At 46.1% G+C, this 270482-nt stretch overlaps 5 protein-coding genes and 2 pseudogenes across 5 annotated transcripts; 3 read left to right on the top strand and 4 right to left on the bottom strand.

Moving 5' to 3' along the window:
* Positions 1-34353: 34353 nt before the first annotated feature.
* Positions 34354-36359, top strand: LOC119437557 (myb/SANT-like DNA-binding domain-containing protein 3). The gene is made up of 4 exons (XM_037704567.1): positions 34354-34621; positions 35113-35331; positions 35721-35926; positions 36321-36359. The coding sequence occupies exons 1-4, from the start codon at positions 34354-34356 to the stop codon at positions 36357-36359; spliced, it is 732 nt and encodes a 243-aa protein (XP_037560495.1).
* A 655-nt stretch (positions 36360-37014) lies between these two features.
* On the bottom strand, positions 37015-37620 carry LOC119437551 (putative nuclease HARBI1). Its single transcript, XM_037704555.1, has one exon. The coding sequence runs from the start codon at positions 37618-37620 to the stop codon at positions 37015-37017; it is 606 nt and encodes a 201-aa protein (XP_037560483.1).
* Positions 37621-71621: 34001 nt separating this feature from the next.
* LOC125942178 (uncharacterized) lies at positions 71622-79041 on the bottom strand (annotated as a pseudogene).
* A 36073-nt stretch (positions 79042-115114) lies between these two features.
* On the top strand, positions 115115-116477 carry LOC125942091 (uncharacterized; annotated as a pseudogene).
* Positions 116478-119925: 3448 nt separating this feature from the next.
* LOC119437541 (probable ATP-dependent RNA helicase DDX43) lies at positions 119926-121060 on the bottom strand. Its single transcript, XM_037704543.2, has one exon. The coding sequence runs from the start codon at positions 120972-120974 to the stop codon at positions 119961-119963; it is 1014 nt and encodes a 337-aa protein (XP_037560471.1). The 5' UTR covers positions 120975-121060; the 3' UTR covers positions 119926-119960.
* A 5188-nt stretch (positions 121061-126248) lies between these two features.
* LOC119436875 (protein transport protein Sec31A-like) lies at positions 126249-260328 on the bottom strand. The gene is made up of 28 exons (XM_037703896.2): positions 260260-260328; positions 259697-259815; positions 259460-259549; positions 252688-252883; positions 250508-250603; positions 249482-249619; positions 247887-248029; positions 244498-244609; positions 233039-233344; positions 230435-230671; positions 227349-227423; positions 219636-219719; positions 217051-217101; positions 205741-205840; positions 201241-201422; positions 194615-194741; positions 189817-189962; positions 180274-180444; positions 174917-175213; positions 171787-171934; positions 166395-166575; positions 160997-161076; positions 154785-154930; positions 153693-153884; positions 143106-143147; positions 140723-140860; positions 133163-133234; positions 126249-127894 (listed from the first exon to the last, which is right to left on the bottom strand). The coding sequence occupies exons 2-28, from the start codon at positions 259807-259809 to the stop codon at positions 127706-127708; spliced, it is 3852 nt and encodes a 1283-aa protein (XP_037559824.1). The 5' UTR covers positions 259810-259815; positions 260260-260328; the 3' UTR covers positions 126249-127705.
* Positions 136638-138371, top strand: LOC125942090 (uncharacterized protein K02A2.6-like). Its single transcript, XM_049660058.1, has 2 exons — positions 136638-136917; positions 136966-138371. Exons 1-2 carry the CDS (start codon positions 136652-136654, stop codon positions 138188-138190), a joined length of 1491 nt encoding a protein of 496 aa, XP_049516015.1. The 5' UTR covers positions 136638-136651; the 3' UTR covers positions 138191-138371.
* Positions 260329-270482: the final 10154 nt, after the last annotated feature.

The following is a 270482-nucleotide window of genomic DNA, read 5'->3' as shown; positions in this document are numbered from 1 at the left end:
AAGTAGACGCTGACTGGGTGGTCGACACAAAGCTTTCGCCACAGCTTCAGAAGACATGTAAAAGCGCTTTCGAAGCTCATTAAGCTTTGTCCAAACTGCGGGAGCAGCGTATATGGTGCTTGTTCTAAAAACGAGGCTGAAAATGTGTTCCAAGTTATCGAAGCTTTCCGCTTAGGAATTGAATCAGGGTCAGTGTGCTTTGCTCTTCGTTCTTTATTTGGCAAGTAATTCGTCGATGCGGTGACTATCTGATTATTTTCTGCCTAATCGCTCGCGGGTGTGCTCAGTTGCAATAGATTTGTTCTTGCTTAGAACAAGGCTTGCAACGTAGCTGTTCTGTTCTTTGTAAGAGCTTGTAGCTTTGACCATTCGTGTACTGTCGGTGTAGTAAAAAGAATAATGGGGTTTTACGTGCCAAAACTACTATCTGATTATGAGGCACGCCGTAGTGGGGGACTCCGGATTGATTTGGACCACCTGGGGTTCTTTAACGTGCGCCTAAATCTAAGTACACGGCTGTTTTCGCATTTTGCCCCCATCGAAATGCGGCCGCCGTGGCCGGGATTCCATTCCGCGACCTCGTGGTTAGCAGCCCAACACCATAGCCACTAAGCAACCATAGCGGGTATGTCGGTGTAGTCGCTGTTACCCATACTTTGGCGCATTGATTCAAGTGTGCGCCCATTCACATATTCTTAATACATTGGCGATAGAGTGTGCGTAACTTTGCGTGCGAGTTGGGGTAGATGTGTGTAGATATCGTGCGCGAAACTTATACTATGCTAGGAAGCGGCGCTACTCCTTTTCTCATTGTTTAACGAGCAGTACTCGCTCTTGCCAACGTTCCCGGGTTGAAGTCTTTGGAGGTTAGCGATACACGCTGACATGAATTTTTGTGATTTTTTGTGAAAAGTGATTTTTTTTGTCCACAAGAAAGTCGTACATTGAGAAGGACCCGCAACAGAGGCCGTCAGTATGGAGCAACGGTCCGTGAATTTGGACACACATTATCATTCAAAACTATTGCAGACGTCTTCAGTCCACCGCTCCACATATTGCAGCATGAATGGAGCACAGTACGTGAGCGAACACTCACTTGCACTTCCGACAGCTGATCGCACGGAAACAGGGCAGAAGCGGTAATGGTTTCGCATTCGTGCCCTTTCGCTGAGGCAACGTATGCCGCGGCGCCGAAAGCGCCATCTCGTTTCTCGAGAGAGAGAGAGAGAGAGAGAGAGAGAGAGCACTTTATTTGCACCCGTCAGAGAGTATGGGTGATCGGGGTGAGACGCAGCTCACCCTTTCACCGTCTACCTCCCCCCTAGACGTCGGCCGGAATCAGTTGGCTTCCGGCGGCGGCCTGGGCTTGACAGATGGCTTGTTTTTGGGCTTGTTCTTCCTGGCTATGGAGGGAGGATTCCCATGACTCTTTGTCCCCATGTAGACCGTTTAGCACTGGGCAAGCCCAGAGCATGTGATTTAGGGTCGCTATGCCTTCACAGTTTTTGCATTTGGAAGAGTGCACCTCAGGATGCCATTTGTGTAGGATATACGGGTTTGGGAAGGTACCCGTCTGCAGTTTTCGCCAGATTACTAGAAACTGCTCCGCGAAAAGTGTCAATAGCCGTAGCTTCCACAGGTGCAAAAAATTGTGTGCACGGAGGGTTTTCGTGCAGTAATTACAGTTACCTTACATGTTGAAGGAGAAGCCGTGAAGAGTCTTCGCTTTGGTTTACGCTTTGTTACGGGCACACAGTCATCCAAGCTCTCGTAACTGTCCGTAGCGGAAATCACAGCGTCCACGCTGTCGGTGTCGCTCAAGTGCCCAAACTGCTTTCTCGAGGCGGCAGCAATTCATGTGGATGAACAGGCAGTGTTGCCAGGTTTGGCTATATATAGCCAAATTGGGCTACGGGAAAATTTTTTTGGCGTCGACTTGGACGAGTTGGCTATGTGGCTATATTTGGGCTACTGAAAATCTGCGACTTGGCTTTGTTTGGGCTATAGGTGGCGCCCTAATCGACGCTCCAGAGGTGGCTCTGATCGGGTAGAAGCAAATCTCGAAGGCTGTGTTTTAGCTGGCTGAGCCGGCCGCCTGGCTGTGCGTGTGTGCGTGCCCGAATGACCCCCCCCCCCCCCCCTCGCCTTTCCTTCCCTCTCTGCGCCGTTGTCTGAGCCGGTGGCTTGCATCTTTGATGCACTTAAACTTACACCCTGCTTGACCGTCAGGCACCCGATTCCCGGGCATCGGGATGAAGCTGGGAGTAGTGGGTTTTTCACAGTACACTGTACTAACATGGCTATACTCAGGAAGGGAGAGCAGTAACATAGGGTCGGGGCCGTCGGGCGATCGTGGCGCCGACATGAAAGAAGGGAAGCACGGGTGGATGACACGCTCCAGTGTGTTCATGGTCATGTCTTCCGCATGAAGTATCGCGCCAGGCACAGCTTTCGACCTACTCCACGTTTCTGGAGCGAAGCTTTACTGCCATTTTCTTTTTCCAGCTAGACGAATTTTTCTTCGTGCTTAGATTCGAGATTCATTGCGATAGGTTGGACGTAAGATCAGATCCTCCTCAGAGGCGAGAATCCAAACATGGGGAAGTGGGCCAAGTATGCGAGAACGTATAAGAAAGAATGGGAGCAAGTCCCCGAGCCAAAGGTGGGTTCTGGTGCTTTTACTTCTAGATGGTTTGCCCGTAACATCATGGATGCAGATACTCATTCTGCTAATATCGAAACATGTTTGCCACGATGACATCAGTGCACCACGTCACATGAACTTCACCCACCTTGTTAGCTTAACTTGTGAGGTGTCGTGCTGCTGGCTGGACGACGCGGGTTTGATTCCCGGCCACGGCGGCCGCATTTCAATCAAGGCGAAATGCAGGAACACCCGGCCGTGTACTTAGGTGTACGTGAAAGAACCTGAGGTGGCCAAAATTAATCCGGAGTCCCCCACTGCATCATGCCACCCAATAATATCGTGGTTTTGGCACGTAAAACCCCAGCAATTATTAGAGTTTAGAATAGGGGCCTCAAACGTATTGGGTCCCCAAAGAAATAGCGTCGAAGCCACTGTGCATGCGCAAGACGGCAACTGCGTTTGGGTTTTGCGTCGGGCACGCTATTTCATCGATTTAGCGGGAGCCCCAAAAGGTTTCGTCAACAAACATGGCGGCGCCAATCGAAGCGACGGCTCTAATTTAGCACAAAACTGGGCTCGATTCGTGGTAATGCGTGAAGTTCGTACGCTAGAAGAAGTGATTGCGGTTATCGCTTTCTCTCAACTAACATGTTTAATGAAGTTTGATTCATTATACACCACTGATTCCAAATTGAATTGTTGATTTCGTGGCTCGTCGGCCTATCACGAATTGACTTGGCTGGGTGAAGGTGCGTAAAGTTGGTTACTCAAAACTAAGCGCAAGAAGCTGCATGCTGCTAATAGAATAAGTTCTAAATTGTAATTAAAGGCGAAAACACGAAAGTCTCAATTACTTTTCTCATAATAAAATTGTATATTTTATTATAATATTTATAACAGCTTTTCTTTGACGCCGTAGTGACGCTGCAAACGCAACACGCTATCCGCAAACGCAAAACGCCTATTCCAAAACTCTTAATTCCTGCATGCCCCAACGTTAACACCTGCAAAGCTCTTTGGGGCCCTGATATAATCTCGACCGGGTGAGGTGGGTCGTCACCGCAGGAATCAGGAGACGACGATGAAGGCGGGCATCGTGATGATGAAAAATAGAAAAGATTGTATTCACTTCATTGGTACATGGTTTTGACTCTATCCGAGTCTCGAGCGGTTCTGATTAACACGGGGGCCAGGACGGCCTTAAATCCCCTCGTGGTGGCCGAGGTTTCCTTCGGGGAAGTCCTCTCTCCGGTGGTCAAGTTGACGACCTCCTCGCCCTCGGGTCCTCCTTCTTGGTAGCTCGCCGTTTTCGTCTGCTCCGTAGAGGTGAGACGCTTTATCGGGGATGAAGGGGATTATCTCGTCACGGGAAAAGCGCTGGGGCTTGCTTCCCACATTTGACAGGTGCAGTTCCAAGCCGATCATAACAGCCCCAAACCTTAGGGGCCCCTATTCTGAAACTTTATTAGCCATCAACATGGTTTGCTTTTTGACAGTAACCGGTTTTCACAGCATTACCGCTGTTATCAATTTGTTGTTTACCATTGCTCTTTGTGCGCCGTCGCGGCTTTTACCATTTCGAGCGAGTTAGTTCGGGACGTGCTTGTCGCCGAAAACGATTGTGCGCTTCTTACACTAGTGTGCCGGTTTGCGCAGTAATCTTTTAAAGCTTTGCTTACACCGATTCAGACAATTAGTGGCATCTGTTGCCTGTCCCTTTTCTTAACGCATGTTCTTGGCGTGCTAGAGACCTAAGATGGCGGCCAGGTTGATGTAAATTGACACTATATAGGTAGTGTGTGTCCCAGCTAATCCGTGCCAAGCTAATTGAAAAAAACAACAACAAGAAAATGAGAAAACAAGATAGGACGATGAGACAAATAACATGAGATATCATAGCACGAAAGACTTGTTTTAGATCATAAAAAAATACGCCGTGAGCACGTCGCCGTCGCAGATCGCTGGACAGCAAAACGTGAGAGATCGATGACGCTGAACATTATTTTGTGTTCACGACAGCTAAAAAGCAGAGTTCGAAGTTAATATCACTCTAAATAACAAAAAATAATAACTTAGTACTATCTGCCATAAAATAAGAGCACTGACTTCGCCCTCTGCAGCGATTCGCTGGAACTTAAGAGATTCCGGGGCCAACCAAAAAGTGTTCTGCGCAAGCATCATGTCGCTGTTGTTGATGTAAAGGGCCGACCATCACGGCGGCACGGACATTTTGTTACGACGGGTGTTGCAAAAAAGGATTGCTGTAGTGGAATGTGAAATTGTATACACAAATAAAATTGCAAATAAAAACGGCTATATTTGGCTACGAAATATTTTGCACTTTTTTTCTGTTTGGCTACATTTGGGCTACAACTTCTCTAGCTTCTGGCTACGCCACCTCGTCGGACCTGGCAACACTGTGAACAGGGCTGAGCGCCAGTTTGATCCACGTCCATCGTCGTGCTTATAGGAGCGGCGTCTCCCGCAAATACTGAAAGAGCTTTAGAATGACAGAGACGGAGAGCAGCGTTGTTATTGTTATGGCCTCAAATCATGGTTCATACCCACTAGGAGGATTGGCCACGCTGGAGCGAATGAACAGTACGCACAACAAAAAAAAAAAACAAAGCAATTTAGAAAACACCAGCGGTCAAAATAGGAACATTCTTACAGAAGAAGCACTTCGTCGTCTTCCAAACGATGAGGGAAAGCGTAAGAGGGAAAGGATGACTTCATGCGGCACGTGGTGACAGCTTCTTTACCATGGTCTCGCATGCCCCCCATTTGTCGTCATGTGCATGTTTCTTTGTAAATAAAGAAAGCACATTTGTTTTGAATACTGTTTCTGTATTATCTGCTAAATTCAACAGAAATGTCAGAAGTGCCATGCCTAATAAACAATTGCAGCCTAGGTAAATGGAACTCGAAAAATTGCCAATAGGTTGGTGCTGAGTGGTAAACATAAAATCTCATATTGGCTAAAAATATTTATTGCTCAATAAAAAAGAACGTTCTCAAAAAGCAATGTTTCAGTTTTGTTTTATAAGGCTAATTTCGAGTGTATCCAGTTCGCTAACACAGTTATTTCAAAGGGAAGTTCATACAGTGGTTCTGTACAGGTAATTCCATTAAATAAAGTTACATTCATTCATTCATTCATTCAATATCGCGAATCATTCACAGACAGTGCCAAGGCGTGCAGCAGACGGCGAGTGTATAATATGACGCAGAAGTGCAGCGGTGATAAGTGAGCCCTACGCCTCCTAAAAAACTATGCCTGGAACGTCGCTGATTTAACGCGGTAAAATTTATCACAGTAAAATCCGCTAGAGAAATGGTAAAGTACGGCTTAACCACAACCTACAGCCATGATGGCGTCGGATTGTAATTTGAATGTACGAGAAAACATAATTCTGTTAGGAGGAAACTCAAACACAAACCCCTTTTCCAGCATTTCTACCATACCAACAGCGGCGCGCTCAGGTAGGTTACTTGCGAAAATCCTATCCAGATGGCGCTCGCGTCCTCGGCAGGTTAGGGAGCCTACATGCAAGCGCTGTACAGCGTTTGCATGTAGTTCCCTACGGCAGGTCAAATTGGGACTAAGCCTGCCTAATGCGTTTTGGACACGCGCGCACGTCGAAATAGCAAACAATTCATGAAATAATAAAGAAGGTCCTACGGCCTTCACATTTTAATATAAGACGACTTATATTGGCACTGGAAAACTTCTTCCTAGCAATGCATTTCTGTTTAAAAGTGAAGCCGACTTTAAGGGGATCGGTGTAAACTTGGTCTTAGAAAGCTGGCTTTCCCACGTTCTATGTTGCAGTGAAGCCTCCTCATAAAGAAAAATGTCACAGTTTCACGCGAAAGGCGAAGCATCAATTGCGATAGCAAATTAGTAGAGAGCTATACGGAGTAAGGATAGTAGTTTTATCAGCTATATAAACTTGGACATGTGGCGGCACCACTAATGCGCAGAACTGTTGTCGACGCCGTCGGCATTTTGCCCGCGTTCGCACCGAACGCGCGCAGCGTTGGTGACTGTTGCCGGTGCCTCTGGCGGCGGCTCGGAGGTTTTCGACCAGATCAGAACGGGACATTCGTCGAGCAGCGTCGGAAGTCTTTACAACCTTCTCGCCTCGCAGCGTTTTTATATAAATGCGCATTTGGTGCCGCAGCTAAGCGTCGCCTCCCCTCCCTCCCTCCCTCCCGTCCCCCCACGGCCTTTCACGCGGCGGAAGAAGTCGTGTTTGCTCTCCGCCGTGCGTTAGCTCCCCGTGAAAGCGCGCGTCCCTCGCGCGCTTTCACTCGTACATACAGCATACGGCGCGCGGCGACAATTTCATCGCCGTTGGACTTTATACGGAACCTCACGGCGACGCCGACGGCAAAAATCTGCTTGGAGTGTCCATAATGTGATGCGAACGGGGGCCGATAACGCCATCGCGTTCCACTCTTAAAGGCGAAGCTTGAGCGTCCTCCAATGTTTTCCCATAGAGAGCTCCCTGGCGCGAGTTGTGACCAGGCGCCGTCCGAGAGCGCTCGCCTCCGTACCGCCGGGTCACGTGACACCATCGGCGTAGCCAATGGCGTAGCCGGGAGCAGCCGGCCTGCGCACAATCCGCCGGCGTAGGTTTCAGCGCCGCCGACGCCGCGCGGAAACCTACCTGCAGCTCTGCTGCAAATTTTTGCACGAAAACAAACTGACCAGCGACAAAAAGCCCCGTAAGGTGACTCGCATGATCTCACAACAGCGATTAAAAAACCACTTGAGTGTCGTCGTCTGCATACAGCAGCGGTGACAACGCGCGGTCGGCAAGGTGTCGTCTGCTCGCGACAAGCCAGCCGCTCAGCTCCCGGCGGCCGCGCGCCGGCACGTTTACAAGAAGCGACCACCAGAGGCGCTCGCCTCTGTACCGGAAGAAAATGTCCCTAACAACATGGCAGCAGGACCCGATGAAATCCCAATACAGCTAATCAAAAACCTCGGTCCAAAAAGCAAGGCACTGCTGACTAATGCCATAGAGCAAGTGATTAGAACAAAGAATATTCCCGATGGATGGCGTGAAAGCAAGATGAATCTCTTCTACAAAGGCAAAGGAGATAAGGATAACACGAGCTCGAACAGGCCAGTTACAGTAACGTCGGTGATATATAGAATGGCAATGCAAGCCATAAAATTAGAACTGTCGAAGTGGGTGGAGGAAAACGATGTATTGGGGGAACTACAGAATAGGTTCAGGCCAGGCAGACGCTTAGAAGACAATATGTTTGTACTAACTCAGTGCATGGAGATTTCAGTAGCTCAGAAAAGACCTTTATGGATAGCATTTCTAGATATTAAAGGAGCTTATGACAACGTAGACAGGGAATTGTTGTGGGATATTCTTGAATACGAAGGCATAGATGACGATTTCGTGGAGCTGCTAAAGGAGATATATCGAGACAACCAAGTACAAGTGGTATGGGAAGGCCGAAAAGGAAATGAAATGGTGGGAATTCACCAAGGATTGAAGCAAGGATACCCTCTGTCACCATTGTTGTTCACGCTTTACGTCAAGGGTATAGAAAGACGACTGGAAAACAGCGAATTAGGTTTTGATTTATTCTACATACGTAATGGACAAATGGTGCAACAGAAGGTCCCTGGACTGAGGTACGCAGACGACATTGTGCTACTAGCGGACAATAAAAAATATTTACAGATACTTGCGAATATCTGTGGGAACGCAGCGACAAATCTAGGCCTTAAGTTTAGCACAGAGAAATCAGGGATTATGATCTTTAATGAACACACGAGTAACTTCGTGGTGTCAATTCAACAGCAAGTAATACCCATAGTGAAGCAATATAAGTACCTCGGCGTACACATAAACGAAGGAAAGAATTACTCAAGCAACCACCAAGATAATCTGAAAATAAAGGGGAAGCGTAATGCAGCAATAATGAAACACACAGCACTATGGGGCCACAATAAGTATGAGGTGGTGCGTGGAATCTGGAAAGGAGTAATGGTGCCAGCGCTAACATTTGCAAATGCCATTATATGCTTAAAATCGGATATATTGGCGGGTTTGGAAGTTAACCAAAGATCAGTAGGCCGGTTGGCTTTGGGAGCACACGGTAATACGACAAATGAGGCAGTGCAGGGTGACATGGGTTGGGCCTCTTTTGAAGTCAGAGAAGCACAGAGCAAATTTAGTTTTGAAGAAAGGCTCAGGAACATGGATGAAAATAAATGGGCGGCTAAAGTGCACAAGTATCTCTACATGAAAAGCGTGGACACAGAATGGAGGAAGAGGTCAAGGAAGTTGCCAACCAAGTACAGGATAATCGAAACTGTAAATAGACAACCAGGGGTCATCAGAAAGAAAGTGAGAGAAATAGAGACCATGAATTGGATGCAAAGAATGGCAACAAAAAGGACAATGGAGATTTACAAGAATGAGAAGAAAGAAATAAGAAGGGAAAATCTGTACGATAACACAAAGGGCAGTGCCTTGCTATTTGAGGCTCGAGCCGGTTGCCTAAGGACGAAAACATATTGGAACAAATATTCGGAACTAGATGAGACATGTGTATGCTGCAGTAAAGATCCAGAGACCACTCAGCACATCCTAATGGAATGCGACGGGATCCACCCAGCGAGAACCGTAGGTAACGTGCAACTCCCAGAAGCGCTTGGGTTTAAAGTGGAAGGAAACATAAACAGATCAGCCGTAGAGATCAGCAAGAGACGATTAGAGTACTGGTGGAAAAAAAGCAGGGAAAAGATGGACACGACCTGATCTCTTAAAATCATAGGCAGCGGTACAAGGTAAATTTTTGAAAAATAAAAATAATGAGAGGTATACAAAAATGCTAGATAAAGAACATATATAATATACCTGAATAAATCAAGCAGGCTAGGTGACTATTTGTCGCCGCCCCGTTTCAAAGGGGATGCCAATAAATCATCATCATCATCATCATCATCATCATCATCATCATCATCATCATCATCATCATCATCATCATCGTCATAGACGAGGAAAGAAAAATCCGAGCAGCGAGTTCGCGGCTCACGTTCCAGGCATAGTTTTTTTAGGAGGCGTTCGTATACCGTTTACTATGTATCTCTCACCAGTCCCGCAATGCGCTGCAATACCACGCACGCCGCTAGAATGCGCGGATAGCACAGGAAGCAACGCGCTTCCGCATTGCCGCTAAGTGAGATGGAACGAAAATGGTAGGTCTAACGTTAAGAGACAGGAAGGGAGCGGTGTGTCAGAGAAGAAACGGGGATAGCCGACATTCTAGTTGACATTAAGCGGAAAAAGTGGAGCTTGGCAGGCCATACAATGCGTAGGATGGATAACCGGTGGACCATTAGAGTTACAGAACGGATACCAAGAGTAGGGAAGTGCAGTCGAGGACGGCAGAAAAGTAGGTGGAATGATGAAGTTAGAAAATTCGCAGGCGCAAGTTTGAATCGGCTAGCGCAAGACAGGGGTAACTCGAGATCGCCGGGAGAGGCCTTCGTCCTGCAGTGGACATAAATATATGCTGATGATGATGATGAAGCATAATAGGCATCTTCGATTTGGCTACACTTTCATCCTTGATTTAGTAGTGCAGCGTGCGCCACCTGAACCGCACTCTTCGATTTGGTTTCGTGCTAGAACCAGTTCAGCACGAGCTTAAGTTTAGTTCCCATGGAACTAATAAACATTATTTCTCTCTCTCTTCCCCCCCCTCTCTCTCTCTCTCCTGCGCTCGCTACTTTGTAAGTGCAGGCGTCATGCAAGCTTTTACGCGAAATAGCCACTTCCCGCCACTCTTGCTATATTTCACCGACGAAACGACAGGGAGCGCTGACCAGCGCTATCCCAGATATCCGCGCTACTGGAGTCAGCCTCGAGCCACTTGGGCGTTGAGACAGCCTAGGCCGCGTTGGGCGCCATTGCCTGCCAGAGTACCTCGGTACCTCTCGCAAGCAGACGCTCCTCCCGCACCAGTATGCCCGCTGGCTCCGATCACCAGGCGTCTGGTCGCCAGCGCCCGTCGACGCTTTGGGGAAGAGAGCGACTGAGAACTCGGGCACCGGGCCGCGACCAGCTGGCCGATGTGACCCCGAGGTGAGCCGAGGAACGAGCAGCGGACTGCGCGGACCCGCCACCCGTTGGAGCGACCACGTGGAGGTGGGGGCAACCGCGGCGCGGGTAGGAGCGACTCGACCGACGAACCAGGGCGCCAAGGCTCCAACTCGCCACCAGCGAGAAATGTGCGCTCGTTGCGCCACGTGGCCACGTTGGTTGCACACGTGGGGGATCAGCCTCCCCGCCTGTACGCTAGCGCAGCCCCATGGAGGACGCAACTGCGGGTGCAGCGCGCCCGCGGCCTGGACGTGGCCCTGCCATCGGAAGCCCCGGGCAGGTACTGCGAAATCTGCGGCGGCCTCGTGATCGACGCCGCGCGGCATGCAGCCTCGGAGCTGCATATCGCCAAGATGGAGGAGGCCGCGGCCAGGCCACTGCATATCCCCGAAATGGTGGAGTCCGCGGCCCAGGGAAGCTTGCCGTGACGCCAGCGAGCTGCCTGACGGGATGGCGCGCGATCCTGTCTTGGCGGCCCTTGTCCTGGGACCGGCTCCTCCTGCCCCGCCGCTGAAACCCTGGGATGTCGAGGTCCAAAAGAGGCAGACGCCTTCGATTTCGATTTATCAGGGGGCATTCGAAGCTTTTTAATAAATGTGTCGAAGGAACCTTTGTAGCATGTATCAACTTGAAACTAAGTGACCTTTGGTCTTACGAGAGTCGCGATACACGAGTGGAGACGACGCTTCTTACCTAATCTCCTGCGCGGGAAGCCAGGCGGATTCCCGCCGGCGGCGCCCCTCCTCCCCCCCCCCCCTTTTTTTTTTTTCTCCCTTCTTCGAAAGGGTCAGAAGCGGAGACCACCATGTAGTTGCGGAGCCCCGCACCTACTGAAACGAGTAATATAGTAAGTCAGTGGCGCTGGAGTCGGTGCTCCAGGCGAGCGCCGAAAATGAGAATGCTGCCAGCGACAACGAAGCAAGGACCTCCGGTAAACGTCTTGTTCTCCTGCTTTGTTGTTCCCTGCCCTTGTAGCACGACCCAGGCTAACGTCTCGGTCGCTACGAGCCTGCATCCATGCGAGACTTCTGACTTGCAATAAAAGTTATTTGTACAAGAGAGTTGTCTGCTTGCCCTTGCACTGCCGAAGACTAATCGTGCAAGATGAACGTCTGTGAGTTGGCCTTCAAGCCTTAGCCTTTACGTGAAAAGGCGACATTGGCGAAAACCCCATCCACAACTTCCCTTGGCGTCAACGCTGCCTTCGTCAGTGGATATCTGGGATATAGTACAATGATGATGATGATGATGATTAGGTTACACTCTTTGTAACGGACGGGCGCACTACTACGCCCTAACCACGTGGCTCTACCGGGAAATGCACAAAATAATGAAAAAGAGCATAAACGGCAAAGTACAAAATATGTAAGTGAAAATAAAAATTCCGACAGAACCCATCTCATGATGAATTGCCGAAGTTAATGCGATCAGCATTGAAGCACCGTACCGACACACCATATTGCCAAATTTTTCACGTCCGTGTAGCAGACTCCTTTCAGTTTTCTGTTCTATAGCTCAACGCTGCCAACTCGATGCACGCTCTCGTCCCATTGTTGTTTTCGTCATCGTTGTTGTGGTTGCCTATCTCGTATGTGGCTCCTACCCACTACAGGGGATTCGCCATTCTGCTCACCTCACTTTTTCTAGGGGTGTGCGAGTAGTGAAATTTTATCTCGGATCGAATTCGAATCGAATAGTGCCGAATAGTGGCCAAAAATATCGAATGTCGAGTCGAATACAAAAAATTTTATTGAAAATTTACAGAAAGAACAAACAAATGATGTCTGCTCATGTCCTCGAGCACACAAAGCGGTGAGTGACTATTACCGGAAGGCCACAAATAGACCTCTCCCTGTTTGCAAACATCGTGACGTCACTGCGGGGGCCCCTCCCCTCTGCCGTGCCTCCGAAGCGGGCGCTGGTTGGCAAAAAACGTTCATGCGACATGTTCTCTCTGCATATCAACTGCCACGATCGTAAATCCGACATATTGCTAATTTTTGAAGTGACAGCATTTACGAACTGTGCTCAGGAAGTATAATCGTATCCGTTTTAACGGTACAACAACGTAGCGTTGCTGTCGAGTGCATGGTTCCCAAGTCAGCGTGTGGTGATTTCGTAAAAGTGCGCCTCTTCCGTAGATCAAACATCCACAAAAATTTATTACTCCTCGAAAACGAACATTTTATCACAGATGATGCACATTTTCGCGGTGACAAAGTGATGCTTCGCTAGATGACTGGTCTTCGAACACAAATTTGTATTAAATTGCCGTGAATGCACTGATTTGCGCCCCATTTACACTGCAGCTTTAAACGATATACAAGATGAACTTCGTCTACAACTGCATGGCGGCTCAGTGGAGCCGTACGAAGTAGTGGCGCCTAAATTCAGATAAAGAAGAAATGCAGAAAAACTTATTACCCTGCTTTAGGAGCATAGTAAGATACCCTATAGGTGGACAGAATTAATCCGGAGCCTTTCGTTACACTGCCCCCTATAAGCCGCTGTGCAGCTTAGGGATGTTGAACACCATAATTAAATTTTAATTATTAGTCTTGGTCATGTGAATGTACAAAGCGAAATCTAACTTAAGTACATAATCCGTTGCGCGGTAACTTCGCTGTGTCTGCTGCCTCCTTTGGTGCTCTCAACTTTACAAGACCCAACTTTTGCATGTTTATGTGCATCGTGACGGCATAAAGTCTGTGCCATGAAGGTGAATACACCAATAACGAAAAAAAAAAATAAAGTTCAGTTTTACTTAAGATCCGTGACATCTGCGTTAAATCGTGAAAATTTCAGTGGTTTGCCTTTTGGGCATTCTCCGTTGTTACATGTATACACGCAGCTTCGGCCGTGGTCAAAACATCGCAGGCGCTCATTTGTAGTCATACCTCTCAGTCGATAAATTATGCTCAAATGAAGGGGGGGGGGGGGGGGGGGGGTTGTTCATTTTTTTTTGCACACAGCGCGGATTGCCCCGAAATACATGCGCTCACTAATCATCGTGTCTCATTCATTCTCACCTGTTCAATAATTACGGGTCCTGAAGTTCTATCGGCGCCTGATCACTGCGACTGGTCTTATTACACGCAACAGGCGTCCGCAGTCTCGTAAGCGAGGTATTGCTAATCGCGTAGTGCGCGCGCGTGTGTACACGCACGCACGCACGCACGCACACACGCACACACAGACACACACACACACACACACACACAATATCGTCGATCGTCGCTGTTCTCGCCGCACACTTTACCACAACAAACGTGGCACACTTCCATGGGAAAGCCGATATTCTTCATTGCACAATCCATCACAGACCACCACCACGTGGTTCACGTTTGCAAGTAAAAAAAGCCAGCGTAGCCACATTTTTATCACGCAGTTAATTTATCACATGCCGATGTTCTCCGACACACAATCTGGCGGGCAAAAGAATTGTGGAGGTTCACGTAAAAATTAAAAAAATAATAAATAAAAGAAATAAAAACACGCGTCCACGTGGCGCCCACCTACACCAACTACTGCGCGACTGCACCACGCAGAAAGCCGGCGGCGGCTGTTTTTTGCCAACCAGCGTCACTGCACGTGCGCCGGTGACGTCACGCTGTGACGTCGCCGGTGTGGTGTGACGTACCCCAGGAGAGGTATATTGTCATGCAGAAACACAAGCTGTTCCACATGACCTCGCTTCAGGCTCTCTCGCCGCGATGTTACGGTGTTTCCTGCAGTAGAAAACATGCGTTCACTGGGCACCTCTGTAGCAGGGATGGGAAGGTATCGCAAAGCAATTTTGGAGATTCCTGGGTACAGTGAAGTTCCATGCTCTTTCCAATATTTCAAAAGATCACCGTTTCTTGGGATCAACGGGTCATTGAAGTATTTTTCAACTTCTTGACTATAAGGTATGAGCTCATTGTGCTGGTTCTTTTTTGACGCCAGCAGTTCGACAGTCTCCCTGACCTGGCCTTCATTGCTTGCGGCATGACTTGTCCATGGCCTGACTGTCGATGACTTGTCGAACCAACAGGAAGCAAAAATAAAAAAATAAAAAGTGACGTCACAACCGGAAATGGCAGTGACGTCAAGATCTTATGTTGCTTGGCGCGAATGTTTGAATTTCTTCAGCGTCCGGCATTTCTACCGCTACACCAGCAGCTTCTTCTTCTTTTTTTTTCTTTTTTTTTTTAAGGCGAACTTGCGACTCGCCTCAGGTGAAGCACCAGAACGTCATTAAACTATAGGAGTGGCGTATGTCTTAATGTGATCATAATTAGGCTGTTATTGACGGCAATTGCTCCTCTAGGTTCCTGTATAGGAAGGTACGTGAGCGAATAGTATGGAAATAAATGACTCTGCTACAGAGGTTTCAAAAGCAACTTCACATTTATTCGTCTAGCCAAACAAAACTTGTTATTGTCTGACCAAACAAAACTTGTTTCAATGGATGACAAATACTCAGGCCATTACACAGTCGTAATGTATAGCAACATATGCGAAACATTTTCACAGAATCATTGTCAGACAACATTGCCACACATCGTCCCGTCGGACACTAAGAGCCTGTGTTACGGAGAGTGAACGAACATAGCGCGACGTTTCTTCGCGGAGCGTTCCGCATTTATCGTCACGACGAGACACAGTGCGTCGGATGCCGCAGCGTGAACTTGCACGATAACAAAAAACCTGCACTCACACCTTTCGCCAATGAATGCCGTGCGCTAGACCACGCAAAAATTGAAGTGAAGCGCACGCCACACAAACGAGCAAGGGAAGGAAAAAAAAAAAAAAAAAAAACTCGGATGAAGCCGCCGCGTTCAAGTGAGCAACGCCATTCCGCACGACATAATAGCTGGTTTGCACATGGTTTGCACTGTGTTGCCAAGTCTTGCGCCAGAATCTCTGGTTGGTAAGGGGTCACCAAGAACGAACTAATAAATTTTGAAACAGAAACAAATTAGCATTTGTTGTTTTAGTATAGGAAAATATTTGAAACGGAATATTTACTCGTATGAAAGTATTCTGATTCAAAATTTTCGAACATTTTTTTTTTTTCACATAAGTTTCCCAGTTGCACTATTTGCACGCCCTCACCTAGTCGCGCTTCGATCGTGCAGCACTTTGAATGCGCGCATAGCAATGCGGTGCGCTTTAAGCGTTCGCGTTCTAGCTCCGAGCAACTTCGTGTATAGCATAGGATTTCTATACGGAGATTTATATATTGACACATGTACTTGTTTATCTTTCACCGGTGACCGCTTTTCATCGGCTAACAAATGTTAAACGTTATCGCTATGTTATGTAAACGTTATGTATCGGAAGTTTCTCGAACGTTATCGATGCTTCTATCCGTTGTCTGTTGTCACCGACGTTTATGTAATCTGATTGTATGAGCGACGCGAACTGTCTAGTACTTCCTGGAATACACGCGGGCACCAGGGATTACTCTGGAACCTTCGATGACCCATGTAGAAAAGCCGACGCGTTTCGCCGCTAATCAGATTTCGACGATCTCGCTATCGCTACCAGCTCCCTTATTTAACTCTCCACCAAGCAACAAAAATTGCTTTGGGCCTCCCAATCAGTGCCAGCAACGACCGCCTAGCTCAGCTGGGCGTCCACAACACTACAGAATATTATTCTGATTCACCGTCGCAACCAGGAACTTCGCCTGAGCGCTACCACTTAGGGACGCCACATCCTGGCCTACGTCGGCGTCTCTGTCTCCACGTCCCCCTCCACCACCTCTACCGCACTTTCGTCATCCTGCGCAGCACTTCTACGAATCGCGCCATTACCTCGCAACATGAATCCCTGTGTATACGCAGACCGCCGCGCGGCTAGAATCCACTATTTTCAGCATTTCATCCACACTCATCCAAACCGTCATTTCGATTACACGGACGCTAGCGTTTCCTCACTCGGATCTGCCATAGTAGTTCTTTCGGGCAGCTATGCTATTCTCCATAGAGAAGTTCTCTCGGTTACAGATCCCACACTTGCTGAACTACATGCGATAGTAGCTGTGTGCCGCCATCTTCCCCCCCCCCCCCCCCCCCCCGTCACCCCGCACCTGCCTATCATTTTCACAGACTCCATGGCCGCCTGTCTCTTCTTATTACGCGGGAACTTCCTACCCCTCTGGCACACATTCTCCAAAGTGATCTTAGTACACCAGTTGAAATCGTGTGGGTACCTGGCCACGCGTGACTGTCGGGGAACGAACGGGCTAATCCGCTCGCCTGTGACACTCTTCGCAAGGCTCCCGACTTCCCCAGGCCAAACTCACATGGTTCCCGACCTCCTCCCATTTCTCTCCAGTCCTATCGACTTGCCCGCCGCGCGAATCCGCCTTTACAACTCCGTCTATCTCGCGCACACGGCGTCCTCATCCGACAAGTCCAGACAGGCTCTCTTCTTTCTCCCACACGTCTACATCTCCTTCGCGCATTCGCGGAAGAGCCACCTCCGCGATATCACAGGTGCGGCGGTCATCCCAATGACTCTCATATACTGTGGTCCTGCCCTCCTCCCCCCCCCCCTCAACATCCACCAACCTATCCCCTGCCCCTACGGCTGATTGGTTGACTCTCGCAGCATCATTGCTGGCTCAGCGGCACCTGGCAACCTTCATCGCTGAAGCGATGAAAGGCGTGCCCGGCGGGACCCTGGACTGAGGGACCCTCTCCAGAACTGCTACTCTTACTTTTTATTTAATAAAGTGTATCACCATCATCATCGACGATCACCGTCTGCGTTCGCCGCTATCGTTGTGCTTCGAGTGCAACTTGATTTTGTGGGCACAGGTTCGCCTAATAAAAAGTACGTTTCGTCATTCACAGTTTTGCGACTGTTCACCGTAACTACTACGTGACAATATATACAAATTCAGTGACGTCAGCTTCTTTTTCCTGTTTTGATAACTATTTTTATAAGTATCTAAACGAGCGCTAACGCCGTACCACTTGCCGCACTTGCCGCAAAACTTAGTTCAAGGCGTTCGCAAACCAAAACAACACCAAAGAGCGACGGCGCCAACATGTGCTCCTCGCCAGTCGGCAGACGCTTCTCGGGCGAAAATGGCGATGGAGCGCGATCGTAAACGCAGCCAGCCACCGGTGGCGCGACGGCCCACGTGATGCCATTAGGCCAATACCGAACGCGGCGTCGGCCTCGGACAGGGAGTGCGAGGAGGAGGCGGCATTCTTCAAAGCCTGTCGCTACTTTATGAAGTTTTGAGGGGTTTTAGCAACACTGATATCTCTGGCGATAGGTTTTGGCACGCTCGTCGGTCCAAGCTTCGCGACCTATTTAGATGGACCTTGGAAACGGCGCGCGCGGAGCGAGCGAACCCTCCTTTCCCTTCTCCGGAGGTAGAGATCGCTGAGAGTGGCGTGATCCGGCGCGCCACTTGCGGGAGCAGAGGGTTTCCGGCGCACCAGCTGTGGGTGAGGATTTCCGGCTGCCAGATGCGGGCGAGGAGGTTTCTCACGTACGACGACAGCCACACCGACGGCACGAGTCAGGCAATACAAGCTTCGCTTGAAAAAAAAAAAAAAAGAACGAAGAGCATGGAGAGACATTTCTTGGCCAATCCCCCATAGTAGGTAGGAGCCACATGATAGGAAGCAACAACAACAAAGCGAGAGAGACGAGTATGGTCAATCGTGCTCGTCTGGCTGTCTTCCCGTTGACCGGGAGGTCAACCTCGGACGTGGGCAGAGCCCTCAGTTCAGGATCCCATGAGCCCTAGCCGCCCGGCGCACTCTCTTGAACAGGTCAAACTGATTAGTTGAAAATGCTCTCTTTTCGAGTTAGCGTTGATGTGTCGTTAGTGGAGAGGCACCCTGAGCTGTCCGTTCTTTTTATGCAAGGCGATGAGTCCACTGACCCAGTTTGTCGGGGTTTGGCGCGTCGCAGAATCCCTGCCGTGCCAAGGTGGTCAAACTCCATGCACTCGTAATGGGTCTCTCAGTGCAAGGGAAACACGTCTCACTGGATGAACTACCAGTTGGGCTGTCTCATGTTATACCATCTTGTATAGATGTTTTACGCATCCAATACCACTGAAAACCTCAAGAAATTTTGCTAGAACTGCTTCTTTCAACGCTGGTTGTGTAGGAACGTGCGATACTCTGTTGATGATGCCGAGCTCTACACAAGGAAAAAAGGTCCAGTGTTGCAACTTTGTGTTTCCTGATGACGAAGAACTTGATTAATCAACTCTTAGCATTTGTTTCACACAGTGCGAACTATTACAGTGCCCAAGTGCTCAATGGCAGTACTACTGTATCTCCGCAGAACGGCGTGAGTCGAGCTGACAGTCACAGTATTTAGGTGTCGACATCCCAGTCAAAAAGTATTCCGCAAGGAATAAGCCCCGTGAATAAAACTAAAAATAAAGGTAGCGACATTCCTCCTCGCCCGGCCTCTCCTCGCGCTTTCTCTCGTCGCTCGGCCTCGCAGTTTGGCCTGCTTCGCCCATGCGCTTCATGGCTTCGCCCATAAAGTTACGCGAGGTGATCGAGAAATTAAAAATTGTTGTTTGGTGTTTGCGCATGGATTTTTACCGCATTTAAGGCTTGCTTGTGTACTATACCAAGAGCGATGATGAAACGCTATGAAACTGGCAAAATCAGATTATTCTTGTGCATTTTCGGCAGAGTAACTGCGCACTTGCATTTGCCGCTTCGGGTTGGCTGCCTGCTTCCAGTTAGAAGCCTTTTGAGGATAGTTTCGTGGATAAGTTCCTTTTAGTGTCGAGCTTTAGCACAAAAATCAGAGCTCTTTGTCTCGCCAATAATGTATACGTAATGTATACGATGTTCACGTATACCTGTCAGAGCTTTGAGTGCCATGTCGTCCACGACCAGTGTACCTGCAGGCAAAAACACAGTCGCGGCTTGCACAGATCAAGCCGACTCGCGAGTTATTTCTATTGCATTGATTAGATTCTTTATTTGGCTTTCTAAGGACACTTGTCCGGCGTGAAAGGGCTGCGATTTCTCGACTTCTTGGAACCTGCGAAAACAGAAATCGGGACACTATAAAAACACGAGCGCAGACTGTCAACACGCATTTAATTGAAAGACACTTGAATATACATATATAAACACAGGGTACGCGAACGCGATAGCTTGACTCCGCGTTGCAAACATAAACTGTTATACCGGTGTCGCACGCACACTTCTGATCGCGTTCAACGGTGGTCGCTGCTACACGGTCCTACGATCCGGATCGAATTATTATCGTCGGCTGATCGTCGGCAACTCCCAGAACTGCATAAAGCCTTGGCTACAATATTACATTTGCAAAATATGGTTAAATTTGAATATTTCAATTGTACAGCTTACTATTGATGATAAAAAGATTTTTAAACGTTGTTTATTGAGCTGCCTTACGGCTGCACTAGGCTGCACGAGCCCTACGGCTACACTAGAGGGTGCAGACTTTTTTGTTTTAGCGTTCTCAGAATACTGCACTAGAGGGTGCAGACTTGAGCCTGCGATCGCGATCAAGGAGCTTGATTGCGATCGCCCGGATCGGATCCCGCAAGATCGCGATCGCAAATGACCGCGTAGCTACACCCGATCCGGATCAAGCCCAATACGGATCGGCCCCGACCGCGATAACAAGTGTACGTGTGATATCGGTATTAGAAAAGCTGATACGCGCAGCACTCGTTCGAATGATGACTTTTTCATTCATCCGAACATCCGCAATGCAAAAGAGTCACGTCCTGAATCAGTTAAAACGTAAATGCAATCAGAGCATAATTAGCTCTGATTAGCCCAAGTAAAGCGGCATCACTGGAAGGCAACGTATAGCTGCTACATTTGCGAGGTAAGTGTCAAGAAAGTTTAGACTATCGCACCATGTTTTTCATTTAAATAAGAAAGTATTATCTGATCCTCGCTCACGTACCTACGTTCGCTCACGAACTAAGCACTGCACCGATGCTGTCTGAGTAGCCTATGGTTTGCGAGCGCGCGTCGCATAGGCTTTTGCCATTTTGATGGGCGCAGTCTATGCGAGTAGTACCCTTATTTTAAGGACTGACGAAGATGCTTCGCCGCGAAATAGTCTTACATTAGCTACAAATCGTCATGTAAACCACCTATTTCACTTTATCACGGGAAGCACACATCGTGTGTGTCTCTTGTCTCTTTTTGTTTTTCCCAGTTTTATTGCGATAGCAATTATATGGACACTTCTACCGGATTTCTGCCGTCGCCGTCGCCGTGAGGTTCCCTATAGATAAAATCCTCGCCGCGCGCCGTATGCCCGAGCGGAAGCGTGCGGGGACGCGCGCTATCACGGAGAGCGAACGCACTTAATCACCCACGCGCAAGCAAGGAAGCGGGAAGCCAGCGCCGGAGGGAGCGCGGAGGGGGGGGGGGGGCGCACTTCTACTCTGCCAACAACCGCGCTCGTCGCTCGTCCGCACCGTCTCTTATCTCCACACGGCTCTGACCTTTATGCGCCGTGCATTCGCCGCTCAGTTTCCGTTGAAGCGATAGACCGCACGTACCTTCGCCCGCTGCGGCGTATGGGCTCGCTGCCAGCGTTTTGACAGTCATTGTCTGCAGTCATTCAGTGTGGTCTATTCATGTTTGTTTGTGCGCGCTCACACCACGCTTGTTCATTCAGTTAGTAATAGTCGGGCCACATTTTCCAACGCACGCTACACATGCAATGCTGCCCGGATCGGCAGTGCAGCGCTACAGGTGTGTCCCTTCGCACGCGCTGCCCACGGGAAGCGCTTCTCATCAACACCACCGTTTCACACGCGCCTTCTCGTGGTCATCGAGTCTCTCTTCATGTCGGTCTACTTACGCCGCAGCACACCTGCTTACTTAATCAGCTCATGTTTACTACAATTCATATTGCTACCAAAGCCGCTCACCTTACTTCGTATGACATTGCTGTGTTGCTATCGCATTCATTGCTTCGCCCTTAGGGCGAAACATTGCTTCTTCTGCGGAGAGCGGCTGTTGTGTACGTGGCAATCGAAGCATTGTGGTTTTCTCTGATTTCTCAGCAGATATCTTGCGGATCTCAGGTTGTTACTTTATATAGCTGATTTTTTAGACGAATAGATTTGTAGCGTGGTGCTCGTAAGCCGATGGTCATTCGTGCTCATTCCCGATCGTAGTGGGTGCTGTGACGGTCTTTAAATGCCTGTGCATGGTATGCCCAGGTGTAGTAGAGTTAAGGGGCATCATGGGACCAAAATGTTTCGGCGCTTTCTGGCATGGTGTCTGTTGTAGCCTGCGCATTTCTTCGAAACGTGTGAAGCGAGGTAATAGAGCATTACTACTGCGAAAATTTATTTTTAAGCACTGTAATGGGTTCTCTGTATTTACAAGGCAACTTTTCATATCAATAATCACTTTTGTCGTTTTACTTGTACTTAGAAACACTTTGAAGAGGACCAGTACGAGGGAAATCGACAGGATGGGCGCCGTCTGTTAAAGTCAACAGCCTTACATCATCATGGACTGTATTTTCGAAGTGAAAAACATTGCTAATCTGTATTTGACTGTCTTAGTTTCATTTACGGTTTTGTACGCGATATGTATGCAGTGTTGTTTATTTTTTCAATGTAGTTATCAGTGTTCTAATGGTTATTTATAAAATGTTCTGTACTCGCCATCGATGTGTTTGGCTGATGCGACGTATTCGATGGTAGCTGATGTATTCTGGCTGGATATCTTGATTAATATTACCCGCGGTTGCGTTTTCTTGTTTGTATTCTTGTTTTCGATTTATATTGTGTGTAATAAGGTCGATGTACTCACTTGAAATCCCCCCCCCCCCATGTAATGAATAAACAAAAAAAAAACTCTCCCTATCCCGCATTGTGCGTGTCGAGCCTACCTTGCGATTTTTTTTTTTCTTTTAATCTCGTCTTTCAACACAACCTTCAGGCGCCACACAGTACATATGACTGGAGCGAAAAAGAAATCAATGCGGTCGCACGCGTCGCATTGCGATTTTTTGAGGACTCAATTCACATGATTACGATTTGAACAATGCGACTGATGCGACGCCCAGGGTTGCTTGCTGCCAGGTTTTGTCGCACACGCTGCATAATTATTTTAATGTAATGAAAAGGACGTGCGCGTTGTAAGATAATTGACCTCTCTTTACTAGGACCAAATAATACGTGTGTTGTGTAACTTAAAAACGTTTTGAAGTATAAATTTGTTTTGGAGTAGCGCAATAACGGCGGTTCCTATGCATGACGTACGTAAATAGCTGTTCGCAGCTGGTTGTTCATCGCTGTGTGGTGTTTCATGTGCCTTCTATGTGTCGCTCTGCCTGAATAGGATAAAAAGTCCGCAATATATTCAAGGTTTATTGGTTTCTGCGTAGGAAAAAAAATTCTCCATAAGAGAAGATAAAACTTTTAACGTGCATGGACTATTCGAAAACAAACATGACTCTGTTTATTCAAGTCACGGAGTTAAATACGCTGTCGTAGAAAATTCATTACGATAGCCTGCACGCTTGGCATGTAAAATTTAATAAGCAAGCGAGGCAAGATAACCTTTCAAGATGCATAGGGAAGTTTACGCGAGTGGAAAAGCGACAGGAAAAGAATGCATCTAAACGGTCGCGCGTTTAGCACAACGTTGAAACTTCGGGTACATTGCTGCCTTGTCATTTGCCCTTGCAGAGGTTGCAATTATTTAAACTGCTCCGTACACGCGTCTTTTGTATGCTACTCAACAAATTAAAATTGTGACGACCTCAAAAGGCCATGTCGTCTCGTGGGGATCGAACACCTCGTAGTATTGGGAACTCGCATAGGTGTGTCTACAGCATACGAAGCAAAGGTGAAAATACAATTCGTTTGCTACGTAGCGCGTCAACGACCACATAGAAATGGGAGAATGGATTCTGCGGCACAAGTTTTTTATTCTCCCTTCGCGTACGTACCGGATTCAGCAATCCACCTCCGCGCGCATCGCACTTGTTGAGCGAGACGCCATTTTCCAAAACAGACCGCGAAATAGCTCTCGGCGCAATTCCGACGGAAAATCGCAGCGATCGCTGCGACGTTGCGACCAACCGGCTGGTCGCAGCCGAAAATCGCAGAGTCGGCACTGCGACTGCGATTTTCGTCGCATGCGACGGAAATCGCACTTCCGGTGCGATGAAAATCGCATCATGTGAAACTTAAAATCCCCTGAAACTTCGTATGTTTGAGGGGCTTTAGGCTAAAGCTATGCACAGTGTACAGGCGGCGAGCGCAGACGCACCGGGATGACGTCACGGCGCATGCGCAGTAGCGCGCAGCTGGCGGGAGCTCGGCGGAGCCGTGTCTGTGTCGGGCGAAGCGAGCGCGCACCTGCGCCGGCGGTTACTAGGCAACGCGAGGAGACGTCATAGCTCGGCGGTTTTTCGCGCATGACTAACGGGTCACGGATAGCTTAAACAGCTTCACTGTGAAAAATAACCGGCAGTTAGGCCTCAATCCAGCAGCAATGTTATATGCAATACTTCTACTAAAAATAGAATATTGGTCATTGTTGGTACACTTCATAAACGCATTCCTTCCTCTAGGATAGAGAGCTTGAGTATGGATGGATGATGGGCAGTGGTGGTATGGTGTGCATCTGATTTCGGATGTAATCAACACATATCATTCCTGAAGAGAATTCCACCTCTTCAGCTTACCTAAAACAAACGAAATCAGCCGCCAGAGTAAAGGCAGCATACCGAGTGGCGTTAAAAAAATTATAAAGACTACACTCAGCGTACACAAGTAGCTAACAATAACGCAAATGTGGTGCTAGAAGAAGAATAAGGGGAGATCACATGATGAGAAGTTAAACCGCCTTTAAAGGAGCCCGTCAAACTTATGAGGCCGAATTCTGTATGATCTACTTCTGCTGCACTTGAAGCTGGATTACAATATGAAGTACTCATATCTGCAGTCATTTAACTGTGAACAGTGGAGCGTGTAGTTTTTGTTACCTACCAAAACGCAAATAGCGCAAAGCTGTATGACGAACTCAGATGTGTCACAAGCACCGCACACATCCTAGGCACGTGCCCAGTGTGCCCCCCCCCCCCCCCTCTCTGGTTATGCCACTGCTGAAGCCATAATTTGAGGATCATCTTGGCAAACATCATTCTCAGTAAAGATGAAAATGTGGTCCTCTAGTTCAATGGATATTACTGCGTGTGCTTATAAGAAGGGGTAGCAAGGCTTGTTATGGCAAGCTTACCCACATTTAAAGACTAACAAGAAACAGTTCACTGCGACCTGCATCTAAGCTTTGTAAAAGGCATGAACATATTTTCATTTATAAGGTATGCAGTGGATTTCATTTTGACAGACTCAACTCTAGCTGCAGTTTGAAACCTAGCATTTTACATTCTTGAAGGCATATGAAACGTTATTAGTTTATTAGACCAACTCTTAGTTTGTGTATGACAGACGACTGCTAACATGCAAGGTAACATTTTACTTTGATACTTTATTTCTCCACTAAAATATTAAGGCGGTACAATCAATCTGCCCAGCAATAGCAAAATGCACAACCTTCCTCGGGGAACCCCCAGAGGAAGGTTGATTTAGCTGTTCATACGACATAATTCTTAAGTGCCAACTCATACAATCAAATGCACAGGCATATTCAAAACAGTAAGCTTGGAGACCGCACCAATAGCAACAATGCAGAACGCCCCTGTCACTGTAATGCTAGAACAGCAGCGGTTATATTCGATTCCGGTGCATAACTTGCCGCTTGACCAGTCATTGAGCTCTTACACATAAGCGTCCGTTCACATTCGCACCGTGCTCGAAAACCGCAACACGAGACACAATATCAGACATAAATTCACACCATTTTAATACATGAGCATAAAGAGGACAGTCTTATTCAGTCCAAAACATTAATTCCCAATACGTTTTCAGGCAGTTCAAGATTACACGCCAAACTGACCTCACGCAGCGCACGTGCAGCTGTATGCCTGCGGCAACTTTCCAACTGCCACTATCGCTGCACGTAACTTCATTGGCCACAGATATTACCCATGGGCGAAACACACTGTCAAGCACGCGCCTTTATATAACGAAAGCATGCCGTCAGCAAGTTGACCTCTTTTAAAGCGAAGCTTTGTACCTCTACCAGCCAAGGGTTCTGTCGTGTCCGTCGTTGTAATCAAAAAACGATCCCGACGAACCGCTAACAATTGCAGGTATACCAGTATAGCTTACTTGAATTCAGGCATTCAGCGTACAACTAAGCACTCGTTTTCGCAAGAAAAACCACAAAAACAAGCTTCAAAGTGATGAGCCAACATGATGGATGATAAGGGCTGCGGGCAAACAACGGAAACAGGCTCGGCGCGGTCCGTAAGATTAGATTGCAGCTGTTGCAAAGCTTATGCAGCTGCTTGAAAGAGGGTTGACGTCATTCGAAACCCTTCCAGCCTAGTAACTGCTTCGGTTCATTTTCTAGACTACCCCACTATGGGGTAGTCTAGTAGTGTATATCACACCGATCATAAAGCAGTAGTGAACATTGTTGTGAAGTAAATAATAATAAAGGCCGTGGTTAAAGTTACGTTGTAGTGTGTGAAATATCAAGTGCGCCGCAGTCACCGTGAGGGTGGCGTAAAAAGCTTGGCTTTCCAACCACCTTCACAGGGTGGATTGGCGGGCAAATTTTTTTATGTAACTCCTTAGTTAAACGGCGCTTTGCACGCAGTAGGCTGCCAAACTGAATAAATTGAAACACAAAAAGCACGCTAAGCACGCTTCGCATAGGCGCTGAATCATGGGCTGGTAAACAAACCTTTTCATGCAACCCCGCGCCTGAAGTTCTTAATGAACACACCATGGTTCACTCAGCGTTCGCGATTTTCAAAGCTCTTGCGGATAGCGGCAATTTATAAAAGCACACGCAGTCATCGCGACGACTGGCTTTTTCGTATGACATCAAATGACGGAGCACCCACACCTATAGTCCGTTGTCAATCGAGGCGGCTAAACTTCGCGATGACTGCCTCGCGATAGCAATATCATATGCGCAGAATGTGCTACGTAAATTAGAAATCACTTACCGTGGAGGATTTGTTGTTAATCCAACGAACGATGCACGACTATCCTCTTTTTGCGGCGGCGAAAGATGGCTGACAAAATCTCTCTTGCATGGCCTCTCCTGCCGCATGCCCGCTGCACGGATCGTCTTTCTCCGGTGCTGTGCTGTTCCGCGATGTTGTGCGGGCGCGCGGTGGGGCAACTCCAAAACAAAAAGTAGTGCGCTGATCTCTGCACCAGTTTGTGCTCTGGATGCCCGTTCTCTTACAAGAAAAACGGCGTGCTCTTTGCTCTGCGTGCGTGAGCGATACATCGCCATGTTCCGCACCAGCCTCATGCAGTTTAAGCAGCAGTATATGCTATGTTTTGCTCGCTCTGTGGCCGCAAGACTGGAACAGGCATTCTACTCGCTCTCAGAGGGAAGAGTATAAATAATATTCACTCTCGCTGCGGATAGAGTGAACAATGCATTTCACTCCACCCGACATTTTGCCAGAGTAAAACAATGCCTTGAAGAGTATCTGCCCCTTCACTCCTGCGATGCTCTGCCTAGTTTTTAGAGTGCATCTTACGAATTTGTGTGCCATGCTATGCCTTGTTTGTGTTTTCACGTGCCGTTCGGATTAGTCAGGCGAGGGACACATGCCGTAGGTCTACGCTCAGCAATGCCAAGCATGACTTAAGTCGCAAAAATCCCGCGGAAATGTTCGTAGTATACTAGCGAATAGTCAACTTGACGCCGCAAGCGGCCGTGTACAAGATGCCACAATGATTTTAAGTGAGTGCAGCACTTGGTGTCGAGCACTTGGCAAACTCGCACTCTTATTTCACAATGGCCAAAAGGAGAGTTCGACACGGCTTCCAGGATGGAGGGTTTCTTGCCAAGAAAGGCGACGAAGACGAGGCATTATTAAAGCGTACTGTATTTATTCAGCATCAACAAAGCCAGTGGAAGCGCTGCGAGAGGAGAGTAGATTTCCACTCCTATACGTATTTGGCAACGGTGCTTAAATAGCCGGAGAAAGAATCCGTAAAGAGTTAAACAGAAGGAGCGTAAACTTTGCTCGTGACCTCGTAAACTTTGTTCAACGCATGTCCGTGGCTTGGAGGGAGGCTCGCCGTCGGCTCCCGCCTTGACGGCAACGTGGTCGCCCACTTGCAGGGCCTCTAGCCCTTTGCTACATTGTCCTTGGACAGGTAGACCCGCAACACTTGTGGCTTTAAGCGTTGCGATGAAACAGAAACACGGTAACACACAGACGCCCAGTCGCCCAATCATATATGTCGGGTTGCGTCATTCGTCAATGTCACAAAAGATCGCACAATCTAAGCGCGTTCCGTGTGTCACGCAAGCCAGCGAAAGAATCACGACGGTCCCGCGGCAGCTTCAACAGAGGGGGAAAGCGCATACACCACAGACAGCCGACGCGACCAACGGAGTCTAGAAGTATCCAGAGGGGGAGCGCGCATACAATACAGACAGCCGACGCGTACAACGGAGTCTAGAAGCATCGACAAGTTACGCGAAGGAGACGGTAACGAGAGAGAGCGCACGCGCGCGCCGATACCCCTCTCACCCGGCGAGTTGAGAGAAAGAGAAGCCCGAGCGTGCGCCAACGGATGAGTCACCATCCTCCTCGACCACGCTCCGACGGCCGCGGTCGAAGATGCGAGAATTGACTAGAAGAGTCCAAGGCTTTGTTCATGGTACATGATCGCAACTCCGACAGAAGGTTCCAGAACCCCCGGCGAAAGCTAAAAAAGCGCCGTGCGGGAATCGGAAGGGGGATCATGCAGACCGCGCCGGTGAAAATATGTGACGTGAAGACCGACCGTCTGCGGAAGCAGGGGATTCCCGGCAAGCTAACCGACGAGTTCATCGAGCGTCTGCATTTCCGGAAGAAGTTCCTTTTTCGAGATTTGCCCCGAGCTACGCCGAGATCGTCCAGCTCAAGACCAACACGGGTGAATACGATTGGATATTTTGTGTTCCTACTCGTCTGTACTTTACGTGTTCGACTCTTAGTTAGGGATGGACGAATATTTGATGTCGAATATTCGATCGAATAGTTCTCTATTCGTTATTCGCTTCGATTCGAATTAAGGTATTCGATATTTTCGAATTATTCGGCGGTCTGTAGATCTTCGGCAGTCTGTATATTCGTGAGCTGTAGATCTCGAAGGCTATACATTTTTGCATTAAAAAGCCAGAAATACGTCATCGCTGTATAGCTCACTACGAGGGCGACCCCGCATTGGTGTAGACATCAATTTTTTTTCTTGCTTTTTTTCGTGGAGGAAGAAAAATCTAGGGGGGAGCATACCGCAACGCGATTGTCGCTGATTGTGGTGGCCTAACACGTGATGAAAACGTCAGAACACGGAGGGCACGTCAGAGCGCGCGGTGGGTTTTAGTGTTCCCGGTTGATTTTTTTAATACTCATTCGAAGCCATTTGAAACTCTTGAAATAAACAAAAACAAGAAAAAAACAAAGCAAGGAAAAATCTTTTTCCTTCCTGCATGTCAGCAGCTGCCGGCCGAGCGCGCACCGAATAAAAACTACCGGTAACCAAACCGTCTCGGCAAATCTCGATTCTCCGCGATCTTGACGCAAGAGGTCACGTGTTGGGCCACCACTGCTGAATACACGAAGCTAGTACACTATAACAAAGCGTTCGCTGGCCAAGGCTGGCTGCGTGACGTAATGCTCCCTCCTATATTTTCCTTCCACCATGTTTTTTTTCTCCCCATGAAGCCTCGGCGTTGCCCTAACCTTCAGTCAGGCTATATTCTAGGCAAGGAGTTTTAAATAAAACTTGCTGGAGTGGATGGGACGCCCCTGAGCTGAAGCCGCGCGCCGCCATGTTGCCACAGGCCGAAAGCGCTCCTTCTGCCACGGCAGCCGCAGTGCGTAGTCAGTGTGGTGGCGTCCGGACGTTGTAATGGTATCGTGCGCTGCGTACGGCTGCACAAATCGAGCGAAAAAGGACTCTGGAATTACGTTTCACTTGTAAGTAGCACATTTTGTTCTTCATGAAAACTCTGCATTTCGCAACACATGCTGACAGCTCGCAATCTGTCGGCAATTTGACATCTGACGGTCATTGTTTTTATTGCGATAGCAATTATATGGGCACTCAAAGAGGATTTCTGCCGTCGGCGTCACTGTCGCCATGAGGTTCTGTATGACGTCAAACGGCGATGAAATAGTCGCCGCGCGCCGTATGCTGGGTTGTGCGAGTGAAAGCGCGCGAAGGACGCGCGCTTTTACGGGGAGCGAACGCACGGCGGAGAGCAAACGCGTGTTCTGCGCCGTGCTCCCTGAAGGGCTGCCGAATTAAGCGTCTCTTTCCTCCTTTACAATCACCATATATATATATATATATATATATATATATATAGAGAGAGAGAGAGAGAGAGAGAGAGCAAACGCGACTTCGTCCGTCGCGCGAAAGGCCGTGGGGGGACGGGAGGAAGGGAGGGGAGGCGACGTTTAGCTGCGGCACCAAATGCGTATTTATGTAAAAACGTTGCGAGGCGAGAAGGTGGTAAAGACTTCCGACGCTGCTCGACGAGTGTCCCGTTTTGATCTTGTCGAAAACCTCCGAGCCGCCCCCAAAGGCACCGGCAAGTCACCAACGCCGCGCGCGTTCGGAGCGAACGCGGACAAAACGCCGACGGTTGTGACGGGACAAAACGTCGACAACAGTTGTGCACGTTGCTGGTGCTGCTGCATGTCCAAGTTTATACAGCTGATAAAACTACTATCCTTACTCCGTATAGCTCTCTACTAATTTGCTATCGCAATTGATGCTTCGCCTTTCGGGTGAAACTGCGACATTTTTTTTTTCCAAATAGGTTTCCCAAGGACCCAAATGTGCGAAGCACGTGGGAAGAGCTGTTCGGAGGGAAGGCTGGAAGCAAAAAGACGGCGATCGCATATGTTCGAGCATAGCCTCCTTGAGTTTATCGAGGAGGCTATGGTTCGAGGCACTTAAAGCCTGGTTGTATCGACCGGACCGGGCAGACGATACGGCTGCGACCGGGAAGTTGTCCTACCGTGTTTGGCGCATTTCCAAAGCACCTGCAATTGCCGGTGAATACACATTCTTGTGCTAGTTGATTTCACCGGTGCGGATCGTGAATAGGAACAGAAAGCACCATTTGCTATTCGCTGAAATTAAGTAGATGACCCTCTAGATTTCGTAATCCGTTGCTGTGTTGTCTTTATAGGTTTGCTCGCAACTACGAGGTGTTAAGTAGCGTCGTTTGGGGCAATATACGAGCAGCTGTTTTGTTTTACATTTGTACCTTTTCTGTTCTTATATTTGGGGTTGCTTTACGCAATGCCACGAGTAAAGCCAGTAGTTTTAAACTGCGCAATTCTCGTTCCAACTGAAAAGAAAGCGACCACCACTGAGACCTCGGAGTACTCCAGCCGACAGAGGTGTTGAAGTTGACAAAGTTGTTGAAGATGTGGCAGTTGCATCACCTACAAAGCAGCATTACAAAGAATTGCTTCATGTTTCTCAAGAGGAGATAACACAACTCAAGAAGTTCAAAATTCTGCAGCAGAGGAAGCGGAGATTGAAAAAAAAAAATACGAGACTGCTCAAGAGATAATAAGGGATATCAAGGACCAAAAGCTCATATCTGAGGAGGGCATGGAGGTGTTCTCTGCAGCCTCTTCCCCTGATATACAGCAACTCCCCAACAGGGCAGGAAAAGACCAGAAAGGCACGTACCCATCTGAGCTGCGTGCATTTACGTTAACGCTGCACTTCTATTCTCCGTCAGCTTATGAGTATGCACGCTCAAAGTTTAATGGAGCACTGCCAGCAGAGCACACTATACGATAATGGTACAGTTCCATCAACGGGGATCCTGGCTTCACAGCTGAGTCACTGTCTTTCTTGAAAAACTTGTCCACTGCCGCACGGAGACTCTGTACTGTACTTTTATTGTCGATGACATGTCAATCAGGAAACATGTTGAGCTTGTGGGCGACAAAGTGGTTGGATATGTGGACTTTGGGCGTGGAATGCGTAATGACAGTGTCCCTGAAGCCAAGAATGCATCTGTGTACATGCTCCTTGGCTTGAACTTGCGAATTATAAGCTGCCACTTGGGTATTTTTTAATTGATTCATTGACAAGAGCAGAGAGAGCCGAGCTAAAGAAACAGTATATTCAAAAGCTAACGTCAAACATCACCACGGCGAAGTGGCCGAACTCTACATAAGCATCAGACTCCGTCACATGACGATAGAAAACACAGGGAAATGAGTGCCGGAAAAGTGAGGTCTGCTCTTACGAGGCTGATTATTTTTAAAGACCAGTGACGAAGACCCTTCCCCGGTGTTCATCCATTGCTTGCATGGAGAACTCCAAAAGAAACAAAATTAAGTAGATTACATTGTTATCTGCCATTTGACTTCTCATTATTGCCTACTTCCCCCTTAGTGCTCGCCATAACCGTTAAAAACCACGGTGGGGAGACGCAGTCAGCGCGGCGGGCGCGTGGCGGCTCCCGCTTCTTGCCTATGGCAAGATGGCCGCCGCGCGCACGGCGCGGCTTCACCGCCGCCCATTGGTAGATATAGGCGACCTCCACTCCAGCAGATTTATTTAAACCTCCTTGATTCTAGGGACCATAGTCAGGCCCCGCACACCGTACACTCTCGAGTTCACTAAATGGCCACACAGGGGGGAAAATCAACGCCGGCGCGTTCCAGCATGAAGCGCGCAAATGGTTAGCGCAGTTAAGAAAATATACCATGGAGCTACTGTAATTTGGTCGCATACTTTAATTCGTATTTTTTTTTCTTATAGGGGCGCTCAACGCGGCTCAATATTTGATCTCGTAATGTACATATAATAACCGACACACATAGTTACGGTGTCATTTTTTACAAAATAAGCAGTCTATTGTTTTTATTGGACTTCTGTTATTAAAGTCCGTCCTTTGTTACTTGAATAAAAGTCGAGGCCTCACTGACGTGTGATCAGCAGCAGCCCACTGTTATCGATTGCAGTCCGTGCCATTTATCGATTCAAATTGTACGGCGACCCGCCGCGGTTGCTCAGTGGCTATGGTGTTGGGCTGCTGAGCACGAGGTCGCGGGATCGAATCCCGGCCACGGCGGCCGCATTTCGATGGGGGCGAAATGCGAAAACACCCGTGTACTTAGATTTAGGTGCACGTTAAAGAACCCCAGGTGGTCCAAATTTCCGGAGTCCCCCACTACGGCGTGCCTCATAATCAGAACTGGTTTTGGCACGTTTTATTAAATTGTACGGCGGTAGTATTTGCGAACGGGGTGGTCGTTTCCTTTGAGCAGCATCATGCAGGTTCGTTTTAATTAGATATCAATATCTCAGCCAATTTATGCGTCCAACATTCGATAGCTGCCACCAAGCGAACGTGTTTAAAGACGGTGAACTTTATCAGCTGCGGCGTTTCACTGGCATAACGGCTGTTAACGCCGTTAGTGATCTGCCGCGTCTAGCCGCGTTATGACGTGTTGCTTAAAAAAACAAAAAGTGCTAGCCAGCGCGAAAATTCATCGCTGGAACCGAGTACAGTCTGCTTGAAGACTACCCACGAAAGCAGATTAACCTTGCAGCTCCTGGGCGTGTGCGCCAGTGAGTAAAAAAAAGCAGTGCTTCGCATTTTCAACTTTGAATTCCTTTGCGTGCGAGGCGGATAAAACAGATTCCTGTAGTCATTTCTTAAAAGTAGAAAATAGTATTAATTATAAAGTTTTGCCCTTCCAAAGAAATTCAAACGAGGCTCTTGCTATTTTGCCAAGTTGCTAAAATTGCTAACATGAGTACTCGTACAGCATAATGTTTTGGCTGTTCCTGCATAAATGATACACCGCGTTAAATTCACTGCACATTAGTGACAGATGTACTTCCGGTGATAGTTAGACTAATTGTATTTGAAATATATAAAACGAATCTGTTTATTACTAGTATCTGGCAAAAACAATTGTCATCTAATCGAAGCTTGACTAAGGCCCGTATTCACAAACGAAACTTAAGTGGAGGCACAGTAAGTGTGAGGAAAGTACAAGTATGAGGAAAGTTGCGGGAAAGTGATTCGTAAACGGCACTTAAGTATTACTTTCCGAAGTGACACTTTTCGGTACAAGTATGTCGCATGGTGTCGAGGCTACGCAAATAATTGGCGTGTACGATGTATTTCATTTGCAAAATAATAACTGTTGCACCAAAATAATGGGAAAGAAATGTTGTAGCGTTCGAATGAACACTGTGCTGGGTAAATGAAACCAATATTTACATTTTCAGTGCTTTGTTTGAACTCGTCTGGCCACAATGGCCTACAGTCACCCGGTCATACCCGGGCCTCCTGTCGCCTCTCTCGCCGTCCCAATAGTGATGTTGCGTTTGTTACGTGCGGTGTATTGCAGTGTTTCTGTGCCTCTGACGTTAAGCGCTTCATTACGGTGTGTGTGTGCAATCTGTTTGACGCGACCATGGAGAAAAAGAAAAACTTCTCTGAAGAAGAACGCGCCGTGTTACTGGAACTGCTCTCACGCCACCGCAGCGTCGTGGAAAACAAGAGGATTGACGCGGCGTCCGTGAGTCGGAAACGACAGGCCTGGGAAAAAATCGAGGACGAATTTAACTGCCGCCACAACGTGACGCCGCGCAAATGGATCCAACTGAAGAAATGCTGGGAGAACTTGAAAGACAAGTGGAGAAGAACAAACGCTGAAGACATGCGGGAGCGGTTTGCTACAGGTAAGCGCTGCTTTGGCTGAAATTGCGATATTACTGGCGACATATCCTGCATGTGTGCATTTTACAGAGCACAGACATTTAACTCGATAACCTGAACCACGGCCGGACTTGAGAGACGCGCTCGCATGCCTTCTCTTTAGCTAATAAGAAGGAACGCCAGCGCGTTAATAAGAAGGAACGCCAGCGCGTCTCTTTCCGGCCGTGCATGAAGTCGCCTTAAAGGGCAGCAGAGTTGGCGAGCCGTACTTTTGTCACAGCGTCTGCTATCGGGATTGCGTTTTTGTTACATTTGTGCTACGTGCAGTGAAGAGCCGAAATCGCGGCATTTATTCCGCGGAGCAGTAGACGCATCGCTGCGTTTACACATTTGTTTCGTGTGTTTTGTGCGTTCGTTCAATGGTCACTCTGTATGCTGGGCTTTAAAAAAAAAACGTTATGAGCCTCATTCTATATGTAATATGCACCCGCTTCTTTTCTTTTTGTAATGCCAGGTGGCGGAACACCACCACCAAGCCAGATGACCGACGAGCTGCAGCGCGTTGGAGACATCGCGTCACACATGGCTGTTCGGCTGCCCAATCCCTGTGACAGTGACCGCAGCCGGCATAATGCTGTGCCAGGGGGATCGCAGCCTTCCAAATCGCAGTGCACACCTGCTGTCGCTGCACTGCTGTCAGAGACTCAAGACAGGCCTCTGGAACAGTTCGCTGGTATGGCTTAATCATATTTTTTTCATTGCCCATGTTTTCGGTCTGTTACGTTCAATTTTTTGTAACAAAAACGCTCTTCATTTATTACGTTGGAGCTATCACGTATACATTTCAGTGTCCAGTATTTCAGTCATTTTCCCAATGGTGTGTTTGTCAGGCCTCGGTGCTTTCATACTGTACCAGCTGATGTCGGCAGGAACAAACGTTGAAAATATAACACAGGTTGCAGTGCGTTGCATTTATAAAAATAAAATTGTTACAAAGGGCACTTCAGGCACTACACAGCTGCAGAGTGCACATGTACAGCAAGATGTTCACAACAGGGCGACACTTTTGGTGTAGCTATGCAGAATCACCTAGTAGTGTGCTCATTTGAACTGTTTCTGCAGGTTGTCAAGACATGTACGACGAATCAACAGACCTCTGGTCATGGGACGACAACAGTAGCCCGATGGAAGATGCTTCAACAAATACTGCACGCCCCCATGGCCAAGTACAAGACACTTCAGACAGCCAACCACGCAATGGCGGTGGTGCAAAACCATCAGAGGCTGCAGCTGTACCATCTACAGCAAGTTCCAGTGCCGCTGCAGCGGCAAGTTCTAGCGCCGCTGTGCCAGCTGGCACGAAACGCGCTTCAACCTGCAGCAGCCAGAGGCAAACGGCGGTCTCAATTGAATTGGCTGCCCGCCTAGATGCCATCAAAGAGGACCGTGATCAAAAGAAAAAGGAGCATTTATTGAGGCTGAAATTCATGCGCATCGAACACAAGCAGAAGAAAGCACAGCACAGTGAAAAACTGGAGCTTTCTCGATTAAAAATAGCTAATCAGAAAGCAAAGGCAGAAATGGTTAAACTCCAACTCGACATAATGAAAAAACAGTACGAATAAAGTCATGTCTCTGTTATTTTGTGTCATTTCGTTTAAGCGAAATACTGTGTGACTATGCGCTCCCTCATTCTGAAACCGCTTGCTGTGTCTGGCACAGGTGGCATTGCTGGTGGTCTTGGTGGAGCAGGTGACGTAGGAGCCGGCGAACCGCTGTCATGATTTTCCTGGCTTTGTGGTGGAGGTGGGATTGGTTCTCTTAGGAGGTGGCCGAAGTTACGGAGTGCGGCACAAGCTGTGATGACGATGGGAACTGATGTTGTTTTTATCTGAAGCGTCATGTCGAGGCATGGGAACCTTCGCTTCCACACTCCAAACGTTCTCTCCACACTGCAGCGAGTCCGCGAGAGGGACTTGTTGTACCTAAAGAAAGCATTTTTGTTCAGTTTACGCATTTTTTGTATACCCAATAGCATTCCTCTAACTTGACTTCACCTGTGCTGAGGGCTGTCTTTCGTCCTTCTGTCCCTAAATGGGGTCATGAGGTAGGACCTGCAGGGATACCCCATGTCGCCTAGTAGGATGCCAGGCACAGTCCCTCTTTCATATTGTACTCTGGCCCAACTGTTGTCGAATATCCGGCTGTCGTGAGCCGAACCGGGCCAGCTGGCCACCAAATCAAAAAATTGAAGCTGAGGCCCTGTGATCGCCTGCAAAACAAGAATTTTTTTTTTCACTGTGGAGCAGCCCAGAATGCTCCTGAAGTAATACAACTTATGTTGTGCATACAGCGTCACACTGCTAGTTGTGGAAACATGATAATAAATCGGGTATTCGCATATTCGGTATTTATGTCAATGGCAGTGCAGTATACATACCTGGACATTGATTGAGAAGTAGCCCTTTCGATTCCGGAACACCTCCGCGTCTTCTCCGCCGGGATTTTTCATGCGCACATGAGTACAGTCTATACACCCGCTTACACCAGGGAAACGCGTCATGGCATAAAATTCCTCCATTATCACGGCCGCTTCAGTGGCGTTGGGCAATTTCACAAGCTGCGGGAACAATGTGTCAGCTATCATTCTTGATATGCGTGTGTTGATGCGTGACACGCTTGCTTGAGACACATTAACAAGGTCCCCGGTAACAACTTGAAAGGTTCCGGCGCCGTAGAATCGCAGCGCGATGAGGAGCTGGAGCAGTGGCGGAACAGGGTGACCGCGTTCGTGGTCCTTTGGGCGCAGCGGCAGCATTTCCAACAGCCGCACCACCGCTCGCTTGGAAAAGCGGTACCGGCACAGGAATTCCGCGTCGTTATAGGCCTCTATTGGATTCTGCCGATCCCTGAGAACGGGGCGTAACGGCGGCGCATAACGATATGCTTCATCCTGTGCAACTTCTTCTACACGGCCAGCAAAATCGGTGAACTCGGCGAGACTGCCATAGTAGTCGGCCATATTGTTTGACGAGAAAACAGCGAAAGTAGCCCTTAAGGTAGCCAGCAGCTGTACTTTACTTTCAGGTAGTTAAGTGCCGATTTAAGTATACCTTAAGTACAAGATTGCTCTCTGAAACGCGTTAAGGGCCGATCAAGTAAAGTATAAGTTTCGTTTGTGAATACGGGCCTAAGCACAGCCCACACAAGGACACCACTGAAAGAAATGCACACTCAAAACAGTGTGTGTGTGTGTGTGTGTGTGTGTGTGTGTGTGTGTGTGTGTGTGTGTGTGTGTGTGTGTGTGTGTGTGTGTGTGTGTGTGTGTGCGTGCGTGCGTGCGTGCGTGCGTGCGTGCGTGCGTGCGTGCGTGCGTGCGTGCGTGCGTGCGTGCGTGCGCTTTTCTGTCATGGAACGTTTTGTGCACTGTTCTTTGTCATACATGAATCACAAACTCACCCACACTTCCAGCATAGTAACTGAGGCGCTTAATTTTTCTTCGACTCCAGCCTCCAAGACGCTGCTCATATTTTGACTTATCCCTTTGGACACTATTGTCTCTGGACCACGGTGTAAGAACATTTAGGTGTTGACACTGCGCGCGCGTCCAGATTATGTTCGGCAGCGCGCGGGTAGGGTGGCTAGAATTGGGAGGTGTGAAAAGCGCGGCGCGTTTCCCTTGCCAGACACCAGACAGGGTCCCTCGGTGCGCCGCTACCGCTAGGGGCGCTGCTGCAGGGGGCGCGGTAAAACCCCTTGATCTTGAAAGTAGCGACACTCTCCTCCGCGCGCGCGCTTTCCTCCTCAATTCTCCTCGCCCGCCGGCTGCGCGCGCTGCGCACGGCACGCTATTGCGCCTGGGCTCCCGCGGACGGGCGCAGAATTCGATGGAGGCGCATTATTTTGGGCCAGTTGTGCGCCCCAGTGGCGTAGAATATTTTGAAAAATGGTGTTAACAGCATAGAGAATGCTGAAGGCAACGTTTATGATGAGGTTGGTTTCATCTTAAAGCCGTATGAATGACACACACTGATGTAAAAGGAGCTTTGAGGCGATTTCTATACTCCACTTATTTTTTCTGCCACATGGTACGCTGCTTTACTTTTTGCATCTGATCTAGTATTGCTCGTGGCAGATCGCTCTATGTTTGGCAGTTTTTTCTTGTATGTGCACGCATGTGCACCGCAGGTATTATATTCAGTGTGCCTTCTTATATTAGTTACTGGCGAGAGCATCGTCCGTCCATGCGTTTGTCTAAATGTCAAAGTAGCTTTTGCGCTGTGGTTTCTGCATTGAATAGGACAGTTGCACAATTTCAGTGCGATGAAGCGGTACCGGCAGCCACTCATCACCCACAATAACAGAAGCTGAGGAAAGGTATTTACAGATTATTCTTTAGGCGTCGGTGTCAATGAAGCTTAAAAAATACTCGGTATACGTATGGGAGAAGGCATTCTATATTTTAGGCAAAAGTTACGCCTCTGGAAAAGGTATTTTGATAGTTCACACCAACATACCGTTAAATTATGTAGTAGGATAGTTAAAATTGTGATTTTGATTAGACACCAGAAAAACATTTATCACACAAAAAACAAAAGGAATGGTCAGTAAGATGCTTTATTTTCGTTCATGCGCAAAAAACGTTATTTGACAAGATACAGATAACGTAGAAGAGTATCATATAATCAGAATGAGAAACAATGCTAGTGTAGAAATATGCCATGCAGTACGCATGGCAGCTGAGAAAAAGACATGCCCAAGAAAACAACAGTAGTAACATTAGGCCATGGCACAAACCTACACCGTTTAATGCATGATAAAGCAGTATCAGTGCGGCCGAAAGTTGACGGGCAATTCGTTCTTGCGCTAAGAGCTTGCCCTTTCCAAAAAGCGGCTCTGTTGCGATCAAAATGACACTCCAGGTGTCGTTCATGCACGTTAATCCTCCTTCATGCATGTTAATTGACGTTAATCCACCCTAATCCTCCTTATTATATCTTGATCCACCCTAAACCACCCTTATCCAGCTTAATCCTTCTTAATCGACCCTCGCCCTCCTTATTTAATCTTAATCCCCCTTAATCAACTTTAAACACCTTAATATAATCGTTAATCAGTCACGAATTTACTTTGTTAATCATTAATAATTTATTATACACGGCTGGGCATCATTTGACTCGCTTCTGGCCTTCATTAGGTCACGTTACTTTCTGTACCTCAAACGCTCACCTTGAAACATATCCAACTAAGGGTCTCGCCTTAAAATGTGGACTAGCTGGCGCTCATCACCTGCAATACCACGGGTATCATCATCATCATCACCATCAGCCTATATTTTATGTCCACTGCAGGACGAAGGCCTCTCCCTGCGATCTCCAATTACCCCTGTCTTGCGCTAGCGTATTCCAACTTGCGCCTGCAAATTTCCTAACTTCATCATCCCATCTGGTTTTCTGCCGACCTCGACTGCGCTTCCCTTCTCTTGGTATCCATTCTGTAACCCTAATGGTCCAGCGGTTATCCATCCTACGCATTAAATGGCCTGCCCAGCTCCATTTCTTCCGCTTAATGTCAACTAGAATATCGGCTATCCCCGTTTGTTCTCTGATCCACACCGCTCTCTTCCTGTCTCTTAATGTTAGTCCTAAGAGTTTTCGTTTCATTGCTCTTTGTGCGGTCCTTAACTTGTTCTCGAGCTGCTTTGTTAACCTCCAAGTTTCTGCCCCATACGTTAGCACCGGTAGAATGCAATGACTGTAAACTTTTCTTCTCAACGACAGTGGTAAGCTCCCAGTCAGGATTTGGTAATGCCTGCCGTATGCACTCCAACCCAATTTTATTCTTCTGTAAATTTCTTTCTCGTGATCAGGGTCCCCTGTGAGTAATTGACCTAGATAAACATACTCCTTTACAGACTATAGAGGCTGACCACGGTTATACTTGGGTATATGACTCCGACAATTAACCACGGGTAACTTGCCACTATTTTTTGGGGGCCCTGCATTCATTGTATTTGTGACTCACACACACATCGAAGTAAGCTGTAAATAGCTGCTCTACAAGCTGCTATTTCGATTTTCAGCAAAACAGGCAACGGATCCTAACAATCACGAAAAGTGCGATCGAGAGGCTGTATCTTCGGGTATATCTGTTCAGTGGAAAGCAGAATCTATAGTGCTGCATTTCCGATTGAATAAGAGTTGACGACGTGCGAGGTGATGGAGTCCCATCAGAATATTCAGCATGCTGAGGAGAACCCCATTTTTGTGCATCGTACAAATTGCCGCAGCAAAAACGCGAATGAGCAGGCCGGAAGAATTGAAAAAATGCAGCATTAGGGGATGCTTTGATACGAGCAATAAGAAAGGCGTCTTACCTCGCAAACAACACTGTTCCTTGTCGGGACAAAGTTCTTCCGGCCAATGTTGTGCAGCCACTGCTTCTTGCGCAAGCCATCACGCTTTTCTTGCGGTATCGTAAAAGCTGCATAGCCATCATCACGCTTCTTCCTGCAGTTATATGCGCACGGCATAGGGCCAGCAGACGGTGCTCGAAACAGCGTGAAATGTTAGCGCGCGACGTTCTCTATACGCCGAGCCAGCTGAGCTGAGGCGCAAAATGGCGCGAACGAAAAAGCAAAACTCAAGCAAAACGCAAGCTCCGCTCGTTTCCAAGCGCAACAGCAGGGAGACCAATCATCGTGCAGGAAAACGCGCCCAAGGCCGTCTGTCGCGGAGGGGACCCGCGAGGGGTGAGGAGGAGGCGAGGAGGTCGCGCGCCGGCGGCAAAGTACAAAGAGTGGCGGTACTTTCCTACATCAAGGGACTTTAGGGCGCGGGGGAGCCAATGGTTGTCAGAAGTAAACAAAAAGGATAGAAAAGCAGCGAAGAAATTTTGGAAACATCTCAACTCCTTGAGTAATAAGACTAGCCTAGAGCAGAGGTTTATAGTTACAGCTCAAGGTGTTCGACTAGAGGGAGATGAGGCAATGGAACATATAAGAACAATGATGACAGAAAAATTTAAAGAACGAAACATAGCATGTGCTCAATCAGGTGAGGATGGACTAGTCAGTGCAGTGGCTCCACTGGCACAAAGCGAGTGGGAAAGGGCAGAGAAGAGGGTTCCTAGTAGCACGTCGACAGGTCCTGATGGCATCCCAATTATGTTGATAAAGACATTGGGCCCAAAATCTAAGAAAGCATTAAGAGAGGCAGTGAGCAAAATGATAATGGACGGTAAAGCCCCTGACGGGTGGAGACTGAGCAGGATGAGCATGATATATAAGGGAAAGGGGGACAAAGCCGACATAAACAACTACCGTCCCATAACAGTGACGTCAGTGGTTTACAGGGTGGTGATGCAGATTATAAAGGACAGACTGCAGGCATGGGTGGAGAGCGAGGAGGTGCTGGGGGAACTACAAAATGGATTCCGCAAACAAAGAAGGTTAGAAGATAATCTGTTCTCATTGACACAGTGTATTGAAATCGCAGAAAAGGAACACAGGCCCCTATGGCTTGCCTTTCTGGATATCAAGGGAGCCTATGACAGTGTAATCCAAAAGGATTTGTGGGACATACTGGGCACTCTAGAGGTGGAAGATGGAGTAAGAAATCTTTTAAAAGATATCTATAAAAGTAACAGGGTGCTTATAAAATGGGAAAACAAGGTATCTGGGCCATTAGAGATACAGCAGGGGCTTAGGCAGGGGTGCCCTCTGTCACCTCTGTTGTTCATGCTGTATTTACAAGGATTAGAGAAAAAATTAGAGAGGAGCGGACTTGGCTTCAACCTTTCCTATTACAAGCAGGGAGAATGGATTAAACAGTCATTACCAAGACTGATGTATGCAGATGACATTGTACTTATGGCTGACAGCAAGGAAGACTTGCAGAGATTAATGGACATCTGTGGTAAAGAGGGAGATAGCTTAGGTTTGAAGTTTAGTAAAGAAAAATCGGCAGTCATGACTTTTAATGATAATCAGGGCAGCGAGCATAGGATACAGGAGGTTACGCTGGAGGTGGTGGATAAGTACAAATATCTTGGAGTGTGGATAAACAATGGGGCTGAGTACCTAACGGAACATGAAAAATATGTGACGGCTAAAGGTAGCAGAAATGCAGCTGTGGTGAAAAATAGGGCACTGTGGAATTACAATAGGTACGAAGTGGTGAGAGGGATTTGGAAAGGGGTGATGGTCCCTAGTTTGACTTTCGGCAATGCGGTCCTGTGCATGAGATCAGAGGTTCGAGCAAGGTTGGAAGTTAAGCAGCGAGGGGTAGGTAGACTGGCTCTGGGAGCACACGGAAATACACCAAATCAGGGGGTACAGGGTGACATGGAATGGACGTCATTTGAGGGCAGGGAAGCCAGCAGCAAGGTAGAATTTGAGGAGCGATTGAGAGAGATGGCAGAAAAGCGGTGGGCAAGGAGAGTTTTCAGTTATTTGTACATGAGGAATGTTGATACAAAATGGAGGAAGCTGACCAGAAAACTGTGAATCAAATATTTGGACTGCAGGAGGGGTGCAAACCAGGAAACAGCGGTTAAGAAAAAGGTTAAGGAAACAGAGAGGCGTCTGTGGAAAACAGGGATGCAGACGAAATCAGCACTGGGCACATACCGAACTTTCAAGCAAGAAATTGCCAAAGAAAATATCTACGATAATTCTAGGGGAAGCTCTTTGTTGTTTGAAGCCAGGACGGGAGTATTGCGGACTAAGATGTACCGAGTCAAGTACCAAGGTATAGACACGTTGTGCTGTGCGTGTGGAGAAGAAGAGGAAACGGCTGAACACCTCATACTTTTCTGTAAGGGGCTTAACCCTACAGTGCAAGGCAACGGGGCTGATTTTTTCAAAGCATTGGGGTTTAGGGACAGTGAAGGCAAAATAGACTTTAAGCAGGTAGAAATAACCAAACAGAGGTTATCTGATTGGTGGATAAAATTAAGGCAGGGGTGAAATTTCACCCACCACAAAGTACAAATTATGTTAATAGTCATGGCTAGGTGGCGTATGCCACCGCCCGATTTAAAGGGTTCAGCCTCATCCATCCATCCATCCATCCATCCGGGGCCGTGCCGCCACCGCGGCGGCATCACGGGGTTGCTGCTGCGTCGTTTTTATTGCGATAGCAATTATATGGACACTTCAACCGGATTTCTGCCGTCGTCATGAGGTTCCGTATAGATTCCAAGGGCGATAAAATCGTCGCCGCGCGCCGTATGCGCGAGCGAAAGCGCGCGGGGGACGCGCGCTATCACGGAGAGCGAACACTCGGCCATAGCCTCCTATATATTTAAAATATGGCTCGGCGGAAAGCAAATGCGACCGTCGCGTGGGGGTATGGGAGGGAGGGAGGCGGGGCGGCGCTGTGCTCCGGCACCAAAGGCGTATCTTGCCACTCAATCTCCCACGCGAAAGCAACAAAGCGGGAAGAGGGGGGCTCTGGTTTCCGTTGAAGCCATAGACCGCGCGAACCTGCGCTTGCTGCCAGCGTTTTGACAGTCGTTGGCTGCGGTCATTCAGTGTGATTTTTTCATGTTTGCTTGCGCGCGCTGACACCACGATTGTTCATTCAGTTAGTAAGCCAATGTGTCCAAGTTTATGCAGCCGATAAAACTGTCCCTACTCCGAATAGCTCTCTACTAATTTGCTATCGTAATCGATGCTTCGCCTTTCAGGCGAAACGGCGACATTTTTTTTATCGGTTACGTGATTTTGATTTTACGTGGGTAATGCATTTATGAGCTGTAGTAAAGATGCACTCCAAAACGAAGAAGAAAACTGAACGCTGGTGCTTCGTTCCTGACTGCAACTCTGGGTACCGGTCATCCGCCGAAAAAGTATCATTGTTCCCAGCACCGGCGTGCAAAGACGCTTTCCAAAAGTGGGCTGGCGCAATACCGAGATCTGACAGGCAACTCCAAGAGAATAAAGTAAACTTGTCTTGGAATCTTCTGCAAAGTTCAAATAAACTTGTTCCTGCATGCATGTGTGTTTCCCCCCAGTTGTGTCTTATCACAGGTGTCAATTACTCAACTATTATTGAGTAATAGATACAAGTAATACTTGTATTCCATTACTCCATTACATTACATCCATTACTCAAGTAATACTTGAGTAATGGATTACCAACTTGCCCTTAATGCTGCTCTCACAGGTGTCAAAACGGATGAGTAACATGACTGATAGGTCATGACATAAATAACATCACATGCTCGTCAGTTACGTCACGATTAACGATAATAAGATCACGTGTGGCGCATACCCGCATTGGATATGCGGGTATGAGCCAGGGACAATAAAGAAAGAAAGAGAGCACGAAAGAAAGAAGGGAGGTAAGAAAGAAATCACGTGTGGCTCATACCCACGTTGGATATGCGGGTATGAGCCAGGGACAATAAAGAAAGAAAGAGAGCACGAAAGAAAGAAGGAAGGTAAGAAAGCAATCACGTGTGGCTCATACCCGCGTTGGATATGTGGGCATGATCCAAGGAGGTTAAAAAACATTCGAAGCTTTTTTTTTCTTTTTTTTTTTTTTAACCTCCTTGGCATGAGCCGCCGAGAAGAGGAGCGGGAGAGATCTCGTCGGCGTCGCGCACGGACTCGACGCAGGAAACGCACTACTTGGCCATCGCGCCGGGCGAAAACAAGACACCGGTGTCCTTGCTCTTTGACGAACATGCCGAGTGAGTGAGTACGAACTTTATTGAGGTCCTGAGGAGAATGAATTAAAGCCAATCAATCCGGTGGCTCCACCCAGGTCGGGGCCGGTGGACATGAGTCCTTCGGCGACGGCCCGGGCCCTCTGGACAGCCTTGAGCTGAGCGATGAGCTCCGTGCTTCTGAGCGCCGAGTCCCAGGAGGACTGGACAGGAAAGTCCGTGCCCGCGTTGACAGGGCACAGCCAGAGCATGTGTTCGAAGTTGTTGTATTCGTGGCCGCAGTGTGGGCATTCAGTAGGAAGGTCAGGATTGATCCTGCTTAGTGTTGTTGGTGTGATGTATGTCCTAGTCTGCAACTGTCTGTAAGTGACGGCCTGTGCTTTTTTGAGGTTTTAGTGAGGAGGAGGAAAAACTTTTCGTGCTAACCTATGATTTGAAGTGATTTCGTGAGATGATACGAGCGGGTCTTTGTTGTCTAGACCCTCCAGGCTGGGTTGAAGCGACGGGGCGGACCGCAGACGCGGAATGCGAGTTCTCGCGCCAGTTGGTGTGCTCGCTCGTTCGGATTACAGTCAGGTCCGGAAATGTTGCCCATGTGGGCCGGGAACCATGTGATGTGTGGGGACGTGAGGTTGTCTCCTCCCGTTTTATGGAAGATTTTGTTGACAACCGTAGCTGCTTTCCTAGAGACGAGGGCCGCCGAGAAGGTTCTGATGGCGGTTCTTGAGTCCGAGTAAATGACGGAGGCTTCTTTGCAGCTTCGAAGGGCCACCGCGATGGCCATTTCTTCTGCTTCGTGAGTGAAGATGGTAACCACCGTGGCTGCGTTGACGAGTGAGCCATGGGCGTCCACCACAGAGAGCGCGTATGCGCCTCGATTCCAATATCTGCTCGCGTCAACGAAGAGGACTTGTGTTTCGTTACGTTACGAACATGCCGAAGACGCTCAATATTGTGACTGGCTGATGAAGAAGACGTGTACGATTACTCCAAAGAGGACGATGCTCTTAATTTCGCGAGCTAGGCGACACCAACAGCTACCATCTTGTCAGCCGCTACAGTTATTGTAAATATCCTGTAGATATATTCCTTACGTCTTTTTCCCCGTAACAATATAATCAATAATGATAATATATAAATTCACTATAGCAATATTCACTACAGCAGACCCACCATAGTCATAGCTTCGCTTGCGTTGTAGTGCACGTTAAAGAAGCCCAGGTGGTCAAAATTAATCCGGAGCCCTCCACTACGGCGTGCCTCATAATCAGAACTGGTTTTGGCACGTAAAACCCCAGAAAGAAGACGATCTTCACAATAGTGGAAGGGCTCTGGATTTCTTTTAATTCAATTTTCCTTTGTGCAGAGAAAATGTACGCACAAGTTTGATACCAGTGGTATATGTAACGGGTCTAAATACATGTTTCTGCAAAGGAGCAGGCATGCAAGCTTTTAACAATGGAAATAAGCATTAAAAACGTGGTTTGAATTAGTTGCAGCGATTCATAATTGTAATGGGAAAGACGGCATGACACTAAAGTACATTGGAATTAAAATTAATGGTAAGTTGCTATCCGGAAAAGTTCTGAATAGAGGGTCTGCAATGAAGCTTTTTCCCGTGGTAAACGTTTGGTTAATTTCTCTATAGCTGTAACTATAATGCATAAGTTAATATACCTTTCATTCGCACATTTGCACTACTTTTTTTTTTCACCGGAACATGTTTCCGCAAAGAAAAAGAAAAGGTGGTGCATTCGACCCTTGGCTAAATGTTTACATTGCGGAATGTAAAGAAAGATCCGTGTCCTGACATTTCTGCACCTGAAACGAGGAGCCTAACACGATCTGAATGAATGTGTAGCTCTCTGATACACTTTCGCTTCTAAATCAGGTGCTCTTGTGCCGTGTCAAACCGCGTCATCAAATCCAGTTTCTCGTTGGTGCTCGCCACGTCTCACTCCGTCCCCTCGCGACGCGCATGCTTTCACGGGCATCCGAGAAGAAGAACAAGCTGCACGATTAGAGTGTGCCATATGTTAGTGCAGAAGCTTAGAAAAAAAGAAACACCTGTAATGAAGCAGACCTGTGTATGTGCCGACTGAAGAGGAAGACGAAGTATCGTGCCGTGATCGCGAGTGAGCCCCGTGCTACGAAAAGTGCAGCAGTGCTAGGGCGTGCCACGCTCGGGTTCTGTGTTCCACGCGGGTGATCGTTCCAGTTCGAAGGACGCTGCCTTGGTGTGCCCTGATCCGGTCCTCATCCGGGTTTGCTGACAAGTAGCCGGCGGTTACTTTTCTTACCTTTATTGTTTTGTTCTTATCCCTTTGAGAGACAGTGGTGGTTATTGATAAGGTGATGTCTGTCTCATCTCCAGGCCAGAGGGCTACCCTCTGGTCTGCTTCTATTCCCCCTCAGGATCTACCGGTGGAATGGTTTCTTCGCAGTGGAGCCAGTAGCGTTCCTGTGGCTTTGGTACCTAACAATGGAGGAATTATCCGTATGAAGAACCCCAAGGCTATTCAATCAGAACTTCGAGCTATCTCACCTCACTTTCAGCAAATCACCGAGGTCAGACAGTTTGGACGTGGGGGAATCCTTTGCTGTTCACCAGACCGGACCTGTGTACAGGATCTACTCAAATGCACTAACTTTGCCACGCAGCCGGTGAGATCTTTCATCCCTCCTCATCTAGCTTGCTGCAAAGGCCTAGTCCGCGGTGTGGACATAAGCTTAACTCCACCAGAAATCCTAGAGATATTTTCTGCAGCAGGTGTAGTTTCCGTGTACCGCTGTACCAGACTTGTAGACAATAAGAGGGTCCCTACAGAAACAACCGTAGCGACATTCGCAGGGACGGCTCGCCCATCAGAGATAAAGGCATGGCCATTAATCTACAGGGTTGAACCCTTAGCTCCACGACCACTACAATGTCTCAAGTGCTGGCGGTACGGACACAGCGCTAATGCCTGTCGTTCAAGTGCTCGATGCCGATTATGCGGAGAAGAACATGATGCCAACGATTGCACGTCTCAGGAGCAGTCATGCTGTTTATGCAATGCGAATCACGCTGCAGACTACTCCAACTGCCCTGCCAGATCCAAAGAAATCCAGGTGATTGAACTAATTGAGAGGCGACGGTGCTCTCGTCCAGAAGCTCTTGAAGAAATTCAGAGCAGGGGTGCTATGCAGGATGCGCCGAGTTTCTCGTTCGCACGAGTTTCACCCGAGTTTGCTCGATGGCAGTCAGTGAACGGAGATAGCAAGTAACGTGCAAGAACAGCAGGCAAAAAGAAATGTCGAGATAAAGCCGCGTATGACAACATGAGCGCACCCTGCGCGGCACAGTGATTCCGTGCTTCAAGCACAGAAGACTGCGCAGCAAAACGCGCCAGCGCCGCGTATTGTTATCAACGTATTATCACCATTTAGCAATACCGTGACGGTACCGCTGTCTATCTGCACACTTGCCGTGAGCCACTTGCCACGCCTTTCTAGGGCGCGTAAAGGGCGTGCCTCCTCTTTCGAGCATTATCTTTCTATCCTCCGTCGAATGCGAACAGGGCACATGCGGTGCACTGTTGCGCCTACACGTTACCTCAATCGATTACGTTAAAATACAACAAATAAAATAAGAAACACTTTATTTCTTGAAGTACTTGTTTTTCGTTTGGAATGCTATAAATGTTTGATGACAAACAGAGATCGAGCGAATTATAAAATTTTGCACTTTTTTGCCGCGAGTGGCGACAGTGAGGCGAAAGCTTACAAGCGGATACATTGTAGAGGGTCGCACGCACGAGGGAGTTCATACGGTGAGCAGTCGCCATGGGCGCTGCAGTGCTATCCTTGATAGGGTGCCTTGATGCCCGCGCGCATCGAGGCACTCTAATCCTTGATAAAGTCAGTCATGACAATGATCTTTCCATTCCCTGACTATTAGAGGAATGGCAACGCAGCGCTACGGCATGGTTGTTCACCGCAGGTGCTTCACTGAGGCGCTTTACCTTCACTGAGGCGCTTTAGATATAGCTTTACCAACTGAAACGACGGGAGCAACGGTTGTCACTGCAAAATGGCTGTGCCGTATTCTAGGGTCCGTAGTGACGCAGCACAGTGAAAATGCGCCCGTTTATCTGCGTGCGGGAAGCCTCCGCGATGCATTGCAAAGAAGAGAGCGCTGCCCAGTGACACAATTCATCGCTTGTCATCGCTTGCCCAGTGAAGGTGCCTCCATTCGCATGTATACGCAGAGTTTGAGTGTGTTGTTCTCTCCAATGTGCTTGCCGATTGCCTCTGCTGCTGAGCTAACAGCGATCGCAAATAGATATAGTAACGACAGCGCAGCAATCGCATTTTGGCGGGTGATGGCTCCTGTGTGCAGTTAGGAAATTAAACTTCGAACGCAGGAAGGGGTTGCTATTTAGTGTGCCGTGCTTGTGATGAAGAAATGCCATCGCACTGGGTTTAAAAAAGCGAGCGTTTCTCGGCGCTGACCGTGTTTGCGACACTGCGGATCCGATACATCACCGATGACAGAGCAGCCATCTCAAACAACAGCTGCGATATCTTGACGTTGGAAAACACTACGCACTGCTCAGCATCGTCATCCACCACGGCTCATCGACGCCTTGCAAGCAGCTACAGTGTCGTTCCGATAATTATTTGCTGTGCGCTACGTCGCTACAATGCAGACAATGAACCATGTTGTGGGGCCATCACAGCCTAAGAAGATAGATGCATAAGCAAGCGAAAGTCGCCGCTTTGTTTTTGATAGTGGTTCTCAGTACATCACCGATGACAGTGTGCTGTCCGTATTTTCTGTCGGCGGTCAAGATTGTTGATGCCTCTCAGTTCCGCACCACGTCGCTGTTGCCGGAAAATAAGTTGGGCGTGGCCCAACCGTGGCGGGCGCGCGCACAAAAGTTACATGCCCCGCGCGGGGCGTGACGTATGGTTTTGATTGACACGCGAACTCGGGCCAAACTCGTACATCGCGAAACCCCCCTCGAGTTGAACTCGGGAACATGGTGGCGGCAGCAGCAGCCTGTGTAACCGCATCCAGCGGCAGCAAGCGTCAATTTGACCGTCTGGACCCGTTCACCTACATGTCCGACGTAGAGTTTCAGCGTCATTTTTGCCTTTCCAAAACGTGAGTGCGCCGGCTGTGTGACGAGTTAGGCGAAGGCCGTCGTCTGCGGAGATAGGGTGGCGGGCAAATGATGCTTTCCCAGCGCAGACTGGTGTGACTAGGCTGCGGAGGAATAGTTCGTGCGATCGCTTCGGCTCTCTCCTGTTTCAAGCAAGCTCGTCCACCGCGCCCCAGCCCCAGGCCAGGTCCGGCGTCGTCATCGGAGTATTGGAGCACCTGCGAGCACCTGGGATTCAACCAGGAGCAACCAATCCGGTGCAACAGGTGCCGAAATCAGTTTTCGCAGGTACACGGTACCACTGCACTGCACGGGCAGAGAGGTGAAGGAAGTTACTGCGCCAACACGGACCGCCTCGGCCGTCCGAACGACCACCTCTCCAGGCGGCAAATGATTTGGCTCACGTAATGCGTGAGCAAAAGCGTAGACATATGGATGATGAAGGAGACCGTAGACTTGTTTCCTCTATCGGAGCACGCCATCGCCGACTGGAGGAGCTACCCCCGTAAGGTCGCGAGGGACGAGCTGCTGGCGCGAGCTCCACTCGGTGGCCCCGGGCAGACAGCGCAAATTGACGAGTGCCTTCTTCGCGGCGAGCAAAAGTGCAATCGAGGCCGCCTAATGACGGGTGACAACGTTCCGCCGAGCCGCCAAAATTACGGTGGTGTTAAGATGGTGGCCCATGGGTCTTCGGCATGGTCTGCGCGACCTGAGGGGTGCTGCTACTTTTCAAGGTCGACCGACGAAAGGCGGCGACGCTAGGCGTCATTATTGCAGCCAATGTTCAACCGGGGACCATTATTCATAGTGACGAATTGGCCGCATACAACTGTATCCCAAATTTAGTTAATGCTAACGGGGCTATGCCTCTATCTGCATCGGGAGACAGTTAACCACAGCGTGCACTTTGTCGAAACCAACACGGGCGTTCACACGCAAAAAATAGAAAGTTATTAGAGAGTTTTAGAATAGGGGCCCCAAAAGTTTGGGGCCCCAAAGAGCTTTGCGGGTGTTAGCGTTGGGGCATGCAAGAGCGATGAGTTTTAGAATAGGGCTTTGCGTTTGCGAATACCGTCTTGCGCTGGCAGCGCCACTACGGTGTCAAAGAAAAGCTATTATAAATATTAAAATAAACTATACCATTTTATGATAGGAAGAGTAATTTTGACTTTCGTGGTTTTGCGTTTAATTGCAATTAAGGTGTTATTCTATTAGCAGCAAGCGATTTATTGCGCCTAATTTTGAGTAACCAACTTGACGTGCCTTCACCAGCCAAGCTAATCCACGTTAGGCCTACGAGCCATGAAATCGACAATCGAATTCAGAATCAGCGGCGTCTAATGAATCAATCTTCATTACACACGTTAGTTGAGAGAAAGCGATAACCGCAGTCACTTCTCCTAGCTTACTAACTTCACGCGTTACCACGAATCAAGCCGAGTTTGGTACTCGGAGAGCCGCCGCTTCGATGGGTGCCGCCATGTTTGTTGACGCAAAACTTTTGGGGCTGCTTTTGGGGCTCCCGCTAAATCGGCGAAATAGCGTGCCCAACGCAAAACCCAAACGCAGTTAGCGTCTCGCGCATGCGCAGTGGTGTCGACGCTATTTCTTTGGGGCCCCAAAACGTTTGGGGCCCCTATTCTAAAACTCGCTATTGTCAAAAAGTGAAGCGCCACCTCGTCAGCAGTGGGTACAGAGTAACTGCACTGATGCTGGAGTCCCACCTGGGATGAATGTGGTGGCACTCAACGGCCACGTGTGCTGCAGAGACCCTTTCTCGCGTTTGTTAGAAGCCACGGATCGCTCGGGCTACCCAGTATAGAGATTCTTTCCTGCGGTTGTTAGAAGCCATCGCTCGGCGCTAGCCAGTATGAAGGTGCGTCACAATGTAAAAGAAAATAAAGCGTAGTTTTTTATCCTTGCATGAGTGTTTTCCGACATTCCTGAGTGCTTACACGGTAAGCGCGCGGCAAACCACTTCGGCGCTAGCCGACGCTCCCCTCGTCTCGCAGCCTTACTTTAGCGCGAGCAACGAGCGATCTGTTGAAAGCCCGGTGTAAAAATCAGGCGCACACCAATCTGTGCTCGGAAATGGGAGCGCAAGCACGTAGCGAGCTGCACCAATTCAATCCAGAGGAAAGAGAAAGATCAACGAGCGATCTGTTCAAAGCCCAGTGCGAAAACCAATCGCACACCAATCTGTGCTCGGAAATGCTAGCGCGAGCACGTAGCGAGCCGCGCCAATCCAATCCAGAGGAAGAAAGAGGAGGGCGAGCGTGCCCTAGTGATATAACGCGAAACGATTAAACTACAAATTAGTCTAATACACATTCAGTGTACAACTTGTAAACTTTAAAACACCTATACCCTACGGTAATGTGACTAATATCATTGTACTAAATGCATTTATTTGATAACTTGCTTGTGCCTCTAATGCACTCGGTGGAACGACAAACAAGTGAAAGAATGCACGACCATGCACCGACCGTATGATGACGAGAGCCCCAGTTTGTCGACCGCCCATATGGCAACGCCCAAGGGATGATGGCCACCCAGAGTGAATCTAGATAAACCAATGAAACTGGAGGTGTGCCGACGGACAAACTTTGTCTTGTTACCATTAGTTATTTCATCTTGGGGCGTCGCCAGAGCTCGTGAAGATCCCGAGTTTCGCCAAACTCGGGGCATCCTGCATAGCACCCCAGGACCCAGGGTTATGCCGGTGTAACAGCCCGTCAGTCATTCGGCATGGATCAGTCACTGCCCCAGGCAATTACAGCAACAATAGAAAAAGCGATGGAGAAGGCATTAGAAAAAATTCTACTAAATCTCTCTGAATCTTTGGCTACAGTATTATCAACGCAATTGGCTGGTATATCTCAGACACTAACAAACAGTGCACAAAGTACGGCCGCCTTACTTGCAACATCACCTAAATATCAGACACCTCTTCCTTCTAACAGTGTGGATTCAGTACGTCCTTCGACTTCCGCTCAGGCTGATCATGAATGCCATTCCGATTCAGACTCTAGGCAATCGAGATGTAGATATGGACACTCGAGTTCTTAAACGCACAAGATCGCCTAACAACAAAATGCCTCGTTCTCCTAACTCCAAAACAAAAAAGTGTGTGAAAGAATCACTTACGAGGACTGACTTTCTAAAAGACAGTGTCCTGGACCAAGCAGTTGCGGCTGCTTGTCTACCGTCAACATAGGGTGCCTAAGGATACTGCAGTGGAACTGCCGATCTATACTTTCTGAAACTACAGATTTATTATATTTAATCTCCCAACAATCACCAGACGTTATACTATTACAAGAAACTTGTTTGTCCGCTGACCAAGACTTTCATTTAAACAATTACAAGTGTTTTCGATTGGATAGGCCTTCCCGAGGTGGCGGATTAGCTTTTTTCATTTCGTCTAAATTCTGTCATAAAGCAAAAATTTCGCATATACTGATATAATCTCGACCGGGTGAGGTGGGTCGTCACCGCAGGAATCAGGAGACGACGATGAAGGCGGGCATCGTGATGATGAAAAATAGAAAAGATTGTATTCACTTCATTGGTACATGGTTTTGACTCTATCCGAGTCTCGAGCGGTTCTGATTAACACGGGGGCCAGGACGGCCTTAAATCCCCTCGTGGTGGCCGGCGTTTCCTTCGGGGAAGTCCTCTCTCCGGTGGTCAAGTTGACGACCTCCTCGCCCTCGGGTCCTCCTTCTTGGTAGCTCGCCGTTTTCGTCTGCTCCGTAGAGGTGAGAGCTCTCTCGGGGCTGAAGGGGATTATCTCGTCACGGGAAAAGCGCTGGGGCTTGCTTCCCACATTGGAGAGATACAGATTCCAGGCATAACCTGCCGATGACTCCTTCGGGGAACTTGTGGAAGTGTCAGACCTCTGTCGGGCGGTCAAGTTGGCAACCTCCTCTCCCTCGGGTCTTCTTTCTTGGTAGCTCGCTGTTTTCGTCTTCTCCGTAGAGGTCAGACGCTTCTCGGGGATGAAAGAGGATTATCTCGTCACGGGAAAGGCGCTCGAGCTTGATTCCCACATTTCACAGGTGCAGTTCCAAGCCGATCATAACAGCCCGTCCACCGCCACAGGAGGTCTCGAAGGGGTTGCAGCATTCAAGCACCTCGAAGAGACCGTAGACCCCGTGCCTCTGCTTTGTTTCGCCGTTCGTTCCAAGGCAGGCCAGGTGACACCCTCTGGAAATAGACCACGCCAAGCCCAAGGCACAACAAACAGAGAGCACCCAACTAACCATGAGAACTGCCAGGTTCACACATTCTTCACGCAAAACCTTATCAGAATTAAACCTGCAGCCCTCGTGCGAGCTTCCCGAAAATTAACAAAAGGAAAAAACCAGACTTAAGTGCATATCTCAATTAACCTAATACCTAACGTTTTTGTTTCTCATGCCCGGGAAAGCCACATTTATTGAGAGACTGAGAGTGCATTGAAAATGATCAGACGGATAAATGCTGCGCAGTGAGTTAGTTACTCGTTGGGTCAATAGTATCTGCCAGTACCAGCGCTTCTAAGGCAAAATGTACTGCGCTCTGATGACCGCTTGAACTCCTAATTAAGCTGATTCATAAAGTGGCATTTAAAGCCAGAAAACCAAAAGCCATACTCTATCTGCAATGGTAGCCGATAAACGCACCTACCCTGTAAGCATTGAATTACCCAAAATGGTTTGTTTCTACAAACCTCCAATGTCAATGCCTATCTACAAAAACAGCGCGTTCACGAGCCACCACCGTCGCAAAACCTGCTTCGCAGTTTTATTCGCGTAACTGGCGCGCCTAACAATCATCACAACGAATCACCGAGATTAACGCGGAACCTGTGAAATTAAAAGAAATAAGGTCTTAATAACTAACAAATGAAAAAAAATGCAACGTGCTCTATTTACAAATTAACAAACGGGAACCTTATGGAGGCGCCCAATTCGACAATTACTACCTCCTAATGCGCACTCGACTAGGTCGCAATCTCAAAGTCATTGGGCCTCGCCATGGGCAATAAAGGGTGCCAGAGATACACTGCCCCCTCCCGTCACCTGTCAATTCGTGTGGCCGCAGCTTTCTTTTGCGTTTCAGAGAGGGAGGCCGTAAACGCGAGGAGAATCGCCATTCTTCCTTTGCTCTCCCTCTCGCGGCGCATTCCCCTTCATTGACTGTTTGACTGGCCCTGTGCTTGCGCGCATACCTCATCCAGGTTGCCCCTTTCAGCCGCATTCCTACTCGCGGAGACGCGCCCTGTTCTGTTGTCAGCCGATTTTGGCGACGTCTCCGTTTTCTCAACCACCATAACGAGCCCTCTGAAGTTCTGCATGGTGGCCTGTTCCCTTCGCTTACGGGCTGCGGTGTGTCTGTCTCGAATTTGCGCTGTGCTAAATACTTCGCTCGTTTGCGCTGTCTGACAAATTTTTGCCTCGCCAGGCGGTCACCGAATGTGCCTGTGCAATCCTCGATCGTCCGGGTCCTGCCCTGTTTGGCCGCCATATCAGTCTCCTCTCCCTTGGACGATTCCGGAACCCCGCTCAAATGCGGAGGTACAAGGGAGTTTTTCAGCGCCTCCTTGACCTTTTTAGGGCTGCTAAAACAAGCCTTGTCTCCGCAAGGAACGTGCTCCGGAATAGCCACTGCTTCTACCTTCGCGACGTAATTGCTCTCTTCGGCCGCGATTCCTTCTTTAACAACCTTCAAATGGTCTAAATAGCCCTCCGAATGTGACAGCTCCAAATTATTTTCTAATTCCTCTACCAGCCTCTGCTGCGGTATGCCCACTGAGCCGAATGCCTCCTCGCTAGCACCTTTTCCCCCGCTTTCATTAGCTATGTGCTGCTGTTCCTGAGTGCCTATGTCATGAGGCCTTTTTCTTTCTTCATTGCCTTGCCTTATCTCCGCCGCGATCTCATGAGCCTGGGGACGCGGGAGAGCTTGGGCCGTATGGTCGCCAAAACTCAGACCCTTCTTCTTTAACAGCATCTCCGAGCGATTTGAAAATAAGTATGGGTATTGCTTGGACAGATTTTGTGATACTGCGGCTTCAGTCAGCAATATTCCGAATGGCCCCTCGATCTTTACGCTAGCTATGGGCAAACAAACACTATTCTCCTCAACTACCTGCCGGATCCACGCATGTTCCCCGGTGAAATCCTCAGGTTGCACATACGCAGGGTGGACGATGTCCATTGTCGCAGCCGAGTCCCTAAGTACCCTACATGGCGTTCCGTTCACTCTGAGGTCGCGAAGGTAGGGTTCTAGGAGCGCTAAGTTGTCGTCATTCACGAAAGAAAAAACAATCCCAGGCTTCCGACAGCCGATCGCAAGGTGTCCAGGCTCCTGGCAACGGAAACAGACGACCGGTTTTCTAGCCTCGAATGCCTTTTCTGCTTTTCTTTCGTCTTTCGCTGCGCTGTTATTCTGGCCTAAATTATCGGTCGGCACGTCTTTGGTCTCACTTCCAGCGTTCTCTTTGTGAAAGGGGCGCCTGTTTTCCTCTTTGCCGAATTTAGTGAACGGCCTGACGCGCGTTTTCTCGGATTCGCGACGTGCGGCGAATTCATCTGCTAGTACTGCAGCACTTTCTAAGTCTTTTTCACCCGACCTATCTTGAATCCACAGGCGCATCTCTTCGCTTAAGGACCCATAGAACTGCTCCATGCAGATTAGCTCCACAACCTTGTCGTGACAGCCGAACGCGTCTTCCCCTTTTAGCCACTCAATTAAATTAACTTTCAATTTATACGTGAAATCTTGATAAGACTCGCCCGGTGTCCTAGCTGCCTGCCGAAAACGGCGGCGGAAAGCCTCCGCTGAGAGCCGATATTTTCTTAGCAGCGCAGCTTTTACTTTCTGATAGTCCTCTGACTCGTCCTTCGTTAGCCTCGCAATTATTTCGGTTGCTTCGCCAGGAAGAACGGTCAGAATCTGTTGTGGCCAACTCTCTAGTGCCAACCCGTTTCTCTCGCAGGTTCGTTCAAAAGTAACGAGAAACAAACCCATGTCATCGTTCACCTTGTACGATGGTATGAGATCCCTTATCTTCACTCCTACTTCACCTGAACGTCTTTCATCTATTGAGAGGTTATTTGCTGATTGCCTGGCCAGATCTCGCTGCACGTCCAGTTCTTTTAGCTTTAGTTCGTGAGCTCTCTGTTCGTCTCGTTCCTTTCTCTTTGCAGCTCTCTGTTCCTCGCGTTCCTTTCTTTCTGCAGCTTCCTTTTGATCAGCTCTCTGCCTTTCCCTCTCCTCTGCAGCGTTTTGTTCAGCTTTCTCAGCTCTTTGCCTTTCCCTCTCCTCTGCAGCGTTTTGTTCAGCTTTCTCAGCTCTTTCCTTCTCTTCTGCAGCGTTTTGTTCAGCTTTCTCAGCTCGTTTCTCTATCTCTTCCCATGCTTCTGAAATTTCGTCCTCAAGAGCCCCGCACTTCTCAATCGCCTCAATAAGCTGTGGCTTTCTCTGACTTTTCCCGACCTCGATTCCCAGCTCTTCACAAAGTAATAACAACTCTGGCTTTTTCCGTTTGCCCAAATCCATGGTCAATCCCGAACGAGGACTTTCTTACTCTGCTGTGACGTGAGGAAGCTTTCAACAGGAGTCTGCACGTACAGAAACTAATTCGCCGTTTTAGAAAACACACAAGCTAAAACCTGGCAAATTCTCAAAGAAAGTCAAGCGCTCACCATTCTGCTGAAGCCAGGACAAAGGGTGGAGTATCCCATTGCTGCCAACCAGCTGATATAATCTCGACCGGGTGAGGTGGGTCGTCACCGCAGGAATCAGGAGACGACGATGAAGGCGGGCATCGTGATGATGAAAAATAGAAAAGATTGTATTCACTTCATTGGTACATGGTTTTGACTCTATCCGAGTCTCGAGCGGTTCTGATTAACACGGGGGCCAGGACGGCCTTAAATCCCCTCGTGGTGGCCGGCGTTTCCTTCGGGGAAGTCCTACTACTAAGTGGTTCGTTGGGAAAGGGAAAGGTTGGCGCTATCTTCTGCAGCCCTTGAGGGAGCACGGCTCAGCGCCAAGGGAAGTCCTCTCTCCGGTGGTCAAGTTGACGACCTCCTCGCCCTCGGGTCCTCCTTCTTGGTAGCTCGCCGTTTTCGTCTGCTCCGTAGAGGTGAGAGCTCTCTCGGGGCTGAAGGGGATTATCTCGTCACGGGAAAAGCGCTGGGGCTTGCTTCCCACATTGGAGAGATACAGATTCCAGGCATAACCTGCCGATGACTCCTTCGGGGAACTTGTGGAAGTGTCAGACCTCTGTCGGGCGGTCAAGTTGGCGACCTCCTCTCCCTCGGGTCTTCTTTCTTGGTAGCTCGCTGTTTTCGTCTTCTCCGTAGAGGTCAGACGCTTCTCGGGGATGAAAGAGGATTATCTCGTCACGGGAAAGGCGCTCGAGCTTGATTCCCACATTTCACAGGTGCAGTTCCAAGCCGATCATAACAATACCCTATCATCTGAATGTGAAATCTTAATATTAGAAATAACTATTCCGGGTTGCGCCCCGCTCTCTATAATTAACTCCTACTTTCCCGCTGGAGTGCAAAACGTACGCCCACTTGATGTCGCAGTAACATACTGCAAAAAGAACATATTGCTGGCGGGTGACTTCAACTCACATCATGTGTCATGGGGCTTCCGCACAGACTCATCTGGAAAACGTTTATGGGATTGGGCTAATGTTAAAAATTGTACATGTTTAAATGCTAAAGTTGCCACTTTCGTGCGTTCGCAGTCACGATCTGTCCTAGATTTGACATTTGCTAGCTCAGGCATTTCCATTTCTTCTTGGACTGTGGTTGATGCCGCTACTAGTAGTGACCACCGCCCGATTGTCATTGAAATTAACAACCCCCTCATTTCTTTAAATAAACACGCATACATTCGCGGACTATTCAAAATTTTAAAACAATTTACAGTCAACTTTGCCTTCTAGGACAGATATGGAAACAGATATTAAATCGATGAGCCTTTGTGCAATTTTGAAGGGTACTATTAAAAAATCAGAATTTGTAGTATCATCAACAAAAGAGCGCATTGATTGTCCATGGTGGAATAGTGATTGCGCACGAGATTATCGACGCCGAAAAGCTGCATGGAAGAAACTTATTTCCAATCAGTGCCCTACTAATTGGAGTAATTATAAATATGTTGCTGCTACGTTTAAAAGAACAGTTTCCTTAGCGAAGGATAATTATGATGAAAAACGGTACAATTGTTTATCGAAAAGTGATAATAAAAAAGCATTATTTAGGTTTCTTCGCTCTCGTAAGGCCTTTCCAGTGCCCATAAATATCGATTCAGTGGTTCTGTCACCAAAAGAATTATTAGAATCATTAAATAAGATTGCAAAAGCCTTAGAAGAGCGTTTTACAACTCAGCTGCGTGTAAACTTCGTAGGGGTTCTATCAGGGGATGACTTTATAGAGGTATCAATGGAAGAACTTCAGCGCGTTATTCGGCTGCTCCCTAGCACAGCTCCAGGTCCAGATCGCATTGCCAAAATTTGTAGCTAACAATGTTTTATATTGTTACGGCCTCGGGAGAGGGTTAAGGGAGTGTTTACTGATTGAGACACAAAGATGTAGCACCTTGGGCTATGCTGGCCGTAGGAGCAATCGTAGGAGCAACGTCGTCTTCTTCTTTCTTCTTCCCTCGCTTCCCTCACTTTGCACTGGCAGTGACCACGGCGTAACAATATCAAAAAGCACGACTGCCTACACTTCCCTGCAGATTCCGCATTCTAACGGTAAAAACATATTTAAACATTTATGCATCTTCTTTGAGAAGAACACAATTTGTATTTATTAGGGAAATGAGGGCATTTTTCGATTAGCATTGGTCCCGCCTACTTCGACCTCAAGTTTTGTTTGTACAAGCTGAGCTCGATCCATTAAATGTTAATATACGCGAGATCGCTTGCTCAGACAAACCCTTACCTAATATAATGATTGAATTTGACGATATATTTCCATCGAATGCCAAACTCCTGCCCACTACATACTTAAACGGCATGTTACAAGATCATTTAACGCAACTAGGAATAGATCACGTGATCGCGACTGACGCGTCAATGAATGAAGAGAAAGCGGGTGTGGGTATTTTCTCCGAATCACTGTCCTGGTCTTATGCAGTACGCCTTCCGGATTTCACACCCATATTTTTGGCTGAACTAGCAGCAATTATCTTAGCTCTGCGGAAACTTCCTTCAAATTACTCAACAGTGGTTATAGTGACTGATTCACTGTCAGTATGTACATCGCTCACTTCATCTGCAGACACTACTGTAACCAATACATTTAAATTGTTAACCCCTCCTAACTTAAGTCTGGTACGATTGGTATGGGTTCCAGGCCATCGTGGTATATTCTTAAATGAAATGGCTGACACACTTGCGCGGATATCTCTCGATGGACCACTTATGTCTGTCATGCCTAGTTCGGCTTATGTCACTGCGGCTAGGTTTAGAAAATTTTCCCTATTACAGGATTCTACAAAACTGAAAATGCAAATGTCGGAATTTAATCATTTGTCCTTTTCGTGGGACAATAAATGGTGCCCTACACGTAAATTAGAGATCTCCATAACAAAATTACGCTGCCGAATCCCACCATTAAATTTTTACTTACACAGGTCCGGTCTGGCACCGTCCCCTCTGTGTCCTACCTGCCAGGAACCCGAAAACATTGACCACTTTCTATTATTGGGTCGTCGCTTTAGGAATCAGAGGAAGAAATTCGAATTTTCATTCCGTAAATTGGGTATTTCTCTAACTACTCAAAATATCCTCTCCTTCGGGGCTTCTTCAATGGGCTTTAGCCACAGGAACATCTGCGTGGCCCTCTGTGACTAGATCTGTGACACAAAAAGACTACCCAGTTAATTCTCGAAATAAATAATTGGATAACTCATTAAATCGCTAATTGTTGTTTCGAAATTATTCTAATACCACCAAAATTTCTGTGCTGCTTTTATACAATTACAATGATTTTAATTCTGTCTCCAGCCCTGTAAATCTCTTTCCAAATTATCATAAACACTATACTTCACCCTGATTTACTTTTTCGTCTAGTTTTTTTTAAACTTTATTTTATTTTATTTTTTCCATCTCCCCCTTCCGTTTAACCTTTAACCGCCGGCTTCTTGGCCAATCCCCCATAGTGGGTAAGCGCCACGGATGAGGATCAAGCAAGCAAGCAAGCAAGCAAGCTACGAAAAGCCCTTGCAGTGCCTACCTTTACGTTGCGTTCTTGCAACGTTATCGACGACAATAAACCTCGTCGCATTTGGTGGAGGTTGCTGAGATCCTTCGCCTCGTCCTGGAGCTCCGCACTCGAACCCTACCAACACCAACACTGTCGCCCGGCACTATGCCTGATCCAGCCACTTCGTTGCCTGCACCACCGGCTGCCACTGTCGTCTGCGCCGGCGTCCCTCTTCATCGCGACCCACCCATTTTCAGTGGAACCGCCGAACACGACGTGGAAGACTGGCTCTCATCGTACGAACGTGTAAGTGCCCATAACAAATGGGACGACCAGTCTAAGCTCTCCTACGTGTCTTTCTACCTCGCCGACGTAGTCAAACTGTGGTTCTTCAACCACGAATCAGACTTTTCAAGCTGGTCAGCATTTAAGACACTTTTTGCCGAAGTCTTTGATCGCCCCGCTGTGCGTAAGCTACACGCTGAACAGCGTCTGCACCAGCGCGCACAGCAGCCTGGAGAGACTATCACCAGCTACATCGAGGATGTTCTCGATTTGTGCAAGCGGGTAAATCCCACCATGTCAGAGGATGACAAGATCAAGCATATCCTCAAGGGCATAGAGGACGGCGCATTCCAGATGCTGCTGGCAAAAAGCCCAACGAGCGTATCCGTCCTTACTAACCTATGTCAGAGCTTTGAAGAGCTGCGCCGCCAACGTTCCATCGCCAGCCAGAACATTCAGCATGCCGATTCCGTCTCGAGCATTGCGATTTCTGCGGAACTTCTGCCCAACTCGACCCTATCGCAACATATAAAAGCTTTTATTCGTGAAGAGGTGGCCAGGCAGCTATCGCTGCTGCTTCATAGCGACGCACCTTCGGCAGCTTTGAGTCCAACGCTACAGCAAGCAATCCGGAATCAGATATCGGAAGCGCTTCCTGCAGCTCCTACAACCTCCCCACCCAATTCTATGAGTGTGCCGCTGCCCTATACCGACTTTCCCAATCACCCTACGTCGCTACCGCTCAGTTACGCAGCCGTGGTTGCACGGCCTCCTCCGCCGCCAGCTTCCTTTTCATCGCCCATGCATCCGGCTTCATTTCCTGTTGCCCGACAGTCACCGCAGTTTTTTCGTCCAACCGCGACGTGGCGCACTCAAGACAACCGGCCTAAAGCCTATCTGCTTCGCCTGTGGCATTGCTGGCCATGTGGCGCGCTTCTGTCGCCGCCGCGCCCCAACAACGCCTACCACCTTTGAAACGCCCACCTACGCACCACAATACGCCGCCGCGTCTCCGTTTTCACTGAGACGTCTTGAAACCGATCGCCGATCAGAAACTCGTCGTTCCCCTTCCCCTCGTCGGCGTTCGATTTCACCCTTGCGTCGTCGAGCTCCCACTGAAGCGGGAAACTGACTGGTGCAATTCCTGAGGCAAGAACTGCAATTACATCGACGTTCTCAAGACCTCCATATTCGCCGAAAAATGTTATTACCGTTTTTGTAGAGGGAGTACCCGCAGTTGCGCTAGTCGATACCGGAGCCGCCGTTTCCGTCATTCACGAGAACCTTCGTCGCAAACTCCGAAAAGTGACTACAGCTCCCTCTGGCCTGGTGCTCGCCACTGCCAGCGCGCAGGGAATTCACCCTTCAGCTGTGTGCACGGCCCGTGTCGTCATCAACGAAGTTCTCTACATAATGGAGTGTTTCGTGCTACCATCGTGCTCTCACGACCTCATCCTAGGTTGGGATTTTCTGTCACGTCATCATGCTGTCATTGACTGTTCGCGTGCCGAAGTATCGCTTTCACCACTATGTGAATCACTGCTGACCGGCTCTCCTCACGTTGCCGATAAACTCATTGTTCATGCCGACACAACCATACCCCCTGAGTCGTCGATGGCTGTTGTCCTGTCGTCTGCTGCCGACTCTGACGCCACTGTATACGTTCACGCCGTCCGATGTGTTTGCTCAGCTCAAGGGCATAGTTCTTCCGTTTGCCGTGCTCACTATAACATCTGGGTTAACTGTTATGCTGGACACCAACTACTACCAGTACCCGATCAACCTACTGCGTGGAGAGACCCTAGGATATTTGCAGGCGGTCGACTACGTTGACGATATCGATGTTACTACCGACTCCCACCATTGTTACGTTGACGCCATCGCTTCTGTCTCAGCTAGACTCATCGTCTTCAGTGTGTTTTGACAACGCCACCGACCCTGCTCTTTCCCCATCTCATCGCCGCCAACTTCTCGCTCTCCTTCACAAGTTTCTGTCTTCTTTCGACAGCCATGAGACGTCATTGGGCCGTGCCACCGGTGTTTCTCACACCATCGACACCGGTTCCCACTCCCCCTTACGACAGCGCCCGTATCGTGTATCGGCCAAAGAGCGACGAGTCATCACGGAGAAAGTGGACGACATGCCCAAACGTGAAGTCATCCGTCCTTCTCAAAGTCCTTGGTCTTCACCTGTCGTATTGGTAAGGAAAAAAGATGGCTCCATTCGTTTTTGTGTCGACTACAGACGCCTAAACAAGATAACAAGAAAAGACGTTTATCCACTGCCTCGAATCGATGACGCTCTCGACTGCTTGCAAGGCGCAGAATATTTCACTTCCCTGGATCTGCGCTCCGGGTACTGGCAAGTTCCAATGGCCGAACCTGACCGTCCGAAAACCGCATTCGTTACACCCGATGGCCTCTACGAGTTTAACATCATGCCCTTCGGGCTGTGCAAAGCGCCTGCTACTTTTGAGCGTATGATCGATACCATCCTTCGCGGCCACAAGTGGAAGACATGTATATGTTACCTCGACGACATCGTCGTCTTCTCAACCGATTTCCCGACACACCTCGCTCGCCCGCATGACATTCTGACCTGTCTCGCCTCTGCCGGCCTACAGCTCAACCTCAAAAAGTGCCGTTTTGCTGCAAGCACGTTAACCATCTTGGGTCACGTAGTCTCCAAGGACGGCGTTCTCCCGGACCCAGACAAGCTCCGCGCCGTTGCAGACTTCCCGACGCCCACGTCTATCAAAACCCTCAGAATTTTTATTGGTTTATGTTCCTATTTTCGTCGCTTCGTACGCAACTTCGCATCCATCATGGCGCCCTTGACAAGTTTACTTTCCGCCAGTAACGGCATAGCAGCGTGGTCACCTGACTGTGATGCGGCATTTCAGCAGATGCGCTACTTGTTGACCTCACCACCGATTTTTCGCCGCTACGACCCTGCTGCTCCTACGGAAGTTCACACTGACGCCAGCGGAGTTGGCCTTGGTGCGGTCTTAGCGCAAAGGAAAGCTGGCTATAATGAATACGTCGTCGCTTATGCGAGCCCTACTCTAAAGAAAGCAGAATTAAATTTACTCAGTGACAGAGGAGTGCCTAGCGATCATCTGGGCACTAAGCAAGTTTCGCCCAAACCTTTACGGCCGTTCTTTCGCCGCAGTTACTGACCACCATGCCCTTTGTTGGCTTTCTTTCTTGAAAGACCCGTCGGGACGCTTAGGACGTTGGGCGCTTCGCTTGCGAGAGTACGACATCCGCGCAATGTACCGCTCCGGTCGCAAGCACTCCGACGCTGATGCGCTCTCCCGCTCCCCACTGACGCCTGACTTGGCGTCTTTGTCAGACTCCACGTCCGCCCTGTCACCGTTGACCATCACCGACATGCTCACAGAGCAGCGCAAGGACCCAACACTTGCAATGTTACTGGACTACCTTGCCGCTAGGTCTGATGTCCCTTCGACACGAGCACTGCGTCGCCAAGCAACCCACTTTTCCGTGCGAGACAACATTCTATATCGCCGCAACTATATGCCCGACGGTCGGAAATGGCTCCTTGCTATACCTCGTCATATGCGCTCTGACATCTGCGCGTCTTTTCACGCGGATCCTCTAAGCGCTCATGCCGGCGTCCTCAAAACTTACACAAGGTTGTGTCAGCGCTATTATTGGCGGGGCATGTACAACTTTGTGCAAAAGTACATTCAGGCTTGTACTACTTGCCAACAGGGCAAGACACCTACACACCGTTTCACAGGACCGTTGCAGCCGCTACCATGCCCGGCTCGTCCGTTCGACCGCGTCGGCATCGACCTCTACGGCCCGCTTCCATGCAGCGGGAGTGGAAATCGGTGGATTATTGCCGGCATGATCATCTTACTCGCTACGCTGAGACTGCAGCTCTGCCGGCAGTGACCGCCCGTGAAGTTGGGTTTTTCATCCTTCGCAATTTTGTTCTTCGCCACGGTGCTCCCCGAGAACTACTGGGTGATAGGGGCCGTGTCTTGTCGGAGGGTGTCGAAGCCCTCCTCGCTGAGTGCAGGATCATCCACCGAAAATCGACTGCATACCATCCCCAAACCAACGGCCTGACCGAGCGGTTCAATCGCACACTTGGCGACATGTTGCGGATGTATATTTCATCCGACCACTCCAACTGGGACGCCGTACTCCCCTTTGTCACGTTCGCATACAACACCGCGACGCAAGCGACTACCGGCTTTCCCCCCTTTTTCCTTGTGTATGGCCGTGAGCCTTCATGCCCTTTGGACACCATACTGCCGTACCAACCTGACGCCGCAGAGTACACTCCGCTTTCCGAAGTCGCCAAGTATGCTGAAGATTGCCGTCAGCTGGCACGTTCCCTCATTAGCGAGACTCAAGAACGTCAAAAGACACCACCCAGCTTTGCTCCCGGTTCGCTTGTTTGGCTTTGGATACCAGCCCACGTTCCTGGCCTCTCTTCCAAACTCCTGGCGCGTTATCACGGTCCGTACCGTATCATCGATGCCACTTCACCGGTCAACTACATCGTTGAGCCGCTCAGTGTCACCAGACCTGCGTCGTCGTGGGCGAGAGACAGTACATGTCAACCGCCTGAAACCGTATTACGACCCACTCATCTTTGCGCCCCGAGTCGCCAGGATGGCTATGCTTCGCTCCAGTGGCGCACCGACGGGGGGGGATTCGGGGGTTGTAACCCCCCCCCCCCTGAGGCCGACTTAACTCCCCCTTTTGTTTAACCCCTTTTCTTTCCTTACGCATTTGAGTACTGCAACTAAGATGTAAGACGCGCAATCGTCTGCACACTCGCAAAAAGCGCATTTTTTCGACAATTTCCCGTGAAGAAATCGAAATTAGTGCTGTTTAGATGGTATTGGCAAACTGTCAACCCCCCCCTGGCAGAGATCCTGGGTGCGCTACTGCTTCGCTCCCGGGGCATTGTAATGAAGCAGAGGCCGCCCCTGTGTATGTGCCGACTGAAGAGGAAGACGAAGTATCGTTCCGTGATCGCGAGTGAGCCCCGTGCTACGAAAAGCCCTTGCAGTGCCTACCTTTACGTAGCGTTCTTGCAACGTTATCGACGACAATAAACCTCGTCGCACACCTAATACTCAGAACTGGTGCGCGCAAAGTAGCACGAGCGAGATTCCTCGGGCGCGAGCAGCGCTACGCAGTACGCCGTCTACTCCACTCTATTACGGCGCCGGGCGCCCCCGCGTACAGTGCCCCTTGCGGCACCGGCGCGCTTTGGGGACCGGTTTCCGCGGCCGCTTTTCACACCACCCTAGCGCGGGCGCACCGAGTAGCTCTGCTGCGAGCCGACAGATAGCGCTGCGGTCAGCGGTCCCAGCTTAGCGGCGCCGGTGGCTTGACATTGCTCTGCGTCCCCTAAATTTTCCTTCATAGTGGAGTGAGTAAAACTCAAAGCGCGAAGGAAATTCGTTATTTCAGATTAAAGGATAAGTATACCAGGCTGCTTCGCTAACATGAAGGTCCGTATGCAGGGCGTGAATGACGCGAACACGGATCGATCGGGCAGCACTCAAAGCTCACTCAAGTTACGCTCGCGCGCACATTTTGTTTCGTCCGGTCTAGCCGTTCATCCAGGCATGAAAAAAATAAAAGCGTTAGCCCACGTGCTACCCCTCGATCAGAAGAAAATAGTGACTGCACCGAAAAATGTTGTATTTCATGCTTATCGCTGCTTCCATTCACACTGATAAAACATTTCATAAACGTTGCGCAAATTCAGTGTAGCCGCGATCTAAATTAAGAAATGAAACGGCGCAAGCTTGCGATATGCAATGCACTTGAGAAAGTGGGTGTTCATGGCTAGAACTTAAGATGAGAATGCACATCAGCTATGTAAAAACTCTTTAAAATGGGAATTTATTAGGCAGGACGAAGGCAGGCGTCTATCTTGGATTAGAGCATCACTAATACAGTTTACTGATGAAAACCTGAGCAAATGCCTTTTTTTATTCCAATTCCACTCAACATAGACCGTGTATATTATTCATTTGGCTTTCGTCCATTGAGGACTGAGCGACTCCTGCAAGATCTAAAAAAAAAAAGAGGTCACTTTCTTTTTTCTTAAATTGCATATGAGAATGTGCCAATGTAAGCGTGTTTGACAATGCATGCTACAGCATGTCCACAAATACACTTACACCCACCACACAATAATCCCATAGACTTTTTTGCAAAGACACAATACAAAAAAAATCGCAGCATATCCACGAGGTGAATGATGACGATGGGGCGAAGCTCCGGAGGGATCATCGGTAAACCGTGAATACTCCGAGTAATTCGCCCAGTATATGATCAAGTAAACACGTGAGAAACAGTGTGTGTATACATACAATACGTTTTATTTTAGACGCTTCTTCTTAGATGCTTTGTTTGCGGAGTCCCTTCATTACCACGGCTTTGTGGTCCGTGAAATGAAGGGATAACGGTTGGATAACGCCGCTGCTTCGCGTTCGCGAACGCCTGAGTCTTCGCGCCGCAGCCGTGCAGCTTCTGCCTCTCGTTCTCGCACTACGGGGTCTTCGCGCCGCCGCCGCGCTGCCTGTGAGCGCGCGCCGCCGCCGCCTTCCGTGCTCTCCGCTCCGCAGCCTTGTCTTCCATCCGGCAACTCCGAGCGAAAGAGAAAGCGCGCCAAGAGCGAGCACCTTTTATTATAAGACCCCCTAGCGGTAACCCGTCGCACTGCATTGCAGCGAGCCAGCCGCCGCCTTCGGCGGCGCTCTCCGCTCCGCAGCCTTGTCTTCCATCCGGCGACTCCGAGCGAGAAAGCGCGCCAAGAGCGAGCACCTTTTATTATAACACCCCTAGCGGTAACCCGTCGCACTACATTGTAGCTTTCCTCATCAACTATACGAAAAACTAGCGCCATCTAGTGACATTATATACCTTATATATAGAAAGATCGACATTTACGCCATCTAGTGAACACTTCACAAAACTACAGGTGGCTACATACTACATCGGAGGAAGGACAGACCCACGCCCTAAGGAGCTTCGCCCCTAAAAAAATTGTGGATGAAGCAGCTCGATTATATTAATAGGGGATAACCATCCTAGAAGCTTACGCTCTCATACACTCCCACAATGGAAAAACGTTGCATAAAAACATGAAAGCGTGTAACATACACCGCACGCGCATTGTATAAAAAAAAATCAGTAGCCAGGATGGAACAAATGTGAAAATCAGGCACACACCTGCACAGAAAACGGCAGTATTATACGGGGTGCACGAAGACTTAAAAATATGCATATGTCACGTAGCTGGACAGAGCCATAGTAATATTGTTGCCATCCCTTGGAGATACTCTATTTTTTATTCTGCCTAATTACATAATTAGTCTTATTTATTGATCAACTTCTCAAATATTATAATTAAATTAAAAGTGTCAATGAGAAAATTGTAGAGCAACATGAAAGACTCCCGATACAGCTTTCTATTGCTCAATACGCGCTACGTAGAACTGCTTTTCCGAGCATGAAAGAAGCCCACGAATACACGCTTTGGACACTACTACATCACGCTGTTTGATACAGAAGACAAACACCTACGAGTCGTGCCAAAGCTGACGCGAGCCCATGTTGCACCTGACAACCTTCAGAAGATGAGTGTCAGGCTTGCCACCCAGGTATTTTGCCTACTATAGCCTATCCGTGTTACTCGTTGCATGCTGTTTGTGTTCATTAATCTCAACGCAAATGCACTTTCTTAACAGCTGTTCAGCCGCAGCACAGCAGTTGGCATCAAGCTGTATAGAGAAGCCAAAGTGCCAGGCATGGAAAACTCTGAAGGCACCGAAACATTCACCAGGATGGTCAATGACCTTTTTGATGCTTTGAACATCAAGCTACCATCGAGAGGAGCGAGGCGCCACTCGAAAGAAACACAGGTGATTACTGGACCCCTATTCACCTGATTGGGCCTTGCATGTTCTTGAGCGCTCACTTTGTTCAGCATGTCAACATCGCGAAACTCATATTCAGCTCCTAAAAGCCATCTTGAAGATGCTCAACACGACAGAGCGAAATTCAGTCGAAAAGAACCTGAAGCTTTTTGCATCACAACAAACAACAGTCTTTACGAGTCACTTTGCTGTCTACCATAGACATCATCGAATACTTGCAGACTCAAGGTGCCCACTATGTCCTTACGGCAAAGTTAAATCGGGACCCCTTGGAGGTAAGCGTGCCGTTGTTGTTTTTACTTGGTGCGTTTTGTTAGTACATGTCAGTGCAACTCCAAAGGCATATATATCTGTTTCAGCGACACTTCGGGCCGGCACGCTCATTTGGAGGTGACGAATCTCACCCGACTGTTGTCAACCTCAGTCAAATATTCTGCCTCCTCAGCCTCTACGCACCAATAAAGCCAGCTCTGCGTGGTAGTGTGCAAGGCACACCATGTTCTGCGCTCATCAGTGTTACTAACACACTCAAGAGAACAAAGGATGCCCACCAAGAAGAGTCTGCCTGCACGACATAGTGGAAGCCAAAATAATGGAAATCACCACGGCTTCTGCTGATGAATCTGAGCAAGGGCCAAGCGACCACGCATATTACAGGGATGAGGTGGAGGACACTGTTGTGTACTACCTGTGTGGCCATGTCATACACTAATTCACCAAGCATGCAACATGCCATCTCTGCATAGAGGACATCAGCTCCGCCACGCCAGTGCTTGCTTCTGACAACTATTTAACTAACCACAGGAGCTTCAAGCAAGGCAGCTTAAAGCATCCAACACAGAAGATGCTGACATTCATGAAAACAGCAAACAAGATAATTTCAGCTTGTCTGGACAAGGAGGGTCTCTGTGGGGACATATTTTGGAAAGTGTTGGAAGAGTTGGAGGAGCACCACCTTTCTCGACTTGACTGTGACCAGCACAATGCTGCATTCACGTGCCAAGTGTTGAACTTTTTCATCATCACCCGCATGCGTTTCTACTCGCGGGATGTGAACCACCGTCTGGGTAGCAGCGAAAAAGTGGCAGTAGCGAACAAAAAGGCGCCCCTACTGTGATAAATCACGCAGCAGCCAGATGAGATTCTTTGTGCTCTTTGAATGTGTGAAGTCCTCATGCTTGCGCATGAAATAAATGTTTGTCAGGCTGTACATACTTTTTTTTGCTGCAGCCACTGCAAAGCTAGGTGCTAGGCTGCAGTAAAAGGGAAGAGGCAAGTTTTTCCCAGCTTTGTGCGAAGTGTCGAGCGATTGTGGGTCGCTACAAGAGAAGCGCGCATGCACATGCACGGCTTACGGACATTCAAAAGGACATGCACATGGTCTAGCATGAAGTGATTCAAGACGTCCTCACGCGCTGGAACAGCGAGTACGCCATGGAGACTCGTCACACTCCGTGCACCCTATTTCAGTTGAACTTTGCGAATGTGATGTGGACAACTTCAACGCTAGTTGACCCTAGCTACAAAGACATTTACTACACTGAAGAGAGTAAAAAAAAAGTGGGCAAAAGCCACTTTCAACTGCAGCAAATGAGCTCATGTCAGCCCAAAACGATTGTACCCGGACATCCATTTGCCCAGACATGGAGAAGCTTCCAGCTAACACTCTGGAGTGTTTTTTCTCCATTAAGCTCCAACATAGTGCAAAAGAATGCACATAAAGTGTTCCTTGCCGAGTGACAGACTACTTGGCTACTCCTGTGCTTCCAAGGTCAGAAAACCCTTTGGAGTGGTGGAAGAGCCACGGCAGCCAGCTGTACCCAGCGCAGGCCAAAGTTGCACAAAAGTAGCTTTCAATTCCTGCCACACAGGCAAGGAGTGAGAGGCTGTTTTCAACAGCAGGAAATGTTAGCAGCCGGCGGGAACTGCTGCTCCCAGACCACGTGGAGCAGCTGGTATTTTTGCATGAAAACTCGTGAATGCAGTAAAGAAAAGCAGTATGTGATTTCTGAATAAAATTTGCAACTGTTAATAGTTGTCAATTTCACAAAATTCTATGCCTACACATGTTCGAATTCTTTAAAAGTTGTGTAAATTAGTCGGGTCATGATAAAAATGCTCATTTTTTAAAATACAGTGGAATCTCGATGATACGATCACGGCTAATACGAATTTCCGGATGATACGAATTTTTCTGTGGTCCCGGCCGAGCCCCATTACTTTGCAACGTGCTAGAGAACGGTTGTTACGAATAAACGCCGCCCCACCGACGGCCGCGAAAGAGAACAGCGCGCAGTCACGTGCTTTCTCCCTTTCTCTTTTGGTGCGGAGGCGCGGACGCGGCGCCGGACAGCACGGAGGCCGCGACTGGGCGCGAAGAGTTTGAAGCGGTGGCGCTTTTGTTGCTTTTCCTCCTTTTCCGCGTGCCATTGTTCGTTGTGTTTGCGCTATTTTGCCTAGTCGCAGCGAGCTATGTCTACCGAGATACGATCCCTGCTGATTCGCGCGGCCATACGCCGAGGAGCGGGAGCCTCCGTTGGCGCGTCTTCCGTCGACTGCGTTATCGGTGCCGATGGCACAGGGCGATTGTCTGTTTTGCTGCTGGAGTCCCATGGTGCAAGATAGGGCGGCACGTAATCCACGGTGCAAGGTAGCGCGGCACGTTCAGTCGTGTGCTCCTCTGCTTCTCTCACTAATCGCCGTATTTTTCTTGCCGTAGAAGGCTTGCACTTCCGTATTCCGAAGGTGTGCTTTGTCCAAAATTTCTTCTCCAACGAGCGCCGATCCATCATTAACCTGGGAGCTCTCAGTAATCTGAATTCTGCGTGTCAAGTGAAGACGCCGGCGACAAAGCAGACAACTGCGGTTGCCATCTTGCCCCTGTTACAGCAGCAACCAATAGAGAGACGCCTTTCAGCACGGCAGCCAATCGGAGGGCCCGTGTGACTACCTATTGCAGACCAGTGCTTCTTTTGTGTTTGTGCGTTTGTTACAAGATGGCGACTATGGACGAACTGAGAAGTGGAACGGCGAAACTTTGAGCTTTCGAACGATACCAAGATTGCGGTGCTCAATGGCGGGAAATACGAGATATGTCTCCGTGAACTGCGGTGATTTTGCGCGATTTAAAGCTGTTTTCTCACCCTGTGCACTGACGAATTAATCTTTTTCGGGCACTTTTAGTGCGTTTTCAGCCAAACCATTTTGATACAGCGTAGATTAGGCATTGCAGATACCGAAACACGTGGTTTTCAAAAATCAATTTTTCTCGCGATTTTCGCGATCTGATCCCCGCTTCCCCCCTTAATTTGGCTAGTTTTAATTGCGTTTTGATGATACGAATTTCGGCTAATACGAACCGTGACCCCGTGAGATTCGCATCATCGAGATTCCACTGTATGTGATATATACTATTCGATTAGAAATTATTCGACCAAATCACTATTCGCTTCGAGCCTCAGATTCACTATTCGCCTATCCCTACTCTTAGTGCTTGTTATTTTCCAGTATTTTGCTAATACCCATCTGAATTGTACTGTGATGTGTCTAGCCGAAGTGTGCACGTGTGTATGTAACTGCCTTGTTTGAAGAATATATTTTAATGTGTTGTGATAATACTGGGCTCAGACTGTCTGGACCACAACCGGCGTTCACGGGGTGTGTGACAGTCCAACTGCACGATATTCACCACGTGCGTCCGTGGCTCGGAGGACGGCTTGCAGTCAGCTCCCACATTGCGAATGGGTGACGGCCACGAAGCCTCCAGAGCCTAGACTCAGATTTTGTTGGCAGAGTTGTGGCACCGTTTGCAGCGACACTCCTTGCTGGTTGCGCAGCAGTTGGTGCCGGCTGCACAGCAGGAGCACCGCTGTCCGGGGCATGCCAGCGCACAAGGGTTGATGCTCGCCAAGCCAAGCCAAACCACACCGACAAGGCTTGTGTGTCGCAGACGTCAACGGCCGCTGGTAATGCAGCAGTGGTTGGCGCCGGGGCTGCCGCCGCCGAAGGGTTGCCGATATCCAACGACGACATCTTATCCGAAAAGGACCGCCTGATCACCAGCACTGCGAAAGAGGGCGCGTGGGATGGCGTTAATGGACTCCAAAGACAAACTTACAAGTCAGAGAGCACCCTTCAAGGACGCCTCCGACGGTACAATCATTTCACTCGAGGTTCGAACCGCGAACCTTTGTCATCCACTGGTCATGATGGGCGGATCAAAGCGGTAAATAGCCTAGGGTACCCCATAGTATGCCGTTTCAGGTGGTGACACGTTCATTGTTGTGGCACAACCGCCGTATACAGCCCAGCCAAGCCGCCGGAATTAGCTCTACTTTGGCACTGCAAGAACGCAGCTCCAGCTGGAACCCGCTGTCACAGCAACTACTCTTGCTCTGAATATAAATTCTCGGATAAATGATTTCCTCTGATAGATTAGTAACATCCTTATTTCCATACTATCCTCATTTCCCATACTACATCCCAAAACAAGTGACAAAAAGAGAAACGTCGAGCACTATCTTGGTCGCCATTGGGATAAAAAGCGGCCCAGGGCTGCTCAAAGGGTGTCACCATACTCAACAGCGTCCCTGCTTTTGAGGCACCCTAGTTATAAATAACACAAGCGATACAGTATAGGCGGAGCACCGCTCTTCCGACTACGGATAAAGCACAAAAGCAAAAATAATTGTACAGAAAGAACTATTACATCATCCCAGCCATACAGTTTTCGACAAGAATTTTAATAGTAAACTATATAATCCCTTCAAAATATAATAATAATATGCTACGACTCCTGCAGTTTCTGCAGTTCATGCCTACAGCGTTACCCGCCTGGGGGTTATCGGTTTTCCCACAACCACACGTATGCATGGCACAAAGAAGTTTCTCATTTACTTCCTAATTAAACATCGCAGTTATGATTTAAAACAGCATGCAGAACATAGAAACAACATTTCAAGGCAGGTATGTTTACAAAATGGGTATGGTAGCAGAAGCGATGCCCCTCGACTTAATAATTCCTGCATTAGAATGCAAATTAACAAGCACCAGGGTAGCTTTGTTATTTCATCTGTGGCTGGTGCAATTGATCCGTTAACCTGTCCAGATAACCGATTAACGCTTTATGCTAGAATACCTATTTTCAGTTAATTATTAATTGGTTGTCATAAGAGCAGAAACATGCAAGCGTCGGCACTGACATTCCGTCTTTGCTTGCTGAACCCTTTCGCCCATGTGACCTCGCTCAAGGGGCGAGCAGTGTATCCTTAGAAACAAAAACACGTTAATATCTTTCACATCGACTAATCTACAATGTTGGCGGCAACTTAATATGCTAATTATTTTATTCAATTGTTCCGATTATTCTGGTAATTTTTTTACTAGAGGACCAGCCCTAATTTTAGCATTGACCAATATTGCAGGCATCGTGGCAATAGCTGCTCGGCCCTTGTTGCAACAACGCATGCAAAATATCAACACAGCCCGTCTGTGAAAATGTCAGCAGTGAGTAGCAAAAATGGTTATGACATGACGGGAGCAATGGAACACAAGCACGCCAGAGGTCTAGACCAACCACAAGCAATTGCTTGAAATTTCGCGCGTTATTCGTAGAGCACAGCCCTACGCGCAGGCATTGCGAATCTGATTGCCGCATCATGAGAGCAATTTACTAAACCTCTTTTGAAACATGTGTACAGCTTGTACTACTTTATGATCCGTGCGACACAGTGTTTCATGCACACAAACACTACGCAAATCTACACCAAGGCGTGGACACAATAAATGATCAATGCACAACAGACAACAGCAACGCCAACTATTATACGGCGCTAAAATTGTATCGGTCATGACAACTGACAGAGTGACGAACGCCAATTCGTGTCGAGGGAACGAATGCCAGCAATCGTTTATTGCATTGTATATAGGCACCGGGCGCGGGATGAATTTGGACCGGTGGCGCCTTCAATGCGGCGGCACCGCGAATGTAATGGCATGTGGCGGCCGGGTCGCGCGCAGCAGGCACTGCCGTGAAACCTAGTCTGATCAAACATGTGTTTTTGGGTGCACCAACAGTTACTGATACATGACTGAAGCTCGTTAGGCCATTCAATTCAATCGTTCATCGCGGCATCGCGTTTTTCAGGCGGAAAGCCTGTATATATGCGGTCTGTAGGCAACAGCACGTACAGTGCTACTCGAATCGCATGGTCGCCAGTGCTTTTTGCACTGACTGTAAGCGCTGGGGACACCAAACTGATGCATTGTGGTGTAGAGTGAAAGCGAGAACCTTCGTAACGCATTATGACTGCATTTGGTCCCACGGCGTTCACTTGCGAGGCGAAAAGAAAAAAAAAAAAAACCAGCGGCAGCCGCGGGCTGCCAGCGCTTCAATCGCTGGGCACTGTACATTTCCGACGCTGATTTGCTATAGTCTAGTTGTTCTAACGTTAATAAAATAGTCGTTCATACGCAAGAGCTTCGTGTCCCACTTGCCTGTCTTCGCCTCCGCAGTGTAACGGCTCCGTTTTTTTGCCGAAAATCCAAGGTCGAATGCAGCTACATTTATTGCATTTTCTGGTATGCTTACATCTATCTTCATCAACTTGGCGATTGTGTCAGCAGCATCGAGAACTTCCCGTTTTACAATTCTCGACAGCAGTGAACGCAGAATGCTCTCTAGTGCTGCTGATAGGAATGGAACCATTGGTTTATCCGTCTGAAATTCACGCAGAAAGGGTTCCAATTCCTCAGCAATAGAAAGAGCAAAGGCTAGCTTTGCTGACAAGACCTGGTCAGACACAGCCTCTTCGACCACTTTGTAGCTTGAGCACGTTGGCCTCTTGTGCGCTTTTTCTTTACACTGCAGCACAAATACAATGAGGTGTCGCAGAATCTCCAGTGCCCTACAGATTACAGTACTATTTTCCAGCCACCTCACTGCACAGAACTTCAGGGGAAATTTCGAGCACCCCGTGAGGCTGACGAAGTCAGCGCGACGTGCAGGAACACATTTGAACAGGTTGTAGGCGCTTCGAAGAAATGATATTAAATCCCAGCCAGATGCAACGTGGCCAGCTTTATAAGCACCATTGATTACATGGAGGCCACAGCTTCCTATGTCGAGGATATGGCTCCCATCTGACTCGCAAAGCTCTTCCTTCAAAAGCTCTTCCTTCAAAGACCTCAAAAACTTAAAATTGACATTTGGCCCATCCATGGACACTTGCAGGATTTTCGATCCTTTGATTTCCTGCACCGCTTTTCGAAAAGCTGACGCAAAGCCTTCAGCGCACGTGTGACCCAAGAAACGAGACGTCAGGCAGCGAGTCTTCACGCTGTCGTCAGCAGCGTCCCAGTACCTAATGAGAACATCCATTTGCTGTTCCTGGGTGATCTTGTTCAGCACCTTGTAAGGGACTACCAGGTAAGGGACATTGACGAGGCTCAACAGCAACATATTGCGAAAGTACGGCGCAATGCCATGGCAAATGGTGTAGCCTACCTTGTCTTTACCCAGCTGAACTTTTGCAGCCACCTCAGTGAGAAAAGTGCCGCAGAATGAAAGGATCCATGTGTCATTATGGTATTGAGACACCAAATTATTTCTGCTTTAGTCACGTTTTTAAACAAAAAAACCACCCACTGACACTTGCACAGGAGCTGTAATCACTGCAACCTTCGGTAGCAGCAGGCGCAGATCCAGCGCTACTGCTAGGCGAGGCGTCCATTGGGCTCTTACTGCAGGTCCGATGGATTTCTTCTCTCCGGAATATGATGTCACAGAAATGTACAGATATGTTCACCTCAAATCACAGAAGCACCTAGTCGCCGACATGGTCGCACACCACAGTTCGCACTACGCAGGAACTCCGGGAAAACGTCGGCGACAATGTAAAGCTCACAATTCACACAGTCTCAGTCGTATAGAGCCTAGTCGCACTGTACAACAAAGGCACGTCGCCATGTTGGATTTATTGCGTGCGGCTTGTCGTGGCTCGGTTCGATATGCTACGTTACTCTGCCTCTGCAGCCAGAACGTGCTAACAAATTTTATTACAGGTCAGTTTGTGCAAACGATGGCGCAAAAATAGGCGACGCCGAAAACATGCCGTGTTCCACTTCGATTATGTAATTCTGGCTCCTGAAGTCGTAAGGAAGCATTGCCTTCAATATTCGCTACCAAAAGGCATCGCGTTCAAGATTTGCTACCAAAATACATCACCTTCAAGATTCGCTACATAAAAAAAAAAAAAAGCAGACTGAGCGTGGAATTTGGACACCTCCTATCGTCCTTCTATGGTAATTTCATTGCTCTTACGTTAGCATTTCATCCAAAGCGATTGGCTGTGCGAGTCATTAGTAGTGTGGGCAGGCCCCAAGACGGTTTTCCCTGACTTGTCTCGCTTGACTGACGAATTCCCTGACAATTTCCCCGACTTTTCCTGGTGGCATAAAATTCCCGACTTTTCCCGGTCGCTAGACACCCTGCAAACATAGCGGTTTCGCAAGCTAATGCATAACCAAAACAGTGTAGATATGATGAGAAACAACAACAAAAAAAAAAGGCAAGCTGTACCAATTTACAAGCTCGGCAGGCTCTTTGAGTCATCTCGCACGTCATCGTTCTTCGCCGGGCTCCCTTAGGTGTTGCAGAATCAAGCGTCATTTCCTTCTTTTGATCACTCTCTTCGTCGGCTACACTTTCAACACAGCATGCGATCAGAATACATGCAACAGCGGCTCACAAGCGGCAACAGCTGACCTTCGTTGTTTGCTTCCTGGGCGCTCGTAGTCTCGTGTTCACGTAATTCGTTTGCATTATCGATGGAAAAGCTGAAAAACTCTGGCTCTCCCTGGGAGTTCATTAGGCCCACTCTGCTACTCGGTTTCTTCAAATTCATCCAAGCAGCTCAAACAACGGCCGTGGAACGGCTCATCATTGGCTGTGAGTAGACATGCGATTTTGAGAGAGGGAAATGGTAATCGCTGCTGATCACTACTTTCCCTTTCGCATCGTAACCATGGCAACACACCTTCTCCCAGATTTTTCATCTCTCTTCGTCTACTCTTTGATAAGGAAAGTCAAAAGCGATGCAAACTAAACCGTGCTCCTCGCGTTGGTTTGTCATACCGTTTTTTCAGAGCTGAGTGGGCCGAGTTCCTGATGCATGTTGGTAACAGCTCTTTCGATGAATGCTGCTGATCAGACATTGTAAAAAAAAGTGCTTTTGTCATGTTGCATCCGTGTGCAATATTAAGGAATATCAGTAGGCTTCATTTTCACCAGAAGCGTGCTCCTAGCGTTTTTTTTTATTATTTGCATATATATATATATATATATATATATATATATATATATATATATATATATTTCAATTGGCGTTGATACTTTTGAAAGCGGTAATGGAACAGAAATGTGGGCAAGTTGGTACACATTTCGAAACAAGTAAATACTCACAAGTAAATTTGCAACTACAAGGACGTGCATATATTCAAGCGAAGCTTGTATTGCCTCACAAGTGTCGGTGCCATCAGCCGTTGCCCGTAAGCCGCCAGCCGTGAGGCGTGCGCCCGAAACACGTGACGGGAGCACCCAATCAGGAGTGGGTGCGCACCGGGGGAAGGGCAAGGAAAGGAAAGAGCCTCGAGCACGTTGTGTCGGGTCTCCTTTGCAGTGCACGCTCGGCAAACGGTTGGGGAGTCTTCGTGCTATTCGGTCGGCGTCTGAACAGGCCGCTTTCGACGAGAAAAGCCGTCAATGTTCAGCATGAGCTGAACCAAGCATGAGCTTTTGCTTTTTACAGTCAACACAGGCACCTTGCTCATTGCAAGTACATCTAATTTCACTAAGAAAATCTGCAATCTTATTGTACCACTCTTTTTTTTTTTTTGTCATGTGGATATATCTGTTGAGAGGCCAGACAAAAAGTAGTCACTTGTCACAAAACTAATCAGCTGTTTTTCAAAACATATTTCAAACTTTTCAATGACACTTCCTCCTATGTGTATGTCTCCAGAGACCATACTTAATCTTGACTTGCCCATCAGAGACGTTACAAAAATTACTTAGTCAAGATGACTGCCAAGAGCATGTCAGTATTTTCATGTTAGTGTGACATACTGCGTTTTGAAAGTTTTGGTGCCATTTAGTTACATGGTAAACCCAGTATACACGGCACTGCCTTTGGGCAAGGCTTTTGTGTCGGCGTAGTGGCTGAGGTAGTCCGTAGTTACGATGATTCATTTATTCGCAGGACGTCGATGGGAAAAGCCCCAGTAAGTCCATGCCGATTTGCTAAAACGGTCAGCGAGGTGGTTCGATCGGCTGTAGAAGTCCGGCTGGCCTTGTCGGCCGTGTTTTGCATCGCTGACAGTCTCAGCATGTCTTTACGTAATGGGCGACATCGGCAGTGAGGCGAGGCCAGTAGTATTTTTCTTGTATCCTCGCAAGCGTGTGGAAAATACCGAGGTGTCCAGCTGTTGGGTCATTATGGAGAGCTCTGGACGCAATGCTGAGGGTACCACAAGGAGGTAATTAGCTCGGAGTGGCGAGAAATTCTTTAGGAGAATGTCGTTTTACAAGAAAAACGACATCAATCCTCGCCTGAACAGCTTCGGCACAACGAGGGTCTTGCCTTTCAGATAGTCTACAAGGCTCCTTAGTTACGGGTCGGCTCGTTGTTGTTCGGCGAATTCGTCGGCACTGATGGACCCCAGGAAACTGTCATCCTGGTCGTCCTGAGGTGGCGGTTCGACGGGGGCACGAGACAAGCAGTCGGCGTCGGAGTGCTTTCGCCCGGACTTGTAAACAACGGTGATGTCGAATGCCTGAAGTCTCAGACTCCATTGTGCGAGGCGACCTGAAGGATCCTTCAAGTTAGCTAGCCAACACAAGGCGTGGTGGTCGCTCACAACTTTGAAGGGCCTGTCATAGAGGTAGGGGCGAAACTTTGATGCAGCCCAGATGATGGCGAGGCACTCCTTTTCTGTTGTGGAATAATTTGCTTCCGCGTTTGACAGCGACCGGCTAGCGTAACCTTACAACACTTTCTAGTCCGTCAGTCCTCTGCACAAGCACGGCGACTTATGCACGAGTCAAACGCGTCGGCTTTTATACACGAGTCGAAGGTTCCAGAGTAATCCCTGATGCCCGCGTGTCTTCCAGAAAGTACTAGACAATTCGCAACGCTCATACAATCAGACGACATTAGCGTCGGTGTCTGTTAACAGACAACGGATAGAAGCATCGATAACGTTCGAGAAACTTCCAATACATGCATCCTGCGCCGAGCGATAACGTTTAACATTGGTTAGCCGGTGAAAGATAAACAAGTACATGTGTCTATATATATATATATATATATATATATATATATATAAAAATTCAGTGACGGCGGCTTCCTTTTCCTATTTTCATAATTATTTTTGTAAGTAATAATCTAAATGAGCGCTAACGCCGTACCATGACGACTCCGAATGTATCGCGTGCACTACATTTGTCCAGCGCCTGTCGCAAGATCTTGTTGCGAATGGTTGTAAATAACACGTTTACGATCGAATCTCAACATCCTGGCCTCCAGCAAACCCTCAGTAACCTAAACTATCTGCGCCATCCTTGCCACTTGAATTCGCGGTGTGTATAAGCTACGACGCTCAAAGGCTGGCAGATGTGCACGGACACATCAGCCTTAGTGCTGTACGGCAAGTGCGTCTCAGAGACATAATGGCCGTACCAACGAACAAGCAAGCGAATGACTAAACGAACGACGACTAAAGGCCTGTACATGCTCGAGCCGCCCATCGCCGCAAACCGCACGCGGGTGGTCGGAGCAACAGGGCACAAAATTCGATGCACGCTGGAATCGCGCGGTGCAGTTAGCATGCACCCTCTGGCTGGCCAAACAGGAAACCAGCGACTAGCAACATACAGCAGCGCGTTCGCAGCGTCTGTGTGCTGACGACCAGCAAAATTTTCGGACCGAGCCAGTATTTCGTTTTCTTTCCTTATTAGTATTTTTTTTATTGGCTGGGTCTAGCGGTTCGCATGCACTGGAATGTCTGCTGAGAGCTGGCGATCATTCGCCAGAGCAAAGATGTTCGAAGTAGGCAACTATCGCCAACAGCAGACGACACTGAGATACTTTTGTCGATGCGGCTTCAAGCTTCCGCGTCATGGCGAAAACGCGACTCTTGGGCCGGTATTTTGTTGCGATGCGTAATTCTATGCTCGTCTTATCATCCACCACCCACAGCCGGCTGATCCCGTTGATAACGTGAGCTGACCGTCGCTCTGACCACTGACCAAGCGCGAAAAGGCATTAGCATCGGAAAGGCATTGCTACAAAATGCCGGCCTTGCACTGTCACATTCTGTTCTGAGATTGCATGTGTGGCGTTGGCCCGGTGACCCACCTTTGGAACACTGTGCAATCATCTTACCTGCGGCCATTTTTTTTTGCTACCACATAATGGTGCAACATACGTCGCGATGTACTCTGTTGTGTCCGGCACGACGGTGCACGTTTAGCAGGTGTGCTAGCGAAAGCTTGAAAGAATGCGCGTGCACACGAACACACGTTTTTAAGCCAATGAACACTGGATCTGTCGCAGCAACAGCGTAGCATGTTGAAGCTCCACAGCATTATTTATTAACGTACTCCTATACAGATGGCTCAATTATCGCGGAATAAAGACAAGTCATTTCTCTTTACCACGAAGTGCGCATGTGAATCTTCAACTACGGCTTGTTAATCTACTTGCACTTTGCTGCTAACATTTTTTTTTATTAGCTGTCAAGCCTACAAGCCTACAATTGATTACGTGATGCAAGATGATAGCGCACTTCGAAACGACGCAACACAGAATGAACAAACACAAGCACTGTGTTTGTGTCACACAGCACTCATGTTTGTTCATTCTGCGTTACGTCCTTGGTTCGAAGTGCGCTAGCATGACTGACCATCTAGCCCACCAGTGCGTCTTAAGAAATTGAGTATGACAAACATAAAATGATACGTATGTATGATAGTTACCTTATGCAGAGATGCTTATATCAGATATGTTTTCAAGAGCGGAATGCTTGCATAATAACAAATTCATATTGCTGATAAGACACCTATAGTTACCTTATGCAGAGATGCTTATATCAGATATGTTTTCAAGAGCGGAATGCTTGCATAATAACAAATTCATATTGCTGATAAGACACCTCATTAAGAGTGAAAACACATAATGTGCACATTTCTCGTTGGTGCTAAAGAATGTCCCCGAAAATAGAAGTATTCAATTCATGCCTTAAGAAATGACAGGTTTGTAAGGCAGCAATGCCCATGCAAAATAACCTGGGTGTACAATGTGCTGCCCCTTCACTACTTAGTCATACCTCATTCAGCGTTTAAACAATGTAAAGCCTGTGGTCAAAGTGCATACAGGCATGTTTGCTCCCCCTCAGCAGTGGTGGCAATCAAGGATGATCATCCATGCACATGTTATCTTTTCATTCTTTTCCCTAGACAAAAAAAGAATCTTGCATAGGATGCATGAAGTCAGTGGGCTATAGCAAACTACTCTAGTTATTTGAGCTGGGCATGGGCTAAATGTCATTCATGTAGTGACAATCTATCTAGTTAATGCAGAGCCACATAACAAAAAAAAAAATACAAAAAAACAAGTGCTTAGGCTAACATAAACAGGTGCCCAGTAACTTTATCTCAAAGAAATAATTCCACAAGGGAAATGCAGCGAGAGTCTGCTCATGCTAAATGTATACAATTCCCCCCGTTCACGTACGCACTGTTTTCACCGCCTACTAACAGAATTTAGTAGTTTTGGACGGGTTTGTGTGGTATGCGGCGACTTCAGTTACGTTAAATCACAGGCTAAAGGGACCCGCTTGTGGAAGATCTGTCACATGAGATACACACTACTCACCGACCCAGAGCACCCCACTTGCATAGGCTACAGTGTATCTCGTGACACCTGGCCTGACCTTACCTTCGTGCGCAATACTGGCCCAGTCATAGCGCACGGGCCTTTAGAGGAGCACCTTGGTAGTGACCATTGTGGTGACCACCATGCCATAATGGGGTGCGCGCAGGCCCGAGCTAAATGTGCGCATTACGGATTGGCCAAAATTCAGGGAACGCCGCCAGGACCAACCTGAGGGCCAGGGGTACAAACAATGGCTGGACTCTCTCACACACATTATCTAGAGGTCACCATGCGCACATTGAGTACCACAACTGAGACACCAGACATAGACCCCCATTTACTTTATCTTTGGAACGCCCGAAGAGGGTTGACACGGGGATGGAAACGACAATGCCTCAACCGCAAACTTAGGAAATGTATAGACCAAATTACACGGAAATCCCCAAGAGTATGCAGAGACCCTCACGAGTAATAACTGGCGAAGATATTGCGACCGCCTCTCGGGCACATTGAGCACCGCAAAAACGTGGTCGATTCTTCGCTCACTCACAGACCCCACTACAACAACGAGAAAAACATTTTAACAACTACACATCCTAATGCACGAGTACAGGGACGATGCCTCAACACTCCTCAGGGAGCTAGAGAAGCATTTCATACCCACAGGCCCGCCGATGCAGTACCCCGACTATCCTTATGTAGGCGAGGCTAACGATTTGCTGGATTCAGACATCAGCTGATGGGGTGAAGGTGGTCTTGCAAGATCTACGCCGCAACACGGCACCGGGAGCCGGCCACATCTGATTTGCCACTCTTCGTAACCTCAGCGACGCCGATATTAATCGTCTCACCCATATCTTTAATGAATGCAGGCGCAAGGCCGACATTACACTGATCCCCAAACCAGGCAAACCGGTAAAGGTTGAAAACTTACGGCCCATCTCCCTAACATCCTGCATTGGCAAGCTCATAGAGCATGGACTCCTGCGGCGTCTGCAGCTCTACCTGGAAGAAAAATCATTCTTTTCTTCCTCTGAATTCGGATATCGAGCTCATCTGTCTGCCAAAGGTGTGCTTTTGCAATTACGGGATGAAGTCATAGGACCTCCGTCGCGCGCCCCAACGAGAGCACTTATCGCCTTAGACCTGAAAGGGGCATTCGATAATGTTGAACACGACCTCATCCTTCGCAATGTTGCACAGTCGCACTGTGGAAGTCGTTTGTACAACTACATCCGCGCAATCCTTCAAGATCGCACAGCCACCATAGGAATGGGACCGCATCGATCCGGTACGATCCACCTTGTAGGACGTGGGACACCCTAGGGCTCAGTTCTTTCCCCTACTCTATTCAATATCGCACTTGCAGGGCTCCCCCTGCTACTCGACCAGATCCCCGATGTCGCTCATGCTATTTATGCGGTCGACACGGGGTTCCGATGGAGCCATCCAGGACCGACTACAGCAAGCAGTCAACAGTCAACGAGTACGCGAGAAACGGCAGCTTAAGATGTGCTCCAGCAAAAGTCCGAGCTCATAATCATTCGCCCCCGTAGCCGTTCCTCTACTCCCCCTATCACTGTGCACGTGGATGGCGTACCCATACCAAAGGTTAATCGTGCTCGCATCTTCTGCCTACACGTCCAAGTGGATGGCAGGTCTAACTTATACTGTTGCCCTTCTATCCCGACAGACTGAGCAAATTCTGGCCATGATCTGGCAGGTCTCCAACAGGACGCTCGGGCCTTCGAGAAGAGGACCTGCAGCGCTTGGTGGAGACATGCATAAGCAATTGGCTTACATACCATCTCCCCTTATCCGTCTCCCCGTCATTATCCACACACATTCATCGCACCCACAGCGCACCACCACCGTCCTTCTCGCGAGAGGAAGCAGTGGCATTACTCCAGTTGCAAACCACAACTTTTCCAAATCTTGTCTCTGAATAAACTTTACCTAGACTGTTATGCGGACCGTTGCCCTGGCTGTGGCAGCTCGGCCACAATCTTCCACGTCACGATTGAGTGCACTGCAAACCTCTCTCCTCCCTTGCCAACTCTCCTTTACCCTCTACGCAACAAAGAGCTGTGGGACAATGCCCTCCACGACGGACCTCCCGAGGTCCTCCGAGCCATGATACAACGGGCTCGAAACATCGCCAGCAGCATCTTTGGGACCCCGGACTGAGGGTTCCTCTCACGCTCCTCTCTCCGTTCAAATATTATTAATAAAGATGTTTTACTCTCTCTCTCAAAGCAAACTAAGATTACCAAACGACTAAGCTTTGCAATGAGTGCAGTGGTTTCGCATGCGAAATGGTTGATGTAGTAAGTGGTTTTATATTAGCCTTTCTTAATCGGTGACTGCTTAAACAGGTACATGACAATGAAATGAAATCCTGCCTCATATGGTGCACAAGACAAGTAGGACAGAACATTTGTCATGACTGCTGTCACACCAATTCCATCATACACTAGCTTGTAGGCAATGAATGCATGTTTATTGTGTTGGTGCAACTTGCACCAACCTCTAATGAAAGAACAGAATGTGTGCATTATAGTCATTAGTTCATCAGCACCATGTGCAGGACAGCACAAGAAAATAAGGGAATGTTTGTTGCAATTTTTTATTTTCATAACCAACAGATAGTTACTTGGGTGGAGCTTTGTGACGAATGCACAATATGTCGTGTAAATCTACAATGTATAGGTGTTCTATTATCCATTCAGTCAATCCATAAGAGGTCAAACCAATGTGGAAACGATACACAGTAATTTGCAGTTAAGAAGCCACAGCGACTCAGCCTCTGTGCTGAGTGAAGGGCCCCATCCATCAAATAAACACAATTTGTGGGAGTGCCCAGCAAATGCCATCTTCAAAAAGACTCAGGGGTGGGACTTCCCAAACTAATTTCGAAGCAATTTTTGGAGCAAGTAAAATTGTGTTTTGGAGCAGTTTGGAGCAGAGAAAATTGCATTTTGGAGCAACTTGGAGCAGAGTAAATTTCACTTTGGAGCAGGCTAATCTGAATTTGGGTGGAATGATGGAATATGGCAGCACACTTCGAAACCACGATGAAACAGAAAAAAAAACCAACACAAAGCACGTAGTAGAAGCATGCTTTCTTTTCCTGTAAAGCCGAAAACATCGGTGGAACTACAATCGAACTACATATTCCCGCGCCGACGCTCATGATGATAGCGGAAATTGTTCTCAAATTATGCGGTCCAATCGACGAGCTAACATAATTTCTGGGTTACCATATGTTACTGCGGACCCAGAGAGCGGCAATCAACCATAGACCGGTATAACGTAAAACTATTCCAATCTGTCTTTATTGCGATAGCAATTATATGGACACTCCAGGTGCATTTCTGCAGTCGTCGCCGTGATCTTCCATATAAAGTCCAGGGGCGATAACATCGTCACCGCAAGCCTTATGTGCGAGTGAAAGCGTGCAAGGGTGAGCCGACGATGGTGGCTCAGTCTCGTGCGCGCAAGACACCGTGGGGGGAGGGAAGGGAGAGGGGTGTTCTCCAACGGCTGCTCGGTATGGCGCAGCAGCGCGGGCCCTACTTGGAAGCGATCTGCGATGGGGACAGAGTGCGAGTGCTCATAGCTTCGTGCGCGCTATGTTTTTCCCGCTTAGTTCGCATTGAAGCAAGGTATAGCGCGAAGGTCAATTCGCTCGCTGCTGCTGCTGTCGCGCTTCCTCACTCCAGCATTTAAACAGCCAACTTCAGCGGTCAACGAGTGTGACGTGTTCATGTTTACCTGTGCGCGCGTGACACCACGCATGCTTGTTAATTTAGTTAGTAAGCGAATGTTTACAAGTTTATACGGCCGATAAAACTACTATCCTTACTTCGTATGGCTGTCTACTAATTTTCTATCGCAATTGATGCTTCGCCTTTCAGGCCGAAAATGCAACTTTTTATTCCAAATCCGCTTTTAGCCCTTCACAATAAGTAAAATGGCTCAGGCCTAGCCCATGTGGGCATAAATACAGATTGGAATATTTTTTACGGTATACCTGCCCTGGGGACAGATACACCCGCCCGCTGAACCCGCTGCAGCGTGCACCTCCCTAATATCTAGTTCGCTCGTAGTGCCCCGAGCCCGCTTTTCAATATTTTGAGCCTCAATTAGAGAGCGCCGCTCGGTCCACTCAACCGTATTCTAGAATACTCTAAATACCCTGGCTGTTCCGACAGCAGTGACAACAGCCGAGAGTGGCCGCGCGCGTGCCAGCCACTTGCCGGAAGCGCCGAAAAGTTCAGCATTATAAGCGCGAAAATCACGAGAAACTGCGGGAGGTGCCGTCACACGGTCTGCGGAATGTGAACAACCGCACTCTTTTTCGGAGACCGAATCCACTCGCTGTTCGCGGCCACTGCCGGAGCACACGTACATGCCGAAGCCGTTCTGGCGTAGCGTGGCGCAATTTCGGTCAATTTTCTCTGTTTGGTGCAGTTATCTGCGTTTGTATCAAAATGGCACAATTGGCACAGGAGTCTCACCCCTGATTTATGTGTATGAAGCATTCTCTTTAACATATATTTCAACACTCCATAACCTCATGGAAGTCATATATTTCTTCTTAAATATGTTTAAACCGTGCCTAGAAGGTATCTTTTGTGATAACGGCACACATATCATTCCTTTGTAGATTTTACAGTTGCACAGCACTCACAAATGGTGTAATTAAAGACTATTCTAGGGCTATGCTGCCCAGAAAACAAACTAAAACCACAAGAATGCTTTAGCACAAGATTATCAGCTAAACTGCCACACAGGAGTCACAGATCGGCTGAACAAGGTCCTACAGTATTACAAGTTTCCCGAGTTACATAGAGATTGAGTACACAAATTGCTCAATGAAGGCAGCTTACAGGTGCTATGGAGTATTTCAGCATCCTGGACTGGCACTGCACCATGAAGACCAGGTCGCCATCTTCCTCGAACACATCAGGCTGTTGGACGAGTCGTCACATAGCAAGAGCTCCTCGCAACCGATGCTCTCCAGCATCTCCAGTTTCCTGCAATAAGCAAATGTGCACAGCACAGTGAAGTGTACTGCACAGGCATGAGGTGTCTTCATATTGTGCATTAAAATATTGGGTGCACTATATCCTCCAGAGACCCCTTGCACGTTACATTGCACAATGCCTTCAACCCTTCTCAATATAAATACGGAAGTGATTGTGTAACATATTCGCCTCCCATGTGATGTCAGATGTACACATAACTGTGTGGAAACGGTTTAGTCATATTTCTCCTGCCAGCTTTCAAGAAAATCTACACTAATTTGATCTATATTGTGTCATCACAGACGATGGAAAGCACCCGTGAAGCGTGCTTTTCATACCTGCCAACCTGTGAAACAATAAGATGGTACAGCGGCAGAATATTGGAATCTCCACCAGTGTGAAATGCAACAACAGAGCGAAAACAGCAAATGGAGGACTGATGGCATTGACTATATCCGTGGCTATGGCCGCTCGATTCAACTCCATTATGATAAGGATGATAGCATGCTTTGGGTTTTTGGTTTCAGTTTTACTAGTGAGGCACCTCTTACGCTTCTTTGACACAGGATGGTGCAAAGGTCTGCTCTCAGTGCAAATGATGCAACTGTTCCACTACTGTTACTTTGCCTACGCGCATAGAAGTGCTGCTTCCGCCATCTAATAGTGGTACTTAAACCCTTAAGCACTTCATTATTCTGACCAAAAGTGACTTTATTTTGCCTCTTTTTGTTAGGGTATATGTATTTCCAAACTGCCCTTTTTGCTCAGCGCCTCTAAAGCATTGTCAATCAATTTACTTCAGCTTCATATTTCACATTTGAAAACCTAATTGAATTCTTCATTAAGCAATATATATATATCTATATATATATGTATACATACATACATACATACATACATACATACATACATACATACCTACATACATACCTACATACATACATACAGTGGAACCTAGTTGCTATGATTCTGAGTAATACGTTTTTCGGGATTATACATTTTTTTTTTATTTTGCCCTATAATAAATTGGATGATACAATTTATTTTCCAGTTCCCGTGATGATCGTATCAACGAGGTTCCACTGTTTGTATGTGTGTGTGTATGTATATATATATATATATATATATATCATTGCTACTAGTAGCGATATGGCTGTAAACGAGCGAGAAAAATGCTGTATTTTACGGTGCTTCAAAATCAACTATTCTGTGAAGCGAAGTTTGACACCAAAAAGCTTTCCACCCATTGTTCCACTGCTAAGTCCAATCAAGAAGTGTGAAAAATTTCGTGAACCATGGAACGGTGCACAGAACTTTGGCACAGGGCTTAGCACCGAGTCCTAGTTTCCTTCCAAAACGTCCTGCTAAAAGTCGGCCAAAGAGTGCAATTTCATAAACGTGATCTTTGAGCACTGACAAAGTGCTGCCATCTATATGTAGCCGACAAAAAACTTAAGCGGATGCGCACTGTTCGCCCAGATTGCTTTGAAAACGGAAATACTTTTGTGGACAAGCTGAGCTTGCCCTAAAGCAAGGTTTTCCAGTATTGCATCGACCGCCCAAAGATCTTAAGAAGTCAAAGAAAAATATTTTTTTCATGTTCATAACGTATCAGTTAGTACTGAATTGAAAGGCAGTTATGTCCCCGAGGTGTCCCCAGGTTGGAGGATGTGGGTCAAGCCCTGCCTGTAATATTTTGCTGCCATTAGCGGAGAGAAGTTGGAGTGGCGCCCTCTACGAGTGACGTGACGGCCAGGATGGCGCTTGTTCCCTTTGTGCATGCTTGGGGTATTGGTGGCTGGAGCCGTACTTATTGAAGGATATGTCCGCTTTTTTTTACTGTAATGCCTGAACGGCAGTTTCTTCTTTGAAACGGCAAGTTGTGAAAGTTTGCGGCGTGGATATCGCAAGCTATGTAGCATTGAAGGGGTCTACTTGTTTTGCAATGCGTATATGCGCAGTGTCTGTCCATAAACTTTGCGTAAAAATAATGTCTGCAATTTCAACGCACGAAGTTGTGTATGATGCTCCGCAAAACACTTAACATTCCCTTAGTGTTTAGCTATAAGAAACATTGCCTTTTACAGGGAAGAAATATCTTGGTATTGGTATTTGATGTCAATACTATAAATGCGTGTTAGAAGGAAACTGCTCAGCGAATCTTTTATGATGATTCTTATTACTATGGTGAGTTGTTCTAGTCATATATGGCTACTTTATCAGTGCGTATAAGGAAGAGTTAAGAGCGCATTGTGCATGAAAACGTTTTCTAATACTTTCACCGTTCTCTGAAACAGGCACCCAGAAAACGCATTGCTCATGGCGGTTAACATGACGGTGCGTCACGTACAGTATGTATATACTTCACGAATACCATAACAGCAATCACCTGAAAGAGTTTCGTGGTTAATATCGAGAGCTTATCAATTGCAAGGGAGAAAATCTTTCAAAATGTTTCAGTTGCCTTTATCGACATCATGGCACAAACCTTACGCAACTAAATCTACCGACTCTCGTTATGGCGAGGCACTCATTAGACAGTTTTAGTTTAGTGTTTTTACGCTCCTCTTAGCTGCTGAGCGGAGCGGTAGCACGAATGCGCATGCGCTCTTCGCTTAGCCGCAAGCGGGCTAGCGGAGCGGGAATCACGGTCCGCTTACAAGCTGCCTAAGCGGAGCGGGGAGCGTTGCTGCCGTCTTTCTCTAGCGAGGACGGGCGATGCACGCACCCTCTCTCGCGCGTGCATCGAAGCACCTTGCATCGAGGCACCAGTCGTGCGACTGCGAATAACTTGTGTAATACACCTCCAACTTGTTCTTTAAGGAAATAAAGTGAACCGCACAGCTAACAAAAACGTCGCCTGCGCATTGGCGTCACAAAGGATTGGGTTGGATTCGAAATGCAACCTTGCTGGCTACCACGTGGCGTTCACCAAGTCGAAGCTTCATTTTCCACTCGATAAAATGGACCGGTAACGCATTACAAGCACCCGTCTAGATACTTCATGAACAAATAAGTTATATATATTCGCTGTACTTTGTAAAAGTGACAAAACGGTATTTTTTATTTTGTTTCACTACGCTGAATTTGGCCAGAGGGCGCTGCAACTACAAAAGGTCTGCTCCGCTACGCTACACGCATAACTAAAACGAGAAAACCGCCTGCCGCTCTGCTGTGGCTTAGCGGGGCAACTCTGAGCGGAGCGGGCCGTAAAGACGCTCAACTAAAACACTCTATTATTCGTGAACCCCCCCCCCTTCTGTTTACTACAACTTCGAATTGAAACCATGAAGCAGTTCTTTAAGCGCCAATTGCAACGCCTAAGATATACTCGAGGCTATACAGCGCAGCTTGGGCTGCGCTGAAGAGGAAAATTCAAACGCCTTCTGCCTCACCATGTCTCGATTCTGCGTTGTTTAACTACGCCCAACTGATAACTATTCGCTTCGTGAGTACATAAAAGAGAACCTCACATACCCGCCTCATACAGAAGACACCACAAGCCTCAAATGAATTCACTTCATTTGTGACCTCCACAGAGGAATAATGATATTGTAACGAGCATACAAGAAGCAGTTGGAAAGAAGAGGAGGACGAAGTGCTTCTAGGCCTGATTGCACGGTCACCATCATCCATCTCCTGTAAATAAAGTCATTTCTGCACAATTCTCCGTAACAGTTGTGGTGGAAGGTGCTGGGTAATCGACACCCGAAGACGGAGGTTATACCGCAAGTTCTTCGTCGAAGTCGCCGCCTTGCTGGACTTCCACCGAACCCAGCGGAGTTGGAGATGTCCCGCGACGCAGAAGAGCAACGGCCTGTCCCAGCCTCTGCCGGTTCTGTCCAGCAACTATGAGATGCACGTCCCTTCGCCTGAAAACCGGGCGAAGACGTCGATGAATGGCTCATCCATTACAAACGAGTGAGCGCCTACAACAAGTGGAATAGCACTTCTCAACTTTCCAACGCTGTGTTCTTTCTTACAGATACCGCGTTGGTGTGGTTTGATAACAACGAGGAGACATTCACAACATGGGAAAGATTTGTTTCGCAAATCAAAGAGCGCTTCGGTGACTCCGTGACGAAAAAGAAAAGGGCAGAGCAGACGCTTTCACAACGCGCGCAAGTGCCGGGCGAAACATGCATGACCTACATTGAGGAAGTGCTAAAACTCTGCAGGATGGTGGACTCTGGCATGTCCGAGGAAGACAAAGTCGGGCACATCCTAAAAGGAATCGCCAAGGGTGTTTATAGCTTTCTGATCGCTAAAGACAACCTGGCCTCCGTCGCCGACGTCATACGGCACTGCCGCACGTTCGAGCAGCTTAAGACGAGGCGCGTTACGCCGAAGTTTGGCAGATTAGCCAACGTTACGACCGTTGCAAGCATAGATAACGACCAGTCGCTCGATTTTGCTTCAACGATCCGTCAAATAGTTCGAGAAGAGCTCAGCCTGCACTCACAAGTGACTCACCACGATACTTATCACCCATGCTCGTCCCCAGGTGTTGAAACAACCGTTTCATCCTTCTCTGAGTATCCAGCGGATTATAGACTCCAGCCTCGACAGCCACCACTTGTCTACGAAAGCGGCGCTTCCTCTAACGCTCGATCACGATGGACAGAGCCACGGTATTATCGCCAAGGCCCCGTGACTTATGATGCCGGGACGCGACCAGAGGAACGTCGACCATACTACCAGGACCCCAATTACGACCAATACAACTGATCCCAGCGAACACCGGAGGAGAGTTACCCAAAAGAGAACGAACTCGCTTACCGCCCACAGAGAGCAAGCATTGGTTTTGAAGAGTATACAGTGAACCGTGACGCTCCCGTGTGCTACAGCTGCGGTTCCACAGGACACATAGCTCATTACTGTCGCCAACGCCGTCAGTCACGAAGGACACCGCCGATGTTTTTGTCACCTGAAACCCGTACATCGCATGACCCAAGGACCAGTTCACTTCCCACGGACCGTTTCTCGCACGAGATCAGACGCAGCGATTCGCCAGCATCTGACTGCAGCCTGATACCACCAACTAACCGTCCTCGTCGTTCTCCGTCCCCGCCGGGAAACTAGCATCCGCGGCCGATGGAGGTGAGGTTGCCAGACGGTCTTTGGATGAAAAACCTCTGCCTGCTGTGATGATCAAAAAGAAAGTGAATGTGCTAGTTAACGGATAGCCGACCATTGCTTTAGTTGATACTGGTGCGAATGTGTCTGTCATGAGCCTCGCTTTCAAGAACCGCCTAGGCCACAAAGTTAGGTTTTCATGGGACGATGCCGTTACCTTTCGTGGAGTGGGCGGCGAGTAGCTCCACCCCCTCGGTGTTTGCGATGAAAGTGTTACGTTGGCTGGGAAAGTGTTTGTGTCGGAGTTTTTAGTCCTTGCCCACTGTTCGCACGATGTAATTCTCGGCATAGATTTTTTCAACCCTGCGGCGCTTCTGTGGACTGTGGAAATGGTAAAATCCATGTGAACGAGGTGCTTTTACCCGCGCTTTCTGAACAAAGCTCGTGTGATGAAGAAGGGGATACACTCAGTGTGCTTGATGAAGTGCTTGCCCCCTCATGGTGCCTAACGCCGGTTAGTGTTTGTGCAACTACTGTTGACGCTCCTTGCATTGACCTCGTGATTAGGCCCATCAGCATTAACTGTGCTAAAAAATGTATACTCGTACCTTGCTCTGTCGTGTGCATGACGAGAGGCGTCGCAACATTGTGGGCGCTGAATTGTTCCGCCACGCCAGTAGTTCTGCCTCGAGGCATGAAAATTGCCCTTTTCGATGAAGCTTCATGCAGCTCAATAGCAGTACTCACAGCAGAGCCCGCTCCTGCTTACTCTCCATGCGATTATCGCCCTTCTGAAGAGCTGATTCTCGGTATGATCAGCAAGGCTCTCTGCCTCGAGGCATGAAAATTGCCCTTTTCGATGAAGCTTCATGCAGCTCAATAGCAGTACTCACAGCAGAGCCCGCTCCTGCTTACTCTCCATGCGATTATCCCCCTTCTGAAGAGCTGATTCTCGGTATGATCAGCAAGGCTCTCTGCACATCTGAGCGTCAAGCACTGGTACAAGTCCTGTCCCGACATGTTGCTGCATTTGATTTTACTCACGGAGATGCGCCACTTGATTTACCATCATCACGAGCTCGCCACAGAATAGATACCGGCTCAGCACACCCCATTCGCCAGAAGCCCTACTGCATGTCATCCTCCGAGTGCAAGGTTATCGCAGAACAAGTTAAGGAAATGATGAAAAAAGGTGTTGTTCAAGAGTCGTCCAGCCCATGGGCAGCTCCAGTAATCCTCGTCCGGAAGAAAGATGGCTCCTGGAGATTCTGCATAGATTACAGACGCCTAAACGCTGTGACGAAGGATGTCTACCCACTACCGCAAATCGACGTCATCGATTGCTTACACGCTGCTTCTTATTTTTCGACGCTTGATCTACGATTGGGGTATTGGCAAATACCTATGGAACCTAAAGACAAGGAAAAGACCGCATTTGTGACCCCAGATGGCTTATTCGAATTTAATGTTATGCCTTTTGGCCTCTGTAATGCTCCTGCCACCTTTGAAAGATTCATGGATACAATATTACGTGGCCTAAAGTGGGAGATATGCATGTGTTACTTGGATGATGTTGTAATCTTCGGCCGCACGTTGGAAGAACGCCCGCCTGAGTCTTGTTCTGAGTTGCATCGAGAAAGCTGGACTAGTTTTAAACTCAAAAAAGTGTCGGTTTGGCGAGCGTCAAACATTGGTTCTGGGACATCTAGTCGAAAAGGATGGCGTCAGACCCAATCCCCGTAAGATTGAAGCAGTCAGCTCCTCCAAACCACCACAGACAGCACGAGAACTTCGCTCCTTCATTGGTCTATGTTCCTATTTTCGTCGTTTTGTACCCCGATTTGCCGATATTGTTCACCCGTTGACATCTATTCTGCGACAGGATGTAGCCTTCACATGGACACCGAAGTGTGATGCATCATTCTCGCAACTGAAGTTTATACTAACGTCAGCACCCCTCTTGCGTCACTTCGACCCATCTTGCCCGACTGAAGTGCACACCGATGCTAGCGGAATCGGAATGGGAGCGGTACTTGTACAACGTCACAACAACGCCGAAAATGTCGTCGCATGTGCCAGCCATTGTCTGAGCAAGTCGGAGCGCAATTATACGGTTACGGAGCAGGATTGACTGGCAGCTGTTTTCACCGTGCAGAAACTTCGATGTTATCTTTACGGAAGGCCACTTAAGATAGTCACCGATCATCACTCTTTATGCTGGCTGGTTGGCTTGCGTGATCCCTCAGGTCGACTCGCGCGCTGGGCGCTGCGCCTTCAGGAATATGACTTCGTGGTGTCATACAAGAGCGGACGTCGTCATGCCAACGCAGACTGCCTTTCTCGCATTCCTCTTGCAACTTCCGACTGCGAAGCTGAGAATTTTGATGACTACCTCGCTGCCATTACTCGTACGTTCCTCGACGCGGCAGACTTTCACAGAGAGCAACGCAATGATCTCAACCTCAATCCGCTGTTTGACGCCGCTCGTACTTCTCAAGGCAGCGGTCGCTTCACCATTCGTGATGAATTGCTCTATAACAACAATTACTCCGCGAATGGAGCACGTTTTCTTCTAGTTGTTCCCGAGAGTCTCCACTCCGACGTCTTGCGCGCCATGCATGACGATGCGACATCTGGTCATTTCGGTTTCGTGCGAACGCTACACCGCACGCAAGAGCGATTTTACTGGCCCAACATGTACCAGACAACCAAACACTATGTTGCTAGTTGTGAAACGTGTCAACGTCACAAGCGACCAACCACCGCTCTACCAGGTCCCCTGCAGCCATTGACACCGCCCAGTACACCTTTCGAGCAAGTAGGCATTGACTTTATGGGTCCATTCCCGTTATCTAACAATAAGAACCGTTGGATAATCGTTTGCGTGGACCATCTCACACAGTACACGGAAACTGCAGCCATACCCTCTTCCACCGCTGCATGTGTGGCACTCTTCCTGCTGCGTTCCGTAGTCCTTCGTCATGGCCCGCCGCGTGTTATCATCAGTGACCATGGTCGCCAGTTCACTGCGGACGCCGTTGAGGAGCTACTTCGTCTGTGCACTTCTGAGTTCCGTCACTCCACACTGTATCATCCACAGACCAATGGCCTCGTTGAAAGGACGAACCGAACACTGACCAACATGCTTGCCATGTATGTTTCCTCCAACCATAAGAACTGGGACGACGTGCTGCCCCACATAACCTACGCATACAACACGGCGAAACATGAAACCACGAACTACAGCCCATTTTATCTATTCTATGCAAGGCTACCGCGCAGCCCTCTCGATACTTTCTTAAACTTTATTCTGCACGACGACGATTCTGTGTCAAAGACTGTGTGCCTTGCTGAAGAAGCCCGCCGAATAGCCCGTCTTCGTACTTTGGCCTCACAACACGTTCAAAGGACCGTTACGACGAGCGTCACGGGCCTGTTTCGTTCGCCAAAGGCGACTTGGTGCTTCTTTGGACACCGCAACGCAAGCGGGCCTTGTGTCAAAAGTTTCTGTCCCACTATTCCGGCCCATACGTTGTCCTGGAGCGTTTGAGTGAACTTTGTTATGTAATAGCTCGCCTCCTGGGCAATGGCCGGCGATCAAGTAGAACGCAAGTGACTCATGTTACTCGCCTGAAACGTTTTTACCCTACTGATGCCTCCTAACTCGCCCTACGGGCTTCGTCTGCTTGTGGGGGAATGTAACGAGCATACAAGAAGCAGTTGGAAAGAAGAGGAGGACGAAGTGCTTCTAGACCTGATTGCGCGGTCACCATCATCCATCTCCTGTAAATAAAGTCATTTCTGCACAACTCTCCGTAACAATATCTTCAATAAGCCCCACACTGCTAATGAATGAGGCTTCGGCTTATTTCTAGCTGCAGCCATACGGTCCAAAAGGCATATTTCGATAAAAAATTTGGGCCGAGCAGCCTGTGTCAGTTCGCCAAAGAGATTCGTGATGTCTCTTCCTCAAGAAACAAGCAGCAGTAAATTGCACAAGTGAGTTCAACGTGTACCACAGAACAGTGAATAAATATTAGTACATTCCTTTGCGTATTCTGCAAATAGCAGAAAGCCTCAATTAGCCTTACTTCAAATTATTGCCAGTTGAAATTAAGCGGTGAAGAATGGCCTAATTTTGAGAAGCAGTTTAAGGAACAAGTGGGTGCTGGTTGAATCTAAACTGCAGTGTCAGGTCCTCGTGTTACTGCCGAGCGTTTCTGTGAAGAAATAAAAAATTTGAGATTATGCGATGAGCTACTCGCAATGGTGGTCCAGCCAGTTTAGGATTTGGAGCAACTTTTGGAGCAGGAAAAATCTCGTTCTGGAGCACTTTAGGAGCAGCCACACCAGCATTTTGGAGCAGAAACATTAGTCTTTTTGGAACACTTGGAGTAGTACAGAAGTAATCTGTAGCCGTTTGGCGAAGCTTGTTAATACCAGAGTCCTCCCATCTTTTTCTGGTCACGAAACTCCGCCGTCACGCTATGGGAGAGGTTCATACTCTGCCCAAAGCTGCCGCGATGCGGCGCCATTGTGCCACAGAGGGCATCATTCGCGTACCGAAACGCTTGCACGGTGTGAAGCGAGCTGTGTGATCGGGTGCGTTCTGTGCATGTGTTGCGCTATTGTTCGATTGCTGGACTGTTTAGTTGAAGTGGCTGGGTGGGACAACGATGCCGAACAAGTGTTGCGTGCCGGGGTGCCGTTCCGGATACAAGCGCCTCTTTGTGCCGTCTGTATTTTGCTTATTTTACATGATAAATGATCGTGCTTGTATGTTGTTTTTACACCAACACGTTTTATTTCTTTTCTTAATCGAATTATAAAGCTGTTTTTTTTTTCGACCATGATAAGAATATCAGGACTGGTGATTCCAATATTTTAACATCTTGTAAATAGTTGCGCATTAAGAACCAAAATACCTAGTCTCGTCGTTTCTGCGTCGAAACCACGAGCAGCGTGAATAAGTGCTGGGCTTCCTGACGCTTCTATAAACGACTGCTTACTAAGGCAGTTGCCTCATTGAAATACAGTTTCAACTGTGCAGGACTTAACACTTCACGTTCGCCTTAATCCGTTGCGAAAAGGCGCACCGAAGACATTTAGTAGTGAAGTTTGTCCTGCATTTATCCTACCTAAATCTCATTGAGAAATGGCATCGCTGTGCAGAGAAATCGCAAGCGCACGGAGCAGCTCAATTTCCTTTTCTTTGTCATTAAGTATTCTACGGAAGCAGCCCGTTGCGATAACAATTTCATTCTTTTGATCTCCTGATAAGATACTGCCCACAGTTTAACAGAAAGTGAACAGCTGTGCTCGGCTAACTGTCTGGCGCTATGCGCAACCAAGAGTAGGCGCTTACTTGCAGCGGTGCAACAGCCCATATGTTTGCATCTCGTGATAAGTGGGACCACAGGCGCTTTCTTGTGAATGCGTGGTGTTTAATTTCAGGCAAATATTAAAAAGCGGAGCCTACCGAAGTGTTGAGGCAAACGGCGATGAAGAAATCTGGACCGAGACCGCTCGGCAGTGCACAGCGGGTGCATTTCGACAGGGGCGAAATGCAAAACACTCGTTTATTTAAATTTAGGTGCATTTTTGAGGATCCCAGGTGGTCAAAATTAATCCTGAGTCCCCCACTACGGCGTGCCTCATAATCGTATCGCGGTTCTGGCTTTTCAAATCCCAGATTTTTTAAATTTTGTTTTTTGGACCGAGACCGCCGCAAAGTCCACGTTATGAGCGTTTTTTTTTTTTTTTTTCGTCCCGGGCGCTCATTTCATGGCATAAGACGCACTTAGGCAGTTATTTAAGCATGTGAAATGCTAAAAATTGTTACAAGAAAGTAAAGTGACGGTTGCGGAAGTTGAGAAAGCTAGAATACCGAGGCTGCCCCCACACACAACCACAGCGGTAGCGGTGTTCGCATGCCCTCACATGCACGGTTGCGCCTCTAGCAGCAGGCGCTGGCTCTATATGAAACTGAGGCGGCAGTTTCGTGACCAGAAAAAAACATGGAACGACTCTGTTAATACTGTGCAATAAGTAAGTGCTGCTCAACAGCAAAGCATGACAAAGCCAACAGCGAACAATTAAGCTTGCCTTCCCACGGATGGTATACCATGCACAGTATGTTGCAAACATTTTTATTTTGGTAGGCAATGAACTTAATTTTATAAACAAATAAAATTTTGTACGCTCACAAGAACAAAGATATGCGCCTGGACACAAGACAGACAAAATTACAAATGTGCTAGAACAATCTGTGCCGTCAGGCACAAGACAAAGTGATGGCAAATGTCTTATCTGCACTCCAAATGACATGTGCTTTGATAAGCTTTACCGCAACAGACAAAATGTGTGTTACGCCCAATGACAATGCTACAAGCCCAACAAGACACTATGCATCTATGAGCGGCGCCAAGATGAGATGCCTCTGTACGGGGTGTCACAAAGATGGTGATGGCGGTTGTTGTGCCGTGTACGTGCCCATCCAGCATCGAGGCGACAGGAGCTCCCATACTACAACCCTATCATCGAAGCGACAGGAACTCCCATTTATCTGTGACGAATCAATTCAACACGAGTCATCATCGCCACGAGTCATCATCACTACGAGTCAAGAATACGACGCGGGTGACGTCAGCACCCGCCCCGTCTGAGTCCTGTCAACGAGGAGTCGCCGCCTAGGGGATTTAAGGAAGAACCGGCCCATTGTGAGGACAGAGAGCTGCCACCGGCTGCCCCGTCGGTCTGGTGCACTCTTACTTATATCACCAGCTATTACCTGCTATTACTGCTATATCTGTACATATTTCGTCTCCCCTTCGTCTGCTGAAAGAGTCCGTCCCTCGTCCTCAACACCGAGTCGCAATACTGTGGAGAACAACGTTCATTAATATGAACGTACACTTACTTTCTTTTTGAGGCGGGTTGTCGGCTTCTCGTATGTTATGTGGCCTCTGTGAATAGATACGAATCGATTCAGCATAAAGCCGCAACTTTTGATGCCGACACCAGACCTACCTTTCGAAGCACTACCGATCAGGTCTAACGGCCGGCCAAGCAGTTTGCCATGGCGAGAAGTGGCTGTTGGCCGATGGGACCGGCAAGCTTACACATGCCGTTGCTGAAAGCTTGTCGTTAATATGTTCGTACGAGTGGCTAACCGATGATCGGCTCTGAAATCATGCGTACCGTGTTTTTGACAACCGTCAAAGCCAGCAACTACGGCATCGCGCATGGAAGTTCACAGATTGTAAGTTCCGAACTGCATGTGCAAATGCATGAATTTGCGTGCATCACACGCGTATGCGATAAGATCTGCGAGCCTTCCTGTGCCTAATCGGTCCTTTATCTTCGCACATAGGTGCTGTTTTCATCACCGTTCCCTTAGTCAGCATTGAGTATAGGAATGTTTCGATTGGAGTTGATGACCCGGACGACCCTTGCACCAAGACAGGCGTGCTTCATAATCAGATTGTGGTTTCGCCACGTAATAACTCCAGAATTAAATTTTCTTTTGTTCTGAAACCAAATGAGCGCCCTGGTAAGGCTGCATGCAATGCATCGACCTCAGCCAAGTAATTCACCAAATATGCGAAAAATACAGTAGTAGATTATTGAACACAGTCAACGTGTCCGATTTTTCGGACTCCCTAGGGACCGCGAAAATGTCCAAAAAATCCGGCAGCCCGAAAAAACAAATGCATCCCTTTCACTGCCCCCAAGGGCTCAAATCGCCACAGGCACGTCCGAAATAGCTCTGAAGGCCTGCCAGTACACTTATTAGGCATATCGGTGCTTGTATTGTGACAGGAGACGGCGAGTGCACGCGTGTATAATTAAGGAATGCATACTCTGTCCCGTGACAATTGCCCTCCCCACTCTTCGTATGCTTCACTGCGTAACAGTGCTGTATTGAGGCGTAGCTGACTTTCGGGAACCAATATTATGCAACGCGCTGTGCTTTCCGAGCTTCGAAGCCATTGGCGAGAATTACAAAGACGGAGTCGACGCCATTGCTAACAGCGGCGAATTGTTTTAATGAAAAACACTGCACCGAACAACAAGCTTGGTAACGAACGTTGAAGTAGCTAGGCCTAGCGTTGCCACGGTGGTGGCTACGGCCAGTGCCGGAGGCGCTGCTACGGCTGCCAGCGGATCTGCGTGCAAGAGCGCCGGTTCGAGGCGGCGAGATAAAATGGCGGCGGTGGTGGCTTTGATCAATGCCGTTTCAGACCTGAGGTCATGGCAAAAGTCCGGAAAATCAGATGGCGAAGGGTTTTTTGTGTCCGAAATTTCAGGCGTCCTTATACATTGACTCATATGGTACGGTGGCAGTGCTGCGAAGGTGTCCGAATTATCCGACATGTCCGAAATATTGGGCGTCCAGAAAATCAGTCGTTCACAAATCCTACTTAAAACATCGCATTGCCATGAAAACGCGAAGATACCGAACTTTTGCGCAACTGGTGCAAATGGCACTTGAGTGGGCGCAGCCAAGTCGAATTGTAGCAAAATGGCGCAGTTGGACCACCACTGTACTCGTCATAAGGAAACGTTTTAATGGGTTAAAATCAAGGTAAATGTGGCAGTCATATGTAGCATATAGTGACATGCTCGTTTCACCACTGCAGGTATGGTAGCCTAACTGCATTCTTATGTGCTGTGTTTTTGCGTTTATGCTTTTATTAGTCACGTGCTATTTATGCTTTTTTATTAGTCCCTCAATCTGCAAAGTCTAGATCCGCGCATGAAAAACAAGCAATGGGCTGGTCTGAGCTCCTTCGGCTGGCACTGCAGGGTTGCCCTTGAGAAATAAACTGTCGTCTAGGAAATAAGCTCTTTGAATAGGTTTGTGCGAATGAAGACGGAAAATGTATCTGAGATGACCGTCATAATTATACAAGCGCAGGAAACAACAGCGAACAAACGGGAACACTGCAGAAGACGCTCGTACAGCGCCCGAACGGTAGCAGACGACAGGCGCGAGTCCGTGCCCTGACGTCACGCGAGTGGCGCTCGCAGCGCCCCTTGTAGGTCATTCTCAGGGCTAATATCTGCGTGGGAGACCACACTAGTCCAGTAGTACTGGACAGCTATGGCAAAGTGCAATGTATGTAGTCTGCAGTCTTTTTCCAAGTAGCAGTAAGAACATTAATTTAAAAGCGTACAGCAGTCAAGGGGTACGAGTGAAGTCACTTTCCAGCAAATGATCTTAGCCAGGTCAAGTATGCATGCAGAGGTGGCCCTGCGACCTCCCTTCGTCCCAGACCCCTTCCCGTGCAATGAGGTGTTTAAGCTCCTTAATACACTGCAACATGGAGTACTCCTACACAAAGCAGAGCGAAATGGAGATTCTGTCTCCAGCTGCAAGTAAGCATGCCACTATTTACAACGATTCTGTGTTCAAGTGAATAGCAGCCCCTAATTATTATGGACCCATCGAAAGGTTTTACAACCAGCTGCCCTGACTGATGCTAACCATCCTCATTACAGACTTGAGACTGGCCAGAATGCGAAGCTGATTAGCCTACACACATGGGGGAACACAAATAAGCGGGTGGCTGACATGGCCAAGTGCAAAGACCTAACTGAAGGTATCAGCCTCAACAATAGATGGTGTATAAGGTAAAAGTATATAGCAGCCTGCTCTTCAAAATTTAATCAAAGTGAACTGCGTACAAGGAATTTTAAATATCTCATGCAGTGGTCAGTTGAAGGGGTCAAGCACATAAAACGATTTCAGGAAATATAAGTGATATTAAATTTTGAAATCAAGTTCTGTAAATTTGACTAAGTACTGCGTGGGCTTGCCTTTTTACAAGCAACAACACTGAAACCGTTAAAAGCCAAGCACTAGACATTAGTGGCGACATGCAGTTATCACTGATCAGGTCCCTTCAAATAACCAGCCATGAAACAAAGCTCAGTGCTTGACACCATTTTCTGACAGAAATGCACGTCCGTGGAAAATTTCCCCACGGTGATGAACTACAGATACCATGCAATAATTTCAGCTTTCCACAAGTAAAAACGTCTGAGCTAGCTATCTGATGGTTCAAAACAGTAGCCTGAGAAAGCAGGTGATGGATCGCATACTATTTTATGCACAGCAAGCAACGCCACAAAACACACAGCTTCCGCAACACTTCACACAGTATATGAAACATAGTTACTGCAGGGAACAGACAGTGCAGAGAGCAGCAAAAGGATGAAAGGAGAAAACAAGTTGATCTGCAGAGTTTCTCTGCAATTCACGTGAAAAATGGTAGATACAAGTAAGCAATTGTGGTGTCTGCTGCTTTCATCGGCGCATTTTCTACACTGGTGAGTCACAATAGAGGGTTAATATATGTAATAGGAAGGGGAGAGATGTGAATATTCAATGCTCCAGATAAGAATTGAATACCTCTATTGCAAAGCAAAGTATTCAATTTAAGAATTGCATATTCTATTATGACCAAGTATACAGGGTTACAACTATTCTTGCAGTGCGCCCGATATAAACATTCATGCATCTGGTCCATCAGACACTTCAAATGCCCACTACAAGCCAATTGGGTACTCTCAGACCTTTTTCATTTTTGCTCATTACAAACTTGACAACCGAACAGACTTCCAAGCAGCACTGCATGTAATCAAGGAGAAAAACAAAAGAAAAAAAAATTGGTCAACTTCACCTTTTATGTTTCTTTGCAGTCTCTAGATGCAAAAAAATCATTTGGTATACAACTCTATATTTAAAGTGTGTGCTTTTAAAATATTGATATATGGCAAGAATGTTGCATTTAACATACTTTCCCCAAAAATGATAGATGAATCTTACCTTATCAATGTCTTACACATTCATCTTAGCACGAAGAACTATAAAGGTATTTGAGATGTAATTTTTTCTTGGTAAAATATGCAGTTGAACTGAAAAAGAACATACTGTAAAAGAAAAATTCTTACTTTAAAATTTTCTGCGTCTCTTCCAAAGGTGGAACAATCTTGCCACCAGCAGTGGCAAGATTGACTCATTGCCATTCGCCTCAATCGCTTTCGCGGACTGCATCTTGATGTTGTGCTGCCTTGGGATCTGCGAGAGAGACCAGTTGAGGAGTTTAGCATGACCAGGGGTGGGACTGCCCAAAGTCATTTTGGAGCAAGTAAAACTGCGATTTGGAGCAGTTTAGAGCAGACAAAATTGCATTTTGGAGCAGTGTGGAGCAGACTAAATTCATTTTGGAGTAATTAGGAGCAAATAAAATTTTATTTTGAAGCAGTTTGGAAAGCAACCGAATCTGAATTTTGATGGAATAATGCAATATGCCAGCACACTTGGAAACTACGACGAAACACAGAATAAACAAACACGAAGAGCATAGTACGCATAGAATCGCGCTTTGTAGTTATCGCGTACAAGAATCTGGAAGAGTGGGTCGAGCACGGCGCATGCTTTTCTGTAAAGCCGAAAACATCGGTGGTACTATGATCTCACTATATAATCCCGCGCCGACGCTCATGGTGATAGCAGAAAATGTTCTCAAATTATGCAGTCCAATCGAAGCGGTAAAATAATTTCTGGGTCACCATATGTCACCGCAGACCCAGATAGCCGCAGTAAGCTTTGGGCTGGTATAATGTAAAACTATTCCAAACTGTTTTTATTGCGACAGCAATTATATGGACATTCCAGTGCATTTTATTGCAATAGCAATTATATGGACACTCCAGGCACATTTTTGCCGTCGCTGTGATGTTCCGTATAAGGTCCACGGGCGATAACACTGTAGCCGGGCACAGTATGTGCGAGTGAAAGCATGCGAGGGGAGCCGACGATCGCGGATCAATCTGGTGCGCGCGAGCAAGGAAAGGGGAGAGCAAACGCACCGTCTCTGTCGTGCAAAAGGCCGTGGGAGATGGGTGGGGGGGGGGGGAGGAAGGGGGCGTTGTGCTCCGGCAGCAACTGTGTATTTCGCGACCAGGCGCAAGGGGAACTGACGATCGCGGATCATCGTGCACGTGAAAGGGAGGAAAGCGGGGAGGCAGCACGGGAGGGACGGGGGGCGGCTTCTACTCCGCCAATAACTGCATACTTTGCGCGGCCGCTGGTGCTGTAACTTGAAAGCGATCTGCAGACGGCTCATATGCCTTTGTGCGTGCTGTGTTCTTGCCGCTCAGTTGGCGTTGAACGGATAGACAGCACGAAGGTCACTTCGCTCGCTGCTGCTGTCGCGCATGCTCACGCCAGCAGCAGCGAGCGTCTGCGGACACAAGGTGTGATGTGTTCATGTTTGCTTGTACGCGCTGACACCATGCTTGCTACACAAATTCGGTTAGTAAGTTTATAGGGCCGATAAAACTACTATACTTCGTATAGCTGTCTACTAATTTCCTAACGCAATCGATGCTTTGCCTTTGGGAGAAAAACTGGGACTTTTTATTTTAAGTCCGGCATTCGTTTCATCGCAAATGCAACACTTCTTCAAATTGAACATGATCAAACATGTAACATCAGCTCCATACAACCCGGCCACAAATGGACAAGCGGAGCGCGTGGTTGCAGAAACGAAGATGGCGCTCAAGAAACTGACGGATGGAAGCCTCTCCTGCCGACTGTCACGCTTTTTATTTAAGCAGCATACGACACCGCATACCACAACGCAAAAGACGCCTGCAGAATTAATGTTTGGCAGGCAGCTTCCGTCTCATCTGGATGCGCTACACCCCCGGAAACACACTGAAAGGGGAAGGGTGGACGATATGAGAAAAGGTTACGTGAAAGGTGACAAGGTGTGGATAAAGAATTTTCTGAACAATAACCCCGCCTGGCTACCCACAGTAGTAGTGGCAGAATGCGGCAAGAGGTCCTTTGCAACCATGACTCAGGATGGCAGGCGGTACAGGCGTCACGTAGATCATATGAAAAGAAGATATGCGTTGATTGAAAACGCAGTTCAAGAATCACCCTATCATTCTTGTCCAGGAAATGACTCACCCGAAGACAATCGTTTCACTACAAGACCATTCCTCAGTTCAGGGCCGAGCGTCTCACAGAAGATGCACCCACGGCTTCTGACTCGTCTCCTAATGCGTACCCGGATTTGCCCACTGAAGCAGAGACGCCCGAAAGAACGCAGCGATCCGAACAGTCGCAAGCCGTTCCCGATTGTATACCACGCAGTCGCTATGGTCGTGTTCTGAAGGCGCCAGTGCGACTAGGCATTTTAACATGTCAACATAAAATTGACTAAGATATGTTGGGGTTCACTAAAGGGGGGAAGTGTTGTATATCAGCGTTTGGACGAGCGAGCGAAGACGAGGAGAGCGAAGTGGCACACCCAAGGACTCTTAGCTCGTGACCACGCAGCCGCCTTGAAACGCTCTAAGATGCAATAAAAGGCACTTTACAATAATTTTATATGAATAAATTCCTTTCCATTCCATATGAATACATTCCATTCAAAATTTTTCAAAAGTGATCCTTATTAGACTCCGATAATTGTTTGCCTTGAATTACCCGATTCTTGGCCAATCCCCCATAGTGGGCACGAGCCACTCTCGAAGGCAAGCAAGCAAGCAAGCAAAAACTACAAAGAACCAAGTGGTGGCAAAGGCCAGCTGGGCCCAAATGCGGTTCAGCGCAACTGCAGCAAAGCCACGGGCAGGGGGGCAAAACACTCATTTAACGAAATATAAAACTACAAATTAGAATACTATGCATAAACAGAAAAGCAATAATTATTTTAGAATTTTGTTTTATGAGAAGGTAAATAATTTTATCAAAACAGTCTGCCAAATTAATTTTTTCAATACTCTTGTTGCGCCTCCTGTTTATGAGTATGTGGTGCATTGGCAGCGCGACCTTGCTGGCGTTGTTTCGGTTTACGGCCACAGTGGCAAGAGCTTACGAAGCAATTTCTTATCGCCAGCCGTTGGCTACGGCGCGCCTGGGGAACATGTACAAATAGAGCTCGCCGGTCTCAAAATGCCCCTTTTGCGAAGTTTTTGTCATCTTTGCTCGTCGCTTCTCTGTAACCATTTGGTAAGATTTGCACACTGCTGCAGCAGATTTCTTGCTCCTGTCATTTCCTTCGGCGTGCGGCCGGTGCAAAGTCTTTTTTCATTGTTGTATCACGCTTCACGCTGTTCGTTTGAAGCGCTTAGCGCTTCATTTCAAGATGAGCTTGCAGCATGTGAAGAAACCATTGAAGAAACGATGCTCAGTGGCACATTGCAACAGCGTGGACTGTACCGTCGGTGTCCCACTGCACCGATTCCTCCTGGACTTTCACAGGTGAGCTCTTGTCAGTGACGTCTGCTCGGCAAAGTTCTGTCTTCTCTAGGTCACGACCTCCTCTATATAGAGGAGGTCGTGCTCTAGGCCCCGAGAACAAACAAAAGCGGTGCTGCGAGCGCCGCTCGCATGACGTCATAGCAAGGATTGGCGCTTGTCGTCTGCTACAGTTCGGGCTGCGTCCAGGCGCCTTCTGCAACGTTTCCGTTTGTTCGCTCTCGTTCCCTATGCTGCTGCACTTATGACCGTCCTCTCAAATATATTTTGGCGATGTCTTGGTTAAAATTTATTGAAAGAGCTTATTTTATAGACAACAATATATTTCTCAAAGGCAACGTTACAGTGCCGGCCAACGGAGGTCAGTCCGGAGCGGTGCGAGTTTTTCATGCGCAGTTCTACACTCTGCAGCGGTAGCCGACGTGGATAATAAAAGCATTACCGCGGAAACATAGGATAGAACAATCTAATTAAGCGACCATACTTGCCATGGTGCAACAATCATGTAAGAAACTGGTGGCTATATAGGACTTCTACAACATTTATCTTGACCCACTAAATCTTTTTTGCTCACGACGAGCTGTTCATTGGCAAAATATTGAATTTTCGCATTTATTCACAGAAACGTTCAGCAGTAGCACAAGGACTAAACAACACATCAGTATAGATTCTACCAGCAACGTCTGCTTTTTGAACTGCTTCTCAAAATTATGCCGTTCTTAACCTATTAATTTTAAGCAGCGTTAATTTTAAGTAAAGCTATTTGAGGCTTTAAGCTGTTTGCCACTCACAAAAAGGCACGGACCAATATTTATTCTCTTTTCAGTGCTACACGCTTTAGTCAGTTCAACAACTTAGCGCCGCTTGTTGCTTGGGGAACCGTTCTGACCGATCTACTTGGCGAAACAGACACAGCTGCTCAGCGCAACTTTTTGGGCAAAGTATGTCTTTTAGACCATATGGCTGCAGCCAGCAAGAAGCCGAAGCTTCATTTTTAGTGGTATGGGATACATAGAAAATATCGGCATTCACAGAAGGAGGTCAAAAATCAAGTGAATTCATATGAAGCTCGCATATAAGTATAGTGTTTTGTTTATGAGGCTGGTATATGAGGGGGTCTTTTATGGACTGACGCAGCGAATAGTTCTCAGTTAGTATTAATAGACACCACTGTGATTCGAGACATCGTCATGCAGACGGTAGTTGCGCGACAATGTTGCATGACGAAGCTGCCTGGAAGAGGCAGCTGAAGCTGCACTCTAGTGCCTTGAGTATGTTATAACCATTCCAACGTTATAGTGAACGGAAGGTTTTCACAAACAATGCGCGCCTCGTCATAACTTCATAATGATTGTCGGTTGCTTCCGTTGCGGGAGGTGTCTACCATATCGTCCATATAGACCACTTCAGGCCACTATGAAACATTGCTTGGCTCTTGATCTTAACCACGAACCTTTTCTTTCAGGTGATTGCTATACATACATGAAGCGCGCACTCGTGTTAACAGCCATGTAGATTGCTTTTTCTGGGTGGCTGTTTCGGAGAAAGTTGAAGTAGCAGCAAACTTTTTTCGTGAAACATGCGTGCCTAACTCTTGTTTTTATGTATTACTGCAGCACCCACTTTGAGTAGAAAAACTTTACAAAGTAATAAGAAGCTTGACGAAAGCTTTGCAGACAGTATCCTATTCTAAAATACTGATTTATAGATAATGTTGGCGCCAAATACCAATATGTATTGATGTTCCGTGTAAAACGAAATGTGTGCCATAACTAAGTACTAAAGGAATGTTAAGTTGTTAACGCAATATTTATAAACAAACACGGCGCACCTCTGCATTGCAAAAGCCGTAACCCCTGCAACTCTATACAGCTTCGATATCTAACCAGCAAATTTGCACGATTCACACAGTTGCGAAAAAGAGGCTGCACTTTAGGCGTGATAGCAGAAAGCAGCCAAAACATGATTCGGGAAGTACGGCTGGTACGGCCCATACACCAAGCATGCACAAAATAAACGAGCGCGCGCGGCAGGCTAGTGAGCCGGAACGAGCGGCATCCTGGCCGTGACGTCACTCGGGTAGAGGGCGCCACTCCAACTTCTCGTCGCTAATAGCCTCCGATACAGAGGCGTACCAACTATTTCTCGAGAAGGGGGCAAACCGCAGACGATGTGACTCTCTCACTATATATATATATATAATTTCTAATTACTATTACAATAGGTGAAAAAGCCTGGAAATGCATCTGTCAGGTATTTTTATCTGTAACAGACATATAGACCTATTTTTCAATCACACATGGTGAACCATCGAGGCCCAAACAATTATTTGAATTTACATTTATTTCTTGACGCTATAAAATCTATATGTGATGCAGGGACAAATGGAATTGAGTGCCCAGAGGTCCTGATCTAACCCAGTAGCAGAAGTGCAACGCACAAAGAAAAGAAATGCACATTTGTTGCAGACAATTTTACTATTTAAAGAATTTTACTTGGTGTTTAAGTCTACAGCATAAATGTATCGCTAGTTAAGGTAACAGTACTGTCGAGGTTATACAGAACGAAGTACAATAAACAAATTACTCTCAATACTCAAAGGAAAGAAAGACAGCAGAGGTGTGCGAACTTGGTGAATTACAACCCGATTTCGAGTGAAGCTGTTTTTCTTTTTCAAATAGTCGCACTAAATGTTTGTTTCCTGTAATTACATCGCATACTTTGAAAAGTTACCAGTATATTAGTGTTCCGTTTGAAACCTGGTCCCCGTGTAACGCTTTGAAGCCCTTTTTGCTGGGAAAAAAACAGTAATTCATCAATACACATCTTACGTCGCCAGAAAATTTCATGATGTCCTCCCTCCCTCTCCCCCACCCAATTATCGCTACATTTGATATCGGTTGAGTTCACAGTTCTCCCAGGCCAGCCGGATAAATTCTGCTTTGTTCATAAAACACATTCGTAAAGCTCTGGACTGTTTGCGTGCATTATTTACTGCACTATGATAATTAGTCTTTTGTCATAGAAGTTTACTTACATTGTACCCATACCGCGCCCATTATTTTCGCCAAATATAAACAGTGTTTTGTCTAATTCACCAAGGACATCGCTAAAACGAACTAAGAATGCCTTATGATGCATGAAAGTATGGAGAGAAAACGACGGCTCAGCAATTATTTGCAATGCTTATGAGTCCACTACTAAGTGGTTCGTTTGAAAAAGGAAAGGTTAACGCTATCTTCTGCAGCCCTTGAGGGAGCACGGCTCAGCACCAATTCCACCAGGAACGTAAAAATTTTGTCGCAGATCACATTTACGATGACACCTCTCCCCTTTCCATGGAATATAAATTTGTTGTAACCAACAGCTACGTTGGAACAATGGGAAGCATAGCTGAAAGTGGCCACATCACACGCTATAAGAATTTTTTTTACAAGGACCGAATTTGATCCAACCGCTTGAACTTCACACAGAGAGTTTTCATAGCGTACCACCAATTTTTGCAAAATTTGGTCTTGGTAGTGTTTATAGTTCTGTCAGGAGAGTGGCCTCAATTCTACCCCACTCTTTAGACAGGTTGCATACGTAATTCATTGCAAAAGCCCCAATTACCATCTATTTTGAACTTTACCTACACATCCTTAGAATCGCAAAACGTGAAGCTGATTCCTTTAGTTCAGTTGAGAACACCAGGCGAACCCAGTATATTCGGCATGAAAAAGTAAAAAGAAAAAAATGACGGTTCAATAATTATTTGTAACGCTTCTACATAAACGAAAACCTTAAAACTTTGCGACACATTGTACTTAAAATGCAGCCTATTCTGTCAAATTATAAAATCTCTTAAGCACACAGTTATCTTGAAACATTGGGAAACCCAGCTAACAGTGTGATACTTTCGAATACTTGCTTACAGTTTTTTTAAAGCTGCATTTGATCAACACGCATTTACCATCACGCATAAACTTGGCATATTGTTCCCCATATGTTCGCAAAATTTGACCTCAGTTGTATTTGTAACTATCACAGCGCAGACGTCTATTCTATTGGAAATGGCGACCTTAACTCACTTACTTGGGACATTGCCTACCATGCCCATACCATGCAATACTGCCCATACTTTGTCTTACCCATACTTATTACCCATACTTTTGTATTTTTGGTATTTTTTTGTATTGGATGGTATTTTTGCAGGAGGAAGCTGCGGCGCGCCGCTGTACGAGTGGTAGAAATGCTGGAAAATGGGCTTGTGTTCGAGTTCGCGCGTAATAGAATTATGTTTTCTTGTATATTCAAACTACAATCCGACGCTATCACGTCTGTAGGTTTGGTTAGGTCGTACTTTACGATTTTTCTGGCGCATCCCAGACAACACACATACATCCTAAGGATGTTTGATGGACGTCCTTGTAAGGTCGTTGAGGAGATCCTAGGGATGTTCTTAAAATGTCCTAAGCTAATCCAGAAAGCCTCCCATGTGAAACACCAAAACATGTCCCACGGAGGTCTCGGCCAGGCCTTTTTCGGATGTTATATGGATGCAGGATGGAGGTTATATCACTGGCTCGGGACGTAAAATGGATTAGGGAAACCTGGCGCCATCTGCCGTAGCGACGCGACAGTTTTGGGGAGGTGGCTCCGCAGCTCGGCCGGCTCGATGCGTATTCTTTCCCGCACGCTACACGGTTGAAGCCGTTTTGCTTTGTTCACCAGCCTCCCTTATTTTGTTGGATACGTCTTGCGACGGTGCAATGGCATGCGCTTCATCGGCCAGCATCGACATTAACGGAGGTTAAAAAAAAGGCAAGTGAAACTGGCGATACTGCTGCGTAAAGGACTGTCACAACCATGAAGGCCAGCCCGGTATAAAGTTGTACAGGTTTCCTGGCAAGTCTTATGAAATCGAACGGCGAAAGAAATGGATCGCAGCTGTGAGGAGAGTAAATTCAGATTCTTTTATATTTGTGAGAAGGGTTTGTTTTGTAATTCGTGCTACACATGCGTGTTTCGCAGCTCGTTGTGCAACGCCAGCGGCCATGGCCAGCTGCTGAATATTTAAAAGAAATTTGTCACGACTGTGCTGATTTGTCGACTGCTTGACCTCACCATAACATTCGGTGTGATCAGCATTGCATTGGCATGTGCGATGAGCAATATTTTATCCAAAGGAAGCCTATTTTGTGCTGGCGAGCGCTAATTCATAGACAGTCCTTGTTTCGGCCGCTGGCGTTTGAGAGGCGCGGTTTCACATGGTGCGATTTTTCTTCTGATTTACATTTGCAATATAGCATTGCAAAAGCAAAGCACATATGTAAGCAAAGGAATTCGCAAGCGAAATCGTATCTTGCGAAAGGGGCCTAATGAGCCTCGATCATTGCACATGACGAAAAACGAACATTCGCGTCATGTAAATTAACATCACCTAATTAATAAATCTCGTTTTGCAGCGCAGCAGATGGCACGCAGTCAATGTCAATCAAGATCGCGCCTAACCCGGATCACATTTCTCAATTTGGATCAAGCATAGTCACTGCCACACGGTTTAACAATCCCAATCGAGTTAGTTTAGCTCACTCGACAATACCCTGCTGACGGCCGCCTACGAGTGAGCGTGTAGCTGCATGTGGTCCAGATCGAGCTGTATGACAATCTAAAGTAACAGTGTGACATCAAATGATAGGCCGCGGTGTACAACGCGCCGGAGCGAAAAGAGGCATGCATTGCCAACAGTGAGGCGTCGATTAAAAATCGGTCAACCACAACGTTTTCAGGGTGCCAGTTTAGTGACTTCAATTTTAGTGTAACAATAGGTTTTACTTACGTGAAGAATGATTTCGTATAGTTGCTTTCCCTGCTGCGAACGGCACTTCGCGTGAGCGTCCACTTCTTCCACAGAGCTAACATGCGAAGCAGCGCAGAGCTTGTCTCTGCTGGTTAACGCTGCTGCACCATGAAAGTACTCGTCTATTCCTTTAACACGCCTGAACCCCGCAAAAACTATTTGGGACATCACAGGGGCCAGACTTGCAATTTCACGTACACACACACACAAAAAAAAAAGATGGTGGATCCCGGATACACGTGCGGCTTTCGGATACGTGTACACGTAGTTTCGAAATCTCGCGGTCTTCCCACCTTCCCAGTTTCCCGCCGCCCGCCACATGCGGCGCTGAGCATTGCGGCACCTGCAATAAGACTAGCCTAGAGCAGAGGTTTATAGTTACAGCTCAAGGTGTTCGGCTAGAAGGAGATGAGGCAATGGAACATATAAGAAAAATGATGACAGAAAAATTTAAAGAAAGGAACGTAGCATGTGCTCAATCAGGTGAGGATAGACTGGTTAGTGCAGTAGCTCCACTTGAACAAAGCGAGTGGGAAAGGGCAGAGGAGAGGGTTCCTAGTAGCACGTCGACAGGTCCTGATGGCATCCCAATTATGTTAATAAAGACATTGGGCCTGAAATCTAAGAAAGCATTAAGAGAGGCAGTGAGCAAAACGATAATGGAAGGTAAAGCCCCCGACGGGTGGAGACTGAGCAGGATGAGCATGATATACAAGGGAAAGGGAGACAAAGCCGACATAAACAACTACCGTCCCGTAACAGTGATGTCAGTGGTTTAAAGGGTGGTGATGCAGATTATAAAAGACAGACTGCAGGCATGGGTGGAGATCGAGGAGGTGCTGGGGGAACTACAAAATGGGTTCTGGAAACAAAGAAGGTTAGAAGATAATCTATTCTCATTGATGCAGTATATTGAAATAGCAGAAAAGGAACACAGGCCCCTATGGCTCACATTTCTGGATATCAAGGGAGCCTATGACAGTGTAGAACTTGTGGGACATACTGGGCACTCTAGATGTGGAAGATGGAGTAAGTAATCTTTTAAAAGATATCTATAAAAGTAACAAGGTGCTTATAAAATGGGAAAACAAGGTATCTGGGCCTATAGAGATACAGCAGGGGCTTAGGCAGTGGTGCCCTCTGGCACCTCTGTTGTTCATGCTGTATTTACAAGGATTAGAGAAAAAATTAGAGAGGATCGCACTTGGCTTCAACCTTTCCTTTTTCAAGCAAGGAGAATGAATTAAACAGTCATTACCAGGACTTATGTACGCGGATGACATTGTACTTATGGCTGACAGCAAGGAAGACTTGCAGAGATTAATGGACATCTGTGGTAAAGAGGGAGATAGCTTAGGTTTGAAGTTTAGTAAAGAAAAATCGGAAGTCATGATTTTTAATGATAATCAGGGCAGCCAGCATAGGATACAAGAGGTTACGCTGGAGGTGGTGGATAAGTACAAATATCTTGGAGTGTGGATAAACAATGGGGCTGAGTACCTAACGGAACATGAAAAATATGTAACGACTAAAGGTAGCAGGAATGCAGCTGTGATGAAAAATAGGGCACTGTGGAATTACAATAGGTACGAAGTGGTGAGAGGGATTTGGAAAGGTGTGATGGTCCCTAGTTTGACTTTTGGTAATGCGGTCCCGTGCATGAGATCAGAGGTTCGAGGAAGGTTGGAAGTCAAGCAGCGAGGGGCAGGTAGGCTTGCTTTGGGAACACATGGAAATACACCAAATCAGGGAGTACAGGGTGACATAGGATGGTCGTCATTTGAGGGCAGGGAAGCTAGCAGCAAGATAGAAATTGAGGAGCAATTGAGAGAAATGGCAGAAAAGCGGTGGGCAAGGAGAGTTTTCAGTTATTTGTACATGAGGAATGTTGACACAAAATGGAGGAAGCGGACCAGAAAATTGTCAATCAAATATTTGGACTGCAGGAGGGGTGCAAACCAGGAAACAGTGGTTAAGAAAAAGGTTAAAGAAACAGAGAGGGGTCTATGGAAAACAGGGATGCAGACGAAATCGGCACTGAGAACATACAGAACTTTCAAGCACGAAATTGCCAAAGAAAATATCTAGGATAATTCTAGGGGAAGCTCTTTGTTGTTTGAAGCCAGGTCTGGAGTATTGCGGACTAGGATGCACCGAGTCAAGTACCAAGGTATAGACACGTTGTGCGGTGCATGTGGAGAGGAAGAGGAAACGGCTGAACACCTCATACTTTTCTGTAAAGGGCTTAACCCTACAGTGCAAAGCAAAGGGGCTGATTTTTTCAAAGCATTGGGGTTTAGGGACAGTGAAGGCAAAATAGACTTTAAGCAGGTAGAAATAACCAAACAGAGGTTATCTGATTGGTGGATAAAATCAAGGCAGGGGTGAAATTTCACCCACCACAAAGTACAAAATATGTTAATAGTCACGGCTCGGTGGCGTATGCCACCGCCCGATTTAAAAGGTTCAGCCTCATCCATGATGATGATTTATTGGCATCCCCTTTGAAATGGGGCGGCGACAAATAGTCACCTGGCCTGCTTGATTTAATTGGGTATACTATACCTGTTCTTTATCTAGCATTTTTGTATACCTCTCATTATTTTTATTTTTTTTTTAATTTACCTTGTACCGCTGCCTATGATTTTAAGAGATCAGGTTGTATCCATCTTTTCCTTGCTTTTTTTTCCACCAGTACTCTAATCATCTCTACCTGATCTCTACGGCTGATCTGTTTATGTTTCCTTCCACTTTAAAGCCAAGCGCTTCTGGGAGTTGCACGTTACCTACGGTTCTCGCAGGGTGGGTCCCGTCGCATTCCATCAGGATGTGCTGAGTGGTTTCTGGATCTTTACTGCAGCATACACATGTCTCATCTAGTTCCGAATATTTGTTTCAATATGTTTTCCTCATTAGGCAACCGGCTCGAGCCTCAAATAGCAAGGCACTGCCCTTTGTGTTATCGTACAGATTTTCCCTTCTAATTTCTTTCTTCTCACTCTTGTAGATCTCCATGGTCCTTTTTGTTTCCATTCTTTGCATCCAATTCACTGTGTCTATTTCTCTCCCTTTCTTTCTGATGACTCCCTGGTTGTCTATTTACAGTTTCAATTAACCTGTACTTGGTTGCCAACTTCCTTGACCTCTTCTTCCATTCTGTGTCCACGTTTTTTTTTTATGCTACAGATACTTGTCCACTTTAGCCGCCCATTTATTTTCATCCATGTTCCTGAGCCTTTCTTCAGAACTAATTTTGCTCTGTGCTTCTCTGACTTCAAAAGATGCCCAACCCATGTCACCCTGCACTGCCTCATTTATGGTATTACCGTGGGCTCGCAAAGCCAACCGGCCTACTGATCTTTGGTTCACTTCCAAACCCGCCAATATATCCGATTTCCAATATGCCGCCGCCAAGGATGGTTCATCATCGCCACTAAAGGCGGACAAGTCTGGTGCATCTGCTAAAGCTTCTAAAGGTTCGCCACCGGACGAAAATATGTGACTCAAGTCGGTCACTATCTTATTACGGTAGACGCGCCGATAAACTAGCCCGTATACTAACCAGCATTTCAACAAATAAACGCAGTGACCAATACGTTTTAAGCGTACAAAACAATTACAGCAAAACAAAGCAAAAAATAGGTGAACGTCAAGAATAAAACACGGCCAATGAAACAGAGTGCAGACAATCATTTAGTGTTGTTATTTTCAGACGACATTGCTTCTCGCTTTTCGTAGTCACCGTCGCTCGATGTCTACATCGGCTTCGTACTAAGAAAGTATACAGAGCCAAACTAAAGAAGCAGAATAGCTAACGCGAGCACATTGACTCATGAGAAACTATACATGCGTGCAAAAAATAAAAGAAAATGGCTGCAAAAGTATAGAAGTAACGTTTGTATTCACCTTTGCAACCGAACGTTTGCCTTCGATCCTGACCGCTTTTTGCGACCAAAAACCGCGCAATATGTTGCTCAGCCTGGCTCGGCTTGGGTTGGCTTCGACGGCAAAATGATGACGAAGATATCGTATTTATCAAAAACTAGATGTAAAAATACAAGCATTTCTGTTAGTGGGAAACTTTGGAACTAGATTTTATTACAAATGCTTTTGTTAATGATGGTGTTACACCTTACGGCGAGCGACTGCTGCTTTCTCGAAGGCTATGCTACGTAGCTATGCTTCTGTTCCTTCCGTCATTCTCCTCATGGCAGGCTTTAGAAGATATGTCCAGAAGCACGGTGGTAGCCAAAAGCCACTACAGGAGCTGAAATGACGTCATAACGTCATAATAGCTATATTTTATGCATCAAATGTGTATGCACCACTCCGCGACGGCTTCCTATAACAACTAGCACAAATCTCAAAGGCCATACTTTTTCTAGTTAAATGGGCCAAAAGCGATAGCGGAAGCCCGGAACATGTCATGTACGGCGAAATTTGCGGCTTACATTACTGACAGCGAGAATATTTATAACTTCCAAACACAACAACTGAGCCCTGAAATTTGCCCTTTTCGTCGATGCAAATATTTATAATTTGTCCTCAAGGTGTACAGAAACTCGATCCATATGTCAGCGTTTTTGGTTTAGCCGCGAAAATAAAAACAACGAAATGCACAGCGCCGTCTTCTGCGCGTTTCAAACGTGCTGCCGGCCAACTCTGCCAACATATTAAATCATATCAAATCAATCTTTATTTTCCAGTAAAAGAATCAGAACTGGATGGTCATTGTGGGCTAAAAGCTTGACGGGGCGCAAAAGACCTTACATGGCAACATCAACTTGGCACATGATCAAACACTGTAGATGATATATACATATATGTGAGCCAAAAACATAATAGTCATGACTGCATTATAAATAACTATGTCATAGTGCATCGTAGTAATATAGTGTACTAGTACTATATTAGTAATATAGTAATTAATATAGTGTAATATATATTCTAGTACACTGTAGTAGTAATGACAGCAAATGCATGGATGCAGAAGAAAAAAAAAACATGCGTTTCTGTTCCACGCTTGATATAACATCAGCAATTGTTCATTCTTGGGACTTCGCTCGTAGACTTCGCTGAATCCTACGTCCTATGGATGCTCGTGGAACGTATTTCATAGGACGTGGGATGTCAGGGCCGCGATTTTGTAGCGATCGATGCATTCTATAGTCTTATCACCCACCGCTCACGGCCGGCTGATCCCTTTGATAACGCGAGCGGACAGCCGCTCTGACCACAAACAAAACGCGATAAGCGCGAAAAGGCATTACCGGAAAGGCTTCGCTACAAAATACCGGCCCTGGATATTTTTCGGACGTCCGCGGGATGTTGTGTGCTCTCTGGGATTTTACTTTCGAGAAATTCGAGTACGTACGGAAGGCCTGCATGGTCGGGGTGGTTCGGAATGATTTTCTCAGCCGCGGACGCCGCGCGCCGACACGGCCCGAGCACAGTCGACGCATTTGCAGGCGTTCGATTCTCTTCATGACTCAGTCGCACCGAACAAAGGCTGCTAATTTGGCGAGCTCAAAAGCATAACAAAGCTGTGCATCATTTAAACGAGAGAATCGGTGGCATACGCACGGCGCAGCGATCATCATGCGACAGCTAGGTCTCGTTCAGATAGCAGAACCACTATCGCGTACTATACTGGATACGGACAATACCCCCGAGCCCACGTCGCGCGGCCAGGGGCCCAGCGTGGTCGCGTGTGGCCAAGGGTGTTTCCAATCGCTGGCCCAAAAATTACTAGAAACGACATGTTGTAGACCAAGGGTAGCTCGTGACAGGCGCAGCCAGGCAATACCACCTATACAACTGTTGTTGGGCCAGGTATCAACAACAACAACAACAAAAATTTATTAGCACTGGCAAACTTGCATATAGCTAGCCCCCACTAGCCCAACAGTTTGACCGCTTAATTTCTTCTCAGCGGTGCTGGCGGTCAGCATGCTGACGCCTAGAATAACGACTGTCGTACCTCGCAGCCATTTTGCAGAGTGCGGCCGGCACCACCTGCTTCGCTTCTTGGAGAATGCGGACCAGCTCGGGAGCATGCATCCAGTCATTGCGAGTAAACAAAGTTACCGCTTCTCCAAACCATCCTGCTCGTCCGGTCCTTCCCACGCGGTGGACATACTCATCAATGTTGCCAAAATCAAAATTGAAGATGTGAGTTACGTCCTTGATGTCTAGTCCTCGGGCTGCCACGTCGGTAGAGATCAGAATTCGGATCTTCCCGCTCTGCAGGTCTTCGATTGCCCGTTCACGGTCACTTTGCTCACGGTCGCCGTGAATAGAGTCGCAGTCGGTCCCAGACAAGACAAGTTCGCCCGTCAGCCGGTCCACCATTGCATTAGTGCCCACAAAGACGATCACCTTGTGTTCAGGCTGAATACAGCCAAGGAAAGTGAGAAGGTGGTGTCTTTTTTCACTCTCGTCGCAAAGAATGATATTTTGCGACACACTCTGAACTGCCGGTGGGAAATTGGCCCAGCCCGTTCTCTTTTCCTCATCACTCCTGGCAAGCAGCTCGTCCCAGTTAAGCAGAGGTAGTTCTTTTTCCTTCATGTCGGGGTCTTTTTTCTTGAAGCACGTTTCAAGTGGCGGTCGCTGTGTCAGTTTTTCGATGCTGTCTCGTGCTTTCCGGCGTGCTTCTTCTCTTCCCGCAATCTCCAGGGTGGTTTCAAAAGAACCAACGAATTCTTTTATGACCGTAATGCAAGTACGCGTGTCTTGCTCGATCTTCCGGACGTTGTTGCCACTTCTTCCAATGATTTTTCCTACGCACCGACTTGGTACGACGATTTCTTCTATATATTCACTAGGATAATTGTGTCTGCGTCGTCTGATGAAGCGGTAGATTGGGACGGTAGGAGGATCGTCGGGACAAGCATCCTCTTCCCAGATGTAACCAAGGTCTTCGGTACTGCCGGACGCCATGGATATGTTCGACGGGTGCACTCACGACACGAAATCGCGACTGCACCGCGCTTGTCAGACAGGCTTCTGGCTGACCAGTGCCTGGCAGCCACATTCGATGGCAGCACGTGCTAGCTCGCGCTGCAGGCGGAGAGAAAAAAGATGTTTCAGCTTTCATGACACAGCACATGAATTTATCGATTCGCTTTAGTATGATGACTGTTCTACTGTGAACACAGATCAGAATACATCTTCCCCGATTATTTTTTTAAAGCGAAGCTTTATATGGCGAGGCGAAACGAAAAAGCACCTGTTGGCTCGAGCGTCGTCGTCTTCTTCGCAGCTGGTTTGTTGGCGCCCCTCGGGTTGCGCTCGTGCTCGGCACGCGCTCGTGCCACTGCTCCCGCGTTCGTCGTCGTCTTCCACAGCTGGCTGCGTTGGCACTCATCCTTACAGCGTAGAATATTTCACTTCTCTTCTGTCGTCGTAATGGGGAGGCCGCGTGTGCGGGGGTATGAGCCATTGCTTAAGGGAGTATGAGCCATTCATTGGCTTACGTAACCGACAGATTAAATTTTGCAGCAATTAAATTTCAAAGAATCGCAAGCGGCCAGTGGCGCACCGACGGGGGGGGGGGGGGGGGGGGGGGGGGGTTTCGGCGTTTGTAACCCCCCCCCCCCCCCCACTGAGGCCGACTTAACCCCCCCCCTCCCCTCCCTTTTTGTTTAACCCATTTTCTTTCCTTGCGCATTTGAGTACTGCAACTAAGATGTAAGACGCGCAATCGTCTGCACACTCGCAAAAAGAGCATTTTTTGACAATTTCCCGTGAAGAAATTGAAATTATAATGCTGTGTAGATGGTATTTGCAAACTGTGAACCCCCCCCCCCCCCCCCCCCCCGGCAGAGATCCTGGGTGCGCTACTCTATTTCTCAGAGTTAACGTTACCGTGTTAGCGTGGTGTACGTAGTGTACGTAAAACATGGCGGCGGTCCCGGTCGCCCGCTTCGAACTGAATTTGGCGTTGTTTTTGTAGAATTCACTTCGTTCGTAGCAAATGACTGCGTAAACGGCTTTTGCTTAGTCTCATGCCGCTTCGCCGAGAGAGTGTTATGGCTAATCTTGAGTAATTTTCGAGATCGCTTCTCGTTTCGAACGCGCCTAAGCCTAACGAGAGAAATATTTTTTGAGATGCGAGCGCTATCTGTCGCTAAAGTCGGGAGATAGGCGCGACGACGGCATATGGCCTCTGAGATGGGAGAAATTCGGAGGCTATGGTAGACAGCTTGCACTGCTTGTCTGTTTCGTTGCAGATCGACGGATATGTGAAGTAAAAATACAACGCGCTCCTGGCTTCCATTGCGCTGCCTATCGCACTTTCCGGACGCACACACACACAGAATTAGGTGCCCTGTGTATGCGAAATTCAAAGCGAATGCTGCTAACCACGCCATCAAGCAACCTCGAGACATCGAACGCAAGCGACAGCGGCGGACTGCGGGCATACCGTCACTGACGTACTCGTTCTCTCCGTCGCAGCCGAACGTGTGCGTTATCTCATTCAGAAACACAAAGACGGAACCAATAATTGAGAAATACTTTAATGAACCGTCGGGATTAACCCAGTGATAAACACCGGGGCCGCCCGTTCCAGCTTCACTGGTTAACCATCTGTACGGATTTCTAAACCTTTCTACTTCATTTTCTCCAAACCGATCAATACTTGGCCGATCCCCCGCGATGGGTATGTGAAATTTGTACAGAGGATCATCATCATATCACGCAGCATGTAAATGTCCTGAGAGCACTACGGGGTGATCCTTTTTAAGTCCTATGATTTAAAAAAAAAATTGCCTGTTGCAAATGACAATTATATACTCCATCTCACAAGCTGATTGTAGCACTGCCGAATGTACGAGGCGTGTACACAGGCTGTTCCTTGCGCAGTGGTATATAGTTCCCGGAGTAACTGACTGATTGGCCACATTACTGACTGACTGAATAAACTTTATGAAAACCAGCAAGAGGTGATGGCTGGGCCTAGGCCTCCCACGTGGGGACGTCGAGGTGTTGCCTCTTCGCCGCCTCGCAGGCTTGCTGGGTCGCCCAGAGTTGGTCGTCGAGGCTGGAGCTCCGCAGGGCAGCGTGCCATCTCGACGAGAGGGTCGTTGGGTTAATTTATACCCCTGTCAAGCGGGCAAGTTAAGTGCACTTACGGGGAGTGCACTGCGGGACCTTGAATGACACTTTAGGCTACTCGGTTCTAAACGGGAAAATAAAAACAGAGCGCACTCACAGTAAAAAAAAAAAAAAAAAAAAAAAAAAAAAAAAAAAGACAAGGGCGACAGATTACGAGTGTTCTGTGATGACGTAGATTAAAAAGAAAAGTACTAAAAAGTGATTGTTTTACGTTGTATTATTCATAAAAACAAACTTAATCTATGTTTTTTCAACAAAAAACTAAAAGATTTTTTATTATAAGAGTGTGGCAAGTCAATGCCGGCCAAGAAAAATGCCTGGCCAATACAGAACGACATAGCACCCTAGCGGCGTGCGACGAGGTGGCATTTGATCCTGCTAGACCAGAATATGAGCGCGTTTTAGGCTATTATTTGTGCGCAAGAGCTGTTCAACCACTAAAATGAACTTCTGTGTCCTTTTTTTATGCATTACATTTTGTACCATTGAAACCCCTTCTGACGAAAACGCAAAATTTTGCAAAACTTCCGTTTGCCGGCACAAATTTCAAAACACGTGACCTCTGGACAGCCAATGAGACAGCCAAGATGGCGGATAATGGCGGCCGTGCAGCCGCCATGCGTGTCCAGAATAGAGCCCTAGAGCCCCAGAATAGAGCCCCTTGGTACGATGGCTAGAAGGGGGAGGTGAGAGCAACGGCGGCCGCGGAGTGTTGCAAGCCATAGAGTTTCTCACTACAACACAATGAGAAACTCTATGTTGCAAGCACGGTGTAGTTGCAAGCAATCATGACAGCAGCGGCGGCGCTGCAGTCGACAGCAAGATCGCTCTCCGGGCGCGGAGGCACGGCAGTTGGTGCCGCGGGTTTCGAAACGGGCGTTTCTGTTCGCATTTAGCGCTCGCATATTTGACATAACTAGCATTAAGTTAATGCATACCGTACCTTGTTAATAGAGGAGACAATAAATGACCAGCAGATATCCTCTGATGGACTCGCCGTGGTTGCTTTGTGGCTATCGTGTTGGACTCCTAAGCACGGGGACGTGGGATCGAATCCCGGCCACGGCGGCCGCATTTTGATGGGGGCGAAATGCGAAAACACCCGTGTACTTAGATTTAGGCGCAGGTTAAAGAACTCCAGCTGGTCCAAATTTTCCGGAGTCCCCCACTACGGCGTGCCTCATAATCAGATCGTGGATTTGGCACGTAAAACCCCATAATTTTTATCCTCTGGTGAGTGGTCCAGTGTTAAAGGTGCATTCGCTTCAGGCACGTCACAGCCGGCACAAAATTTTTTGTTGGTCTCGTCGCACGCGTTCGACGTGCTTTCCCGAATCGTTGGGAGCGAACAAAAATTATTTCAGCTAATGCGAAGAATATTATGCTAGTGGTGTGGGTAAAGAAAGCTGCACCGATTTCGAGGCTCGCAGTGAAGAGCTCCTTAGGTCATATTACTGCGACGCACTGCATCCTCCTGCTCGTCAAATTGGTTAATACCAATATATGATGCTTTAGAAATCATTCCATATAGGAGTTAAGTAAAAAAAAAAAACCTAATTTAGTCGCCAATGCGATGAACTAGAATGGTGGTGACCATGAAGAATACTCAAAAGAACGACAGACAGCGCTTGATTAAAGGATTCAATATACGGGGTGTCCCAACTAACATGCTACAAGATTTAAATATACGCAAATGCCCCGTAGCTGGACAGAACCAAGGCAGTGTTGTTTGCCGTCGCTTGTAGATACTCAGATTATTTTTGCATTCCGCCTACTTACATAATTAGTCCTAAGTAATTATTCAACTTCTTAAATATTATAATTAGATAAAAAGTATCAACGAGAAAATTGTAGTGGAACTTGAAAAACTACCGATACAGCTTTCTGTTGCTCAATACGTGCTGCACAAAAGTGTTTTTCCGAGGGTGAAAGAATTAAGCCAGTGAATACACGCAAAGTGCCTCGAGCGGCCAGTCGCGCGCCAATTTTGCGCGTATTCGCGGGCTTCGTTCACGCTGGGAAAAACACTTTTATGTAACACATATTGAGCAACAGAAAGCTGTATCGGGAGTTTTTCATATTGCTCTACAATTTTCTCTTTGACACTTTTCATCTAATTATAATATTTGAATAATTCGGCAGATTCAAAAAATAATCTGAGTATCTAGAAACTACGTTGACGTTGACATCGCCGTTGACGTCATACGGAACCTAGTGCCCATATAATTGCCATCGCAATAAAACGGGGAAAAAAGCCTTCAGAGCTATTTCGGACGTGCCTGTGGTGATTTGAGCCCTTGGGGGCAGTAAAAGGCACGCATTCATTTTTTCGGACTGCCCAATTTTTCGGACGTTTTTGGGGCCACTAAGGAGTCCGAGAAATCGGATGTTGACTGCATCGTGCGAAGATGTTGGAAATATTGACCCATTTTAAAAATCCTGACTGGCAAGCCTCATGTATTCTATGTGCACATGACGGTGTCCAAGAGGGCCTGCATTTATTGCCATTGCAAATCATGCCAACTTAGCTACTCCACTCAACTTAATTCTTGAACACAGCAACTGTGCTACTTGATCCATGCAAGTTTCCCCTTGTTGCAAATTGGAGAAAAAGGGGAAATTCTAATGACTGTTAGCAAAAGAAACTAATGGGACATTCTGCATTGGATTTGTATAGAGGTTCTCCATTTTCAATGCTGCTAAGGTGTACTCCAGGGTCTACAATGAATGGAAACAGCACTGGCATACTGCAAACTGTGACTGGTACTGAAGATCTGCCTCGGCATGCCTTGACCCATAATGTTTATAAATAGCCAAACTGAGAAACATAAGATTTTTAATACAAACTTTACATTGTTTTCATGGAAAAGTAACTTCCACAAATTTCCAGAAGTTATACCTGGAAATTATAATATTACATGGTGCAGTTTAATTGCACCCCAACCAGTAGCAATACCTGCCCAGTGCATAACACTGTCATTAAACTAGACAGCACAAAGTTCACCAGCACCCCACAATCAGCACAGTAAAAACATGTGGCATCAGACCTTTTGCACACAATGTCTAGAACATGTGTCAACAAAACAAAAGAAACCATACAATTCTCTTCGTTCCTTTTATTCTTCACATTGCAACCTTGAAAACAGTGCGCTTCAGGACAACACATAAAGGGTGAAAATGGTTTGTTGCAAAAAATTTAGGACCAGTCTGCTAGAATGCATAGTTACTGTGATATGAGAAAAAAAGCTTCAACGTGGACTAATTATTTCAAGTATAACTAGCCAGTAACACTGCCTGATGCACTATCATGCAAATGAAAAGTGTTGAGCACTCAAGTCCATTCCTATACAAATGCATGTCCAGCTCAAAGTGCGACAGGGCTTTCACGAAGAAGGATCTAGAGGTCCGTAATGTTAAAAAAAAAAGCTAACAACTTGTCTGGTTGCACCTCTAGATATATATTGTCTCTTTTTATATTGATAAGACAGTGTGCGCCCCAACCATGAAATAGTTACCAACTAAACTATTCAAAGCAGACTACTGCTTTTCAGGATCACCTTTCTTCATCAGTACGAAATTTTGTGCCAGTGTGGCACCATAATTACAATTTCTGAAAATCTCTTCTCCAAAGCCTGAATAAGATGACAAAGAATTCACATAAGAGTGAAAAAGAGTGATCACTTGCCTATTTTTCATCTTGCTTAACACTGCAACCTAAGAATATCTAAACTCACCTATAAGTGTACACCTGAGAGCTTTTTCCATAACAAGTGCTTCTTTATTATGAGAAAAAAAAATGAGAAAAACTTCCAACATAACACTCATTTCTGTAGAACCAATAAAGCTGACACAACCAGGCATGTGTCAGTCAGTATGGCTCACAAACTGTCCTGAATTAAGTGAGCAAGCCTCAGCAAGTAAATAAGTTTTGTTTCAGTTTGGGCTTACCACAAGAATTCAACAGTTGCTTCACATACCACTAGATATGTTAGCTAGGACCCATCCAATAGTGTTCGTGTGTCACACTTTGTGCAAAATATACTCTACACTGCACCTCAAGAGGTCGGCAAAATGCAGTCACCAAAGGAGAGAACATGTCACACTTGTGACTACCCCAGGCATAGCCACACACTCTTGTTATCGATTCATTCCCACAAGCAGACCAAAAAGTAGGTCATAAACAACTCTCACCATTCACAAGCCAGATGCTTGGTAAAAACAGCTCCATAAAGGTAACTACAAAAATAAAAGCAGCATATATATATATATATATATTAAAGAAAAAGGAAGATACAGAAAAATTATTGTAAAAACACACAGACATGATTGTTGTTTTGCAGAATACACTTTCCAGTTCAAGGGCTCACAGAAGAAGTCGTAGTACTGAAATTTCCTCCAACCCAACATTCTTTAATAAAAGTGTGAGAAGGCGCTGTTTTGGTTTCTCTTAAAAAGGGAGAAGCAAATGGGAAAACAACAAAGGTGTGTGTGGCGGGGAGGGGGGACAAGGCATCGGAGGCGCAGAAGACCCAAGCAGGAACAACAGTGTGGGGCTATTGTACGTACACCCCCAGCTGCTGGGCGACTTGGAGCAGTGCCTTGAGCCCCGGTAAAAAGCTGCTGGTCTCGGAGAAGTTGGATGAGGACACCAAGTAGCTGTGAATGCTCAGGGCAGTTGCGTAGTCATTCTGCTGGATGGCCTGCACAATCTGGTGGAGGCCGTGCGTTGTCGCCGGTGCAATCTGCGCGTATAAGAAAAGGGAATCATCACCAGAGCTGCCCTGTACCAGTGGCCCACCATATGAAAGCACCCCCACGATTGCTAAACACTGGGGTTTTATTGCGATAGCAATTATAGTTAAACCTGCTTATAACGAACCTCCATATAACGAATTCCTGGATATAACGAAGTTTTTCTATTCCCCGCCGTTACTCCATAGAAGCACATGTATTTGAGACCTCTACGTAACGAAGTGGCAACGGGAGACCCCCTCTATATAACGAATTTCCCCCTCTGATAACCTAGAGATTTCGCCCCAAATTTTGTAATTTTTGCGCGAGCACAACCGGAAGCACCTTCTCTGCCGCGACGGAATGCGAAGCGAGCACACGTGTGCGTGCGTGTGCGAGGCGGGCCTGCATGCCTCGACCCGGCGATCTTGCCGCCTCGGGCGTGACCTTTCCCCCTCCCTTCATTCAAACCTGATCCTGCCGCTTGCTGCAGCTGGCCTAGCCCGCCAAGCCGGGAGCTCTCTTGTTTTCCAGTTGATGTTGCCGACGCGTTGGTACACGCTGTGACACATCACACTCGATGAGCGCGGGCACGAGCTGTCAAACGCTGGTGGCGTGTGGAAGCGCCTCTGGAGAAGCGAGCGAAGTGACCTTTGTGCTGTTGTCTATCGCTTCAATGCAAACTGAGCGCCGAGAACACACAGCACGCACAAAGCTACGAGCCGCCGACGCACCTACACTGCTAGACCCCAACGCAGATCGCTTTCAAGATATGGCCCGCGCCACCGCGCACCGCCGCGCAGTACGCAGTTGATGCCAGAGTACAGTACAACGCCGCCCCGCTATCCCTCCCCCCTCGCGCCGGTGCCACGAGCGCAACGAAAGAAGGCGCGCTTCCTCCTTGCTTTTCTTGCGCGCGCGAGATTTAGCGAGATTTAGACGCGGTCGTCGGCTCCCCTCGCACGTTTTCACTCGCACATACAGCATACGGTGCGCGGCGACTGCGTTATCGCCCTTGGACTTTATACGGAATATTATTGCGATAGCAATTATATGGACACTTCAACCGTCGGCGTCGCCATGAGGTTCCGTATAGATTCCAAGGGCGATAAAATCGTCGCTGCGCGCCGCATGCGCGAGCGAAAGCGCGCGGGGGACGCACGCCGTGCTCTATCATGGAGAGCGAACGCACGGTGGAAAGCAAACGCGACTGTCGCGCGAAAAGCCGAGGGGGTATGGCAGGGAGGGAGGCGGGGCGGCGCTGTGCTCTGGCACCAAAGGCGTATCTTGCCACTCAATCTCCCACGCGAAAGCAATAAACGGGAAGAGGAGGGGGGGGGGGGGGGCAGCTTCTCCTCTGCCAACAACTTCTCTGCCCTTTGCCCGGCGGTGCCGGTCGCCCGCACTGTCTCTTATCTCCACACGGCTCTGACCTTTGTATGCGCTGTGCATTCGCCGCTCAGTTTCCGCTGAAGCGATAGACCGCGCGAACCTGCGCTTGCTGCCAGCGTTTTGACAGTCGTTGGCTGCGGTAATTCAGTGTGATCTATTCATGTTTGCTTGTGTGCGCTGACACCACGATTGTTATTTCAGTTAGTAAGCCAATGTGTCAAGTTTATGCAGCCGATAAAACTACTATCCCTACTCCAAATACCTCTCTACTAATTTGCTATTGCAATCGATGCTTCGCCTTTCGGGCAAAACTGCGACATTTTTTATGAGCCAAAACCAATTTTAGGGCCACAACGCGTCATAGACACCATCTTTATATAGCAAATACGGATCTCAAGAGCCATACTTTTGCACGCGGAAACCGAAAATACGTCATAGTTGTCGCCCCCGGCACTTTGGGCGGCCAATGCCACCGTCAAGCCACCAAGCCAAGCGACATGAAAAGTCAAAATGGCCGCTCGGGCCGGTGCGGGGTGGCAGTTTGCAACGTATGATGCGGGAACGGTCCCACAGTTGCGAAGCAACAGCGGGGTTAGCAATGCATTGGGTTCTATGGGAGCTGTGCCGGGACCGGCCGAAAACGACGTAACAGCCGGGAAAACGCAGCCCCCGGGAACGTAACAGTGGGGTTCTACTGTAACACTATACGACGCCATCGTGACGCTCGCTCTTCATTTCCGATGCCTCGCGCTTGTGCGAAACGACACGCGTCCACGCATCCGGTACCTGGTGTGACATTCCAAGGATGAGCGCTTCGACGAAAACGGAAAACGGATGCGCGTTACAATTGAGGGCGCGTTAGAATCGAGTAAATACGGTAAGCGTTTCTTTTTCGAATTTTCGTGTCGAAGCTGCATATAACGAAATCCTCTTTATAACAAAGTTTTTCGGGAATTTGTCAATTTCATTATATCCAGGTTTAACTGTATATGGACGCTTGAGGTGCCAACGCCACCATTGTCATGCATTCCCGCTCGATGGCGCATGCGCAGCCCAACTGCGTGGAGGGTTAGAGTGAGGGTCTCTATGGAGACTGGGAGAGCGTTTGGCTGCAAAGATAATGAATTGAAGTGGACGCAGCGTCAAAGGCTACGCTCAACTGCGTCGGCGGTAGAGCCAGGGCAGTGTTCTGCCTTCTGCTGCTGGCATGAGCACTGTGCGCAAGCACACTATAAGCACACTAGCATTCCAGCTGAGCTGCTGCATCATTAGTCTGAGCGCACTGCGGCTCACTGAGGACAATCGTGTCTGGCACATTTGGCGCATCGTAGGCACCAAAATCGGAAATAGTGGTGTCTACATGAACATCCAAAATCAAATTCGAACTGCGCGCCACGGTGGCATTCCGTAGACAGAGCGTTGTGGGCACGCCCAGCTCTGCCATGGCCTTCGCAGTGCGAATCATTCAAGAAGGAGCGGAAGCATGCTGTGTTTGATTGCCAATAACACTGCTTTTGCTGAACGCATGCATTGAAGAAATTTTTGCGGCAAAGTATTTCTGGAATAGCCTAATTTAACTTTAAATGCATTTCTCGACTTCGATAAAAAGCGGTTCAGGGCCCCCTTAAAATAATGTTGCCGGGCCGACCAAAGTGCAAATTTTGTGTCTCTTTATTGAAGAAGTGCTAGGTGCACTGGAGGCTAGTTTTGACAATACCCCCAGTCAAAGTTTTATTTTTCCAGACTCCCCAACTTGCCAAATATTGTCAAATCTGAAGAATAGTTAAAGTTCAGTCGTCATTCCTGGTGGTGCACGATCTTGCTAGTACAAGAATTTCGATGGAAATGTTTAACAATGCATAGAAAAACTATCAAATTGATCGATTTCTATAGATGCGGTAACAAAAGAGGTAAACTGTGGTGCAACCATGTTTAAAAAATTTTTTTGTTTCTCTGAATATCAACATCTGATGGAGGCAAAAGGCGTAGCACATCAGAAAAAGGACACAAGAGGAAGAACACAGACAACACACGTTTGTGCGTGTTCTGTGTTCTTCCTCTTGTGTCCTGTTTCTGATGCGCTACGCCTTTTGCCTCCAGCATGTGATACCAACAAGCCCAACGTGCAACCCCCCGTTAATCAACATCTGTTCTTTTCTTCAGCCAAATTTTAAGAATCAAGTTGCACAGGCTGCAATTTTGAAGTAGAGCACAGTCAGCACAATGACAAAATAGGTCCTGGAACAAATACAGTGCAAAGAATAGGCTCCTTGCACAATCTGGAATGCTCTCTCAAATATGATCGGCTGGTCACAGGTATGATGAGCACAGGTACAACTATTTCTTGCATAGAAAATAACCTAAACTTGGAATGTACCTAAACGTGGAATATAACTTACGATAATTGAAGGTACCATAGTGTGGGGATTGAGGGAGGCGCCGGCACCATTGCACGGGCTTCACCTGTTCTGCCGTCCCTCGCCAACTCCGCCCGTTGCCAACCGGTTCCAGCGGTGGCGCTCCACACGCTGGTGGTTTGCGGTGAGGGCGGGGCGCTGACTTCACTACGCGGCCGCGTCGGCTGCTAGTTGCTGAGCGTGGCTCTTATCTCCGGGACCGGCGCAAGGTACGTACATGCTTTCCTCACGTCCGCCGACACCTTTGTGACTAGGACTTGAGCTCGCGCATTGTGCCTTTGCCTGTGCGGAGAGCGTGTACTTTGTGCTGATCTTTTCCCGACGCTAAGTCGACGAGCGGTGCCTAGTGCTCGCGCGAGGTCATACCACGCCGAGCCGCACTTGCCGAAAGCCCAAGCCTAAGGAGCTTGCCCAAGCTCTCGCGAGTTGACACATTGGTTATCGCCAGAGCAAGTAGCATAGCCGCCGGGACTTTCCCTAGCGGCGTGTCCCAGCTTGAGCCTGTGCTCTCGCAGCAACGTGCTATAGCGCCCGTTTCTGTATTTTCGCCCTTGGTGCTCCCTTTGGCTCCCTGCCGCGCGGGCGTTTGTGCAGCGCCGGTTCCAACGGATTCAATAAACGGTTTCCGTTATCTCAGGGCATTACTGTGTTTTTGCGTGCGCTGCTCGGTAGCCCCTTGCGGCCTGAGCTCACGCGCAGCAGTGCTGGAGGCGACGACTGACGCGGCCCTGTGGCTCGCTAAGCTCAAACCCGCGGTGGTTGGTCTCCTGTGAGACACCAAGAACCCACAATAGACAGAAGTGAAACAATGCATTAACACTTAAGACGTTTTCAACAAAAGCTCCCCAGGTGTCACCATAATGCCCTCTGAACTGCCGTAAGCTTACATGAGCACCTTTTCAGAACCACTAAAGATAGCAGCAGCAGCATGTGTACTTTGCACATTAACACAACAGTCCAGCAAGGATATGTTCTCTCACTTTCACACACACAAGCATGCATGTATCACAAGCACACACACATAAACATTTATGTGAACAGCACAGCCACACCCTGCCACCCCTACTGCCAGAATAAGAAAAGAAGGCAACTTTTATACGAATATAAGTCATTAAATATAAAAATCTTGAAAAAAAAAGAAAGAAAGAGGAAGCTAGAAAGGTGTGCTAACTTTTCAGGAAATAAAAAGCAAGAGACCTTCGCCCTCCAGTGGACATAAATATAGGTTGATGATGATGATACTAAAGACCCTGTTTTCTTGCCTCACTTCCAAAAATGTTTACAACCATCCCAAAATGATGCTGCAAACATTTTTTATCCCACCACAAAATCTCATCCATTTTCTATATTGAAGTACAGCGAGGAAAAAAAGGGGAAAAAATAAAGAAGTTACAAGTCAGCAGTGAACTGACTCTGAGCATAGGCAAACACAGAACAGGTCTGCAGGCACTGCAGTGGTGTCCAACTTACAGTGTCTTCTCGTAACCTGTCATACATGTTTTCAAGCTTCCGTGCAACGTCATCCAGCTTCCGCTTGATTTGCTGACAGAAAGAAAAGAGAGAAACACATTCAGTGTCTCTATGCTGCTGCGTCGCTTTATTAAATTTCTTTTTGCAAAGTCCCGTAGTACAGGGTGTTTTTTTTTTTTTTATAAACTATAAAGAATGTTTAAAAATTGCCCGTGGCAGATATTGTAAATATAGTCCTTGAGTTGGATTACCTGAAGCAGTGAACATTACTTGCATGAGAAATCGAAGTGCATAATCGACTAATTAACCAAACTTAACTCTTTAACTTGTGAATTATTTACTTTACGGCACATATTGGAACTTACGAATTGTAGCCAATGAGTTTGGAAGAGATATCCACTTGGAACGACTTGTAAGGATCGCATGTGTTTAGAGATATGCACCGTGAAACTTCGTGTAAAAGTTCACTACTGTTCCGCTTACTTTTCTAACAGCCATTTTATGCATTGAAGCACTAAAGTAACTGGAACGCCCGTGTATTTCGTCCCGCATTTTAGGAATGAATATCTTGAAGATAGTGTCAACCTGAAAATTTGCTCCAAATGTATTCACCTTGCGAACTCACCGGCTATAATTCGTAAATTGCAGTGATGTAATAAATGTGGAAGTTAATTAGTGAAATTCTAAATTAGTTGTGTACCGATTCTGGATGCTGAGTTCCGCGGATGACGGATTTTCGTCAATCAGCCCTGGTGTTGAAGAGCGCCCTCTTCCGGCCCCAAGAGCATACAATATATGCCAGTTGTAATCAAGATCCCCTGTTCTGTGTTGTTTCGTGACGGCAATAAAGAGCTATTGCCAATACCGCCTTGTAGCGATGGTGCCTCGCGATAGGACTCGCGCAGCAACACTGGCGACGAGGATGGGATCCGAATGAGACCACCGCAACGGGAAGCTAGCTCCGCCCAGTACGTACTCGTTCACAATGACGGCCGCCGCAACGGAGGGGCTCGAGCCTTTCGACATCGCTCACCCTGAAGAGTGGGAGGACTATGCAGAACGTTTCCAGTTCTTCCTCGAGGCGCAAGGCGTTACGGACGCCAGCAAGAAGAGATCGACATTCCTCAGCCGCTGCGGTCCCACCACTTTTCAATTAGCCAGGGCGCTCGTGGCACCGGCCCAGCTGAAGGATACACCGTTCGAAACAATCCTCGCCATTCTGCACGACCACCTAGCACCGAAACCACCGGAGCTTGCCAGACAATATGAATTCCATCGCCGCGACCAGGCACCAAGTGAGTCTGCCGCCGCCTACCTTGCTGCTCTTCGAACGACGACACAGCACTGCAACTTCAACGACCTCGACACCATGCTACCGGACCGATTCGTGTTCGGACTGCAGAACGACACTGTGAAGCGGTGACTACTGGCGAAAAAAGAGTGTCTTTCACCAGTGCTGTCGAGGAAGCAGTAGCCGCTGAGGCCATTGCCCGGGAAGCCAGCCTACCCTCGTTTCAAACCACGAACACGTCGCGTTTTGAGCCCGTGTACCAAGGGACGACGACTGGCGATGATGGCGAGCAAGACACCGCCGAAAATGTTCTTCGGTTATGTGCGAGCCCCACTCAGCGACAGGACACCGAGAGATTGGTGGGTGGCCCCTGCGCCAGCTGTGGAGGCCCGCACGAACGCCGCCTGTGTCGGTTCCGGGGTGCCCAGTGCAGGGAATGTGGAAAAACCGGGCACATTGCAAGGTCTGCCGGTCCCGGAGACAGCTTAGCCCACGTCGAAATGCCAGAGACCAAGCCCAGACGCAACAATTCAAGACTACTCCTCGCACAAACATTTCATACTGCGACGACTTAGCAGTTACTGCTATCAACGAAGTGTCTAAACCCGCCAAGAGGAAGATACATGTGAGTGTAAAAATCGAAGGCACACAATGTCAGATGGAGGCGGATTCGGGATCAACCTATTTCATTATCTCCGACGCCACAGCCAGACTCATTTTTCCAAAGGGACGTGTCCAAAACCTACAGCCTCTTGAAGTTATTATGAGGGACTATCAAGCCAACCGTACCGCTGTACGTGGAGTTGGTACCGTCCGAGTGCAGTTCAAAGATTTTGACGGCCTATTGCGCCTGGTCATTGTCAAGGGCGAGCGCCCAAGTCTTCTCGGGCTGGATTGGTTTCCGGCACTCGGTATAAATATCACGGGAGTGCAACGCATCGATCAGCAACCATCCTCACTTGATAACATATTCCGGGACTTTGCCTCTGTGTTCGACGGGACACTGGGCTGCTGCAAGGGACCGCCCGTGCAGTTTGCACTTAACCCTGAGGTTATGCCTATCCGCCTGAAAGCAAGAAGGGTTCCTTTCGCACTGCGACCAAAAATCGACGCCGAACTGGACAAACTGATACATAAAGGAATCCTAGAGCCGGTTGACCATGCTCGTTGGGAAACCCCTATTGTTACGCATCTGTGACGTCCGCATCTGTGCAGACTACAAGTGCACCATCAACAAAGCCTTGCAGCAGCACTCGTATCCGGTACCAGCTGTCAACTACCTGCTGGCATCCCTCTCTGGTGGAACTGTCTTTGCAAAGCTAGACTTAGCACAGGCCTACCAACAGCTCCCAGTGACTGATGAATCTGCAGAGGCGCAGACCATTGTGACGCATCAGGGTGCTTTTCGCGTTCGACGATTACAATTCGGTGTCAGCGTCGCACCTGGCAGCTTCCAGAGTTTAATGGAGAACCTACTGCACGGACTACCAGGCGTCATTCCATATTTTGATGATGTCCTCATTTCAGGTGCATCATACCAGGAATTGCTTAGTCGCCTTCGAGAGGTCCTTCAGCGGTTCCAAGATGCAGGGCTTAAGGTCAAGGAGGAGAAATGCCAGCTAGGAGTGACTCAAGTGGAATTTTTGGGTTTCCGAGTCGATGCTGAGGGAATCCACCCCACACTGGCCAAGACGCAAGCCATCCTTAATGCACCGCGGCCGTTAAACAGAGCCGAGCTACAGGCCTTCCTGGGTCTTCTCAATTTCTATCATGCATTCCTTCCACACAAGGCCACTGTCGCTGAACCCCTGCACCGTTTGTTGGACAAGGTCCCCTGGCTGTGGGGAAACCTACAACAAACTGTGTTCGACAATATGAAGAAGCTACTGGCATCCAACCAGGTGCTAACACACTTCGACGAGAAGAAGCCGGTAATTCTTGCCTGCGATGCGTCCGTGTACGGAATAGGAGTGGTGTTGAGTCACAGAATGCCGGATGACACGGAAGCACCAATCGCTTTTTATTCAAGAACCTTGTCCCCTACGGAGCGGAATTACGCTCAGATTGATAAGGAGGCACTCGCTGTGGTTGCCAGAGTAAAGAAGTTCCATGACAACGTATTTGGTCGCCCATTTCAGATCTATACAGACCACAAGCCTCTCCTGGGGCTCTTCACATCAGACCGGCAAACGCCACAGATGCTTTCACCGCGAATGTTTCGGTGGTCCATTTTTCTGAATGGATACCAGCATACTCTCCACCACCGACCAGGAAAACAGTTAGGCCATGTAGATGGTCCCAGCAGACTGCCCCAAGCGGACCAGTGTCAGGATGACCCTTCGCCAGCAGAGGTCGTCATGCTTCTGGACGTACTTCCAGAATCTCCAGTCCATGCAGACGATGTGGCGAAGCACTCCGCCAAGGACGCTATCCTCTCCCGCGTCCTCAACTGGGTGTGGAAGGGGTGGCCAAGGTGCGCTCTGAGTTCCGAATTCACACCATTTGTGTCCAGGCAACATGAGCTGTCCGCCCACAAGGAATGCTTACTTTGGGGTGACCATGTGGTGATTCCACAGAAGCTTCGTTTCCGGGTCCTCAAAGCTCTGCATGTCGGACACCCCGGCATCGTCAGAATGAAAGCACTTGCCCGCAGTTATGTATGGTGGCCCGGCATGGATGCGGCCATTGAGGAATGGGTCCGGCGATGCCTTCCTTGCCAGGAAACACGGCCCGAGATGCCTCGGGCACCTGTGCACCCATGGGAGACGACCCGGACTCCATGGTCATGCCTGCACATTGATTTCGCTGGTCCATTCCAAGGACAGACCTTCTTGATTGTGGTGGATTCTTATTCCAAATGGCTGGAGGTCATACCAATGTCGTCAATGACATTGAGTGCTGTAATCACTACCTTACGAAGATTGTTCGCAACTCATGGCCTGCCAGATACCCTCGTCACAGACAATGGCCCGCAGTTCACATCCACAGAATTTCGAGGGTTCCTGTATGCAAACCTCATCCACCAAGCGACATCTGCACCGTTCTATCCATCCACGAACGGGCAGGCTGAAAGGATGGTACGGACCACCAAAGAGGCATTATCTCGGATAATCCGAGGAAGCTGGGCACAGCACCTGGCAGACTTCACTCTCCAGCAGCATGTAACTCCGCACACAGTCACGGGTCGCTCCCCGTGCGAGTTACTGATGGGCCGCCAACTGTCTACCATGCTGGCCCGGCTGCACACAGACCGGGCCCCTCACAAGTCCTCCCGATTGGCAGAAGCTCTGCCTACACCACGCACATTCCAGCCCGATGACCCTGTATTTGTACGCAACTACAGCCAAGGCCCACCATGGGTACCTGCTGTGATTTCCAGAGCAACTGGCCCGATCTCTTATGAGGTGGTTTTTCCGGACAGCCGTATGTGTCGCCGGGACGTGGACCAGCTTCGTCGTCGGGGCAGCAGTCCCATGAGGTTAGCCGAAACCGTACCTGAAGGAGGACAGCCTGAGGTCCGGCCTGCGTCAAGCCCTTCACCTGTTGGAGTGAGCTGCAGCAAGACACCAGATCCCAGTGAAACCGAGGAGCAACTAAGAGTCATGCTACCATCTGAGGAGCAACCAAGAGTCATGCTACCTTCAGACGACACAGCAGCACCTCAGCCAGCAACAACAGAGCAAAGTGTAGAATTGCCGGGGCCACGCCGTTCGCAGCGTTCCCGTAAGACACCTTAACATTTTCAGGACTTTGTGCTGGCATTGGCTGACTGTTGAGTCCGAACTAAGGGGGAAGGAGTGTTGTGTACCGATTCTGGACGCTGAGTTCCGTGAATGACGGATTTTCGTCAATCAGCCCTGGTGTTGAAGAGCGCCCTCTTCCAGCCCGAAGAGTATATATATATGCCAGTTGTAATCAAGATCCCCTGTTCTGTGTTGTTTCGTGACGGCAATAAAGAGCTATTGCCGATACCACCTTGTAGCGATGGTGCCTTGCGATAGGACTCACGCAGCAACATAACAAGTTGGATATGCGTTTTGATTTCTCGTGCAATAACGTCTGGCTCTTTGAATAATTCAGCTCAAGGACTAGAATTATGTTATCTGCCACAGATGATTTTTTAAAATTTTGTATAATTTAAAAATCACCTGGTATAGGATAAGCATGTTGGACAATTATGGCCTCAATCAGCAGTAAGGCTAACAACTGACAGCATACAGATGGAGACCCGTCAACCTTTGAGCTTGAATACTACAGTTGTAGCAAAAAAGAAAGGTGAAAATATACTAACAATTGTTTTACTACTGAACATGGTGATGCTGTCAACAGCCATTCTGCTGTATATATCAGTAGCTAGCATAATCTATGCTCCAGATGTTTAAGAAGTGTGTTCATGAAATATTAACATAAAGGTGTCTGTATGTATTAACATACATTGGTTCTACAGCGTGGTGTAGCTTCTGCGCAGTCCATATACATACCTGCCAACCTCAAAACATGAAAATTTGGGAGACCGCCGTGCGCGAGGGGGGGGGGGGATTCAAAAAAGTTTTCACCCCCCCCCAAAAAAAAATTGTCGCTGTGCAAAACGGTGCACGTGGTACAGAATTCATAGTTGTCACGACTCCACGAAGTGACAAAGCACAGAAACTCCGTCGTGTATGATCTCAGAAATACTTGCAAGTACCGCATTTTCCGGTGTTAAGACGCGGTGTTTTTATGAACTGAAAATTTCGTCGATGCATCTTACAGAACGGTGCGACATATGTACGTTTTCTTTTTTTTTTTCAGGAAAACTGCTGTCAAAATCGGATTCGATGTTATGGCCACGCGAAGCGCATTGGTTGACTTAACTGCTCCGGCTTCTGCGGGCAATATCGAGGTGCCGGGTTCTTCTGCCGAGTTCCCGAGCACCGTGCGAGAAGGACGGAACAGCAACGCAAGCAGCGGCAGGACGAGCGCGAGTCGACTGACCCCGAAGTCGTCGCATCTGCAGATCGCTATCAAGATACAGCACTGAACCGCTGCGCAAACTACGCAGTAGCTACCTGAGTACAAGCCCCCCTACCTCCCGCGCTAGCGCGCCTTCCCGCTTTCCTCCCTTGTGTGCAATTCGGCCCACAGTCGCAGGCTTTCACTCGCACATACAGCATACAGCGCGCGGGGACGACGTTATTGCCCTTGGACTCCATATGGAACATCGCGGCAGCCACGACTGTCGAATTGCGCCTGGAGTAACAATATATCCCACTCATACGCTTGCGCGTGACCCGCGTTCACCGAGTGAAAGGTCACTGTCATTTTTTTTGACATCACTGCAAACAGCTGCGTCTTATACACCGGTGCGACTTATATACGTCTTTTTCCGGAAAAACTGCCGTTTTGAGAGGGGTGCGCCTGATACAAAGGTGCGAGTTATAGACCGGAAAATACGGTACTTATTCTTATCGTTTGTTTAAAAGTGCCATCGATCGTTCCAACTTAGGGAAACAAAGTAGTTCGGCATTCGCATTTCACTCGACAACCTGACAAAGCCAACTGAAGCCTAGCGCGCTCACGGTCATATAACGACTGGATTGCTAAAAACGCTCGACCCAGCGTGAGACTAGGCAATCCGGAAAATCCAATATGGCAGCGCCCGTCGGCTGCTCGCGTTCGTGGTGGTGCCGGCAGCCGCTACCACGATTCACGGTGCATGCTGGTGACAAACAGCTCCCACACCGCTTTTCCGCATGGTTATATTACAAGCCGTAAAGGGGGAAAAAAAAAAAAAAGAAAAAAAAAAAAACCAAGTGGCGGCCACTTTTCGGGAGATTTGAGGTCGCGTTCGTACAATCGGGAGATGAGAGAAAAATTCGAGAGGCTCCCGGACAATTCCGGAGAGTTGGCAGGCATGCATATAACTGACAGGTAGAAAAAAATCAGGCAATGAAACTGTAAAACTTGGTCAGTGGTCAGCGATTGCACTTGTATTTTTTTCAGGATACATTTTGCCAGTAAACTATGTGACCTACATATGCTATTTCATAAGTGCAGTCTGCCAATGTACAGTCCTAGTGGAAAAAGATTAGCACACGTGACTGGCGGCCAGAGCAGCAAAATCACGACATGCGGCACAAGTGAGTGGTGGCCGGAGCGGCAAAATCACGACACGCTTTCTGACGCCGCCCCTGCCACCAGTCACTTGTGGTCATCTTTTTCCACTGAGACTGATACCTAGCCTAACCTTATACATTTTTGTTTAGCATCCCTGTAACCCCTGCACTTACGGGGTTGACGGCAGCATGGGCGCAGTTCATCCGTAGCTCCTCAAAAACTTCTTGCAAGACTTGGTTCTCCTTAGGAATAGGGCCTTTTTCCTTTGGTGGTGGTGGCGGGACAGCTGGAGACGGAGGTGCTGCTGCCGCCTGGTTAATAGTCATGAAAAGCACTTATTAAGCAACTTGCTCAAGTAATATAATAAGAATAATAGCACAAGTCTACACATACACTATATCCAGTAGAGTCTGACTGTTGATTGGTCTGGTTAAGTCGACAATTGGGCAAGTTGGTGATCAATCATGACGTATAAAGCAGTGCACGGAAACATGACACAAAAAAGTAGAACACATAAACGCTGTCCTGTACGTTGTTCTGCAGCTGTTGTACTGTATGTTTATTCTACTTCTCTGTGTCGTGTTTCCGTGCACTGCGTCATACGTCAAGATGATTGATTAGTCTACTGAACTTGATGGCGCCAAGGCAGTCCCACAGTTCAGAGGCTAGCCTACATTGCTGTTCCTAATCGACTGATGAAGTAACTTACAAATTCTACACATGCCACACGCACACGCATGATGCCGTCTGCTTCCTAGATAACCTGCTTTACTCGAGACACAAAAATGAGAGTAGAACATACGTAAAAATGCCCCCCACATTTTTCCAGAGAGCGTGTTCAGAAAAAAGCAGGGATCTTGCATTAGTTAATTTTATACACCACTGCATTCTGATAAGCACTTACTAAATCTCTTATCTATGGTTGCAATCATACCGTCTCTTTCCCTTGAACTACATGCAAATGTTGCTCTTGCTTTACATTTGTGTTCAAGAAATGTTGAACAATGGCCATTCTTCTGGTAAAAAAATTTTTTTCTTCCATTTCCAAGTGTGAGATTTAAGCATTTAGATTTATTTAGTACCATGTGGAGCAATGACTTGCTTATATGGCAATGTGCACAGATAATAAACTGATTATTTCTATTGTTATGTTATTTAAATATAGAAAGGTGTGTCCTTTCAGATTAAGCAGCTAGGAAAAGATGCTGTAAGAACTTGACAATGATGCACCAATTACAACATACACTCAGTGAGCCATCCAAAACTAAAAGAGAGAAAAAAACATGCTAAGAGATTTTATGAGCAAAAAATTAAAGTTCTATGCATCTTTAAAACTTAGTGAGACCATCTCACATGAGTGCAGCCTAATTAAGAGAGAAAAGCAGGACCTACTAAAACTACAAAATGCTATGGTCACATGCTCAGGCAGACTTCAGGCAAGTCATGGCTGCCTGAATGTATTAGCTGCACAAAATGAAACAATGGAAAATGGCAGTGGCGCTATCTTCCCCACACAAATACGTCTTCTTCTTTCTGGGGTTTTACGTGCCAAAACCAGTACTGATTATGAGGCATGCCGTAGTGGAGGGCTCCGGATTAATTTTGACCACCTGGGGTTCTTTAACGTGCACTACAACGCAAGCATACAGGCATTTTTGCATTTCGCCTCCATCGAAATGCGGCTGCCGGGGCTAGGATTCGATCCCCCGACCTCGTGCTCACTCAGCAGTGCAACACCTTAGCTGACTAAGTCACCCCGGCGGGTTGGCCCACACAAATACTAAAGTGTTTGCATCAATGCAGTGCTTGCTGAATTATCCCATTCGCACTGTGGATCCAGATATGTTTTTTTTTTGTTTTGAGTGATTACTGTTTTTGCAGCAAACATTTTTTTCCCCCCACCATTTCATTTTGTGCTTACAGTACATGGCAATCCAAGTCTAAAGAAATACCATTTTGTTCCTTAAATGATGCACGTACAGACTGCACATGTGTTAGTAGTTGAGAGGCAGGCATATCAGGCGCAGGCTTGTTAGCATGGTGTGTGCAAATGAGTATTTGCAAGCCACTACACAACTGTAGTTATGGTGGCTGCAAAAAGGGGTTTGAAAAATTAGGAATGACTAGCCCAGTGCTTGACAGATCTGAACATGGCACCACAAAATACAATAATAAAACGAAAAAAGAAATTAACCAATTCTCACAAAGAGAGCCTAGATATTATTTTGCCCTATCGGAAATTGAGTTTAACAGAATTTGTTTTGCGAGTACTAAACAAAGGTTTATCCAATGTTCAGCTTATCAAAAAATCTGCCTTAAAGAAACCCTGGTGTAACTAGCATTAGTTGAACCTGCCAACTTATAGGTTCAAATGTTTACATTCCTTTGTATTTGTCAGGCCAAATAAAATTTGACTCAAATACTCAAAAGGTATGACGCAAGTGCTTTCTATATTTATTCTTCGATACCCTGAACTTGTCATGCCCTTTCCCAAACCCCCGACTACAGCCACTAAAAGATTCAACTCCTCAGTTGCTGACAATGAGGTTTACTTACAGTGGCAAGTGGATTGAGGATTGAAAGGTGAGGAGGAACATCCTTCACCGTCAGAGAAACCAAACAAAGAGAAAAACGTAAATAGACCAGCCAACAGGTCATAGAAACCACCACCAGATGGACAAAAGCACAATGATGTTGCACCATTGTGCTCTTCCATCTAATACAAAAGAACAAACCGAAAAAGTCCAAAGAAACCAATACAGAAGCAATGTCCTCTCAGTTTACAACCTTTGCAGTAGTATACAGCTAGGAAGTAAACAGAAAGCTTGAAAAGAACAAAGCATAAGGACAAATACAATGGGCACTGAGGATAAACAAGAGAACATAATTCAAGTGGAAAACGAGGCAAACAAGGGAGTTTCACACAGCACAAAAACACTATTCACAGGGCAAGAAACCATAAAATCTAGTACAGGTAAACGTCGACGTAACGAAGCCATACATGCAGCAAAAAACCTAAAATTGAATCACATATTTCATTATGGTAAAAAACTTAAATTCTAGAGGTGTTACGTTCCAAAATCATATATGATTATGAGGCACACCATAGTGGCCCTCCGGATTAATTATGACTACCTGGGGTTCTTTAATGCACACCCAATGCATAGTACATCGTCGGTGTTGTTGCATTTCGCCCCCATCGAAATGTGGCCACCGCGGCCAAGATTTGGTCCCGCCCCCTCGGACTCAGCAGCATAAGAATTTTGTCAAGCTGAGGTTTCCATGTTTCAGCATGAAGAATTGCTTCACAAATTTCTACTAGAGTCCTTGTGGATGTTGTCTTGGCAATTAGCCTTTATGAATATAATCCCGCAAGAAACTTAACCAATACTTATGGGATCAACAGAAGGCACAGCTTCCACGCACATCACACATACGGCTACCGACCACCATCACGTGGTGCTGTGCACACACATGTATCATCATCATCATTATGGACCACCACATTAGAATGCTATGTTGTTTGGTTAAACAACAGTGTGGTGATTCACACAGCCAAGATCACAATAATGTCATCTCCGATAATGCTGACGTGGCATGACTACGTATTAATTAATGCATGTTCCTCTCATCATTTCCGAGGCGCTCATAAGCTCCCTTCTATAGTTGGCTCTTCTGTTCCAACTGGCAGCTGCCATGTTTGATGCATATCAGCAGGTCGCGAGCATGAGTGGGACATGCTGGAATTACAGATGCTGAAGCAGTGGGTTCCCTCCTCTATTCAATGGTCAGTGTTCTTCACCACTTTCCAGTAACATTTGCAAGTGAAAGGAATGTGCAATAATTAGGCTTGTGCGAATATAAATTTCTTGGTTTGAAGCAAAGTCTAAACCAATACTGCAGAACTTTGTTCATATGTATTATAAAAACACACGAGAATAAACGTACTAACAGGGAGAACGTATGATCCAAAATCACTAAAAAGATTCGAAGACTTGACATCTACGTAATGCGAAGCGTTCTAGCATGAGACGCCAACGCGCATCTAACTGGTGAGCCTCGAGTGCCCCGAGATGTGCGTTGGCGTTGCTCTATTGTGTAGTGTTTCCGAAATAAAACCGAGCTGGTGGGCTTCGCCAGAATACGATGCTGCCAGAGCGAAACTTCGCACCGCCTGCAGCTGGGAACGGCAGCGCATTTGGGTAGCCGACTTTTAAAAGCATGAAGTACACTTCGAACGGCACTACGCCATGCGTGCTGCGACACAGATAGGTAAGATGCTTATCGCAATAGGGTTGACGGCGATAGCTGTAAATGCAGTGCACAACAACCCGAAGAAGATTTGCTGGTACTTGAATAGGAAAATGAGCGCATGCCGGCGTTTTCACGTGATACAGGCAGGCAAGTACTGCGGGGAAGCTGCTGCAGTGAGGGGCTACTGTTCACAATCACGCATGCCTCACACCTTTTCTTGTTTACACAGGATTGAGTGGCCCAAAAATGTATCATATGATCGCAGTTTGGCAATGTACTGAACTTTAGTGCCGAAAGGTTGTATTCTCTGGGAATGTATCAACCAGCAAAAAAAGAAGCTTAACTGTATTGGGTCATTTTCTGTGTTCTTGATTGTGAACGTCGGTGCCAGGAAATCATACGAAATGCGATTGTATCAACGTGGTTCTGCTGTAGTAATTAGTGTCGAATAATTTTGAAGCGAATAGTCTGAATATAGTTGTGGGATTTGCATTAAACCTTGACATGAGAGAAACATGTTGACAAAAAAAAAAAAAAAAAAGTTGGTTCTTTACTAGCAGAAAAGGAAACAGGTTCATCTTTGGAGTCAGTTATTCAAGCTCGGAAAAACACTTATGTAGCATGTATTGAGTAACACCAAGCTGTATTGGGTGTTTCTCATGTTCTACAATTTTCTCATTGACACTTTTCATCAAACTATAATAATTGAGAAGTTAATTAATTAAGTAAGACTAATTATCTAATTAGGAGAAATGCAAAAATAATCTGAGTACCTCCAAGCAACAGCAAACAAAATTACCTTGGTTCTGTCCAGCTATGTGGCATTTGCATATTTTTAATGTTTGGCGAAACTTAAGTGAAAAACCAATTAGTGACAAACCTTAAGTGACACCAAGAGAAGGGAAGCGCAGTCGAGGATGGCATAAAACTAGGTGGGGTGATGAAGTTAGGAAATTTGCAGGCGCAAGTTGGAATCGGCTAGCGCAAGACAGAGGTAATTGGAGATCGCAGGGAGAGGCCTTCGTCCTGCAGTGGACATAAATATGATGATGATGAAGTGAAAAACCCTGTATAATCTCAGGCCCGATCACCAATGAGCGGGAAATTTCATGCAACGGTTTGATGTCTGGCGCCGCTCCTACCTTGGCTGTTGGGACTAACCAGCGCTGTTTTACCAAGTGTCGGCCACCAATGTTACAGTTTAGTGCCGTGTCGACGAAAATCTATTCACAGCGGCTGTACAGCTCTCGGAAAGACTTCACGGCAGCGCGAATTTCACCTCAAGGTCTGGTTTCACGGCAGCATGGGCTACGCTGACGTGAAACTACCTTTACGGCAAACCTCTCTGCTGTCAACGTCACTGAAGAGGTGGGAACAGAGCCACTGGCCAAAGATACGACGCGGACAATTTGTGCATCTGTCTAATGGAGACTGTTTTTACAAAGACTTGGGCCATTCTATGCAGTTATTTACATAGTTTATGTGTGTGGTTTTTTTTCTTCTTTCCAAGGTGTTGTAATTGGGGGCACGGCTTGTACGCGAAAAAATGCACACATTATTCGCTTTGAATACTTCTAAAAGTTTGAATGCTAAATTTAGAGCCGAAGTGAATATTGAATTACACGTGTTCTAGAAGCTTTTCCAGTGGGCTCACTGGCCCATCCTTCCTATGCTCTCCACTGAAGCAGCCGCTGTCGCCTGCCAATGCGCCCGGCTAGAGGCGCTGCAGCAGCTTCCTCTTGAACTCGCCAGTCATCCCACCTGTTTCGCTGTCTCGCGTGCGGGTGGTTCTGTGTTCTATGCTGCAGTGGCGGTCGGTTGTCTGCGACTTCGTTGCTTGCTGCCGGCTTTATTTACGCGTAGTGCCTGTCTCTGCGTGTCGCCCACGTTATACAGACGTGTGTCCCAGGTAGGCGAAAATGCCTAACCATCACCGCAACTATTGTTTTGCACCCGAGTTCCGTACGGTGTACAGCCGCGTGAAAGACGTACCGAAGGCATCCTTATTCAATGTTCCGCAAAATGAAGAAAGCAGTGGGAACGGAAATTTCACCGTGCAGATAAATTATTGAATGAAACGTCCGTGGTCTGCGAGCTACATTTCGAACAGCAATATAGAGGGTGTCCCAACTATCATGCACCAAGATTTAAAAATATGCAATTGCCACGTTAGTTGGACAGAACCAAGGTAATCTTCTTCGCCGTCGCTTGGAGATACTCACATTATTTCTTGCATTCCGCAACTTCTCAAATATTATAATTAGATGAAAAGTGTCAATGAGAAAACTGTAGAGCAACATGACAAACTCCCAATACAGATTTCTGTTGCTCAATACATGCTACATAAAGGTATTTTTCCGAGCGTGAAAGAAGCCCACGAATACACGCAAAGTGCCTCGAGCGGCCAGTCGCGTGGCAATTTTGCTTGTATTCGCAGGCTTCTTTCATGCTCGGAAAAACACTCAAGTAGCACGTATTGAGCAAGAGAAAGCTGTATCGGGAGTTTTTCGTGTTGCTCTACAGTTTTCTCATTGACACTTTTCATCTAATTATAATATTTGAGAAGTTTCATAATTAAGACTAATTATGTCATTAGGCGGAATGCAAGAAACAATTTGGGTATCTCCAAGCGACGGGTAACAACATTACCTTGGTTCTGTCCAGCTATGTGGCATTTGCATTTCTTTAAATCTTGGTGCATGGTAGTTGGGACACCCCGTATAATCAGAGGCTATGTGCATGTAATCGATGGCAAGGAAACACTCATTCCTCGTGGAAGGGCGCTGCTATCGGAAGGCGCCATCCCCACGATTATCTCGAACCTGGTTGTAGTGAACACGTGGCTGAACTAACAACGCGAAGGTGGTCAGTTTCTACCCAACTATTCGGCCGCACTTCTTCATGAAATTAGTTAATGCGGAGAAGCGAGGCGACAAGCAGGCAATAAAGCTCCGAATGATACCTAAGCTAAATATGCAACTTAGAAGGGTGAAGGTTTGGGCTAGTTGGTTTTCTTGTGAGGCTATGTGCCGTAGCGCGATGCAGGGCGAGGGACACAGAGAAAGCGCTTCTCCCCGTTTCTTTGTGTCCCTCGTCCAGTTTCGCGCTAAACAACATAGCCTAAATATGCAACATGGGGGGGAAAGGTGAGTGGTCGTTTGGGATGCCGATTAGCTACTGCTACATTTTTGCAAGATGCACCTGACTAATGTTCTGTATTTTTTACTGTAATAAAAGTGTTTACACATGCTCTGAAAAATACTTGCTTGTTTCGGCCAATTTACTCTTATACTTTGTATTGTAAGAAAGCGGTCTCGTAAAAGCTAGCATGCACAAGTGCCGTAGACAAATCATTTGAGATTGCATATCCATAATTACTGAACAAATTGGCCTTCGAGCCTATGCGAGCGCTTGGCAAGTTTACTTTCCTGCAGCCGAGTAAAGTACCACGGCAGTTTAACAATCAAACCCGATGTGGTTAGAGCAAAGGGCATATGACGAAGGTAACGGGTCAACCCTTTGCATATGATAGGCTGTGGCAGTGACATGTGAAAACAAAGTTCTCGCGGAAGCGTAATGGTTGTAAGAACAAACTGGGCAGACATTTAACATGATCGTGGGTACGACGCGAAATCTTCCCTAAGCCGGTCCGGAGAATCAAATTTTTTTTTATTCCTGCCAAAGCATCGTGGTACCCTACAAATAATTGCCCGGTCGGCAGTGCAGAAACTGGCAGTTTACTTCGCAGTGAAATGGTAAAAGTAACGCTGCCCGCCCTGGCAGCCGCTGTGTCCCGGAGCGAAGGTTCAGGAGGAACGTCTTGCTGTGCCCTCTCTCGGCAGGCAACATACAACGCCTCAGCCCTCGCCCTCCTCTGAGCCCACTACAAAGCCTTCTAGTACACTGTAATTGAATAGCATAATATTCGATAAAATATTTGAAAATAAATATTTTCACAAGCCTAGCAATGATGCATCCACTGTTGGGCTATGTTTCTTCTCTTTTGCTTGCCACACGGGTTCCAGGTACAGTCATGGACAATTGAAATACGAACAAGCTAGGGCTAGCTAGGGTGCATTTTTTTGTTTTTTATTTCAGCAATATATGCAATATTATCACGATTATGGTTTCTACGCCTATTGTGGGGCTTATACCATATTTGGCAACCGTATAAGTAGCAAATCGCGCTCTCGAGTTAGTACTTGCGAAAGGTGTCCTGCTTTATAATTTCTTGTTCTGGTCTCATTTGTCTATGAATGTACATGCATACGACGTGCATGGACATTGTTAAATCGAAACTGTGAGACAAAGTTACTTTGCTGAATTGTGAGAGAAAATCCAAGGTGTTCAATGGAACTAAGATCACAAATTGAAGGATGCACTCTATATAATGAATTTAACTAAATCAAGGTTCATATAGCATAGCTGCCAACCTGTAACACAAAAATTTCTAAAACTCCCTGCAAGCATGAGGTAGGGGGTAGGGGGAATACAGCGACATTTGTGTGCTGTGCCACATTTTTAAGCCCCATGACTTCGCCTACTCGCCACGCAAGTTTTATGTGCTGTGGCGTTTGCTTTGCTGTGTTAAGGGTGCCTAAATGTATTTACATATATATTCACCTAAAAATATAGTGTATCTAGCTAAATTAATGCTTTCAGTAGTTCAGTACGGAGCCAAAAAGGGGCCATGATAGTCGCAGGAGTTTGCGCGCGAACCTTTGTCTACGTCCGCGTTCCCGCCATTACCAGCTTTCTGCTCAAAAAAGGAACATTTTCTCTGCAACCACTGCAGTTTTCAAATGGTAATTTTTGTGAATTGTTCCTGAATACCATGAGCCCCTACTGAACCAAATAATATGTTTTTTACCACCAAGATTTTGTTTTTATTAAAGCTTTTGTTTAGGAAAAATCCATAAAATTTACGTCCTCAGAAAACAAATTTTTTTACTAGACAATGGTCAGACCTAGTTATTTTTTTGGTTCAGAAGAACACCCATTGCCCGCCTTACAATCACAGAAGTTCACCTTTGTACCTATGAAGAATTTTTTTCAAAATGTTCAAGAAATAAAAAAAATAAAAGAAATATATTTTTAATATATTTTAAGAACGGTTCAGTATTTCTGCACCAAATTGAACATACATTTAGTAAATGGCAATTTCAAACAGCCTGGAGAATGTCATTGAGTTTTCATCAAAAATAAAGTTAAAGGCTGTAGTAGCTGAACACCTAGGTTTGCTATTCATCTCCCCTTTAAGGAACTGTTCTGAAAAACTTCCTAGATGCAAGTAGTACAGAGCTCAGCGATTCAAATGTGATAATCTTGGTGGCCTACTTTTTTTTTTTTTGCACCACCAGTGAACGTTGGGTGAACACTACGGGACCAGACGCAGTCACAATGCATCACAAATGTGCTTGCTTTCATAGTATACCACAACGCATCAGCTCTGTGCTCCCAGGAGCCACAGATGGCACAAAAAGCAGCGGTTGACATGTCAGCCAATTATTGCATTTGAACAGCAGAGCACTGCACAATCTGCTTTATATGGCACCTTGCACTGCTACAAGAGGGTGGCGCTGGTACTTTTACATTAAAACATTTTCACAAACAGAATTTATTTTTCATAAAACTTAATGCAACATTTGTAAAATTGAAGACCAAACCTGAATTTGTAAACCTTACTAACGTTTCAGGAGAGTTGGCAGGTATGTTATAGTATTGAGGTTTAACTGTATATGCAAAAAGCACACTGTAAGTGGACTTGAAAAATAAATGTTGAGCCAGTTTACAACCAACTGCTTCGTGGCAAGTGTTCACTATGGGAGTTTGTTATACTAACCGTTCCTGCCCGTCAAAATAGCACGCAATAAACATTTCATACACATAATGCCTTCCATTTTATCTATTTACTTTTTTAGGAGATCGAGTTCTAACTTACCTATATTTGAGGACTGCACTTTTGAGATTCACTGTCTATTCACATGCCTGCTGTGTCTAGAGCTTCAATTATGCAGCGGCATGGTGGCTAAATGTCTTTGATGCACAAATTTTATAAAACCAGGCTCTATTTTATTAAACTGCTTGATTAAAGTCAAGGCTGGCATTGACAGCCACTGGCTGCAAACTCCCTCTTCACATACCGCTGTCAGAACAAAGGGCGAGCAATTTGACCTTGAAGACATGAAATATCCCAGAAGGTGGCAGTTAGCAACCTCCTGTACATTGGACATGTTCTATCCAACCTTCAGGTGCGTTAGCTATAACGGCAGACAATGTTTTCTGGCTATGAAGGCAAAGCTACAGGTGCAGAGGTTCCACACCTATACTCTGTTTCAGTAGCTCCGTGCAGCACTGTGGAAGCTACCGGCTTCTTTGACCAATCAGGGGGGTGAACACATCTTAAAGGTGCCCTGTCGTCCGAGAGCGGCGAGTGCTGCAGCGCAGGCGGCGACAGCAACTACTAAGACTGCAACTGCGAAGGAGATCAGCTATTGAAATAGCAGTGGTAGAAATTTCGTTCCATATTCCCTCTGACCCCCAAAAGGCGTGCGTCTTCAAGATAATTCGAGGTACAGAGGAAAAGGAGGGTTGCAGAGACGGCAGAAGCACAAGGTACAGAAGGAGCATTCGGCCAGTGTGTCGCATGGAATGATGGCATTATCTCTAGATCTCTTTTGTAACATCCACTTATAAATGGTGCATTCGCTGAAATCCCTAAGTCCAGCCGTTCACTTAATTAGAATTCCTGCACGTTTACCGCACTCCTGCTGCACTGTTCCAAGCATGTTTAACGCCAACTTATTCGTTCCTTTCCCGTAAAGCAACAGCTTGGAACCACACAAGCAAGTAGAGGACGCACTACCCAAGAGGATGTCCTCTGCAGTGCTGACTGCACGTGCAACTGACTGCAGTGCTGTGCTGACTACACGTATGAATCTAGCCACTGTTCCAAATCAATTAATTGCTTGTCATTTTTAAATGTAAATTAATGTCTCTACGGCAGCGTTGCATTAATTTTTTTGTTCTCTGCACGCTTTCATTCCAGCAAGTGGAGAACTATTTTCACTATCACAGAGCCTCAATTGATATTTGATTAAAGACTGTAGCAAAATCGTGCAATAAACTGCCCTGCGACCTGCAGAGAAGCTTCCAAGTGAACAGCTGCCAACAAAACCACTTGTCAAGGCCATTTAGCTGTCCAACAGGTTCCAAACTGTCGCACTACAACTCACTGCACAAGAATCTGCACTCATGGGTCGCATAGCCTTGACTCTGCTGCATGGAACTACTGAAACAGAGCATGCATATATATATATATATATATATATATATATATATATAATATAAAACACAAAAATTTAGGTCACGTATATAGGGAGGAACATGACTTTATTGTTTAATTTCAGTCCTTGTAGGTTTATGCTAATTATATTTTTTATACCTATTCAATCTCAGTTTTGATACTCAGTGCAGCTTGCAACTTAAACATTACTTCATACTGACTCATCCTTCTGAAAGAACAGCATTGTTTCAATGAAACTATTAAGACTAATGGTTGCACAAGCAAAAGCTTGATGTCAATATATTACACTAGCATAGTGACATCAAAGTTTATTGGACACTGAGTTCCACGAGAAATGTGAATTTGTGGTCTGTTAGGGCACGGCACTTCTAATTCAATGGATTACAGTGTAGGTCACAAAAACTACTACAATATGAAACTCGTGAGCTTGAGAATATATGCCTGGTTTCGTGGGAATGCAGCTTTCCACAAATTTTGTGTCCCGTAAACTTTTGTCATCAATTGTACTATCGGCCAAGAAAGTAAACTGACCACGGCGCGCTTGGGTCGAGAGTGCTGTGGGTGACGTTAAGCTTCTCCCTCACTCTCGCGCTGTGTCTTGTCACGCTTGATAAAATGCCTAGTGCGTTGTACGGTTACTCTGCTGCTGGCGGTCGTGGTGAAAGGGCCCATGCATAGACGGTATTCAACACATGGCGCTGCCGCGCAGCAGCCGACGGCCGCAGAGAATGAAACCCCGGCACTGTGAAAGAACGAAGACTTGCTCTGTTTTTTTTTTTCTTGCCTATATTGACCTTATCTTTCATACTAGTGACGTGCGCGGGCAGTTTAGCTCGTGCCCGTCAAGGTTTCCTTGCCGTCCAGAGAATGGATGCAAGATCCATTTTTGCGACGTTCTCCGGCTGCCGCAAGCCGACGTGACCAATCAGTGATGCAGGAATGGTGGCCGTAGCTACGTCGGCTTGCCCCCGGCTTGACTCCCGCAGCGACGGCGCCTTGCGCAATGTTGCCTAAGCTCAAGCAGCAAGGGACGTAGGCGACAGACACTAGTATGAAAGACAAGGCCAATATAGGCAAGAAAACACAGAACAGGTCTTCGTTTTTTCACAGTGTCAGGGTTTCATTCCCTGCGGCCGTCGGCTGCTGCGCGACACCGCCATGTGTTAATACCGGCTATGCACGGTCCCTTTCATCGCGACCGCCAGCAGCAGAGCAACCGTACAACGCATTAGGCATTTTATCAAGCGTGACAAGACACAGTGCGAGAGTGAGGGAGAAGCTTAACGTCGCCCACGGCACTCTCGACCCAAGCGCGCGGAGCGAGACAGCAGCGCCCCGTTGTGGCCAGGAAGCCGCTCCGGCCACCGGAGCCGTGGTCCGTTTACTTTCTTGGCCGATAGTACACGCCCATGTATTAAAGCATGTACCTGTGTAAGAACCAAAACCTGCCTTGTATATTTTGCCGGGAACCTAACGAACCATCAGTTTTTAAATCAGCCTCTGGATTGCAAATCAGTTCATGCAAAAGATTGCAACAGTACAGGTATACACAAGCAGTGTGACCACACAAAGGGCTTACTGACCTGTTGCGGCAGTGCTTGTGTCCCTGAAGGCAGTGGCTGGGAGGCAAATTGTGGCATTGGTGGTGGAACATATCCACCCTGAAAGCTAGGTGGAGTTGCTTCAGGCACAGCTGGTGCTGGGGCACCAACAAGGGGCGTAGTAATAGGGGCTGCCAGGTCAAACGTTTGCACGGATGAACCTTGTGACAGTTGCTGAGGAAAAGGTGACACAATGACAGACTGTCATAATAAAGCCCTCTACAAAACTGGTGCTAAATTTAGAACTATGGATTAAATGCCCTCGTACAATACCCACCATAGACACATGGCCAATTCACTACTATGAAGTGCACTTATACATGTCAAGGTTGTTTGTCAGGGTCATCGGTCAAGAATGACTGCAGATTCTTTGGCAAGCCCGAGTACCAACCTTGACAAGTATTTGCAGTTGAACCCACCTAAAGAAGTGCAATTATCAAATGAAACTATAGCACATAGTCTAACGAAAAATGCCACACGTTGATTATCACTTGAAAATGTCACTAACAGTTGAAAAAGCACTCAATCAGCTGTAATTTTCGATGCTTCAATGTCTTCTGCCTTGCCATCACAAAATATACTTGGTCACCTGACCACTAGAAGCACTTTCATGCCAACACATCATTCCAATAGAGTTTTTATTATTCAGAGATAAAACATTTATTGTTGTCATTGTGCCTCGAGAAGTGCAAATGGAGTTGACCAACTTTCATCCTTTGAGTACCATGCCCCTGATTGCTTGACAGGTTGGGCAAGCCTCTATATGTGCCCCTTGCTACACCTAAAATATCTTGTTGTCAGTTTTGTGCTCACTCCTTGCTGCTCTTGGCACATTCACATTCATGACACAACATGAGTGGTTGCACCATTTGCTCAAATAGCTGCTTGACTCAAAGCTGCTCAGTATTTTATTTGCCGACAGTAAATGATGACCAAATTGTCTCTGCTGCATGCACATTCTTCCTTACCTTGGCTATTCATGCCTTAAATTTTCACAAACCAAGTTTATACATATAGGCCATGGCAATTTTCATTAGCCTACAATTTCACAAAGAATGCTGTGTTATACCCTACCTTGGCTGACGGCTTCACAGGAGGCGGGTCATTCCAGCCTGGTGGAGGTGGATTACCTAGCAAACTGGAAGATGGCAAAGGAGCTATGCTAGGCGCCACAGGTGATGGTGATAGCTGAGAAGACTGGATACTTGCATTGGACGAGACTGCACCAAAAAAAAAAAGGAGGGAAAAGGGAAGCCCACAAAAACATTAAAGGGGCCGCCCTAACCACTTTTTATCGAATTGGAGAGACATTTGAAGTGAAAATAGGCTATTTCAGAAATACTTTGCTGCAAAAAGTACTTCAATGCGTTCAGCTGAAGCGGAGTTATTGGCAATCAAACACAGCCTCTGCTGTGGTCCCGTTACTTCATCAATGCCTGGCACTGCGAAGGCTACGGCAGAGTGGGTCGTGGCCAGAATGTTCCACCTTCCAAATGCCACCATGGCGTGCAATTCAAATTTCATTGTGGATGTTAACGCAGACACTACAACTTCCAATTTTGGTGCCTACGACGTGCCTAAACGTAAGCCAAACGCCATTGTCCTCAGTGAGCCGCAGTGCGCTTAGCCAGTGGACTCGTGGCGGCACCTCGCGGCGACAACAGTATCTATGCTACATAGCCGACCGCAGCTACCAATAGCAGCCGCGTATGGGAATCCGCTTTATTACCAAATAAAGCATCCAGAAGAGAGTGAGAAGCAGGCTTCTGTTCAAAAAGAGAGCATTTGAGAGAAAGGTGACTTCGCGCTCCGCTTGTGAGATCCACGCACCACGCACGACAGCAAAACTTGGCCGAGATGTTCACAGCAGCATATGCTACCCGCAGACTGTTATTTCACCAAGCCCGAGGGGTGGGTCAGGGCCCCTTTAAATATCTGCACCTTTCACCTCCCTTTCCAGCCTATTTATTCTTGGCCACTCAATACATGTTCACAATGAGTCAATCAAATGGCTACACATAATTTATTACAGGAAAATGAGGGCAAGAACAATGTTCATATTACTGAATTAGATTTCCTTTAAAGCAAAGGGATCAATCCGTGGCTCAGTGCCACTTGGGTTACTCTCAAGTTGCCTTCCCATACAATTAAATCTTTATTTAATGCAGTCTTAGCAGTAGAAGACTTTCATGGCAATAATTTAATTTGCAACCCTAACAGTCCTGTTTGGTTTGCATGTTTTGCATGAACAATCTTAAATCGTGAAAATTTGCCAGAAATAGGGGGCATCAATAAATTTTCTCTGCTGTTTTTGTTGTGCCTGGTTGTCCTTGGAGCGAGAGCAGTCTGCACGTGAGTGTGCAGTGAGGAAGGGATAGATAGGTTTTCATGCAGTCAGGAGGAATGCCATAAGCTTTTGTGAATCACATGAAATGAATACTTTATTGCTGCTGTAAATTGCTTATAAACTTATTGCCTCTGACGCCATCGTACATTTTTATACCATGTAGCAGACATAATACATTTGTCATCATCATCATCATGAGTGTCAGTGCAGTTCTGCTCCCACATTCAAGCATCAATGGATTTAGGAACGTCAGTGCCAGAATGACCGACCTCATGAGGGAGGAAATTGCTCACAGTGGCATGGGCAGTCATGGCAGGCTGGCGATTTCCTCTCTCACAAGGTACGTCACAGCCAGTGTTGGCACAGCCTGGGCAACAGTGCTTATCAACCAAGCATAATGAATATTTCACTTTCAAAGCGGAGGCACCTGTGGGAGAGTACATGGAAGCCAATTCATATATACTGCCTTTATACCTACAATACTACAATGTGAAAATGCAGCAAAGTGTGCCACACTGTTGCATAAATATCCCACATTTCATAAACTCTTGCTACAACATGTTGTCTCCGTTCCGTAAAGTAGACCTGTGCAATGCCCCTTCGGTATTGGCAGTCATGTGTTAAAGAAGATAAGGGGGTGAGGGGTGGGCAAGCTGTCAGATGACAATTTTGATAAGCAACTCCTCCAGCAAGCCAATTAAGCCTTTCGGTAGTACATCGCTTTGTTTTGCTTTCTTCTAAACATTGCACTTACATTGAAAGTAATGCATAACTTTTTTGGGTATTTAGTACTCAAACACTTCTTTATGTGGTATCGACTTAAATACATTTCTTTAGTAAAGTGTGCAAGCCTTCCTGAGAAGCACACTTTCTCTGAACACTTCCGTCAACACTAGCATTGGTTTCCATGTGCTAAGGTGTGTTGAGGCACATGCAGCGGCTGTCTGCAGACAAAAAAGTTCAATTTTTGCCCAGAAGGCGATGCATTGATTACCATGAAAAATTATTAGACAGCCATACGAAGTAATGACAGTAGTTTTATCGGCCATATAAAGTTGTAAGCATTCGCTAACTAAATTAACAAGCATGGTGTCACGCGCGCACAGGCAAATAAACACATCTCACGTGATGACCACGGACACTTGCTGTCAAAATGCTGACATGAGAGAAACGGCAGCAGCATCGAGCAAATTGACCTTCATGCTGCCTCTAGCTTCAATGCTAACGAAGCAGCGAAAACACAGCCCACACGAAGCCATTAGCTGTCAGCCCATCGCAGATCGCTTTCAAGATGGGGCCCGTGCGGCCGTGCTCAGCCACGCCATAGGCAGCCGCCGCCGGATTAGTAGTAGCCCAAATAATGTTTCAGTCTCTATAGCAGCTAAAAAAATAAACAGGTTAGATGAGTTTGTCACATTTCTGATAGGTGACAGAAGCAATTCTTTCAATTTCTTCCTTATGAGGCCACAGTTGTCAATACTACATTCTACTTTGTTTCTGAGTAAACAGATGCACTCTCATTCCATTGCCACTGTGCCTGCACAGGCTGTTTACCCGATGGCTGTTTCCTACACCAGGACTACTCAACACAAGAGCTACAATCCCAGCATGGAGCAGCAGGAGAAATGGTTGTGCCAGCAAGTGCAAGAGAGCCAAAATTCTCTGCAGGCTCTTTCCCACCCATTTCATGTAAACTTCTGCAGTGGTTGCAGCAAACTTGCAGATCATCCTTTAGCTCTTATCGAGACAACAGCACAAAGCATGTTTACACCACAGTCTGTGTTAGCGGGTGTGTGCCTTGGCTGGTTCACTGCCGAGTACTCGGGCTGAATAAATGTTGTGCCAACAGAGACGGCATAATATTCCATTTTTTCATGCTGGCAGTTGTCAAGAATGAATGGCACATTTAACTGTTAACACTAAAAATTTCTGTTGAAGGACAGCTGTCATCATCTAGGCTGACCTGCTTCTGCAAATGCAGTCTTTCTGCACCGTAACATTTCAATGTAAGCGTGACTTCTGCGTTTTGCAAGAAATCAACTACGGCAGCTTGCCTGGTAGCATATGAGCCAAAAAACAGTCCCGTAATTTTTGTACCTTCCCCTTTCAATGAGAAGCCAACTAGAGTTGTGTAGGTGCACTTTGACAAGAGCTGGCACAAAAATGCTGCTCTGCTGCGGCTGTAAATTTGACTTGTTCAGTTGCAAGGCTGGCTTCTTTGTTATCGAGGTCATCACAGGCACATTTGTGGGCAAGTTCACATTTTTAGAGTTCTTGAACCCCTTGAGAAGGGCAACTTTCACTTCAGGGCACTCTGAACCACAAACGCTTTTTTTTTTCCTTGGAAGGGCTTTTCATGAACTTGGCCAGCACAGCCTTTGTACTCTTCAATATAAAGGATGGTGTTGATGTTGGAATGCCAACTACCTTCGCATTTTCAGATTTTGCTTGGTTGCTCTTTTTGACCTTGCGAGTCAAAAATACTTTCTGATTGCGAGTTGGACACTATTGCAATGATGTGGGTGAGAACATCTCAACCACAAAAAACCACGAATGTCAGAGTGAACCACCAGTGGATTTCTCAAAAAGAGGGGCCACACAACGAAGTGCACATGCCCCGTGTAAGCGTGAAATATACGAGGGCAATTCAGAAAGTAATGCCTCCAAGCCCACTACTTTGCCAATAGTACTGCAAACATTTTGAACTCTTTATCATTAATGCACTGATGTTTAAGCTATACAATGGCACTTGCCTCACCTTCCTTTATCGAGCTATCCATGGCATCCAGTGGTGACATACGCTTGAAACAGTGGGCTGTAACTGAATTTCTGACTGCGGAAGGTGGTGGCTTTTGTGGAGATTTGATGCGGATAGATTTTGGTCTTTCACAGTCCTTACCCACCTCCGCACAGTGCTGATGTCAACAAAGACATCCCAGTAAACTGCAGTCAGACGGCGATGAATGTTGATTGGCGCACAACCTTACGCAGTCAGAAATTCAATTACAGCCCGCTATTTCAACTGGATGTCACCACTGGATACCATGGATAGCTCGATTACTATGAAACGAGAAGAGATAGGAAGGTGAGACAAGTGACATTCTATAGCTTAAACATCAATGCATTAAAGATAAAGAGTTCAAAATGTTTGCAGTACAATATTGGCAAAGTAGTGGGCTTGGAGACATTACTTTCTGAATTGCCCTCATATATAGCAAAGCTCAACTCGTAAATTTTTAAATGCTAAGTTTTCGGGCCCATGCACTGGAAAAGTAATTACTAATGCACTAAATGCACACGCATGCTGTAGGATGAGGCACCCAAGAGCTTTCATGGGTTTGTTGCCTGCGTCGTTTCCACAACATTCTTTTGGTGGTGCTGAAAAGTGAAAGTCATGGCCGGTGAAATCAAGATGCTGATCCTCCACAATGCATTGGCAAAGAAGAGGCAGGAAGGGTTGGCTCAAATTGGAGACCACATGCTGCTTTTTGAGCCTCATCAAAAGAGGATGAGGGAAGTGCACGTTTAGGCCACCTCCTGGGTACATCTACAGTATTTCAGGCTCTGAGTGTCTGCTGGTTGACTCTTTGTACTCAGTAAAGCTACTGCATTAGGCTTACAGTATTATGGACTAAAATACATGAATTTGGGTCAGGACCACGTGAAACTTCAAATGAAGTGATATAATAGCACCACAGTAATAAGTTCCTTGTTCATACGTTTTCCGGGGTATAGCATCGCTAAAGCGCGGTTCCAGCAGAAGGCTCATAGACACCTATGTATTAGAATCGCCTTTGATAGGTTCCATTCATTCCGACGTAATATGTTGCAACTTTGGCATATAATTGCAAGAATAATATCAAGTGCACAGTCTATAATGTAAGAAATCTAAAAGAAAAATGTCAACGGCTCTAACACCCTAGCTGCGCACTTCTGACCACCACCAACTTGCGCTTTTGACGCGTATCTTGGCGAGTGTAGTCTTGGCAGGAATTTACAAACTTTTGGACACCTTACAGTGTGCCATTAGATACTCACACTTAGCCTGCATGAATGAGTGCCAATTTGGCCACAGAAACGAGCAAAAATAGCTATATCTTGGTTTTACGTCGCTGGCATTTTACTGGCTCCGCCTCGAAACTGAAACTAGTGAAGCCTAGTCGACCCAGTAGTCGCTGATCGCATCCAAACATCCAAACTGCAGAACAACCCACCCCAAGCTGCTGAAAAGCTGCATTGGATGCATTTACTGTTTGTCGTGCCAGTTCCTTGCATCCAGTGTTTGTTCATTTGTGTTAAATAACAACACGGTCCTGGGTGACTTCAAGCCTTTTCAATTGCTGCCAACTCCACCCTCAATGTCTGCATGGACGAGGGCGGTGACTACCATATTTTTCCACATAAAACCTGCCCCCCCCCCAATTACAACAGCCTGGAACAAAATTAAGGTAACTGCATACAACACTCACATATTTGCAAAAACAGTCTCCATTCATGGATGCACGACTCATCCACATTGTATCTCCAGCCAGCGGCTCTGTAACACGTCTTTGGCACTGGCAGCAGCACATCAGGCTGAACGAGTGTGACTCGTCATTATCGATCTTGGTACAACCTCCCGCGACAAGGACAGCTCGGGATTGGGGGTTAACGGGCCAATTTGCAAGAGCATGTTCTTGTAAATTTAACAGCATGTTCTTGTAATACATTTCCTGCGTATTACATTTTTTTCTCAGGGTCTCGTGGAAAACATATTCCACTATATTACAATAACGCAATTTTATCATAAAAAAATCTAGATAATGCATTCCAATTCTCCTTGAATGTGATATATATATATATATATATATATATATATATATATATACACACACCTAGGTCCAGCTGTACGACAAAGAATGTTTCACGAAGTTTTTTTCATTGTTTGTAATGAGCTTACCTGCTGATGCTCCATATACATTTGTGTACTGCGGCGTACTGGGGTGTGCTAACGTATAGGTAGAATTTTGGTCGTCAAATCTAGAAAACAGAAATGTAAAAGCAAAAGAAATATAAAGCAGCAATCAGTATTGCACCAAGGATTGTAATGACAACAGTGGCCCCGTAACACAATTGACAATTACTAACCAATTTGTTTGTTGCACACAAATGTCTGCACTTTTTCCCAGCAGTGCCATTGAGACAACCATACCGTCATGCTCATTGCTATATGCATAGTAAACAGGCAGATTTCGCTTTTCAGGTGAGTGAAACTGGTGTGCAAGGACGCATATGTGGCTATTTCATGCCGGTAGCTGGGATGCTATACAATCCGAACTTCGTCGATTGCTGTTGGCATATACCGTATTTACTCGCATAATGAAAGCACTTTTTTCCCTGAAAAATATGCGCAAAGTTGGGCGGCGCGTTCATTATGTGGGGTAAAATTTTGAGCAATCTTTTTTCCGTGGCCACCTCTAATCTTTTTTCCGTGGCCACCTCTAAGAAAGTCGCAGTTTTGCCTGAAAGGCAAACCATCGATTACGATAGCAAATGTGTAGACAACTATGCAGAGTAAGGATAATAGTTTTATCGGCCGTATAAACTTGCAAACATTCGCTAACTATGCGTCAGCATGAACACATCACACTCGATGGTCGTGGACACTCGTCAAAACGTTGGCACGAGGAAGCGCGGCAGCAACAGCGAGCGAAGTGACCTTTGTGCTGTGTATTGCTTCAACGCAAACTGAGCGGCGAGAACAGAGCACACACAAAGGTATAAGCCGCCGTCACACTGCTAGACTCGACCTCCAATGCGCAGTTGCTGCGCCGCCCCCTCCCCCCGGCGCCATGTGCGCCATAGAATACGGCGCGTTTCCTCCCCACATTCCTCCCTCGAACTTGGGAGATTGAAGCGCAATCGTTGGCACCGACGGAAAAAATGCACCTGGAATGCCCATATAATTGCCATTGCAATAAAAGTAGGAGACGCATGGTACGATTCGGCGTCAGATTCGGCATCAGATTTGGCGTCTGATACGGCGTCCGATAAAATCATACCCGCCGGATGCCATATCAGCCACTGAATCGTACAGTGTCTCTCTTACTTCACGGCAGCAAGTTCAGGGTGCGTTCATTAGGCGAGGAAAAAAAAAAACACACTTCTTGATTGGAAAAGTGGGGTGTGTGTTCACTACGCGAGTGCATTCATTATGCGAGTAAATACAGTATGATGATCCCTTCTGTTGCCAAATTTGAGCGTTTGCTTTTTGACATGCAGGGTTATTAGACGGTGTACATGCGTCGGGCCTTTAATTATTAGACGGTCTCGCGAGATTTGAGGATATCACCATGTGCTTTCTGCATGAACAGCGACGTTGCATGACCAGAATATTGCTTACATCCGTGTGGGAATTTTGCTTAAATTTCGCAGGCAATGAGCTAGCTTAAATATAGCGGTTAACCCTTTGCGGTCCGTTGTCGGGCCCTGCCCGACAACACAACACGGCCGTAGCGGTCCGCTGTCAGGCACCGCCCGACAAGGGTGTTCAGGGGTTAAATTTCGTGGTTTTTCTCACTGCGATTCGTGCGAATTCTTTGTATACACAATGCACCATCTCTTGAGGGATAAATAAACTTCGTTTGTTGAAGTTTACTTCTTTTTGCACTAGGGTGCAGCACAATGTTCAGCACGGCTTCTGGACACCAGAGCGTTCTCAGTTGCGCGCGCAACCGTACGTTCGCGCGGTTCGCTGAGAAGCATGACCACATTTTCACCGCATGCGTTTTACGATGGTGCATTTAGTGAAAGCTTCTAGGGGTTTTCATTGTCAACAGCTTTATTTTGAGGCGCACACAGCTGCAGAATCATGGTGAGATAGAACAGCAACACCTGCAGTACCGCCGCAACCTGATCCTACAGCTGGTGGGTGACATGAGGGCTAGAGCCAAAAAGCGAGGCCCGTCTGCGCGGAAGAAGTGCGAGGAAAGGCTAGATGGGAGGAGCCATTTCATCTACAAGCTGCCAGGCTGAAGCAGCAAGGACTGTGCCGCTTGTAGCGATCGAAAAACAAACGGAGGCAGGAGGGAAACTGTTTTTCTGCAAAACCTGCAGTAACAACCCTGGCCTGCACCCAGGAGAATGCTTCGAGCCGTATCACACGGTGCTCAAATATCGGTAGAGGAGTTGCCTGCAGAATGCAAGAGAAAAAATAAATATCCTGCGAGTTTTTCTTCCACAGTTGGTGGTTTTGTTAGCGGCGCCACAAACTGGCAAAATAGTTTCGGACCGGAACAGCCGGAAAGTGGGTAAAAGTTTCGGACCGCAAAGGGTTAAGGGGCACAAAGAACGACACCGCGACATAAACTGCACTTTGCGAACACGTTCTATGTGCTCAAGCTGCGATTCCACTATGCAAACTTAATGGTTGTGTCAGCGACGTGGCCTCTGAGACAGACCCATTTCGGAGGCCAAGCTAATGAAATTGCTGGGTAGGGGGCTATCTACGAGTAGCTAAGAGCAGACGACGGCAACCAGGAGATTGACTTTTCAGTTTCGGTGCTTTTCAACGAAACCTCGGACAGTCCCCGACAGCTGGATCACGTGACTGTGACGCGCTCTTCCGTCAGGGCTAGTCAGACCGGAAGCCGCAGACGGTTTGCGGACAGTCCGGGACTGCATAATCGAAGAGGCCCACTGTTTTTGCACAATTTTAACATGCCCCAGAATCTAACATGCACCCAATTTTCGCGGGCTTAAAGTAAGAAAATGAAAGTGCACCTGAACGTAACATGCACCCGATTTATAAAAGAAAAATATAGCATGTTCCCACATTTGCAGTCAGAAAAACCGAGCAAGCAGAATTTACCTTTCCCAGAGGCAGAAATATATTTTTAAAAAAATGTGCTTTCATAATGAAAGCGGCACACCGTCATCGCCATTTGCACTTTACTGGTCACAGATACCAAGCACAGAAGGCGGTATTCTCGAGCGATCACATTTAGAGATACTGCTATCATCAGATACTGGTAAAGAAGGTTTTGGTTTCGTATCCGATTGCGCCGTGCAGGCAATTTCCGGCCCAATGCGCCGTTATGAGAGAGAGAGAGAGAGGGAAGAAGAAAAACATAAAAGGTGCTCACCAGAGTCAGGTAAATACCATAACAAGACATTGTGGGCTACAGTTACTGCTTGAAAATCTTCCTAGAGCAGGCCGAAAATAGGTGTTTTTGACGGAGGTGAGGGGGAGTGTCCAACACATTCACTGCCTCCAAAGATCCAGCAAGACAGACACTACCAGTAAAGGGTTCACTATTGGGGTCACCATAGCAGTCAGGCTTGCTGACCAGCCAAGTTCGAATGACCCGGCGAAGGCCAATTTTAGGATTGAAATAATGTAAGTTTGAGCCTGTAGAAATGCATGGGTTCCAGCCAGGATCTTCGGTCGGAATTGAATTAGTTGAAAAATAGAATTAACCGCAGTCGAATTAACGGAAGTCAGCTGTAAAACGCTTATTTATGTTACAATATTTCAGACATCGAATGCTGTTAACACCTGGAGGCCAGGACAATGAGAGTGAAGAAACAAAGAAACAGTCACCAGATGTACAGAGGAGTCCACTGTTAAAGGGAACACCGGAGCACGTGGCGTCTGCTCGGCACCACCGCCGGTTGGCGGCCGCAACGAGTGTCGCGCAGGCGCAGTGAGCACTGTGGGCGGTGCTCTTTTGTCCTCTGCTATGGTCAGCTGCCGTGCTTCAGATCGTCGCGAAGCAAGCAGCTCGCGTAATTCGTGCTTGAACGCAGCCACTTTCCTTCCAGCTGGAGGGAAAGTGACTGGATTGATGTATAATCAGATAAATGCCCTGAACATCAGCAGCAATGACCCGTACCGTCTTTTGTTTGCCTTCTTGTTTCATAAAGATTTGCCCGCCTAAAAAAATGTTTACTGTGCATGTCGATTCCCATGATTCAACGATAACTGGTGTGATAGCTCTTTATAAATTAATATGCTCGTTAAAGGCGCTTGTGGATTCTTTGTGCAGCCTATGCACTGCAGCGACTTGAATATGCAGTAGTACAAATAAGATGGGCACTACACATGGAGAAGTAGTCTCTAATATAGCTGTGCCACAAAGAGACATCCATAAAAAATTATCATGTTTATTTCGTAAGCTGAAACGGCAAAAATTCCTGCTTGTTAATATTTTGCCTCGTCTAATTTTCCTTCAGCTTTGCAATGGCTGGCTATTAGTGTGTGGCCATGCACTCACTGGCCAACACTAAAAAGGCATGATCGGCTTGCTTCTCTACTATCCGAAGCGTGGCAGCAGACAGTAGTAGATGACAAAAGCGCACTGCCCACAGCGCTCACTGCGCCTGCACGAGACTTGTTGCAGCCACCGGCCGGTGGTGGCGCCGAGCAGACGCCACGCGCTCTGGTGTTCCCTTTAACAGTGCGCCCCTCTGTACATAGCAGAGAGTAGTGCTCAATGAAGGAGCTAAGTTCAATAGTACAGCACTGCACATTGTTTCGAAGAAATCAAAACATGGCGAGATTTGCCAAATAATAAATTGTTTTGCCTAAAAGGAAACATCAAATTTGTAGGCTGCCTAAGGTGAGCCATGCTTATTTGATGACTGGAAACTATTGTGCAGAAGTGATTCCCTCCATGCTCAGGAACAGGTTTGTCCGGGCAACAACTGCAGTTCTCCTGCAGCAGAATAATTAGGAATAGCCTCCACTTGCATCAGTCCTTCTCAGTCTACTCTCCTGTTGTCCCTTACAGTATTCGAATGGAACGAATATTAGGTGATTTCGAATAGTGAATTCTCAATCAAATACGAACTGATAGCAAAGACTATTTGATTTGTACTCAAAGCTTCGAATAATCGCACACCCCTAACATGACACTATTTTTAAACTAAGCCATTGTCCATGGTACAAGAGGTTACTAGCAGCCTTTAGTGAACCCAACGAAAGAGAAAAATTGCCATCCACCTGAGAGTAGCACAAAGCTCCAAAAGAAGCACCTGATTTCATTAAACTCCCTCCAACTTGTGGCTTTCTGCAGAACTGATTTGCCATGCAACATACAAATTTGTACCCTGTAACATCAAGTGATCAACAGTGGTAGAACAAGGGATGCCGCAAGGGAGCCAACATCTTGAAAAGGGGACTTGCCTCCAACAGGGAAGCAACTGCGGAAGACAGGTCCCCTCGTCCAAACATTGGCTCCGGGACATCTGGCCCTAATTTGACCATGCACTGTTGATCACTTCAAGTTTCCATCTTCCCATGAACCTCTGTTTTGTTTGGACTCGGAACATCAATGCACACTTGTCAATTGCCTCACCCCTGGTCCTGAGAATAGTAGGCAGGCATTGACTGCGAGTACGGCTGTGGCATATAGTTCTGTGCCTGTGAAGAGGGGTAGGACATCTGTGATGGTGGCTGGTAGTAGCTCTGTCCATAGCCCTGCTGCTGCTCATTGTATACACAAGGGTCATGAACACTGGGGTACCGAGACCGTGGACCTGCAAAACATCATGCACATTGTGGTGAATGAAGGTGCACAGAACTAGAAGTCACCCAATCAGCCAGGGTCATTCCACGTGAAACTTCCCAGATCCCATAAGTGCCGACTGCTGATTCTCTTGGAAAAAATTGGGCTAGTTGGAGATTGTGAATGAGATTTCACCAAAATACTTTTCTTGAAAAAAAAAAAAAAATGGCGGAGTAAGCGCTCTTGGAAGTTTAAGTGCAGAACAAAAAGTTTGTTCGAATGAATTATGAATTTTGATTAATTCTGGGGTTTGATGTGCCAAAACCACGATTTGATTTGTGAGGCACGCCATATGCATGGGACATCGCATTAATTTTGACCACCAGGGGATCTTTAACATGCCATATGTGCGTTATTGCATTTCGCCCCTATCGAAATGCGGCCGCCATGGCCGGGATTCGATCCCGTGACCTCGTGCTTAGCAGCGCAACACCATAGCCGCTAAGCCACCGTGGGTAAAAGTTGGTTGGAGACAAAATTTTTTTCTTTTAATCAAGTGCGTAACTGGGTACAATGACAAATCGTATTTTATAGTATTCTACTAACATGGTTCTTTCATGTGACGTCATAGGGTTACACATTTATGAATTTTCCACATTTAATTGGATCAGTAAAAAAGCAAAGATTGTATGTTTTCAGAAATTCTTTGCATAAGCATAGTTAACTTTCAGCCACACTATTTTTTGTACTATTTCTTTCGTTGCTATAGTTTATGTTAAAAATAATGTTACATGATAAAATCAAGTATGTTTCTAGAAAATTACTTCCGAATTTGGCAAAAAGCCACTTATTGACGATGTGCACACCTAAATTGAGCATTAAAGCCCTCCAGATAAAAATATGTGAGATAACTCGTTATATGCACCAGCCGTTCCACTTGTGATATAGAAATTTCACTTATAGAAAATTTTCTTTGAGGCGAGACAAATTTTTCGAATCCACGTCTCACCGGTATACACTCCCGAACTGCCTTCACTGCAAAACATGTGCAGGCCACAATTGAATTCTTGCTGTGCTATGAACTCTTTGCGCATAAAAAAATATGGGCACATGCTTTCTTTATGTGCGGTAAATGGAAGTATCCATGTATGCTGTTTGAATGTTGATCCCCCTGCAACTACGTTCTACGATAATACATTTGTATAATGAAACTAAACCAAGGCTTATTCAAGGTCGTCCATGGCTGCTTCAAGGTTGTCGTCAGGACCAGGTACTTATCACACGAGATATTGTGCATGGCGGTGACTAATATTTTGGTAAGTACTACAGATCAGCAGATTACGAGTCATGCAAGAACCTGAATCATCGACATTCCGCGCCAACGCATAGCAGACAAATGTCAAGAAATTTCTAGTTTGCAGGCTCTAGTCTGCTGTGACTTTCTGTGGGCTTGGTCAAGTCCTGGTTTTGTTCTGGTGTGAAGCAGCAGAGAAGAAATGACCATGTCATTATTCCGATTCCATGTAGTACAGAATGAGGCTAAGCTAACCACTATCTAACACTGCAAGAAGCTCACATCTATGCTTGTTCGCCTACCTGACCGCCCCGAGACCCCTAAATTAGAAGTGGTGAAGTGACAAACATACGCCGTTTACGATGTATTTTTACTGATGTCAAGTGACACAGCATGACTTCGCTTGGCAAATAGCCGGCGGTGCATACGTGTTGTGAAGACACAGTTCGGGAGTGGCTACTGATGAGAGTGGTTGTAAACTTCAAAAATGTCTTTCCCGCCTCAAACAAAATTTACTCAAATAAACATATTTGGATGACAAGCTGAAAGGTTCGTGCAATTAATGCACTAGCTCACATACATTTATATACAGGGCATTATTGCTTAATTTAGGTCTTAACATCGTCAAAAAGTAACCTTTTGCCAAATTTGGAAGTAATTTTCTGGAAAAGTACTTGATTTCATCGTAGAACAATATTTCTAGCACAAACTATAGCGACAGGAAAATATAGTAAAACAATATTGGGGCTGAAATGTTATCGGTGTGTATACAAAAAAAATCTGAGGCAGCCCTATTTGCACTAAGAAACTCCCTTATCGAAACACCAGCTGTTTCATCGTCAGTAGCGACGTGCTTCCAGAGCTTGGTAATGTGAGCGGCTTCCACTGTGTTGATTTCAACCATAGGGGGCTTCACCCTGGTGCACTAAGCCTGCTTTTTCCGCTGATCGGCATGGCCACTGGATCGAGCTTTCATGATCCTGCCGCTCGCGGTTTTCAGAATGGGTCATATCATCGACTGTGTAAGCTCGTACCTCTTCGAGTCTTACAAAATTTGCAGCTTCTTCTCAAGCAACATAGCTTTGCGCTTTGTTGGCGCCATCTTCTATTAACTGGGCTGTCTGTTGCTACCGCTGCTTTAGGGTTGCCACAGGGGCTGCTTCTGTGGCGCATTTCCACGCTCGCCGAGAAAAAGAGAGAGAGATTGTAGAAAGGGCAGGCACCGCTTTGCTTTTCGCTTTTTTTTTTCTCTCTCTTCTCTGGATATGTGGAGCACAATCGTGGGTGATTCAGATGAGAAGCAACTGGCAGCATCTTGTGGCGTGCGGGGCCAACTTACAATGATCTCCGTCGCTTTCGAAATCAGCGTGCAGGCAGACACGCTGTATGGTAATGGCGGCAGATACGAACTTGCATAGGCTACCTTTTCGCCCTGTCTTGGCATCGTTCATTTAAAGGGACATTAAAGGCAAATAAAAAGTCAAGCTAGAGTGATAGAGCAATGCTCTAGAACGTCTAAGGCGTCAATATAATCACGAACAAAGCTTTAGTAATCGAGAAATTGAGGTAAATGCAGGACATGATAAGAGACTCCCCAGGGACATTCAGGTACTTACCCGATGACGAAGGCACTCCTCAAAAAAATTATGTCACTAGTACTCAACCACTCAGATTAAAAAGATCATTTCATTGGATTATAAAATGGAAGAAAATGCTACTTGCCTACTTCTATTAGATTCTTAGAAAAAAATAACTTTTTCGCATTACCCTTGATAACGACATGGGTGGTGTAAAGGTTTCATTTTCGCTCGACTCTGTGGCGCGCGCTTTCGAGTTTCAGTAGTTCCGTCATCACGTAGTGCTGCGCAGGTGTTACTGGCTCGCTAAACTCGCACTTGAAATTGCAAGCAGCAAAAAATGCAAAGTCCATGTGATGTCGCAGGATGCCCGAACGGTCCGCGCGACGGCACGTCCAGATGGTGACCAGCTTCGTCACCCGACGTCGCAGTACTGAAGTCCTCCCTGCTTTTGCGCTCAGAAAAGCCGGTGTCGAGGCCGCCGTTGTAGTACGCAACGACGCCGGCAGCGCGAGCCCTCAGCAGCATGTCACGCTCATCGGAGCTTTAATCGCTGAAATCGAGCCCAGCATCGTGAGCGAATGTGCCGTTGTCAGTGTCAACATGGTCCATTGCAACGAGCGTCGACGATCATCATGTTTACAATTTGGTGCACGCTTTTCCTTCCACTTTCGCACTGCCGTCGGCTCTGTCATGGCTCTCTTTCTGGCCGTGCGTCTGCGTTTTTTGCAAAAATGCCGCAGCGACGTCTGCGGGTGGCATTTTACTGACCGGCGGAATAACGTCACTATGAGACCATGACGTCACCGCTCCTCGCTCGGGAGGGTGGGCGATTTAAACAGCGCTAGAGGTACACGGACGCCTCAGACGCAATTTTCGCATAAAATAAGCCTTTTCTTGGCAGGAAACAACCGTTTCAAGGTTTCTGTGATCGTATTTTAACATTCCACATTGACTTAATATTTGCCTTTAGCGTCCCTTTAAGGGGATTAGCAATGCAAACTTCATGATTATTGTGCATGGAAAATGCTGTCCAGAAGGCAAAATTTTGATCATTATATCCGTTATGCGGTGAACATGTCGTTATACAGTTAAACCTCAATATAATGAAGTATTGAACTTTGTATAACTTCTTGTCCATAGAGCACCTCAATATAACAAATTGTGCACAATTTCAATATAAAGAAATTTTACTGCAGCTGTAAGGAATACTGAGATTATAGGTGGAAATTTCCACGGACGTGGATGGTCAAATGGTTGAATAACAAACGGTTGCTTGCAAACGCAGCTCTCAAATCGTGCACTGCACGACCAAGAACCGCCGAAGTGGAGCAGTGTCATGTTCCGTATAAAGTCCAAGTGCGATAAGGTCCTACTGCGTCCCGCACGCTGTATGCTTTGGGTGCAAGTGAAAGGATGTAAGGATGAGCCGAGAAGGATGGTGGCTTGATGAGCACCATCTTCCCGTGCGAGCAATAGGGGAGGGGAGCGAGCTTGTAGTATCGCGGTCAAGCACACACGACAACAGGTGGGGGGAGGAAGTGGATGGCAGGCTGGTTTCACTTCGTATTGCCGATGCGAAGATATTGTCGACACAGCACAAAACCGTATCTTTTGTCGCTGACTCTCAAATTCAAGAAAACTTTTTTCTCATTCAAATTTCCTTTTTCCGACTGCCCGATAATTCGAAAAATTGTGCGGCCCGTTCCATGCAAGAAAAATCCGTCAGTGACTGTAGTTACTTGAATAAAAGGTAAACTTTCAATGTAAAGAAATTTTGATATAACAAAGCAAATTGCCAATCCTAGCAACTTTGTTATATAGAGGTTTAACTGTAGATGCTTTTTTTTCTCACAGCCCTAATGCATATGTTCATACTCTTTAGTCTACACATTGTTATAACCAATATATCGTTATATGTGGTACGTATCCTTATAAGTGGACTGTACTGTACTGTGCTCTGTCGTTCTGCCAATACAAGTATGCCTTTACCTGAAAAAGTTTGCCTCTAATTCTGCTATGTAAACAAACCCCTGTTCTATTCCCTCAACCTCCCGACCTCGTACTCCTCACCACGCAAGCAACTCTCATCATGAGGGCACTGATGACAGCCTCGGCCCACTTGGCCTTCGTGTGACGTCCCGATACTGTAGGACGGCTACCAGTATTCAAGACGCACCATTCGCTTAGGCTAGAGCAATCCTCTTCGAGACGCCCGACTCCCAGACCATGACACCCAAATCCCTACAAGGGGCGGCGCTGTGCTCTACTTGGTGGAGTTGAGGAGCTTCAAGTCAAAACACGCTTGAGAATACAAGGGTCAAGTCATGAATATTACTGAATACCAGCACTTGAGCACCTGATGGCCCACCTTTGCTGTGCGGCATAGATGCCACAGAGTCCACTGGTGGTGGTGGTGTAGGTGCAACCGGAGGTTGGAAGGCTGGCTCTGCATGTTGAGACGCTGATGCCCCATAGCCAGCATATGCTCCTGAATCTCGGCGGCCAAACTGGTTGACCTAACATTTAAACGATAAATAACAAAATGTTAGCACCAAGTTTTGTTAAATATTCCCATATTGTTTAAAAAAAATGGCATGTAGAAACTTAGCTTTATGGGGAACCTGTACAATACACTAAAACCAGAATGCTATAAATCATTGTTTACACTGAAATGTCATGGAGGAAGCAGGACCTTCAGATCACCAAGCAATTTGGTGAGCTGGAGATCAAGAACGCCTGGCCCAAACCAAAGCTAACGCTTTGACCAGGGGTTCTCAAACTGGGTTCTGCAGAACCAATGACATCTACGATTCTTTGAGCAGTCAGGACGAATCTGACCCGATTCAGTTATTCCTCATTCACTTCTACAATTTATTGATATAGAGAAGAAATTTTGCATTGCATCCTGGATTTAACGAAGCCATGGTGTGCCACACATCCACACTTACGTAGTATGAGAGCAGCGAGAGATACATGTGGTAGCAGCTCGCAGGACCCATCATTGTGTGAAATGTGTGTCTGCGAGTACGGAGACATTGTTTGGGACCCACACACCAAATAAGACACACAATATAATTAAAGTATTCAGAGGAAAGCATTAAGATTTATCTATAATTCTTATGGCAGGAATGTATCCGTTAGTAATCTCAGTGAAATAAGCAGCTTTCGCACTACTGAATTGTGCCCTAAGTTGCATTGCCCGCAAATGCTCTTTAACCCTCTATGGGGCGGTGATACTGTTTGGCAACATAACGTGTTCTACGCATCCTTCTAGACCCACAGGCTGGTATCTTTATACTAGCACGCCAAGCGGCCGTTTGGTAACATACTTATTTTTTAATGTCGCTAGTTCCAAGCTAGTAATCGAGAAACTGCACCCTTTAGGGTGCAGTGCCTGCGAATTTTCCATCAAGGAAGTAAGTAGCATGCGCTCGTATTCTTTTCAAGTTTTTTTTTTTTTTTGTAAATATTTTATGGCTGTCCCAGCTGCATGTACACTAAAATTACGTACAGAAGAAGCAATAAAAAAACGACGCATTCATCATTTGAATGTCTTGGCATTCCTTTTGCATGCGAATAATTTGAGTTCGTGTTAGTGACCGTATGGTAACATGGTGCGATAGTATGTAACATTCGGGCTTCTTTTGTCAGAGGCCATAAGTTTTGTATTTTCTTTTGCATTTCCAGCTGTCTCTTAGCTATAAGCATTCTGCAGTGCTGCACAAGATTGCAGAAATCAGAAATACAGGCACAAACTTTTAAAAAGCATAGCTTCTCACACGAAAACTAGGCACGCACATTTGTGTTTGCGACCGGCCCGTTAAGGGTTCTAATGTTCTGACTTTTTCTCAAATGTTGCCATTTGGCTAATTTTGAATCAATGCAGTCCAGTTTTATTTAAAGCGTTTAGCATTTTCTGGGAGCTAACCACGAATTCGTGTGACTCAAACTGTCTTCGTGGGCCAAGATAGCGCAATATAACAGTCTACCCAGATCAGTACACAGGAGACAACCAGTACTACATCGAGCATCACTTCCTCAAGGACCAATTCAGAACCTACTACCAGCATCTGCACACTAAATTCGTCAGCGCGCAGGGTGAGAAAACAGCTTTAAATTGCGCAAAATCACCGCAGTTCACGGAGACATATCTCGTATTTCCCGCCACCGAGCGCCGCCATCTTGGTATCATTCGAAAGCTCAGTTTTGCCGTTCCGCTTCTGCCATCTTGTAACAAACGCACAAACACAAAAGAAGCCCGGGTCTGCGATAGGTAGTCACACGGACCCTCCGATGAAAGCGGGCCTCCTATTGGCTGCCGTGCTGAAAGCCGTCTCTCCATTGGTTGCTGCTGTGACAGGGGCAAGATGGCAACCGCAGCTGTCTGCTTCGTAAACCACGCCGGCGTCTTCACTTGACACGCAGAATTTGGATTACTGAGAGCTCCCAGGTTAGTGATGGATTGTCGCTCGTTGGATCGAGAAGAAATTTTGGACGAAGCACGCCTTCGGAATACGTAAGCGCGAGCCTCCTACGGCTAGAAAAATACGGCGATTAGCGGGAGAAGCGGAGGAGCACCCGACTGAACGTGCCACGCTACCTTGCACCGTGGATTACGTGCCGCGCTATCTTGCACCACGTGACTCCGGCAGCGAAACCGACAATCGCCCTGTGCCATCAGCACCGATAACGCAGTCGACAGAAGACGCGCCAATGGAGGCTCCCGCGCTTCAGCGTACGCCTGCGCGAATCAGCCGAGATCGTATCTCGGTAGACATAGCTCACTCCGACTAGGCAAAATGGCGCAAACACTAAGAACGCGGCCCTTCTCTGGTAACTTCGTATGTTCAGCAAATGCTAATACGATTATAGACAAGCTAAAAATCCCTCAAAAAGCACAACAAGCGTTTCAACGCACGCAAGGGGCACTATTGCATGCCGGACAATGCGGGCATTATGAACTTTTGTGCATCTGGCATTTTGTTTGCATGAACACGCCATTCTGGCATGTGGTGCCTAAAGCGATAGCTGTATTACAGTGCGCGAAGTGGCATGGAAAAAATAAATCACTTGTCTGTGTATTATCGTAGTTCCTCATCAAGAGCGATGGCCTTCGAGATTAAAGATTACATGCCGAACTGTAAATAACGGATGCCACATGCAGATGCGGCAGTGGTGCTGACGAAACCCTAGCCCCCCCTCCCCTCCGAGATATGCTGGCACTTCAGCGCTTACAATATGAAGCGTGCAACAAAACATGCCGAAGTGACTAACACAAGTGACCTACACAGCATGTCCTACAATGCATGCAAAATTGAAATACACCTAAGTGTCCCTTCAATGACAAAGTCTTAACACTGCATTCTGCCCCAGCTGGCATGCCGCTGCTACAAACTGTATCAGCAGTGGTATAACCGATCTCACCAGATCAGGTTTAACTAAGCATTCATTGTGCTCCCTTTCTGCATTCGGAATATAAGAGAAAGGTTTAAACTCACAGATGCTGCAGCTGGAGGAACCTGCTGGCCACCTTGGTAGAAGGCTTGAGACTGTGATGACACCGTGGAGGCCATGCGTGTATGCGATGCTCCTGTGTTTCCAGTGAAACGGGTTCCAAGTGATGATGAAAGGCCAGCTCTGGAGCCTCCCACTGGCAAGCGCCCACCGTGCTGAACACTGCCACCTGTCAATGGTGCTGAGAACTGACCCTGGACTTCAACTCTTGGAAATGGGAAGTGCGGTGAAGGCATGCCCAGGTGCTGGCAGATACGATCCCGCAGAATCGCTAGTGATGGCTGCATAATTAGGTGAAGAAACCACACTTAAGTGCCAAATATAACTATTTGCAGTATTGCATACAGACCAACATAACTTCTCAGAATCTCAAGCCCTAGCATAAATAGGGGTGTGCGAATAGTAATTCTTGAGATTGAATTGAATACCAATTGAATAGTGCTGGAAGGGAATCAAATTGAATATAGAATACTTTTCGAATAATGAACAACAGTTCTCACATGAATTCTGGGGTTTTGAAGTTGATTAATTTTTTACCACACAAAGTACAAAAGAAAATTGCACAAGATGAGATTGGAAAGGCGGGAAAAAAAGCTACAACGTGTAGCTTTACGTGTCAAAACCACGATTTGATTATGAGGAATCAAATTGAATATAGAATACTTTTTGAATAATGAACAACAGTTCTCACATGAATTCTGGGGTTTTGAAGTTGATTTATTTTTTGCCCACAAAGTACAAAAGAAAATTGCATGAGATGTATTTGGGAAAGCGGGAAAAAAAGCTACAACGTGTAGCTTTACGTGTCAAAACCACGATTTGATTATGAGGCACGCCATAGTGGGGCACTCTGGATTAATTCTGACCACCAGGTGCTCCCAATGCTCGGGACATGGGCGCTCTTGCATTTCGCCCCCATCAAAATATAGCCGTGGCGGCCGGGATTTGATACCGCACCATAGCCATTAAGCCACTGCGGCGGGTAACAGTTTTCACAATTCATATATATAATGATCTTCACATCCCAGTATTCACTGCGTCAGCAAGTTTCCGTGATGAAATTGCGCATTATGAAGCACTATTTATTAAAATTAAAAATTGAGCATTAGGAACAATTGAACAGTTTGTTCACATACACAGGACTCATCAGAGAGTGCGAATGATTGTGGGAGGCAGAATCCGGCTCCTAGAGTGATGTAGCCTGCTGCACTGTGTAACTTCACGCTTTATGTCTACTTTGGCTGTAGGGATAAAATGTATCATAGTGAAATATTTAGCATGCACAATCGACAAGGACACAGTGAAGGGGACACACGAGTGCTTGTCGATTGTGCGCGTTAAATATTTCACTATGAATTCGTACCAATTCGCCCAACTATCAGTTCTGCTGCAGAAAATGTATCATACTTTTGCTAGAATTTTGTTCGATGGTGCACAGTTAATTTGATATACTCAAAAACTATTTAAAATATAATTATATTTACAAATACTTACTATTCGAATATTTGCACACCCCTAATAAAATATTAAGTTTAAGACGTGTTGTATACATCTTAAGACACTGCTGATTAGACCTAGGGATGGGCGAATAGTGAATTTGAGGTTCGAAGCGAATAGTGATTTGGTTGAATAATTTCGAATCGAATAGTTCGAATAGTATATATCACATATTACAGTAAAACCTAGTTACAGTGAAATCTCGATGATACGAATCTCACTGGGTCACGAAAAATATTCGTATTAGCCGAAATTCGTATCATCGAAACACAATTAAAACTAGCTAAATTAAAGAGTCGGAGGTGAACTCACTCAGGCACGTGCACGTAAAAAGCATTTACAGTATAGATCACTTATAACGTAACTGTTTATAGTGCAGAACTGGCTACAACGCGGCCTTTTCTGACTCCCGTTTACCCTCCCATAGAACTCCCATGTATACGCATACCGCTTACAGTGCAGCCGCGCGAGACGAAATACTGGTTATAATGCGGCTTTCCGCTGGAAAATCTCGCCGACAAGGGCGGTAGCGAGCACACTTCTCAACGAGGTGCGCCCACCGACGGGAGAGGAGATCAACGAAGGCGATGCGGAGGAGGAGCATGAGACGTGGAGCATGAGTCCAAGGGCGATAAAATCGTCACCGCGCGCCGTATGTGCGAGTGAAAGCGCGCCTTCACGCACGGAGAGCGAACGCACAGGGGGGAGCAAACGCGACTTCCGTCACGGCTGGGCGCGCCAGTCGAGCCCGGCCCTGCTTCCGTCGCGCGAAAGGCCGGGGGGGGGAGGGGGAGGCGACGCTGTGCTGCGGGGCACCAAATGCGTATCTTATCTTGCAACCGGGCGCAAGGGTAACTGGCGACGCAATCTCCCACCGAAAGGAGCAAAGCGGGAAGGCAGCGCAGGAGGGAGGGAAGGAGGGAGGAGGGGGGCAGCTTCTACTCTGCCAACAAATGCGTTCTTGTACTTTGCGCCTTTGCCGGCTGTTGGGGTTGCCGCGCGCACCGTATCTTGAAAGCGATCTCCACACGGCTCTGACCTTTGTATGCGCTGTGCTTACGCCTTTGACGCGATCATGGATTGCGACTGAAATCCTGCGGCCAACGCGTTGTTATGAGCGGCGGTAAACGCAATAAAGCACAAATGAAGTGTTCTGTCGTTGCTGTCATGGAGGAACCTCCATGGTTGCTATCATTCACATACGACATGGAGGAAGGAAAAAATGTACAATTTCCGCTGATGACTATGGCGATGCGGACTCAGCCGCTTCGTTTCGGTTGTACGCTAGCGCCGCTTCTGCTCTTCTGCGTAGCACATTTCTGGCTCTTTAATGCAAAAACATATAGCCTTCGAGATTTATGGTTGATGTATGGCAGTTATGACGTGAAACATAGCCTCCGAGATGTGTATAGGCCGTCTATAGCTTCTGGCTGCCTATTCGGGAGCGCCAAATAATTTGAAAATATTGTATACCTGAATTCGAATCGAAGCAAATAACAAATATAGTATTATTTGATCAAATATTCGACAATACCAAATATTCGCCCATCCCTAATTAGACTTATACTGAAAAACTGGTTCACATGTGTCAACTGTGTCAGAAAAAAACGAAGGCTCTTCACTTAAAAGTACAATTGAAAGAAGTTAAGGGCTCTCTTGAACATGATGCTACAAACTTATACGCTCTTGCTCATCAATCACCGTTTCAGGTGAACACAACAAAGCTGTCCTAGGAAGTTGCAGATACTACACACCTTGGTGAAGCCTGTGTGTTTGCTTATGGCATTATATCAGGGTGCCACAGAGCATGAACCCATCAAACGACAGCTGTTGCTACTATGATTTTGGTGCACACATTTGCAATTGTTTTTTGCATGATTAAGCATAAGACACACAAGAGGCTTTAGACAAGATGACAAGAACTAGTGCAAACTCTAAGCATAACTTGCTACTGGAAGTAAAATTTTGTAGGACTACACATCTAAGAGACATTGACACACAAGAGGCTTCATACAAGAGCTTCATTAACCAGTGTAAACACTTAAGTAGAACTTGTTACTCCAAGTAAAAAAAGCGCTGGTGCTTAGTTGTCTGGGGTGCTTTTCGGCAGAGCCAGTGTACAAGCATATAGCAATTTTTCTTCTTTCACTGTTTTTGACAGTAATGATTCACGTAAAGAAAACTTCTGAATTCCAAAATTGCTTGGTGTCCCTAACTAAACTGCACATGAAGTAATCAATCTTGCTTCTCTAGCTGTGATAGTCCCACAAACTTGTTGCTTTTGTTGAAAGCAAATGATCAGCATTGCCATGTAAAAATACCTCCGTTAACCCATACGAACATTTAAGCAGTGCAGTAAGGGCCCATTCACACTTGCGACTAGACGACGTCCCGCGACCGATTGTGACTGGCAACCAGAAAGCTACTCAAGACGAACAATGTTCATATTGACAAATGTGACCGACGAGTCGCTAAACCGAAATGTCTCGCGATATGCCGTTCACCTCTGCTTGCAATGTCATTGCTGCGTACAATAAGCGTCAGGGTATACGGACGTCCTGTTCCTTCGCATCTCATTGGTTCAATTGTTCTGCAACTGCGGTCGCGCGACTGAAAAATCGAGCAGCGAATCGAGGTCGCCTTTCGAGAAAAGCAACCATTTGCGACTACTTGCGACTGATCGCTTTAAGACTAACTTTGTCGCGCGACCTTGCCTAGTCGCAAGTGTGAATGGGCCCTAAGACTAACACACACATTCATTTCACAATGTCTGCATTACATGAAACATTTTGATTCCAGATTTTTCTTTAAAATATTCCTCACAGAAGTGCCTGCTCAAATAGCAGTGGAGGGCATTCTATGTGTTTTATTAGCTAAGCCTTTTAGAACTCCTTGTATTACGAGTATTTTTGAATGCTTACAACATGCTTGATGACCTCGTCTTGACATTACAGCAGGGAAAGAGAAAACCACCACATTGGAAGCATTCATTAATACATTCTTGCTGCTAATTTAGTCACACAGACATCTAAGAAAGCAAATAAGCTGCAATTAACAACTTCAGGGAAATACAATACATTAGCAGCACAGTTTTACAGCAAAATTCATTACCCACCTGCTCCTAGTGCTGCGACAGGGACCATGTAATGAAGCATGTTCACAAAGTGCATTGCAGCTACGCATCTCAGGCCACTCCCCATTAGAATTTTGAACTTTACTTAATTAGACACATTATGCACCCCCAGAACTTGAGTTATCAAAATCCCGATCATCATCATCATCAGCCTATATTTATGTCCACTGCAAGACGTAGGCCTCTCCAAGTGATCTCCAATTACCTCTGTCTTGCACAAGCTGATTCCAACTTTCGCCTGCAAATTCTTTAATTCCATCCCCCCACATAGTTTTCGGCCGTCCTCGCCTGTGCTTTCCTACCCTTGGCATCCATTCTGCAACTTTAATGGTCCACTGGTTATCTGCCCTTCGCATTACATGGCCTGCCCAGCTCCATTTCCCCCCTCTTAATGTCAAATAGAATATTGGATATCCCCGTTTGCTCTCTGTTCCACACTGCTCTCTTCCTGTCTCTAAACGTTAGACCTTACATTTTTCGTTCCATCGCTCTTTGCACGGCCCTTAACTTGGTCTCAAGCTTCTTTGTTAACCTCAAAGTTTTTGCTCCATATGTTAACACCAGTAGAATGCCATGAATGTTAACAAGATACCATTGTATAAATAGTGTATCTTGAATGAGACTATTTTAAATTCACACTTAAAAGCAGGCTAAGCCCTCCATTCGAAGATAAAAATCGTAAGCTTAAGCCTGGCCACTCTATTGACTCACCTCCGAGGTGTCAAGCAGGTAGTTGATAGAGCTGTTCAGGCTTCCCTGAGCAGCAAGCAGTGCAGCATAGCGACTCAGCAGGCTTGAGAGAACTCCAGACTCGATAGGCTGTGGCTGCGAACCCAGCTGGCTGACAGCTGCCCTAAGAACCATCACCTGCTCCACCAGCTCCTGTCCAATACCAGGATTAAAGTTTCGTAAGTGGAAACAACTTCTTAGAGAGAAAGAGAGAAAATATATTTAAATGATCGCCTGAGGCCCATTTGGGGAAGTGGGTAAAAGCAAGGCAGATTGAGCTAGGTGGCTCACTATGAAAGCTTTACATGCAAATCTCCATACAGAGTTTTGAGTCTCTTTGACATTAACGCATGACATTAGCACATGGTCAGACCCAGTCCTCAAAGGCCCGCCGGCTGGCACTTGTCCTCGAGTGCTTGTTGAAGGTGTTAAAAGGGCTAAAAGCATGGACTACTCATACTGAGCCAGCTCATGTCGAGAGCCAGTGGCATACCCTAAGCAATAGTCTGGCTAGACAATGGGCTGCTTCAATGATTAAGAAAACCGCAAGGACAAGAGTGCAGCGCAATGGCACCATTAAAGGCAAACATAGGTGCTGTCAACTTATTCATATTTTGTTACAGCTACCGTGCACATGCTGCATTTTTGAGGCTGACTGTGCCTTTACTGTCCTTTCTCTCATTGCCCATGTGCATCAGTTGTTTACTTGCTCAATATGGCTATAGTACATCCCACCTTCTCTCTGCATCCTCTTCATTGAGCATCTACTTCTACAGGGCTTTGAAATAAATTTTACTATGAATCAAGTGAACACCACACCTACAAAAAGAAGGGACAAGCACTAACATGGCAGTACTTGCAGCTGGGCTTGTTGGTGCATAAGCACTAAATATTTATTTTACACAACACAGATCCCCGAATGTACAGTAATTGCCATGAAGACACAACATGTTCCTTTTCCATTTGTATTCTTTGTGAGCCATTTGCTGTAGCACATACACATCAATGCAGTGATGCACCAAGATGTCTAATTTCAGCATCCCACAGCAAAACAGAGGCATCAGCCGCATCACTAACGTATGTCCCTTTCTTGATTAAGAAAATAAGCAAACATTTCAAATGTCGCAGCATGCTTACTCTTGCCTAGAATACACAGTTCATTCCTAGTGTTTGTCTACTTCGCATTAAACTTTATGTCAAAGATGCACCGACTAGGTCAGCTTAAATTAAATTATGGAGTTTTACGTGCCAAAACCACAATCTGATTATGAGGCATGCCATTTCGATCAGCTGGGGTTCTTTAACGTGCACCTAAATACATATACAAGATTGTTTCCACCTTTTTGCCCCCATCGAAATGTGGCCACTGCAGCCTGGATCGAACCTGCAACCTTGGGTTCAGCAGCGCAATGCCATAGCCACTGAGATACGCCGGCCGGTAACTAGGCCAACTAGATGTTCTACATTAAAAAGGCTATGAAACTGGTTTAAACAATGCATTAATCCTTCAGCCATAATTACCATTCTAGCCCTACTTTCCTTTTACCATGACATTTCGCCACCAGCTACGTTGGCTGACTGTCCCAGCCAACAAGTGAATTTTTGCAGAGCCTGGCTGATGAACTTCCATTCCGAGTTCAACTAGAGGTCTAGAATAGGCTAGTGCAAATATTCTCATATTAGTGCAAATTTCTCATATTAATTTAATATTATGCTATTCGATATTCGCTTCAGCTCGAATTTCAGAATTCGAAGTTTTGGTTTTGGTAAGCAAGTTCATGGCTCATAGCCAAACAAGCCAAAGACGAGAATTTGTTTACAGTCACCAACTGACTTTTGTATCTGCTTGATGATGTCGTTAAAAATGGGGGCCGTGAAAAAAGCTTGCGCCATTGTTTGTCCCCCATACTTTTACTTTTGCTAGCAAGATGGTTTCTCGGCTTCCCGAGAGCCGTACCACCGATGCGAATAGATTTGCATCGACTCGGCATGAAATTAACCGTGGTCGCGGACACACGGCAAACCAACGTTGGTTCGGCCTAAAAGCCGAGGCAGGTATGACAGTGGTCAACAAACTGTCGCATTATACTATACTCGCGGACAACTTTCTGTGGCAATGAAGGGAAAGCTACGGAGACAAAGCGCTCACAAGTGAGAGCGCTTCTGAAAAGAGTCCCGTGTTTAAATCCACGTTAGTTTAGGCTGGGGAAGAGAAAACAAACACCTTATTAGCAACAGTTAAACAAGACAGAACACACCACTGAGTGTAAAACTTTGCTTATTTTGTGGTTTTTCCCTTCTGCGTCTCAGCAAACGCGAAACCGCTGCACGTGGAAGCTGCGTCGATTCAGCGTCTGTTCCGAGCAACTAAAAGCACTGTCAAACGCTGCCGGACTACTTGGCGCGGTAACACATGTGCAGCAGCCACAAACCCGTAGCTTTCCCTTCATTGCCACAGAAAGTTGTCCGCAAGTATAGTATTGTCTAAGTGTTATAGCTTTCACAAGTAATATTAAAAAATTTAGGAAAATATGTAAGCCCCCTCACTTAGACACTGATATTTTTCTTTTTTGATTGTTTTGCATTGTTTGATGACTTGCAATTCTTGTATTGACCGTTTTCTTACATTTTTATAGCAATGAAACCATATATCACATCGATTGGAAAAGGTGATGTAGTTGAAAACCAGTGATGTTCCTGTCGCTTACTGTGCCCTTGTCTTACGTCCATGCTGTTAACTTGTTGCTATAAGTTACCAAATAGCCCAAACCTATACTTAATTCTGACCACCTGAAGCTTTTTAATGTGTACCTAAAGTGCGACAAACAAGTGTTTTTGCGTTCCATCCCTACCAAAATGCAACCACTATTCTTACGGTGCCACAACAACCTGAAACATAAGTTTAAGTATCTTATGAATGACAGCCTGAGCAAGCTGCAAGGTAGGTATTGCTTCAGTGTGCATGAACATTCTTTCAACTTTGCTTCATCTTAATAAACAGTCGTTACACTGCTGTTGGGGGGCAACTGCGCACAAACATTTTGCTTGTAGCTATGGTGCTTTGGCATCTTCACTTTTCTTGCGTCCTGCCAACAACTGCTTCCATGGTCTTCCCACCAGCATTGACAAAGCGGAACAGTAGCAAAAACCTTGCCATAGGCTTGCATTGAAATATAGTTATCTTGAAAGCTATGTGCTTCTGGATTGATACTTGCTTGTTAGAAACTTGGACCTGCCTCTTTCATGATCAAAGTGGCCTGTTCCACACAGATGCTGTTGCACATGACCTGCTGCTCATAGTCTTATCTGCAAGTGCAGGTTTGCTAGGATGGAAGAGCGTGGAGGTGCATTTTTCTCTTCTGCTTTATTCTGGTCTTTGTTTTTGTGCTTGTACTTGCCTTTGCCTTGTTTGCCACTGGCTTCAATGTCTGCATTTTGAGAACATGCAGCAGACATTCGACCCACCCATATATCATTGGAAGACGTGAGTGCCTCCTCACAAAAGGTATGCTTGCTGCTCCTTACACACTTTCATGCATTGTTTGCACAATGTCCTCTGTCATTCACACACACCCCTGCATTCTTTTTGTATGATCCTCCGTTCTTTGCACACTGCTGTCTGTCCTTCCAAATGGTTTCTTTTCCAGCCACTTTTAACTGCCACTCCCAGTAGCACTGGCCAATCTTGTATCAAATTTGCAAGCACCATCTGCATTATCCCTTTTTATTTGCAACTGCAGTTTTCAAACATACTGTCCAGCATGCTAACCAACCTGCCCTGCAAACGCTCCATGGGTTCTGCAACCTCACTACACGCCATCAAAATAGAACAGAGCCATCACACAGAATAAGACACTGCTTTAGTTCTGCTAAAGTAGACACTGCTCAAAATAGACACTGCTTTCATCAAATGAAATGATGTCGAGCGCATGCCAGGAAAACATTCATTATCATTAGTGGGGCAACACCTTCTTAAGAACCGTGGATTCTACTCTTCACTTGTGCTACAAGTCCTCTTTGTTAGCTACCTTGAACCATAACAGCATCGAAGGTGACAGCCATCGAAGGTGATTTTGTATATATGTCCTGTTATTTTTAGCAGTGTTTCTGCAATTGTTTAAGAGGAGCTTCGCTTGGCACATGCCACTCACAATGCGCATCTGCTTGTTTCAGAACATGTGTACAATAATTCTCACCAATTCTGCTGTGTATTCATCATGATGCTTAGTACAAATGCAACACTTCTTCCATAATCATGAGATCTCACACAACACTAATAATGACTACTCTGAAACCCACTGAGCAGAGTTGCCCCCTTGAGGTGAACCTAGCTCACTATAGCTCTGTGTGGCTCAGTGGACTTCCCAGAAGCTTTCACCTGTGGCCTGCGACTGCCACCCCAGTACCGCAATCATTGGTTATAACTGACTTTTGTAACTTTCACTGATTCAAGTTCTCGAGCTGTCTCTATGCTCTTCCGGTGAGTCAATGAACCCACCCTGGTGCTCCCCTTTTGCGTTCCACAAAGTGAAGACAAGCTACATGGCTCACTTTAGGCCTTAGCAGCTGGTACCGGGCACATTATCCTGCAAGGCCGCTGGCTATGGGAGACGCTGTAGTGGAAGGCTGTGGACCAATTCTTTTTCGGTATTGTGTCACAATTGATAAGATATACATAGGGTTGTTCGTTTTCGGGTAAAACCCAATTTTACCTGATTTTTACACCACTAACATATTTTATGAGAATCGGGTGAAACGCAATACATACTAATTTCGTGTCAACGAAGCTCCTCCACAACGAAATTTTTTGTGTGTCCCGTGAATTTCGTTGTAGCGGGACTACGCTGTAACCGATAATGCGGCATGGAGGCATTGTAATAAGCGGGTTATTTCACCATAGAAAACATACAAAAGTTGATGGTGCCGCACCTTCTCATTGTTATAACTGATATATTGTTAAAACCAGTATCGTTATAAGTGGTTTCGACTGTATAACGAAGGTATTTTAGTGGCAGATGAGACTTCGGTAAAAATGAACCGTACAGTCACAAACAAATGTACAGTTGCCGACGATTTTTCGGACTCCAAAAATTTGGATTTGTTGGATATTCCGGAGTTCATAAATGTACCATCAGAGTACACATAGAGCTAATGCATTTTCGTGATCGTTTCTTCAGACGAATTTAGGCCCCAAAGTTCGATTTTCCGAACTAAATCGACCGTTCCACGCCATGCTACCCGTTCTTGGAGACCGCCATGTTAGATTTTCTGCCGGCTTACCGAGGCTTAGCTTCTAGTGGCCCGCTCTATAGCCTCCTGTCTCGGATGCCATGCCCGCTCTTCCTTAGCTGATATAAAACTCTAGGGGACGACATTTTTTCTTTTTTCTTTCTTTTTTCAGTCAGCACAATCGTCATAATCACTTTGTGAAATTCGTTTATTATTATTTTTTTTTTTAAGTTTGGTTGCTATTTTGCATGTGGTGTGGTGCCTCGGAGACGTGTGCGGCTTCGCATTTGTGTGATCGGCGCAGTGGCGCACCGACGGGGGGGTTTCGGGGGTTGTAACCCCCCCCCCCCCCCTGAGGCAGACCTAACCCCCCCCCCTTTTGTTTAACCCCTTTTCTTTCCTTGCGCATTTGAGTACTGCAACTAAGATGTAAGACGTGCAATTGTCTGCAGGCTCGCAAAAAGCGCATTTTTTGACAATTTCCCGTGAAGAAATTGAAATTAGTGCTGTTTAGATGGTATTGGCAAACTGTCAACTCCCCCCCCCCCCCCGCCTGGCAGAGATCCTGGGTGCGCTACTGGATCGGGGCCACCTCCTGTGCCTTCGCGAGAGGCAAGTGGTGCGAAGCGTGGTCTCCACAATCAGCTCTGGCAGCGCGCCGTTGCTGACCCATTACAGGGTTAGCAAGATTACACTTCTCTACTGAGCTACATGCTGAACGGGACGGCCGGAGCGAACAGCGCGCTGCCGGAGCTGATCGCAGAGGCCATGTGCGAAGTAATGGGGCTCGTTTCTTCGATCTCCATGGTGATCTCCGCTAACAGAAATCGTCAACGCAGTGATGCTCTTGTCGACTGTATGTCAAGACGACGTCAGTCTTGTGCAAATCCATGCAAATCTGATCGCCTCCAAGCGTAGTATGAGGCAGGGCATTATTAAAGATTTTTTTTATGCCACTTTAAGCCGCCTAATAAATTTTCTTAAGGTTGATTAGTTTTTCGGACTGTTAGATTTTTCGGACTGTATTTCAGTTCTTGCGAAGTCCACAAAATCGATCGGCGACTGAGTATGCACAGAGTAGGGCTCAGTGAGAAGATTACGTGCTCATGGGACAGCTGGCTGGTGCAAGGCAGAGAAAAGACCAATCCCTGTCTACGCCGCCAACCACTGATTCACACACAATAGCGTACATCATTGCCACTACCAATGTGCAAGCTATTCCCGTGACTCAACTGCATCTTCGACAAAAGAACAGAAAACTCTTCCAATGAAAAAAGTAAACAAAAAGTGAGGCAATAATTTATTTTCAGAAGAAGCTCCCGCTTATGCCAAGGGTTAAAAAAAGGGAAAGCTGTGATAACGAAATCAAATGAAGTTCATTTTCTTTGAAATACTAGGAGCGGGCAGTCGCAAAGACAACGAAATCTGAAATTTATAAGAGGAGACATCTTTCACAGCAAAACATTGAGCTAGGAACCACATGCAGCTTTAATGACCAGTAGCTCTCAAATTTAATTTAAAAAAAAACTTGAATATGAATAATTAAATGTAAAACAAAAATTCATAAAATTATAGCTTCAACAGAAGCACAGATGCCTCAAATTCTGTGTAAGGAAATCAGCTGCTGTACAACTTCAGGAGCCTACCTCTCTCATTTGGCTGCTTTCCACCTGCTTCTAGTTGTCAGGAATGCAAAAACAATAGCAGCAGTCTAGCTAACACCTGTGATTTGCACGAGTCTTGATCTCGATACAATTTGCAAGCCCGCACATGTGGGTCTTATACGATCCATCTGCAGGTTGTCTTCCTGAAATTGTTTGATCCAACCTTCCTACGAAGGCCTGAGCTTTCGACTTTCGACCAAAGAAAGAACTCCGACTCATTTTATTGACACTGCTGTTGATGCCGTTTCTCTTCCTTCTTTTTCAGTATTGTACTTGTTTCAATCGGTCACGCCAACAACTCAGGCAGGCTTTATTGGCGGCAGTAGGAATTTACTGCGGGCTGTGGAAAGGCTGCATGCAGCCTGGCATTGACATCGAGTATTTTGCCAAATACATTCGAGCCTCGATATAACGAAGTTGTATTTGCAGCAAAAACCTTCGTTAAATCGTGAATTTCGTTAATTCGAGGTTTTAAAGTTTCAGCAGTAAAAATTGTTTCTTAATTTCCCAGAACATTCCTGGTGGATTGTATTTCGTCAGTAATAACTTATGAACAAATCGCAAGATGGTCAGGCCATAAAGCAAGTTATGAGTGCCAGCGCATGTGGTGCAGACTGCGCCGAGTTCAATGCATCGGCATGGCTCATGGCACCTGAAATTAATGTTTTGCATTGCGTGTCGTCGTAAATCTTGGACGCCATGGCTAAACCTGCTTATTGCCTACAACCATCATAAGATGACACCGTCAAAAAAAAAAAAAAAATTGCAAAAAGCTACTGATATTCGTTCTGGCAAATAAATATAAAAATAATAATGTCACAGTTTTGCCAGAAGTTTTGCCAGAGCTTTGCTGGCGATACCAAAGAGACAATTACACGAAGTAAGCTTCGTAGTTTTATCGGTGTCACGCGCGCTGTGGCAACGCAAGCCAACGCTTCACATAGTGCCTATGAAGGTTGAGATTACACGACCGCCAACACTAGATGCGTGGGAATAAAATGCGCACGAAGGCACCAACGAATCCTGCTTTGTACTTGCTGAAGATTACTTCCAAGACGCGGTGCGTGGCCCGCACATGGACAGCCATGCACAGCTACAGCAACGGTAGAGGAGAGGAGACGTGTGCGCTAGGGAGAAAGGGCGGATAGGCGACGTCTCCTGCCCTCCTCCCCCCTCAAGCGCGTGCTGGGTCACGTTACCGTGCCCTCTTTCCTTCCCCACCCACCGCCCCTTACTTGGGTTTCTGAGGAACGGCGTAGCGCTGGTTTCCTGCATACTGCGTCCCAGCGTAAGCGCTTCGATGGCGTTTTTACCACTTGAACTTTTCATGCGAAAGGACGCTTGCAAGCAACTTTTTCCTCGGCTGACATTTTTCAAGTTTTTTGCTAGATTTACCAGCCATACAGGCTCCAAGTACATACTTGAAATGGCCAAAAACTTCTTTAAATCGAAACCGTGTCACGAAACTACTTGGTTAAATAGCGAAAAAAAAAATTTAGAAATGCACAGTTTTCAATAGAACTAAGAAATCAAAGTTGTTTGTTACATCGTGAATTTCGTTAAATCAAGGTTTGTTATATTGAGGTTTGACTGTATACAGAATATTTCGAAACCAAGTTTTTTCATGGTCAGAAATGAAAAATGCAACACCTTTGATTGTGACATGCACCCACATTTTCATACTTCAAGAAATCATAAAAAGAATGGCCTTGCTTGTTCCCTTGCCAGTTCTTCATGTTAAGAGAAAGAGTAATGGCAACTTGTTCTCCCTTGAAAAAAGGAAATTTATTGTACCCGAGCTACAGTAGACAGGGCATCATTCATCATCGCTGTTGGAGTCCTCCTTATTCTTATGAACTGCCCAGATCACCTCTTCTTCAGTGCCATCTATGGCATTTAAGGTATCATTCCTTAAGCACCCTGCAGACTATGGCAGCCCAACTTTCATGTTTAGAACACACTATTGCCTAACAAATTTGCGGCGCAAGCACAAATCTACTGCAGTTCACACAGCTGCGTGTGGATTACTGGTGGATTACATTGAATGATAGAAATTATTAATTCCAATGTGATAGCCTGCCAGTAGTGTAGTTTTTGTTTCGTACTAGACTCTAACGTGCATGTCATCTTTCAGTAAATTCTTCTTAACCCTTTCAGTAAACTGATGTACCGGTACGTTTTCACGCTTCTGTTCCGCCATGTCACTGACATTAGATAGAAATATGAGGACTACAAGAGCCATTTGCCATTATCCGTGTCATTATCTCCCCTTTGCATAACCAAAAATCAACTGTTACGTTCGTTTTATGATATCTGAGGGAAAAGCAACGTTGGAGGTTGCATCACCCCCCCCAAAAAATATCATCAACACTGAAAGGGTTAAAAAAGAAGTGTGCATTAGAACCTAATAAATACAGTACACAATGTCAGTAATTCATTTCATATTAAATTATTCAAAACACATGCACATAATAATAATAATAATAATAATAATAATAATAATAATAATAATAATAATAGGGCCTCCCAACATCTTATGCAGAGACATTTTTTAAACATGAAAGGACTTTCCAAATGTATTAATACATGCCCTGGAATGAGTGACAGAACTGACTCATACATGGTCACGTACCTGAAGTGACTGTGGACTATCAGCCTTTATTTGAAGCCGTACCCAGCAACTCGCCAGCTTCTCCAAGTTGCCCGCACAGATATAGCAGAGCATTGCATATGGCACCAGTGCTGTGTTCTCGTTCTCCAGCCGACTCCCAAGGCTCTCTAAGAACAAGGCCAGAACAGAAAAGTACTATAGCGTGCGTGGCAAGCTCAAGTGTTCACTTATTTGCAAATCACAGATTGAACCAGCTTTCAGCACAAACATATATCAAGCAAGAGTAGAGAGTGGAAAATGCTGATACGTCACTCCAAATCAAGGGACCAGAACAGTGGTGCACGCGAAGCTTGTCCAACCCCAGGGGAGGGGGGTTGGTTAGTTTTTTGAGTGGCAGAACGAAACAAACGGCAGAACTCTTCGGCAGAACGAACCAAACGCGGCCTCCACATCTGACTGCCGGGCCTGTACTGGCGGGAAATGGCGGGTGCGAGGCAGCGAACACACGTTCACACCCTTTCCCTTCTCCGGAGGGAGGGGACGGCAGTGATTGGATGGGGGTATGGCCAACGTTACTAGAACCAACTCAGTTTCGCAGCTCCGCATATTGGCCAGCGCAAGCATGTGGGCCACGCGGTGGTCGCGCGAACTAACGGCGCTGCGGTCGAGTTCGGCTACCGGTTGGCCACGTCAGCTGCTGCTGCAGCAGCGCAGCAGCTTGGTGTTGCACACGCATTCGATCGTCTGCGTCGATTTATTGCTCCACTGAAAAGCTATACTGCGTTGGTAATTAGAGCTCATGGTTTTCACTATGAGTGACAGCTTCGCAAGCGCAGTATGAATCCTAAGGGCGACGTGAACACTTCGATTTCACCGACTATGCTATATTGCGAAGCTACTCCGACATCAGTTGTGACTGGATGTGCTCGCTGCGTAAGACAGTTCATAATCGATTATGCGGGAGGGGGATAAAAGCAAGATAGCTAATGAGGGAAGAAGAAGGAAAAAAAAAAGTATAAAACTACCAGATAGCGTTAAAAAGCGTAAAAATTTTTTTATTCGGCCATCTGCAAATGGAGAGTTCCCTTACTTCCTATACAGGGTGTCCCAACTATAATGCACCAATATTTAAAAATATACAAGTGCCACGGTGCTGGACAGAACCAAGGTAATGTTGTTTGCCGTCACCTGGAGATACTCCGATATTTTTTTTGCATTCCCCCTAAATACATTATTAGTCTCAATTAATTAATAAATTTCTCAAATATTATAATTAGATTAAAAGTGTCAATGATAAGATTGTAGAGCAGCATGAAAAAATCCCGATGCAACTTTCTGTTGCTCAATGCGTGTTACCATAAAAGTGTTTTTCGAGCGTTAAAGAATCCCGCGAATACACGCAAAATTGACGCGCGAGTGGCCGCTCGAGGCACTTTGCGTATAATCTCGGGCTTCTCTCACGCTCGGAAAAACACTTATGTAGCACATATTGAGGAACAGAAAGTTGTATCGGGAGTTTTTCATGCTGCTCTACTTTACACTTTTAATCCAATAATATTTGAGAAGTTAATTAATTAAGACTAATTATGTACTTAGGCGGAATGCACAAAATATTCTTAGTATCTTCAAGCGATGGCAAACAACATTACTTTGGTTCTGTCCAGCTATGTGGCATTTGCATATTTTTTAATCTGGGTGCATGATAGTCGGGACACCCTGTATAAGCTATGCATTTCTTTGGAGAAAGTCGTATTTCACGCTGGCCCATCCCCCAATTTATATTGGCCCCCGTCAAATTTGGAGTTGGCCCACCCCAAAATTTTATTTGGCTCACCCCTACTATAAGCTTCCCCATGCATTTTCTATGGAGCCCTGTGTATCCCTATGGGTATTCCCTCTGATCATTTTTTAAATTGTTCCTTATTTCTTATAATGCTACCAATAATCTACATTTATATTATAATGATTAAACAACTGAAGTTTGCAAATTACGCATTTTTGTGCAAATACAAGGCATTACAATTTTCGCGTGACAGCCCTGTGGTACACGCCAAAGAATGTTTACGCAATAAAAGTAGCGCTTAGCTGACGACTTGTAGCTGCTTGTTCAACCCGGAGCAAAATATGTCGGCATATCACATGCTCGACGCAAGCCAGGCTTCCCACCTCCGCAGACCAGCGTGAGCACTCAAACCTCCGAACGAACTTCTGCAGGACGCAACAGATTCGCAGCACCATAACTACAAGGGACGCAGCCACAGCCAGTTGGTTCTATTAACGTTGGCCGCAGCAAAGAAGGCACGCAACTGGAAGCACTGCCAGTAGCGCAACTTGATCGCAGGGCCGTTAGTTCTCGCGACCACCACGGAGCCCATATTTTCAGCGGAGCTGTGAAATTGAGTTGGTTCTATTAACGTTGGGTATGCCGTGATCGCCCGTGCTAGCTGCGGGCACCGAGCCACACCTGTCAAGCATGTGGAGCCTCTATGCGAGATATGTTTGTTTGCCGAGCGTGAACTGAAGAGCGTGCATGTGTTATTCTAATGAAGCCAAAGACTGAACTGAGTAAATTTCAAAGGCATTTATGAACCAACGCCTAATCCAAGGCTTGTTTTGCATCCTACATCCTCCTTGAGAGAGCTCTGTACCATGCTGCTTCGAGGAGTACCAAACTACAGCACAAATGGCAAAAACAAGACTGTACACTAGTGAGTCCGTGGCTATGGCCCCTCCGTTGACTTCCTTAGTGACGAAGGTGGCATGATTTAAGCTTTTGGTTCCAGTTTTACTAGAGAGGCAGCCTCAATGGATCAAGGCTTTTGATCTAATGCTTCACTTGGCACACGTTCGGCGCACTTCACTAAAATGCTGAATGTGCAGAGGCCCACTCGTGGAGCAATTTGTCGTAATTGACACGGCTGTTCTATTACTAATTTGATATATAGATTGTCCTGGGAAATGAAAGTTTGACTGCGACGAACAGGTTTTCAATATTTCTACTTGAAATTTACAAGCATATTTATTTTAATAAGCAATAACAGGATTATCCAAAATAAATACCGCAATTCTCGAGTAAGGATGGCACTTTTCATAAATGTGGGTTCAAGTTTCTTGAGTGTGGCACAAACACAAGTAAAAAGTGAAATTTAGAATTAAGTTGTAGGATCTAATGTTCTGAAATTGAATAGTAGGTTATGAGGGGACACCGTAGCAGAGGGCTCTGGATTAATTTTGACCACATGGGGTTCTCTAACCTGCACTAAAAGCTGAGTACACGGGCGTTTCTGCATTCTGCCCACATCGGAATGAGGCCGCTGTGGCCGGGATGGAACCGGTATCTCGTGCTCAGCAGCACAAAGCCATAACTAAAGGGCCACTTTGGTGTGCATAAATAAAAAGTAATTAAATTGTACCCACTTTGAAAAACAGAAATGCCTACTGCCACGTGCGATGATTTTCGGAAGCCTTTATTTTAGCTTCATTTGCCAATATCATTTGCTTTTACAAAATGTGGCTGTTCTCGGATGCAGGCTCGGACATCACGCTGCACTTAGGGTTGCGCGATGGAAAAGCTACTGGCGATTTCACGCAACACATTATCGGAATGCTTCAGTCGATAGCACCATGTACGTTTCAGCTGGTGCAAGAGTGACGTGAAAGCTCACTGCACAAACATGTATAGTTCTACGTACGAAGCCCAGAGCCTGTGGGCAATGGCATAAATGGTGCACATGGACTAGTAGCGCACCCAGGATCTCTGCCAGGGGGGGGGATTTTTGTGGAGGGGGGAGCAAGCACTTTGCATAATATGCAATTTCCTTGCTTTAGCCAGAGGCAGCCAACAGCAAATAAAATGCTTAATAATTATAATAATCTAATGACACCAAGGATGATGACGATGTGTATTCAGCGTTTTACTCAACGTAATTTAAGAGTGAATGAATAAATACAAGACAGTGATAGTGTTTTTGTTATTCAGGAAAATTCAACCTCAAGCCATCTCCTGAATTGTAATGACAATGTGAACAGCGCACTGAAGGTACACGTTGGACTGGTGGGGCTGGACGCGTGGGGGGGGGGGGGGGGGGGGTTACAACCCCGCCTCCCTTCGTCGGTGCACCACTGACATGAACACATAGGCACAGCCCAACAGGACAAGGCGCAAAATGCCAAGATATGAATTTTGCTGGTACTCAGTCAACAGGCTTCTCTCTAACAGTCAAGTGTGGAAACAATCAATGAGGCCAAATGACACACCTCTACGCGAGCCAATGCTGCACTGTTCAAAGCTGATGCCACACACCAGGTCGCTTGGAGAAAAAGGGAGAAAAATTTCCACATAAAATGTGAACAGAATGTTGTGCTCAATAATACCCACATACTTCTTGGCCAGTGCAGCGAAATAGCTGTCTACAAAGAGGATGCAGGCGAAAAGCGTGACTGTACAAGCTGCAATCGTGGGGCACCGAAAAACTAATTTCATGATGATGACAACAGTTCAGTCGACAAGCTACCCACCAAAAGATTATCAATTGTGGAAACAAGTACAGAGGAGACCAACACAGTTCTTTGTACGACGTCAATACCTTGCACAGACTGCGCTGCCCGACTGCAGCTGAGAAGGTGCCCGTTTCCGAAAAAGAGGATGTGGCCCATACATTTTTTTTTTTCTGAAATACTCAGGCCCAAATTTATGGGTGCAGCCCTTATGCAAGAATATATGGCAGAAGTGTGTTTGCCTGTACTCAATTTTTGTTTTTGTGCGTTGCACTGTTGTCACAATTTTTCTGATAATGTAGAAGCCAGGAGCACAGCTCACCACAGAGCACTGCGAAGTCCTCAGGCTTGGCATAGGTGAGTACAGCTGCTAGGGCTTCCTTCCAGCAGTTGATTTCGCAGTTTTCCACCACATTCGCCCAGTTGGAGTGCACAACAGCTGAAATGAGCTGTCAACCAAATAAAGGAACTATTATTAACACCAACAAACATCCCCTTTAAGGCATTCATTGCTTGAAAAAACAAGACCCATTGCTCATACATTTTCCCACAGTCTACTTTAATGAGCTAGCTATAGTGCTTTCTACTAAAATAACAGAGATGGTATCAAAAGGCCACTACTACCTAAAATATGTCAGTAAAATCTCCAAATAAGATGTCTGAATGTGCTATAATTTTGTGAAATTATGGCACACAGTGGTGCTTCTAAGATATCTGCACCCAAGATGAGGTTCAGCTGCATATATGCACAGAGTAGGGCTCAGTGAGAAGATTACGTGCACATGGAACAGCTGGCTGGTGCAAAGCATAGCAAAGACAAAGAGTCCTTGTCTATGCCGCCAACCACTGATTCACACACGATAGTTTACATCATTGCCACCACCAAGTTTAATTTTATTTTCCGTTACTCCTATGACAAAGAGGGAGCAAAGAATGGAAAATGAAAAGGATCGTTTGAAAATATGGCCTCTGGACAGCTGCTGATTGATTCCTTTGGATGCAGATATTTTCGCACCAGTTTAATTATACAGTATTCAGTTATGTTCATACACAATAATGCACCCTTTATAGTGCATGTACACACTAATCCAATATAAAAGGGAACATTTCATCTGTCTTCAAACAGTGATTCTTGCAACTGTGCAAGTCAGAACCTCATTCACTATTTGTTATGTTGTTCCCCTGCTGAAGAATCGTACTTATGCAACTTTTTCTCATCAGGAGCATACACAAGGAAAATCACCAGCTTTGATTGTAAATTCAGTGTTCCCTTTCATATTGGTGCACCGTGTACAACAGGAATGGAAAATATGAATGCTGCATGGCCTTTTCTGTTGAACGTTTGGACTTCACCTCAACCGACAAAACAGCAGCATTATCGAGTTCAGTGCCCTTTGAGTTTCTACTTGTAACATTGTTTCCACCCTGTCTACCAGTGAAGCAGTATTTCTTGGCTTTACGAATGCTTCCTGCTACTACGTCTGTATCAAAACAACCCTTCTAGCAAATGAACACTCCTGGCATTATATTACTTTTTAATTTGATCACACAACATAGCATTATGTTTAGGGGGGTAACAAGCAAACCTTATTCAAACTTCATCGCCTGTAAAGTCATAAGCTCAATCAGATGCATCAAATACATGCCCACGAAGACATAGATGATGATGTATGGGGTTTTATGACGCAAGGGCCAGGGATGCCCAAAAAGCGCTATGAAGACATAGAAGAAAACCAGATCACCAAGACCGAAAAAGCAGGTAGTCACAGTCCAAAGTTCCACAATAGCCTAACATTTGCTAAGACACTAAGTAGTTTTAAAATAGTATCCCCCAAGAAACTTTGCCTAGCCAAAAAGCCAAGCTCTTATGTATGCCTGCCAAGTACCATCCCCTAACAAGGGGTCCCCTAATTCTAAAACCCCCTATTAAAAATATGGCTGCTTTTTTCAAAATTCCTGCCATCAGGAGATTCAAAAATGTCATAGCTCTGGCAACACTCTGCAGCTGTGGGCACAGTCAGGTGATGACTGTTAGCTGAGAGTAGACTTAAGCTATAGGTCGCACAAGACAATTGTGAGAGTGAAGGCACGAGCTGTCCACACTCCGCACTGTCAGTGCTCTGCTTGTGCCAGTCATGCATGCAATCCTAAAGGTTATGCCTGCATACTAGACTGATAGCAGAAGGGCCAGTCTGCAAGCACACAGCACATCCTTCAAGATTTGTGGTGCACGACACTTCTGCATATCTTGGAGGCGACAACACTACCTTTTTGCTATTAACCTAACTGCCAGAAACACTGAATGCTTGATGTTACAAGTGTTTGCCTTGCCTTTGTTTTCATTTCTATAACTGCATTGAACATGCTGCAATACACACTTGTTTATTGGCTCTTCATGCTACTACAGTTCTAGCAAAGGAAGCCCTGCTCCGTGCATAACATAGAAAAAAAAGTGAACCAAGATGAATATCCCAAGACTAATGTCTGGCACACAGTCATTCCATAGATTTTTCTTTCAAGCAAGGGAATCTTTCTGCCTCCCCCCCTCATCCTTTTCCCCCCCTTTTAATTGACAGCATTGACTGCAGCAAGCTCCAATCTCGCGTCTAACAAAAAACAAGAGGCCATGTTTTGGCATCCAAGCTGTAACCTTCTCGCTTCTGTGAACTTCAAGAAGGTTCCTTGTACTCAATACTTAGAGATGCAATTTTTTTTACACACAAGTCACAATATACGATTCAGATATGATTCAAGTTAAAAATTTTTCAGCGTGCTTCTATCTATTAGCAAAGCACATTTGGGCAAAAATGAACATTTACAACTGAGATCTGCAGTATTTGCATGTACCGTACTTTCCGGTGTATAAGACGCGTTTTTTTTCTGAATTTTTTGGCGGCGCATCTTATAGAATGGTGCGACTTGTGTACGTTTTTTTCTTTTTTTTTCCGGAAAAACTGCCGTCAAAATCGGATTCGATGTTATGGCCACGCGAAGCTCACTGGTTGACTTAATTGCTACGAGGTGGTGGGTACGTTCTTCTCGTGATTGAGTTCCCGAGCGCCGTGCCTGAAGGACGGAGCAGCAAAGCAAGCAGCGGCAAGCCAAGCGCGAGTCGGCCGACCCCGAATTCGTCGCACCTGCAGATCGCTGAAAAGATACGGCGCGCGCTGTTGCGCTAACTACACAGTTGCTACCAGAGTACAAGACGCTACCCCCCCCCCCTCCCGCGCTGCCTTCCCGCTTTCCTTTCTTGTGCGCGATTCCGCTCACCGTCGGACGCTCTCGCTCACACATACAGCATATGACGTGCGAGGACGATGTTATCGCCCTTGGACTTTATACGGAACATCGCGGCAACCACGACGGCAGAAATGTGCCTGGAGTGGAAATATATGGCACCCATACGCTTGTGCGTGACCCCCCCCCCCGTTCACTGAGTGAAACGTCACATTTTTTTTTTTAATCGCTTATCGATCGAATAGGTGCGTCTTATACGCCGGTGCGACTTATATACGTTTTTTTTTTCCAGAAATACTCCCATTTTGACGGGGGTGCGTCTTATACAAAGGTGCGACTTATAGACCAGAAAATACGGTAATATGCATTTTTTTTTGGTAATAACTAATAACAGGCTAGAAAACATATTGTGTGAAATGCAAGATATCCCAATCCTCATTTTATGCTTCAAAATGTGGTAAGCTCAGTCACTGGGCACCTCAGTTTTGCAAAAAAAGCTGACCTCTAGGTGTCCAAGAAAAAAGACTGACATTGTGGCCTAACCTACAACAATGCACATACCCACAGCCTATCTGTGTACACATAGCTGTCCCAATATACATGCACACATGGTCCTTCAGAGAGGCAAACACAGTAGCATAGTGCAATCAGCTATTTGCTTCAGCAATGCATCCTTTCACGAGCCCCAGTGCATACACAGGTAGTATGCACCACTGTAGCAGTTCATGTATTGTGCTATGCTGAAACCTTCCACATAGCTAATGTTGCATTGCACATAGCGAAAGGCAGTGACAAGTCAAGAATGTAGAAGAGGTTCCTCCTACAAAAACATGCCTTCTCAATGTCCCTTCAAAATCCAATAAAATACAGTACTTCATTTATGAATCACACAGACTTAAAAATGAGGCCCCCAGTAGTTCAGCAAGCACAAATATGCCACAGTCATGCACAACACACATTAACAGCCAAGGTTGGCAGGTGTAGTGACACAGACAGTTCATGGCTCAGTAATACTACAAAGGCATTTCAGAAGTAATTACAGTAGAAAGTCACTGATACAAATCCATGCAAAGTGTAAATACAGTTAACCCTTTGAAGATTTTTCTGCATATGTGTGGTGCCATTGAACCATCCTACGTGGTTTTTGACGTACATGTAGTGCTAAACTCATGTTTGATATTTCATGCATATTTGACACCAGTGGTTGTTCAGAGGTGCTGCCATCTCATGAAGTCGCCCAAAGTACGAGGGACGTTCCGAAAGTAAGTTTCGTTGATTTTTTTTTTTTTTTTTTTAAAGAGAACATGGTATACCAGGTGAAACAAACATTCGCCTTAAGAATCTGCTCCCGTTGCTTGAACACCGATGGAAGGAGTGTCAGCGGAGGAGGAATGACACATGTGCAGAGCGCCGAAGAAGATAGAGTAGCGGCAGACCGGTGTGCCCAAGGTTATTAGAGTACAAATCACTGACGTGGGACTGAGTGACTGAATAACTGAGTCAAACGTGTGCTGACAATGTGATCGCCAATGGAAGTGCGTGCTGTTATCCGGTATGAATGGGCCTGTGGGACTATTGGATCCATCATCAATGAACATCGTGAGGCTTATAGCGCATGAAAAGACAAGGACGAATGAAGAGGTGACACACACAGCACCTGTGTGTGTCACCTCTTCATTCGTCCTTGTCTTTTCATGCGCTATAAGCCTCACAATGTCATACCATCAAGCCCAACTCACTGCATTACATCAATGAACACCTACAGATCGTGTATGGTGAAGAGGTCATGTCTCGTCAAATGGTTGGTCGCTGGTGTTGCATGTTCAATAAAGGATGGTAGTGTGTGGAGGATGAAGGTCGAAGTGAGCGTCCCTCCACATCCACGAATGAAAACATTACTAGAGTACAGGACAAGCTGCACTCTCGGTACGTCACTTCCAAAACAATGCTGAGGTGGAGCAGGCTGTGCAACAATTCCTTGCATCACAGGGCACCGAGTTTTACCAGAGTGATTTCTTCAAACTGATTGCACGCTACGACAAATGTCTCAATGTCGGTAGCGACTATGTGGAAAAATAGTGCAAGGTGTATAGTTCATGATGCCATGGTTTATTTCTTTTTGGCGATAAAGTTTCCTTGTGAAAATAAATGACGAAACTTACTTTCGGAACGTCCCTCCTACTTTGAAATTGCATTCCTGTTTACCAGGGCGCACAACTCGACTTGTTTACCTCCGAGCGATTGCTCACGTGTTACCTCAATGTGTGCGTGGAATAGATGCTATAGTTTTTCATGGCTACTGCTAGTGTTCTTTTTCTTTGCCTTTGGTTGTGGCTCACATATTCCCGTACACTGGGAATGTGCGCAGTTGTGATTTCGGTACGGCTGTGCATGATGTCTCTTCTCACTGCAACTGCTCAAGCGTTCTTCTTTCGAGTAATTTCTGACGTGTTCCTTCTTCTGAGGAAACTTGTTTTTGCAACAACAAATTGATAGCCATATGTATTGCTTGACATTTTTCTTAATGTCTTAGTGTCTGTGTGCTCCTGTGTATACTGCCGGTACGAGTAAAGCAGTTTTGAGACAAAATATTGCTTGCAATAAATGTTTACAATATTCACGAGTTTTCAATCATTTCCTATTACTGGAAATGGCAATAAAAAAACTTGACCACAGGGGCATGTTCTTGGCAAAAAAATTTAACCCTCAAAGGGTTAAGGCGCAGTTGCGATGAATCACCTACTGCTTAAACCACAGTGGCTCATTATATACCTACTGATTATTGCACACTATGTTAACTTTTTGTTGCGCACAAGCTAAATATGTGCACTCAATCCCAAGACAGTCAATTCAGTCATTCAAGTACACACTCCAGTGAGTGTGGCAATGCCTGTGCATGGAAATGCACAATGTCCCAAAGGATTTGCTGGTGCATAGATCGTTGCTAGCTCTGCCAGCATTTCATATGACTAAACCTAGCCCAGCTGCATCTGCATCACAGCATAGTCCATATGTGCTACCTCCACCATGCCCCCTCAAGCTGTCTATGGGCTTCTCCAACCACATATATCTCAGAAACACAAAATCAGCAAGCAAGAAAGGTTGCTGCATCAGTTTGGTAATTAACAAAACAGAAATATAAAGACAAAAATTTGCAACAGTCAAGTACCACAGCCAATTTGCCTCATAGCAGGGGGTAGACAAACGGAGCTAAGCACCTTTCTGCCATAGCTGCATTAAAAAGTTCGTCGGTGTTTAAGGTCAACACACTGCACGAAACATAGCTGAAATTATCAGTGCCTCACATACACAGGAAAAACACCCATGAGATGATGCATTGACACGGAGCATGCTTCAAAGGGTTGTTCACTTTCATCTGTTCATTACATTATACAGTTCCGTAGAAAAGCTACATTTTTTCCCACCTGGGCATAAACAAGACTTACAAGTAGTCATTTTCGAATAACACTTACAATGATGTTGCAAGATGAGGTAATTCGCCAGTGCATGTATACACATTCTCTTTAAGAGGAATTTGTCACCGCATTCTTGACCTGGCCCTGGCTATGCACAGTTTATATTATAATGGGCTTTTCTGTGGCCAAAAGTTATTCCGGGCATTACATTCACGGTTGCATTATATTCATGCAAATATAGCATGCACTGCCCAGAAGCACTTAAATCATTATTACTGAAAGAAACAAGGCATGCCTTAGCTGAATCTGAAGTAGCCTGCTTGAAGTAGCGGCACTGTGTTCTCTGCAAAAGTGCCACACCACCGGCCTGTGCCAAAATGAGGGCATCAGCCCAGCGGTCCTCTTGCAGGCACAAGTTCACAGCTGCCTCCACGTTGCCTGTTAGTAACGCCTTGTTCAGCAGGCTGTCTGCATCCCCTAAAAACACACGAGAACATGCAATAACATTTGGCATGGTTGGATGGCCAAAGCCCTTTTCACATGCTGTACTCTTGCGATGAGAACTGATGTGACAAGCAGCTCACGCCGCGACTGTGAAAGGTTTGTTCCACATGCCCCAATTTTAAATGGTTGGCGCAGCAGTGGCTGCCACGCTACTCGGTAACAAGCACACCTTTCTGCTGACACATCAATGTAGGTGTTACACCCAGCTACTTTAACCCCTCTCGTGCTTTGGACAAGCTAAGTTCGTCCCTGTGTTTCTGGTGAAAATGGCAAAGGACGAGCTCAGCTCATCAACAGTATTTTGCATTTTCTAGCACTGGCATGAACAAGCTTAGTTTCGTCTCAGTGCCCAGTCACGCTTTTGGTAGATAGCAGCACACAATCTATGAAACAGCGCAAGCAGAAGCAAATATATTCTTTCTGAGGAAGTAAGACATGTTGGCAATTGCGGTCTTTAAATATAATTTGACCACTTTTGGTCAGAATTCGTGACAATAGTGTGGCACAGAATGGACTAATTAAACTCCCAGTAATCAGAAGCAGCACCAAGGTACACAACTGCCATCAAGTTCAAACTCTGCCCCCGGCTCCCACAGAGGGCCGACTACTGTGGCTGAAATATAGACAATTAGTAGCATGTGAAGCTGGCTTAAAGCAGGACAAGTGATTAAAGATAGAGTGCTCGCCAATCAATGAATGCTTGCAAATATTTCAAATATCCCCACCAGTCAAACAGTATGTCTGGGGCATAATCTGGTTGTCATATATCATTCTGATGGCTAGAGCATTACCTCTGGCTATTCTCAGAGGACAGCCTCCTATGAATAAATAAATAAATATACCTAGTCAAATTCGTTTTTAAATAATCAGGTGAGACCTATATCTACTTGTTGCCGAGCACCAATATCTGCACCAACGTTTTGTGATAGCATGTACGATTGTTTATGCCAGCACCCATTTTATTTATGCCCGATTTTAATTTCCCCAACATTTCTTGGTCAAGCACGTGTCCTTTATTGAATTCAACTTCCGCAGAATCGAAGCGTTTTATTGATATATGTACAGATTTCAACTTGCTCCAGGTTGTTACTTCCCCTACACGCGCAATGAAAACCAAGTCATCTCTTTTAGATCTTGTTTTAACGTAATCAACAGATATTATATCTGAGGTTATACACTCACCCGGTTTGAGTGATCACGACGTCTTACATTTTTCCATTAGCCTGTAAAATCTACAGTCTCATAACAGTCTTAAAACTATTTGTGACTATAAAAACGGTAACTTCACCGCAATCAACAACGAACTTGCTGTTTTTCTTGATAATTTTCTGCATGATGTCGCCGAACGCTCACTTGATACTAACTGGAATATATTAAAAGAAAAAATTTGTGATCTAGTCAACCAGTTTATTCCGACGAGACACACATTTTTTTGAACAACAATGCTTCGTGGTATACTAAATCTTTGAAATGCCTATCCAACAGAGAAAAAAAAAAAAAAGTCTTTATCGCATAATAAACGCGTGCAAAGCCAGGCTCAATGACCTGCTTACAAAGAAGCTGCCTCAGCCTACGGATCAGCAATAAAAAATACTAAATTTTCATTTTTCAACACTACCCTCCCAAACATGGCGATAAATAATCCAAAAAGCTTCTGGAATGTGGTAAGGCCTAGTGAATCAAAAATTATATCATTTAGCGCGTCTTCCGGCGAACCTGTACCTCAGCAGCACTGTGCTACGATTCTAAATAATGCGTTTATAAAAGCTTTCACACCTACCCCCCAAGACATGATCTCAAACTTCCAAAGCTATCGGGCACCAATTTTGTACCTATGGATCCCATAATTTTTACCTCTACTGCATAAAAAAAAAAAAATAGTCTCAGGCTTACGTCTTCTTGCAGGATAGACAGCATCACCACGAAATTTCTAAAAAATACTAGCGAGTATTCCTCTATCATCTTAGAGAGCATTTTTTCACAGTCGTACCGGTCTTCATCCTTGCAACATGACTGGAAAACAGCAAAAATTATTCTGATTCAAAAATCTGGTGAAACTCACAACCCTTTTAACTACAGGCCCATATCTATTACCTCAGTGCCGTGCAAAATAATGGAGCACATTATATTTTCTAAACTTGTCAAGTTTCTTGAAGAAAACAATTTTTTCTCTAACAGTCAACATGGCTTTCGCAAGTTCTTTTCTTGTGAGACTCAGCTGGCATCTTTTACTAATGACTTACATGTATATCTTGATAGCGGTGTTTTGATTGATTGCATATTTTTCGATTTTTCTGAAGCTTTCAACAGGGTTAAACATGTATTGCTCCTACACAAACTAAGCGTACTAAACATTGACGCGGGAGTACTTAGCTGGATCCAATCATTCCTTTCGTCTCGTTTTCAATTTGTTGTAACTAATGACTCCACATCTAACACGGCTCCAGTTGAATACGGTGTTCTACAAGGGTCTGTCCTTGGTCCACTTTTATTTTTAATATATGTTAACGATTTACCTGATAACATTTCCTCACAAATTTGTTTATTCGCTGACGACTGTGTGTTACATATAGCAAAATAGCTGATGCTTCTGATATAACAACCCTTCAATCTGACTTAAATACCATAAATGGTTGGTGCCTCACTTGGTGCATGGAGCTCAACATTAATAAATGCAAATCCGTGCGCATCTCTTGTTGCAACACAACTTGCCCTACCTACACCATTAATGACTGCCCCCTTCACTCCGTCACATCCTACCGTTATCTTGGCGTTCATATTACTAACAATCTTTCTTGGAAGCAGCATGTACAGTACGTAATATCTAAAGCTAACCACTCCTTAGGATACTTAGAGAGAAATTTTTCACTTGCACCTATTTCATTAAAACGACTGTTGTACACAACTTACATCCACCCCCAGTTGGAATATGCCTCATCGGCCTGGGATCCTCATCAGGTCACATTATTTAACGAAATCGAATCAGTACCAACTCTCTCTGTTCGTTTCATTCTAGCTAACTACCATCGCACTGCTAGCATTACATTAATGAAGAGCACCCTTCAAATCCCGTTATCTCATTGCAAAAAGGAAGCACGCATTTTCTATAAAGTCTACTACCAAAACACATCTCTTCGCTCTTTTTGGATCCACCCAGCGCCTTATTATTCAGCTCCTCGTAATCACGTACATAAAGTAAACGTTCCCAGTCATAATACCGTCGCGTACTCACAATCATTCTTTCTTGGGACTTCGATCGACTGGAATAATCTACCTGCATCATTAGTAAGCATCAGTGACCCCACTCATTTTAATAACGCACTAACATAAGGTAATGTATGGTACCAAATGGTATAATTACATACTTATTCGTGGACATTGCCTGTTGGATAAAGTGTACCCTTTGTGTACTTAATTACTTCGTATTGTGCGAGTTTTCTTTTTCCGGTTGGTATGTAAATAGTACTTTCTTCAATTAATTTTTTTGCCTGCACTGTGAATTGTTAGAACTAATCCTGTATTTCTTGCTCTTGCATTGTATACTCGCCCCTCCCCTCTGCAATGTACTACTATGTACCTTGGCGGCTCAAACAAACAAACAAATAAATAAATCTACCAAGCATTTTTGTGCACATTGATGCGTTATCGCAGCAAGAACAGAGTCACACTATGAAGTTAGCGTACATCACTCTGTTTAGCATCTTTTTGCCTTTACTAATAAACAAGAATCACAATGATAGGGAAAATACTCATTGTGTAGATTCCCCCCCCCCCCTCGAGATTGTCTGATTAGTGTTTATCAAATTTAAACAAACAAACAAACAAATAAATAAATAAAAGTTTCATAAAACCGTAGGCACAGAGTTGATGACAGTAGTAGTCAAGTGTAACTAGGTACACACTGCCCCGATATGAAAGGAAACACTTCATCTTCACTCAAAAGGGGATTCTTAGAAATGTGCAAGTTAGAACCTGACTCCCTACTGAGATTACCGTAATTACCAACGTTACCTTAATTCACATGGGAGAAGAAAAACAGCATTCAAAGTTGAAGGTATCAGGCAGTTAATGTCATTAAATTTGTAATACTGCGTGTCCAAAATCCAAGGAAGTCTCGGCAGACAAATTGTATTCGGCACCTCAGCAGGAAAAGGAAAAGCCCTTACACAGCCACTGAACTTATGATCCGTTTCGTCCTTTTCAAAAGAGTGGCTTTCACACAGCAGAAGGCCAATGTGCCAAGTATGGACTTAGCAGAATGTCCACACCAGGTTGAGTAACTAGTTCTCACCTGAGCTTGTAGAAATGGTGAAAGGTGTGAACTCCTTTTCCTTATGCTTTGCAGCAATGCAATCAAAGGCACTGGAGCTGTCCTCCACAAGGTCACCATTCTAGAAGATAGAAGCAGGCTAAATTTTATAGGCACTGCTTTAAAGAAAACCACAAAGAAACATCCACAAAACACACACAAATCACTTGAATATCTATGGCACATTCAACTAGTCATTTCAGAGCACTCTGGTAATGTTACTAAGATTATGCCACACAAACATTTATAATTTTTAAAAAAAGGACAGTTTAAAAACAGTATTAGGTGAACAAATGGGCCTAACCGCAATAATGGGACTCTACTATCCCCACTGAACTCTGCTTATGCTTGCAGATTAGTTGCCATCTTACATGACTTTTAAAGCCCTATCAGAGCGCTCTGAAATTACCAATCAAGAATGTCACTATAATCATACGTACTGAAAACAATTTCCAACACCTAAAGGCATAATGACACATTCTTGTTAAGCACTGATGAGCGCTATTTAATTTTAGCTACAAACAGGCAGGCTAGCCAGTTTGAGTTCATATCGCAGAGAACCTACAATTACAGCATTGCCCCAAAAATGCATTTAAATTACAAGTACTAGTGCTGTGCTCACAATGTGGTATTTTAACTGAAGAGCACGTGTTTATGGTGCACTTTCACTATCTTGGCTTTTTCAAGTTATTTCTGTTAATTCATATGCATACTTCGTGAATTGATATGATGTAGCTTTTTTTATTTTTCCTATTATTATTCAAGGGCAATCACTTAAAGGGGCTCTGAACCACCCCTCGGGCTTGTTGAAATAACATAGTCCGCAGGTAGCATACGCTGCTGTGAACACCTCAGCCAAGTTTTGCTGTTCTACGCGGTGCGTGGAGCTGACAAGCGGAGCGCGAAGTCACCTTTCTCTCAAACGCGCTTTTTTCAACAGAAGTCATGTTCCTCACTACTTTCTGGACGCCTTATTTCGTAATAAAGCAGAATCCCATACACCGCTGCTATTGGTAGCTGCGGACAGCTATGTAGCGTAGATACCGCAGCTGCGGGAGTCCACTGGCTAAGTGCACTGCGGCTCACTGAGGACAACGCGTTTGGCTTACGTTTAGTGCGTCGTAGGCACCAAAATCTTGTGGCGTCTATGTTAACATCCAAAATAAAATTTGAACTGCACACCACGGTGACATTTAGAAGGCGGGGCATTGTGGCCACGCCCCCCTTCGCCGTAGCTTTCGCAGAACAAGGCATTGAAGGAACAGGAGCATGGAGCACAATGGAGGCCATGTTTGATTGCCAATAACTCCGCTTCTGCTGAACGCATTGAAGTACTTCTTGTGGCAAAGTATTTCTGAAATAGCCTATTTTCACTTCAAGTGCTTTTCTCCACTTCAATAAAAAGTGGTTCAGGGCCCATTTAAACATACCGGGTGTTTCAATGAAGACGTTAGGTAATAATTAAAAACAGCTTTTTTCAAGTAGAGGTATGGTTTCATCTGAGCTGTGGTGCTTAGATGGCTCATCACAATGGGGAAAGTGAAGTGAGCTGCCCGTGCCAAATCAGCATTTAGATCTTGAAATCTGCGATTCCCCTTGCAGTTGCGGTGCGACGAATTAGGGCTCCGTGCGTCCAAAACAAACTCGGAGGCTGAGGAACACACGCAACCATGCCTTCGAGCAGATGTCCACTGGCAGATGTCCCGCAGCAGCGGAAAGCCAGCATCCGCAGCCAGCATCTGCATCGCATAGCTCAAATGATTAGTCATAGATAGCATAGAGTGGCTTGGAGCTCTTTGGCCACATATGACCTTTAAGTGATGGAAGCGACCAAAGCAGTTTTGGAGGAGTACCGGGACTTAGTAGAACACGATTAGGTTACGGCGAATTAGTTCTGCGGAAGCTCGCAAGGTGCAAGAAAGTTCACTAAAGGAAAAAAAATGGCATACACCCGTCAAAAGAAACCCATGTACATTCCTTGGAAGTCACTATTAAGTTACTTACGGCGTGGAATCTCTAACGGCTTAAAACTCCTCAGGACCTGAATAAAGTTCTTGACTGACTGACTGACTGACCAAGGAATTAATGGGAACAGCACCTACTGTATGTTGATAGGCTTTTGTTAATGCGGGCCAAGAGTTTTCTTTTTTGTTGAACACAAGCAACTAATGTTTATTGTTAGCTAATGTTATTAATGTTAGCTAAAACTTAATTAGCTAACATTTTTAACCTCATTTATTGGATAAGTATACTGTATAATGCAAATGCTAGGTAGCTTTAAATCCAGTTATTGTTCATGTTTCAACATTCTCCACAAATTTTCATCGACATCTCGTTGATTAGGTAAGTTTGTAAAATTAGCTAATTAGACATATTCGTGCACAATGAACAGGAAATACTGACTGCGAGAACTGCGATCAACAGTGAACGCCCTTCGCGTAATGCCCTTAGTTATTTTTTTTATTCTTGGTGACATTCAGTTGGCATAGCAGAGCACCACTGAAAAAATATGAAGTTACTTTGTTGGTCAATGCTTGTTTGCCAGTATTCCACATAACTGGGCGGAAAGAAATAAAAAATAAAACTTACATCTATGAAATGGATAAAGGGAAAAAAAGAGTTCAGTGACTTCCCGATCAGTATGAACTACAAATATATTACACAAGCTCGATTATTAGGGCTGCCTCATAAAGTCAATGTAAAACGGTGACCAATATTTTGAATGCCCAACAATGGCTTCTTAAAAATTTTGGACTCAATCTGCACAAGTCACGTCATGAACGTCATTGTCGCGAACACAATTTCTGTCGTTCACGTAATCTCTGACCCTTTACGACCGCCATTCGACCGCTACAATAGAGTAAAACCGAAACTTCAGATCCTCGATTTGCGTTTTACGGCCACAGAAGTCCGATTTTGTATGGTGTCGTTGTGCAGAATAGAATACCCGAAGTGCAAATTTGAGTGATGATTACAGTTGCCATTGGATATTTCTGGTCAAGAAGTCCCACAAAAGCAAGCAGCTCGTTTGTCAGCGTGCCGCACTATACCATACCAGCAAGTGGACATGGTGCACGTGCGAAATATATTTCAGCGTTACACTCATGGTGTTCGGCATTAATCGATGCTGATTCACCAATAGGTTGTAAAAGTGAGCCCGAACATGTATGACAGACCATACAAATTATTCATTCAGCTGAGAGCGCGGCTTTCTTTCCCAACTGCCCCATAAAAGAAAACGCCAGTTCAAATCATTCAAATATGCTGGTCCGCACATTACGCCCCCCCCCCCCCCCACACACGCCTAAGACTTATAGAAAACAGTCGTAATGTATTGCATAGCACAAAAGATTTTCGTTTTCCTGCAGCCAAGTTACAAAGCACCACCAAATACACCCACGCTCCAAAGACGCCGGATTGCTTTAGCTTGGCTTCTAGGGCTAAATGCTAGCCAACACATGGCTGTTTGGCTGCCACTGAACACGAACATCCCTCAAAATTTATCAACTTTATTCAAAGTTAGTGTTTTGGCACAAGTTGGCACAGCTCGTTGGGTCGGAGCAAGATGGCTCAATTGGCGCAGCACTTCCATCCTTGCCCTTGAACCAATCCTATTAATCAAATCAGTGTGGCACGGCATCGCTTGGCCACGGTGCGAGACGAGTTTACGATTATTAGACAAGGTGGATTTGTTTTTGTAGGGTATTTACTGTGGTGAAATTTATGCAGAATGCTACTGTGAAATCATACTAAAATTTTTGCTATCCTTAAACAATTGAAATTTTGAATTCAAGGTGCAAGTCCAATAGTAGTGGTGCCAATTATATATAATTTTTTTATTTGAAACTACTGAAAAATTTAAAAAAATGCCTCCACAGAAGCTCAGTTTGGGCCTTCCTCACATATATTCCATAAGGCCCAAAAATGCTTTAACTTTCTTGTCTCTTCAGAATGATAGTTTTTATGACTAACCATAGTCATTTGACTTTTTGTAGAGTCATAACTCTTTCACAAATTATTCTATAAATAATAATGATAAAATTTGGCACCCGGCCATAGAGACAATTTTCACGGCAATCTCTTGAGCGCTGGCATATTTGAGCACGTGGTGACACTTCCACTGCTTCCCTCCTGCTTGCCTCAGCCGTCTCAGTTGCCCCCGTGTTTACAATAGATGCAGGACACCAGTGCGGCTGAGCAAACCTCTGTTCTGGCGAATATGGTAAATGGTGATTCAGTGGACAACATGAAGCTTTGACCACCATGAAGCTGATTACAGCTTGTCCAAACAGCGCAAACAGTGTATACGGTGTGTTGTACTAAAAGTGGGGCTAGAAGTGTATTATAAACTGTGCAAACTTTCTGCTTATAAATTAAACCAGAATCAGTGTGTTTCACTCTTCGTTTTTGAACCCGCGGCTTGTCATAATCCTGACTCAGTATAAAGTTCCTTCATGCGGTCACTATATGATTGTTCATTTTCTGCCTAATCACTCGCAGGTGTGCTCAGTTGCGATAGATCTGTTCTTGCCGTGCACATGGGCTTGGAACATACATCTTCTGCATGTTCTGCAATAGTAGCTTGTAGCAAAGACGTATTATCGCTAGTTGCTTGCTTATTCCGTGGACCGTTAGGAAACATTCAGCTTCGAACATACGTGAATGGTCGGTGTAGTCGCCGTCACCCATGCTCCAGTGCATTAACTCAAGTGTACGCCCATTCACTTAATCTTGATACGTTGGCGATATACCGTCAACAACCAATTTTTCAGACATGCCCGATAATTCGGGCACCTTCGCGGCACCGCCACGTACCCCATAGAGTCAATGTATAAGAATGTCTGAAATTTCGGACACAAAAAACCATCGCTGTCAGATTTTACGGACTTTTTACCATGACCGCAAGCCCGAAACGGCATTAATTGAAGCCACCACAGCCACCATTTCGATTATCTCGCCGCCTCGAACCGGCGCTCTCGTATGCAGGTTTGCTGGCAGCCGTAGCCACCATCGCGGCAACGCTAGGCCTAGCTACTTCTACGTTAGCTGCCAAGCTTCTTGCTGTTCGGTGCCGTTTTTCATTGAAATAATTCGCCGGTGTTAGCAATGGCGTCGACTCCACCTTTGTAATGTTTGCCAATGGCTTTGAAACTCGGAAAGCACGGCGTGTTGCATATTGCCGGTTCCCGAAAGTCAAATTCGCCTCAATACAGTAGTGTTATGCGTTGAAGCATATGCAAAGTATTGCGGTGAAGCATATCATGAGGAAATTTGCAGGTGCAAGTTGGAATCAGCTATCGCAAGACAGGGGTAATTGGACATCGCAGGGAGAGGCCTTCGTCCTGCAATGGGCATAAATGTAGGCTGATGATGATGGTGATATAATGAGTGGAAGGGGCAATTGTCACGGGACACAGTATGTATTCCTTAATTGTGCACGCATGTACCCGCCATCTCCTATCACAATACGAGCACCAATATGCTTAATAAATGTACTGGCAGGCCTTTAGTGCTATTTCGGACGTGCCTGTGGCGAATTGAGGCCTTGGGGGCAGTAAAAGGTATACATTAACTTTTTTCGGACTGCGTGATTTTTCTGACATTTTTCGCGCCCACTAGAGAGTCCGAAAAATTGGATGTTGCTGTAGTTGGCGTAGGTTTGCGCGTAAGTTGAGGTGGATGTGTGTAGATAAAGTGCAAGAAACTTATTATGCCAAGAAGCGGCGCTACTCCCTTTGTCACTGTGTAATGAGCAGTACTCATTCTTGCTGACGTTCCTGGGTTGAAGTCCTTTCTTTAAAGGTTAGTGATTCAACGCTGCTGGATGAGTGAATTTTTTTTATGCTCGAGGAAAGCAGCCGATTGCCAAGGGCTGGCCACACAGGCAGTCTGCTTATGGAGCAGAGGTCCGTGGACCAGGTCACAGTTTCATCCCATTCCTTAATATGTCAGTCACTATTTTTGCAGCCATAAGTCTTCCCTCTACCATTTCACATTTTGCAGCATGAATGGAGCACAGAGCCTTAGTGATCACCCAGTTGCATTTCCCACAGATGATCGCACAGTAGAAAGGCATAAGCGGTAATGGTTTTGTATTCGTGCACTTTCACTGAGACAACGTGTGGCGTGCCACCGAAAGCACCATCTCATTTCTCTAGAGCAAAATGCTCCACAAAAAGGGTCTATTGTACTACATTGCTCTAAACAAGCCTTCCAATCTTTATGAAAATTAAGCCAGCAGTTCAAATGTTCACTGTAATGGACCATGTCCTCCCTTAAAGAGTATTAACAAGAAACTTAGGCAATTGCTAGCCATTTAACGAAATTACCAAAGTAAAATTTCGTTGCAGTCGGCCTTCAATTCCAACAACGGTTTCTCGCCATTCAGTGGTAGTGAATTATAATTTATTTCATGAGTACTACATAAACAAAATGCAAGAAACCATACACTGAGCTGTTGAGCCTCACACCAGCGGTACTGCGCTGCCTTTTTTTTGGTTGCATGCTCCAAGTTTCTTAAGCAGTGCGAGCTTTTTATCGATCTTAGTGGGTGTCATTTCAATGTTGCTGTTGCAGGAGCAGCATCACAGACATAATACGGCACTCTATGAAGACAGGCTTGAACTAGGAGCACACAACAGTGTCCACGGTAACAAAAGGTCCCTCCTTGGTACCTTTAAACCACTGTTGTGTGCTATCTGGGCACAATAGCATGATACATGTGAATGTGAGGCTCTATGTTGTTTGCATTGCTGCTTTAGAGAGCCAGCTGGCAGGTGTCACCTGAGCATTCCCTGCGAAAATGGTTGCAATTTTCAAAGCTGTGCTTGTGTAGTGAGGAATATCCTTAGTTCTGCCCATCTACCACCATGAAAATTATCGCACAGCCTTTTACACTGGCATATAAAAGTCTAACAATACATAGCCTCAAGGACGTAACACACTTCCAGGGTGAAAGAGTTCATGCCATAGAAAGAAGTTGGCTTAAAGGTACTGATAGTGAAATAGGGGTATTCGAGTAACAATATCTTCGAACTTAAACATGAACATTTGATCAAAAAATGGTGGCTTCAGGTATATGATATATGCGATACACAAACACAATAGGAACTTGGAACTGCTCAGATATGCACACTGTTTTTTAACACAGAATTTCAACAACACTAAATAAGCAACAAGTGAAAGGTAATTGAAGTTTGCATTACTGAAACAATGACATGGCGCAACAAAAGAACTGAACAAAACCAGATGCATGTAGAAAGTGTGGTTTGTTATAATGAAAAACTACGAACGGCTGCTAGTCTCACTTACAGAAAGAACTAAGCATAACTCCACAGCATTACCTGCTGCCTTTGTAAAATGCAGTGTTGAGTCATACGGAACATGAATAACATCAAATTGGAATATATCAAAAACAACAGGTAGCTGAAAAATTAGACATCCATATTTTGGGCACTGAAACTTAATGAGCAAACGTGTTTCCTGTGTTCAGTAACCTCTCTGTCTCCACATCAATGGTGTGGGAACAGCAGAAAATGGAGTAGTCAATAGACTTCCCCCACTTGTTAGCATCCTTGCTCCATACGAGCCACGTTCAGTATACGGTAAGGCTGTAGTATATACAGTTAAACCTCGATAGAATGAACTTCTATATAACGAATTGTCTTTATAACTCTTTAGAACTTCTTGTTCCAACATAAAGAAATTTCACTGCCGCCGCGAAGAAATACAGAAGAAATAAATGGCAACTGCCGCGCATGCGCATGATCAAATGGTTAAACTGAAATCCTGTGCCGCGCAACAGAGAGCGCCCACCGAAGCGGAGAAGCGGAGCAGCAAGAACCTTCGCCATCACATTCAGTATACAGATTTTATTGAGCCCCGCATGCCGTATGCTATGGGTGCAAGGGTAAGCCGAGAAAACGGTGGCTTGATGGGGCCTGCCTTCCCGCATGAGCAAGGGAAGTGGGTGAGGGCGAGGGCGGAGTAATGTGATCAAGCACACACTACAGGAGGGGAGGGTGGGGTTTAGCATGCATCTCTTCTTCTAGCATGGCTGTCAGTGCGGTTCAGCGCATACGCAGTTCACGCGCCCATCTTAGAGTTAATCTGCGGCAGGTGCATGGAATATGCGAGCTCAGATGGCTGGCACTTCATGTGTGCAGCCTTCAGGCATGTTTAGTGTTGGAGGTCGTGTAATCTCAAGTTTCAGAGACACGCTGCAGCAAGAGGCAAACGAAGCGTTCAGTCCCCTCCGCTTGCGCTCTTCACGATAGCGTCGTCCCCTTACCAGGGTGTCTACCAAGTTGACATTTTCAGATTCCCTGAGTTTTACAGGTTTTCCCTGAGTGATTTTGCTAAATTCCCTGAGTGAAACGGAAATTTCTTTTACATCAAGATGGGCTGACACCATGTTGCCTCATGTTGTCACTCTTTAGTAAGCATGTTAAAAAAAATGTCGCAGTTTCACCAAAAGGCGAAGCATCAATTGCGATAGCAAATTAGTAGAGAGCTATACGGAGTAAAGATAGTAGTTTTATCAGCTGTATAAACTTGGACATGCAGCAGCACCAGCAACGCACAGAACTGTTGTCGACGCCGTCGGCGTTTTGCCCACGTTCGCACCAAACGCGCACGGCGTTGGTGAGTGTTGCCGGTGCCTCTGGGGGCGGCTCAGAGATTTTCGACGAGATCAGAACCGGACACTCGTCGAGCAGCGTCCGAAGTCTTTACCACTTTCTCGCCTCATAACATTTTTATATAAATACGCATTTGGTGCCGCAGCTAAACGTCGCCTCCCCTCCCTCCCTCCATTACCGCAACTTTCATTCCCTTTCGATAAAATTACAGCTAATTTTTAGGGATGGGCGAATAGTGGATTTGAGGTTCGAAGCGAATTCGAAGCGAATAGTGATTTGGTCGAGTAATTTTGAATCGGATAGTTCGAATAGTATATATCACATATTACAGTAAAACCTAGTTAATTCGAATTTCACAGGATTGAAAAAAAATGTCCGAATTATCAGCGTATCCAGAAAACAATAAGCAAATGCTTACTACGTCAGCACGATTTTATTAGTGTAATGGATGAGTACATCCTTTCGCTATTTTGCACTAATGCAGTGCGGAAGCTGCAATTCTCGTCATCTCGTGAACGATTGGCTCTCGCAGCAGGGATCGAGGCCTCGCGACTTCCTTTGCAGCACGGTCGCGGCGCGCGCCATCATTTGCGACACGCTTTGCACTACCGCGCGCACATCCCGATTATTTTTTCACCAGTAAGCTGACCGCCACGAGATCACACGTCCATCGCGATATAGCCGGTGCTCTTCATCCTCGACAGCTTTGCACAGAGTCAAACCGAAACAACTGTTTGTCGCAACCGCGGCCGCTAGCGACGCGATTATGAACGGCGACGGGTACAGCCACGCTAGCGGCAAGAACGAGCGCGTCATGCCGCGCGCGGCAAAAGCGGCAGGAATCGGGGGTTTTACGGCTTGACGAGGGCGACGTCACGGAGCCAATGGCAACCGGACCTCCGCCGCTCCGCACTGGGTTATCAATCGACGATCGTCGTCTCGCGGTTCTATGGAGGGATTTCTGGACGCTGTCCGATCGCACCCTTTTCGCTCACGGTGACTCTGCGTTCCGAGAGCGCGCGAGATCATATCGCGCTGCCGAGCGGCGAGACACGATTGCCATGGTGGACTTCGCGGCAAGGTGCTGACGCGCGGCAACTTGCCGCTCGCAGCATGACGCGCGCGTTTTTGCCGCTAGAGTGGCCGTACCCAGCCGAGGCACGCACCGAGTCAGAACGAAACTACCGTTTGCTGCAACAACTGCAGACGAAATCGCGGTTGCTATCTATGCGATCATGGATGGCCACTACACAGCTTTTTAGGCACGCGGCCGACGTGCTTATTGAGTCAAAACGAAACTATTTTTTGCCTCAACCACTGCGAAAGAAACCGCGGCAGCTATCGACACGATGATGGGCGACGACTATGAAATCCTGCGGCCAACGCGTTGTTATGCACGGCGGTAAACGCAATAAAGGCACAAATAGGGACGAAGCATTCCGTCGTTGCTGTCATTCCCGTACGATTTCCGCTGCTGACTTTGGCGATGCGGACGGTTGTGCGCTAGCGCGGTTTCTGCTCTTCTGCGTCGCACATTTCAGGCTCTTTAATGCAAAAACATTAATGCAAAAACATCAACCATAAACAGATTTATGGTTGATGTATGGCAGCTATGATGTGAAGCATAGCCTCCGAGATGTGTACCGGCCGTTCGTGGCTTTTGGCTGCCTATTTGGGAGCGCCGAATAATTCGAAAATATCGAATACCTGAATTCGAATCGAAGCGAATAACGAATATAGAATTATTCGATCGAATATTCGACAATACTGTATATTCGCCCATCCCTACTAATTTTCCCTGATAGAGGCACAAATTCCCTGAGTTTTCCCTGAGTACTTCCAGAATATTTAAAATCCCTGGGAATTCCCCGTTTTCCCGGTTGGTAGACACCCTGCCTTACAGGCGACACTATCAGCCACGGCGGCGAGCTGGATGCGAAAGCTTCACAGGCTTTGCTTCATACCGTTGACATGGCATGAAAGTGATCTTTGGTATTCAACAAAATTATTTTTTTTTTCTCGATAGTCCGATAATTCCGAGTAATTTTATGGCCCCTTCTGTGCATAAAAAATCCATTGACAACTGTAGTTACAAAAAAGATTTTATGCAATATAATGAAGCAAAGTATAGATTTTACCGACTTCGTTGTAACGAGGTTTAACTGTAATTTGATTATAGGAAAGTATTCATACACACTGAGCATCCAACTCAAACATGACTTGAAGTGCCCAACATTCAGAAACCCTAATATTTGTTTTCACTTAGCAGTTTTAGACTAAAACAATTTACATAGTTCTGCTCAGACTCCAAACCTATACAGTACTTGTAATAGTAACTGGAGTTGAATATAAAATTAGCAAAAATGATAAATAACTAAGCTCCACCTAGCGCAGGGTTATGGCAGCCCAGTCTGTTTAAAAGTGTAGCAGTCAGTGAGGGCTGAGCCGTGGTACACGTGTGCTAAGCTGCCTTCAAGCCCACATTAGACATCAGGACAAGAAATCCATTAACATCAGCACCAGACTACATGTACTACTACATTATTGAACAACAAGTCTTCTTTTCCCAAGCTAATGTTTCATCACCCCCCATATACAAGCACAGCATGCAAAAGAGTAAAAAGAAGCAAAGCCAGGGGGCATAGCAACTTACACTGAAGTCTGAAGAGGGAGAACTACACCGCTCTGAGTCATCCTCATCACTCTAGCCACAACACAAGACCATGCAAAGGGAAGAGGAAAGACAGACATAGGAGAGAAAACAAAGAAAAAAAAAAAATAGAACAAAGCAAGGCAGTACCAGCAAGATTTCCGAGCCTGCAAGCTGAATAAGCAAAATGAAAAAAAAAAGAAAATGTGAGCATAAAAACAGGCATGCAGCAAGCATGCAGAAAAGCCATTTTCATTGCAGTGTCTCAAAATTGCATCGTTCAAATGACCTTGCTAGCTATGCTGGGCAGCAAGCACGACACTTCGGCCACTTTTCAAGTATGCAAGAAAGCTGCTCGCCAACATTATTGTAAAGAAAGAAAGAAGTGGGGACTAAGCAAAGCAATTTTTTTTTCATAAGATCTAAAATGTGTGGCCAACGCATGGCCACAGCCACTAGTAACACGCATACAATATAAAGTAGCTAACAAATTTTTCAGACTCTATGATTTATTCAGACTAAGGCACAGCACTGCCACATGCTTCACCTATAGAGCTAATGTATAGTGATAATTAGCGGTGTGCAAATATCAATTTTCGAATAATAATGTGCAGATGCATTTATTAGCGAGTTTCTTTACTTAATTTAACAAGTTGGGACACCGGAAGTATGTTGCCAAAAGTAATACTATAGAAAAAAGTAAAATACTATAGAAAATATGATAGACTATTAAGGCAATATGCATTTCAACCTTGTTAATTCGGAAAACTGAGTAGTTCACACTATGTGTCGGGTCTCGTCAACCTGCGTATTATCATACAGCATCTGTACAAACAGTCATTGTTAATACAATGATCGATTTCTGTCAGAATGCAGCCGCTCACAATTTCTTGTACTATTAAAAAAAACACATACTGGTCGCATGCGATTTATGCATACACAAGTCGCACTGTTGCACAAGATGCACCGGCAAACATTTTAGGGAGGAAATATGACTTATACACCGGAAAATACGGCATCTCTATTTCTTCTTTAAGTTATTCATTTCATTCCGACTGTTTAAAATAATTCTGGTCATAGCAAATTATATATTAAAACTAACACAGGCTGCCTTTCTCACTGCCTCAACTTCTGCTGAGCCAACTGCCATGTGCCTTAAAGGGTACCTGAAACAGTTTGGACAAATGTTGTAGATGCGTAGGGCACAGCTACAGTAAAACATTCACGCCACAGTTTAAGTGAAGCCACTATTAAAAGAGCTACGGACAATTATAAGTTACCCTCCTCCTTGGCCATGCTTTTTCTCCTCAACTTGTTCGCCGAGCGATTGGGGCTAGCCTCTGCCTTCACTGAATCACTTCTGGTTGTCTTGCAGTTAGCGCGCAATGCCTCTCCAACCTCTCCACTAGCCGCCTGGCCTTCGATTCCCAGTGAGAGCGATCCAAGCAGCGTGTGTTGCGAGTGTTCTGTTGCAGCACCGAGTGTTTCCGGTATTCCGGTAACCGCAGGCGAGCTGGGCGTTTTGACGGATGCATTGAGACGTAAACTAAATAAAGCCCCTCCATACTACTACCGCTGTGATGAAAGGGCTTTAGCGTAAACGTGAGAGACCTGCGCGGTGCAACCAACTAGTGGCGCCGAGCTTAACCAGCAAAACACAGAGCTAATATTGCTGTAACCAAGTGTAAAACATTTCAAACATTCAAAACGACGTGTTTATGATTACACCTTGCCGAAAATTTACACCTGCAGCTAAACAGAATAGCACTTGGTTACTGCTATATTAGCTCTGTGTTTGTCTGGTTGAGCTCTGTGCCACCAGGTGGCTGCACCGTGCAGGACATTAACACATTTGCACCTCCACTCAACCAGTAAAACGCCCAGCCCACTTGTGACTGCGTTTACCCGAATACCGGACACACTAAACCTTTCTATTGCTCAGCTTGCGTCAACACGGAGAACGTTGTAACCCATGCAGAGGACAATTGAGTGCTGAAAGTGCTTGAGTGTAGTGATAAATTGTCAATGTGTATTCTCTTTCTGGTACTATTTTTATAGAAACAAATTAACTAACCCTTTAACTATTATGAACAACATTTATTCACCATAAAGTTAGAAATATTATCGATCGATATCCAATCGGATAGCTCACCCAAGTGATGCCAACTGGGCTAACTACATCAATTGTGAGGGGGCGGCTCAAAACTCAGGGGTGCGGCGCCGTTGCGATTGGTAGCAATGCACGTTTCTAATCCTTTATAATAAATTACAAGCTTTACGAGGAGCACTTAAATGCATCAATGATAAGAAGGACCTACCCTAACAACTCTACGTTTGTACAAGTTCGTCAAAATCGTTTCAGGGTCCCTAGAATGTGACATTAGACTAGTATGTTCGGTTGTCTGGAATTCTTTGCAATGATGACTCACCAAAAATGCACTTGCAAGCAGGAATTAAGCAATGCAACAGTGGCATAGATGCATAACAGTGGCAGGATGCAGCACCACTGTGATTAACACAAGAGGCACTGTCATGCAAGAAGCTAGGGCTAACTACGATCAAGGCATGGGTAGGAGAGTACATATTACCGTTGCATTGAGTGATAAGCTGCCAATGTCATTGGAGAGGTCCTGGTCATCAGTGTCCTCCGATTCATGGCCGGCTAGTGACAACTGACCAAGATTAAAAGAGAAAATAATATTAACTACACTAGTAACCACCACACCCCTCTCCCTCATTTGAAAGTTCACAAACTGAATGTCCATATTCTAAAGATAATGTACTGAATTGAAGGGCAATTAAAAGCAAACAGTTTGTAAAGATAAAGGAACGAATTACCGATGTAAGGTGTCCAAAGAATCACTTCGCCGAGAACAGAGCTTGTGTGAGGAATAAAATGATGAAGATGTAGGACAGGATTGACTCCACCATTGTGAAGCCATGATACCATATCCTCATTATTTAACCCTTTGAGGGTAGAGCTTTTTTGCCAAATGCGACTCCATAGGGTCGAATTGTTTTAGTGCAGATTTAAAATTTTCAGACTGACCTATTTCGAAAAACATTTACCCCAATATTTTCAGAGTGACCATAAAGTGACAAAAATATTTTCCGTAGGTAAACATGTATTGTTTATTTATGAATACATATGAGCTTCCGTACGTACTTATAATAAGAACAATGAAGTAGATACACTGAAATAGATATACTATTCTGATTCGTCACTTGGGTTGTCCGCATCGAAGGAATCGCCGCTCCACTCACTTGAAGCCGAGCAACCAGCGCACACACCCCTAGCGTAATCGAACCGTGTATGTGAGTTCACGCAAGAAAACAAAATGGTAGTGTGCCCGTCATTAACACCAAACAAGTCAGACACTTGCAGTAATCCTTTGTTCTGTCGCCAACGAGGGGCAATCAGTTTTCGCAAGTCTCGAGAAAAGAAACACAGGCATGGAGCTAGTATCGTTTGTATACTGCGGCATCATTTGTAAACACAAGCACCCGACTGTGAACAGATGTAATCCCACGCCTGTGAGCAAGAGACAAGCGAGCATCTAGAGGTGACCTTTAAAGAGATTAGAAACCAGATAGACATCAGTCTTTAGGAGCGTAAGAAACAGAAACAGCCTGCGAGACGAAATCAAAACTAACCACTGCTCGTACTCACACGCGTGAGCGGTCGCTGAAACGCCAGCGTAAAAAAAAAGAAAAGAAAAAGAAAAAAAAAAAAAAAGCTGTGGAATGAAAACCAAGAGACCACAGAGTTTAAAAAAAAAAAAAAAAACACTGTCATAACCACACAGGGTGGCAGCACTTGCTAGGGAACGAGGAGTTGTAAAATTGGCACGTTTGAAATTTAAAACGTACAGACAACGCCGTAAATATATGGCGTCAACCATGTGGGACACCGTAGATTTACACATTTTACAGCATTGATCCCCAAAGGGTTACCACTTTCAGGGCTTTTGCTGTACAGTGTAAGAAAATGATGTAGACATAGGACAGGATTGACTCTACCACCATGGTGAGGCTATGATACCATAATGCATAGTTTTTGATGTCCTCGTTACGGTCCCGTGCTTATGTGTGATATTTCGCACATATTCGGCACCACTTATTGCTGAGAGGCACTGCCATCTATACGGAGTCGGCCAATGTCATTTGAAATTGCACTTCCGCTCACCGGGGCACACAACTCGACTTGTTTACCTCGAAGCGCTTGCTAATGTGATTGCGCGCATGTTGTCTGCTATCTCAAAGGCATGTGTGGAAGAGATGCTATAGTTTTTTATGGCCACTGCTATCGTCTTTCCGGTAGCTTAGATAAAGCCCTGCGTGGCCAAAGTTCAGAGATACTACAGTCGAATCTCGATAATTCAAACTCGAAGGGGCCTGGAAATTTGTTTTGAATTATAAGAAGGATTTATTCTTGAAGTATTTGTGCACCATAGCACGATGTACGAACGGTGCAAGTCGTGAAATATCGTGGCGCACAAGCACACATCGAGCGAGGATCACGAAACTGCCCATGCCAGTCAATGCTCGTGTGCAATAACGGCAGAAAACAAAATTTTAGGGAGCGGGCTAAACTGGCAACGGCGGCGGCAGGGAAGCGGATTTGGCCTCAGCAACTTCACGCTTCGGTGGCACCCCTCACCCTCCCTCACCTTCGACTGTCTCCATGCGCGCCCGCCGCCGTGCCGGTGCCGCCGCTTCCGCCAGGCCCGGTGCCAGCTTAGCCTGCTCCCTGAAGTTTTGTTTTCTGCCATTATTGGAAAGCAAGCATTGGCTGGGGTGGGCAGTTTCGTTGGCCAAACTGCGCCTCCGCCGCTGCTTCCCTCTGAGCCGCAGCGTTCAAGGTCAACACATGACCAGAAAATTGAAGAAGCATAAAGGAGAAGGGTTCAGTGCCATTTTCTCTGCGTGGCAGAGACGTCGGCACGTACATGCGTTTTCTGGTGCGATGCAGAAATGGAGACCTTGCCATTTGAGGGAGAGTAAAATTTCTACAGCAATTCCACCCCCCCCCCCCCCCCCCTTCGCATGTGGCTTTGAGGGGTCTCTCTGAAGCTTTTGCTCTATGGCGGGGTCGGAGCAATGCTGGTCGGAGGCACCGCCGCGTGATTTGCCACGCCACTGAGAGCATTGTCGGAGTGCGAATTTTTGAATTAACCAATGCAAATGCTTGTGCGTTCGAATTACCAGGCATTTTTGCCCATTGAAATTTGCATAACTTTGACGGGACCACAGCCCAAGTTCGAATAAACCTGAACTTCGAATTAAGCATGTTCGAATTAACGGGATTCAACTGTAATAAGTTATTTTTTTTCTTTGCCTTCAGTTATGGTTTTTCTTTCGGTTGCAGTTTGCGTATTCCCGTAGGCTGAGGTGCATGCAGCCGTGATTTCGGAATGACCTCGCACGGTGCATATCCTTGCACTGACTCTCAAGCATTTCTTCTTCTGACTCGTTTCTTCTTCTCATGAAACATGTTTTTCAAACAACAAATTGATAGCCATAAATTTTGCTAGGCATTTTTCTTGATCTCTTACTGTATAGCGTACATATTTGTGTGTATACTGTTGGTGCAAGTAAAACGCTTCCGAGACAAACTATTGCTTGCAATAAATTTTTGCTGTATTCACGAATTTTCAATCATTTCCTACTATTAGAAATTGCAATTTAAAAATTTACCCCGAGGGCACGGATCTTGCAAAAAAATTCAACCGTTGAAGAGTCCCGTTCGTCATTTGTAAATTAAATTCAAAAGAAGAATTCATAAGTAGTAGTCAACATCCAATAAAAAATGAATTTTTTAGTTTCATTTAAACATGAAAGAAAAGGCACTTTGGCCATTTTTACTGGATTTTCCTGCCAGACGAGCTCCCTGATGCTACGCCTTAACACCACTTCATTGGCACTATTAGCTAGAATGTGGAGGCATGTGGTAGCACCAGGCAAAGCAGGATTGCCGAGATCAACGCAATGTAGGCTTACTGCATAAGCGACACCATTCTTTACGGGCAACTTGGATAGCGGAATAATTATGTTGCCCCTTCAGTTTACATGCAACTAGGTCATCTCTAAGCAGTGCAAATTTCTGGAAGTGCTGACTCAATGTTTGTCTTAAACGTCCCTTTAAAGTTTGCACACAAAAGCTATCCATTTTTTAGAATCAGGTGTGGTTTACATTCTTGTAAAAGCTTATTGTTCAAGTAAGCTGGATAATGTCCAGCGTGACAGACCCAGCACGTGAGGGTCAGTTACAGAGACTGGCCTGGCCCAGGTTAGTAATGCTCATGTATGAGACTGCCCACAAGAGAGGAAGTTTCATATGCAGGTTACACAGTTCTTCAACATGCAAATTATTTCCTTCTGGACAAAACCAGAAACTTTTCAGCCAATCCTCAATGTTTACTTTTCTAGCCTTTACTTTTTCAGTGCATCATTTTTCATTAGAGTGAGCCGGTATACACAAAGCATACATAACACAGTAAACACAACCATTTCATGTTTCAACTAACTGAAATGTACAACACTTGGACGACATTTCATGTCAACTTTAACTCCACAAAGCACAATACAGTGGAACCGCATTGATACGATTCTACATAATACGTTTTTCGGAATAATACATTTTTTTCCCCCCGATAATACGATTTGGTTGGATAATACATTGGATGATACGATTTTGAGATGATACGCTTTATTTTCCGGTTCCTGTGAAGATCGTACGAACGAGATTCTACTGTATACTATTTTTGATATGCTGAATTTGATAATTCAAAATTCTGATTCAAGTGTTATAATCTTAACGCAAAGCCCATAGTAGCGTTTTTAATACACCAAAGAAAATTTACAGTTGTGGTAATTTCAGCAAGCCAATGATTAATTATTTAACAGGCTAAAACTTCTTACTCAATTTTCATTTCACTTTTTTTTTTTTACACGTACTCTCCATGGCCAGAAATAAATGTGAACAAGTTGTTTTCATTTTTCTTTGATGTGAAATGGTGTTAGGGCTTTATGAGGTTAGTACAATAGAACCTCGTTGATACGAACCCGTTTCAAACGATTTCCTGGTGCCAACGCTAGTATTCATGAACGGCAGGGGTGGCCCAATACAGTTATACTTAAGTTTTAGTGGTTAACATGTGGAAAACGTGATCTTTTGGCACCAAAGTTTAGTACATCACCAAACTGCGATCGTACGATACATTTCCCGGACACTAGATCCCATGTGAACAAGAAAAGGCATGAGGCACGCGCAATCGAGAGCAGTAGGCACTTGTGCCGGCAGCTTTACTGCAGTACTTGCCTGCCCGTGTCACGTGAAAATGCCAGCACGCCACTCAGTTTCCTTTTCTGGTACAGTTGAACCCACTTATAACGATACCAGTTTCAACAATATTTCGGTCATAACAATGAGAAGCTGCTGCACCGTCAACTTTTGTATGTTTTCTATGGTGAAATAACCCGCTTACTACAATGCCCCCATGATGCATTATGGGTTATAATGATGAAGTCTGGCCACTGGGTGTGCGTGCCAAAAGGGAATGGAATGTAAACTCCTTGAAAAAAAAAAAAAAAAAAAAGAAATTTGAGCTGTTGCACGTCACTGCGCGCTGTTTTCCAACCTTCTCCACCTCGCCAGCCTCGTGCGCCTCTCTCCCGTCGCCCTTCTACCCCTCCGAACACCAATGGGTGTGCCCTTAGCTCTGTCGCGCCACCCTCCGAAACACGAATGGACAGCGCCAACTGTGCTGATAGGGCTGATAGCGCTACGCGATGCTCCCAGATTGCTTGCTGGCCCCTCAAACTGTGCAGTTCTGCCAATGGATGAAGTCGCCCATGCTTGTTTTTGTTGGTTGCATTGAAGTCGTTCCGGGCAACGTGGTTTTTCAGCCTGGTTTAACTCGTCGCCGAAATGGAAGACGGTTGATCCGCATGCTGATCATCGGCAATGCACCATGTTGCCGGTAAAAAGAAAGCACACTGCTACAGATTCGGAAACAAAGTGCTTCTAACCAATGAGACGATCACCGCGAACATGCTTGCATCGGACAGCGATGACACGGTAGGGCAGGCTGCCTCAATGTTGTCCTCACTGGAGGCCCTGCATATGACTCAGTCCCTCCGGGGATTCATTTTCGCGAGGGACCTTCCTGAGAAGGATGTCAACAAACTTTGCGTAAAGCAAGCAAAGCTGACGGACATGGGGTTTTCTTGTGCAAGCCATTAAGTATGGCGAGATGCTTGTGGCTACCTCGCCCCAGCGTTTCTTCTGGATTTATCAAGCTGAAAGGCTGCCACAGCAACCTTCTCGCATTTCTCACATTTTTAAAGCGGCCCCTTTTGAGGCCACCAAAGTGATGCCTCGGCGGAGCTCGCATGTCAGTTGCCGCCCGCGACCCCGCTTTGCAGATGTTATAGCAGTGCCATTCTTGAACGCCGACAGCCGCAGCTTGTTTCGCGCGATCGGAGCGAGCAGGAAACAGAGTAAAACAGTTAAACGAGTCAACACAATCAGCAGCCGGATAGAGGAAGGCAGTGGGGGGCACTGGCCTCCCTGCCATTATAGTTTTCTTAGAACAGCTCTGCCATTCCCCTATTTTTAATTTTTTTTAATGCAACCGAGTTATAACAATGAAATTTTCATGCCACTGGAATATTGTTATAAGTGGATTGAACTGTACCAGCAAATATCATAGCGGGTCATCGCATTTGCAGCTATCACCACCAACCCTATTGCATTAAACTTCTTCACCTATCTGTTTCACAGTGCATGCAGCGTAGGGCCATTGGAAGCATACTGCACACTTTAAATAGGTGAAGCTCAAACACGCTGCCCTTTTCCTGGTGCAGGCGCACAAAGTGAGCATCATGTTTCTCTCTGGAGGCATCATATTCCAGCGTCGCTCACCAGCTCGATTTCGTTTCGGTTTCCTGTTGCCATTTCAAAACACTACGCAATAGTAAAATGACAACGCCGGCCACTCGAGCCCTACCAGCTTAACGCACGTCAGTGTCTCGTGGTGCAATGCTTTGCAACGCTTCGCATTACGTACATGTCTACTGCAGTTGAGTCTGCCAATTTTTTTTAATGACTTTAGATTGTATGTTTTCCCATTTTGAGTACATAATTTTTTCTTCAGTTATTTTTCTTCAAAACGCCTATATGAGGTTCTACTGTATGCAGATCTATCAGGGATAGAACAGCCACGTGAACCCTAACAGTAAACCATAACGATTTATAAAACGCCTGCACTATCACCAATTGTGACCCTCTGTGTGGTTCTAGACGCACCTACATCATGTACTTTTGGTATCATTTGCAGAGATAATAAATTATGGCACTCGTCATCATATTTTCTTTGCTTTAGAGGGCACAAGCAGCAGTCTTGTGAAAAAAAATATCAAATGCCCATTTTGCTACACATAGGCTAAAGGCATGCTGAGGAAGTCTAACTGCAATAATGTGAAGCTATTAAAGTGAAATAAGATGAGCAGTGTTAAAATCGTATGTCTCTGGTAACTCACACAATTACAATGAGTTTAATGTGCGAAAGCGGTATCTAGGTTGTGACACACAGTCTGGAGGTGAACCTTGGTTTATTTAGACATCACAGGATTTAGTAAGTGGCAGTGAAACCCTTATGCAATAGCATTTAGCAAAGTTGTCCCCATTTCCCTCCCATGCATTGCAATGAGAAGACACTAGCATGGTCAAATTCAAAGCTCAAGGCCTTTAACACATTAGCTTTCTAATTTGTATGAGTTAAAGCACACAATGGAGGCTGCGAGTGTGTGCATGCATTTCTCCTTTTAAGAATGGTGGAACTTTTAGCATACTTTCCACTTCCGTCTGATCAAATTATCTTTCCGTGTTATTCAGCCAGCTCACATCCAATAAATGGCACCACAGGGCTTGTCACTTGTGCCAACATGCTTCAATTCCTAGCATAAGTGGTAAGATTAATCTATATTTAGGATGTTTTAAGAAAATATGTACTTAATTGTGGGTGCTATATTGAGCTTACCAAAGACACAGATCATGTAGTGATAGAAATAGCCTCACAAAATTCCCTTTACACCAAAAACCATCTTAACTATCCAAATTATGTCTTCATATATATTCCATGTGCTCTATTTTCCTATAGCATTTACATCCTGCAATTTTTTTGCTTTCTTTTGTTATTATTGTTTATATTGTACTAGTGAACCATTATTTTAGTGTATGTGCAAGAATAATGTCAGTGTAAGAATAGTATAAGCATGATTTGGAAAAAAAAATTTACCTGGCTTGTCACATCATCAGGGTCATAGCCAAGTAGTGAAAGCATTTTTGCCCTTGGAGATGCCTCAAAATTAGCCTGCAAACAAAAGGCAAGAAAGAGGTCACAGGTAAAGTGAAATTTGCATAAACCTTTCATGCATGTTGCAACAATGTTTAATGCAATGGATTTACATAGCTTTGGTAGACTTATCTCGCAGACCTTGCACCCTGAAGTCTGTGTAACTCACAAATTCTGCAGCAGCACAAGGATGTGTGGCCTGAATGCAATAAAATAATTGTACTCCTAAACCATCCATAACCAATTAAATTGAATTATGGGGTTTTATGTGCCAAAATCATGATCTGATTATGAGGCACGCCATAGTGGGGGACTCCAGAAAATTTAGACCACCTGGGGTTTTTTAACGTGCACCTAAACCTTAAGTACACGGGTGTTTTCGCATTTAGCCCCCATCGAAATGCAGCCGCCGTGGCCAGGATTTGATCCCGCGACCTCGTGCTCAGCAGCCCAACAACTTTTTCGTGATATAGTATCCAAGTTCGACTGTATGGCAGCGCACTTCCAAACCAACATTAAGCAAGTAGTAGAAGCGCGCTTTGTAGCTATGGAAAAGAGGACATGCTTTCCTGCAAAGCCTAAAACATCAGTGGCACTACGAACGAACTACATATTCGCTCGCCGACACTCATGATGGTAGCGGAAAATGTTCTCAAATTATGCAGTCCAATCAACGCTGTAACATAATTTCTGGGTCACCATATATCACCGCAGACCCAGAGAGCCGCAATAAACCCTAGGCTGATAAACACAGAAACTATTCCAATCTGTTTTTATTGCAATATCAATTATATAGACACTCCAGGTGCATTTCTGCCGTCATCGTCACCGTGATGTTCCGTATGAAGTCCAGAGGCGATAACACCATAGCCGCGCGCCGCATGCTGTATGTGCGAGTGAAAGCGTACAAGGGTGAGCCGACGATGGCGGGTCAATCTCGTGCGTGCAAGGCAGGAAAGCGGAGAGGAAGCGCGCCGTCTTCCGTCGCGCACACGGCACCTGCTGCAGCGCGCACCTCCCAAATATCTAGTTCGCTCGCAGCGACCCCCGCCTACTTTTCGTTGTTTTGCCCCTCAGCTAGGGAGCTCTGCGCCGCTATTCTAGTACACTTTAAATACAGCCAGGAGTGGCTGTACGCGCGCCCGCCATTTGCCAGAAGCACGAAAAATTCTAATGTTATAAGAAAAAAATTACGAGAAACTGTGCGCGGGGCACCATCACATGGTGTCAGAATGTGAACGGCTCCACTCTTTCTTGGAGAACAAATCCGCTCGCTGTTCGCGGCCACTGCCGGAGCACACATGCCGAAGCCGTTCTGGCGCAGCATGGAACAATTTCGGTCAATTTTTCGTGTTTGGTGCAGTTTGGCACAGGAGTCCCACTCCTGTTTAGATTTAGGGGCACATTGAAAAACACGAGGCAGCCAAAGTTTACCTAGAGTCCTCCACTATGGCATTACCCACAAGCCACAAGCATAGCATTTGGGCACAAAACAGCCTGAAATGATTTGAGGGACTGAAGTGTAAGCACTCAGATGATCAACTTATCCAAAATCCTCAAGTTTAGAAAACATTGCATCCAGCCTATAGAATTGCACAGTACTTGGAAAGAAAAATAAGCCACTGCACAATAATACCTGGAAACGATCATGATAATAGGTGTGACTGCAGCTTGGCAGTCATTATGCATAAGCATGCCCATGACCACATCAATTCTCACTGCATCTTAGCAACGGTGTGAAAATGGCAACCTCTAAACTTCATCTTCGAGAAAAATCGAAGTTGGCAGCAGCTAAATCAGGTGAGGAGGGCAAGTGCGGAAGTGATAACAAAGTGGTTGAAGAGAAACTTAGGAATTAGCAGTGCTGGGTGAGAAGGTGCAGTGTTATTACGGAGAATCCAATTCTTCATGCGCCACAGATTGTCACTTTTACTGATTGTTGTCCCTTAAGTGCCCCATATGTCACAGTAAAAGTGCGCATTAATGGTCTGGCCCTGGGGTACAGGCAAAAATACAAGCCTTAGAGTGCCCTAAATAATTTCATGTAATACCTTTTCTACAGCCAGTTTCGGTTTTGTTTCTCGGGAGGTGACTGTGCTGGGACGTGACGACGCAGAAGGCAGTCACGTAGGAGTAGGACATCACAATCTTTTGGCACTCACTCGAGCTTGCTTGTCGCCTCCTATGCTGCTACAAAGACAGTCACCTTCTAGGAAACGAAAGTGAAACTGGCTGCGGAAAAGCTATTTTGTTAATTTATTTAGGGTACTCTCAGGCATGCCCGTATTTTCTATTTCTTTTAGACTGAAAGGTCTAGGACCTTCATTAAAAAAAACAATTATGAGTCTAAAATATGTCAGTACTCCTTAATCGGAAGTTTAAAGTGTAAACAACAATGTACTTGCTAAATGAAATCTTGGAGTGTTGATGTCTGAAAAATGCAATACTGTAAACTGCAATACAAAATGCAATACAGTAGACAAAATGCAATACAGTAGACGGTGCCTGCAGCTGCTCTTGGCGCGCTTGAAAAATCTCGAAGGCGAAATGCACAGCTCCTTGGCATGACCTCCGAGATTACACGGTGCCTGCAGCTGCTCTTGGCACGCTTGAAAAATCTCGAAGGCGACGCGCCGAGACTTGCGTCATAACCGTTAACTACCAGGGGCCCGCGTAGTCTACTTAGGTGCCGTTTAAAGGCTGCTAAGAAGAAAATTACACAATAACCAGACCTGCAGCTTTGACAAGGTTGCTTCAACAGCATAGGATACACATCTTATAACCAACTTAGTCAAAGTTATATTTCGTTGCAGTTACGAAAATTGATTCTGGCAGTACGCCTCCTCTTAAAATATGCCGCAAGGACCGAGTACAGCTAGTTTCGGTAGCTGGGACACACACAGAGTTGACATAGTATATTTTAAATAACAAGTAGGAAAACTAAATCTGCAGCTCAAGTTGCACAGTCAACCTAGTGACAAACAGCAGCACTTGCGCCACTGGCCAAAAGTACCTTATGTGGCACACACCTGAAGAAAAGACCAAGCAAGCCTCAGGTTTGGGTCTCCCTGACAGTCTTGAACCTTGCGCTGGCAGAAGTCAGCAAAAGTACCGGTGCTTAATGCAGCCTCCAGTTCGGATGACCTAGTCATCAGTGCCTGTTCGGTTACTACTTGGCTGATGTGGATCAGTTGAGCCACAGGCCCACCACCTGACTGCTGCTGCTGCGGCTGCTGCTTGGTAAATGAAATCAGTTTTCCTCCAAACTGTAAAAGCAAGAAGAATATGGCAGACCAGCTGTCAAAAGCAAGGAAACAGAGAGTGCATTGAAAGATATCTAGCAAGTTGAAAGCAAAACAATGCGCTAAGAAAAGCATTTTCCACTGACTAGAAAGAAAGAAAAAAAAGGAAAAGAAAAAAAAAAGCAGCAAATAACCATTTTCAGTCACAAACATCTGAAACAGGCAATATGGGCACCAATGCCCAAAATAGGAATTTATGAGCACTTACAAAGCAGCGTTAATGAACTTGATATTTCCCTATTTAAGTAATAAATTAAAATAGCATAGCTAGGATGCACATAAAAAATTTGGATATTTAGTAATCCAATTTTCAAAATTCAAATTCAGAATACATTTAAATTTTCAAATTGAACATTAGTTTAACTGATTCAAAGAATGTTCAACAATTTTCCAAACTGAGTATTGGATTCAAATTTAGTGACAAGCTCTTACAGCACAATTGCTACTGCATGATAATTGGTAATCACCTCTAAGAATGTTTACCAATCTTCCCTGCAAGCTAGCCTCATCATTTACAATTGGGCAGAAAGTAGGGGTGTACGAATATTGGAAAAGTTAGAATATTATTGAATATTATATTTTTAATATTCATATTAGATTCCGAAAATAGATATTCAAAAATGTTCGAATATTCGAATCAAATCAAATATACTGCTGGCTGTGCGGGAGCAAACACGGTTCTCAGCATTTGTTTCTATCTAATCTAACAATGTTGGGGTGATATTGTGCTGAATTTTGTGATGATTTCGTGCTGCTAGTGTAATTTTGCCTGTAAAGCACACTTAGCCACTAAACGTATAAAATTTGCAGAAAAGCCAGCCCCTGAGTAGCAAGGGGCACGGGTTTGTGGATGAGGGTGCACTTTTTTTTTTTTTTTTCAGCGCCACCGCTAATTCTGAGCTTATTGCTCGACAGCAAGTGCGATGAGTGACGAATAGCCCAGGGTCAAATGCCACCGAGTTTACAGGCATTTGATGCGGTATAATAAGGCACAGGCTGGTGAGGACCTGCAGCTAGTGGGAATTACTAAATTTTTCAGGTTAACATGAGCTAAATACACAATGTTTTAGTATAACGGCTTACTAGTCTAGTTTTTCAACATTGACAATGTAACTGCAATGTTTAAACATAAGAAATTAACCCAACTTGCTAATAAATACATGTGCATATCATTATTCGATTCGATGTTCGAAGCTAAGTACTATTCGCATTCGATTTGTATTAGAAAATTTTGATATTCGCACACCCCTACCACAAAGCCATCACATGGACAGGCTACTAAATTCCATAAAAAAAACTGCAAGGTTTTTAAATGAACTGCACAATAAAAATTTAGGTTTTACATGAAAAGGTTCAATCACTAATATGATATTTATTCATCCATGCAAGACAAGAAAAGCAACAATAAGCATTTTCAAGCAGAACTTTTTGTTGGGCTAGTTGGTGCATGTTACTGAAGTACTAAAGCGCCAAACAGACTTGTGTCGTCTCTTTAGTACTTCTGTAATAAGCATTTTGTTCACAAATAAAGCTCAAATTTTGTTTCAAAACAAAAAAAAGCAATACATACTGTCAAGCCGTTACCAAATTCGACAATATGGCAGAATTTGACAATGTCTACAACAGCACCCTTGGTCCAAATTGTCCAAATAGGCATAGTGCACACTGTGCAGCAAGAAGAACTGTGCAAAAACTGGAGTGCGACTGTTGTGGCCTCCAAGATTGCACGCAATGCCGCACAGAGTGCCGCCGATGTGGTTTCCGAGATAGCACTGGCCCGCACGCCTGTACTGTCTTGGAGACCACTGCCACCGTACTGCCTTGGCCTCGCCCAGAAGCACGCTGGAGACATGCCTTGAAAGCATGGTTACTCTAGCATGGTTGAAAGCGAGCGACTTTCCGCATGTGGGGCCCCCTCTTCTCGGCAGTCTAACTGCCGAGAAATCGCAGTTAGACTGGAGCGTGGGGCCCGCTACCCGTGCGTCCAGTTCCGTTGCGCTTTAGTGGGTTAAAACTTCATGCTGCGAATTTGAGGTGTTCATTGTAACAGAATGGAGCTTTTGAAAATGTCTATTATATCTGGACGCAGTTTCAATGGGCAGGGTTGGAAAATCGTAATTGCAGTGAAATGTGGTTTTAACTGATAATTAATCATATCTATAAATTATACTGGACTGTACCACACTAATGAAGATCAACGGAGAAAAATTCAGTAACCTAACAAATACTCACTTTACCTTGTCCACCATTACGCAAAGTGTGAATAATTAAATCAGCTGAAAAATCACAGCCTACTGGGATTGAACCTTTGTTGATAAATGAGACACGCACCCCAAAGGAAGCACCAACAGGCTTGCGCAACCACTTCGGTGGCTTGAGAAGCGAGATAGTGATGCCCCGTTGTTGTTGCTGCTGCTGCTGCTGTTGCTGGAATGCTGGTGGCAGCTGAGCCAGTGTGTCAGCACCGGGAAAGGACTCCGCAAGTTTTGGGCTCGCCTGGGCCTGCTGCTGACCTCCAAGCAGCGAGTAGATGCCAACGTGGCCGTCAAAAGAAGCGCTTGAGATGACAGCTGGGTTGCGTGGGCACCAAGCTACATCAAAATGCCACTGGTTGCCAGTTGGGATTTCACATACGACCTGCAGCAGAACAAGAAGTATACTTGACAGGATAAAGTGGTAGCCACGAGGCTGCTACATGAAAAAGATGGAGACATGCCAATAAAATGTTGCAACATGGTCGCCATTTCACCTGAAGATACAATGTATTACAGGTGCATCATTTTTGCATCAATACAATGTATTTCAGCCATAAATTTCACTGCCCAAATGGAGGGTGAGCTATTCTTTCTAAACATGTAGCAAAATGGGACAGCAATAATATCTGCTGTGACTTTTGAACACAATTAAATAATCAGGGTTCCTGTTAGAGATGAAACATTTGAAATGTTCCCATTTATGCATCATGTGCATAAAAGTTAAAAACTATGGCGTGCGCATTCTCATGTGTCAGAAAATTCGTTTTTGAGGAGAAGCAGTTTTCATAAATTACCTTCAACATATCGAAAATGAGTTCACAGCATTCAATGACTGTCAAGAACAGAAAATGCAGACCCAATCACTGGTACACACAGTCAACATCTGATTTTTCGAACTCCCAGGGGCCGCGAAAAAGTCCGAAAAGTCGGGCAGTCTGAAAAATCGAATGCATTTTTTCGCATGCTGTCAATAAAACAATAATTGCTTTATTATTCTATTTTTTAGGTATTTTGCACGTCTTCACTGTTTTTGCCATAGATAGTGAATTTTCGCTTTCTTTAGTTATCAAGACTATGTCATACACGTAGTCCAGTACAGTGGAACCCCAATTATACGACTTTCAGGAGACCACGCAAAACCATCATATATTCCAGGCGTCGTATAGTCGAACAACTAAGAACATAGGCAGTGATGTTCTGCCTTGCCCAAAAAACGGCTACAGACCGCTTGAATAAGCCCGCGGCACAAACCTGCACTGCTCCAAGGAGGGTAGATTAAATTATAAAACAAATTACTGCATTTATTGATTGTAACGCACATATTTTTCATGATTTTGATTGCTTGAACTCAACCCTCGCATTACATTCGAATACAGTCGCCGACCGATTAATCGGACACCGATAATTTGGACATGCTCGGTAATTCGGACAGCTTCGCAGCACCGCCAATGGGTAGACTTAATGTGTAAAGACGACCAATATTTCGGACAGCCGCCAGCTCTACATTTGATCATCCCTCCTCCATCCGCGACTGTAATGTCGCCAGACATCGGCCGTCCTCCATCCACCATTATCTCCTCTGGGGACATCGATGAGACAGCAAGTATGGCCTCAGAGATTACACGTAAAACCGTAATCTCTGAGGCCTTGTCTCGGTCACAGCACTACGCCTCAGATTAAATTACAAATGCTGATCTTGGAGGCCTGGACTGAATTGTGAGGTCACATCAACATAACGATTATCAAATCCTATTCCAGTATTCCAGCGCATGGCCCGCTCGCTCTCGCCATTTTGTTTGTTTAGTTGGCGTTCCAGACAGCGCTCTGCTGGCTCCAAGAAGTCTTTCTCGTGAAGTTATCGACAGGCCGCATCAAATGGCACCAACGGTACCCTCGCAGTCTGACTCCGAATGAGTCTTGAGTTGCAGTCCGAATGACCCCGACTCCGCAACTGAAGAGCCTGAACTGTCGCCTACTACAACGAGGTCAAGTGCAGACATCATTGATGACCTGCTAGGCAGCGGTGTGCCGATTCCTGCCGCCGTTACATCTGAAGACTTTGCAGACGTCAACAGCTCGGTGTTGTGTGCTGAACTGAACGATGACGAAATAATTGAGCAAGTTCTCCCACCGTCAAACAGCGACTCTAACTTGGCTGATGATGTGCCGTGCGGATCTGACTCGAGCCTTTGCAGTCCTTGCATCAGCGAACAGCGACAACAGAAAACCGGCAGACACATAGGCGTACTTGGGGACGTATTCTGAAGCGTTCCACTTCGGCGATATTTCTTTTTCACCTTCAGGCGCGTGCTGATTGGCTGTTTTAGCAAAATTGGATAAGCTGATTGGCTCGTTGAGCCCGACGTCATTCAATTTTGCTCAACCAGCCATCAGCGCACGCCTGAAAGTGAAAAAGAAATATCGCCGAAGTGGAACGTTTCAGAAAACGGCCCTTGGTTGTACGTAAGCGGAAGTGTGTGCAGCAACGAATCGACCACTTCTTCCTTGCACAGCGGCATTAAAACGTAAATAAAATTATCGTTTTTGGGCACATTCGTTGCCGTGAGCCGCACACGAGTGGTCAATTTGAACCGTGACGATCAAATTGACCAATCGTGTGCGGCTTGATGGAACGGACCGCCTCCGTTCCATTTTAGAACGCGTACAAGATCGCGCCCTTGATAGTTCGGACTTCTTTACGTTCCCCGTGAAGTCCGAATTATCGGTCATCGACTAATGGCAAAATTGTCTATTTTAAAACAAATCCTCTAAATCCCGCGATATTTAGCATTACATTGGCAACCTGTAGCTTTACATCTCGATCCAATCCATAGACAAGTCGACCGAAGTCGGGACTTGTTTTTGATTGCGATCGACGCTGTTTTAACTGTGCTTGTGACTGGTTACAATGCCGCAATACCCTATAGCCTTTTACGTTTCAGACTACGTTCATTCGCAACATTATGGCGACGCAGCGCTTTCGGTATAACGGCCGCTTCAAGCAATTTTGATGCCCGGGGAGCTGGGAAAGTCCGCCGCAGCTCGGTGTCTCGACGTCAACGAGTCGACGATTTGCGGATGGCGGGACTAGCGGCAAGCATTCTTTAAATGCGAGGCCAGTCGGAAAGGCTATGTGGAATTGAAGTAGCCTGTTACTGACCCCTAATGAAATGTCTGTGCGGCCTTTTAAGAAGTACTTAAATCTCAAACAAGCTCGACGGCACGAAACATGACTTGATTCTCGGGCGATCACTTCGGGAGAGTTTCACTTTTGCTAGACTCTGCTCGTCCCGGCAACGAACCCCTCGAAGTACAGTGCAGTCCACATATAACGATACCACATAAAACGATACATTGGTTATAATGTTGAGTCGATTTAAGAGTATCGACTTCTGCATTAGGGCTATGAGAAAAAAAACATATAACGATATGTTATTCACCGCATATCGGATATAACGATTGAAATCTTGCTTATGGGCGGCGTTATTCATGCAGAATAATCGTGAAATTTGCATTCCTAAGTTGCCATTAACCGAGAAGGGGCGAAAAGTTTGCCTATGCGAGTTCGTATCTGCCGCCATTACCGCGCAGTGGATACCGACCGCGCGCCGATTGCAAAAGCCACGGAGAGCATCGCAAGTTGGTGCAGCATGCACAAGATGACGCCAGCTGCTTCGCGCTTATGTCGCCGACGGTCGTGCGAGCGTCCATAGAAGAGGAAGGGGGGAGAGGAGGCGGCAGAAGAAAGCGATAAGCGAGGGGCACCTGCGCTCCCTCCCGCTCTCTCTCTCTCAGCGAGCGCAGAATCAGTGGGAGGTGCGCCGCTTGAGACGAAACTGCAAATTTTGCAAGACTTGAAGTACGAGCTCACGCAGTCAATGATATCGACGATTATGAAAACCGGGAGCCATGAAGGCTCCGATGGGGCGATTGTTGTCGCGACAGACGGCGGCGTTGTACGACAGAGGCAACGACAGCAGCAGCAGTGACGACGAGATTGACAATGGCCAGTCTTTAACACCGACCCCGATGTTCAACCAAAGCGCAATGTCGTCGATCAAGTTGCTCATTGAATTCATGCACGGTAAATTATAGCCGCCAGTGTTCGCACAGCTGATGGACGCTATGCACACGGCGGTTGTGAACTTCCGCGAAAGCAAGTGCAGATTTTTATTTCAGCGCGCCTAACGATTGAGACGCTAGAGGTATAAATAAAAGTTTTATTTTTTACAGCCTAATTTCTACAACGTCGATTTTTTATCGCAAGTGGCAATTTCGGTTTCGGGATTGCAAAGGTATATTCGGAATTTTTGATTTTTTTTAGGCAGTCCACATATAGCGATGATCGGTTATAACGATCGGATTTCTCGTTCTTCTCGATATCGTTATAAGTGGACTGCACTGTATAAGCCGACAGCTCTCTTGGCAGTAGTAGCGAGCTGAGGACAGCGCCAGAGACGCTTTCAGTGCCGAGTCACGCGAAATTTAGTGGAAGTGGAAGTCTGCGAAAGTGATCACCCGAGAATACCACCCAAGGAAAGCTCTGTCTCCTTTTCAGATGACTATGATGAGTGAGGAGAACTAGTCTCAGAATTGCGATTCCTTGAATAAAGGTACCATTTCTTTTTCCGTTTATCTCGCGTTACATTCGGGGTTTTATTTTTATCATTTCACGCGACTGGAAAGTTGCCCTTCACTTTACAATTGCGGTCACGTTACATTCGCGTAAATACCGGTACTGCACACCCGTTGCCAGCCTGCTGCAGTGTGCTCACGCGCCAGCCTGCGTCTGCTTAGGGCTTTTTTACTTTCTTTTTTTTTCTGACCGTACCGAGAGAGGCGTAGTACGAAGCGGGGTCGGCGTAAGATCACGTCGTATAATCAAGGTTTTTAATACATTATTTCTATGGGCATTTTGCCGGGACCAAACCAATCCGTCGTAAAATGCGGGTCGTCGCATAACCGCCGAGGCGGAGTCGGCGTAAGATCACGTCGTATAATCAAGGTTTTTAATACATTATTTCTATGGACATTCTGCCGGGACCAAACCAATCCGTCGTAAAATGCGGGTCGTCGCATAACCGAGGGACGTATAATCGAGATTGAACTGTATTGTGCAATATTTCAATGCATGTATCAGAGGCTCTTCTGCGCTTTGGGCGTTAGGGCGTTATATAAAAATCAGTTTTTTTTTTATATGTGTATACAGTCGACGTCCGATTTCCCGGACCCTCAAGGGATCGCGAAAACGTCCGGAAAATCGGGCAGTCCGGAAAAACGAATGCACGTGAAAACGCACCTTTTTGGTAGGTATTTTTCGCTGACGGAGAGGGTCACGGCCGGAGTACAAGATTCTCATTGCTATTCAGCCAATGCATCGTTTAGGTGGCTCTGAAAAGAGCCGTTTATAAAAAAAAAATAAAAAATACGACGTGGCCGGCGCTACCTCATAGGTCAGCACTTGGGCGCAAAGAAGTCGCTTATTTTCTTTTGCACGGTCCGCTTGCCCGCGATCATGTCTGCCTCAATTGCAGTCAACGTCATGTTGCCGCTGTACACCGATGACAGTGTCGTCAGTGCTCGCGTCAACTCCGAGCTCGTTGGCTGTGTAGGAGCTGGCTCTTCGTTCTCGGTGTCCGTGTCTCCGTAACTTGACGAATGATTTCGTCATCGGTCAACTCCGCACATAGCTCGAGGTCTTTGTCAGCGTCGGCGAAGCCCTCAAAGGTTATCCCGGCTGGAATCGACACGCCGGCAGCGCGCAGATCGTCGAAGGCAACGTCCACAGATGGCAGTTCGTCACTTCGTCAGTTCGTCCACGGAGGGCAGTTCGCGGATGGCAGTTCGTTCAAAGGCGCGGACGAAGACGAAGGAGCAGTCAGTGCCATCGCTGTAAACGGTGAATCCGCTCGACGAAAAGCGCAGCACGAAACAGCTAGGAACTCGGTGGATGCTGAAGGTCGGGAAACATGATCACTGAAGATAGCGCGCAGCAGCAAACGATCAACCGCAGACACGACCGCAGAGCTGGCAGAGCTGACAAAACAACACGTGAACGAACACAGTGAGGTTTGGCTTGGCTAAGCTACGGCTGGCAACGGATTGACACGTGCGGTTTCGAGGTTACGGCAGCCGCGGCGCGGTGCGGCGGTGCTGCTGGCCACACCTGCGATGCGAGTATGGTGGGTTCGAGGATATGAAAACAACCAAAATGGCGGCGTCGTTGGTGATTCTGTGTCGGCGGTTAACAGTAAAAAGTCCGGGAAATCGGATGGCGAAGGCTATAAGCGTCCGGAATTTCGGACTTTTTAATACATTGACTCTATGGGGAACTTGACGGTGCCACAGATGAGTCCGGGAAATCAGGCATGTCCGGAATTTCGGGCGTCCGGGAAATCGGACGTCGACTGTACATGAAACAGCCTTCGCAATTTTATTGTGTTCTATTTTTTAATTTTTTCTCGCTGTCTTCTTTAAGGAGGGACGTGGCTTGTTGAAGTATTTTCTGTATTTTATGGGTAAACATGATGAAATTACTCAAACTTGTTCAACTTTTTATGGCGATTTTAAATATGCAATAAGTTTTCTTGTAAGTCAATTAGTTCAGGAGATAGACCAAGCAGCCACTCTATTGTTTCTGGAGACAATAAAAAAAAAACTGCTCAGCAAAATTCAAATATTATTATATAACTGGATACTAGAATATACAGTAAGTGCAGCACTGGAAACAATTTTTAAATCAAATCATAATTAGTCATTCTGCAGAGGATCAAAGTTCAGCGTTTGTAGCATGGCTATAACAAAGCAAAAACAAAATCAAAATTTAAAAATATATATCCAGGAAATTAAAATTCTGCTGCCAGCACTATCTAATATACAGATTGGGCTTTATGATAAAAGAATTGTAGCTCTAGCTTTTCTAGATCCCGAGATATCACTCTGGCAAAATAAGAAAGTGACCAAAAAACATGTTTTGAGAAAATTGGGAAAAACAAACAGACCTACTTTATGTTTTTACAGCTGGAACAGCTTTAGTATGTACCAGGCATATAGTCTTGTTGACTCTTGATGCCCTTGTGCCGCTTTTTCAAGGACTGGTGCAAGTTCTCTGCTGCTTCATGCTTCTTGAATAACGCTACTGCTCGTCGCCGATCCTTCTCAGTCATACGGGTATGACTTTGTTTGCTTGGATTGAGACTAGTTCTCTCAGTATGTCCTCTGAAGCCCTTGCATTACCCGCATTGAACTTCAGTACTGCTTCGGCCACAGCAGCCTCGACTGTGAACAAAGAAGCATGACGCTCCTTTGTTTAAAGTGCCCATATCATCGAATGCAGGCTTTCATTGTTGTTTTGCGTCTTCCCACGCTGTCACCGTTGAAGCAGCTTTTTGTCTGAGAGGCGCTCATATATAGGAAGCAGGGCCTGACAGACATGTGAAGGCAGTTTTCTACGGTTTTTATGAGCAGGCTCACCCTTGGCCTTTGCGGCATTTTGCTTGCACCAATAGTCGGGGTCTGTCGGGCAGAAAGTATGGTTAGCCACATTGTCATTAGAAGTAACAAGATGTTAAGTGGCAATCACTGCCCGCTGCGTGGCATCCACGTCTCCTTTGTGGTTTTTGAGAGCCCATCCATAGTAGGAGCTGAGATTGTTGATCAGGTCTCCTGTCAAACAGCCCTTTCCACCGAGGCTCTCAAGGCCAGGGCCTCTGTGTTTTGCAACACAGTTGGGCAGAGCTGTCCCCATGCGTTTTTGTACATGGTTCACACAGTTTTCTTTTTCAATTGGGATATACCCATAGACTTTGTCCCCTTGCAATGCCAGATAACTGCGGCTGTCCCCGTCACAAAGGACTGCGGTGTACCGCAGATTGTACCGCTATAAAGATCTTATGAAGAGGATCAGGGCAGTCTCCACCTCCATCTCCCCAGACTTCTTATCAGTGTTCTTTTGACACTGGTGACCATCCTTCCAAGCTTCATAGCCAGGGTCACTCTGTTTTGGGCCTGACTTGCAACCAGCACAGAAGTTGCTCATAACAACGAAGTCTAACACAAGTCCGCTAAACAACTCTATTACGGTGCTGACACCGATGTGCGATAAATGACCGCGGGTAATCCATGACCCATCATAGGACACCGAGATGTTCCCGGGCTGGCTCACGTGCAGCTTGGCGTAAAGTTTGCGAACCGACCGCGTGCAGTCGATCGTTAGGTTACGCGCTGCGCGATCAGCCACGGGTGTCAACTTTGTCTTTACGTAGCATTGCCACGTTTTCGCATGGAGACCATGATGGCTGATGCCCGTAAACGAAAATATGTCATTAAGGGTTGTCTGTCAATTCCTGGTTGCCTGCATGGCACGCGCAGCCAGAACGTTAACAGTGAAGGGGTGCATTCTTTCATCACTACGTACGCGCAGCGAGCTCCATGCCCGACAAAGTCTCTCCACAGTTCGCGCACATCAAACGCAACTTTGCAGTGAGTCCGTACTCTCGTTCGTCTTTGCCGATTTGAAGTTTACCGTTACAAGTTGTGCACTTGGCATGCGACAAAGTGTTCACCACATTTAAATCTACAATTGTGAACATCGTCCCATCAAGCGGGCGAGCCGCGCCATCCGTGCCTTCACCCACGAAATCGCATTTCCTCTCCGTTGCTGGAGTAGACGACAACTGCAACAGTTTTTCTTCAGTTTTCCTTTTTTGATCGTCCAAGTCTGAGGGATGTCGATATATTGTGTCTAGACGCAAGCGATCGCTGCTCGAAGGGTCCGTAGCTGACGGACTCGTCACGGTGTCCGTGGCAGCCAATGCGCTCGTTAGGCCTACCTTGGTAGTATCGACTTCGTCGTTGCACACGGAGGATGCAACGTCTTCGGCGTTTTGTTCTGCCAGGCAGTGTTTGTCGAAGTTTTTATTAAGCATCCGTTGCACTTTTCTTGCGGCTAACTTGTACCTCGTATGAAATTTCCGCTCCAGTTTCGACATTGCAATGCGGGTCCTCGCTGGCACGGGCAAAATGGCGCTCGTCAGTACGCGGCCCAAGGCGCGGAGCAGATAACAACGATGATATTCCGCCAATCGGGTGGCACCCTTAAGTCACGTGCGCCAAATAACGAATAGGAGGATACACTCGTACGTCTTTTTGCCGCACATTTTCTAAATGGCCAATGGCTGAATGAGACCCGATCTGGCGGGAATTTGAAAGAGAAAGATGGCTCTTTCAAATGAGACCAAGATGTCCACACTACTGCGCGTGGAACCACAGCTGCGTGTCGCGGAAAAATTGCTGTTTCAGTGTTGATGATTTCTGCTGAGATCCAGCTCGTACACGTTGCATAAAATGTTATTGCAGCTAAAATACTGATCTTATCAGTATAAAATTCGGTATATATATGTGCGAAAGATTTCGAAAATGCAATAAAAAAACAGCGAAGCTGGGCGATTGTAGCCCAGCATTTTTCGGAAGTGCGCGCAAACTTTTAATCTTATTACTCATGCTGATGATAATTTCCTTTAGCGCGTCTCGGACTTTTGGCCATCACTGCGCGTTGCATAGTGCAGCTTGTAACACCGACACCGCTTTGCAATGCCGACAACACGGCCCTGCAGACCTGCTCCGTGAATGCATCTCTCTCTCTCTCGCTCTCATAGCGCGCAAAACCTCTTCACCTCACAGAGCACGAGCGAACGAATGCGCCAGCTGTGGAGGAAGACGACGACGCTCGAACGCAATCATATGGTTCGCATAAATGCACGTTCTGCCAGCGTGGCTGTATAGCCTAGTGGTCACGATGCTTGCTTTAGGACCGGGAGTACGCGGTTTCGAATTCCACCTCAGCAAGAAAGTTAATTTTATTTTCTTTCTTGGTAGTTTCTTGATACACACCACAAATTACAGCAGGCTTAAACAGCTTCGCTGTTAAAAAAAGACGTTTCCCGCGATTTTTTCATCTGCGCAAGCCGCGTTCCCACCTCAATTTTAAACCTTACAGTGAACTTTTTTGTTTAGTAGTCATGAACATGTTATGCATACTTCCGTTCCTTTTCTGAATGTGTATCAAACCACATTATATAAATCTTGTTTTGCGGAAAGGAAGTCAATAAAACGAAGTCAAAGATCTGGTGTGTTAGTGTGGAATTCATTTTTTTCTATGTTCTGGCACATGCTAGCATGATCGCAGTAATGAACAAGACTGCGTGCATGCAAGCACGCAAAGAATGCACGGCGCACCGCGCGTGAGTACACAAAAATGTGCAGCATATCGTGCACAAAAAGAAAAAGAAAGAAAAAAAAAAACGCTGTGCACAGGCAAAACGAAAAAAAAAAAAAATATGGCACGCATGGCATTGGGGGAGCAAGCGGAGCAGGTCATTATAATAAAAACACAAAGAGAAAGCACTGCACGGCTGCTGTTCCTATTGCCATGACAACGTAAACAACCATGTGCCTGCCATTTTGCCAATGCATCGCCTGTCTGCTAGGGTTGTAACTGAAGGGGGCCTTGGCGCTAGCGTCAACTGAGCATCTGCATTAAAACAGCCAATCGCAGCCATGTGGAGATTCACCCCTCAGTCAGGGTTATCAGCGCAGTTGGCGCAGTCCATTCGTGTTTCGGGGAGTGGTGCAGCGTAAAGCTATGGGCGCAGCCCATTCGTGTTCGGAGCAGTGGAAGGGCAATGGGAGAGAGGCTAGCGAGGCTGGCGATGCGGAGAAGGCTGGAAAACCATGCGACGACGCGCAGCTGCTCATTTTTTTTTCTTTTCCAGGATTTGGCATTCCATTTTCTTTCAGCATGGTTACCCAGTAGCCAGACTTCATCGTTATAACCAATAATGCGGCACGGGGCATTGTAGTAAGCGGGTTATTTCACCATAGAAAACATACAAAAGTTGACGGTGCAGCACCTTCTCATTGTTATAACCTATATATTGTTAAAAGTGGTATAAAAGTGGGTTTAACTGTACACCAGTTATTCTTTCCGTGGTATCTCACAATGGTTCCACTCCCCCCATAAAATCATAAATGCAAAACCAAATGCTTCTTGTTTGCCAACCCTGCAGACAATATGTCCTCCACTCCAAATGGCTATACAATGCAGGTAATTGAACACAGTGTACAGTACCATAGCCTTAGCCCTAGAGCTGGTACAAAATAGTATGTACTATGTAAAACACACTGAGACACTGTGAGAAAGTTACTTCTACAGACTGCTTATGCTATATCACGAGAGACACATTGGGAGAGACTGCTTATACATTGGGGTCAGAGGACCCCAATGTGGCATAAGCAGTCTCTCTATTGTGTCATGTTAAACATTCAATTTAACATGACACAATAGTGGCACTCTGCTCCATCAGATAAACAATCATAAGAGTCATGAATTAAAGCAAGTAAAGATATTTTTTTTTTCATTGATTACACATCTTAAAAACCAAGCTTTTGAATTAATTTGCCACAATTTGCCACACCTTTCAAAGCCTCTCTAAAAGCATCATCTTAAATAAACCGCTTTTCATTAAAACAGCCTACCTCACCACCCTGTACATTAGAATTTGGGTTCCAGCAAAGTATCCGGTTGTCCTTGCCACATGACAACAGGAGGTCTGGGTCTTGTGGGCACCAAGCAATAGACAGAACACCCCTGCAAGTAAGAGCAGTCAAATTAAACACAAAAACAAGAAACTTTGTCAAACGAACACCAACTTTCAATCACTTGCTTACATTCTGAGCTCAAGAATGCATAATATTCCTTCATTGTGCCTTGTCATTCGGTAATGGCACTGGTTTCACAGAACTTTAAAATGATGCCGTTGTATACCAACACATAAATAAGTTCCTTAACCCCTTAACTGCTATGACAAATTTTAAAAAAAGTTTCTAAAAGTGTGTAATTATTTTCAAGCTGCATATTTTGCACCAATTTTTCTAAAAAGTATGGCACCAGGGATGTTTATTGCATTTCTACTGGTCTTGTTGAAAAAAACAGTAAAAGTCATTGTGTATTATTTATTTGTCAAAATTACAAGAAACTGTTCATGTACACAAGTGCAAAAATTGCGGAAAGGTCACAACGCATTAAGTCGTCAAGCTGCATATTTTGCACCAATTTTTCTAAAAAGTATGGCACCAGGGATGTTATTGCATTTCTACTGGTCTTGTTGAAAAAAACAGTAAAAGTCATTGTGTATTATTTATTTGTCAAAATTACAAGAAACTGTTCATGTACACAAGTGCAAAAATTGCGGAAAGGTCACAACGCATTAAGTCGTCATCAGCACTTGAGGGGTTAATGAAATTCTAAATATAAGATATTTAAATGATGTAGTACTTAAACATCAACACACACACACACACACACACACACACACACACACACACACACACACACACACACACACACACACACACACACACACACACACACACACACACACACGCCCAGCCAGAAAAAGAGATCTTGGCAATCAGAAGACATACGACTATTAACAGTATACTAAATAACAACACTAACCCATAGTTACGACTAATAAAGTATTTTTTCAACGCTCTATATTTATTTATTTGGTTGAAAAAGGCTGATTTTCATAAGTGAAAATGAAGGCCGAACTTTCTTTTTTGAGTCCCTAGCACAGCTACGCCACTGTGATGCAGAGTTCTCTGAATTCTCTGTGATGCAGAGAATTCAGTCTGGGAAATGTTGCCTACTGCTTTGGTTTACTGCCCACTGCTCTGGATGACTGTCGATCCATTTGAGGTGCAACTCGGCAATTAGAATGGCCGGTTTGATCAAAATTTCCAATTCTTCTTTTTTCCCCTTGATCCTCAAGTGTTCCTTTTTATCACATGGGTTAATATACTATATTCATTGGAAAGAAATGCAAAGTGGAAGTTGAGAAAATCACACTTTACTATTGTGCAGTCAGCAAAAATCGAATAAGAATTCAGGCTTTGGGAGGTGCCATCACACTGCAAATCGCGTGAATCATAATGCAGCCATCTAGACCCTGTCTCAAACAGGATAGCTGCAGCAACATGTTCACTGTGCAAAAATAAAAGCAAAAGAAGCAAGTGAAATGAAAAGCTAGCTTCACGGTTCGTTACTGATGCAGATTTGCACACGTTTTGCGCATTTTGACAGCAGAGAGCTGAGCATTTCTTTGTCCCGATGGCATTTGGCAATTGCAGTAGGCTGCATTGCTCGCTCTTGTTTGTTTAGTTAATGCGTCCAAAATCCAGTATTGTGAAAAAAGTACCAACCACAATGTTAAACCCCCCCCCCCCCCCCGTTCGCAAGATGTCTACCCCTCAAAAATTGTTATGGAGAACGCTAATGTCACGTCGCACTTTTTCAAATCATACAAAGCATTTTCTTGCATTTGGGCCATTTCAGCACAGAAAGGATTCTCAACACCTGCTCCTGGGTTGAGTCTTTGGTTTTGTCAGAATGCAATGTATCCTTCTCAACCAATAAGCTATTACCTACAGCCAAACAGAAGCTGTCCAAGTCCACGACGTCACAGCAAGCTGGTGCAAGAACTTCAAAGCAGCTATCCATCTTTCATATGACTCGGCTTTCCCCCTCATGACAAGTATGGCAGTTTTACTGTTGCAGAAGTTCAATTTGCTGATGCAGCAGAAGTGGACACAGTAAAACCTCAATATAATGTACTACAATACAGTGTAGACCGCTTATAACGTAAGTCGGTGGAGTTGCGAATATCTGCACTATAAGCGGTACCGCATTATAACCAAAACGATTTTCAAGCCCTGCACGTATGCAAAACATGTAGACCAAGCATGTAGACACGCTTTATACTATCGCGCGCACATCGCGATTACGTTTTCGCCAGTGATCTGGCGAAACCATAATCGCGATGTAGCCGGTGCTCTTCAGGCTCGATAGCTTTGCACCGAGTCAAAACGAAACAACCGTTTGCCGCAACCGCTGCGGAAAAAACCGTGACCGCTATCGACGCGATTACGAACGGCGACTTTGCGGTGCTGAAGGCATGCGCCCGACGCGCACACCGAGTCTGGACGAATTAACTACCATTCACTGCAACAACTGCAGTCGAAACCGCAGTCGCTATCTATGCTATCATCGATGGTGACTACGCAGTTTTTTAGGCACGCGGCCGACGCGTGCCTAAAAACCTAAAAAAAAATGAAGGCTTGCGCCCACCGAAGGTAGCCGGCGGGCGCAAGCTAGCCGGCGGGCGCAAGCCTTCGTTCTCGCCGCTGTCTTCAGGCACCTCGTCCGCCACCACCTCCGCTACGATCTCGGCGAGTTGTAGCGCCGCGTGCGCACGGCATCCGCCTGTTTTCGCCGCTTAGTAGTTCGCGTTGAAGCGAGGCAGCGCAAAGGTAAATTCGCTCGCCGCTGCTGCCGGAGCAATGCAGAGAAGTCACGGAGGGGGGGGACGGGGGGAATTGAGCACTGCAGAAAAGCCGCGCGGCCGCTGTCTGCCGCTTAGCGCTTCAGAAGCACATGAGAGTGGTCTTTTTGCACCCCTGAATGATAATTTTTCGCTGCAGAACGTATCATACGACCGCAGTTTGCTGCAATGCTGAACGTTGCTGCTGAATAATCGTATTTTCCGGGACCGTATTAACCGGAACATATTAACACATTCCTCTATGGGGTTATGTTTATTTTTCGCGATTGCGAACGTAGGAGCCGGGAAATCATATTAAGCGGGAACACATCAGCGAGGTTCTACTGTATTTTCTCGCGGTAACGAAAGAGTCAAGATATCCAACCTCCATACTTTCTAAATGTAATCCTTTTAGGGGCAAGAAGCATGTGGTAAAGTTTCTACAAATCTAAAAATGTGTGCCAATGTATTTTCCTGAAAGCTGCTCCATTCAAATAATGTATCAAACCAAAGCTGTCACAGAGGCAATGCTAATCCACTCACTTCTGATGGTGCTCAAGGGTCTTCAGTGGAGAGGTCGCAAATCGCAAATCCCAAAGTTGCACCACAGGTGCATGGTCATCTTCAGAGGCCAGACAAAGCTGAGTGGCCACTTCAGGGTGCCATGCCACGGCCTTGCAATGCACCTACATGCAAAGCACTGCATTGTACAGGCAGCCTCGCGATACACGCTCCCAAGTCCGTTCAGCTAGTCACTTAGGACAACTGCAACGAAATTTTACTTCAGCTAAACTGATCATAAAAGTGCAGTACTGTATATAAATGTATATACGCTACTGAAGCAACCTTGACATAGTTGTAGGGCTAGCAAATGCCCAATTTTACTATTAGAATAGCCTTTGTATAGCACATTAGGACATGCTGATGAACCACGTTTGTTCTCAACAGTATGTGTTGCGTCATTTCGAGTGAGCGGTAATGACAGCATTTTTTTTTTTTTTACAGTTTTGGTATCAAAAACACCTACTTTCGCTAGCTTTTTGCAATGCATCTGTTTACAGTTCCGCAGTAAAAGTTTGCTCAGAAGTTGCTCTATAGTCACACTATCTGAGACTAGGCTTTTTATGCAGCCCAAAATTTCACTGCAGTTGATACAAACTGCACAATGAATTCACTGGCGATGGCAGTACAGCCCTTTTCTGCCCAAGCCACATGTGCATCAAGGTGTGCGCCATGCCATCGCAAGATGCAAGCCCCCTAGCAGATGTTGGTAGCATAAAAGTAAGTAAAATAAAAACACACCCAATCAACACATGCAGCACTGCGCCTCTCAGCTGCTGGCCTCTAGCCTCGCCTTCCTGCATTCGTGCCCAACAGCCAAACTTCACACATGAAGCTGCAATGCCTGCATCCTCTCAATACAATAAAAGAAAGCCTACCTCCTGATTTTTTCCCACATGGTGGTCAGCACTAATAACCACCATTTTTTTTTTCTTTGCCATAAGCTCATCTTCATTACTTTTCAGAAGTCCTCACCATTATCAAACTCCGTTGCTTCTATTTCTGGGCATCAGTACCTTAGTGGCTCTGCCCTGACGCCTGTGGCATGCACATACTTTGCCAGCTTCACGAAAGTCGCAGCATCTCTTTAGTATCCGAGTATGAAGGTGATGTGGAAGACACTTAATAAAAAAAAAGATCATGAAGAGCAACATGAGTGTGCAGAATATAGTGTTGCTCTCTGTTTAAGAGAACATAAAATCTTAGTTGAGCTTCACTGGGTGTTCAGAGGACTAGGTACTACAACATGGGTACATGTGTTCACAGCCAAGATCTCCATAGTTACATACGAAAATTATTATTCTTTCAATTCGACAATATTTTCGAAGTCTCTCTTACCTCAGTTTTTCAATAATTTTGGGCTTTATTATAGTAACAGGCTTCTGTGCTTGAAAGAGTATTGATCTCCCTACTTCGTTACAAAAGACAAGGCTTTCGTGCTTCCTTGTTTGCAAAATGATTAAGCACAGAAAAATGAAGACGGCTGCATACTTTATTAAATATGCTATCAAGATTCATTTTTCACTCACAAATAGCAGGAATGTGCAAGAAACAGTCTATTGACTGTAAGTACTAACCCTGTTAGTAGTGTCCGACACCTTGATAATGGGCTCATTTTTGCGCAAGTCCCAAACAATGCATCGTGCTGGAAAGGTAGAGGCTAAGATGTGCTGCACTTGCCGATTCCATGCTAGGCAGCTGATATCTTCATTTGGCTGTCAAATAAAACAGTATTAGAGACCAGGCACGATACAGTCATTGTTGAAAGCTGGGAAAATTGGTTATTGGAACAGTGGAACACATTAACAGCACTTATTGAAAAGGGCAACAAGCATGAGTGGACAGGACACGTGCTGGACATCGACTGAATGACTCTGCTGAGTCTTTTGGCTAACTGCAGCACCCATAATAACTAAACATAGATTATGAAAGTTTTGTTGGTAATAAAACTGAATAAAGAAACAATAATATTAAACTACAGCTTTCGAGACAATTGGCAAAAATTTCGCTCTCGCCCACTGGCACTGCATTGCACAGTAGTATTAAACCAGTCCCACAGAACTATATTTCTTAACATGTGCAGATATTGCAGAGTTGCATCCATATCAATGCTGTTTGTCTTCATGCGATAAATATCACATCACAAGCTTATTAAACTGAAAGCAAGGTGCTGACATTACAGGCGTTACAGTTAAGATACCAAGATCATGGGGGAAGGAAAGAACTAAGAGGGAGCATTGCGTACCCCGATTGAAGCCAAACGAGTCGGCCCAACTCGTGATTGTCACGTCAGAGTGCACGGTAAGCTTTAGTGCTTCCACTCTGCAGGCAGAGCTACGGTAGGGCATCTCAATAACTGCACATCGATTGAAAACTACCGGGAACCAAACATTCCCGGCACGCCAAGCCTCAGAGGCCACAAGTTGGGTCAACATTGAGAAGGAAAAAGCAAAGGGAATGGCTTCATGGAGAGCTTGCTTGCCAATGCTGGCTGCATGTAATGCTCACTCCTAGTTTATTACCTTCCTCCATGCCAAGTACATTGCATACAGTATCCAAAAGTAACAAGAAATATCGAAGACAGCGAAAAGCCATTTACCCACCTGAGATTTGGCCCCGGGAGTCATAGGTGCATTAGGACTATTAAGGTCCCAGATGAAGATTTCTGAATCCGTTGACCCTGAAGCCAGAAGGTTTGCCTAGAAAAGATATATACTGTTTTCAATACATCAGTTTCATACAGCTATTATGCAGAATGACCAAGGTTTGCTTCTCTTCCTATTGAACTATGTACATCTAAAAGGATATTGTGACCAGTTCAAAGCATATGCACTTGGTGCACATTTTACCGTATTTACTCATGCATGGCCCGCCCTCATGTAAGCCCCGCACCCTCACTTTGGAGTGAAAAAATTTTGAAAGGTCGGCGACTGTAAATGTGTTCATAGTCCGCAACCAGTGATTGCATTTATTTGCATAGCAGTCCAAGCCCAGTTCGAGGCTTCAGTGGGTGACTATAAGCCTGCTTCGATAAAAGCCCGCACCCGTTAAAAATTTGGGAAAAAAATTACAGGCCTTCTACAAATAAATACAGTAATCATTTGCATGCTTTCGAGAAACTAAGGCTTCATGCCACATTACAGTGTCGACAGCTACCTCAAAAAGTAAACAAAGAGAGAGTCAAGATTTTTGCACTTTTAAGAAAAGTTTGCACTTATTGGGGCTTATCTTATCCCTCAAGAATAATCGTCAGCTATCTTGTGCACATTTCCTTTGAAACTGTGCTCCCAGTACTTTTTTTAGGGTCCCAATCAGCAAGTGCGCATGAGCGCGACATATTGCTCCTGACAGGAAAGTAGTGAGTGCCAAGTGTTAAAGAAATGAAATGCATGCAAGATAAGAATTATTGTTAGGGTGCAAGGTAAGTCCCAAAGGGTATAAAAATTTAATTTTAGAATGTGCTTCTTTAAGGCGCACTATATACCACCTTCTAGCAACAGGACTAGCAGAAGCCACAGTTGCTGCGATGACACACTCTGCACATATCTCTAGCAGCATCACTGAGCATCAGTTTTTTTTTTAGTTACCAACCAGAGAGTGTTCACATTAAGAACAGTTATACTGTCGTCAATACATGCTTTGAAATTAAAAGTCTGCTAGCCTGACACAATGAGTGCAAGCTTCAAGGAATTTTGATATTTACCTAGCATCAATATCAGCTGCTTCAACTCAGTCCAAGTGTCCTCTGATAAAAGCTTAGACTTCACACAGTTGCATCAAGGTATATACGTCATTCTTATCCTTAGTCCTCATCATTTTTAGAACCATTTATATTCTGCTCAACATTCCATTACACACTAATAATCATTTAAGCTTGGCTAACAATCCAATATGATGAATTGTTTAACTGTCACCCCCAAGAGAGAGTTTAGATTGTCCATAAACGTAGTACCCTTTGCAGAACTACCAGATTACCAGAGACATGGACTACAGCACCAAAGCCGGCAGCGACATTTTGCAACCTTTTTGTCCAACCACAATGCATTAGACATTTTCACGTTACACGAGTGTTCATGTCGAAGAAAAATAAAAAAGGCTGCATGGTAATGGTTACGTCCCTGTCAACACTTTACACCAGCAGCAAAGCAGAATATGGTTGGTTACTACAATAATAGTTGTGTGTGCTTGTTTAAACTTTGTGCCACCAGCTGGTGCCACTGACCTGGTAGCTAGTGTATACATTTCCGATAAGCCAGTATTCTGTACTGGGCAATATGTTCACTGACAAGCTAAAACTCCTCATTATCTCCAAAAATGCATTTTTGCAGCTAAATATGTCTAATATATGCCAGGATATAGCAGAAAATTCACTAAGACAGCAACGCTCCTCAGCACTGGAATACAAGAGGGTGCTTGGTCAGGCTCTCTAATACATTGTTTCAGAGTCCACAACTGTAAATACAAACACCTACTCTGCTGAAAGATCTTTTGCCACACTCAACAACATGAGCTAGACATGATTCTGAACATAAGTATGACAAGCTTACAATCACTGAACAGGGCCACAATTATATACTTGCAGCCTATGACGTTCTCCTCATTGTTATAACAGAGAAGGTGACTTTGCGATGTATACTATCGTTTACAACATGAGAAGGCAGAGGTCACGAGACTTACTTTTCCAAAGTACACAAATATGAGCAAATGCAGTAAAAGTTGAGTTTTGTGACAGCTGCCTTTAAATCAAAGTGGTCAAATTGTTCAATAACACCAAGCAACACACCTGAAATGTGTTGAAATCAAGTGCGTAGACAGGGCCTGTATGCTTGTTCTTTTGGCAGATGAGTGCATTCTCTCCCTTGATGAGTTTTGCTGGGTCATACACGAGCAGGTTACCAGCGTCAGCACCTCCAACCAGCACACCACTGGGCATCTCGCCATCTGATATCCCGTGACAGCCCCAGGCGACCTTATGAAACCTGAGCACATTACGTACAACACTCAGAGGCAGAAGCAAAATTGAAGCTGCACTTCTAGAAAATATTTTTGAAGCAGCCAACGAATGCAATTTAAGGCCAATTAACATATGTTTGGAGCTCCTTCCTATGGAAGCAATAGCTTGGCTGTTCCATGAATACAAAGATTAAACAAGCGACTAAGGAGAGGGCAAGCACATCACTGTGTTGTCGTCTACTTTGCCTTGTCTTATCCTCATGTGGCAATTATCCTTCAGTACACCTATAAGCAAGAATACACAGACCACAAGCTCACCGAAAAAAACTTAATTTATTTGTAACTTAGGTGCAATGCCAAGTTTGGACTACAGTCGTCAATTTTAAGATACATTCATAAGAGAAGAAGAAAATCAGCTTTATCAAGGAATGCCTGGTCCGTATGTATGTGCGTTCAGGGTTCTCCCCATGGTGGGCGGCAGTGGTTTTCCAGCCCACCACTCCCGCCGACCGCCCACCTCTCGGGCTTCAAGTTTGCTGTACTCGGGGACAACTTTCTGTACCTATGCAGTGGAAGCAACGAGCGCGAGGGGTCGGTTTCCACAAGCACGCTGTTACGGGCAAGCATGGATGCAGGCGGGAAGTAGCCGCACACGCTCACGAGCCAGAAACAGAGGCCAGGAGGCTGGCAGTAAACGCGGACGATCGCGGTACTAGACCTCAGAAAGAAGCACGAAAGAGAGGCCGTGCACAGAAAGAAGAGCAAAACCCGATGCGTCGTCGCCTTCAAGTCGCAGTTCATCGATTGCGATAGCAAACTAGTGGACAGTTATACGAACTAAATTAAAAAGCATGGTGTCATGCGCGCACAAGCAAACATGAACGCATCTCATTCAATGACCGCGGAAACTCGCTGTCAAAACGCTGTAGTGAGTAAGCGCGGCAGCAGCAGCGAGCGAATTGACCTTCATCCCGCCGTTCGCATCAACGCAAATTAAGCCGCGAGAACACAGCTCATAGAGGAAGGACTATGCCTTTCCGATGCTAATGCCTTTTCGTGCTTCTCGCGCTTGGTCAGTGGTCAGAGTAACAGTCCCTCACGTTATCGACGGGTGGATGATAAGACTAGCACAAAATAAAGCATAACGCATCGCTACAAAATACTGGCCCTGGATCCCGTTGATAACGTGCCTGGGCCGGTATTTTGTAGCGATGCGTTATGCTTTATTCTATGCTAGTCTCATCATCCACCGCTCACGGCCGGCTGATCCCGTTGATAACGTGAGCGGACCGTGACTCTGACCACTGACCAAGCGCGAAAAGCAGGAAAAGGCATTAGTATCGGAAAGACATCGCTACAAAATACCGGCCCTGCTCCATCGCAGATGCCTTTCAATATACAGCCGCCCGGGCGGGAGCGCTGTGCATAGTACGTGGCCTCCCTCCCCAGAGCCTTGCGGCCCGGTGGGCGCGCGCAGTCACTCGGGCGGCGCGGAGTACCCCCCTCCTCCCCCCACCCTGCCTCCGGAACATTGCGCGAGACTGAAAGACTTCGCGCTGCCTTCCCGCTCTTGCATACATGCGATTGAGAGGCTGCGATCGCCGGTTCACTCTCGCACACTTTCACTCGCACATAGAGCATACGGCGCACAGTGACGATTTTATCGGCCGTGGACTATATACTGAACCTCTCGGCGGCGACGACGTCGGCAGAAATGCCCCTGGAGTGTCTATATAAGTACTATCGCAATAATAAATTCTTTTTCCGGCGCTCTCAACCAATGAGCTAGATAAGGCAACCTCGAGTTTTCAACAAGTATCCAGAATAGTCCCCCCCCTCCCCATAAGCATTTTCAGATATAAAGTTTCTTGCGTTGTTGCGTTGTGCTCGAACGTCTGTTGTGTTATCATTATTCAATATGTGCCTGTGCCCTCCCCCCCCCCCTCAGGTCCTCAAATGTCCACCTCTCAAAATTTTCTGGGGGAACCCTGTGTGCCTTATATATTTCTGTACATCTTGCACTACTTCCACATACATGTACGGCACTCCTACCTAGCCTTAAATTCATGGCACATTATAGCAAAATGAAGGCAAGAAAAGTGAATAAAGAATGTGAGAAATTATCTGGGTCTCCGTGCTACACACTCTTCATTGCCACATCATTATGCATGTTACACATTTAGAAAAACATTCGCAGTAAAACAGCAGTATTTTCAACAGGTTTAGATTTACTAACATCAAGACAGAAACAAATATAGAAATTTCTGGGAATAATAAATATGCATCAAATACAGTAAATATAGCCTATGTGAATTTGATACAGCATACAATTTTTTTAGGCACAAGAGCACCGAAAAAAAAAAAAAACTATTACATATCACATGATAACATGTCTATACAAAAGTGTGAGTTAACTCCTGCGTTACTTGCAGAAAGGCGGAAATCCAAATGGGACCACAAAACAGATACAACATTATAGTGAAGCCAACAAATGACATTTCAGGCTAATTCATTCCACGTAATATTTGACAATATGAAAGTCTTTCCCGAAATTTTTTAATACAGCTGGAAGTTTTATATGGAGCTCTGTAAAAGAGCACAAGTTTTTGAACTATGAGAGTTTCACGGATAAAGATTATGCATGTGTAAACCATTTATGCAAGAATTGGAGACTTTTCGTTTTCAGGTTAAACCTGATTTCTGACAATGTATGTATAAAAACTTGGTTAGACACAGTATATCTACAAAAAACTGCAGCCATGAAATCCTGGAGGCACTACACAAAGTTTCCTCTATTAACTGTTCAATGACTATAAACGTCTTTTAAACACTGACAACAGACATGGGTTTAGTTCAGAATGAGTCTGAACACTTTCTATTGATAGCAAGCCCCTAGGGCACAAAGTGTCCATATGTCATATTGGCATGACTGCAAAATCCACTACCCCATGCTAGCAAATGCTGCTCATACCACAGTTGCACATTTGATGTGGCAAGACTGGGGTTCAATTAAAATATATAAAATTCTTACAATTTACAATTAAGTATTAGTAGAAGATGACTAGCTCTGGCGTGGACAGGAAAATGCTTCTAATGGAAATGGCAAACATATATTAGCAACAGCTGGTGAGAAATTTAAAAATACACATTCAAATTGGAATTTACCTCCCTGGATGAAGAGGTCCAAAACGTGTTTGTAAAAATATACAAGTCCAGAGAAAAATATGTAATAAAGTGCTTGTAACAGCAAAATCTATTTGCAAGCAAGAATACCCCCTCCATATAAAATAAAAATGGGAAAGCTAATTATTGAATAGTATACCGTAACCTGGGCCCGCGATTTTCTAGCAATGCCTTTTTTGATGCTTTTCCTTTTCGCACTTGCGACGCTCTGCCTGCATTATCAATGGGATCAGCCAGCTGTGAATGGTGGATGATAAAAGAGTGGCATAGAATCGAACGGAAGGCACTGCTACAAAATCATGATCCAGTTCTCGATTGTTACTTCAAAACAGGACCAAATTTTCTACACACTAAATTCATTAAAAAATATATAACCCTAAAAACAGAGGGTCCTCCTTCCAAAATGAGTTGAAGTCATTGGCGACCACAGTTCTCTTGGCAATGACTGCTCAGTTCCCCTAGACACTCTTGAACATGTTCTCACTTTACAAGGCAAGTGTTACATACACATATGTTAGAAATCAGCAAGAAAAGTTGCACCAGGTTTAAGGTGCAAAAGAAGAGTCAGTGTGAAAGATGACTGCATAATTAATGAGGTTTAATTTCTCAAGGCAGCACTTGGGCTATGACAGATGCTATAGTTCAGGATTCCAAATCAATTTTGACCATCCGGTGCCCCTTAAAAGGACATTAAAGGCAAATATTAAGTCAAGCTAAAGTGATATATTAATTCTCAAGAACGTCTAAGGTATCAATATTATCGTGAACAGAGCTTTAGCAATAGAAAAATACAGATAAATGCTGGACACAATTTGAGACTCCCCCAGGACATTCAAGTACTAGCCCGATGACATAGGCACTCCGCATAATTCTGTCACTACTAGTCAACCACAGGTAATAAAATGATCATAGCATTGCATTATAAGACAGAATAAAATGCTACTTGCCCAGTTCTACTCGATTTTTAGAAAAAAGAACTCACTGACATCACGTTTGACAACGAAGCGGGCAGTCAAAAAGTTTCGTTTTCGCTCAATTCTGTGCCACACGCGCTTTCACATTTCAGTAGTTTCATTATCACGTAATGCTGTGCTGGTATCATTGGCTCGAAAAGTTACACAAACTGCAAGTAGCAGAGAATGTCCCATCCATCTGATTTCACCAAGATGCACTAACGGTTTACGCCACTTGACCAAGAGCGGTTGCAGCGGCAAATCCAACGCTCTGCGCTGGATTGTGCTAAACTCGAACGCTGCTGCGCGCGTTTGAGTTTAGCGCAATAAACCATAGCGCTGTCTGTTGGGTGCTGTTTTACTCACCAACGGTAAAGGGCGGGGATGGTGTTTGCAACGCCTCCCCACTCAGGGGTGGGAGATTTAAAATGTGCTAAAGGTATGCAGACCCCTCAGATGCTATTTTCTCCTAGACCAAGCCTTTTCTTGGCACTACGCAAGCACTGCAAGATTTCTGAAATGGTATTTTAACAGTCCACGTTGACTTAATATTTGCCTTTACTGTTGCTTTACCATACAGTCAAATTTAGCACAAGCTTTCTTGCTTTCCATCCCCGTCAAAATAGTATGGCTGTGGCGAGTAGTGTACAAAACACACATACACATATATACATGCATGCCACGCACACACATAGGAATAGAATATTAAAGCCGTACTGTGTAGATACTGAGGCGCAATTTAAAATACAGTAATCACTTCAAGTCTTAACAAGCAGCACAAACATTCAGAAAAAAAAAAAGCCTACAGCTGTATATTTTAAATGTGCTGCTAGAAGAATCATATACTAAAAAAAATGAATAACATATTGTAAAAAGTTGTGCTTACAGCAATGAATTGGGAGAGAGAATAATTTACTTAAGATGGTGCTTAAGAGTGTCTGAAATGAGTCTGGGTTCATTCTAGTCACAAGTTAACCAATAGCAACGCCCAAAACAAGCTACTTCTCAAGTAAAACATGATGCACATTAAGAGGAACACGCTTAGCCTCAGCTTATAATTCCGGAGGAATTTAATGCCAAGAAAATTATGTTAATAAGCTTGAACACACTTGAGATTTCTCACTAACAGTTTATGGGAGACAATGCAATGCTCTTGTACAATTGGGGACAGAAGAGCCCAAGGCATGCAAGCAGTGACCAAATTGAAGAGTTGCTTCATCTGCCAAGATCATCCACGCTTTCAGTTGGGGTTCAAGACCGCTCAAAAACCCCATACACGCCCCACTCTGCTGACAGGCATATGGTTTTTCTAGCTTACCTATAACATCACGTCTGCCACGGAACGCAGCACAAGGAGGCACATAGTCAAGGTGTTTTGAATTAAATTTGGTCCCACGTACTGCCTTCATTCTTGAGCCTGTCTCCGTCACCGATTTTTACCGAGCCTGGTCAGGGCTTTATGTTGCTACCAAAAACCATCCTCGCAGCTGGCTGGTGCATGTAGAGGATAATGTCAGTTTGATGTAACGGTTTCGATCAATCTCTCTCCAGCAACATGATTTGCATATGCCAGCAGAAATGCAGGCCTTAGCTGCATGCAAAACACTGTAGAAGCAGTATCTGTAAACTTCGTGGCTAGTCAGTGATGCCAACTCAGTACATCATTTGGAAAGCCTGCGAACCATAAATGTCCAACCATTACAGTGCCCTCGAAGCAATATAAGAGTTGTCTGTTGCCTTAAGTTTGGTGTGCTTTACCAGTGAGTTACATTGCAGAGCTGCAAATGTTATCTCCATTCATGGCATACATAGAAGGTGCCAGCCATCATGCCAGCCTGTGAAGCATCGGTTCCTGTGGCAAGCATAATGTCGCATATAAGCAGGTAACACCACATGCCTGTGAAGAGTGTGGGCAGTGCACGGGCTTTTCAGTGGCTTCAAACTCAGCGGATAGCGTAGCTGAACCCAGCAGACAGCACAGCAATGCAATGCAGCATGCGTCTCCTGGGCACTTTTGTCCCCGAAAGTACTAAAACTGCGGCCAGATTACAAGGAATAGACATGACACTTCATACGAGCAATACACACAGCCTAGCAAAGCGACACTTCAGTTGCGACTTGGGCAATCCTACACTGAAAAGCACAAAAGGTTCTAAAACATGATGCTGATGTTCATTCGTAACAGTGTATTCAATACTGATACATGGGTAGGTCAAAAATGGCAGATCAAGCAGCAACAGACAGTATTTTGCTATTTGATCCACCTTTAAATCTTCGAGTCAAGGTAACGTGTGTGAATAAAATATCGCCTTAGAAAAGGCAAAATGACCCCAAGTCAAGAGCGAGCCGAACAGACATATAGCACATGCTAATATTTAACCGTGTTTCGCTTAAACTAACGCTTGTAGCAAGTTCATGACGAAATCGTCACAAGCTAAACTGCAGAATGGCAAATATTATTCTCACCTGTGATCCGAATCTAGCGTTCCCACAAGTCCCATATCCAATCCTGGCTCCGTAAGGTTCAGTGCATATATCTCTAGCGCAGCCGTCGTGCTGAAATGTCCGCAGCAAATGAATGAGCTAGCAGCAATTGCAATGCAACAAACGAGGAAGTTGGCAAAAGACTGTGATGAAGCATACCACACAAATCTAACAAAGGTTTACTGGGGTCCATAGCAAAAATCCAAGCGGAAATAGTACCTGAATGTGGAATCCAGCTGCTGGGCGGCTGTGCCGGCTGCAATGTAAATCGGGTGGTGCACCGCCGGCGACCAGGCGACGTTCGCCGTTCTATCTATTTCTTTCACCTTCATGTTTGCCTGCAAACCAGAGACAAACGTAAAACTAAGCGGCGAGTTACGGAAGATTTAAAAGCTGCTAGCATGAACAGCAGAGCCGGCCCAAGAAGTGCAATTGACACTCATTGAACGACGCTCGGACAGGGAGACGTTTCAAGGCGACGGCAAAAGGTTGATGACCTGGTATTTCTTAAGAATGGGCGAGGATGACAGAAACTCACTGTTTTTCTTAATTAGTTATAATGCAGTGGTCGGGAAAATGCACAAAACATTAACGCAGGCGAAGTGGTGGATGGCGATTTCTCTTTTCCCGACTACCATCAAAAACAGCTGAGCTTTAGGGAACTATTCACTCTTTACAAACTACCGATGACTAGCTTCACTGTGGATCGTCTGGTCGATTCAACAGGTTCTATGATTAAGCTCAAAGTCTAGAATAACGTCGAAAAAAAATAGGAAGAGTACCGGCAATCAAATCCAACGTGGCAATAAGATGCGTGTCGCTGTTCCTGCGCCCCCTGGGGGAAGTTTTTCTTTTGACAGCAACAGTAGCCACAGCCAGAGTTCTGGCCACAGCCACTCATAGCCATATGGAAGAAGAAAATTGTTTCCATTTCGGCGCGGCACCTTGGAGCATAGCGTTTTATGCCTTGGAGAGCTTCGTGTAGAAGATCCTTTCAAAGTACAGAACTTGAGAAAGAAGTTTTTTACGCGCAGGTGAGCCTTAATGTTGCTCAGCGTCGACGGGGTTGGCCCAGGACATGGGCAGTCTGCATAGCCTCTGAACTATAGCGCCTGTTAATTCTCGGCGATTTTTCCGTCTTTCTTTTTATTTTTTAAAGAAGGCGCGCGCGTTAATTCTCGGCGATATTTTTTTTCTTTCTTTTTTTCCTCCTTTTTTTAAAGTTTGCTTTGCAAGAATTTTCCCAGAAAGATTGACCGGAGCTCTGAGAATATCTTGACAGCAGCGGCAGTCAGTTTTCGGATTCGTCGATCACTATTTGGTGATCATCTGCGCGCAAGTTGGTCTAGAAAAATTGGGCGATATTCTTACCGCGATTTATAACGAAGGAATGGGTGAATGAGCCTTTACCTATGAGTTGTCTACAAATAATAAAATCCAGTTTCTACATTTAACGTTTAGGTTCAATGCGCACCACATATGTGGAACGGAACGGTTAAATTAATTTCGAATTGCGCAGTGCTCGTTGGGGCACTCAAAATTGGTAAAGACAGATGTCGCTGCTACATTTAGGCTCTGCGCTAAAAAGTCCTGCCAGCATTTTACTAGCTTCAAATTTTTGCAACCCAGTAAAAAAAAAAAAAAAAAGAAAAACAATTGACTCCAATCAGCCATTTCCAATAGGAATCAACTGGGACCAACAGGAACCGATTGGAAAATCCTTACTTCCAACCGTTTACGATTGGGTCAGAGGAGAAACCAATTGCAGTTGCCAGCTGAAATGAACTGGACCCAGTTGGAACCGATTGGAAAATCCTTACTTCCAACCGTTTACGATTGGGTCAGAGGAGAAACCAATTGGAGTTGCCAGTTGAAATGAACTGGACCCAGTTGGAACCGATTGGAAAATCCCTAGTTCCAAATGGTTACGATTGCGCCTAGCCGAGTGTCCTTCAGGACCCCTTCTTTGAGAAATAAAGTTTTACCACCACGATTGAGCCAAAGTGAAACCAATCGAGTCCGATTAGACTTGTCAATTGGAATCAACTGGGCCCATTTGGAAATCGGTACCTCCAATTGGTTACGATTGAGTCAGGGATGCAACCAATTGAGTCCAATTGGACTTGCCAGTTTGAACCAGCTAGGCCCACCTTAGATTCCCAACTGAGTCTAATTGGACTACCAATAGCAATAAACTATCTAGAACGTAACCAACTGGGAAATCATACTTTCAGTTTATGAACCCTTTCAAAGAAACTGGAATGAGTTATAGCTATATATGCATGCAGTACTAAGGCTATAGCAAATCTGTTTCTGACAGCTGGAATCCTATTTAGTTTTGTTTTGTGGGGTATATATGTGTACTGGTATTGCCCACTGGGGCAATTGGTCATTCCAACCAATTGGAAGTTGGAACCCATTGGATACAATTGGTCACTCCAACAAAAACCAATTGGTCACGTTCTAGTTGGTCCAGTTATGTACTAATTTACGATTGGCAAATTTCCAATTAGTACCAATTGGAAATTTGCCAATTGGAGTCAATTGCTTTTTTTTTTTACAGGGAACAGCTAAGTATTCTCAAAGGGCCAATTTTCCCAAATCCACTGGTCTGTTTGCGAATGCCTATGTAAACAAAATAAAGGCGATCGAGAAACTCCAACAGAAAGAAAGAGAAAAAAAAACGGGCAAGTTTGCACTCGGTCGTACAAAGCTTAGGCACATCGAAACTGTCGATCCTCAAGTCTTACTGGCTGCTACTGCTAGGTATTAACTTGCTTGCTGCTATATCTACTTGGTTTTACTTAACTACGTATGTAGGGAAGGTATTCTCGAGCGATCATATTCGGAGGTACCTTCCCTTACGCGACATTTCGCGTGACTATAGCACTGGACGCGTCGGCGCCTATGAGCGACAGCGTTCCTGGCATGCCACAAACGCAGGCTAACCAAGGTTGGCACAGTGCCAAGCATGCTGTTTGCCGACGCCGAACGCGTTGGAGGCTAGCCGCTCGATATCTAGCGAAAGTTGACACGACTAGGCGCAGCACCTTTTATGGCACACTAGGCCGAGCGCATGCACACTGGGCGAAAGCTATGCACAGTGTACGGGCGACGCGCAGCAGACGACCACGGTGGAAGAATATTTAGGTGTTGACACTGCGCGTGAGCGAGCGTCCAGATTATGTTCGGCCGCGCGCGGGCGCACCGAGTAGCTCTGCTGCGAGCAGATAGATGGCGCCGCGGCCAGCGGTCCCAGCTTAGCGGCGCCGGCGGCTTGGCATTCCTCTGCCTCCGCTAAATTTTCGTTCATAGTGGAGTAAGTAAATCTCAAAGCGCGAAAAAAAAATCGTTATTTCACATTAAAGTGATAAGTGTACCAGGCTTCGCTAACATGAAGGTTCCTTGTGCAGGGCGTGGATGACGTGAACACGGATCAATCGGGCAGCACTCAAAGCCCACTGAAGTTACCCTCGCGCGCGCAATTTGTTTCGTACGGTATAGCCGTTCATCCAAGCATAAAAAAATGAAAGTGTTAGCCCACGTGCTACCCCTCGATCAGAAGAAAATAGTGACTGCACCAGAAAATGTATTTCATGCTTATCGCTGCTTCCATTCACACTCAGAAAACCGTTCCATCATCGTTGCGCGAATTCAATGTGGCCGCGATATAAATTAAGAAATGAAACGGCGCAAGCTTCCGATATTCAATGCACTAGAGCAAAGTGGCTGTTCATGGCTAGAACTTAAGATGAGAATGCACATCAGCTATGTAAAAACTCTTTCAAATGGGAATTTATTAGGCGGGACGAAGGCGGGCGTCTATCTTGAATTAGAGCATCACTACCACAGTTTACTGATGAAAACCTGAGCAAATGCCTTTTTCATTCCAATTCCACTTAACATAGACCGTGTATATTATTCATTTGGCTTTCGTCCATTGAGGACTGAGTGGCTCTTGCAAGATCTAAAAAAAGAGGTGACTTTCTTTTTTCTTAAATTGCATATGAGAATGTGCCAATGTAAGCGTGTTTGACAGCCTGCATGCTACAGCCTGTCCACAAATACACTTACACCCACCACACAATTATCCCATAGACCTTTTTTTTTTTTTTTTTTGCATAGACACAATACGAAAAAACTTGTGCATGAAGCAGCTCGATAATTTTAATAGGTGATAACCATCCCAGAAGCTTGCGGTCTCATACACTCCCACAATGGAAAAATGTATAAAAACATGCAAGCGTGTAATATACACCGCACGCGCATTGTAAAATAAATTCAGTAGCCAGGATGGAACAAATTTGAAAATCAGGCACACATCTGCACAGAAAACAGCAGTATTTTACAGGGTGCACAAATATTGCAAAATATGCAAATGTCACGTAGCTGGACAGAACCGTAGTAATGTTGTTGCCGTCCCTTGGAGATACTCAGTTATTTTTTACGTGCCGCCTAATTAGATAATTAGTCGTATTTATTGATCAACTTCTGAATTATTATAATTAGATTAAAAGTGTCAGTGAGAAAATTGTAGAGCAACATGAAAGACTCCCGATACAGCTTTGTATTGCTCAATACGCGCTACGTAAAAGTGTTTTTCCGAGCATGAAAGAAGCTCACGAATACACGCAAAGTGCCTCGAGCGGCCAGTCGCGCGGCAATATTGCTGTATTCGCGGGTTTCGTTCACGCTCGGAAAACACTTTTATGTATCACGTATTGAGCAACAGAAAGTTATATTGGGAGTTTTCCATGCTGCTGTACAATTCTCTCGTTCACGCTTTTTATCCAATTATAGCATTAAAAAGTTGATTAATCAATTATGAAAATAATTATGTAATTAAGCGGAATAAAAAAGTTTTCTGAGTATCTCCAAGCGACGGCAGACAACATTACCTTGGTTCTGTCCAGCTACGTGACATTTACATATTTTCCAATCTTGGTGCCTGATAGTAAACCACCCAGTATATATCTTGTGCGTGCAGCAAAATTTGCACAAACTACTGTGGCACACAGGAGGTTCTCTCTTCCGCAGCGGCTTTCGAGGTTTATTTGACCGTGTGAGGTTCTTTGGACAGTTTGGAAATAAGGTGGGAATCCTTTTATCGAGCGCTCCGCGTAATATGCCATCGATATCGTATCCTCTGAAAAATGGCTGGTGCAGACATGGTCGGTAGGCGTTAGAGTTCGGTCTGCCCTCAGATTTGCACGGCGCCACTGCTCTAGACGACCGCTGTGGGACGGCGCTTTGAATAAAGGCACACGCCCCGCACAAGTCAGGTATCCAGAATTGCAGTTCGGAACGAAGCACTTTCTAGCCATTTCAAACGCCCCTCAGAAGGCCGCTGCCACCTTCGTCGAGGGCCCCTGGCGACACTACCCAAGCACAAGCTCATGAAACGAACGCGAACAAAAATCGTGCCTTCAAAACAGCGCAACCGCACATAAAAGCAGGAAGACGAAGCAGCGGCAGCACGCGCCTTGCCGCCGAGGCTGGGACCGCATACCGCAGCGCCCTCTACGACGGCGCCGAGCCAGCTGCAACCAAGCCGAACATAATCTGGACGCGAGCGAGCGGCGCTTTCGCGCGCGTTGGGGGGAGAGTGTCAGCACCTCTCCTTATTATGTGTCGTCTGCACACCGTGCAGACGACACATGTGCAAGGCACGGAGAGGAGGCGAGGCACAAGCCGCTCCGCGAGGTGGTTGCTAGGCAACGCAGTGACGTCATAGCTCGGCGAGGTTTTGCGGCAGAAGGCGGCACTTTTTACAATTAGCTAGAACAGCCGCTGTTAAAAATGTTGGGACGCGAAGTCGATGAAATAAAATGTCTTCCTAAGCGAGTTAGGGGTGAGAATCCGCCTTTTGCATTGCGCTGTAGCGCCACCTGGCGGGCTCCGCGAGAAACAAAATGTACGGCGTCGGGGCGCCGGTCGTTTACGCTGCCCCGGACGCAGAGACACGCTGCATGAAGCAAGCTGAAATGGTTTTGTGCATTTGTCAGTCGTTGTAATTCTTTTTTTGTGTGACTGGCCGCTTCCTCGACAGGACATCGAGGCCGGCAACGACTCTGGTGCGACTTACAACCGCAAGTCGTGGTAATATCATGACGGGATTTCATGCAGCTACGCGACAAAACCAGTCACCGTGCAATGTGCCTCTGAACGAACACATCGCACCGTAACGCGATTGCTACAGAGCCTACGCTTGTATTCCTATTATTCATATTTAGTCGTCGTACCCAATATGAATCCAAACATGCTTCGGAAGTTGAAATACATGAACGTGAGTACTCGCCAGCCGCCCACATCAACTTCGAAGATGGGGTCGACGATTACGCTCAGCGTAGGTTAATAGCCTTACCTTAGCAGCCCAGTTCATGCGTTTGCCACTGTTAGACCTGCACTGAACGTACGCCAATAGGATGACAAAAACTGCTTTTATAGCTCAGTCTTGACCATAGCTCTTTGAAGGGGCGATACTGCGCGCAGAGTATTCATGCAACACAAGAACGGCGCATTTGTTTACATCAGCACGTGTACGGTCACCACTCGCTGTTCGCTTCAAGTACAGTAGAAAACCATGCACCACTCACGCGATATAATGACGAAATGCTCAAAGCATATATCAACGTCACTTCTCATGCGCATATCAGACGCATTGTATCACACTGAGATTAGTAGGCATGCGCGTCCCGGGCACATCGAAAACGGCGACTACGACCACCTAACCGCACTGGCACGCGAAAACGCCAATGCCTGCCGTATACTCGCGTGGCAACGAGCGCGGTGTTGTTGCTTACGCTGCAGTATCGAAAAGACCATTACTTGTTGCGCCTGTTCAGCATACGAGGCCAACTGTGTTTTCGGTAACTAATAAGTTTGGCAGCATAGCAATACACACAGATCTACCACTCCACGTAGTTGTACTTCGTTTACAGAAGCGCCGGCGAGTGCGACCGACAGCATTCGATCAACAACGGTGATGTATGCACCATGGTGTTGGCACTACGCCGTGTCGCCACTTCCCACTGTTTGTGCGTGCATCGTACTATGCTAAGAGTGGTTCCCTTCATGTCGGTGTTGTCAGGACCGAACTATTAAAGCAGTTTCCTTCGTCGTACTTGCTTATCCTATATATTTCAGGCACGCCGGTAGCGGACGAACTTCGCAGGCTGCATTAGGCCTAATGAAGCTGCGCTGAACGAGATCGAGACCGCCTAAAACTAGACGTGGGCGGCTGGAAAGGGCTAAATTGTGCATTTCAGCTTAGGAAGCACGTTTCGACTCAATTTGAGTGTCAATAAATACATAATACATACACAAGTGCAGTTGCTGCGACATTCGCGTTACCCGCCGGGGTGGCTCAGTCAGCTAAGGCGTTGCGCTGCTGAGCACGAGGTCGCGGGATCGAATCCCGGCCCCGGCGGCCGCATTTCGATGGAGGCGAAATGCAAAAACGCCCGTGTGCTTGCGTTGTAGTGCACGTTAAAGGGCCCCTAAACCACCCAGAGGTCGAAATTTAGTTGTGGTGTTGCAGTTGTGCACGAGTCTACAACGAACACGTAGCCGCAAGAATTTTTCGAAATGATGCCGTAATAGCGGAGTTACACGCGTTTGATGATCGAAAAACGGCCCTCGCTCGTTTCGCTCTTTCCTTCGCTACTCTCCTCGTCGGCTGGTCTCTCCTCCTCGCCGAGTGCTGCTCCAATTGTCACGTGACATACGTCATCGCCAACGCGCTTTCAAAACGCCTACTTCCGGTTAAGGCACGTCCACGCTAGCCATGCTAGCGGCCTCCTGTCTGCCGCGCTAAAGCCCCTCAACCTTCATTGAGGGGCTTTATGCCGCGCGAGAGGTGTCCAAAGTAGACGGCAATTCGGCCGGCGCCCCGCCCGCTGCACCATCAACGGGCCAATCGACGACCGCGAAGCTGCGCGCCTCCGCCACCGGCAACGAAAACATCGGCTGCTGCTGAGTGCACGGCTACCGACGGGAGACGAGCGGCCCGGCTGTGCTCGCATCGCAGCCGACGGCGCCGCTAATATCAGCGTATTTTTCTTCTTTGTGTACAATTATTGCGAAGAGCGATAAAAACTATAAGAAAATATTGCGGCTTGTGAGCGTCGGTAATTCATTTCGAAGCGCCGTCCGCTTTAGCTTTGGTGGGAACCGGAAAAGGCCTAGCGACGATATCGGCGCCGTCGAGCGATCAGCGGCGGTGAGGCTGCCGCACAAATGAATCCCGGTCTCATCCTCTCTACGTACGGCAAGGAAATCTCGCCGCTCGCGAGGAAAACCGCTGTCGACCGGCGGCCCGCAAATGGCGAACGGCGTGCGGCGAGTTAGTGTGCCGGTAACGTGGACGTGGACTCGGCGCTTCTCGGCTACCCGATGTTGCTGCGGTGCAGGCGCGTGTTATGCGAAGCGTGCCGCTATAAACCCAGTGTTGCGCGCACGTCTGGAAAGGCCAACACTGTCGCACTCTATTCGCGCAGCTAATCAGACCGCTAAGCATGACTGTGTTGGAACGCGAGCGATTTGGCACTTGTGTTGCGGGCTGTAAATACCGATGCGCAAGCACGCACAAGCGAGCAACACGGCGAGGACGAGCTGGAAGCGCGCGTACCTGCTACCAGACAAACCGGAAGTGGTAGGTTCTTATTCGACCAATGGACATCGTTTCCACCGTTGACATCACCAGATTCCCCCTGATGACGTCGTGACGACCGCTGGGGTTCCGGAAAAGCGAGGGGAGGAGGACGGCATCGTTTTTTTGGTTTTGTGGCGCGCCCGCGGCGCGTAGCGCTGCAGCGTTTGGCATCGTTGATCGTGATTGCATTCTGAACTCGATGCGCGTGCTTACTTGAAATGTTCAAAAAATATCTGACGTGGTTTAGGGGCCCTTTAAAGAACCCCAGGTGGTCAAAATTAATCCGGAGCCCTCCACTCCGGCGTGCCTCATAATCATAACTGGTTTTGGCACGTAAAACCCCAGAAAGAAGAAGAAGAAGATGCGACATTCGCGTTGTCGGTGCGATGTTCTCACTCGGCGAGCGCTCGCACGGCGATCAACATACTGGTTTTGTCGGTGTCATTAACACGAAAGCCTATCACACTACGATGACTCGTGTCGTCGGTCGCGTCTTCGTCATATCAGTATAGGACAATATGTTTCCCACTGGCACAGTCTGCCAACTACACACGGCCGAATGTTGGCGCCTGCGTGAGATCGACTTATCGACATCGGTGTCGTGTCGGCATATATTGTGATGTACCGTACGTTAACCGAATATCGTGGTGAGTATAGCTGAAGTCTCTACCGAAACACAGCGTCGTCGGCACTGTGCCGACAATATACGAGTTCGCGTCCTCGTCGACTATATACAGGTGTATGCTGCTGGCTGCACGCGCACAGCACGAACCACCAACGCCGTACAAAACGTTTTCGGCGCTCGCCGTTAGGCTAAAGCGCATGCGCACGATCGGGACATGCAAAAGGCGGATTTGGTGTATGATTATGAACCGTATAGATTTTGAGAACCGCGCTGGGCCGACAACGTTTGGATCGATGTCAACTAGAGGTTAAATCGCCGTTCAACATTATATTTCGATAGCAATTATATGAACACTTCAAACGTATTTCTGCCATCGCCGTCGCCGTGAGGTTCCGTATAAAGTCCATGGGCGATAAAATCGTCGACGCGCGCCGTATGCTGTATGCGCGAGTGAAAGCGCGCGAGTGACGTTCCATATAAAGTGCGAGGGCTATAAAATAGTCGCCGCGCGCCGTATGATGCATGTGCGAGTGAATTCGCGCGCGCTTTCACGGAGAGCGAACGCACGGCGGAGAGCAAACGCGACCGTCGCGCGAAAGGCCGTGGGGGGAGGGAGGGGAGGCAACGTTGTGCTGCGGCACCAACGGCGCAAGGGGAACTGGCGACTTATTCTTACACCGTGCTGGCGACTCAGTCTCGCACGCGAAAGGAGGAAAGCGGGAAGGCAGCGCGGGAGGGAGGGCGGGGCGGCTTCTACTCTGCCCGAAACTGCGTACTTGTACTTTGCCCGGCTGCAGCAGTCGCCCGCACCGTATCTTGAAAGCGATCGCCACACGGCTCCTACCTTTGTATGCGCTGTGCGTTCGCCGCTCAGTTTCCGTTGAAGCGATAAACCGCACGAACATTCGCTCGCTGCTGCTGCTTCTGCGCTTGCTCACGCCAGCGATTTCACAGCGGTTGTCTGCGGTCGTCGAGTAGGATCTATTCATGTTTGCTTGTGCGCGCTGACACCATGCTTTGTTAATTCAGTTAGTAAGCGAATGTGTCCAAGTTTATACAGCCGATAAAACAACTATCCTTACTCCTTATAGCTCTCTACTAATTTGCTATCGCAATTGATGCTTCGCCTTTCGGGCGAAACTGCGATTTTTCTTAGTGCAGGCAAATATCGAGGCTGTCGATATGCATGCACTCGATATAGCCGAAATAAGCATACATGCCCCCTCCCCCTCACGAAATAGTTCGCTAAAGGGGGGGGGGGCGAACCACAAACTACCCAACCCCATCTCTCTCTCTCTCTCTCTCTCTCTATATATATATATATATATATATATATAAGATGCCAACAAACTATATATATATATATATATATATATATATATATATATATATATATATATATATATATATATAGAGAGAGAGAGAGAGAGAGAGAGAGAGAGAGAGAATTACTGCTGCATTAAGTGACAGCCTGTAACTGCGCCTGTCAGTTAATTTTATTTATAATTACCAGCGATACACGTGATTATCAATCACATATATGGTGAACCATGGTGGACCAAAATTATTTGAATATATTGCCGGATATTAGATAAAATCTCAGGTTGATGCAGCGACTATAGGCTATTATAGTGCCTGACAGAAATCCTTGACCCCGCTAGTAGCCAGCAGTACAGCGCACGTAAAAATAGACTTGTAAGCCATCAAGCTTGTAAAAATAGACATTT

This window comes from Dermacentor silvarum, chromosome 1 (assembly GCF_013339745.2).
Source record: "Dermacentor silvarum isolate Dsil-2018 chromosome 1, BIME_Dsil_1.4, whole genome shotgun sequence".
Lineage (NCBI taxonomy): Eukaryota > Metazoa > Arthropoda > Arachnida > Ixodida > Ixodidae > Dermacentor > Dermacentor silvarum.
This window is presented reverse-complemented; position numbering and strand designations above follow the sequence as displayed.

Coding starts and splice junctions, on each gene's coding strand:
- LOC119437557 (XM_037704567.1), top strand. CDS start 34,354: ATGGAGAAAAAGAAAAACTTCTCTGAAGAAGAACGCGCCGTGTTACTG. Junction 34,622..35,112: donor GCGGGAGCGGTTTGCTACAG/GTAAGCGCTGCT, acceptor TTGTAATGCCAG/GTGGCGGAACACCACCACCA. Junction 35,332..35,720: donor GCCTCTGGAACAGTTCGCTG/GTATGGCTTAAT, acceptor CTGTTTCTGCAG/GTTGTCAAGACATGTACGAC.
- LOC119437551 (XM_037704555.1), bottom strand. CDS start 37,620: ATGGCCGACTACTATGGCAGTCTCGCCGAGTTCACCGATTTTGCTGGC.
- LOC119437541 (XM_037704543.2), bottom strand. CDS start 120,974: ATGGCGTCCGGCAGTACCGAAGACCTTGGTTACATCTGGGAAGAGGAT.
- LOC125942090 (XM_049660058.1), top strand. CDS start 136,652: ATGCTTTCACCGCGAATGTTTCGGTGGTCCATTTTTCTGAATGGATAC. Junction 136,918..136,965: donor CTCAACTGGGTGTGGAAGGG/GTGGCCAAGGTG, acceptor ATTTGTGTCCAG/GCAACATGAGCTGTCCGCCC.
- LOC119436875 (XM_037703896.2), bottom strand. CDS start 259,809: ATGAAGGTGAAAGAAATAGATAGAACGGCGAACGTCGCCTGGTCGCCG. Junction 259,550..259,696: donor CAGCTGGATTCCACATTCAG/GTACTATTTCCG, acceptor CGGACATTTCAG/CACGACGGCTGCGCTAGAGA. Junction 233,345..244,497: donor CTAATGTACAGGGTGGTGAG/GTAGGCTGTTTT, acceptor GTTCTGCTGCAG/GTCGTATGTGAAATCCCAAC.